The sequence below is a fragment of the Heptranchias perlo genome, chromosome 15 (genome assembly GCF_035084215.1).
Source record: "Heptranchias perlo isolate sHepPer1 chromosome 15, sHepPer1.hap1, whole genome shotgun sequence".
NCBI classification, from domain to species: Eukaryota; Metazoa; Chordata; class Chondrichthyes; order Hexanchiformes; family Hexanchidae; genus Heptranchias; species Heptranchias perlo.
In genome coordinates this window covers 27,006,629-27,294,986 of record NC_090339.1, presented here as the reverse complement: position 1 = coordinate 27,294,986, position 288,358 = coordinate 27,006,629, and the positions used below count along the sequence as shown (strand labels likewise).

Here is a 288,358-nt window from a genome sequence, read left to right as displayed (position 1 = left end):
TCGTTTCTCTCTGTAGATGATAAAACACCTGTGTATTTCAAGCATGTTCTGTTTCAGTTCAGATTTCCAGCATTTGCAGTTTTTCTTTTGATCTCAGAATAGTGCTTCACCTTGTAGCCGACATGGCCGGCTGTATTTTCTACAATGGAAGACCTACATCACGAATTTATGTTTCTTACCTCTCCTGAGGAACATACACTTTTTTAAAATATTTAAAAATTACCAGTTCCATTTGCAGAAATCTGAAGAAAGTAAAATTGTTTGGGCAGCTTCAAAAAGACATTCCAGTGGATTAAGAAGGCAGCTGCACAAAGAAATCAAATTCCATCAGAAAATGAAACCCCAGTGACTGCTGGATTAGAAAGGCTTTTATGTTCCGAGGCACTGAATTAAATACATAGAGCTGACCCCATGGCAACACTATGGCATTAGTCATGTTCCAGTCATTTCTTCTGTCCCTTTCCCTTCCTTCACCCCACCCCTTTGCCTGCTTCCTACATCATAATATAAAGGATATGAGCTTTTTTTTCAACAACAGGCACTACCAAGCTCCCCCAATGGCTCAGTAAATTTATTCAGTGAGGAGCTGAACCACACAGACCAGAAAAGTCCCAGGTTTGATTCCTCAGTCTGCTATGGGAAATGTTAGCAATAAATCCTGCAAAGTACCTTTACAATATGTATCTATATTAGTTGAAGGGTATCAGATAAACCTATATATAAAATATTAGTCAATTTCCTGTAACGGGGTATCAAAATCAAGTGTTGTCTTCAGGTAAAGTGGTGCCTCCACTGATACAGGAGAGTATAATATCAGTGTGGCAGTTATACCTTCCCATTAGTGGTGATGCTGCAGTGCCATCACTGGGGTTAGTGTATAATTACAGCGTGACATATGCAGTTTCCATTATAAATGTGGACATAGAAACTTATAATGGAAAAAGTTCACAAGTGAAGGCAAATGTAAAATTTTTATATATTAATAGCGCATCTTCCATGGCTTTGCCCACAAAACAAAGTGAATTTCCCTCTGAGTACGTTAATGATGGTATAGGTATGGAGATCTGTAGCTTTCACCCTAACTCTGGCCCATTTACAACACTGTATATTACCATGAGAAATTTACAGCTGTGCCTTTGTTTTTTTCCACTACATCACATAATATCAATACAGTGTTCTGATTTTTTTTAAGCAAATATAATGATGAACAAATATGATTAGCAGTGAATGCTAGGAAATAGATTTTTGAGCTTCTCATGGCTCAGTTCATAATTGTATTGCTCAGTTGCATGTTAAGCCTGGTTGAATCTCTAGTCTGTGCTGAGTTAGGTGATCTCATCCAGGTAATGGTAGGCAGCTACAGTTGGTCTCAGCATTCCTGATCTCAGGAAATCATGGAGGGAAATCGACCATGGTCCTATCTGATTGCTATTCAGTGATCCCTGCTGGAAAGTCTCATGTGGATTTTGAGTGAGGATGGGATTGGTCTTAATCATGATGCCCCTCATGATGGAATACCAGTCCACATTTGCTGTCTAGGCTCATGCATGAAGAATTACCTGTTAGACATCTGAGGTTGGACTATATGGGACTATACCCCAGAGTGAATCAGCATTTTCAGGAGAGAATAGGAAGGGAAAAATTGGAGTGAGAAAAATAATTAGTTCCCCAACCCTGTTTTGCTTTGGAGGTGTGGGAGTAGAGAAAATATTGTTTTACAATATGGAAAGATAATTTGGTGCCAAAGAGCCAATGAATTGGTATAATTTGAGTGGGTTAAATGAATGTGAAGAACTCTTTATATTGACTGGAAGCAATGTGATGAATTACAGATGACTGCATCACAGAGTGTGTGCATGTATGCCACTGCTCTGATTGCATTTGCTTCCTGAAACAGTTTAATTGTTTCTCACTCTGGCATTTCTCCTCAGCAGAATGATGCCTTGGCTAATGCTCAACATTTCATCTTTTCAGCATCTGGAAATGCCCTGACAGATACTCTTGCAATTATCTTCTTAAGTGTTCCACATACAAGGACACCTTGTTGATGAATAAACCTATCTACAATAGGCTTAATGGAGCCTGCAAAATAGTTTTTCTCCCAGAAGGTTTCAATTTATTCTACACTGCGGGCTCACACACTGATTTCTTCATTCAGCTCTGAACTGACTTGTAACCAGTCATCATGCGCACACATTTCAAGTAATTGCAGCTTGTGTCGCTATGGTAACTTATTTACCAGCAAAATGAGCAGTCATCAGTAATTTCAGAATGCTATTTGCAAAGCCCACCAATTACATGAATGCAATTATGCTCTCCCCAAATACACACACATTTAAGAGTTTAGGCTTCTGGGCTCTTCTCTGAGCTGCAACACCGTAACATGATCATCATGAATGGGGAACTTAGAGAGACCTGGAGAACTTTAGAGGCTCTGGTTTTTGTTGCAGTGAGATACAAGTTTGTATACAAATATACAGATGAACTTGGTTCTCTGCCTACCATCTGCTGACACCATTTCCCAAGTCCTTTGGGAGCTAGACTTTAGGAAAACCCATTACTAAATAGCAGTTAGCAAATTGGATAGCAGATGCTGGAAATCTAAAAGAGAAACAGGAAATGCTGAACACATTCAGCATGTCAGTCAGCATCTGTAGAAAGAACAAACAAGTTAATGTTTCAGGTGTAGACCATTCATCAGAACTGGAAAAAATACAGACGAGCAACATTTAAAAGTAACAGAGCAAAGGGAAGGAAGAGGGAAAAGCACACATAAGGAGGGAGGAAGCACAATGGCCTATAAAGTGCTTAAATGGAAAATGATTAAATGGCATAAGCAATATTAACATGAAACCATTATAGTGCTAGTTGCTCAGGTTAGGTCACTTTGAATAGTCATTCTACTTCCTCTGTCATGCATGTGTTTTTCCCTCCTCCCTTTGTTTTTTAAATGCTGTTCTTCAATTTTCTTTCCCACTTTTTTTGTTTATCCCTGGAAAGGCATCACTCACCAGAAAAGGGCAGAGCTCACCATATTCACGTGGTAGTCTTTATTTGGGTGCATGTGCAGGGTTCCTCTGAAGCTGTAAGGCAGTTAGCCAAAGCATTTTGCATGCTTTCATCAGTGTGACTGTTTTGACTTGATGGTTTATCATTGTAGGTACAGCACAGGAAGAGGCCATTCAGCCCCATCATGCCAATGTCAGCTCTTCGACAGAGCTATTCAATTTGTCCCATTGCCCTGCTCTTTCCCCATAGCCCTGTAATTTTTTTCCCTTCAAGTATATATCTAATTCCCTTTTTTAAAGCTACTATTGAATCTGCTTCCACCACTCTTTCAGACAGTGCATTCCAGACCATTACAACTCGCTGCGTTAAAAAAAATGTTTCCTCACGTCGCCTCTGACTCTTTTGCCGATTACCTTAAATCTGTGTCCTTTGGTTACCGACCCGTTTGCCACTTGAAACAGTTTCTCCTTATTTACTCTGTCAAAACCGTTCCTGAGTTTGAACACCTCCATCAAATCTCCCCTAAACCTTCTTTGTTCTAAGGAGAAATACCCCAGCTTCTCCAGTCTCTCCACATAGCTGAAGTCCTTCATTCCTGGTACCATTCTAGTAAATCTCTTCTGCACCCTCTCTATGGCCTTGACATCCTTCCTAAAGTACGGCACCCAGAATTGAACACAATACTCCAGCTGAGGCCTAACCAGTGTTTTATAAAGGTTTAGCATAACTTCCTTGCTTTTGTACTCTATGCCTCTATTAATAAAGCCCAGGATCTCATATGCTTTTTTAACAGCCTTCTCACTTGTCCTGCCACCTTCAAAGATTTGTGTATGTGCACCCCCAGGTCTTTCTGTCCCTGCATCCCTTTTAAAATTGAACAATTTGTTTATATTGCCTCTCCTCATTCTTCCTACCCAAATGCATCACTTCACACTTCTCTGCATTAAAATTCATCTGCCATGTGTCTGCCCATTTCACCAGTCTGTCCTGAAGTTTGTTACTATCCTCCATATTGTTTACTACATTTCCGAGTTTCATGTCATCTGCAAACTTCGAAATTGTACCCTCTATACCCAAGTCCAGGTCATTAATATATATCAAGAAGAGCAGTGGTCCTAATTCTGGCTCCTGGAGAACACCACTGTATACTTCCCTCCAGTTTGAAAAACAACCATTTACCACTACTCTCTGCTTTCTATCCCCTAGCCAATTTTGTATCCATACTCCCACTGTCCCTTTAATCCCATGAGGGCAAGAACTTTCGTGATGCTACTGTGCTCCAAACTACCCTTAAGACTTGAGCCATCCGAGCCTATCATTTTTTGTCCTACTTTGCTGCACTTCCTCATTTTAAATGAAGTTGCGAGGAATAATGCTAGATTACTGACCATAGGTGTTCTTCCTCATTCTTTAAATGAGTTTCAACCTCCATATATGTGCCTTTTATTCTTGCCTACCCCTTATTCTCTTTTAGATTTGATTTTTCATATTGAGCTGCAATTATTATAGAATTTTATAGAAGGCAACCTAATTTCATAGAGTAGATTAAAAACAGAAATTGGTGAAAATACGCAGCAAGTCAGTCACCGTGTGTAAATAGAAAAGACAGACTAACATTTTCACTGTATACCCTTCTTCAGAACTGGATAGATTGACTTGTTTAAAGATTCGTTTGCCAGTTCATTATGCTCGTCCATTTCTGATACATTTTGCCACAACAGGAAAGAAAAGCTGCATGAGTGAGCATTGTTTTGATTCTTTTATAATTTGTGCCCAGATTTTTAATAATTTGTGTGAAATTAGTTGTTTTGATTTCTTCCTGCACCAGTTTAGTTGTTTTTCATTCTCATATTTCTCATCAAGTCAGAGATGTCTACAGAAATGTTCAGTATTTCAGTACAATAAAATAAGAAAGTTGTTAGGAGTCCACTTCTAATCAGGTAGTTGCCTTAAATATGTATAATCAGATTAACCTTTTGAGGGCTGCAGTAGCATTTTTCCACCAGAATAAGAATTGCAGCAATATCATCATTTTGTTTGTCACAAAAATAAATTAGGAAATTTGTTGTGATTCTGCACATAACTTTTTCTCACCAATGTTTGCTAGCATATATCTGGACATTCACTGGTGCCTTGCCTGAATGGTAAGTGCAGCAGGTTATTTGACCACAAGAGATATCGGAGGTGAGTCCAATCTGTCCACCTCAAATTCTACGCATTTGACCTTGCACAAGATAATACGATAACAATGAGAAGTAAGACACCTAGTTGATTTCCCCACCCAAACCCAGGAGCACGGAGGCCAACTGTAGTTGTCATCTTGGCTGAAATCAGTTAACTCAGCAAACCAGAGATGGAACTTGAGAGCTTTCTTGTCTGTAAGGCAGAGCTACTTGCCCAATAAACCTGATGGGTCAACAGGGAAGCCCGATTCTGTTCATTTTTTTCATCACTCATTCTTTGGTTTAGCTTCATCCGTATGCAAACAAAAGTACTTATTGTTAGCTTCATCCTTGCCAAAGTTCTTCACTGCACCCCCCCACCAAGGCACCTCTACAAGCAAGAGAGATGAATGGTCACGACATGACTGGCTCACTGGGGACTCCCCATCTGATTTCTCTCTCCAGCCATCAGATGCCTGGCCTCTGCTTGGTGCCTACTATCCCTTTAAAAGGATCTGTAGTTTAGGACAAGAGAAGCAAATGGTGTGTAATTAACCTTACAAGAGCCCCATGCCACCCACTTTTGACATTATTAGTTTGGTATATAGTCTGCTCCCAACAATCTAAAGTCAGATTTTGCACTAAAAAGAAATGTAACTGTCCAATAATTTGAATTAGGCAATGTAAATAAGATGGCAAAGTGGTCATTTAATACAAAAAAGTGAATAATCTGATCCTTTGAATTAAATGATTATGAATTGAGTAGACTGTATTTAAGAATTGTGATTTGTTTTTTCAACCTCATTTTAGACCTTTTTCTTTTACCACCAGCTGCTCAGGTTGAAGCACTTAAAGAAGAGAATGACAGCCTGCGCTGGCAGCTGGATGCCTACAGAAATGAGGTAGATTTACTAAAACATGAGCAGGGTAAGCTCCACCGCACTGAAGAAACCACAAAGGACCAACAGCTAAAACTACTGCAACAGACATTGCAAGGGATGCAGCAGGTACTGTTGGCTCCCTTTTATATTAAAAAAAATCACTAAAATAACTGTTTAAAGAGAACTTCGTTGACATTTTAGAACTATCTAAAGTATGCTAACATAACAAGCAATTCCAACCCATCCCCCCCCCATCCTCAAACGTCCCTTAGGTCGCACACTTTTTTTAAGTGGCGAGTAAGAATTAAATTCTTGGATCACAAAAACTTTGCAGCAGTGAGTTATGGCACTATGATGACATTTCAACTGTTTAGAACAATAGCGATAAGAATTAACACTTAATCCTAGCTCAAAGTGTAATAAATCAGGCTGCTTTGTCCACTTTACCAAACATAAAGTTGAATACAGAGCATTGCATCCCTTGCCAGCAAAACAACACCATTAGGAGTTGGGGCTGCCCAATCATTTTCAGTTTAAATGCAAAAGATCCATTAACCATTTTGGAACAAAATTTTGAATTTGCCTATGAATGAGCAGTATTGTATTGAGATCATGATTGTTTTGGGATTTCAGGAAGTTTGCATACAAATACATTTGTGTTACAGCAAGTTTCATATGATGCAGTCATAAACGCCTGCTGTTCAGGGATTTGCATCTCTATTGTAGTACAAGACAGGGTGTTGTCCAGGAACTGATACTGCACCCTTTCTTGTACTACAGTAGAGATGCAAATCCCTGAACAGCATGCATTTATGACTGCATCATAGGAAATGGCTATGATGTTGTATCACATAATTTGTAGCATTATCATACCACTTGATACTTACTGAATTGATCTGGCCTTCTATTTTACTGAATGCTTCAGAGAATGCATGTCAGATAACTACCTGACCGGAACGGTCTTTGCTGTGAATCACTAATCAGAGCTAACTATAACTATGGCAAATAATTCGCTGTAATTTAGAAAAAATATTATTGTCAATAAGCTTAGGTAAAGAACCAAGGCACAAAGCGCAGAACACCACCAAAGTTAACTGGGTATCCCAAGGATTCTGCAGTGTCCGTAGTGCAAAAAAAAACTTGCTGGTACGACAGGCTTATTTGCCCATCAGTGATGCAGTCTTCACTTGTGCAACGTATTCAACAATTTTATAAGTATTATCCTCTATCTATATATAACGAAGAGATGAAAAATAAAGGATATGCAATGGAGAAGAATAGAATACAGTTTACTTTGAGAGTGAATTTGTTACGTTGTTCCCTCTTTATTAACAGCAACTTCTAAACTTACGCGAAGAATGTAAGAAGAAAGAATCTGAATTCCAGAAGGCAAAGGAAGAAAAACTAAAAGCAGAGATGTTATTGGAGATGCTTAAAGAAAAGGTGAGAGCATTGGAATTGTATCAGTAAACTTCCAGTAGTTCCTTTCACTGAGCATATCCATTGAAAGTAATTCTTTCAGTTATTGATCATTGGTCTTGTTTAATCAGGACTCAATGATAAGCTAAGAACCTGTCCTTTAACCCTTGCTACTCCATAAAGATTCCCAAGCCACGCTCCTGTAGTCCCTTAAGGCAGCTACAAAGGATATTTTTATGATCTTTGACTTTTTGGCTCTTAAACATATAATTAACGTGCATGTAATATAACATTAAAACATTTGGAAGTCAAATATTAATGTTTTTTACACGTGGACTCCTCTACGATCATCTGGGCTTCACTGTAATCAGCAGAAGCCACAATTGAAGTAGGTTGACCTTTTTTCATTCTCACTTGCTTCCCCCTCTCCAGCTCCCAAATATGGAGTGCTTCATTTCTATGAGCTAGTGGAAGCTTTGTGCTGTAGACTAATTCCCACCTAAACAGAATGACACTTCTCACACTCCTTTTACACTTGATTTTTCTAAAACATCTTCCATCTGACCCCCCAGATAAGGTAACAAAGTCCTGCAATAAATATGTGCAAATGAAAGGTAGCCTTGAATCTGAACCTTACAACTTCACTGGGAAGTCACTTGAGTTCTTGGTAGTTTCACATGGTTGACTCAACAAATACTGAAAGTTTAAACATTGGTAAGCCTAGCCCTTTCGCCACGAAGTCCAGAATTGAATGATACTAGATAAAGAAAGTTCACCTTGTCTTTAGCTTTATAGAAAAATCAAAAATAAAAGGAGTGTGAGAAGAGTTGTTCTTGTTTAGGTGGGAATGAGTCCATTGAACAACATCTACAATAATTACATTAACACTAAGTATGACCATCTGCTTTCACAAGCTTTGCACTGAGAATGTAGAAAAATAGAGATGTCACCAATAGTTTCCTGGAGTCATGGTGGATAATGTTTGTTATTGAACCAATGTAAAGAAAGACTAGGATTGCAAATTACCGTGAGTGGGCAAAAATTTGGCAGATGGAGTATAATGTGGGAAAATGTGAACTTATCCACTTTGGCAGGAGGAATAGAAAAGCAGTATATTTAAATGGAGAGAGATTGCAGAACTCTGAGGTACAGAGGGATCTGGGTGTCCCAGTGCATGAATCACAAAAAGTTAGTATGCAGGTACAGCAAGTGATTAGGAATGCAAATGGAATGTTGACATTTATTGCAAGGGGAATGGAATATAAAAGTAGAGATGTTTTGCTACAGTTGTACAGGGCATTGGTGAGACCGCATCTAGAATACTGTGTGCAGTTTTGGTCTCCTTATTTAAGAAAGGACATAATTGCTTTGGAGGCGATTCAGAGAAGGTTCACTCGACTGATTTCTGGGATGAGGGGGTTATCTTATGAGGAAAGGTTGGATAAGTTGGGCCTGTATACACTGGAGTTTAGAAGAATGAGAGGTGATCTTATTGAAACATATAAGATCCTGAGGGGACTAGAAGGGGTAGATGCTGAGAGGATGTTTCCCCTTGTGGGAGAGACTAGAACTAGGGGCCACAGTTTAAAAATAAGGGGTCTCCCATTTAAGATGGTGATGAGGAGAAATCTTTCCTCTGAGGGTCGTGAGTCTGTGGAACTCCCTTTACCAGAGAGCGGTGGAGGCAGGGTCATTGAATATTTTTAAGGCTGAGTTAGATAGATTCCTGATTAACAAGGGAGTCATAGGTTATAGTAGGTAGACGGGAAAGTAGGGTTGAGGTCATAATCAGATCAGCCATGATCTTATCAAATGGCAGAGCAGGCTCGAGGGGCCAAATGGCCTACTCCTGCTCTTAATTCGTATGGTCGTATGTACTGTCATTCTAGATACAATGGAAAAAAATGTTTTCTAATTCTGATCTCAAATCTTAGTTGACTTATCATCTAATTTCACTTTAATTATACATGGTGTAGTCACCAGGCAGTCACAAAAGAGTATACAATTGGTGGAATAGCTGAATATTGTACATCACCGGATGGGATATTCACCAACTTTTTGTTGGGACCACAATCCTGACCAATGATTTTTTAGTGAGGCCCACTCTTAGAGAACTACAGTGCCTCAGGCAATGTCATCTGCCCCCACTCATGAAAGAATTAACAATCATAATTCTTTGCAACCTTACTTTCCTTTAAACAGCTCTGAAGGTGATTCATCCTCTAACACCCTTGTTGGCTCCAATTATGTCTTGTTGTTAATACCAGTAAATGTACAAAACTAAAACTATAGTGAAATGTGCATTTGAACCACTGTTGGTATTGTGACATGCAGATGTGTTAACAGTGATGCACTCTGGGATCTGTGGTTTCTGTTTATTCTTAATAAGGACGTTTTCAGCCCATTAATGTTGCTTGCTCTTAGAGCAACCCAAAAATAATACCACAGCCCTCCTCTCTCTCCATAGCTCTGAATCTTCCTCTATTTAAAATATTTATCCAATTTTCCCTTAAAAGATGCAGTGGTCTCCATCTTAACCACTCAGTGGCGAAGCTCTAACAACTGTGTAAAAACTTCTTCTAAATTCTCTATCACTGTTAAGCTGATGTCCTTCATTGGTGACTCTTCGTCCACAGGAAATAGTCTTTCCCTATTCACCCTATCAAAACCATTCACGATTTTAAATTCCTTTATTAAATCTGCTCTTAGTCTTCTCTGTTCCAGTGGAAATAGCTCCAGTATCTCAAGTCTCTCCTCATAGTTCCCCATCTCTGGCATTATCCTGGAGAACCTACACTGTATGCTTTTTATGACTTTCATGCCCTTTAAGAACATAAGAAGTAGGGGCAGGAGTAGGCCATACGCCCCTTGAGCTTACTCCGCCATTCAGTAAGATCGTGGCTGATCTTCTACCTCAACACCACTTTCCTGCCTGATCCCCATATCCTTCGATTCCCTTAGTGTCCAAATATCCATTGGCCTCAGTCTTGAATATACTTAACATTATTTCTATAATAATAGTGCCCAAATCCATGCACATTATTCTCACTGTTCCCCAAATATTGCCTTGTTCAAATTTATCATTACATCTTGACTGTTGCGCTGTATGCCCCTATTTACAAAATCCAAAATGCTGTTGGTGTTTTTTTCGGGCTTTATCTACTTTGAGAGAATTATATATTTGAACCCCTAGGTCTCTGTTCATTCACATTCTCCTGTGTTTTCCATTGAGTGTACACTCCCATTCTTTGTTTTTAACTCCCAAAACTTATTACCTCACACTTAACCACATTAAATTGTATCCACCATCTGTCTGCCCATTCTGATCATCTGCTTATGTCCTCTTGAACTCTTTTACAGTCCTCCTTGCTGTGTGCCAAACCCCCTACTTTTGTATCATCAGCAAATTTTGATATTGTGCCCTCTATGCCTAAACCCAAATTATACCTTACTTGTCTGGATTTTGGTGGTAGAATAAAATTGCAATACTTGTCATGAAGATGCATCTCTATTCTACAACAGACTACTTTAACAGTAGTTTGATGTTTCCTCTTAACTTACTTCCAATGTTCCTGCTTTTGAACACTTTGATTTGCTGTTAAGTGTTGTTTATTTGTTTGGAAATTCACTTGTATCATGTCCAGACAGTTTGGAAATCAGCTTGTTTGTGGAAATTTCTCCAATGGAAACAAAATATGAGTAGATAAAAATCCTCCGAAGTTCAATTGCTTGCACAAATTGTCAGACTCTGTTCATAAAAACTGAAAATGAGATACCTGTTAGCTAACTACACAGAGAAATGGTCAGAAATTCGTAATAATTCACAGGAGTACATTGCAGAAAGTGACGGCATATTATTTCCTCAGTATGTTAAATAAATTTGTGCTATTTAAATTTAGGAGGACACTGCTGGTCGAGATGATATGGAGGAAAGCAATAACCAAGGAAATGTGAGTCAATGTCTTTTTTATTTTAAAAGATCCTCCATTTTGACAATAGTGTTATAATTTACATTTATTAATTTTGGAAGCATTCCACTGTGGATATTAATTTTCTGTTAACACAAATTTATTTGTAGGTGTTTGCTGAAAGTCCAGGTTCTATCAAATTCTTTGCCAATACTGAAAAATCTGAAGGTTGCACTTTGAATACTGTTCAGTTCTGGTTACCCTGGAAACAATACTCTGAAGGGCCCGAGGCTGATCAGAGTTATGAGGAAAGGCTTGAAAAACAAAGTTTCAACCTTTTAAAGGGGACAAATAAAAGGGGTCAACACCGGTGGCCCTGGACACAGCCTTTTTGTTTGCTGTATGGTTTTTCACACTTAGTCAACAGTAGGCGGTCCATCAAAGTTTTTTCTCATTGGTCAGACCAAGCCAATTAGGCAAAAAAAATCTGGAAAATTCCTCTCCAAACACTTTAGGCTATCAAAACAAGTCCAGGAGACCACTCTGGGCTCCACAACCCTACTTGGGAGACCATTCCAGGTATTAATCGTTGTGAAAAAGTTCTTCCTGATATCAATTCTGAACTTGCCCTTTTCTGATTTGTACTTCTGCCCTCTTGTGCTACAGTCCTGGTTTAACTTTAAATAGTGTACCAGATTAACATTTGCTACTTTATACACTCCTTTTATTGGCTCCATCTAGTGGCACTGGTAATGGCAGTAGGACATTTTTGTAATGCCACCGACAGGATGTGGGAGGAGACTACTCACCTAAGTTCTCTGGAATGTGTAAGGTAGGCTAGAGTTCAGGGAGCGCGCAGGGCCGACGCTCCCGAGTTCAGGGAGCGCGCAGGGCCGACGCTCCCGAGTTCAGGGAGCGCGCAGGGCCGACGCTCCCGAGTTCAGGGAGCGCGCAGGGCCGACGCTCCCGAGTTCAGGGAGGAAGGTGTGAGGCCACGGAGGGATTTCTACATGAGGATGAGAATTTTAAAACCAAGGTGTTGGTGGACCGGGAGCCAACGTAGGTCAGCGAGCACAGGGGTGATGGCTGGACAAGACTTGCTCCAAGTTAGGATATGTGCAGCAGAGTTTTGGATGAGCTGAAGTATATTGAGGGTGGAAGGTGGGAGGCCAGCCAGTGGAGCATTGGAATAGTCAAGTCTAGTGGTAACAAAGGCATGGATGAGGGTTTTAGCAGCAGATGAGCTGAGGTGGGGCGGAGACAGGTGTTGTTATGGAGGTGGAAGTAGGCGGTTTTGGTGATGGAGTGAATATGTGGTCAGAAGCTAATCTAAGGGTCATATAGGATGCCAAGGTTGCGAATGGTCTGGTTTAGCCTCGGACAGTGGCCAGGGAGAGGGAATGGAGTTGGCAGCTAGGGAACAGAGTTTGTGGTGGGGACGGAAGACAATGGCTTCGGTCTTCCCAATATTTTGTTGGAGGAAATTTTTGATGCAAGTTCAGGGCTAGGGCGGGGGAACCATGTGGAAGTTTGGCTTGGTGGGCTGGGAGAAGGGAGGAAAGCGGCAGAGGCAGCTGAACGGATGGTCTCAATCTTAGTGACAAAGTAGTCCATGAGCTCCTCACATTTGTTGAAGTTGAGGGTGGAGGAGGCAGGGAGAGGGGATTAAGGAGACTGTTTGTAGTGGAGAAGAGAAGCCGGGGGTTATCTTTGCATTCTAGGATGATTCTGGAATAGAGAGCAGTTTTGGCAGAGGAGAGCAGGACCTTGATAGTGCTTTATGTGGTCCAACCAGATCTGGCGATGAATGGCTGAACCAGTTGTCCGCCATAAACGTTCAAGTCTGCGTCCCTTGGATTGAAGTGAGTAGAGATGAGGGCTGTATCAAGGAGAACAACCAGGCAGAGAGAGTAATGGTTTTAACGGGGACAAAGGCATCAAAGGTGGAGGTGACGGTGTTATTGAGCAGATCAGTAGCTGCAGAAATGTCGTGTTGAATGGAGGTCCAAAAGATAGACTGTTGGGAATTAGAAAGAGCTGTTGTAAGTGACCTGGGGGAGAGTTTTTTCCAAGGGTGGGCACAGAAGGAAGTGGGGTTGGGAGGGGGAAAGGGGATCTGGGAGGAGAGGGATACAAGGAAGTGATCAGAGATAGCCTTATCCGTAATTGACATGATGGGAGTAGAGAGGCCACGTGAGATGGCAAGGTCGAGGGGGTGGCTGTGAATATGTGTAGGGGAGTTTATATGGAGGGAGAGATTAAGGGAAGATAGGAGGGCAGTAAACTCAGAGGGGAGAGGGCATGATGAGTTGAGATGGAGGATGAAATCACTGAGGAACATAGGTCGCTCAGTGCAGAGGCTGAGGGAGGAAAGCTGTGAAGACGTTTTGGTGTCTGCAATTCAGGATAGCACGTGGGTGGCCATCTGAGGGGGTAAGAAGAGGCAGGCAGTGCAGGAATCTTCTGGGTGTGTGGCACTCTCAAACCGTATTCAACGTTGAATACCAGTGAGGGTGACGACATCTCGAAGGAGTGCAGTCCTGAGCACGGCACCATAGGGCAAATGATTGCACAGGCGAGCACAGTGAAGTGTTGAAATGCAGTAGTCGTAGGGGATTCGATAGTCAGGGGGACAGACAGGCGTTTCTGTGACCGTCGAGTTGGGTCCCGCATGGTATGTTGCCTCCCTGGTGCCAGGGTAAAGGGTATCATGGAGAGGGTGCAGAACATTCTGCGGGGGGCAAGTGGAACAGCCAGAAACCGTAGTCCATGTGGGCACCGATGACATAGGAAAGCAAAGGGTTGAGGTCCTGCAGTCAGAGTTTCAGGATCTCGGGAGGAAGTTAAAAAGCAGGACCTCAAAAGTAGTAATCTCTGGATTACTCCCAGTGCCATGCGCTGGTGAGTACAGAAATAGGAAGATAAGGCAGGTTAATGCGTGGCTACCAACATGGTGCAAGAGGGATGGCTTCAGATTCTTGGGGCATTGGGACCAGTTCTGGGGCAGAAGGGACCTGTTCTAAACGGACAGGTTGTATCTCACTAGAGCTGGGACGAATGTTCTCGTGGGGAAGGTTCACTCGTGCTGTAGGGGAGGCGAGTGGGCACCAGGATGTAGCTTTGGAAAGGAGGAACTAAGTGCGCAAAGGATTTGGAGAGACAGTTAGCACTAAAGTAAGAAACAGTACAGTATTAAGTGGGATCAGACAGAGAATATGAGATGGTCTGAGATAGGTTTAGAGTGCATGTTTGTGAACGCACCAAGCGTGGTAAATAAGGTTGATGAGCTGCAGGTGCAAATAGCCACATTGGAATATGATGTAGTGATGATAAGAACATCATAAATAGATGCAGGAGTTGGCCATACAGCCCCTCGAGCCTGCTCCACCAAATAATAAGATCATGGCTGCTCTTCAATCTCAGCTCCATTTTCCTGCCCAATCCCCTTATCCCTTGATTCCCCTAGAGTCCAAAATCTATCTATCTCGGCCTTCAATATACTCAATGACTGAGCATCCACAGCCCTCTGGGGTAGAGAATTCCAAAAATTCACAACCCTCTGAGTGAAGAAATTCCTCCTCATCTCAGTCCTAAATATCCGACCCCTTATCCTGAGATTATGCCCCTATTGTTTTAGACTCTCCAGCCAGGGGAAACAGCCTCTCATCATCTACCCTGTCAAACCCTCAAGAATTTTATACATTTCAATGAGATCACTTCTCATTAGAAACTCCAGAGAATATAGGCCCATCCTACTCAATCTCTTCTCATAGGACAACCCTCTCATCCCAGGAATCAATCTAGTGAACCTTTGTTGCACCCCCTCTAAGGCAAATAGGTACGGTAAGGAAACCAAAACTGAACACAGTACTCCAGGTGTGGTCTCACCAAAGCCCTGTACAATTGCAGCAACACTTCCTTACCCTTGTTACACCCTTGTTCAAAAATGGGTGTAAGGATAAACCCAGCAACTACAGGCCCAGTCAGTTTTACCTTGGTAGTGGGGAAACTTCTGGGACTGATAATCAGGGACAAAATTAACAGTCACTTGGACAAGTGTGGAGTTACAAAGGAAAGCCAGCACGGATTTGTTAAAGACAAATCGTGTTTAACTAACCTGATTGAGTTTTTTGATGAGGTAACAGAGAGGGTTGGTGAGGGCAAGGGAGTTGATGCTGTGTATAAGGACTTTCAAAAGGCATTTGATAAAGTGCCACACAACAGGCTTGTCAGCAAAATTGAAGCCCATGGATAAAAGGGGCAGTGGCAGCATGGATACGAAATTGGCTAAGTGACAGGAAACGGAGAGTAGTGGTGAATGGTTGTTTTTCTGACTGGAGGAAGATGTACAGTAGTGTTCTCCAGGAATCGGTACTAGGACCACTGCTTTTTTTAATATATATTAATGACTTGGAGTTGGGTGCACAGAGCAGAGTTTCTAAATTTGCAGATGACACAAAACTTGGAAGTGTAGTAGAAGTGAGGAGGCTAGTAATAGACTTCAAGAGGACATAGACAGGCTGGTGGAATGGGCTGATACATGTTAGATGAAAATTTAACGCAGAGAGGTGCGAAGTGATACATTTTGGCAGGAAGAATGAGGAGAATCAATATGAACTAAATGGTACAATTGTAAAGGGGGTGCAGGAACAGAGAGACCTGAGCGTGTGTATGTGCATAAATCTTTGAAGGTGGCAGGACAGGTTGCGAAAGCAGTTAAAAAAGCATACGGGATCCTGGGCTTTATAAATAGAGGCATAGAGTACAAAAGCAAGGAAATTATGTTGAACCTGTATAAAACACTGGGTCGGCCACAGCTGGAGTATTGTGTCCAATTCTGTCCAATTCTAGGCACTGCACGTTAGGAAGGATGTGAAGGCCTTAGGGAGGGTGCAGAAAAGATTTACTAGAATGGTTCCAGGGATGAGGGACTTCAGTTACGTTAAAAGACTGGAGAAGCTGGGGTTGTTCTCCTTAGAGCAGAGAAGGTTAAGAAGAGATTTGATAGAAGTGTTTAAAATCATGAAAGGTTTAGATAAAGTAAATAACGAGAGACTGTTCCCATTGGCGGACGGGTCGAGAAGCAGAGGATACAGATTTAAGGTGACTGGCAAAAGAACCAAAGGCGACATGAGGAAACATTGGTTTACGTAGCGAGTAGTTATGATCTGCAGTGCGCTGCCTAAAAGGATGGTGGAAGCATATTCAATTGTGGCTTTCAGAAAGGAATTGGGTAACAACTTGCAGGACAAATATCTGCATGGTTGGTTACAGGGAAAGAGCAGGAGAATGGGACTTACTGGATTGCTCTTACATGGACTCGATGGGCCGCATGGCCTCCTTCTATGCTGTATTCTATGATTCTATGATCTGCTTAAAGGAGGACAAGGTGCCAAAGGCGTAGGGGAACAGACCCAAGGTGTGATTTGGTGATAAGGGCCACACCGCCATCGCGGCGGTCTGGGCGGGACAAGTGGTGGAAGATATAGCCAGTTGGGGAGCCTTCATTGGGGTGTCATCACCTGTCAGCCAGGTTTCCGTCAAGGCCATGATGCTGATGCAATCATCCACAATAAGCTCATGGATGGCTTCACATGTGAACGGACATTCTGGAGCGAGATGCGGAGAGGGGCGGTGATAGCTGATCCGCTGGCAGAGTCCACAGGGTCAGCGCTGGGAGGGGTGAGTGGGATGGGAAGGAGATTGGCAAGATTAGTCCCCATCGGGCGCACTGGGCAGGAAAGTCGATGAGAGAGTAGGATGGGGCAGTTGGGTTTGCTGCTCGTAAGGAGGCAGCAACGAGTGCCTCGATGGGTCCTTCAGAGGATGCCAAGAGAGGCACAGTTGGGAAGCTGTAGGCTTATCTAAGAGTGAGTCCAGCCTGGGAAGGTGGCAGGAGAGTAGGAGGGTTGAAGAGTGCTGAATGGTTGGGGTAGGGATTTGGGGGGGCAGAGTACTCGTGAGGGGAGAAATGAAAAGAGGCATGACGACAGGTGAGAGGGGCCTAGGAGGGGTAAAAAGAAAAGAAGGTAAAAGGGAAATAGAAGCAATAGGCTTGGGTCCAGTGCGGCAGCCAAAACGAGCATGTGAATGGACACGGGGAAACCCAAGTTACATAGACGTGGTTACAGAGCAAGATTGGGATAGATATGTCGTGGTAATAAACACGGAATAGAGAGGAGACAATAGGAGTTAAAGTTAAAGTCAGAGTTCCCGTGACGGGATAAGGTTGATGTTGACGGGGTGGAGTCAAGTTGGAGCATCGACGAACTGATGTCCATCTTCGGAGACAAGTGTGGAAGGCAAGCCAATAGGTTGCCTCCAATTGCATGCGCTCTCATTTTCATTAACATCTCTTATGTGGAACCTTGTCGAGTACTATCAGCATGATCTGCAAAAACTCCCACCAAACTCCCGTCTACTGGAATAAAAACAGAAAATGCTGGAAAAGCCCAGTAAGTCAGGCAGCAGCTGTGGAGAAAGAGACAGAGTTAACGTTTCAGGTGGAAAACCTTTCATCAGAAAGATCTGCTGGAGGAGTGAGGCCTCCACATTGAGCAGCCTCCCGCGTCGCTTTGACTCTGAAAATCCTCCACGCCAACCCAGCAGTTGACTCATGGCCTCTTCGAATATGTCACCCCATGATTGAATCTGCCTCCTCCACCCCCTCAGGCAGTGCATTCCAGATCCTGACCACTTGCTGTGTTAAAAAAAAGTTTTTCTTCATATCCCCTTTGGTTCTTTTGCCAATCACCTTAAATTTATGTCCTCTGGTTCTTGACCCTTCCGCCATTGGGAACAGTTTCTCTCCATCTACTCTGTCTAGACCCTTCATGATTTTCAATACCTCTATCAAATCTCCTCGCAACCATCTCTGTTCCAAGGAGAACAACCCCAGTTCTCCACTCTATCCACGTAACTAAAGTCCTTCATCCCTGGACTCATTCTAGTAAATCTCTTCTGGCTTTCCCTAATCAATCCACACTCTTCCAAGTGACTGTTAATTCTGTCCCGGATTCGTAGAATCATAGAAAGGTTACAGCACAGAAGGAGGCTTTGGCCCATCAAGTCCACGCCGGCCCCATGCAAGAGCAATCCAGCTAGTCCCACTCTCCCGCCCTTTCCCCGTAGCCCTGCGTTTTTATTTTCCTTTCAAGTACTTATCCAGTTCCCTTTTGAAGGTCTTGATTGAATCTGCCTTCACCACCCCTCGGGCAGTGCATTCCAGATCCTAACCACTCGTTTATCGTTTCTAAAAGTTTCCCCACCACTGAGGTTAAACTGACTTGGCCTATAGTTGCTGGATTTATCCTTACACCCTTTTTTGAACAAGGGTGTAACATTTGCAATTCTCCAGTCCTCTGGCACCAACCCCCGTATCTTCGGATGTTTGGATGATTATGGGCCGTACCTCCGCAATTTCCACCCTTGCTTCCCTCAGCAACCTAGGTTGCATCCCATGCAGACCAGGTGACTTACTTTAAGCACAGCTAGACTTTCAAGTACCTCTTCTTTATCAATTTTTAGCCCATCCAGTATCTCAACTATATCTTCCTTTACTGAGACTCTGGCATCATCTTCTTCCTTGGTAAAGACAGATGCAAAGTATTCATTTAGTACCTCAGCCATCCCCTCTGCCTCCATGAGTAGATCTCCTTTGTGGTCCCTAATCGGCCCCACCCCTTCTCTTACTACCCTTTTACTATTTACATGCCAGTGGAAGACTTTTGGATTCCCATTTTTGGCCACCAGTCTATTCTCATATTCTACCTTTGCCCTTCGTAATTCCTTTTTCACTTTCCCTCTGAATTTTCTATATTTTGCCTGGTTCTCACTTGTGTTATCAACCTGACATCTGTCACGTGCCCCTTTTTTCCATTTCGTCTTACTCACTATCTCTCTTGTCATCCAGGGAGCTGTGCTTCAGTTGCCCTACCTTTCTGCTTCATGGGAATGTGCCTAGACTGTACCCAAACTATCTCCTCCTTAAAGGCCACCCACTGTTTAATTACAGTTTTGCCTGCCAATCTTTGATTCCAATTTACCTGGGCCAGATCTGTTCTCATCCCATTAAAATTGGCCCTCCTCCAATTGAGTATTTTTACTTTAGAGTGGTCCGTGTTTTTTTCCATAGCTATTCAAACCTTATGATACTATGATCGTTGCTCCCTAAATGCTTCCCCACGAACACTTGCTCCACTAGGTCCACCTCATTTCCTAGAACCAAGTCCAGCAATGCCTCCTTCCTCGTTGGACCGGAAACGTACTGTTGATACTGATGCAGCGAGCAGTGCATGTCAAGAACTTGCGATATTTCTCACTACAGGCATAGTTGCCTTAGCTTTTGGGCAGCCTATAATTTTTGAAAGAGCAGAGTTGGTGAGTATCATTGCCATGTTACTGCACAAAATGGGCTCCGCGCATTTTTACAAATGCACGGGAGAAGTAATGGCAGATAGCTTTACACTTTAGTAGTCGGCACTGTAGTATGTGTTAAATTGTCGCTCAATATATTGTAGGTGCAATATTTCCCTGGCTGCATTTTTTCATGCTATCAGCACATCCAGATTATCAGCGGATGAATGTTTACTTTCCAGTCTTGTCCTGGCTAAAGGCAAGTTCTTGTCCAGGCTGCCACGTCCTGTCCCTCCATTGTAATTAGTGTTTGTACTTTTCCTGACTTCATGTCTAATGCTTTGCACGTTTGCAGACAAGAACTGCAACCCCGGTGTTTATCAGCATTGTTTTTATTTCTATTCTTAGAAAATTCTATAGAAAACTATTGGTTTTCTTAACCTCTCATTTGCCTCAAGTTTTATCTCCCTATACCCTCCTTCAGATTACTATTTTAGAATGCTTTGCCCTTTTACTATACTTATTCTTAGCTCTTTCTCCTATGATCCCCTTCACAGGGGTGAAATCCTTTCAACATTTGTGTCTCCCTTACATGCCTCCCATGCTGTGAATCAGCTTCAAGTTCCACTTTTGCACTGATGTTTAAAATTGCCCGCAGTACTGCTCACAGGTAGTCTGGGTCCTGATCGGGGACCACTGTCCCAGTGTTCTGTTGCAGTGATCCGCCGCACTATGGGGCTTCCAGCTGAGTATTCACCCCACAATCTGCAGACTCGCTCAATTGTCACACCCATGATAAACTGCAAGGCGACACAGGCTGAAACTCCGAGATTGAGTTGATGCAGGATTCACAAAATATACAACTGGCACAGTACGAATTTTACTGATGCAGGATTCATGAAAGAAACACATGTTGCAGAAAGAATTTCATGAAATTTATTGGCATGGTACTCACGAGACAAACAAATAGCATAGTATGATTTTCGATGCAATAGATACAGGATTGACAAAGCTCTCACCAGTCAATGTAGTGGCATGCACCAGCTACCAACTGCAGGTATCATTTGGCACTCGAAAAACCAGAGGGAAAACCACTGTCCAATTTGTGGAAAAACTCTGGGGAAATTCCTTCCTGACTCCCAAAGGCAATCAAACAAAGCTCCAGGAGACAGTGGTCAGCCAGGATACATTTGCGGGATAAAATGCAGCGATTGCAGAACTAAACAACTGCACATAACCATGTGAGGCACCCATCAACCTCTGGCTCAGTGCTTAGGTGGCTGAGAGGGTCCCCTCCTCTGATAAAGTCGCAACGAGCCGGTGCAACATTTGGTTCTCGTGCCCTTTTCTTATTGAAATGTCCCAAGCCTTTTGACCCTCTTGGATGGCCTCGTTGTTTAACAGACGACAATCGGCAATCTTCAAGTGCCTGGAGGTGAAATTAATCTAAGCCCCGAAAGGTTCCGTGTGTGGAGAAGTCCGGGTCCGTACAGTAGCTGCAGCCGTCTCTTGTGCTGGGCCAGATGAGGCATCAGTCAGTCCCTTCCCGAGTGATAGACTGCTGCCGCAGCTGCTCGGCTGTGTGAAGGCGAGTGGTGTGTTGTCAGACATTGCTGGAGCCCACAGCTGCAAACTGGGTGTGGCCGGGGGGTAGGGGCTTTGTCGCCCACGGATAGTGGGGTGGTGGTGACTTCCTTCTCATGACAGACAAAGGAGATCACAGAGTCAGCAATAGCAGGTGGAACAGCAGGGCCGGCATCCTCAACAGGTGCTTCAGTGAAGCTCAATGAGTTGCTGCTTGGCTCAGCAGTCCCCTCAGAACTTTCCATCCAAGGTTGCTCTCCTCGTTGCAACTTGTGAACGTGGCTCCAAAGCCGTGTGAAGTGCTCCGTTCCAGTGCTGGTCAGGAAGAAAGACAGGTGGTGCAATGTGTCAGATGCAGTCGGTACGTCTCAGCGCTTGTGAGGTGGTGTGGATTGGCTTCAGTTATCACCACACCAGCACCTGTGACTGCTTGCACGTGAGTTCGCAATGACCGCCAACAGCCCAGGGGGGCAAGTCTCACCAGAGACAACCCCAAATGCCTCTGGAGTACAACTGCATGTCTGCACGAGAGTGAGTACTGAAGCCAGAAAGGGCAGTGGCAGATAGTTAGCCGTCACGTATCTGCAGATTATATTCATTGACACCAGAGGTTTGCCACTGTGACTGTATCAGCCTCCTGCTGCTTGATGCTCAGACGTTCCAAGTAGCAGTGATTCTTGCTCATTTCCTTTGCAGCATACTCTGTGAACTCTGCAAACAGAGTGTTTAACTGTCAGCAATTCTGCAAACCGCTTGAAGGAGGCATGCTGCAGGAACATAGCATAGGTGTGCTCCTTATCTAGGATGTCATTGTGGAACAACAGGCCAGTGACACACTCCTGCCAGTGATGAGGAAATATGCAGTAAGTGTTTGATCTTCCCGTTCTCGCATTCAATGCGATTATTCGTATTGTTTCCAAATGTCAGCACGTTATGGCATAGATATGCGGCCCACATCTCCTTCTGCGGGGATCCAGTTGTGTAACAGATACTCCTGAAATGGACAAAAAGAAGTTAGAGCATTGTTGCCCGGGAATCAGCAGACTTACCCTTGTAAGCAGCTCTGCACTTAGTAATAAGCACAGACTCACCTGCAGTGGTTTGTGGAGCTGGCCAATCCTTTCCACACAACTCTGCAGTATCTCCTCGGAACTTGCATGAACCATTTCCTTGCGGATGTCTAACATCTTCTCCTTCGGAAAACTGCGAAGCAAGTAGGTAGCGATCTTCTGCTTTAGGTTCATCATAACGTGGAAGTGGCAAAGCAGAACAGTGACCGCTGGCAAATTCTTCCTCACCACATTTATCTCCTTAAAGTCCTTCTCCACGATGACAGTCTGCACACGGTCAATGCTGGATCCCATCATTTGTACAACACGGGAGTGGACGGCCTCCGGCTGTGCTCTCGGCCCAGAATGAGTGAGGAGGAAAAACACACAGAAATCTCAGGGGAGATACCAATCACCCAACACCATTTAATTGCTCAGAATACTTGCAGTGCCCAGACAGCAAAATTCCAAAGGTTTTCTCTCGGGCAGGGTGTTTCTTGCAGCGAATCGAAAGAAATGCTCAGACTGAGACTGGCAGGTCTCTGTTCCTAGAAGAAAATGAGGTAAAGACACATTAAATGCAGATACTGTTTCTTGTACAGATCACTGAAAAATTGCAAATGGTAGCAGACTCCAAGGCCTTTCGCTTGTGAAATGGTAAATCTTGGTCCGGGTGCACCAAATAAATGCTCAAAGGATGAAAATTGTCAGAGTTCCTGCACCTGGAAGTAAGAAAACACAGCTCACACAGTTGCACTCCAAATGAAATAAATACACCGACAAAGGGGAGCATAAGGTGGAAAGCTCGTTCTACAATGGGCAAAGGGGAGCACAAGGTGGAAAGCTCGCTGTACAATGGGCAAAGGGGAGGACATGACGGGAAGCTCGGTGGACAAATGGGAGCACACGGGCCTTACCAAATGTGCTGCAGCTTTACCTGCACCAGATAAAAGAAAAAGAGAGGAACATGTGGCACAAAACGCAGTAATATCGGCAGGCAGTTTCACATGGATCATACCAAATGCACTTAACACAATATACGGCATGTAGCGAACTATACTCTCAGACTTTCACAGTGAAGATAACCATACCCACGGACTTTCACAGAATGGAGACCTGAAGAAATACTCAATTGCCATAATATACTGTGCTCATGAGGGCTAGTGCAGCAAAGAAAGGTGTGAGGCTACATAGAGCAAGCAACAGTCTGACTACTATGATTCATGCAGTCATTGATACTACTGTACTGACATTAACGTGCAACTACTAGGGATCCACGAATCACTGCAGTGATTAAAGCAACTGTACTAGTCGTTCGGGCAACTACTATGAACTCACAAAATACTACTGTGATTAAAGCACCAATCAACAAGAAGGTTAGCTTGCAGCTACTGTGAACTCACAAATATTAAAGCAGCAACCGGCAACTCGTAAGCAGTGGTGATGCTACCACGGTATAGTACTGAGGTTAACATGCAACTACTATGAACTCACAAATATTACAGCAGCAATCAACAACTAAGAAGCAAAGCACAACCAAAGATACCGCAAAGATCCAAGCAATTTTAGGCCCTAGAGCCGCAAGCAATTTCAGTCCAGCAAGGCAGCAAAGGGGTTAAATGTTCCCCTGGTAGGCTCGGTTGGTCCAGCAGGCTCGGTCTCAGCAACTCCCTCCAGGCACAGCTGGCTTCCTCTCAGCAGCTCCCTCCAGGCACGGCTGGCTTCCTAATGGTGACTACCATGCTTCCAGTGGGGTTTAAAACTAAGGTCAATTGTGCATGCACGAACCGGGGCTGCGTTGCAGGACCTGCAGTGTGTGTGCATGCGCAGCTAAATATTGACTGCGCATGCACGAACCAGAGTTTCTAGTTGCTGGCCCTGCAGCATGCACGGCTAAATGTCGACTGCGCATGCAGGACACAGCAGCGCATGCACAGTATGTGGTTAGTGCGGTGGTGCTATTCACCAACAGTTTTGAAAGATGCTGTGGCATTTTGAACCTCTGCAGATTGATAAGGCAAGATGTCATTGATGAGCTTTTATTGATGAATGCAATATACTCATCTATTCTGAAGTTGATCTACAGGGCATTGATTGGTTTGCTAGGTAGCCTTTATGTCATGGAATAACCGTTACCTTAAAAAGGAACAAAGTTATGCACTATATTGCAACAGGTTAAACTGACAATGAATACAAAGTCTGACAGAGGACACAAATGCCATGGATAATCTTATAAACCTGAGCAACATACCCAATGGCAATGCGCAATTGGACCAGGAAATTAACAGCTAAATCAAAAAGTCCCATGTGGCATATAGCCACTTGTGTTTTGAACCAAGTGGTCTTAAGCTAAAGTCAAAGCTGTGGGCATACAGGGCATTTGTGCTCGCGATAATTTTGTCCTCTTTGGAAACTTGGATCCTTTGCTATGGGAAGATGAAGCAATTTGAATAACTTCATACCAAACATGTGTAGAATCTTTCATTAAAGTTAAGTAGCAAAGTAGTTAAGTGACAAACATCAAAATGCTGCAGTGCATCAGCATGACTAGCATCAACATAATGGGCTGGTCATGTCAGGCAATGGTTTCTCAAAGTCAGGTTCTTCAGCCAGCTGATGACAGGAACAAGGACAGCAGGGGGTCAGAAGAAACATTTCAAAATATCCTGAAACAAAGACTCATGGAATATGACATTGATTTGGAAATCTGGGGAAAATTAACCAACAATCATGTCAGTCTGGAAATCCACCACACACTTTAGTCAATAGAGTGTTAACAACAAACAAAAACAGTGTCCCAGAAAAGCCAACAGTTATTAATTAGGCATGCGATACACGTGACCATCAGTGTGCACGGTACATTGTTCAGTGGAGCCACTCCCACTAACAGTGTAGACTGACTGTTTGTGCTTGTATGTCATAGGTAGTCATCATTTTGAAGTGACTTGCATTATTACCACCTTCATACAACTGGAGTCAGTAATTTCTGTAAGCTAAATCCTTTGCTGAAGTCAATAAGTACCCACTGTTAGAACAAAAATATTCCTAAAACATGAACACAAAACCAGAAATTAGCAAAAAAAAATTAAGTTCAGATAATTCTTTAGCAAAATTAGACTGCAGAAAATGCTGGAAGTGCGCAGCAGTTTCAGTATGTATTTGTGAAGAGAAAAGACAGGTTAACGTTTCAGGTGTATACCCTTCATTAGAACTCAAAAGTAAAGACAGTTTTTTTTTCTCTTAGTACTGCTTGATTTTCTGCCACTTCGCTTGCAGGAATGCCTGTATTTTCTTTTTTTTTGTTTAATAATTCTTTAAAATGCATGATTTTCAAAAAATACCCCTTTTGTTTTGTTCTTTCCTATTAAGGGGATTACTTCTACTTTCCAGTTCTGATAAAAGGTCTGCATCTGTCTTTTCTCTTTACAGATGCTGGTGGACTCGCTGTGAATTTCCAGTACTTTCTATTTTTGTGTTTTGAATAGAGATGAGTCGGTAGGACTTTACGGATTGTGATGGTGGAGTTGTTAAGTGGGGAAGAGTGCTTTTTAGTGCTGGTGTTTATGAAGTGCTGCTCTAATGTAAACAATCTTACAACACCAAGTTATAGTCCAACAATTTTATTTGAAAATCACAAGCTTGTCAACCCCAGTCCATCACCGGCATCTCCACATCATCTGCTCTAATGTGGCATTGCCCTCATCATTCCAGGTTCTAAATTTGATTGTTATATGGAAAGGACATTTCTAGAGGTATCTTCCATTGATAGGCAGGTTCCATTCTGTATTACCAGGTTCAGTGCTGTTATGGAGTGCTGCCAGGCCTCAACCAGCCTTTTCTCGTGGTCTGTATAGTATACTTTGCTGCTTACTGATCGTACACTGACTAATATGCAATCGGAATTTTTTTTGAAATGAATGTAAAAGTAGAAGCTGTGTTTCAATTTCAGCTAAGCAATGTTGAATGACCTGTGTTTCACTCTACCACAGAACAGCACAGGGTGTATAATACTGGGCTCCAGTCAGGAGAAGGATGGCGAGTTGGACAGGGGCATCACAGGGCCTGTCCGATCAGAGAGGGAAGCACTGCTTGTGGGTAAGAGACATTATAAGCTTAGCACAGGATATTTATCCGTTTTAAAAAAAAAAGCTTGTGTTTATGAAACAGAACAGGAAATTACTGTAAAGTGATGAAATGTGCATGTGGTTGATCACCATTCAGTTTAGCAGGATTATATTGTTCCTAAAGTGAAAAATACAAAAGGGAAAATTGCTGTCATGGTTTAAGAAATTACCACCATTGTACTGTAATTTTGGTCAGGTGTTCTCTTTTCCCCTCTCCTCAAGACAAACCAGTTGTACTTTTAATTTGTTTTCTCCTGTCAAAGGCAGCGATCCTGGTTGCCTACATGCAGAGTAACCCAAATCTATTAATGTTATGAAAGAAACAAATCTATCTCTGATCAATCAAACTTGATTCCGTATACCACTCTCTGGACTATTTATCAACAGTCTTACTGCAATGCCATTGTTTTACTGTAATTATAGTAAATTCATATGAATTATAATTCATCATTCATTATCAAATGTTGTATTTCGCAAGTAAATGTCAGGTCTTAAGCAACTGAAGAAAGCTGAATTGATGGAGACAAACACAGGAATGTAAATTATAGTTTTTCAATGCATTAATAATATAAAGGTACTAAATAATTTTGAGTGAGGATTTTTCAAGGAAAAATTAGATTAGTTATCAATTAATGGTACTTGTGACTTTTGTTAAAGGTACTATATAAATGCAAATTATTGTTGTTGAATCCATGATTGTGTACTGCAGGGTTGTCCAATGATTTGGCCCTCAAAGCGCAAGCAACTCAGAACTATTTGTACTTGTATTTCTTATTTGCCGGTTTGACCTGTTTGAATTTTGTGGACCTGGAAGATTGCAGTGGCCTGTCTTTAATGCTATTACCTCATTGCTGGATAAATCCTAAATCAGAACACCAAACTCTGTTAATACTAGCAACTTGAGAACATGGACTTGAACTTTGTGTGCCCTGTCCAAGGCACCATGGTATGGCCAACAAGAACAGAGATTTTACAAAATGATTTTAATTGCATTTCAGCAGCAGTACCAAAAGCATGGTTATTTTAGAAAAACACTTTTAACGATAACTAGTGTTTGTATAACATTCCTTGTGTAAAACTGTTGGACTATAACCTGGTGTTATAAGATTCCTTACATTTGTACACCCCAGTCCATCACCGGCATCTCCACACCTTGTTTAAAAGAGACATCTTTGAGCACCTGCCAATGCAAATAGCTGCCACTCACGCAAGGAAATGTGGACATTCCTATCATTGGCGATCTGTGATACCATTTAACAACAACGTAAAGCAAGGAATGAGAAAGGACCATTCAGCCCATCACATTCAATTTCTCCACAAACCACAGTTAATTCGCTCTTTTGTAGTCTCTACTCAACCCATTTGACCTCCATATTCCTGCATAACGTCTTCCTACCCCATCCCAAAGATAATTGGAGCAGACCTGAAAATGTTTATCTAACCTCACACATAAATTATTCATCCCCATATCCTCTGAATCATAAAGACAGCCTACTTCCAACCTCCATTGGGAAACCAAAGTTATTAGGCATGATTTTAAATGGGAAAAATGGGTGGGGTGGGGGGCAGTAAAAATTATAAAAATCTAACACCCCGCCCACTTTCGGTTTTCGCTGAAGCAGGACAAGGGGCAGGCGACCAACCCGCTCTTAGGAGGAAGGTCGGTCATTAAAAGCTTTTAAGAAGGCTGCGGGCCTCCGTTTTGACAGGTTTTTTGTTTTTAACCCCTGGGGGTCGGAATTCCCAGGCCTTCAACTTCATGCCATGGGAGAGGAGGTGAGAAAGCCCAAAACAGCAGGTAAGTGCCTTTTATAGTACAGCTTATAGACCATGGGGGAGCAGGAGCGCTTCCCTCAGGCCCAACAAGCGTACATTCAGCGACCACACCCGCGGTCCCCCCCCCCAACGATGATCTCCGGCCGACTCTACGGCCCCTGCGATGTCCCCTGACCCCCGATGAACGACCCCCTCTCTCTCGCCGCCCACCCCTGCCCAATCTAACACCTGGTCATGTCCTCTTCTTCACCCGACTGACTGAGACCAGCTGTCATTCAGGCTGGTCTGTCGGGCAGGAAACTGTCAAAAAAAATTTACATCAAAATCTTAAGGACGTCTAGGAAACCCGTACTTCTAGGAAACTCTGTACCCCTCCCCAGCCACTACCTCAGGCTGAACCAGACTGTTTCTTCATTGACATGGCGTTTGCAAGGTCTCAGCACTTCAGATAACCCTGAGCTCCTTCTCCGTACTACTAACCATCTTTTTGAGTCCCCTGAGAATCCACGTCTGTCCCCTTATTTTCCTCATCTACATGCTATCCTTTGACGAGATCATCCGCAGTCATGGGGTTAACTTCCACAGTTATGCTGATCACATGTAGCGCTACCTTTTCACTACCCCTCTCAACCTGTCTCTCTGCAGTTAGATTGTCTAACATCCAGTCTTGAACGACTCTTAACTCCCTCCAGCTGAACATTTGGAAAACCAAAGCCATTGTTTTCATCCCCCAACACAAACACCGTCCCTTGCCAAAGGCTCCATCCCCCTCCCCAGCCACTGCCTGGCTGAAGCACACTGTTTGCAACCTCATATTCTTGTTTGATTTCAACCTGAGTTTCCAATCCCATATCCTCTCCATCATAAAGACAGCCGACATCCACCTCCATTTACTGCCTCTGTCCCTATCAACCCACAAACATGCCTTTGTGACCTCCATACTCAATCACGCCACTGCTCTTCTTGCTGGCCTCCCATTGACCAGCATTTATAAATTCCAGCTGGTCCAAAACTCTGCCAACAACAACTTGCTTTATATAGTGCCCCTACCATGTTTTGCTACGTTAAAGGCACTATATAAATGCAAGTTGTTGTTATGCTCCCCCAATACAAAATTAAATTTTTTGCCTGTAAATCCCTCCATTAGCGATAGGGAAGAGTGACTATCTGTAATCTCTTCCAGCTCTACAACTGCCTGATCCTGTGACTCCAACCTCTTGTGCATCCCCATCCCTTTGCCCCACCATTGATGACTGTGCCTTCAACTGCCTAAATCTGACTCTCCAGAATTCCCTCCCTAAATTACTCCATCTCCCCACTTTCCTCCTTAAAACCCATCTCTTTGAGCCACCCTCCTAATTTCTCCTGCTTTGGCTCAGGATCTGTTTTCCTCATGCCTTGGGACATTTTTCAGTGTTATTGTCATATTAAAACTGCAGTTATTGTCTTAATGATGATGATGATGAACCATTACATCATCAACACATTCAATTGTCTTTATCTGTATTTACCTTTATAATTCTTTAAACCCATTCTTAGCATGATATTCATCCAGCTTATTTAGTGCTTTACTTGGCAGTTTCTTCCACATATCCTCTCCTCTGATACAAAGACTTGAGCACATAACCTAGGCTGATAGTCCAGTGCAGTACTGAGGAAGTGCTGCATTGTTGAATGTACTGTCCTTGGACAGAAACGTTAAATCAAAGCCCTGTCTCAAGATGGATGTTAAAGATCCCATGATACTATTCAAAGGAGAGCAGGGAGTTTTCTGGTCAGCATTTCTCCCTTAACCAATACCACCAAAAACAGATTAATTGGTCAATCATTTTATTGCTGTTTGTGAGATATTCTGAGTAGAACATGGTTGTTGTATTTGTCTACCTAACAACAGTAACTGCACTTCAAAGCAATTCATTATATGTGAGACTCTTTGGGATGTCATTGAGAAATGTGATAAGCCGCTATATAAATGCAAGTTTTTCTTAGTAATGCAGTGGAAAATTAATTACTTTTTAGTTTTATGCTCAGGTCTCTGGTTTTGTGCTTGTGGCCTAAATAACCTGCTTGTATTCATAATATTATAAATTCTTGTCTCCATTTTAGAGATTGGATCATTGTTTCCTCCCAATCTTCTTTGCTCCAATGAAAACAAGTTCAGTTTTCTGAATTTCTTTTCATAACGTAAAGCTTTAAATCCCAGAATAATTCTTGCTGCACTTCCCTAAACCTTCTTTAATATGTCTGTTGTTTTATGTAGGTAGGTTGCCCCAAACTTCGCACAAATAACATTTCTTATGTCTATATCTATACCACAACTGTCAAGCTGACATTTAGTTTACTTGTTCCTCGTTGGTTAAATAAGTATGTGTTTCTGTCCTTTCTAATTGATTATTTCTGCTTATATTATTTGGCAATCATATCATAGAAAATATTTCACCTCAATTTCAATTTGGTCCTTAATCGCATTCCGCTGTAAAAAATCTTGAGTTACAGCTGACTTGACAGTTTTTCAGCCACTCACCTATGTATACCTAACATAAAATTTATCACCATAATGAGCCCATTAAAAATTCAGGAGGAAATCATAGCCCTATTAAACTTGGCTCCAACAACTTTCCCCCTCTCAAAAATAGCACAATGCCCTTGCAGGCTTCTGATCGCTTTACCCCTCAGCCCCAAACTTCACAATCCTCATCCAGTCAGATAACTCACTAAGTTTGGGCACCTCTCAATGTCGACCCCTGGGTCTGACCCAAGTCATGTTCCGATGCGTATCCCTCAACAAAACTATAATCTCTAGAAGCTACTGCACAGGTACCAAGAAACTAGCATCTACAATTTATGAAAAACATCTGGTTACCAATTTAATTTTCACAAAAGTAACGTGCTGCTTGACTACCAGCTTCTCATCTTTCTTTGTCGGAAGAACTGAATTTGGAAAATGCCAGCAATTGTCAGCTTTCAGCCACAAAACTTAGGTTATCGATTCTTTTTTTAGGTCAAAAGTAACTTTAATGGACTGGAGAAGGAGAGGGCAACCAGGCCTCTGAGTAGTGGAAGGAAAAAGAGAGAGACTCTATTTGGTTGACAAGAGGCAAACAGAAAAAGACTCCCAATGGTGGTGGGAGAGAGGATGAAAGGAAGAGACTGTACTTGAGGGGGTGGGGAGAGACCCTTGATGAGGGAGGAGATGACAAGTCGAGAGATTCTTTCTTGGAGGTGGAAAGAGAGAATCTGTTAAGGGCGGTAAAGAGAAACTTTGTTGAGATAAGAAGGGAAGAGAAAGACACACACCTGAGTGGGAGGGATATTTGTGGCTTTAAGCACTTCGCCAGATTAAGTGCATAGATACTGATACTCCTGATATTCCTATGCTGCACTGAGGAAGTCCTGTATTGTCAAACTCGCAGTCCTTCTGATGAGATATTAAATCAGATTCTGTCTGTCTGTTCCAGTGGTTCAGGTGCACTGCAGTATACGAAGAACAGCAGAGTTTTCTCAGTGTCCTGGCCAAAAATTCCTCCTTCAACCAAAACAAAAAAGATTAGCCAGTCATTCATCTCATTGCTGATTCTGAGATCTTGTTGTGTTCAAAATGGCTGCCATTTCTACCTACATGACAACAGTTGCTGCACTTCAAAGTCATTGTATGTGAATTCCTTTGAGAGATTTCCACTAAATAAATGCAAATCTTATTTAATTGCTCCCAGGCTTAGGGGGTCTCGTGCCATAAAACAGCATATTCTCCAACTCATAGGAACAGGAGTACGACATTCAACCTCTCGAGTCTGTTCCGCCATTCAATTAGATAATGGCTGATCTGTATCTCAACTCCATTTGCTCGCCTTGGTTCCATATCCCTTAATACCCTCACCTAACAAAAATCTATCAGTCTCAGTTTTTAAATTTTAAATTGACCTAGCCTCAATTGTTTTTTGGGAGAAAGAGTTTCAGATTTCTACTGCCTTTTGTATGAAGAAGTACTTCCTGACGTCGCCCCTGAATGATCTAGCTCTAATTTTGTCGTGCCCCCTTGTTCTGGACTCCTCCACCAGAGGAAATAATTTCTATCTATCCTATCAAATCAGTTGATCATCTTAAACACCTCAATTAGATCACCCCTTAATTTTCTATACTCAAGAGAATACTAGCCTGGTCTATGCAATCTGACCTCATAATTTAACCCTTTTACCCCCAGTATCATTTTAGTAAACCTGCGTTGCACCCCCTCCAAGGCCAATATATCCTTCCTGAGGTGCAGTGCCCAAAACTGAACGCAGTACTCCAGATGCAGTCTAACCAGAGCATTATACAACTGTAGCATAACTTCCACCTCTTTGTATTCCAGCCTCCTTGACATAAAGGCTAATATTCCATTAGCCTTTTAAATTATTTTTTGTAACTGTCCACTAGCTTTTAGTGATTCCTGTACATGGATCCCTAAATCTCTCTGCTCCTGCATAGTTCCTAGCTTTTTACCATTGAGAAAATACTCTGATCTATCTTTCTTAGGTCCAAAGTGGATGACCTCACACTTCCCCACATTGCCCATTCACTTAATTTATCAATGTCCCTGTGCAACTTTCTGCTGCCTTCTACAGTATTTACTGTGCCACCGAACTTAGTGAACTCACTATAATCAGTGCCATGAGAGATCCACGAGTATTCCAGATGTGACCTCATCACCAGCAAATATCAGCTCTTAAGGAAGATTAGGAACAGGAGTAGACCATTCAGTCCCTCTGCCCTGCTCCACCATTCATGACTGATCTGCACCTCAATTTCATTTTCCTGCCTTTTCTCCATATCCCTTGATAACCTTGCCTAACAAAAATGTATTATACCAGTCTTGAAAGCTCCAATTATCTAAGCATCGACGGCCTTTTACGAGCGACAGTTCCAAAATTTCTACTACCCTTTGTGTGAAAAGGATGTTTTTTTAGCAAAAGGACTGGTCCCTGACAGCACAACAATCCTAAGAAGATTTATAATTTCATATGAAGAATAAAAGGAAAATATTGGGGAAATGGCTGCTACACCTACTGTGCAGTAATTGAATTCCTTCCAAGCTCTAGAGCTATAAATTACAACTATTACCCACAGCTGTTCCTGAAGCTGCCTTAAAGTTGTTGATTTATATCCATTTGCATTACTTTTGGTATCACAACTGTACAAAAATGAAAAACATTCATTCTCAACCTGACATACACTGAGATTGCTGTGGCGTGAGCCAAAACAGAAAATCAGGCCCTTTGATCAGTGTGGTAGACTTCTAATTGATGCTCTCTAAGGAACAACCAATAGCAATAAAGATGAATAGCATATTTAATTCACCATTTAGTTCTTATTTCTACTCAAACAATCACCAGTTTAATGAAATACCCTTATTGGATCAGGACAATCAGGTCTTTCTATTTGAGATTTATATAAGTGGAAAATAAATCGTTCTCTCGAGTCTTTGACAAGAAAAGAAGCTGGCAGTAAATAGATGGCCTAAGTACAGGGGTACAAGGTTTAAAGGGGAGGAAAAATGTACTCAACTCATCAAGCTTTCCCTGTTTTTAAAACAAAGTATTTCCCAGTTGGTCCTAAGTGGGACAAACATATAACATCAGTTAAAGAACAAAAAGGAGAGATTATCAAAGTGTCCTATCTCAGAGTAATAGGTTGAAGGCAGTCATCTGGCTGATGAAAAAAAACATGCTACACACATTCAGGGTGATGGGTAAAGTTATTGGAGAGAAAAAGTAAGTGTACAGAAAATGGCTTGAAACTTCTCTCTCCACTCTTCTCCCCCACCCCATCCAATTTAGTCATTGTCTTTTCTGAAAGCAATGAGTCTTCCTGGGGTGCAGTCCCTGGATGCCAGTAATCCATGGTACATCGCTCAACTGACCATGTTTCATCTGTGAGTTTAAGCAGTGAGTTCTGGTGGACACTTTGACTGTGTTGGCGTTATTGCCGAGTCCAATCATGCCATTACCTCAGTCCACTTGATGCACTTTCCAGAAGGCATTAGAGAATAGCAATCAAGAGTTGAAATCCTAGTTCCCTATTTGCACTCTGTTATCTAAAGTGGTTCAGGAAATTATTGTACCTCTACTACTGTCCTGGCTGAGATCAGGAACTCGACACAAACTAAAAATCAAACCTGGGACCTTTCTTTTCTGAATAGGTCAGTGTAGTGGCATTTATCCACTGAATCATAAGAGGCAGGCCTGAATCTACTTTTTAAAAAGTGGATAAATAAAAGAGCCAGTAGAGTTCTGTAGTCCCTCTATTACCCCAATGATACTGGCAATTGGAAGTGGGATTGGACCTGAGGTTAGCTACAATCTGTCCTCTGACACACAACTGTAAATCATGCCAAAATTATACCAGTTTTATGACGACTCGTCTCATGAGATAGGTTTTATGCTGGTGCCTGTTCGGTTGCATGATAGTGTAAATGTTTGGCATAGAATTAACATTGATCAATCCTTTCATCATAATTGATGTGTATTCTTTGTGTGATTTATTTAATCTGTTGATATGCCTCTTGCCGGATAGTGTAATTTATATATTTGCTCTTCAGGTGTGGACAACACAAGCAAGATAGTATTGCCCATCCTTAGTCGCCCTTACGGCATTAAGAGTCGACCATATAGTGTGGGACTGGAGTCACATGTTGGCCAGACAGAGTAGGGTTGGCAGGCTCCATTCCCTGAAAGGCATTACTGAACCAGTTGGCTTTTTACAACAACCCAGCTGGTTTTCATTGTCGTTTTCATTGTCATTTTCTGGTGCTGGTTCACAAATTATCAGGTTTGAAGTCTCAACCTCTGGGTTGCTACTCCAGTACCATAACCACTAGGCTACTGTACCCTTATACAATAACAGCACTAACTTAAATACACTGTGGTGCTAAGTAGTAACATTGAATTTTGTGTGCCTTTCCTTATCTCTGGCATTATTATGGAATGTTTGCATCTTTTAACCTTTCGCCCTAAAATAGTATACTTTTTAATTGCAGGTATAATTTCTACATTTCTCCATGTCCACCCATTTGGAGCCAGCATAGACTATATATGTTCTTATCTACAGCGACTGGATGCCAAGGTAAATTGGAAATGCTGCTTTGATTGCATTAGAGAGGGTACAGAGGAGATTTACGAGAATGTTGCCAGGATTGGAGAATTTTAGTTATGAGGAAAGATTGGATAGGCTGGGGTTGTTTTCTTTGGAACAGAGGAGGCTGAGGGTTGATTTAATTGAGGTGTACAAAATTATGAGGGGACTAGATAGAGTGGATAGGAAGGACCTATTTCCCTTAGCAGATAGGTCAATAACCAGGGGGCATAGATATAAAGTGATTGGTAGAAGGATTAGAGGGGAGCTGAGGAAAAATTTTTCACCTAGAAGGTTGGGGGGGGTCTGGAACTCGCTGCCTGAAAGGGTGGTAGAGGCAGAAACCCTCAACTCATTTAAAAAGTACATGGATGTGCACCTGAAGTGCAGTGACTTACAAGGCTACGGTCCAATTGCTGGAAAGTGGGATCAGGCTGGGTGGCTCATTTTCAGCCGGTGCGGACACGATGGGCCAAATGGCCTCCTTCTGTGCCGTAAATTTTCTATGATTCTATGATTGCCTGATTAGTGACCTAACATTATTTATGTGAAGTTCTCATTGCTTAGTTAAAACGCAAACACACCAGCTCCTCCTAGAAACAGAACAGTTATCGCTGCTAATTCCTGTGAATGTTGCATTGGTCTCAATAGATTAGACAACTTTAGTCAGATTATACACTTGTTGGCTTAACCCTTAAAGCAAGATTCTGCTCTGTCGTCATCATTCTGTAAAGATTTTAACTACTAATCAAATTCTTCTTAAAACTATAAGGAGTCTAATTTATACTGATGGCAATTTTATTGGCCACTTAGTGCTGATCAGAAAATAGCTTTATGAAATGAATAATTATTACAATAGGGGTCTGATAAGGATGGAATCACAAAATAAGATATTTATCAAAAATGCTTGCCTTGGATGAATGAAGACCCTTTTTAGGGACTGACCAGCCATCATATATTTTAGTACCTAATGTTCTGTTCCGTTTGAGGAAAGGTGGATTAGGGCAGATAACTGTAGTGAGGAAGTTACCATTGGCACAGGCTTGATGGGTCAGATGGCCTCTTGTGCTGAAATTTCTCATGGTGGAGCGCCTTTACTTTTTAAATTGCAGTCACAGATGTCACAATGAATGTCAACGACTGAATACTACACATAGCTGATGCCCAATAGATATATTCATGCTTGAAGGTTGATAATAGTGGCATAATCACTGTTGCCTTAACAAAAAATAATTTAGAATTGAAGACTTAAGATTCTGTATGCAGTGTACTTTGAATATTACTTTGAGAAATCTAGCCTCTAGAAGCTTTTGAATTTTTTTTGGAAACACACTTGCAGAGACTAGCTGCTGAGTCAAACTCTGCATACAGTGTAAAGCAGCAAGGGGGCGGGCAGATTCAGTCACCATACATCTTTAACGAAAATAATAGCATTGTCAGATCCAGAAAATTTACACATAAGCATGTCAGTTATGTTCATATGACCCTACTTAATTGTTTCCATTAATTAATTTTTTGAAATGAAATAGTCTTACAAACTTCCACAACATGATGGCCTGAAGAGTTAACCCCAACTTCAGAAGGGCACCCCATTTTCCTTACCAACAAATTGTACATTGACTCTGTGACATTTTGAGTGGCATATCTGGCACATTTTAGTGCCAATTACTACAGACTTAAGGAAGCTGTTCCATGATTGGGTAAGTTTTTGGATTAGTGATCTCTGCCACCATCCTGCATTCTTGAACAAAAGAATCTCTAAGATTGTAGGTTTAGTCACTGCTGCATTAGTTAGTTTAACTTTTCCCTGTTGGGGTAAGTATGTGAGTTGGTGCTTTGAGGTAAATGGAGAAGAAGTGCTGACTCACAGATAGTTTTTTTTGCTGTGGACTTGCTGCACTAGGAACTGGATTGAGGCTCGTATCACTCAGTTTGGCAGAAAAAGAAAACTTATCTTCATCAATCTTGACTGGTTCTAAACCTAGATTTCAAAGCTGGAAGAATAGTTTTAAAAGCTTAACTTGCGAATGGAGCAATCTATAGTAGAATAAACACTCCACTAGATCCGTAGTTTTAGGCTATAAACTTCCTAATAGATTTATTAAACTGTAAATAGATAAGTGAATAGAAGCAATGAGACTGTAGATTTACAGAAGATCGATCCTGACACACTGACCTTGAGTGGCAGTAATACTGTCAAAGAGAGCTGCTGAACAAAAGCCAGGCCCTTCCTGCAGGGGAAGCTTGGAATGAGGATTGTGAGTCATCTATTGTTGTTTTCACATATATCCTAGTATCAGGTGATTGAACAACATTGCCAGAGGTGGGAAACTGATCTATTGCCTGCTCTATCTGTCTGAATATGTTGCATGGACCAGGGAGGCTTAGTAAATGAATGGGTAAAAATTTTTTTTTTGAAAGGGGATGGGGTGTCATGGATGGGTTTGAGGTCAGTCTGGTGAGATGAAATTCTCCTCAGACCTGTAAAGATTCTATGTAAAATTAGTTTGCGACAATCTCAACCCAGTTCTTTGTGGATGAAGGCTTCCTCCCTTCTCCATCCTTGGATTTAGCAGCAATAATTGGCTCTAACTGCCACTAAAGAGACCATGAAGATGACTGATTTGGGAAATAACACACTAATGTAGCACAGAGGGTACTTTTCGAGACTGGCTTGAAACACATACCTGCTGACGTGTTATCCTAGGCATTTTATTAAAAGTACAGTGCTACATAACTGTTATACTTATTTTTAATTCCCATACGTAATGAAGTATACCATTGGCTGGAAGAAGGTTGCAGATCTTGTATATACTCAATCTACTGTTTCTTACCTCTATTTTCTGTATATTTCCTCTAAAATAGCAAGATATGTATCCAGAGCTACCTTATCTATCAGTTAATGTGATATTACGGAATTAGATTCACTCTGAAACGTTAGGTATATTTTAATGGATTGGCCATTTCATTCCTATTATATCAATTTTCTCGGCTGTTCTTGTCTATTGTCTCCTTAAGGCATTAATTTCGCGTAGATTGTCCTATGGTACCTTGTGCAAATGGTCACTATTCATATATGATCTTTGACATTGGATGTCCGGAAGCTATTTGACTACACGGGTACTACAGCCAAACCTGACCCTGTCCTCACCCAATATCTATAGATATGCACTTGCAAGCAGTGGGTGACTGGGTAGTGATCAGGAGTCAAAACCCATTGCTCATTTTCTCTTTGCTAGCCCTAGGGCGCCATGGTGAATTGCCGTTTCCTCTTACAATTGTTAAGGATTGCCTCAGCTACGGTTGGATAAACTCACTAAGCCATCAGGGGAGCACTTGATGACTGTTCACCCGCCCTCCTGTGGGTGAGGTGAACAGACACCCACACTCAACAATTATACCTTTTTTATTATTTCACAAACTTAAAAAAAATAAAGCTATAGTTTTCCGTTGTGTCACACCAAGCTAACATCTAAGTTATGGTTTTTGTCTGGAGTGTGAGGAATGAGTGGCTCAGCAATTAAATGCTGCAAGGTCACTGAGATAGGGTGTCATTTCTTGCAAAAATTGATTAAACAAAGATTAAATCCAGTATACATCAAAGTAAACAGACTCAAGAAAATCAGGACTGGCTTTTTTTAAAGAAACAAGTTGTGGCGCATACGTGGTGCACTGAAACTAGCAACTATCATTACTGTCTGTGTTCTTGGTGCAGATCGCTCCCGGTGAAGTAGAAGGCCTCATGACACGGCTACATCATATGTTCCAGCAGGAGATAACTGGAGTTGGCGCAAGTTTGGAAAAACGGTGGAAATTTAGTGGCTTCGATGGAATCAAGACCCTCCAGAACTAGTAACTTAGTGAATATTCATAAAATCACAGGACTACTGCATACTCTTCAGTGCTGTTTCTGACTAAAGTAGATACCAGATTTTTTTTTTAAAAGATTGGTTTCTATGACTTTTTTTAATATGAGAAATCCTCAGGCTTGAGCAGTATAAGCTGCACCTGGAAACAGGCTTAATGAACAGAATTTTGTTTATCAAACCCCAAATACTGGGTGATAAACTGTGCTGTGCAATTATTGTTGGTGTAGAAAATGGAAGGTTCCATGGCTGAAGAAGTAGTACAAGTCAAGTTATTACTGAGGGTAAAACAGAAAGGCAACAACTTAAACCATGAAAAATATACAGAGCATTCTTTTCCCACACACATGGTCTCACATTAATCAGACCATTGCGTCTCGTTTCCAATCCAGCTCGGTTGCTCAGTTATAAATATAGTGCATCTACCAGGACATTTGTTCTTATTTTCCTGTAATAACAGGGTGTATTCTTTCAAATTCTTAACGCGTGTAGAAGCTGTTATTGGTCCAATTTCTCCCATCTTAATGAAGTGCTTGTGGGAATCAAAAAGCACTAATAAATATTGCGCCAACCGCCCCTCCCCCCTTCCTCACCTCCACAAAAAAAAACTTTTGTTGCTGAGAAGCTACTGATTTTATTTATTTTCTGCTATGGCTTAAGTCCCAGTGCCTGAATGATTTGCAGATCCTTTTCCAATTCCCATTTTCTTCCCTCCTCTCCTCTCCTCTCCCCTCCCAAGGGTGGTCACTCATAGTCGGGTATTGTTCCATGGACGTTGGCAGTTCTCCAGTACCCTCACTTAAGTGGCCATTCTTCGTGTGAGTTTGGACAGTGAGTTATGGCTGGCTATTTGAATGTGGGGAGGTATCAGTACTGAGCTTGATTATGTCCTTATGTAACATTCATAGAAGTGCACTTTCAAATAGGGATCACTGAATACTGATTGGGAGTGGGGACCTTGGCAGAGTTTTTCATTTCTTAGTCTGGAGACTGAGGTCAATTGCAGTTATCGCTGGCCCAGCTGAGATCAGCTAACTCGATGCAGACCAGCAATCGAACTTGGAACATTCTTGGTCTGTGCAGCTCGGTTGCACATCAGATGGTAATAAATACCCACAAAACTATTTGGGTAATCTTATGCAAATCCACCTTTGTCTACAATGGAGTAAATTTGGGTAAGTTTGTTCAAACAGCACATAATAAAGTCAAACTCCATTTCAGTCCATTCTTTCATCCAGAATCATAGAAGTAGGTTCATGTTTTATTACATAATAGGCTGTAAGAAAAACTGGATTTTTCTATTCCCTGATCCTCTGTGCTAAATGGAGTGCACAAGTTTGCATGTCATGCTGTCTGAGTATGTGCCTGCAGCATTAGTGATTGACCTTTGCCCTCACTTCAGTCATTGATGTATATGAGGAAAGATGTTTGCAACGGGCTGAGCTAAATGTAATAAAATCTAATTACTACCCTGCTCCATATATGGAGGGTTCTAACGGGGGTTAATGTTAGCTACATGCACCTTGCTGAAGATACAAAACGTAACATGGGAAAGAATGCTCCATTCTCAAAGTGTTTATAAATTAAAACTGGGGCAGAATGTGCCCATTGTTGTGTTTGGAAAAGAGAAATATAAACATTGTTAACATATATTCAGGTCCAAAGTGCTGTATGTTTAAGTAAACATATAATATTTAGTGACAGAAATTGTTTACATCACAAATCTGTGACAAAAAGGAAACAGCCCTGTTATACTTCAATTTCTTATATCTCTGGAATCGATCTAGCAGTACATTTTGGACAACATATCTAGTTTGTACAGGCTAAGCTACACTGTATTGATAAAAGTTGTATTTTTAGAGATAAATTATTTTTTACAAAGCTTTAATACTTGAGAGTTTACTTTGTCTCGTCGTTTTCCTGTGGGTGAAGAACATGAGCAGCAACACCTACTGTTAGTTATAATGTAAGAAGCTGAGAATTCTTTCTGCTGTTTTATTGTGTTCTATACCACCTGTATGATGTGATGGACAGTGGCATTGAGCTGCTGCTAATCTGTGGGTTCAAACAAGCCTGATATGTTCACTGATGCTTGTTAAAGTCTTAAAGTGTGTGTTTTTTTAGTTCAGTACAAGCTGTGTTATTTAGAGTAATCATCAACAAGTGCTAGTTTACATGGCATGTTATCTTCCAGGTGATGGTGAGTTACCAACATTGTTTCATGTGCAATCGGCTCATAATTCATGAGTGCTGAGATTTAGCACAAAATAATATCTGGAACTCAATAATTTCCAGTAAGATGTTATGTTTATTCTGTGGGCACAAATGATCCCAAGAATCTTAACACAGCCTTCACCATTGTGAACTACCTGAGCGACTAGTAACTGTGAAGTGATCATTTGCATATGTCTTACTCAGCTGTGCAAAGCGAAAATCTAGTAATGAGATTTGAACATTTCTGTTAAGTGAATAGATATAAGCTCCTTTTAATAGTTCAGTGGATATGGTTTGATACTGAACTATATAGACTAACGAGGTTCCAGGTTTAATCCGGATGTGTGCTAAATCAGTTCATCTCAGCTGGTATCATGGGGCAGTGTATTTGGCTTTGATGCCCCTGGACGAGGAAAGGCAGGCAGCGGGTGGAGGGGGGGAAGAGCATCAGCCTGGCCCCTATTGCTGCCCAGTTGCTTGTGCTGGAATGTGTATGTTGATTACATAAGAACATAAGAAATAGGAGCAGGAGTAGGCCATACAGCCCCTGGAGCCTGCTCCACCATTCAGTAAGATCATGGCTGATCTTTGACTTCAACTCCACTTTCCCGCCTGATCCCCGTATCCCTTGATTCCCCTAGAGTCCAAAAATCTATCAATCTCAGCTTGGAATATACTCAACGGCTGAGCATCCACAGCCCTCTGGGGTAGAGAATTTCAAAGATTCACAACCCTCTGAGTGACGAAGTTCCTCCTCATCTTAGTCCTAAATGTCCGACCCCCTTATCCTGAGACTGTGCGCCCCCCCCCTCGCCTAGTTCTAGACTCTCCAGTCAGGGGAAACAGCCTTGCAGCATCTACCTTGTCAAGGCCCCTCAGAATCTTTTATGTTTCCATGAGATCACCTCTCATTCTTCTGAATTCCAACCCCCTTGCAATGAAGGCCAACAAACCATTTGCCTTCCTAATTGCTTGCTGTACCTGCATGTTAACTTTTTCTCTTTTGTGTACAAGGGCACGCAAATCCCTCGTAACACTAACATTTAATGGTTTCTCACCATTTAAAAAATATTCCGTTTTTCTATTGTTCCTTCCAAAGTGAATAATCTCACATTTCCCCACATTATATTCCATCTGCCACCTTCTTGCCCACTCACCTAACCTGTCTATATCCCTTTGCAGACTCTTTGTGTCCTCCTCACAGCTTACTTTCCCACTTAGCTTTGAATCATCAGCAAACTTAGATACATTACACTCGGTCCCTTCATCTAAGTCATTAATATAGATTGTAAATAACTGAGGCCCAAGCACTGATCCTTGCGGCAGTCCACTAGTTATAGCCTGCCAACCTAAGAATAACCCGTTCATTCCTACTCTTTGTTTTCAGTCCATGTTAATCCATGCTAATATATTACCCCCAACTCCATGAGCCCTTATCTTGTGTAACAACCTTTTGGGTGGCACCTTATCAAATGCTTTCTGAAAATCCAAATATACTACATCCACTTGCTAGTTACAGCCTCAAAAAAAACTCCAGTCGATTTGTCAAACATGATTTCTCTTTCATAAGACCATGTTGACTCTGCCTAATCATATTATGATGTTCTATCACGTCCTTACTAATAGATTCAAGCATTTTCCCGACTACTGATGTCAGGCTAACTGGCCTGTAGTTCCCTGTTTTCTATCTCCCTCCTTTCTTGAATAGCAGGGTTATATTTGCTACCTTCCAATCCACTGGGATTATTCTAGAATCTAGGGAATTTTGTAAGATCACAATCAATGCAGCCAGTATCTCTGCAGCCACCTCTTTTAGAACCCTAGGATGTAGGCCATCTGGTCCAGGGGATTTGTCAGCTTTTAGTCCCATTAATTTCTCCAGTACTTTTTCTTTACTAATATTAACTACTTTAAGTTTCTCACTCTTGTTAGACCCTTGGTTCCCCACTATTTCTGATATGTTTTTGGTGTCTTCTACTGTGAAGACAGATACAAAACATTTGTTTAACGTCTCTGCCAATTCCTTATTCCCCATTATAATTTCTCCTGTTTCAGCCTCTAAGGGACCCACATTTACTTTCGCTACTCTCTTCCTTTTTACATACTTGTAGAAGCTCTTACAATCTGTTTTTATATTTCTTACTAGTTTACTCTCATTCTATTTTCTCCCTCTTTATCATTTTTTGGTCATCCTTTGCTGGTTTCTAAAACTTTCCCAATCCTCAGGCTTGCTACTCTTCTTGGCAATATTATATCTATTACTATCCTAATACTATTACATAGAATTACATAAAATCTACAACACAGAAACAGGCTATTTGGCCCAAGTGGTTAATGTCGGTGTTTATACTCCACACAAGCCTCCTCCCACTCTAATTACCTGTTCCCGCCCTGCCCCAAATCCCTCTATTTCCTTGTCCCTCATGTATACATCATGCCTTCTTTTAAATGTGATAAAGGAATTGAGCTTGGCTGCTACCACTTGCTGTCCAGCTTTATTCTTCTGGCCAATATTTATTCCTCAACCAGCACCACCAAAAAAGATTACCTGGTCATTTATCTTATTGCTGTTTGCGGGATCTTGCAGTGCGCAAATTTGTTGCTGCACTTCCCTACATCACAACACTGATTCAACTTCAAAAGTATTTAATTGGCTGTAAAGTGCTTTAGGACATCCTGAGGTCATGAAAGGTGCTATGTAAATGCAAATTCTTCTAGTTTTGAAGAATAGTTACTTAGATGACACACCAGAGAGCTGCCATTGGAGCCTTACATTGGCAGGACTCAACCGGGGTGATTTTAAACTCCAAGAACGGGTGGGGTGGGGGGCAGATGGGAGTTGAAAATAGTTGTTTCGCAATCACAACCCGGCTTTATTTCCGGGTTTAATGTCGGCGTGTAAAAGTACAGGCTTCCTACTGGGAATGCAAAGTCCAAAAGTTTTGCAGTTGCAACCCAAAAAAACAACTATTTTCAACTCCCACCCGCCCCCAACCCACCCGTTCTTGGGGTTTAAAATCACCCCCAATGTCTTCAAGAAAAGAAGGGGAGAAAATTAGAAGGAAGATTTTTTTTAATATATTAACCAGTGAGCTGAATAAAACAATTTTCTTATTTATACCCACTGCATTCACTGCTCTGAACCAAATCATTTAATAGTTTATACCTATTAAATGAATCTCTTTTTGATGAGATTTCACATTTAACTAGGTTTACAGCTGAGAGCTTGAGTTATGTATTGGTTACGTTACTTCAACAATATCCTAAATGACAGATATTTACAGATCCTTTACAACAGAAAACTATTGCTAATTGCTAATATTTTGGGGAATTCCTAATACTTTTAGAAACACCTCACGTACGAGAAAAGAATGAAATTATCATTAATGCCCATGGAATAAAACCTAACTTGACTGAGTGGGATACTTAGGTTCACCATGTATCCTTTGTTTCTAGGCATTTCTACAATAAAATTTTAAGCAGGGAGAGGGATTGTATTTCTGAATGCTCTGTCATTTTGCAATATGTCCTAATGATTAGCAAGTTGTATTTTGATCCTGTTTTGTGATTTACTAGAATGGATTTTTAAAATGTTTTATAAAGAAATTATTTAAATGGTTGACATTTGTTTCGCATTTGATTGAAAAATGAGTTTCTTACTATGACTGATTTCTGCTTTCAAAAATTCTGATAGAATAAGATCCAGTCAACGCTCCTGTTTAATTCTCTGGTAACTGGCTTCTCACAGATGAGACCGTGCGGAAGCTAAACTGTACTTTTTATAGTTACACATAGTGCACAAAGAAAATCTTCCCCTCTTGTGATTCACTGACCAGATTAGTTCAGATGAAAAAGGCCCTTGGGGCCATTTGATCTCACCCTTCTGGAATACCAACCCTACTGGCTTCTGAGGCATCTTTTTAATATGCACCTAAACAAACAGATGGGACATTAGCTTAGTGTCTCTTCTGAAGAACGGTGCCTCTGAGAATGCATCACTCTCAGTACTGGACCGGAGCGTTGACCTATATTACATGCTCAAAAACTGACCTAGAGACAAGAGGGTTATCAAGTGAATCATGCTGACACAGAATCCTCTTATATTTAAGTGAGGCATATTTACAAGACACTCTGTTTTCCTACAGATGTGACAGAAGCCAAGCAATTGTTAAACCCTCAGAAAGTAATTCAGCTATGAAAGAGTTGATTCAAATATTGATCTGAAAAAAAGGCAGTTTTGTTAATTTAGGTCAACGTGAAGTTAAGTTTGAACAAAATTGTACAGGTTAATCAGATGGTTGAATGATTACCTTAAGCTGTAAGTTGTCTCATTAATGCGATAAAAGCTTCCCTAATTGGTTACTTCCATTAAAAACAGATTGTGTTATCAAAATTTGTCTTTAATTGTCAGTTAAAGTGGTTAAAATGTAAAAATGCAGAGCCAATTAAATACAAAACAGCTGAATCATCAACTGCTTCTTGATGCATTGCTGTTAAACATAATAAAAAAATTCCAAAACAAAACTTGTAAAAAATGATTAATGACAGCCTAAAGACCAAGAGTAAATGCCTGGCTAGTTTCCTAATCGTGTTGATTAATTTCTAGCACACTAGTGCTTTACATCCATACAGATGCAGAAACTAATGAAGCCCATTTATTAGTTCTTGCATCTGTATGGGAGTTTCCCAATATATTGCTTTCTTGGCGAGGAAGCAGTGAAGAGGAAACGGCTGGGTGTGTGCTTGCAGTAAAAGGGATGACAGTTTGGGGAAACATTAACATTTTCGTCTTTGCACACAGTGACGGCACCAATCATTCTCTGGTAAGTTACAGCATACATCAGATACATTTTAAGTCCCCTACATTTCCCTCATGATATGTCTCAATCAGAGACTCTGCTGTACACCCATACATTTAACTAATGTGACCTTTCCATTTCTATCACTCTGTGATATCTTTAAACAAGATGGCCAACATGCAAACTTTTTAAACCGTGAACACCTAACCTTGGGGAATTTGAGAAATCTGACAAACTGTCTTCCTGTGGCTCTTCTGAATGGGATTGGACATTATCATCCCAACCATCTGATCTGAACCCAAACCAGTTCCCGTAGGTGAAATAAATAAGGTCCTTTTGCACTGCTTATTTCTCAGGGTTTCTCCCCAGAAGAGAGACCTTCATATGCCACTTTTCCTCTTCTATTAGGCTCTGCTGTGAATGTGAAGACCCTTTGCTGGAGGTGCTGGCTGCTGGGACTGATCTCAAAAAGAATGTAATTTTGGAAATAGTGTACTCAGTGCAACGGAGGGGAAAAAATTTAAATGTAATTTATTACAAGAAACAAGTTACTGATCATTTTAGAACAGTCAAAATTGTTGCAGTGGCATCAGATACTTAAATAATAATTTGCTAGAGGTCTTAAATACTCTTTTAAAGCTATGGGTGATTTTTGCAGTACTGAATTGGTTGCTGAATAGTTATTATATTAGCAATCCTGGAGCAGAATGTGGCCTGACACTTCAGTACAATACTGAAGGACTGCTGCATTGTTGGAGGTGCCGTCCCTTTGGATGAGACATTAAGCCAAGGCCTCGTCTGCCTGTTCAGATGGATGTAAAGGATCCCATTTCACTATTCAAAGTGGGGAGTTCTCCTGGTGTCCTGGCCAACATTTATCCTTCAACTAATACCACCAAAAAAACAGATTAAATGGTTATTTACACCATTACTGCATATAGAACCTTGCTCTGTGAATTTTGGCTGCTGTGTTTGCCTACATAACAATAATGACTACATTTCAAAAGTAATTCATTAGCTATGAAGCACTTTGGAATTTTGTAAGGACACAAAAGATGCTATAAAACTGCAAATTTGTTCCTTCCTCTCTTCTTCCTTGGAATAACTTGTCCCCTTAGGAACATAGGAATTGCTAGATGAAAAAAGATCAAGGCCCTACCATCCTGGTAGTTGCATGGTACAATAATAATGGAGTTGTTGACTAATCATGGCAATCAGTTTCTATCAATTGGTCTACAACTAACCCAGGCATGAGGTGAGGAAAACTACCAGTGGTGGAAAACTTTGGGAACCATTGGTCCAAAGTCACCTATTCCTCCCAAGCATGCTACACTTACCATGTTATGTTGCAAATTACTCATATACTGTATCCCAAATTTTTGTTTTCTTAAAGCTATCTAATTTGAATGAATCAACACTATCTGCTTCCACATTCTCCCTAGGGAGCCTGTTCAATAGATTTACCACTCACTCACTGAAGTAATATTTCTGCAGATTAGTTTTGCATTTACCCCCCTTTAAGTATAGGCCGTGTCCTCTGGTTCTATTGTTCTGGATCAGATGAAACAGTTAGTCATGGCCTACGTTATCTAGTCCCTTTAGAATCCTAAAACTGCAATCATATCTCTTTCCCAGTGGGAACATGCCCAATTTACATAATTGGTCATCATAATTCAATCCCTCCATCCCCTCAATCATTCTGCTTACTCTCTTATGTATCCTTCCAATAGTGCATTATCCTTGAATTTTGAAGTTTATGGAAGATGAAGCTTGGAAGGCTAGTGAGGTGGGAGTTAGAGAAATCAACATGAGGTCACAAAAATATAGATTAGGATTTCAGCAGGATGCAAATGGGGTAGGAATGAAGGTGCAAGTAAACATTCTTGGTAGTGGCTACAATTTGAAAGTCCTGGGTTGAGCACGAAACAGAGGTTTCGATCCTATGCAGCCTGAGCAATCAATCAGGGAGAGAGATACAAAGTGGCAAAGACCTAGAGTTTTTGATGGGGCTGAAAGCAATGGCATTGGTCTTCCCAATGTTCAACTTGAGGAAATTCTGGTTCCTCCACAACTTGATGTTGGATAGGCAGCCTGACAATATAAAAATATCTGTGGAGTTGAGGGAAGTGGTGGAGAGGTAGAACTTGATGTCTCAGAATAAATATAGAAACTGACCCCATGCCAATAGGCAATATGTAAATATGGAAAAAGAGAAAGCAAAGCCTGGAATCTTGGGATACATCAGAGGTGACCTTGTGAAGTGAAAGAGAAGCCATTGCTGGCAATGAATTGGCTGCATTGGGACAGGTAGGAATGTAATCATGCAAAGGCAGACCCATATATGGAGAAGAGACATGGTAAACAATGCAGTGAGATTCAGGACTGATATTGTGCCATGGTCACAAAGGATGTCACTGGTGACTTTGACCAGGGTGGTCTCAATGCTGTGAGTGGAGGAGATACCAGACTGAAGGGATTCAAATGGGGAATTGTGCAAGAGGTGAGTGCAAAGTTAGGAGGCACCAATATACTCAAAGACCTTGGAGATAAAAGGACGCTTGGTCATAGGGTGGTGGGGTTGAGGATTGGTGCTTTGAGGGAAGGTGCCTGAGCAGAGGGAACCATTTATGATAGGCAAGGAGAGGTCCTTGGTTGGGGAGGATATTTAGGAAGCAGGAGGTGGGCCTTGTGGAAGAGATGAGCTTGGAATGTGCAGTGAGAGATGGTAGAGACGTTACAGAGCAGTAAGGAGCTGTGAGGGGTTTGGGGACAGAAGGTGAGGAAAGAGGTGGTAGCAGCATATGGATGGGATTTCATAAAATTATTACACTTGATAGTTGGAGCTAAGGGTGGAAGATGTGGGGAGAAAGGAGGTTGGCAACAGTGGTTTGTCATTAAGAGGAGGAGTCTGGGATTGTCATTAGCCTCCACGATTATCCTGAAATAGGAAGTTTTGGCAGCCACTTTAAGGGCCAGGCATCCTCAAAATCATTTTGCTGCAGTCAATGTGTGACTGCTGTTCAAATGTTGGAGAGACCTGCTGCAAAGCACAGAGCCTCCCATTTTTTGGGTTCTAAGGTTGAAGTGCTGGGTCAAGGAGGGAAAGCCCTCTTCGGACCTGACTAAAGGAGAGCAGCAGTTGGTCAGTGTGGAACCACTCTGCCAAAGAAAATTGAATGACTTTACCAGGTCTAGAAAGGTGGGAGGAATCAGCCTCACCTTCCAAGAATGTACTAAACATATCTGCCACTTACAATTAATTTCTCTCACAATGTGCTAATGTACTTGAATTGCATACTTTCACTGCCCGTGATGTAGCACAATGTCTTTTACACCCCGAGCCTTCACCTGGAAGTGTTCGTCACTCCAATCCTTATAGGTTTTCATACTGCCAAAATCTCACATGAACTGAAATTGCTAATTGAATTCACTTGTCATCACACCCATTATGGGTTGAATGTTGACATCTTAGTTTTAACTATATTTCATAGAAAGAAAAGGTAATTCTCACTTTTTGCATTGTTTTCTCAGGAGAAGACAGCAATAGCAGCTGAAGAGATTGGTAACCATCGAACCTGAAACCTCTTGCTCACCTATGAGGAGAGAGCTTTGCAGATCCTGGAAAGGAAGGCTATAGAGGGTATCTAGATGGGAGATAGGAGGACACTTGCCAACTGAGAGTTCTTCATGGCATTTTGCTTCTTTTTCTATTGTACTGTGCATTAACTGTCGGGGAATCATCATGAAACCCTCATGTCATTGCTTCTAGTGAGAGAACTCCACTTCTCAGGAAACCATTCTAACCTCTGACTCCTTCCTTTAGATGTGCCTCACTAAAAGCAATAAGCTTAGCACCTGGAAATGTCAGTGAGCAACATCGGTTATTCTGTCCCTCCCAAGTACCAGGCCGGAGACATCCACCCTGGGGCAGTTAGAGAGTGAGGCAGAGGGAAGTGCACTGGGTCACATATGAGTGAGAAGGAGCAGCTAGTGGTTGCTCATTGGGAGGCAGATATTGGTGGGCGGAGGGTTAGGAGGCTTTACCTCTTGGGTAGCTGCAGATAACTGGTTCTGTGTTTAATATAAGAATGCTTGCAGACAATCAAGTATACTTGCAGACAGCAGGGAACATATTAGTATATTTCAATTTGCAGCTCAGGTCCACTAGCAGCATACGCAGGACAGTGGAGGATAGTTTAACAGCACTGCAGTGCACTACGGAACATGTAGCAACACCAAGGTATCGACAGCATAAGCTCCAATGGCAAAGCATCCCGCTCCCATGATGGAAGCCCTAAAGGCAATCTGCGCCTGCTCTATGGATGCTTGGGGTGCCAGATTGGAGAAGGACGACTCTTACAGCTTCAAGCCTGGCAAACAGTTGCGGATAACACTGACACAGGGCTTCACTGATCGCCTTGGTACTTTAGGTCTGATTTGTACACAATACAGACCTGGTGCCTATTACTCTTACTGTGTTTTTAAATTGAGTGGCTTGGTACCTCCTTCAAGTAAACTGCCAGCAACCTATCAACTAATCCCAACAATGTGTCAAGTTATAGATTTCCTGATTTTTGTAAGTGAAACTGGTTTTTAAATTCCTTATCTACTATGACAAAATAAAACAACACTATACCAAGCTAAATCTTGGACAAAAATGCTTCAAACTGTGTGATTGCTAAGGTCAATCAGAGCTTGCCCATATTTTGACTCCTGTGACAACAGTGTATTTTCAAATCTTAGTTAATTCCAAATGATTGTCACAGAAATCTGCATGTATGTCATTGTAAAACTTGAAGTGTGGTGGAGACAGGCAAGCACGTACTATTTTTACTTAGCTTACTGAGTTAGAGGATATGCTATTTTACAATTGGGGTATGTAATGCACAATTTTTATCATTGGTGGTTAATTATTCTGTGATGTTTAATATAGGAAGAGGTTCTGGGTTTGACGGCACTTTTGTGAAGGTAATGGGGTTTAGCAGCACCAGGAGGGGGGGATCGACCCGGGTAGACTTTCCTCACTGTTTATAGTTAAGAGTTCTGATTTGCTGCTGTTTTGCATTTTGAGCCAGTCACGAGAGCATGATACCAAAAAGTGTGATGGACTTTACTTTGCACTGATATGCCGGATATGTTCATATATTATTGGCATTGCTCATCGTAAGTTGGGTGATACAGCAGCATTGGGGGGTGGGGGGGTGGATAACTGGGGAGATCAGAGAATATGGCAGCAGGGCAGAGGGTGAGATATTGTGATTTGATAGTAGTGGGAAGGGGTGGGGGGGAAGAGATCTTGGGATTTAAAATTGTGAAATATCCAGCAGGACTGCATGATTAAATCTTAATGTAAAAAGTTATTTTGAAATTCTAAGTATAAACAACAGAAAGCACAGATTGACCACAGTGGCAGAAGTGGCATTGGTGGTAATGGGATGGTGGGAAAGTAGTAGTTCAGGAAACTTTTTAAAAGTAGAAACTGAGGTTATGTCACTAAAAAAAACCAAGTAGGGCTGTAATAAAGTGAGTTGCAAGTTCATTTTTGTTGCTCAATTTAAAGTTGTATTTATTGTTACAGTTGTTGAGAAAGTAGTTGGTTGTTGAGGGTGGGAGTTAACCATGTGGTAAGAATGGGCCAATCAGGTACAATAAAGTGCCTAAGCTACAATAAGTAAAACATGGTATTAAGCAGTACAGGAAATGTGTTACATAGAATGTACAGTGCAGAAACAGACCTTTCGGCCCAACGGGTCCATGCCGGTTAAAGCTTTACGTGAAACGTTACAGGGAGTGTCGGACAACATTTGATATGCAATCATTTTAATTCTTGTATAGTCTATTACTACTATACACAGGGCTACTAGGGTGCAGATTCAAATTAAGTCCAATTCTAATGAATACTCCAACTGAAATATTAATTTATCTTTATCAATTCCTGACTGGTTATGTTTTGCATTTCTATCCTTTTCTGTGTTTATTTCAGATTTGCAGCATTCATGATTTTTCTATTTATCCGATTTAAATATACATGTTGCTGCTTCATCAATGACCTTCCCTCCATCATAAGGTCAGAAATGGGGATGTTTGCTGATAATTGCACCGTGTTCAGTTCCATTTGCAACCCCTCAGATAATGAAGCAGTCCGTGCCCGCATGCAGCAAGACCTGGACAACATCCAGGCTTGGGCTGATAAGTGGCAAGTAACATTCGCGCCAGACAATGACCATCTCCAACAAGAGAGAATCTAACCACCTCCCCTTGACGTTCAATTGCATCACCATCGCCGAATTCCCCACCATCAACATCCAGGGGGTCACCATTGACTAGAAACTTTACTGGATCAGCCATATAAATACTGTGGCTACAAAAGCAGTTCAGAGGCTGGGTATTCTGCGGCGAATGACTTGCCACCTGACTCCCCAAAGCCTTTCCACCATCTACAAGGTACAAGTCAGGAATGTGATGGAATACTCTCCACTTGCCTGGATGAGTGCAGCACCAACAACACTCAAGAAGCTCAACATTATCCAGGACAAAGCAGCCCGCTTGATTGGCATCCCATCCACCACTCTAAACATTCACTCCCTTCACCACCGGCGCTTCGTGACTGCAATGTGTACCATCCACAGGATGCACTGCAGCAACTCACCAAGGCTCCTTTGACAGCGCCTCCCAAATCCATGACCTCTACCACCTAGAAGGACAAGGGCAGCAGGCACATGGGAACACCATCTGTATGTTCCCCTCCAAGTCACACACCATCCCGACTTGGAAATATATCGCCGTTCCTTCATCATCGCTGGGTCAAAATTCCTGGAACTCCCTTCCTAACAGCACTGTGGGAGAACCTTCACCACACGGACTGTAGCGGTTCAAGAAGGTGACTCACCACCACCTTCTCAAGGGCAATTAGGGATGGGCAATAAATACCGGCCTCGCCAGTGACGCCCACATCCCATGAATGAATAAAAAAAGTGCACATATCCAGCAGTTCTGTCTCCATTCATTTTCAGCCTACAATATGAGTGTATATTTTATGCTGTTGTTTGCTTATTGCTGAGCCAACAACGCTGCTATTAGAGAACTGTATAATTGGACAAACTGTGCAACTGTGATCACTCCTTTTCTCTAGAATATTGCTCTTTATTCACAATTTATTCCTTAAATATTAGGACAAGTTGTTTTCTTCTCACAGCAGTCATTTTCTAGAATTGGTTTGAGAAATGTCAGTATTGATTCCTCAATGGTGGCATTAAGGGTTTTAAAATCTAACAAACCAATGAGCAGAAAAATAAAATGGGTAGCTTTGGACATACTTGACAGATGATCACTAGCTCAAGTTGTAACATGATACATACTCCATGAACCAGTATCAGTTATTAAGTAATAGTAGCCCTGAATAACTGTAGCACACTATAAAATAAAAGTACGCACATTATATACCAATAAGGAAATGACTCACTTACCAACTGTAGAATACTGTAAGTTTAATCAGAAATAATTACATCACAGTCATTAATCCAACATGCATCAATAACATGAAGAACACCCACAATTCTTGGCCAAGTGAAAATGGACCGAAACAAAATAAAACAGTGGGAATTCTCTTAATATTTATCCTAGTAAATAAATTTCAGTGTTCTGCTGTATGGCTTGGCCTGGGCCTAGTGTTAGCATTATCCTGCTCATAATATAGTATGAACAGCAACTCAAATACCATCACTTTCACATCCTTCGCCTTAAAGTTGCCCACCACATCTTTACATACTCTCAGGCATCTGTAGGATTATTATTATCTACATAAGTGAAGGATGTTGCGCAAACTCTTCAATAAAGATTACTTTAACCTGCAAACCCATTGATTTAAGAACATAAGAACATAAGAACATAAGAAATTGGAGCAGGAGTAGGCCAATCGGCCCCTCGAGCCTGCTCCGCCATTCAATAAGATCATGGCTGATCTGATCCCAACCACAAATCTAAAGAACACAAGTCGGAGCAGGACCCGGCCACATAGCCCCTGGGCCCTCTCCGCCACCCACAGGGCATTGACCGATCCGAACTCAGCTTCATGTCCAATTTCCTGCCCGCTCCCCATAACCCCTAATTCCCTTTACTTCTAGGAAACTGTCTATTTCTGTTTTAAATTTATCTAATGATGTAGCTTCCACAGCTTCCTGGGGCAGCAAATTCCACAGACCTACCACCCTCTGAGTGAAGAAGTTTCTCCTCATCTCAGTTTTGAAAGAGCAGCCCCTTATTCTAAGATTATGCCCCCTAGTTCTAGTTTCACCCATCTTTGGGAACATCCTTACTGCATCCACCCGATCAAGACCCTTCACAATCTTATATGTTTCAATAAGATCGCCTCTCATTCTTCTGAACTCCAATGAGTAGAGTCCCAATCTACTCAACCTCTCCTCATATGTCCGCCCCCTCATCCCCGGGATTAACCGAGTGAACCTTCTTTGTACTGCCTCGAGAGCAAGTATGTCTTTTCTTAAGTATGGAGACCAAAACTGTATGCAGTATTCCAGGTGCGGTCTCACCAATACCTTATATAACTGCAGCAATACCTCCTTGTTTTTATATTCTATCCCCCTAGCAATAAAAGCCAACATTCCGTTGGCTTTCTTGATCACCTGCTGCACCTGCATACCAACTTTTTGATTTTCTTGCACGAGGACCCCCAGATCCCTTTGTACTGCAGTACTTTCCAGTCTCTCGCCATTAAGAAAATAACTTGCTCTCTGATTTTTCCTGCCAAAGTGCATAACCTCACATTTTCCAATATTATATTGCATCTGCCAAATCTCCGCCCACTCACCCAGCCTGTCTATATCCCCTTGCAGGTTTTTTATGTCCTCCTCACTCTCTACTTTCCCTCCCATCTTTGTATCATCTGCAAATTTTGATATGTTGCACTCGGTCCCCTCCTCCAAATCGTTAATATAGATTGTAAAGAGTTGGGGACCCAGCACCGACCCCTGTGGAACACCACTGGTTACTGGTTGCCAGTCCGAAAATGAACCATTTATCCCAACTCTCTGCTTCCTGTTCGATAACCAATCCTCCACCCATGCCAGAATATTACCCCCAATCCCGTGATTTTTTATCTTAAGTAATAATCTTTTATGTGGCACCTTGTCGAATGCCTTCTGGAAGTCTAAATACACTATGTCCACTGGTTCCCCTTTATCCACCCTATATGTTATATCCTCGAAGAACTCAAGCAAATTTGTCAGACATGACTTCCCCTTCATAAAGCCATGCTGACTTTGTCCTATTAAATTATGCTTATCTAAATGTTCCGTTACTGTCTCCTTAATAATAGACTCCAAAATTTTACCCACCACAGATGTTAAGCTAACTGGCCTATAATTTCCAGCCTTCTGCCTACTACCCTTTTTAAATAACGGTGTTACATTAGCAGTTTTCCAATCTGCCGGGACCTCTCCTGAGTCCAGGGAATTTTGGAAAACTATCACCAAAGCATCCACAATCCCTACTGCCACTTCCCTCAAGACCCTAGGATGGAAGCCATCAGGTCCAGGGGATTTATCCGCCTTGAGTCCCATTATTTTACTGAGTACCATCTCCTGAGTGATTTTAATCGTATTTAGCTCCTCCCCCCCCGAGAGTCCCCTGTTTGTCCAGTGTTGGGATATTCTTAGAGTCCTCTACTGTAAAGACTGAAACAAAATATTTGTTCAGCATTTTTGCCATCTCCATGTTTCCCACCATTAATTTCCCGGTCTCATCCTCTAAGGGACCTATGTTTGCCTTAGCCACCCTTTTTCTTTTTATATAACTATAGAAACTCTTGCTATCTGTTTTTATATTTTTTGCTAATTTCTTTTCATAATCTAACTTCCCTTTCTTAATCAATCCTTTAGTTACTTTTTGCTGTCTTTTGAAGAATTCCCAATCTTCTATCCTCCCACTAAGTTTGGCTACCTTATATGTCCTTGTTTTTAGTCGGATACTATCCTTGATTTCTTTACTTAGCCACGGATGGCTGTCATTTCTTTTACACCCTTTTTTCCTCAGTGGAATATATTTATTTTGAAAGTTGTAAAATAACTCCCTAAATGAACACCACTGCTCATGTACCGTCTTACCCTTTAATCTATTTTCCCAGTCCACTTTAATCAATTCCGCTCTCATACCATCATAGTCTCCTTTATTCAAGCTCAGTACGCTTGTTTGAGAATCAACCTTCTCACCCTCTAATTGGATATGGAATTCAACCATGTTGTGGTCGCTCGTTCCAAGGGGATCCTTAACTAGGACATTATTAATTAATCCTGACTCATTACACAGGACCAGGTCCAAGGTTGCCTGCCCCCTTGTAGGATCAGTTACATACTGCTCAAGAAATCCATCCCTGATGCACTCAATGAACTCGTCCTCAAGGCTGCTCTGCCCAATTTGATTTGTCCAGTTAATATGATAATTAAAATCCCCCATAATTATGGCTGTTCCCTTATTACATGCCCCGACTATCTCCTGATTAATACTTCTTCCAGCAGAGTTGCAACTATTAGGAGGCCTATATACTACGCCCACTAATGTTTTTTTTCCCTTATTATTCCTTATCTCCACCCAAACGGTTTCATTATCTTGATGCTTTGTCCCAATATCATTTCTCTGTATTACAGTGATTCCTTCCTTTATTAACATAGCCACCCCACCTCCCCTTCCTTCCTGCAAGTCCTTCCTGATTGTTAAATACCCTGGCATATTTAATTCCCAGTCGTTGTCACCCTGCAGCCATGTTTCTGTAATGGCCACAAGATCATACCCATACGTAGTTATTTGTGCCGTTAACTCGTCCATTTTATTACGAATGCTACGTGCATTCAGATAAAGAACTTTCAAATCTGTTTTGTGACGCTTAGTTCCTGCTTTTTCCTTTTTTAACACTTTACCTATTACTCCATACCTTCTGTCCCTTCCTGTTACGCTTTCCTCTCTCTCCCTGCTCAGGTTCCCAACCCCCTGCCACTTTAGTTTAAACCCTCCCCAACAGCACTAGCAAACACTCCTCCGAGGACAGCGGTCCCGGCCCTGATTTGCCTCTGAACTGGTTCCATTCCTAAAGTCAATTCATGGACTTCTATTCTTGCAAGATAAACTTAGAAAGAATCTCCTTTTAATATTCATCTTTTTAAAACTGTCTTTTTAAAAATAATAATGTACTTCAACCACCAGTTTGTGGAAGAGAATTCCATATTCTAACCACCTTCCGTAGAAATTCTTTTTCTAACTCCACCCTCTAATTCTTTTTAATGCCCTCTAGGCCTTTTCTACCTGAGCATGAAGTATAACTCTGTGGCCCCTACTCCTCATGCCAATATGCTGATCAATTTAATTATCTAAGGAAGAGTAAGTGTTCTGCCTCAGCAGAGCTATGCTTGCAACATACCTGACAACCAGGAGTGACAATTGCCTGCTGTTACCCATAACATTACTGTTTTCCTGTCATGCTTATTCTCATTGCTGAACCTTTCCCTCCCCTTGAAGCCCTCAGCTGCATCCTTGATAACATACAGTATCACAAAGTATTGTTTTTTGCATCAAAATTCATGATTTGATGAGAAGTAACGTAACTGTAATTAAATTTAAAATTTAACACAATAAAGCCTTAAAACTATTCACCTAACCTATGTTCTTTGATTGCAAGTTCTTCAATAAATGATTATAATTAGGTTGTGATTAGGTTTTTATCTGACTTAACTTGTGTTTATCTCCCTTTCTTGGATTGAAAATTTCTGCCTCAAACCAAAAAGACTGTCGCCACTGTTAAATGGACCATGATGGCAACTACAAGTTGTGTCATGTTGTGAGACTCTATAGTGTAAGCCAAACATCATTAATCCAGGGAACTGAAATGATACAATTATACAGTGAGGCAAAACAGTACCTGGTTGAATTTTTCCTCTCAAATTACTCATCACTTTCTATGCTGTCATGTGGGACACCAGAGGGGGCTCCTTCTAGTGCACTGCACAGTTACTGCAATTTATTGTATACCTAATTTTCTTTATTTTAACCCCACATGTAAGATTGCCACCTTTTGCTAACTGCAAAAAGATAGAGGCAGGGCTGGGTGTGAGATCACCGTCATAATTTTGAGATTTGCTTTACTGATGATGAACATTCATTGAAAATTTTATGAATCTTAATGATTAATATTTTGTGAGACACAAAGGTGAATGGGAGGAAAAATGCACTTCTATTTTTAAAATCAGACTTTCAGTTCCTGCTTTTCATTTTAGAAATTTCTGGTGATACTACTCAAAAACTGAACTGTGCAGGTGGTAATCCTACCCGCGTGGCTGCATTCCCGAAATTACTACTGGCTAATCCTTTTCGTAACTTTATTTTTAAAAACAAATTTCCTTTTAATGTGGATGCAACCTATCGGGTATAGTGTTCTACACAGAAAGTAACTGCAAATCTAAAGATTACACCTTATTTCCAGCAAAATAAAGAAAATTTGCCATGCAATATATTACAGTATACAGCAGTAACAGTGCAGTGCAACCGCAGGAGCGCCCTCCGGTGGTGTACATGATAGTCGATAGATTCTCAGTCACAATATGTAAATCTGTTGATTACAGTTCATCATTTAGGTTTTGATCATCATCATCCAGGTGCCCGTGCTGCAGGGAATTGATCCACCTCTATTTCATGCTTATTTCCTCTATCATTCCAAATAATTACATAAGGAGAAACTGTTTCCAGTAGCAAAAGGGTTGGTAACCAGAGGACACAGATTAAAGGTGATTGGCAAAAGAGCCAGAGGCGACATGAGGAAACATTTTTTTATGCAGCGAGTTGTAATGATCTGGAATGCACTGCCTAAAAGGGTGGTGGAAGCAGATTCAATAGTAACTTTCAAAAGGGAATTAGATAAATACTTGAAGGGAAAAAAATTACAGGGCTATGGGGAAAGAGCAGGGGAATGGGACTAATTGGATAGCTCTTTCAAAGTGCCGGTACAGGCACAATGGGCCGAATGGCCTTCTCTTGTGCTGTACTTACTATGAATTGCAAGCTCCTGCTGCTCGGCAATTGCATCAAGGATAAAATGCCCAGTGCTGCCCCCCAGCAGCAAATGTGGTGGTAAATAAATACAAATCTGTAATAAATCAGAATTTCCAGTCCTTCCACATTTTCTCTCACCCAATGTACAAATAGAAATAGCTAATATGTGGGAAGATTATCTAGGACTTTATTTCTTTAAGAAATCTGTGCCTGGGGAACTGGCCCCTCTCTTCTGTCCTCAAGGCTTATTTTGGAGCTTATGCTTAGTTCTTTTTCTCTTGGCATTAGCAACAGATCTCTTTATGATCTCATATTCTCATGTCTCAAATTCTCTCCTGGAGCACTGTAAGAAGGAAGTTTTCTTTCTAAGTTTATTGAATTTGTAAAAGAGGAATGTTTGGGAGGAATGGAGGCCGAATTTACTTGACCATTCTGATGGACTCCCCTGTAATAAGCTGGGACCTGGATCCTGACCTAAACTGGAATTTTCTGTAAAGGGCAGAGCCTCTGGCACCCCTTACAAGCAAGCCACTCAGGTGGAGGGGTGGGGCGGGGCAGGGTGTATACTTTTTACGCTGGGAATCCCCACTTCCGTGAACCCATATGGGACCTGGCCTAAGTCTGGAGGCTGGTACGCTCAGTTGGATTAAGTGTACTGACCTCCAGAAGGACACAGTGGGATCCACTGGGAGGTGTCCAAGTCAGCGTACAGTCTGGACCCTGGAATATGAAGGAAAATATTTTTAATGAATGATACTACTAATAGGGGGCTAATGAGTCTCTTGGGGGGGGGGGGGGGGGAGGGTGGAGCGCCAAGGTGTCCACTAAGATCACAACCTATGGATTTTCAGGCCCGTTACATTTTGTTGAAAGTACTCCCTCAATGTCTGTTTATAAAGGTGTATATTCCTTAGCTTTTTAAAAAACTCTATAATATGTATAGTACTCTTTAACCCATGTACTGCATACACTACTCTGAACAGGCAATAACAGCAGCTTACATTTGTATAGGACCTTTTACATAACAAAACATCACACAGCACTTTTTTTGACCAACGATGGTCAGCAAGTAGGAAGTAGAAGAGGTTGGGGAGGTGTTTGAAGACAGGTAAATTTCAAGCAGGCTTTTGAAGGTGGGGAGAGAAATTTAACAAAAGAATACCAGAGCACGCAGGAGGGAAACTACATGTTATGTCATATCTCACAAAAGTTCAAAATCACAAGACATTCAGTTGATGTAGCAAGATCACAGGTAAGTAATTTTAAAAAGGATAAAATCAGAAGTCTTGCAAATAAATTGCACAAATTGTTAAGTCTAGTACACTTGCATTGGAGTTATTTTCTTTTTTATTGTAATTATTCTTTGGTTATAATGCACTATTATATTCAGTGTACAGTATTCAAGATAGTGTGATGACAAATGAGCATTGCAATGTTCCTTGGCTGCATATGACCCCCAAAAACTGATTCTGCAGAAAGTTGCTAATATTGAGAGGTTACTGCTGTGCTTGTTTGCTGAGTTTCTAGATTTTGGAAACTTTTCCCCAGTTCAGCCTTAGCGAGTACGTGACTTTCTCGGTCTGGGCTGTTTTCCATAAAGTCTCAATCTACACTGGCTAACCGGGTAGATGATACATTTGTTGCCACCACAGTGGGATAAACTGATGGGCAGCAGTTAGGATGAAGCCAGGACAAGGGGAAACAATATAAAGAAGGTCCATGAAGCAGTGCACTATTATGTGCTGTGTGATCTTTCCCTAATAGGATTGGAGCTTGCAAGAGTGTTCCCTGGAAAGAAATAAAATAGTGTGGAAAATTGTACAGTATAGATGGGGTAATTTTTCCCTAATATATCAGACTGCGCAGATTAATAAAAAAAAATTAGAAGTAAACGCTGCTTGGTGCAACAAACTTATTGCAGGAGCTGGGGGAAAATGAATTGATGCACAAGCATAGAGCCTACCTTTTATCAGTAATAGAAACAGCAAGGCATATGCCAACAACAATATAACTAATGTCCACTAATGCTAGGTCAAGCTTGTGTTACCTAAGAACCAGAAGAGGGCTAGACTACCATATCTGAAGAATACAGAATACATAAGTATTTAGAATTTACAGGCTCACCAAGAAACGGTCTTTGGGTAACTAGGATCTGTACAAGTCATTAAAATTGGATCCACATGATCTCTCAAAATAACTTGACAAACATATGTTACTGAAACAGTTCAGTTTCAGTAAAATCCAAAAGCCAATCTGTAAATTGAGCATCTGCCTTTTTAGCAAGTGAGCTGGTCTCTCGGGGTTACATTGTTCAATTGATGATGTGCTGGACAAACAAAAGGTATGAGTGATAATTAACAAAAATAATGACACACCAGAGATAAACAGCAATTAAGTCAAATGGCTATAAAAATAATTGATACCACAAAAAACACTCCATTGTGTGGAGATTAAGCAGCCCATTGGGTGTATGGGAATTAGGCAACCTTCTTTATCTCACAACAAAATAAGAACAGTGGAATTTTCCTGATCCAACAGAGGTCCCAGGTAACAGGATCCACCTCTGCAAACATAACAGGGACAATAGGCTAGGACTATAAGACATACGCTGGGAATTTCCTCAGGGGTTCTCCCAACTGGTCACCGTAACTTAAGCGGATGATCAGCGGAAACCCCATATACACTGCGTAAAAGGGATCTCTGCCAAAGCCAATTGGGCAAACATAAGAGGAAATTCATGGCAATGTTACTTTGGGAAATACAGCAAAAAGAACTACCACCCATGGTGAATAACTAATAGAGAGGGTGTATCTCACAGGTAAGATCATCTGAACTGCACTTCTCATTTGCATCACCCACAACTTGAATGACCATGGTTTAGGCTTATCTTACATTTATTTTGGTTATTTAGATTATTGGAATCTGTAAAACAAATAGTCATGTTCGGTTGTTTTTAAGATTCTTTTTTATTCATGTATTGTGATACTTTTATTATGATTATAGGCACCAACTTTATCTGTATGGTTAATTGGGATCTATTGTGGAATCCTCTGTACTATCACAATATATCTGCAGAGGAAATGCAGTGAATATAGTGATACACGTAGCCAAAGGGAATCAATGTTTCCTCTGGCATTAAAACAATGCCTGTTATACAAGTTTAATGCTTCTGGCTGCAGAACATATAGAGGCCTTTTGCAATTGCAGTACTTGCCTTTTTATTAGGAGATCAAACATGCAGGGTAAAAAGATGAAAAATATTTATTAAAGTTGAATAAAAGTGAAAATATAATTGCACCACACATTATTACACTGTTTTTGTAACGATATTTTAGAAAGCCTGCAATTTTAACAAAGGAAAACTTCTTGCAACAAAATATTGTAAGGAGAGAAGGAAAGCAAAGAACATCAGTGGAAAACTATATCCTTAACTTAAACAGAATTACAATTAATTGGATTTTACAAAATACATAAAATAATGACATCTCTAATACAAAGTATACACCCAATGTCAAGGCTAGCTTGGAGCAAAGCAGTTCCAAAGTGCTTTTCATCTAAGTGGTCATCAAAACAATAGTGCTGAGTAAATTGCCCTATCAGTATTCTCTATAAAAAGCTGAAGCTCTGTGATCAACAAACTGGTACTTTATTTCAATGGATGGTGAGATGGCAGATAACATTTTGGCACTGATTTCCTGAGGTAAATTAAACTTATGATTTTTGGTAAGAACAATGGATGTGATCTTATGACTGCCCTATCTGAATACCTAATAAGATAAGCATGCGAATAAAGCATGAAATTCATTAATCCTATGAACTGAAATGAGGGTTGGGAAGTAATGCTCTTGAAAGGTAAGAAAATTAAGCTTGTGAGAAACCATAGGTTCAAACAATTCGATCTCTATTTGCTCAAAACAAGATTCAAATCACAGGTACAAGTTAATTGGCAAATGAGGAGTTTGACTTTGCCAATGCCCTTCATGAACCTCAACATAAATGGGATGTTCCCAACTAAAATTTCTCCAAGGTAGATGGTAAACCAAGAATCTATCTGCACAGTTGGTGGCTTAGGTGAGAGATCCTAGTTCGAATGACATAACCTTATTAGACCAGTTGAGATGACATACCTTAATATAGGATGACATTCCTACATCACAACAGTGACTACACTTCAAAAGTAGTTCATTGGCTGTAATGTGCTTTGGGACATCCTGAGGTCATGAAAAGTGCTATATAAATGCAAGTTCGTTCTTTCTTTGTGTTCTTGGTACCAACGGACAAATCTTTTCCACATACCACGACAAACCCTCAAGTTTCAAGCCTTATATAATGCTGCAAAGCATTCAGTTGAATTAAAGATACTTTGCTAAAGCTTGGCCTTTGAATTAGAGATTGCCATTTGGAGTCTTAACTAACTTGCCCTGTGTTAATGCACACTGACCAAATGGGATTTGCAGGGGTCAATGACCCAAGTTAAAAATCAGAGAAACTAGTTTTCATCGGTAAGAGGTTATCAGAATTACTATGGTTTCCAACATTTAAATATAATTGATGCTGCCCACATTAGGTGGAAATCCATTTGTAATCAGAGTAGATGCTTCGGATAAAACTGCACTTATGGCCCTGATATTAGCCCGGAGATGGGAACAGAGTGTGGTAGTGGGCGACAAGCCGGCAACATCGCACAACGGGGAAGCGCAGCCAATTTTAACAGCCAGGCTTAATTTGATTAACAATTCTGGGTTTTGCGTTTTCACTGCGTGTCAGCGGGCATGACACCAAGCCCCATGATGCAATTTCCCAGTGCAGCACTGAAATAGAGGTGTAGGTTTGGAGGTTTCATTTCATAGGTGTGGAAGGTGGAGATAGGTCTTGACGGTCACAACCTGGAGGATGTGAAAGCAGTGAATTAAGTGTTACAGGACTGTTTGTGCGAGGGGGCATAGTTGCGTGAGAGTGGTCGAGGTGACATTTGTCTAACTGATTCGACGAGCTTAAATGCACCCCTTGTATCACGGGCAGCAAGATGATCCGCTGGCCGTGCGGTGGGCTCCCTACGTTCCTCGTCACCATTTTTTCCTCATCAGATGAAGAGGCCACAGCACCTTCTTCCTCCAGTCCTCTTTGCTGAGCGATGTTGTACAGGACGCAGCACACCATAATGATTTTTGAGACCCTGGCTGGCAAATACTGGAGAGAACCTCCAGACCTATCAAGGTACCTAAACCTCAACTTGAGCATTCCAATGGCCTGTTCGATGACGTACCTCGTGGTCATGTGGCTGCTGTTGAGTGGTGGGGTGTCATGAGCCAGGGTAGAAGGGGGTATCCCTTGACCCCCAAGCAGCCATCCTTTGAGATTGGTCCCAGGGTAAAACATGGTGAAGATATTCAACTGCCTCGGTATAAATGCATCATGACAGCTTCCTGGAAATCGTGCGAACACCTGCATGAACGTTTTCTTTTGGTTCCAGACGAGCTGAACATTGATAGAGTGGAAACTCTTGTGGTTCACAAATGTTCCTGTCTAGACAGGGGATACTCTGATAGCCATATGTATGTAATCTATGGCATTCTGCACTTGTGGGAAGCCAGCAAGAGATGCAAACCCCAAGGCTCGCTCAGTCTGACTTGTGTTAGACTATGCCGGTGTGTGCTAAAAGTGGAACAAGTAGCAAAGAATTGTTTTTACGTATGTTTGTATGTTATTGTGAAATACATTTAGTATGTAACCACACATATTGTACAAATCATAGGTCTGTATCAGCCACTGTCCCTCAGTGTGTTGAAGTAGTTAGCTTGCAGGATGTGTATTTTAAAGTTGTAAACAATTTTACAACACCAAGTTATAGTCCAGCAATTTTATTTTAAATTCACAAGCTTTCGGAGATTTTCTCCTTCCTCAGGCAAATGTTTTAAAGTATTTTAAAGTTCACTTTGTGTTTGAGACATAGAAAGAACGTAGTATGCCTGGGAATGGGCGGGTTGCACTCCCCCAGAGAGATGAGGTCATCAATATTGATGAGATTAAGCGCGTTGCCATCGTCCTAAGCACGGTAGTATCATTAGCCCATCTCCTCTTGATGAGGTTAGATGTCTTGCCATTGTCTCAGCAAGTTGATAATGTCAGGTCAATGCTGGCAGCCGGGATCTTTTCAACAAGCTGATGGGGCTACGTCTGGCCTCATCATCAATTTTGATGATGTTAAGTCAGCGCACCACATGATCTTCAGCTAACAGTGTATAAAGATAAGGCTCAAACAAAGGACCAGTGTAGAGGATCCCTCAGAAACAGCAGACTAGTTTTGTTACAGCAGGAGCCCAATGCCCATGTAATCGGAAGAAGGAAAGAAATCTGCAGAAGGCATGAACTCTACACCCAGAGTGGAAGCGTGTAATATATCTCCAGTTTCCACTCTGTAAACTGCTGCTTAAATACAGATTGTATTAAACTGTTCTTCATAATAAAGTACGTGCCACCATAACCAATTGGGGTTGACTCGAATCTTTTGGAACAGGGAAGTGAGTAGCGGAGCAGGGACTCCCTTAATGGTCACGTAGACCGTATAAATATATTCCCAATAGTTGTCATCACCTGCAAAGTTGATCCTACCTGATGCATTTGTGCGTGGCCGACTGCAACACCTTCGCTATGTCTCCTGTCGCTGCCTGGAAGGATCCAGATATGTACAAATGAGGATGTAGGTGACTTTCACTGCCACTGGCATAACCTCATGGAAGCTGCAGAAGTCGGCGAACACCTGTCATGGCATTCAGAGCCTCCGAAAACACTGCCCCTCAGAGTTCAACAAAGCTGAACCTCTGTATACCCGATTAGGTGGGTACAGCCTTCTGCGAGCATAGCCCCTCTGTTGCAGCTCCCTCCTCAGCACGTCTGAGGTGCTGGTGCTCCTCCTCTTCAGTCCAATACAATGCAGCTATAGCAGCACCCATAATCAACTTCTCCTTTTCCATGTGTATAGAGTATCAAAGTCATAATCCCAAACAATCTAGTCTCACAAAACCGTGTGAGTGCAGCAGCTTTATTCAGATTTTAATTATCCTTAATTTTAAGCACATTGATAAATTTGAGAACAATCCTGCCACCGTTGCCCTGGTGACTGTCAACCAGCACAATCCCTATGCTGCAGCAGTTAAACTCAACTCAGGATCCTAATTGCATCATAGGACCCCGATTTAAATACATTGATGAGCCTCCTACCTCTCCATAGTGGGAGACTCGTCAGCCCCGTTAATCGTTGCCATTAATATTGGGGCAGCTGGGAACATGGGGGGTTGCTCGCTTTCAAAATTTTAACACCTCGGTCCAATCCTATTGGTGGGGGGAGGGGAGGTTAAAATCGAGGCCTATGTTTATTTCTGAAAAGGACTATGTTTGCTTGAGAAGAATCTATTCTCATCTGTATACTATTCCAAATTTATTAGCATATACCCAAGTTATTTAACTCCTCAGCTTCATTTGCTGTAGAGAACAGAGTTTTTCTTTACTAGTGATTTTGTGCAGAGTTTGTACATGGACAACTACTGAGTATATAAAAACACAAGAAAGTAGAGATGGGGAAAAATGGCCATTTGGCACACAAAGCCCCCTGCTTCTACAAAAGATAAACAAAACTCCAGCATATCTACCCATCAACACATGTACAATATTGAAATCTTGTCAGTTAGTTTCCACAAATGACACTTCCTTGGTCACAGCAACTTTCATGTTCCATAGAGTATCTAGTTAGGAATGGGATTGAAACCTGTAAAGCCAACTATGGATCGAGATAATCAAATACTCTATGGAACATGACAACCAATTCAGTTTATCCAGTTCTTCTTTATGCTTAGAATTCCTGGGATTTCCAGTTATAAAATGTAGGATAAAAAGAATAAGGTGCCTTGCTAATTTGCCCAAGTTCTGTTTGAAGAACTCACTGTTAGTCTTAACATCACTTGCTTAGCCATTTTCAATTGTAATACAACTTGCCTGTCTATCAACTCTGTCAAAGAATCTTTAGTAATCTCTCAGTAGGTTTAACTTAACTTGGTCTGCAAAATGCAAAATCTAAATGTTTTCCCTAATAAGCCCCAGTGCAGCCTCTACTGAGTAAGTGCTCATGCCTTTATTCCAACTTGCTGCTCTCAGTTTCTTTACATTTGCACAGTATAAATGAATCTCAGAGCCAGAAATCTAACCAGCTCCATGAAAAGTTAAAGTATACTAAACATACCTAGAAGTTTGAACAATACCATTAGGTTTCTTCAGATGGCAGATGAAATCTTGGAGAGGTGAAAGCTGTTTCACAAAAAGGCAATGAATGGTATTAAGGGGTCATGTTCATAATCACCTCAAATAAAAGTGAAATACAGCTTTTTAAATATCACTTTTATATCCCAGTTCTACAAATATAATCTTCAATAATGGAATTTATCTCACCTATGAGAAGGAAATACACAATTTGCTTAAGTAACTTGTTTTCTTCTCTTGCATGCATTGGAAAGCCATTAGGTATCCTCTCCCATCATCATGTTACAGTTGCTTTCATCCACTGTCCCGCTGTTCAATAAGCGTGCATTACAGCAAAAGATTGAAACAGAAGTGATATGCGTGAAACAGTACATCAATACAAACTTGTCTTTTTCATGATTCGAAGGAACTCTTGTTCATTCACTTCCCCATCTCCATCTCGATCTGCTTCATCGATCATTTCCTGTGTAAGGGCAGGGATAAAGATGAAGCAGACATTAAAAAAAAATGTTTTAACTCAATTTTTACTGTTGTTGTAAGCTTAAAATTATAAGTGAAACTTTCTGGTGTTAGAATAGAAATATAGGAGTTGAAAAACTAAAATCAATTCTAAAAGGATCAATTTGATGTGCCCTTTCCTGATCCACAACAATCTTTACTATGGAGTTAAAGCAACATCACAAAAGTGTTCTGACCCCCAGAGGCCCTGGAATGCGCAACTGCGGTATGAGCTCTTCTTGCTGCAAAATATTAAGTAGAGTTTACTGTTAAAAGTTCTTAAGCATATCTTTCATGAGACTGACTGTATATGCCATCTTTCCTCTTTTTCTTCTGTACAGATGTGCTTGCCCATACACCTTTTTCAGCGATAACAGCTGGCAGGCAACTGGTTGTGTCCCCACCATTGCTGCTGATCTTCTCATTTCTAGGAACTGTAAAACAGCAACCTGATTGTTGTTGCACCAATTCTCCCCCTTTGCGATAGAGAGGTCCCTGAACTCCTCACAGTACCTCCTCACTGTAGCGTGGCTAAGATCAGGGGCAAGATTTTAAAATGAAAGTGTGGGTGCATTGGGCAAAGAAAATCGGGAATTTCTGGAGCAGGAAGGAATACTGGCTCCAACCCACTGAAAAACACGCATGACCCAGAGTCATCTGGGTGTGCGTGCCATTCCCGAACCCAGAAGTCCCGCTGGCGATATTTAAAGCATCAATTCAAGTACTTAAAGTACTTGGAATGTGCATAAATGCAATTAAGAATGATGGCAAGCCATTTCGATGCTGCCTCAACGTGTTTCCCGTGCTGTGTGAAGCACGCCATGGAAAAGTAGTCAGGTTTCAGCCAGCAGCCATTTGGACATTTAAATCCCTGTTTGACAGATGGGCATAACCATAAGACCATAAGAGATAAGAGCAGGAGTAGGCCATTCGGCCCCTCGTGCCTGCTCCGCCATTTAACGAGATCATGGCTGATCTGATTTTTACCTCAACTCCACTTTCCCGCCTTTTCCCCGTATCTTTTGACTCCTTTGCTGATCAAAAATGTGTCTAACTCAGCCTTGAATGTATTCAATGACTCAGCCTCCACAGCTTTTTGGGGTAAAGAATTCCAAAGATTCACGATCCTCTGGGAGAAGAAATTCCTTCTCATTTCCATCTTAAATGGGCGATCCTTTATTCTGAGGCTATGCCTCCTAGTTCTAGATTCCCCCATGAGGGGTAACATCCTCTCAGCATCTACCCTATGGAGTCCCCTCAGAATCTTGCATGTTTCAATACGTCTCCTCTCATTCTTCTAAACTCCAATCAGTATAGACCCAACCTGTTCAACCCAACCCTTCCATACCTGGAATCAACCTAGTGAACCCTCTCTGAACTGCCTCCAATGCAAGTATGTCCTTCCTTAAATAAGGGCACCAGAACTGTACGCAGTACTCCAGGTGTGGTTTCACCAGCACCCTGTACAGTTGTAGCATGATTTCCCTGCTTTTATACTCTATCCCCCTAGAAATAAAGGCCAATATTCCGTTTGCCTTCCGGATTACCTGCTGCACCTGTATGTTGACTTTTTGTGTTTCATGTACGAGGACATCCAGATCCCTCTGTACTGCAGCATTTTGTAGTGTTTCTCCATTCAACTAATATTTTGCTTTTTTATTTTTCCTCCCAAAGTGGATGACTTCACATTATATTCCATCTGCCAAATTTTTGCGCATTCATTGAACCTGTCAATATCCCTTTGCAGACACTTTGTGTCCTCATCGCAACTTGCTTTTCCACCTATCTTTGTATCATCAGCAAATTTGGCCACAAGACACTCTGTTCCTTCATCCAAGTCATTGATATATATTGTAAATAGTTGGGGCCCCAGCACTGATCCCTGCAGCACCCCACTAGTTACAGATTGCCATTTTGAAAATGACCCTTTTATCCCGACTCTTTGTTTTCTGTTAGTTAGCCAAACCTCTTTCCATGCCAGTATATTACCCCCAACACCATGAGCTCTTATCTTGTGCAGGAATCTTATGTGGCACCTTATCGAATGCCTTTTGGAAATCCAAATATACTGCATCCATTGGTTCCCCTTTATCCACCCTGCCCGTTACTTCCTCAAAGAACTCTAATAAATTTGTCAGACACGATTTCCCCTTCATAAAACCATGTTGACGCTCCTTGATTGTATTATGAGTCTCCAAATGTCCTGCTACTACTTCCTTAATAATGGATTCTAGCATTTTCCCAATGACAGATGTTAGGCTAACTGGTCTATAGTTACCTGCTTTCTGTCTCACTCCCTTCTTGAATAGGGGTGTTACGTTTGTGGTTTTCCAATCCGCTGGGACCTTTCCAGAATCTAGTGAATTCTGGAAGATTACAACCAATGCATCCACTATCTCTGTAGCCACTTCCTTTAAGACCCTTGGATGCATGCCGTCAGGTCCAGGTGACTTGTCAGCCTTTAGACCCATTAGTTTACCTCGTACTTTTTCTCTAGTGAATGTGATTGTTTTTAGTTCCTCCCTCCCCTTTCCCCTTGATTTTCTACTATTATTGGTATATTATTAGTGTCTTCTACTGTGAAGACAGATACAAAATATCTGATCAATTCCTCTGCCATTTCCATGTTTTCCATTATTATTTCCCCAGTCTCATCCTCTAAGGGACCAATGTTTACTTTATATATACTTTTTATATACTTGTAGAAGCTTTTACTGTCAGTTTTTATCTTTCTTGCTAGTTTACTCTCATAATTTATTTTCTCCCCCTTTATTATTCTTTTAGTCATCCTTTGCTGGTTTTTAAAGTTTTCCCAATCTTCAGGCTTACCAGTAATCTTTGCCATGTTGTATGCTTTTTCTTTTAACCTGATACCATCCTTGACTTCCTTAGTTAGCCATGGTTGGTTCACCCTTTTTGTGGAGTCTTTCCTCCTCACAGGGATATATTTTTGTTGCGAGTCAGAAAATTTCTTCTTAAATGTTTGCCACTGCTTATCCACCATCATACCATCTAATCTGTTTACCCAGTCCACTTTAGCCAATTCCGCCCTCATTCCTTTATAATTGCTCTTATTTAAGTTTAATACAGTAGTTTCAGACCCAAGATCCTGGCTCTCAAACTGGATGTGAAATTCTATCATGTTATGATCACTGCTTCCCAAGGGATCCTTTACTTTGAAATCATTAATTTAATCCTGTTTCGTTACCCATTACCAGATCCAAAATGGTCTGTTCCCTGGTTGGTTCCCCGACGTATTGGTCTAAGAAACAGTCCCTAATACACTCTATGAACTCCTCCTCAGTGCTATTTTTGCCAATTGGATTTGTCCAATCTATGTGAAAAGTTAAAATTGCCCACGATTATTGCATTACCTTTTTTACAAGGTGAGTTATTGCAGCAGGACACTCAGTTCTCTCACATAAACTTTTGGCTGGGAGTTCTTTGTGTTTAGGCTGAAAATTCTTGGTTCACATTCAGAATTGTTGTTTACACACATATTTACCAACTTTTCGGACCCCCTCAAACTAACACCATCAGGATGGGGAGCGCAATGGCTGCATTCACCAGTACATCCGAGGAGGAGGAGGAACATCACCATCCTCACCAGGCACGGCGTACACTTCCGCCACTTGCAGCTCCACAACACAGTGGTGCGCCACAGACACCTGCACAAGAGCACAGAGGGACCGATGTCGCAGGAGGTACTACCCTTGTCAGAGGGTCTACAGACCGAGGCTCAGCTGCCTGGACCTCTCTGAGGATCAGTGCCTACCGAGGCTGAGAGTGAGTTGCCAGGTGGTTGCAGACATCTGCAGCCTCCTTCATGCTGCGCTGCTCCCGGCTGAGCCTGGCGGCATCTCGTTGCCCATCACAGTTAAAGTGACTACTGCCCTCAACTTTTTTGCCTCCGGATCATTCCAGGGTGTCACCAGTGACATCTCCGGGGTCTCTCAGTCGTCTGCCCACAAGTGCCTAAGTCAGGTCACCGACGGTTTGTTCCGCAGGGCGTCACAATATGTCAACTTCCCCACGGACGGCCTCAGCCAGACGCAGAGGGCTGTGGGTTTCCACTCTGTGGCTGGCTTCCCATGGGTACAGGGTGCAATCGATTGCACCCATATAGCAATCTGAGCACCTCCACACGAGCCAGGACTGTTCATCAACAGAAAAGGATATTGGTCGATCAACGCGCAGCTCGTTTGTGACCACCGCAAAAGATTTCTGCACGTGTGTGCGAGATTCCATGGCAGCTGCCACGATTCCTTCATTCTGAGGGAATCCAACATCCCAGACCTCTTCCACACACCAAACACCCTTAATGGCTGGCTCCTCGGGGACAAAGGATATTCCCTGCACACGTGGCTCATGACACCTCTGAGAAACCCAATCAGTGAGGAACAGTGTCGATACAACGACAGTCACTTCGCCACCAGGTCTGTAATTGAACATTCGATAGGACTGCTGAAGATGCGATTTCGGTGCCTGGATTGGTCTGGGGGGAGCACTTCAAAACAAACCTTCGAGAGTGGGTCAAATTATAGTAGCGTGTTTTGTTCTGCAGAACATGGCTCAACAAAGAGGGTTACCGGTTGATGAGGCCTCATGCCCTCATCCAGCATCCACATCTGCCATGAACATTGAGGAGGAGCAGGAAGAGGAAAAGGAGGAGGTGAAGGAGGACGAGGAGGAACCCATCAGCAGAGCAGAGGCTCACCTGGCTGGTCGTGAGGTCAGGGAGTCAATAATATTTGAAAGCTTCTCATAAGGAGAACACAAAGTGAGAATAGTCCAGTCCTCACTCCACCTGGAAAGAGCAGCGCCAACATCATTCCCCCCATCCTACCCCACCCCGCACACAACAGTCCTGCAACTACACATACAGTCGCTGTAAAGTCACCCACTAGGTGGCATCAAGTCTTGCTGTTCATGATGAAGCACATGAGAGGTCCCTATCATAAAAGACAGTCAAGAATGGGCAAAGCGTGGCAGTAGTGGTGAGAATTTTTTTAAAATTATCTGTTCATGGGATGTGGGCTTCGCTAGCAAGGCCAGCATTTATTGCCCATCCCTAATTGCCCTCGAGAAGGTGGTGTTAAGCTGTCTTCTTGAACTGCTGCTGTTAGGTAGGGAGTTCCAGGATTTTGACCCAGCGACGATGAAGGAACGGCAATATATTTCCAAGTGCGGATGGTGTGTGACTTAGAGGGCAACGTGCGGTGGTGTTGTTCCCATGTGCCTGCTGCCCTTGTCCTTCTAGGTGGTGGAGGTCGCAGGTTTGGGAGGTGCTGTCGAAGAAGCCTTGGCGAGTTGCTGCAGTGCATCCTGTGGATGGTACACCCTGCAGCCACGGTGGGCCAGTGGTGAAGGGAGTGAATGTTTAGGGTAGTGGATAAGGTGCCAATCAAGCGGGCTGCTTTGTCCTGGATGGTGTTGAGCTTCTTGAGTGTTGTTGGAGCTGCACTCATCCAGGCAAGTGGAGAGTATTCCATCACACTCCTCACTTGTAGATGGTGGAAAGGCTTTGAGGAGTCAGGAGGTGAGTCACTCGCCGCCGAATACCCAGCCTCTGATCTGCTCTTGTGGCCACAGTATTAACGTGGCTGGTCCAGTTAAGTTTCTGGTCAATGGTGACCCCCAGGATATTGATGGTGGGGGATTCGGTGATGGTAATGCCGTTGAATGTCAAGAGGTGGTTAGACTCTCTCTTGTTGGAGATGGTCATTGCCTGACAGCTGAGCAGAGCCTGGAGAGGACTACGCCCACCGACGCGGACTCTCCACGGCTGCCCCTGCCACCAGTGTCTGCTCATGCTCACTTGTGTGTGGTGACTCAACAGTTGCCAACCCAATGAACTGACTTCTAGGACCCACCAAGATGTGAGTATCTGCGCTGGTGGATGGCTCACTAAGATGTGACGGTGTGCCCTCAGAGGCCAAGAGCTCCTCTGAGGAATCGCTCTCTCCCGTCATTGCAGTCGTTGAAGGGCCTGGAATAGAACAGACAGCAATATTAAGCATCATCATAGATGTGTCATGTTGCGATGAGCATACTAAGGTGTTCAACATGCCAATCATTGTTAACATCAATTCATGTTGTTTGTGACGAATATTAAAGTTGTGTCACCAGACGTTAGTGGGGTTCTAGTCTCGGCGTCCCCGATGGACAGGCACTTGAGGGTGCGGCTGATCTACAGGGCCTCCTCCTCCGCCTCTGTGTGGACCACTATTTGTTGTGGCCTCATTCTAGATCTTACCCTCTTGCGTGCATTTTGCGTTCTCTTCTCCTATAAGGGAAGTAAGTACAGACATGTGAGTGAGGGTGAAGTGGTCAGCCGATGAATGCACTGCTTTGGGTGAGGCTGACCATGAAAGAGGTGCATCAGAGGGTGAGTATCAGACAGAGATATCACATTGGATCAGGATTGGGGTGAGTGGTAGTGGTGGGGTCACAAATGGGGAGGTGAGGAAGTGAAGGTAAGTTGAGGATGAGCCTTAAGTGGGTGTGAGGAGTGATCTGATGGAGTAGTCTTGGCAGTGCAGAATGATGTGGGGGGGTGGGGGGCGGGGGAAGGGGGTGATGTGCAACACGGAATGCAGGAGAATCAGTAAGAGTACTCACTTTTGCTGACCTAGTTAGATCATTGAAACACTTCCTGCACTGGACCCAAGTGCGGGATATGTTGCTGCTGTTGGTGACCTCCTCTGCCGCCTCGAGCCAGGCCTTCTTGGTGGTAGAGGCAGGGCGCTTTCTCCTCTCGGCCGGGTAAAATAGTTCCCTCCTCCTCCTCCTCACCCCGGCCAGCAGCACCTGAAGTGAGGCGTCACTGAATCTTGGAGCTGCCTTGCCCCCCTGCTACTCCATTCTGTCTCCTTGCTCCTTGCTTCAGCAAAAGCTATTGGGGCAATGGCCCTTTAAATCCAGACGCTCCAGCTGACAGCAGGTCATGCGGGTGCACAGTCCGCCCACTGCGCAGCTTTCAGACAGCAAATCTGGAAACAAGATTAATGGCCAACAAATGTCAGGATTGCGGGGGAATGGCAAGGTTTTATTATTAGGGTCACCCACGCGCTCATTTGCCTCACCAACTCCCCCGCCCCCCCCCCCACACTGCCATCCCGCTGCCCTTTTAAAATAGTGCCCAGAACTCTAGTAAAAGTAACAGGAGGGTAAAAATCAAGCCTGTATCCCTCCAATCATTGGAGAACCTTTCTCTTAGATCACCACAAGTTGGCACTTGTGTCAGTGGTGAACCAGGTCTTATAAACACCTAAGGGGGTTTCCTTAACAGCTGTGGATGTTAAATGGCCATGGAGCCCTTTTGATTTTCCTTAACAGATGTGTCTTGATGTAATGATTAGCCCAGAAAGATATGGACCTTGGGTTCCTTATCCCTCTATCCTGCCTTTTTCTTGCTTGAAAAGGCAGTGTCAGTGACTTGTCTTACCACTGTTATGGATTCTTTAGTCTGCTCTTCTTTCCCATTCTTGAAAATTTAGCAAGCTGCAAAAATTGTGGCTTAGAGCGAGAAAGAGATGGTCCACAGGATGTTCATCATAAGAAAGGCTTTCTGCATCCTCTACAATGTTTAAAGAAAGATTATAAAGCTATGGAGAGAATTACAGATCCTATGTAGTTGATATGAACTGAAAACAATTACAAGGGTAGCACAGTTATAGTCCTCAAAGAGACCAATTAAAATGTTCAATTCCATCTTTCGGATGAGACGTTAACCGAGGACCCCCTGCCTGTTCGGGTGCACGTAAAAGATTATGTGGCACTTTTTCAAAGGAAGGAGTGAGGTCTCTAGGTGTACTGGCCATCATTTATCCCTCATCCAAAATCACAAAAACAGATCAACAGGTTATTCAACTCATTTGCTTTTTGTGAGACCTTGTTGTGTTCAAATTGGCTGCTGCTTTTGCCTACATAACTGTGACTGCACTTCAAAAGTAATTCATTAATTGTCAAGTGCTTTGGGACATCCTGAGGATATTAACGGCACGATATAAATGCAAGTTCTTGCTTTTTTCATATATGCAACAAACTCACCTGCAACTCTTCATCTGTGAGGTTTTCTCCAAGTTCCTTTGCCACACGTTTCAGGTTTTTGAATGAGATTCGCCCAGTTTCATCATCATCAAACAACCTAAAGGCTTTCAGAATTTCCTCCTTTGTATCTTTCTCAGCCTGAGAAAAAACACAACCAAACGCAATGAGATTCAGTTTGTAATTTCACTAAATATAGTTAAGCTTTCCAGGCATTGTATTGTCACACAAAGGGAGAACTATGTTTAGCTACTGCCCAAGTGGGATTATCACCAAACAAACCCGAACTCAACTGCACTTCTGAACATTGCAGGTAGTTAGTTTACTGATTAATGAAGGCTAACATCAGAGGTGTATACCAAACCTATTAACTTGACATTCCTCTTCTACTATACAGAATGGCCCAGAACTCAGTGAAGACTGCTGGGGCCGGAGGGACGGTTAACCAGCCACTACATAGATTTCTTTCCACTGATTCCTCCTGCCACTCACTGAGCTTAATCAATCAGTGGTTTGTAGAGGATAAGAGATAGCAAGTATGGAACAAATTGCCCACCTTATGCATAGGAGGATTCCAGCATATAGTGCTAAAGCTAAACCCAGGTATACAGGCCAGATGTATAACCCCTTTCGTCATGAAAATGTTTTTTTTTTAAAAGAAAGGAATGCAACAAGATCTCTCTCGCTTTAAAAATTACCATCTTTTGCGTGATCACAGCCAAAAATTCATTAAAGTCAATCTTCCCAGTGCCTTCCTTATCAATTTCTGCAATCATCTTCTTTATTTCTTCTTTCTTGGGTTCAAATCCCAAAGCTCTCATTGCAACCTGGAAAAGGAAAGAAATTGAAAAGCTATATATTTGTTGTGGTCAATTGAATATTGAAAAACAATTGGCTGATAGGGGTTTCTACACACACGAACGCACACACCTAGTGGATTCATTCAACAGATTCTTTCTACTGGTATAAGGAAAAGTGTGCACAAGCTGAGAAAACTCAGGTTCTTGTTGATTCGCCATCCTCATGAAACTTAACTGGAATGTCATGTGATTCATTTGTGTAGATCAACAATAGATGTAGACTTGGAAATGTGTTACTGCTGATGTATTTTATGAGGCATTCAGTTCAGCATCATTCTGTATATGTGTTTGAGAAAAGTCACCAGAGATATGAACTGCTCGTCTGTAAATTAAGCTTTGTAGAGAAACAGTAAGCAAATTCAACCCTGGTACAAATGTTTCACAAGGTGCCCAGGTGCGCCACAGTACTGATATTCAGTTGTGTGAGGGACTATACCTTTAATTCTTTGGCGTCAATAGATCCAACGCCATCTGTGTCAAACAGGTCAAATGCTTCTCTTATTTCCTGCTTTTGTTCTTCAGTGATTTCTGGTTTTGGTCCAGGCTTCTTCCGCTGTACTGTTGCACTCAAAGATGTTTTCTTATAGATAGAGGTCTGCAACATTGCAAACATAATTGATTTTTTTTAAATTAAAAGAAAACTGAATTTTCCATGGCTTTACAAATTTCAACAACTTGCATTTATGTAGTAGCTTTTACACAGAAAAACACCCACTGACAAAGAATGGAAAAATGGAAGCCAAGCCTCAGAAAGATCAAGAGGGATGACAAAAAGCTCAGTCAAAGTTGGGATTTTAAGCAGGGTCTTAAAGGAGAAGAAGCAGGTGGAGGAGTGTAGAGGGGTCTAGACTGTACAAGAAATCTACAGCTTTGTGTGTGAACGTTACCCATATTTTCTAACTGCCCCCAAGGGTTGGAACAATTCCATTCATCGAAATCTCTGCTTTAACAGAGGTGTCGAAATTCCAGAATCTGGGGCCTAGGTGGCTGAAGGCACAACCGTTAACGGTGGGGCAAAGGGGGATGAGACGCACAAAAAGCCAAAGTCAGAGGAATGGAGGGTTTGGGAGGGAGGGTTGATGGGCTGGAGGTGGTGACAAAAAGGGAGGAGCAAGGCCATGGAGGTATTTAAACACAATGTTGAGAGTTTTAAATTTCAGGCATTAAGGGACCAGAAGCTAATGTAAATCATCAAGGGTACTGGACGAGCAGTCCTTGGGTCTGGGACAGGATTTGGGCAACAGAATTTTGGATGAGTTGAAGTTTTGAGTGTAGAGAATGGGAGGCTGGCCAGGAGTGCATTGAAATAGTTGAATCTGGAGGTGACAAAGGCACACATGAGGGTTTCAGTAGCTGACAGGCTGAGAAAGGGATGGAGACGGGCGATGTTACAGAGGTGGAAGTAGGTGATCTTTGAGATGTAGAGAATATGGGTTCAGAAACTCAGCTCAGGGTTGAACAGGACACTGAGCGTATGGATAGTATGGTTCAACCCGAGACAGTGGCCAGGGAAGGGGTTGGAGTTAGTGGCAAGGGTAGGAGTTTATGTTCATCTTGGCATTTTCAAATTTTCACAGATGGAAAAAATTCTGGTAATGGGACTACATAAATATCCAGTCAAGTTGTCCAGATACAGAACAGTACTTCTCAAATAAAGGACATGCACAAACATACCTAGAAAGGTAACACTTTTCAGCCACATAGGGGAATTGGGCAGAATATACAGTTTGTAGAGCAAAAGATTCATTCGAAGAATATAGCAACACTTGAAGATGTAATTTTGGGTGTAAAATCATACTAGATGTATTCTAGAATTTCTCTAAATCTAAATCATTTGAGAGTGGGAAGGAAGAAACCTTGAAGAGCCTTTCACTAGAAATGGGGGGGGGGGGTAGAGTGATGACGTATTGTATGCGTCCTCTGGAAGGAACAAGCTTAATGGACCTGTAAACAATTTTCCCCCCTCGTTAACTTTCTCTGCCAATTCTCCCCCCTCCTCATGTTAAGGTGTTGTCTCTTTGCTAGGGCATGGTTTTATGTGTGCCAGGCACCTTCTTGTGCCTTGCTCAGTGGCTATTATTCATGTGTGTGCTTTCAGTGAGTGTAGGTAAGCTGTTTGACCATGAGGACATCACAGCCAAGTCTGACCCTAAAAGGCACACATTTCCAGAAGGGGTGCCCAGATAACAATCAGGGGTAGACGTTTTGGTCAATTTTCCCCTCCCGAACACAAAGGCAGCTCCCATTGCGCTGGCTGAGATCAGCACAGACCAGGCATTGAAACCAGGACCTTCCTACTCTGTATAGCTCAGCTACTCCCTGAGTTTTTGAGGAGCTCTATCAATAGCTGTTTCTGATTCCATTTTCTCTTAGTTCACCTCTCCCCTCAATAATTTGTTGAAGGGAAAGCTGGAAATAATGTTTTTAACTTCAGGTGAAATCCTTGATATTTTAAATCCATGACCAATGAGAAATTACAATACCCCAATCACAATCTTTTGAAAAAGCTTATAGTTTGCAATGAATAACCTGCAACATGTCATCAATAAAAGGCATTTTATCGGCTATCCAATTTTTTGCATTAATTGCTTCCCCCACAGGCAGTGACTCATGCTCGAGTATTACTCCACTTATAGCAGTTACCCTCCAGTATCCTGCCCTAGACTGAATGTTTTGGGATATTTGACGCTATCAACCATCACAGCCAAATCTAACCATTTAACATCTCACTTCCAACAGGAGATTGCTGGCTAGCAATTGGGGAAGGGGTGGGGGGAATCTGGTAGATTTTATTTCTGAGTCATGGGGATACAGAAGCCCACTGATGCGCAACTAAAATGGGCTACCTCAGAATAAACCAGATCAAACTCTGGATTCTCCTGCACCGAATGGTCCATTCTCACACCTTACGATGCACTTACTCTCTGATTTTTGTGGCAAGTTTTGAGATTCTTGATTTGAGCAGCTGCTCTGCTTGGGTGTAGGGGATATAAACTTTTCTAATAAGCTTGGTTTGTGACTACAGGAGCTTGTTCTGAAGAAACAATTTTTGCATCATGGTATTCAATGCTCACTCCCCTAGAGTTATATACCAGTGGTGCTTATCATATTAATGTTTCAGCCTGTTTTTTGGAACAATTCATCCGCAGCTGAGATCCAAATTGGATCCCATGCAATTTCTCTATTGTCCAAGAATATGGGGGGAGAGGGGTGTCTACTGACCAAGAACCTTTGCCCATTTAATGCTTCATCTAGATATAGGCATGCAGACTGATGACCGTCCAACAATTTCTTGTAAAAGTTGCAAAGCAAATTTGTCATGGTGTTCCTTGCTCAACTGTAGCATCTGACAGGGCTACCTTGAATGTATGGCCAGTTAGTCAACTGAAGTTTGTTAGGGTTCAACACCAAGTATTATTTCTGAATTCCTCCAATTCTATCTCATCATCGGGAACCTATTCCTCACTTTTGTCTCTGCAAGAACAATCTTTATGGAATTTAGATTGCAATGAAAATAAGAATGGCATTTCCTCTGGGGAAAAATCCATCCTACTTTGTTAATGTTATTGAACAGAATAATAACAACAACTTGCATTTATATTGCACCTTTAACACAGTAAAATGTCCCAAAGTGCTTCACAGGAGCGTTATTAAACAAAATTTGACACTGAGCCACTGCAGAGGGAGATGGAATCATCTCATTCAGCAGCCACCTGGAACCTGAGGAGAAGAGTTATATATTTGTGTACTATCACCACCCAAGTAACAGACTTAATAGTGGAGGCCCATCAGTGTCAGGTTACAACATAGATTATGACAATTAACTGTGCCAGCTGCATAATGTAATCTTGGACATTGAATGGCATTCTGTTGTACCATTAATCTATTGAATAACAAATGTGCTATTGTGCTTATGATGATTTAGCTTCTATTAACCAGTACTAATTATTAGTCACTTTTTTGGAACATAATCTAGCCTGACCCTCCAGTTAACTGTTACAAAAGGTCAATGCTAATGGAATTATTAGAAGTGTCACTTTTGGATGAGATGTTTAACCGAGGCCTATATTTCAACTGACAAGCTGGCCATACATTCAAAGTATGCCCATTCAGGCAGATGTAAAAGATCCCATAGCATCATTCAAAGAAGAGCAGTCGAGCGCTCTCAGTATACTAGCCAACACTCTTCCCTCAACCAACGTCAGAAAAAACGATTTACTATTTATTCATCTCATTGCTGTTTGTGGGAAGTTGCTGCACACAGCAAAACAGTGACTGCGCTTCCTCTGGTAAACTGAGAGTTAAACAGCACTTCAACCAGTCTTGTTCTTTGCTCCTGCTGGCAGAACAGTGGTTTTAATGTTAACTGAATCAGTTTATGTGGTGGGTTGATTCAAAGATAAATTTTGTGTCATACATAAAACCTTAGACAGTAAATCCGTGCCCATTTTTCCTCTGCATGTTGGGTTGGGGAGGGTGGAGAACCACACCCTGGACCCTTTAGCTGGTATGTTAAATAGAATCTACTTTGCCTACATTTATCACCCTACCTACTGTGTTTTAATGCCCAATGCCCACCCATCCCCAACAGTTCCCTGCATTCCAACTCCCCCACTGTTTCTCTTAATTCTCAAACCCCCTTCACTCTCTCATGCTATTGTCAATGGCCCAATAACAGGAAGCCTCCGGCTTTTCCTATGCATATTTTGATGTACAGAATGCATGTTGGCCCCGGCCAGAACACAGGACCAGGAGAGCCTCTACTCACCTGCGCAGCCATTTCGCACCCTCTGGGCAGTGTGTTCCGAGGAGGATGGCAGCGCCCGAGCGGTCGCCTTGACAAGCACTCCGAATCCAAAACCAACAACCATAGCAACCGTTCCGCCAATCACAGCCGTGTGGAAAAGAACCCCGGCAACCATCGCCCAATCCCGCCAAGGGGAGGAGAGCAGCCGTCAATCATCCTATCCTGGGGGCGGCGCCAACAAGCTTCTGCCAATCATACTGCAGGTCCCGCCTTCATGTCGAATTTCAGCTCTGATTGGGTAACCGCTGCCAGCGTCCTCAGCCAATCCTGTGACGCAACCAATTAATTAATCACCACCGGCTCGAGCGGTTTAAAGGCAAAGAAGCAAAATGGAAACTACTAGAAGAATACACTCAGTATCCGGTGGGAAGGGAGAAGGAGAAGCAGGTCGATGACCTTTCATTAGGAATGTAAAGAAGTGAAATGCTGGAACCAGCATCTATGGGGCCGACATGGTTATCGCGGTAAAGTTAACGAGCGGCGATTTTACCAGCTCTTTGTCAGTGAGGGGTTGCCCACCGACTTTCAATATATCCAAACACATTCAGCCGCTGACTGGCATAAATTGAGCCTTCCCATGTAGACAAGCCAATGTCCCTTGAAGTTCTTTTCAACAAGAAGAAAAATCTATCGGCAAGAATGTTGATTGCCGTTTGAAGTGGTCCTACTGGAAGCAGCAGGCCATATGACTTTGGACCAATCTCAGATGATCCTGAGTTGTGGGACCCTGGGAAACTGCACACTATCTGCTGGTGACCCTGAAAACAGAGTTAGGAACATAGGAACAGGAGTAGGCCATTCAGCCCCTTGTGCCTACTCTGCCATTTCATAAGATCATGGCCGATCTGTGATCTAACTCCATATACCTGCCTTTGGCGCATATCCCTTAATACCTTTGGTTGCCAAAAAGCTATCTATCTCAGATTTAAATTTAGCAATTGATCTAGTTTCAATTGCTGTTTGCAGAAGAGAGTTCTGAACTTCTACCACCCTTTGTGTGTAGAAATGTTTTCTAATCTCACTCCTGAAAAGTCTAGCTCTAATTTTTAGGCTGTGCCCCCTACTAGAATCCCCAACCAGTGGAAAGTTTCTCTATCCACCCTATCCATTCCCCTTAATATCTTTTGAACTTTGATCAGATCACCCCTTATCCTTCTAAACTCTAGAGAATACAACCCCAATTTGTGTAATCTCTCCTCGTAACTTGATCCTTGAAGTTCTAGTAAACCTACGCTGCACTCCCTCCAAGGCCAATATGTCCTTCCGAAGGTGCGGTGCCCAGAACTGCTCACGGTACTCCAGGTGTGGTCTAGCCAACGTTTTGTATAGCTGCAGCATAACTTCTGCCCCCTTGTACTCCAGCCTTCTAGATATAAAGGCCAGCATTCCATTAGCCTTGATTATTTTCTGCACCTGTTCATGACACTTCAATGATCTATGTACCTGAACCCCTAAGTCTCTTTGGACATCCACTGTTTTTAACTTTTTAACATTTAGAAAGTACCCTGTTCTATCCTTTTTTGATCCAAAGTGGATGACCTCACATTTGTTTACATTGAATTCCATTTGCCACAGCTTTGCCCATTCACCTAATCTATCAATATCCCTTTGTAATTTCATCTACACTGCTTACATTGCCACCAATCTTTGTGTCTTCGGCAAACTTAGATATGAGACTTTCTATGCCTTCATCTAAATCGTTAATAAATAGTGAATAATTGAGGCCCCAAGGTAGATCCCTGCAGGACTCCACTAGTCACATCCTGCCAATGTGAATACTTACCCATTATCCCTACTCTGTCTCTTGCTCAGCCAACTTCCTAACCAAGACTGTACTTTTCCCTCTATTCCATGGGCTTCTATCTTAGCTAACAGTCTCTTATGTGGAACCTTATCAAATGCCTTCTGGAAGTCCATATAAATAACATCCATTGATATTCCCCTGTCCACTACTTTAGTCACCTCTTCAAAAATTCAATCAGATTTGTCAGGCACGACCTACCTTTCACAAACCTATGCTGGCTCTTGTAAGTACATTTTTCACTGTGAAATAATTTGAACCAAAAGTGCTTCACCTGTCTCCTTGAATGAACTTGTTGATGGCAGAATATTAATGTCAAATAAAACTTTTGTCTTGCACCACTTGACTTCTAGTTGTGATGTTTTTGCCTTAGAAAACCATTTGGCCCATCTTGCCTGTGCCTGCTCTTTGAAAGAGCTATCTAATTAGTCCTACTCTCCTGCCCTCTTCCCCCACCCCACCCTTTCCCCATGGCCCTGCAAATTTTCCCCCTTCAAGTATTTATCTAATTCCCTTTTGAAAGTTATTATTGAATCTGCTTCCACCACCCTTTCAAGCTGTGCATTCCAGATCAGAACTTGCTGCCTAAAAACATTTCTTCTCCTCTTGCCTTTGGTTCTTATGCCAATTACCTTTTAAATCTAAGTCCTCTGGTTACTGACTCTAATGCCACTGGAAACAGAGTAAATAAGGAGAAACTATCAAAATCCTATGATACCAGAACTGAGAGGGTACACCTATCTGGAAAGACTGAACAAGCTGGGGCTCTCTTTAGAAAAGAGAAGGTTGAGGGGTGACCTGAGAGGTCTTTAAGATTATGAAAGGGTAGATAAAGAAAATGTTTTCATTTATGGGGGTAGCCAAAACTAGGGGCCATAAATAAGATACTCACCAATAAATCTAGCCCTTTTTTGTACCTTTTTATCCTGTGCCTGTGTATCCCTTTCATAATATGAAAACCAGAACTATGCATGGTACTTTTTAAGTGTGGTTTAACTAAGGTTCTATATATAACATAATTTGACGTAACTTCTCTGCTATTCAATTCTGTTCCTCTAGAAATGAACCCCAGTGCTTTGCTTTTTTTATGGCCTTATTAATCTGTGTTGTTACTTTGTGATTTGTACACCTGCATCCCAAGACCTCTCTGCTCCTCTACCTCATTTATATTCTTATTTTCAAAGGAGTATGTAGCCTCTTTATTCTTTCTACTAAATTGCACCATCTCACACTTGCCTATATTGCAATCCTGTGCCAATTACACACCCATTCTGCAAGTTTATTAATGGAGAACGTCCTGCTGGAAAGTTCCTGGCCCCTCTCAAAAAGGTAGCACCCAGTTCAAAAACCATGCACAGCCTATATCCGAGTTAATTTTCTCAAATACCTATCCAACTCCCTTTTAAATATTCCTGATATCAGCCTGAATGACATTGGGCAATCCATTCTAAACACTTACTACCTTATGTTAAGTGGATACACTTGATCTATCCAGTCACATGACAGGTACTGTAGCTCAGCGCATTATATTGTGAATGGGTTTATAGGGAACGTTGAAATTGGAGTGGAACTAATTCCGATTGGTCTTTGCTTCACTTGCCATCACCAGCCCATGATCAGCTGATAATCTGATTGGATGGTGGGCTGTCACCTGGGCAACGTTACGCCAGAAGGGGGCATTTACAACAATCAGAAGGGATAGTGCTGCCCTCTTGGCCCAATGAAGTTTAAGGGGTGGAGCTAACGGCGTTCTGGTCGAGCGCAGTGTTCATCTTCGCAGGGTTGAAATCCCCGAATAAACTCTAGTTTGCTGCGGAAGATGGCTTCGCGTTTGCGGGTGGTGAGTGAGTATTTTATTGACAGTGTCTCAGTTAATGCAGTGTGTAGCGTAAAAGAGAAGACGGAAATTTGCTTGGATGCATAATGAGCGGAGTGGGAGAGACTGAGACTCAGAATGGGGACGTTGATGTAATTGTGCAGACTACCTACAACTTGCAATGTTCTCAATGATTGTCACCTGTCTGGCTAAGATCTTGTGCAAATGTCTTTTTTCATTTTGTTTTATAGCACAGTAAGAAATGTACTGTTATCGGTGGCTCAGGTTTTTTGGGCCAACACTTAGTGAAAAAGCTTCTGGAGAAAGGATACGTTGTTAATATTTTGGATGTCCGAAAGCCATTTGAAAATGAAGGGGTTCAGTTCTTCAGTGCAGATCTGTGCTGTAAAGAGGTCGGTATAAATGATATTGTATTTGTAACACTACAGCATTTAAAACTCTATTTCTCATGACATGTTGCCATCTGTTCGCAAAAAGAGAAAAAACTCAGCTTTGTTTTTTGACCTGCTAATGAAATACCAGGAACACACAGTTGCATTTCCGTTTGAATACAATTTGATTAACGGGAGTGAACAACTAACTTTCAATCACTGCACCTGTAATAATCTTAACTCATTAACTACTTGAGAAATGTTACTAAACTGGCAGAAAAGTGCTAAATCCAGCTGTAGTGTGTGCAGTGTTTGTGCTAAATCATTGTACATTCCTTCAGTACAGAAGGAAGCAGTTTGGCTCACTGTACCAAAAATAGTAGAGAACCAAGGGATAAATGAGAGTGAGGAACTTAAAATAATTAATATCATTAGAGGAAAAAGTACGGGACAAACTAATGGGACTAAAAGCCGACCAATCCCATGGACCTGACTGCCTACATCCGAGAGTTCTAAAAGAGGTGGCTGCAGAGATAGTGGATGCATTGGTTATGATCTTCCAAAATTCTCTAGATTCTGGAATGGTCCCAGTGGACTGGAAGGTAGCAAATGTAACCCCGCTATTCAAGAAGGGAGGGAGAGAGAAAACAGGGAACTACAGGCCAGTTAGCCTGACATCGGTCGTCAGGAAAATGCTGGAATCCATTATTAAGGAAGTGGTAACAGGGCACTTAAATCATATGATTAAGCAGAGTCAACATGGTTTTATGACCGGGAAATATTATTTGAAAAATCTTTTTGAGGATGTAATTAGCAGGGTAGATAAAGGGAGCTAGTGGATGTAGTATATTTGGATTTTCAAAAGGCATTAGATAAGGTGCCACATAAAAGGTTGTTATACAAGGTAAGGGCTCATGGGGTTGGGGTAATACATTAGCATGGATAGAGGATTGGTTAACGGATAGAAAACAGAGTTAGGGATAAACGGGTCATTCTCGGGTTGGCAGGCCGTAACTAGCGGGGTGCCGCAAGCGCTTGGGCCTCAGCTATTTACAATCTATATTAATGACTTAGATGAAGGGACTGAGTGTAATGTATCCATTTGCTGACAATACAAAGCTAGGTGGGAAAGTAAGCTGTGAGGAGGATAGTGTCTGCAATGGGATATGGACAGTTTAAGTGATGGGCAAGAAGGTGCCAAACGGAGTATGTGAGGTTATTCACTTTGGTGGGAAGAATAGAAAAACAGAATATTTTTTTAAAATGGTGAGAAACTATTAAATGTTGGTGTTCAGAGAGACTTGGGTGTCCTCGTACAAGAAACACAAAAAGTTAGCTTGCAGGTACAGCAGGCAATTAGGAAAGCAAATGGCATGTTGGCCTTTATTGCAAGGGGGTTGGAGTACAAGAGTAAGGAAGTCTTACTACAGTTGTACAAGGCTTTGGTGAGACCTCACCTGGAGTACTGCATTCAGTTTTGGTCTCCTTCTCTAAAGAAGGATATATTCGCCTTGGAGGCGGTACAACAGAAGTTCACTGGATTAATTTCTGGGATGAGAGGGTTGTCCTATGAGGAGAGGTCAAGTGGAATTGGTCTATTCTCTCGAGTTTAGAAGAATGAGAGGTGATCTCATTGAAACATAAGATTATTAGGGGGCTTGACAGGGTAGATGCTGAGAGATTGTTTCCCCTGGCTAAAGAGTCTAGAACTAGGGGGCATAGTCGCAAGATAAGGGGTCGGCCATTTAAGACTGAGATGAGGAGGAATTTCTTTATGCAGAGGGTTGTGAATCTTTGGAATTCTCTATGCCAGAGGGCTGTGGATGCTGAGTCATTGAATATATTCAAGGCTGAGATGGATAGATTTTTGGACTCTAGGGGAATCAAGGGTTATGGGGATCGGGTGGGGAAAGTCGAGTTTAGGCCGAAGATCAGCCATGATCTGATTGAATGGCGGAGAAGGCTCGAGGGGCCATATGGCCTACTCTTACTCCTATTTCTTATGTTCTAATGTACCTGTGCCAGTGTTAGCACCCTGGCTAGAAGCATTCAATCTCATTTCCTTGTTGTTTTCCCAAACCCCATTTAATTTATTTTCACCTCTGCAACCTTGGTTCAAATCCAGCCCAGACTGATGTGATGAAAAGCTCCTCTGCCTGTTGGAACAGAACTTCTTGGCGTCATCAGTTAGTGTTGTGTAACTCAGTTTTAATATCCAAACATGGTGGTAATGGTGGGGGGGGGGAAGAGAAGGAATGAATTATGTGATAAATTTGCAGAAACATGTAGTGTTGAAGTAGGATTACAGGTTAGTTACATTAGGGTAGATTCCCTGGTGGGTCAAATCATATGTGGACTGTGGAAAGAATGGATTCAATCGGTCTAAAGGCTTGGTCTTTTACATAGAATTACGTACATAGAATGTACCGCACAGAAGCAGGCCATTTGGCCCAACAGGTCCATGCTGGTGTTTGTCCTTCACATGAGCCTCCTCCCTACTTCATCTAACCCTATCAGCATATCCTTTTCCTTTCTCCCTCATGTTTATACCTAGCTTCCCTTTAAAAGCATCTATGCTAGTCAACCTCAACTGCTCCGAATGGTAGTGAGTTCCACATTCTAGCACTCTCCGGATAAAGAAGTTTCTCCTGAATTTCCTATTGGATTTATTAGTGACTATCTTGTGTTTACAGCCCCTAGTTCTGGTCTCCCCTGCAAATGGAAACATCTTCTCTGTCAACCCTTTCATAATCTTAGACCTCTATCAGATCACCCCTCAGTCTTTTTTCTAGAGAAAAGAGCCCCAGCCTGTTCAATCTTTCCTGATAAGTATAACCTCACAATTCTGGTATCATCCTAGCAATTTTTTTTGCACCTTCTCCAGCTCCTCTCTACTTTTTTATAATATGGAGACCCGAACTATTCACGCTACTCCCAAGTTTAACATCTCTGCTTTTCAATTCTATCCCTCTAGAAATGAACCCCAGTGCTCGGTTTGATTTTTTAAAAATTGCCTTATTAACCTACATCGCTACTTTGTGATTTGTGTATCTGTACCTCCAGATCCCTTTGCTCCTCTACCCCATTTAGACTCTTATTATCCAAGCAGTATGTGGCCCCCTTATTCTTCTTACCAAAATTAAATACCTCACTCATCTATATTGAAATTCCATTTGCCAATTACACGCCCATTCTGCAAGTTTACTAATGTCTTCCTGTATTTTGTCGCAGTGCTCCTTGGTATTAGCTATACCCCCAATTTGGTGTCATCTGCAAATTTTGAAATTGTACTTCTGATTCCCAAGTCCAAATCATTTATGTAAACTTGTGGAACACCACTTCCCACCTTTTGCCAGTTTGAATAACTATTTTTAACCCCTACTCTGTTTTCTGTTTTGTAGCCAGCTTGCTATTCATTCTGCTACTTGTCCCCTAATTCCACATGCTCTGACCTTAGTCATGAGTCTACTATGCGGTACTTTATTGAAGGCCTCTTGAAAATAGAAATATATCTACTACATGACCCTTTTCTACTCTTTCTGTTCTTCAAAGAATTCAATAAGGTTGGTCAAGCATGACCTTCCCTTTTGGAGTCTGTGCTGACTATTATATTTGGTTTTTTCTATTCCATCTTTGAGTAAGGATTCCATTATCTTTCCTACCACTGACATTGAGCTAATTGGTCTATATTTGGTTCTATCCCCTTTAAATATAGGAATCACATTAGCTGTCTGCCACTCCCTTTTCTAATGAATTTTTCTATGTAATAGTGCTTCTATCTCTTTCTAACTTCTTGTAACAGCACGGTGTGGCCGCGCATATTAAAACAGTTCAGTAGAGTACACTGGCCATTTAAATTTCATCATAATGCAGTAGATGACAAGAATGCTGACTTTTTAAAAAGTGGTGTTATTTGTTATGCCAATGGGCTGCTTGCCCAACCACATCACAAGGTTCCTGTCCCTTTTTTAAAAAAAAATTCATGATGAATCTGAGCTTTTATTACATCGAATGTACAGCACAGAAACAGGCCATTCGGTCCATCTGGTCTTTGCCGGTGTTTATTCTCCACACGAGCCTCCTCCCACCCTATCAGCACATCCTTCTATTCCTTTCTCCCTCATGTACTTATCAAGCTTCCCCTTAAATGCATCTATGCTAGTCGCCTCAATTCCTCCATGTGGTAGCAAGTTTCACATTCTAACCACCGAGTAAAGAAGTTTATCTCTTTAGTCTCAGCAGTGTGCCAATATAATATACTGTAGCAAGGACCACCTACCTGAGACTAGATATTTGTATTACTATATTAATGTAATTTTGATAGTGGCATGATAACTTGATGTCTGCTGCTATATTTCACGTGCATTGTTTGTGGCCATCATGATGGTGCCTAGGTAGCTGGTATTTTGCTAGATACAGGAGTTGAAGAGGAAATTATGCCAAAAGTAATACTTTTGGTAGTGACTAAGGCAGCTGTTGAGATCATGAAAGCAAATATATAATTTGATTTTAGTTTCATTATGGCCTTGCCCCTTCCCCTAAAATTACAAACTTTCAGGCTATTTTCAGCCAAGAGGAGCTTGTTGTCCCACAAGTCTCCACAGGTTGTCCATCTAGTTAATCTTGGTATTGTGTCCTATACTGTTGCATGCTTCGGTGTGTCTTTAAAAGTAAGAAGTCAACAATGGAATTGCAAATTAATAAATTGTGGTGGTTGTTTAGGATATACTGCCAGCAGTTCAGGATGTTAGCATCGTATTTCACTGCGCCTCTCCAGCACCATCCAGTGACAACAGAGAACTCTTCTATAAGGTTAATTACACAGGGACCAAAACTATCATTGAAGCATGTAAGGAAGCAGGTGTTCAGGTAAGAAATGGTGCATTGCAGCTTTATAACCATTTATACCCCCCCCCCCCCGGACCTTTCATGACAAAGTTTTTTTTTTTTTTGCATACAGAAACTGGTGTTGACGAGTAGTGCTAGTGTTGTATTTGAAGGCATAGACCTAAAAAATGGCTCTGAAGACCTACCATATGCTAAGAAGCCCATTGACTACTATTCACAAACCAAGATCTTACAGGAGATGGTAAGCTTAATAGTCTTAGCATCACTTTAAAAAGCACTGATAAAGTTATGTATTTCTGCTGGCCTTTGATATAGTACGGCTGAGTGATGTAAACTTTACTAAAATACTTAACTTGAAACTCAAAAAAGATAGAATTTTGAATTTGTTTTTAACAATTAACAAGTTACATTACTAGTAAGAGTGCAAACACTTGCTCCATTTTTTAAAACAAAATATAATCTCTGCACAGATGGCTCCTCTCACCACCTCCAACCCCTGCCCCCTCCAAAAAAAAAACCACTAGTATATGGAGGAAAATCCTGAAGTTAAGTATAGAGAGTAGCTTTTTCTTTGTGGATAGGTAGATATTTCTAAATCTCTGGCTCCTCCCCCAAATCAAAAGAAAACAGCAGGAAGTGACACAGAATTTTGTATGTATAATGCCTAAAGTGTGACACACCTCAACTTTTACATGTACCATGGCACTGCTCATCAGTAGCCTGGAGCACCTTGATGATGTCTAACTGCTAAGATAAGACTGTAAACAACATGTCTGTTTGTTTAGTTCCAGTGCTTAACTGAGGTCAATTAGAGGCTAACTGATGAGGGAAGTTTCAGTAGATTGGCAGCTGCATTAAATCCCTGACCTGCCCTCAAGGAGGGGCCAGGTTATCAAGATCATGGAAAAGAGACTGTGATTGACTTTTTTTTTAAAAAGTCAAATTCATTTTCTTTTGCTGTTTATCAGATACAAATGTGACATTTGAGGTGTGACAAGCGTGCTGGATACAAAAAGTTTTTATAAGCTAGTTAATCTTCCACTGCCCATGGGATAGTCTGGGGTCTGCAATGTGGTTGTAATGTAACTGTTAATCCGCTCTGCCCCTTTTTAAGCCCATTGCTCAGGTGCTACCTGTTGGAAAGAAAGGCATTCATTTTTTTTTGTGGCCAATGACTTCAGACCTCTTATGAAAATATATTTCCCCATTTACATGTTTAACAAGGTGATTATTGAGATGAAGGATATTAGTGCTGGAAAATGGAATATTCCACTTTGCTGCCCGCTATGAACATTCACCACAGCCAAATGCAGGATAAAGCTCTTTTTCCTCTGCCACAACGATGTCCCTCCAACCCAATCTTAGGAGACCACCCCACTTACTAATCTACATTTTGCCATTTGCCACACCAGGCATGTTTATTGTCTCACTGCATTAGATTGCCAGTTTCTGATGCTTTGAGTAGTTTTATACTGTGGGACAGAGAATGTCTGCCTAAAACTCACTACCTGCAACCGACAGCCAGAGATACTCATCTGATCAGTGTGACAATCCCATGTGCCATCCAGTTCATCAATAAATACTTTATAAAAATGAGTTGTAAAGGTAATTTTCTGTTGCTGATCTCCTGGTTTGGTTTTCTACGAAATTCCAGTTTTACATTTTGTTTGTGAATTTCAGATTCTACTCCTACCCCCGTGTGCTAATTGCAATTTTTGTTTGGAAAAGATGGAACAAATCTATACCTCTGCCCGCCCTAACCCAAAACAGCTGATATTTTTTGAACTTGAACAGCATCGTGTTTACTCTGCCTTTACGTAAATGCTGATTTGGTATGTTTTCTGATTAGGCTCATTGCTCTGAGGAAATACTTGCTGGATTTGGTTCTAGGGAATGACGTGGGCCAAGTGGAGCAAGTGTCAGTGGGAGAGCATTTAGGGAGCAGCGATCATAGTATCATAAGGTTTAGAATAGCTATGGAAAAGGACATGGACCACTCTAAAGTAAAAATATTCCATTGGAGGAGAGCCAATTTCAATGGGATGAGAACAGATCTGGTCTGATTGGAATCAGATTGGCAGGCAAAACTATAACTGAACAGTGGGTAGCCTTTAAGGAGGAGACGGTTCGGGTACAGTCTAGGCACATTCCCACGAGGCAGAAAAGAAGGGCAACTAAAGCCAGAGTTCCCTGAATGATAAGAGATAGTGAGTAAGATGAAATGGAAAAAAGGGCCGTATGACAGATGTCGGGTTGATAACACAAGTGAGAACCAGGCAGAATATAGAAAGTTCAGAGGGAAAGTGAAAAAGGAAAGAAGAAGGGCAAAGAGAGAGTATGAGAATAAACTGGCGGCCAACATACAAAGGAATCCAAAAGTTTGCTACAGGCATGTAAACGGGTAGTAAGGAGAGGGGTGGGGCCAATTAGGGACCATAAAGGAGATCTACTCATGGAGGCAGAGGGGGTGGCCGTGGTACTAAATGAGTACTTTGCATCTGTCTTTACCATGGAAGAAGATGCTGCCACAGTCTCAGTAAAAGAAGATATAGTTGAGATACTGGATGGGCTAAAAATTGAGAGGTACTTGAAAGTCTAGCTGTGCTTAAAGTAGATAAGTCACCCGGTCCGGATGGGATGCATCCTAGGTTGCTAAGGGAAGTAAGGGTGGAAATTGCGGAGGTACTGGCCATAATCTTCCAAACATCCGCAGATACGAGGGTGGTGCCAGAGGACTGGAGAACTGCAAATATTACACCCTTGTTCAAAATACACCCAGCAACCACAGGCCAGTCAGTTTAACCTCAGTGGTGGGGAAACTTTTAGAAACGATAATCCGGGACGGAATTAAGTCACTTGGATAAGGGTGGATTGATTAGGGAAAGCCAGCACAGATTTGTTAAAGGCAAATCGTGTTTAACTAACCTCATCAAAAAACTCAATCAGGTATCTGAGGGTAGATGAGGGCAATGTGGTTGATGTGGTGTATATGGAATTTCAAAAGGTCTTTGATAAAATGTCGCACCGTAGACTTATCACGATTGCAGCCCATGGAATAAAGGGGGCAGTAGCAACATGGATACAGAATTGGCTAATGGACAGGAAACAGTAGTGGTGAATTTTTTTTGGACTGGAGGGAGGTGTGCAGTGGTGTTCCCCAGGGGTCAGTGCTGGGACCACTGCTTTTCTTGATATATTAATGACTTGGGTGTACAGGACACAGTTTCAAAATTTGCAGATGATACAAAACTAGGAAGGGTAGTGAACAGCAAGGAGGTTAGTGATAGACTTCAAGAGTATAGAGACAGGCTGGACACGTGGCAGAAGAAATTTAAAGCTGAAAAATGTGAAGTGATATATTTTGGTAGGAAGTTCGAGGAGAGGAAATACAAACTAGAGGGCACAATTCTAAAAGGGATACAGGAACAGAGAGATCTGAGGTTACATGTGCACAAAACGTTGAAGGTGCCAGAGCAGGTTGAGAAAGTGGTTTTAAAAAAGCATACAGGATCCAGGGCTTTATAAATAGAAGCAGAAGTACAAAAGTATGGAAGTCATGATGAACCTTTATAAAACACTGGTTCAGCCACAACTAGACTATTGTGTCCAGTCCTGGGCACTGCACTTCAGGAAAGATGTGAAAGCCTTAAAAAGGGTGCAGAAGAGATTTACTAGAATGATTCAAGGGACTTTAGACTGGATAAGCTGGGGTTGTTCTCCTTGGAACAGAGATGGTTGCGAGGAGATTTGATAGAGGTATTTAAAATCATGAAGGGTCTAGACAGAGTAGATAGAGAAACTGTTCCCATTGGCAGAAGGGTCAAGGACCAGAGAACATAGATTTAAGGTGATTGGCAAAAGAACCAAAGGTGACATGAGGAAAAACTTTTTTACGAGTGGTTAGGATCTGGAATGCACTGCCTGAGGGGGTGGTGGAGGCAGATTCAATCATGGCCTTCAAAAGGGAACAGGATGAGTCCCTGTAGCCTTGTAATTTTTTCCCTTTCAAGTAAAGGGTGGGGGAGTGAGATAAGCTGGATTACTCTTGCATAGAGCTGGTGCGGACTCGATGGGCCGAATGGCCTCCTTCTGTGCTGTAACCTTTCGATGATTCTATAAAGTTCTTGCTTCCCCTTCTCCAGTACATCCATTTTACTCCCTTGTGCTGATTGGAAAGTTTTTAAACTTGTGCAGGAAAGTTTAAAAACTACTGCTTTTCAATGGAAGTGAATGCTCTAGCTTCTTCCCTACTTGCATGTTCACAAATAACTTTTTATACTTTTATATTACAGGAAGTTCTCAATGCCAATAATCCAGATCAGAACTTCATGACCATTGCAATTCGTCCTCATGGCATTTTTGGACCACAAGACCCTCATTTAGTACCTGTCCTTGTACAGGCTGCCAAGAGTGGCAAGATGAAGTTTGTGATTGGGTTAGTACTGTATAGATGTAAGAATATACATAAGTGTTTCACACCATCAACATCCTGGGGGTCACCATTGACCAGAAACTTAACTGGACCAGCCATATAAATACTATGGCTACATGAGCAGGTCAGAGGCTTGGCATTCTGCGGCGAGTGACTCACCTCCTGACCCCCCAAAGCCTTTCTACCATCTATAAGACACAAGTCAGGAGCGTGAAGGAATACTCTCCACTTGTCTGGATGAGTGCAGCTCCAACAACAATCAAGAAGCTCAACACCATCCAGGACAAAGCAGCTCACCACCACCCTAAACATTCACTCCCTTCACCACCGGCGGACAGTGGCTGCAGTGTGTACCATCCACAGGATGCACTGCAGCAACTCGCCAAGACTTCTTCAACAGCACCTCCCAAACCCGTGGCCTGTACCACCTAGAAGGACAAGAGCAGCAGGCACATGGGAACAACGCCACCTGCACATTTCCCTCCAAGTCACACACCATCCCGACTTGGAAATATATCGCCGTTCCTTCATCGTCACTGGGTCAAAATCCTGGAACTCCGACCTAACAGCACTGTGGGAGAACCTTTACCACACGGACTGCAGCGGTTTAAGAAGGTGACTCACCACCACCTTCTCGAGGGCAATTAGGGATGGGCAATAAATGCTGGCCTCGCCAGCGACACCCACATCCCATGAACAAATACTAATTTTTTTCCATATCGGTTAGTTTTTTTAAAATTTGTTCATGGGATGTGGGCATCGCTGGCAAGGCCAGCATATATTGCCCATCCCTAATTGCCCTTGAGAAGGTGGTGATGAGCTGCCTTCTTGAGTCCGTCTGGTGAAGATTCTCCCACAGTGCTGTTAGGAAGGGAGTTGCAGGATTTTGATCCAGCGACGATGAAGGAACGGCGATATAATTTCCAAGTCGGGATGGTGTGTGACTTGGAGGGGAACGTGTAGGTAGTCGTGTTCCCATGTGCCTGCTGCTCTTGTCCTTCGAGGTGGTAGAGGTCGTGGATTTGGGAGGTGCTGTCGAAGAAGCCTTGGTGAGTTGCTGCAGTGCATCCTGTGGATGGTACACACTGCAGCCACAGTGCGCCGGTGGTGGAGGGAGTGAATGTTTAGGGTGGTGGATGGGTGCCAATCAAGCGGGCTGCTTTGTCCTGGATGGTGTCGAGCTTCCTGAGTGTTGTTGGAGCTGCACTCATTCTGGTAAGTGGAGAGTACTGCAACACACTCCTGACTTGTGCCCTGTAGATGGTGGAAAGGCATTGGGGAATCAGTAGGTGAGTCACTTGCTGCAAAATACCCAGCCTCTGATCTGCTCTTGTAGCCACAGTATTTATATGGCTGGTCCACTTAAGTTTCTGGTCAATGGTGACCCCCAGGATGTTAATGGTGGGGGATTCAGCGATGGTAATGCCGTTGAATGTCAAGGGGAAGTGGTTAGACTCTCTCTTATTGGAGATGGTCATTGCCTGGCACTTATCTGGCGCGAATGTTACTTGCCACTTATGAGCCCAAGCCTGGATGTTGTCCAGGTCTTGCTGCATGCGGGCTCGGACTGCTTCATTATTTGAGGGGTTGCGAATGGAACTGAACACTGTGCAGTCATCAGCGAACATCCCCAGTTCTGACCTTATGATGGAGGGAAGGTCATTGATGAAGCAGCTGAAGATGGTTGGGCCTAGGACACTGCCCTGAGGAACTCCTGCAGCAATGTCCTGGGGCTGAGATGATTGGCCTCCAACAACCACTACCATCTTCCTTTGTGCTAGGTATGACTCCAGCCACTGGAGAGTTTTCCCCCTGATTCCCATTGACTTCAATTTTACTAGGGCTCCTTGGTGCCACACTCGGTCAAATGCTGCCTTGATGTCAAGGGCAGTCACTCTCACCTCACCTCTGGAATTCAGCTCTTTTGTCCATGTTTGGACCAAGGCTGTAATGAGGTCTGGAGCCGAGTGGTCCTGGCGGAACCCAAACTGAGCATCGGTGAGCAGGTTATTGGTGAGTAAGTGCCGCTTGATAGCACTGTCGATGACACCTTCCATCACTTTGCTGATGATTGAGAGTAGACTGATGGGGCGGTAATTGACCGGATTGGATTTGTCCTGCTTTTTGTGGACAGGACATACCTGGGCAATTTTCCACATTGTCGGGTAAATGCCAGTGTTGTAGCTGTACTGGAACAGCTTGGCTAGAGGCGCAGCTAGTTCTGGAGCACAAGTCTTCAGCACTACAGCTGGGATGTTGTCGGGGCCCATAGCCTTTGCTGTATCCAGTGCACTCAGCCGTTTCTTGATATCAGTGGAGTGAATCGAATTGGCCGAAGACTGGCTTCCGTGATGGTGGGGATATCGGGAGGAGGCCGAGATGGATCATCCACTCGGCACTTCTGGCTGAAGATGGTTGCAAACGCTTCAGCCTTGTCTTTTGCACTCACGTGCTGGACTCCGCCATCATTGAGGATGGGGATGTTTGCAGAGCCTCCTCCTCCCGTTAGTTGTTTAATTGTCCACCACCATTCACGACTGGATGTGGCAGGACTGCAGAGCTTTGATCTGATCCGTTGGTTGTGCAATCGCTTAGCTCTGTCTATAGCATGTTGCTTCCGCTGTTTAGCATGCATGTAGTCCTGAGTTGTAGCTTCACCAGGTTGGCACCTCATTTTTAGGTACACCTGGTGCTGCTCCTGGCATGCTCTTCTACACTCCTCATTGAACCAGGGTTGATCCCCTGGCTTGTTGGTAATGGTAGAGTGAGGAATATGCCAGGCCATGAGGTTACAGATTGTGGTGGAATACAATTCTCCTGCTGCTGATGGCCCACAGCGCCTCATGGATGCCCAGTTTTGAGCTGCTGGATCTGTTCTGAATCTATCCCATTTAGCACGGTGGTAGTGCCACACAATACGTTGGATGGTGTCCTCGGTGCGAACTGAACACCTAACTAAGCAATGACCAGTCAGAACACAACAGTAATTTTCTCATTGATCAGGGTGTGGGATTATTTGGATGGCAAATTATATTAAAACATAATCGTCCATACAACATGCTTCCTTCCTGCTTCAACTCTTCAAAGACAGGATGAAGGCAGTAATTCTGCTCATTGTCATTCTGTGCTTTGTTACTAATAAATAGCACCACCTTTCAACTGTACTCAAATCAACTCCCATCTCTCATAGTGACTAAGTGCCTAAAAATGCAAAGATTGATTTCAAAGAGAGAACCTAAATAATTAGTACATGCAGCTCTTGTTTGGAGGTTGGACAGTGCAAAAGAGGATGGAACACCATCTGCTGTGAGAATAGGGAGATACATATTGCTCTTTCTGTGAGTGTGAATGGATGGATGGGTCACATGGTCTGATATTGTGGGTGTTGCCCGTATCCACTCTTTGTGACTTTTTAAAATATGTTTTGTTTTTAAAATTCTACAGAAACATGGTTTGAAGTGAAGTAATGGGCAATTTAGCTGTTAATTATTGTTCCTGGAATCTGTTAGATGTGACAGCAATATTTTGTTGGCTGGTTTATCTCACAGCCTGATAAAACTGTGCTTCTATCTTTTATAGCAGTGGCAAGAACTTGGTAGACTTCACTTATATTGATAATGTTGTGCATGGGTTGATCCTGGCAGCAGAGAAACTTCACCCAAAGTCTTACATCTGTGGAAAGGTAATGGATTGACATTAATGTGTCTCTACATAAATATATCTAAGCAAGCTTTTTCAACTTTGTTTTGATTAATCTCCACTTTTAGCTCTCACTGTAATTGTTCCCCATTAGTGCTGAACTTCCCTATTGACGCTGCAGGGAAGATTCAGTAAGAACAGGACACTGCATTTCTGTCTTCAGACAATCTGGCTGCAATTTTTCCTGATGACTGGAGTTATCTGTATAGGCTACTGACCTATTAGCTTTTACTGTTGGATAGAGGGATCAGCCTGTAGCAGGACCCCACAGGGGGAGGGGATTTAACAATTGCTGGCAGGAGCCATTTACCTACGTGACCAGCTGCACTATTCATCACCCAGCAAAGTTCTTTGCTCAAAGACTGTTTTGGTCCCTCTGATGGTACTCTTGCTAGCAGAAATGACCTTGTTATATAAAGGGATCATAAGATGAAGTAATTGGTTTGGAATTAAACTTCGAAATAGCTGTAACACAGCAGCTGTAGACAGACCCAGTATAACCCACCTCAGGAGTCGACCAAAAGATTAGTTATTAATTTTACATTGATACCTATATTAAAACTGGCAAATGTATGTGGCACCTTTCATGACATCCCAATGCGCTTTACAGCCAATTAAGTACTTTTGAAGTGTATTCACTGTTGTAATGTAGGAAATGCGGCAGCCAATTTGCACATGAACTACAAACAGTAACAAGATGATGACCACTTAATCTGTTTTTAGTGATGTTGGTTGAGGAATAAATATTGGCTAGGACACCGGGGAGAACTTCCCTGCTGCTCTTTGAATAATGCCATGGGATCTTTTACATCCACCAGAGGGTAAAGAGAACATCTGTTTAACACATCATCCGAAAGATGACCCCTCAGACAATGCAACACGCCCTCAGTGCTGCATAAGTGTTAGCCTAGATTGTGTGCTCAAGTCTCTGGAGTAAGGCTTGAACCCACAACCTTCTGACTCAGTCGAGAGTGCTAACACGGAGCTATGGCTGACATCCTTCAATGCTCATGTTTACCTAAAATTAGTTTAGCTGTTGCCCTCTTTTCCTCCCTCCCATCTGCATAGTGAAACATTACAATTTTGAAAATTATCAAAATTGGCATTATAATGTTTGTGGGTTAATTTGAAAGACATTGTTTTGTAATATGTTCATTGCTTTCTTGACTTTTTTTCTTTTTAATTCCAATAGGCTTATCATATCACAAATGATGAACCGATTCCTTTCTGGACCTTCTTGTCTGAGCTTTTAGTTGGATTAAATTATGATCCTCCAAAGTATCACATACCCTATCTGCTGGCTTATTATTTGGCCTTCTTACTCTCTATTTTGGTGTTGCTACTAAAGCCATTTGTGAACATTAAACCTACCTTCACTCCCATGAGAGTAGCATTAGCAGGAACGTTCCACTACTACAGTTGTGAAAGAGCAAAGAAAGATCTAGGTTATAAACCTGTTGTTTGCCTGAGAGAAGGGATCAAGTGTACAATTCAAAGTTTTGCATACCTCAGTAGATCAGGCTAACTACAGTTTCAGCCACCCATTATTTGTTATACTATTTAATTCTGAATCTGGTGGTAACAAGTGGATTGAATATCTGGGTAGATGGTTGCTCTTTGTGTGCCATGATTGGAATAAGTTTTGCCAGTTCTTAACTGGGTTGCAAGGCATGGAATCCAGTCAAAAACTGGTAAAACACCAATTATAGTGACATCTGCCACCTCTGGGAAGGGGAAAAATAGTTATCTATCTTGTTCAGTGGCAGTGTTTCCTGTGGCCCATTATAAAAAGGCATTTTTGGATGTAGAGAAGCAAACACCGACCTACTCCCAATGCATACTCTAGATAGAAAATATTAGGTGACCAGAAGGCCTTTACTGCACAAAGTATTTGTGCAGTATCCATTTTGATAGATTTATTGGGCTATAATTCAAGCTGATATTTTAAAGCAAATTAGTGAACAAAGAACAGCATGCCAATTCAACTCAAAAGCTGGAAAGATGCATTTTTGCTCATGTTTGACTTGTATGTCAAGTTGTGACTTTATTACTGAAGTCTTCCATGTGAAATGTTTGGGATTCTCTTGACCTGTCAGCTTTTTTAATTTTAAAAAAAACTCCCAAAGTTTGATGTCATGTAATTCCTTTATGGCTTTTTAAAAAAAATACAAGAATGCTCAGCTCTTATATTGGATACTGTGCAGCTTTTGTGTTTTATGTTGTATTCTCTAACTGTATCTAGTTAACTTTGTTTTAAATTATAAAATAATTGGGAAGCTGTCACGAATCACTAATTTGAACTTTGCTTCACAACATCAGCACTGTTGTGGCTGTTAAGATGTACACAAGCAAACACAAAATGATCCACTTTTTCCCCTTTTATGGAGTTGTGCTTAATACCTAAATAGTTTGGTATAAGTTGGGTTAGTGATATTGCTATGACACTGTTAGTTCTGTTCTGAAGGATAGTGCTGCTATTCCTTCAGCTATTATACATTTCCGTGACACATGGAATATTTTGTTCATGGTTTTTTCTTTACTGTTCCTTTGTTTAAAAGTGGATTTTAAAATGCCGTGTTCAGGATGGGGATTATGCATTCATTTAAAAGCTGACATTAGTTACAATGAGATGAAAGGTCTATATTAAATCTTTGAAAAGACTAAGGATCCTTAACAGCTTAAAATATTAGGATATTAAATGTCACATGTCACATGTCACATGTCCCATGAGAACACTTCATGAATACCATTTGAAAGATTGGTATCTGACATTATCTTACAAATCTCATTAGGATGGACTAATGCTCAAAGGGAATCCTGGACATGAATTTCTGAGCTACCTACCATTACTTAGTTTGGTTTTGCTCTGGCTGTGAGGTACAAGGATGAAATGTGGCTCCTTGGAAATGCAGCAATGACTCTATTCTGTTGGTCTGCTTAGAATGTAAACTGCTATCCCTGTCCAGGAAATTTTTAAGGGATCTTATCTAACTAACTTTGTTTAATGCTCTGTGAACTGGCTGCAGATGCTGTATTTCAACTGATCAATCATGCCACCTAAACTACTGCTTCTGTAAATAACTCTATCCATGAATAATACTTAGTTTAGCCTGTATTATTAAAAATTATCTCTGGCTAACATCTGTCTTCTGAATTGATGAGATATAATGGCATTCCTATCTATTATCCAGTAACAATAAAAAGGTTCAGGGTTCAATGGTACACTGTCAAAAGATGTTTTTATGGATATGGTCACATTTTGTATCATGGGAGCAAGAGCTTGCCTGTGGAAGAGGACTTTTGCATTGGGCACAAGAATTATTTGCAGAGAGAACATAAGAAATAGGAGTAGGCCATACAGCCCCTCAAGCCTGCTCTCATTCAATCTGATCATTGCTGATCTTCTACCTCAACTCCATTTTCCCACCTGATCCCATATCCATCGATCTGTCTTGAATATACTCAACGAGCATCCATAGCCCTCTGGAGTAGAGAATTCCAAAGATTCACAACCCTCTGAGTAAAGAAATTCCTCCTTATCTTGAGACTATGACCCCCTACTTCTAGACTCTCGAGCCAGGCGAAACAGCCTCTTAGCATCTACCTTGTCAAGCCCTCTCAGAATCTTATACATTTCAATAAGATCACCTCTCATTCTTCTAAATGCTAGAGAATATAGGCCCATTTTACTCTCTCCTCATAGGATAACCCTCTCATTCCCGGAATGAATCTAGTGAACCTTCGTGCACCCGCTCTAGGGCAAGAGCTTGAATTATCTGTTCTAGAACTTAAAAGTCTGCAGTTTTCCTTTTTAGGTTCTGAAAACAAATTAGAAAGTACCTTTTTCACTTGAATATAGCATGAATTATTTGCTAACCATGCTGCAAATACTCAGCAAGTCAGGCAGCATCTGTGGAGAAAGAAAGTTAACGTTTCAGGTCATTGACCCTTTGTCAGAAGTGGAAGAAGTTGAAGATTGGACAGTTTTTAAAGCAAGTACAGAGCCAGGGGAAGGGGGGTGGGGAGGAAAGAACAAAAGGGAAGGTCTGTGATAGGGTGGGAAAGAGTCCCTTCTGGACTCATCAATTTCAGTAACTTCAGATCATAACCACTGCTCCTATTTTTTTCAGACAGCAAGTGCTGGTAATGGTTCTGCTGTTGCCATTTACAGCTCCTCTAGACCCATATTTTGTTTCTCTACTTGTCCCATTACCAACCTCCTTGCCTTGCACTATCATCCCTTTTTTGTTATTTAATCACTCCTGCACCCCCCCCCCCACCCTATCTCAGACCTTCCTTTTTTATTCTTTCCTCCCGACCCCCCCCCCTTCCCCTGGCTCTGTACATGCTTTAAAAACTGTTTAATCTTCCACTTCTGACAAGGTTGACGATCTGAAACGTTAACTGTTTCTCTCTCTACAGATGTTGCCTGACTTGCTGAGTATTTCTAGCATTTTGTTATTTCAGATTTTCAGCAGCTGCAGTATTTTGCATTTAATTGCTAACCATGATTGTGTTATAATACAACAACAAAAATGAATATTTACATCAAGAGAAAACTAATGATTTCTCTTGGTTACATCTTTTAATAACCCTTATCAGAAAGCCTTCTTTTGAAGGACCAAGTGGGAGAGAACATTCCTTTCAGTACTGTAATTTGGGTTTGAATGTACCTAAACTTTTTTTGGTGGGTTGGGGAGAAAGGCTCTTTATTCTGATGGGAGACTTAAATGTTTTCAGTCTTTTAGTGCTAGACGTGTCATCTTGGAGTTACTGTGACAACCCCCACCCCCCAACAATCCCTGCTCACTGTATCTCTGCTCCTCCCCTTGTTGCTCATTAACCAAGTGATTTGCATGGTTTCTAGCACCCCAGGCTAGACAGTATATACTAGGAGCTTCTCAAATCTCAGGATGATCAGCACAGCTTACCACAACATGTATGGGTGCAGTGCCACAGTAGAAACATGGTTGCCTTCTGGAGCTCAATATCTGAGTATATATTCTGAAAGCCAGAGTCCAGCTGGGTCTTTCCCTAGTCTCTCTCCCTATCATTTACACAGTGGCCACATGGAAGGACTTACATAGGGTAGCCTGCAATGTACTAGCTAGCTTGATGTTCCAGCTGTCCAAGTCCAGTGCTCTGTTGCAGGCTGACTTATCAGCAAATACTTAATCCAGGTTGCAGCTGAGCATCTCTAGCAAGTGAGGCTAACTTCCCCCTCTAGTGATCAGTTGGTGTAAGTCACAGCCCTCCTTTCCTGCAACTGTTTGCCCTTTCTCCCACATATCCACCTCATTGCTTGGTCCTGGAGTTCTAAACTACAAAGGAGAGCAATTTCAACTTCTGCCTTGTATACTACAAGCTTAACCTCCTTTGGGACTCAGCAGTCTATGGAAAAAAAATAAAAGTGCCCTTTGCCCATTCTCGGCATTCCTCCAACAGACTGTGTTCAGGCTGAAGTTGGTAGCCAGCAGGACCCCACTTATGAAGGGACGATAACTTGATGATTGAATGATGCAAAACATACTTAAGATACCCACTATATCCTACTAAGCCCATTGTTCAAGCTGGTGAGCAGGGCACACCAGATCCCCAGGTAATTCTGCCAGTATCACAGTAATGCCTAGAACAGATAATCTGAAATGCTATCCAACATATTGATCAAAGCAGCAGATAGGGTCACTAAAAGCCAACAACGTGACCACTTTTTTTGGTGATAACGTAGTGAAAATGGACAGAGGTCTGTTGATACAATGGGCGGATGGGGGACCTACGAAAAGGTCATGTCATTGAGAATCTGGCACATGGTCCCAGCAGTCTGTAAAGGGACTTCAGCAATTAGATCTTCTGCCTCCTCCTGCTCATCTTTGCATCCTTGCTGTGATTGGCTGTCCTTCTCCGCTGGGTGCTCCACAGTTAATCCTCATTGTATTCCAAACTTGTGCAGTATGTTGCAGACTCTGATGTCCCTGGAGGCATTGACCAGGCTATATTGTACGATGCTGCCTGATTTGTTAAGGCAGCTGAAATACTTCAAGATGCTAGTGATGTGTTTGAGAATAGTTTTGTTAGTTGCGTGTGCCTCATATGAATCTGTATTCAGCTATGCATGGCTCTTGTAAAAGTGCCATGATCCAGTGCTCAGTGGAATATCTCTCATGTTGTAGAAGCCAACTTTGCACTCTTTGTGGCTTGAATAATGGGGTGGGGCACAGTAGATTGCCTAAAAAAAAGTATCATGACTACTGCCTGGGAAACCAGCATTGTTTGTGTGACCCTGCGTGAATAGTCCCAGATCAGCTTAACACTGATGAAGTGGTGACTTTTGCAGTTCTTAAATGTACAGCTGCTGTGTGCAGGGGGCTGAGGTCACAGGCCATCTCTGATGATGCCCATAAACTTTTGGGAATCCTATCATTTGGAAAACATCCTTTCATACTGACCCCAGTTGGAAAAGTGGTATAATTACACTTACAAACAAGGCATTAGTCATTGGTGTGTGCAGTGCCTGCTTGGGAGATGTAGAGGCTGGAGAGTGCATGTGGATTCACTGAAGGATCAGACATTCTGAAAATGCTATCAAAAAGTATAACTGCTTGCACTGGCAAACAAGGCATTAGTCACCTACTTGATAGATGTGTGGGCTACGGTTCGACTAATGTTACAGATGGCCCCTGCAATACCCTGGAATGAAGCTGAGGTATGACAATTAAGTGCTGTGCATGTGGTAGAGTTTGACTGGAGGGCAGGCTGCAGCATGCAGTGCAACTCTGTCACAGCCTCACTGAAGAAGTGAAGTTTACAAAGAGTTTCACGAACAAATCCAGATAAGAGCATCTTTGCGTGTAGATCCAGGTTCCAGACTAATGACAGATGTAGGCTGTTCGCCTCTGGAGATTTGGTGATCACAATCTAGGACCTGACTTCTGACTCTCACTGGAGTAAAATCACAGCTATGATTTTGACAACTATAGGATTGAATCACTAAAGATTAAATTTTACTAAAGCTTAGTAAATGATAAATGGAATAGGAAAATTGACAATGCACTGTTCCAGTTCTGTGCATTTGTGTAGCGTGAGGTGTCCAACGCACACTTGGGAGATGTAGAAGCTGGAGAGTGCATGTGGATTCACTGATAAATGCTATTAAAAAGTACTTGTAGGTGAGTATTTATCTTTCATAGTCAACAGTAAATTTCCATTCAACATATATATCACACCTCATAAAACTTGACTGAGGTTTTCACAAGTTATATATTAATATACAGAACAGAATTGAGGATCTTTTAAACTATAGACATGGAAGGGGAGGAAACCAAACTTTATTAATGGATAAATGGAACTTGCAAAGTGGTCAAAGACAAAACAGAAAATAAATTTAATCAAAGTAATCTAACATTTTCATTCTATTCAGGAACCAGCTCACGAAACAAATTGAGCCAGTTATCACTTTTGTTTGCACTCAGTGAATGAGGTAGAAAGATATAGGATTATATTTAAAGGGCATCTCTACATAACATCTTTATGTCTAAATCAATTGTAGGATTAAATGATTCCTGAGGTCATTTTTTTCTGACTGAAGTAACATAACAGTCCCAAGATACACATGTAAGCCCAATGTTTCAAGATTATCAGTAACATAGCTATTTCCTGGCACCTTAGAATCTGTCATGTTTTGAGATTTTTCACTATTTGATCTAGGAGCGATTTTGGATTAATTTAGATTGTTAGGTTAAATTTAGTTCACTAGGTTAAATTCACAGAACACACAAGCTTCTGGGAATGCAGATTAGATCTTGATGAAGCTGCTGGAGAAAGGGTGTTTCTCACATATCACATCAGCTTGAGATATTCTAGTGACATTCACACCTAATATGTTGGAATGGCTTCATTCATTAGAGACCAGCAGAGGTGTGGGTAGTTGCCAGGACTTCACAAGGGTAATTTTCAACGTTGCCACCTGGGCATTAACTTGACGGAGTAGATCACTTGCCTATAGTAGAAGCCACACGATTTTCATTCTGTTGAAATCATTGGGATGAAATGATCCTCACTGCCAGGTTATCACCAAGGCGGCAAAGTTGAAAATTACCCCCCATATCTATGAGAGCAGTAATAGGTTTGATTGGCAGCTTGACTGGCCAAACCCTGATCATAGAGAGCTGGGAAGGATCAGAACTCAAGTCTGAACACAAGTTAACCAGGATACTGATTAGAACCATTAGCTGGGTTACATGATTAAGTAGCTATTATAAATTTTGTATTCTTACAATATCATTTTAGTTTATGACAGTGGAGGGGGGGGGGGGTTGTTCGTACATTCCAGAGAAATTTGCACCTGTTGATGTCTCTGAATGGAAACCAATCCAACAGGGGCTTAGCTAAATAGGGACTGCAACTGCCATCGTTCCCAGATTGAGGGGAGGGGAAGAGGACGTTTTCTCATTCATTATAGGGTCAGTACCTAGCCTCTGTCTTATTTTCATAGCCATGGTATCTATATGGCTGGTCCAGCTAAGTTTCTGGTCAATGGTGATTCTCCCCCCGGATGTCAATGGCGAGGGAGCTCAGTAACAATGGTGCCATTGAGGGCCATGGTTGGGCCTTTTCTTGTTGAAGATAGTAATTGCCTGGCACTTATGTGGCGCAAATGTTACTTGACACTTGTCAGCCCAAGCCTGGATTTTGTCCAGGTCCTGTTGTAAACTGTTTAATTATTAAAGGAGTTGTGAACAGAGCTTAACACTAGAATAGTCAGCAAACAGCCCCATTCCTGACCTTACATTAGAGGGAAGAACATTGATGAAGCAGCTGAAGATGGTTGGACTGAGGATACTTTCCTGAGAAACTCCTGTAGCAATGACACGAGGCTGTGCCAATTGACCTCCACCAATCACGATTATCTTCCTGTGTGTCAGTTATGACTCCAGTCACTGAAGGGTTTTCCTATTGGCCCCCATGGATGTTGGTTTTGTTATCGCTCCTTGGTGCCATTCTTGGTCAAATACTGCCTCGATGGCAATGGCAGCTGCTTCTCCTTTGGCATACAGCACTTGCATCCTTGCCTGGATCAGGGCTGTGACAAGGTCAGTGGCATGGACTGCATTAAAATGACTATTGGGAGCAACTCATTTTTTCACCAGAAAGAGTAGACTGTGTCTTAAACTAGATTTTAATTTAATCTCCTCTGGTACTATACCCCTCCCTTTCAAATCTGCCATCATCACCCCTTCCTCAATGAACTCACCTTTGATCCTTTGTCGTTGCACACTACCACCTATCTCCAACCTCCCTTTCCTCTCCAAAGCCCTTGAAGGTGTTGTTACCTCCCAAATCCATGCCCATCTTTCCCACACCATGTTTGAACCTCTCCAATCAGATTTTCTGCCCTCATTTTTCCTTATCTGGCCTGGTGTCACTTTTTGTCTGGTGACACTGGTGAAGCGTCTTGGGACGTTTACTGCATTAAAGACGCTATAGAAACGCAAGTTGTGTTGTTAATGGTAGATAGTTTATAGATAATGCTATGTACATCAGAATACAATAAGGTTCTAAAATTTGAGAGGAGGAAGAAATGAAGTACATACAGGATTATATACTCTTAATTTTCTATCTGTAAAAACCTAAATGATGCATTTGAAGCACACAATGAAACTGTACTGTTGTTATATTAATCGAACGTTGCCTAATAAAATAATGTCCAGATTTTGTCCGTTTGTCTCTGATTTTAAGACAAGGTTGAGAAGTGTGTACAAGGGCTGGGAGGTCCACACCTGAACGGATGCTGACTGACCCCCTGTACTTCTTGTTTCCAGCAGGTGCGATATTTGGCTTTTTACTTGTAGTAAAATGGCGGCGCTTTAGTGCCAGCGGCCATCAGGTGCTGTACCTTCCGCGTTTTCTGATTGGCTGTTGTTGATAATTCATAATTTTTTTTGAAACCGTGGACCAATTTAGCGCCAAATTCGGCCGGCGAGAACTGCGCAGGCGTATGCAGTATGCTCTAGCTCTGCGCATGACAACGTGCGGGTCAGAGGTCGCCTTTATCTAAGATGGTGGCAGGAGCGATGTGGACGGTTGGGCAGTGAGGACGACCGAGTCATTTGGGTGTCGTGCACAACCAGTTGGACGCTGCACAATAAATGGTGGGACCCAACGCAGCCGAGCCCGAGGGGGGAACCGATGCCGGGGTACCAGCTGGCTCGGGATCCCCTGCCGCCATCGTGACCGCGCTGCCCGATGCAGATAAGGAGGTGAAAAAGCTGCAGGATTTGGTCAAAAAGCTGGAGCTGCAGAATGAGCAGCTCCGGTACCGGAGCGGCCGTGGCGGGAAGGGGGTTGGGGTCGGGAGTGAGCACGGGGCGCCCCCTTCGGCGAATGGGGCCCTTGCACCGTCCGAATGTGTTGGGGACATCCCGGACCCGGAGCTGAGCCCCAGCGACCCGTTCCTGTCCGACTTTGAAGCGTTGTTCAGTAGCTGGAAGGCGGAGGTACCGAGCACCGTCCCAACGGACGTCGCCAGGTGCTGGCTGGGATGCCCGGATGGGGTTGAAGAGCAGCAGCAGCCGGTATACCTGGAGGAGGATGTCCTGGACCTCGACACGGGCACTGTGGAGGAGGACAGTTGGTAAGTGCTATCGATACCCGGCTGTATGGATTGCACTAGCCAGCCTGCAGCTCGCTCTATTCTTTTCCGATATTTTAAACTGTCTCATTAAATCCCTGTTCTCAAATTCAGGAAAGTTGCCGTTCTACTAGTGCAGCCTCCTCCCAGGTCAGTTCTAGGATATTGACTGCTGAGGGCTTGCTGTTAACACCGGACGCATTTCTACGGCAACAAAATTGTATTGACCAGAAGTTTGGGGTTGTCTTAGATCATTTTGACTTTTGAAACTTCATAATGTATTTTGCCATTAAGTAACTAGAGGATAATTTGTTCACTACTTGTGTTCAGTATTTTAATTCGGTTGTATTCTGATATTACATATAATAATGTGTAAATGGGGTCTTAAAAGGGCAATACAAGTGTTTTAAGTTGGACTTATTGGCTGGAAAGTTAGAGCTAACCTTGGCTGTGATGTTGATCTATTTATGGTGTTGATAATTAATATTCATGGAGTTGTGTCCTCAAGTAGAACATTGGCAGAAGTTTGCTGAGTAAGTTTTAGTTCACTGGGCAATTGGTCTTCAAAAGTATTAGCCCTAGAAGATGGTCTTTCACAAAAAAAGTTGCTTCTCCCTTTCCAATGTTTAATCTTGGGGATGCAATCCACTTCATTTTGTTGTGCTCAAATGTTTGTATTATCCACTAATTTGAATTAAGCAAAGTGGGAATTTAGAGCTAAATTTGAAATTAAGAGTGGACTGTAACACAATCCACTGGTAGTAAACTAAACACAGAAAATGGTGGAGAAGCTCAGCAAGTCAGGCAGCAACTATGGAGAAAGAAAGTGTTAACGTTTTCAGTTCGACGACCTTTCGTCAGAACTGGTAGTAAAATCAGCTACTGGGATTCAACAAGAACTTACATTTATATAGTGCCTTTAACATAGCAAAATGTCCCATGGTGTTTCACAGGAGTGTTATCCGACAAGATTTGACACTGAGCCACATAAGGAGCTATTAGGACAGATGATCAAAAGCTTGGTCAAAGAGTTAGGTTTTTTTGGAGTGCCTTAAAGGAGGAGAGAGAGGTAGAGTAGGAGAGGTTACGGGTAGGAATTCCAGAACTTAGGACCTAGACAGCTGAAGGCATGGCCATCAATGGAGGGGTGAAGGAAAATGGGGATGCACAAGAGGCCAGAATTGGAGGAACACGTAGTTCTCTTGAGGGTTGTAAGAACTTCCCCAAGTGCTTCACAGACAAATGAAATAATTTTGAGGTGTAGTCACTGTTGTGAAGTGTAGGGAAACATGGCAGCCAAATTGTGCTCAGCAAGTTCCTGCAAGCAGCTATGAGATAAATGACCTGATAATCTGTTGTTTGAGGGATAAATATTGGCCAGGACACCGGGGAGAATTCCCCTGCTCTTTGAAATAGTGCCATAGGGTCTTTTACGTCCACCTGAGAGGGCCTATAGGTCTTGTTCGCAAGTGAACGGACATTCTTGAGGAAGGTATGGAGAGGAGTGGTGATTGTTGGTTTGCTGGCAGTCCAAGATGGCATTGGTAGGTGGGGTGAGCGGAATAGGAAGGAGGTTGGTGAAGTTGTGTCCCAGCAGGCGTGCTAGGTAGAAATGTCAGTGGGCAGTTGAGGTTGCTGCTTGTAAAGGGGCAGCGATGAATGCCTTGGTTGATCCTATGGGATAGAATCCAGAGAGATACAGAGGGTAGCTATGGGCTTACTGCTTTCCTTGGTAAAGAAGCTCCTTTTTAAATGTTATCCAATTGGCTGCTGTCAGTTATTCAGATATAGTTGTTCAGACTGTGATATTAACTTTGGGCAGTTGTAGTATTTTTGGAGGGTACGGGGGGATTGGGAGAAGGAGGTAAGAGACAGAAAGATAACATCTACTTAGTAAAATTAAGTGGTTTACAATAGTGTGTGTATGGCAGAAGGATAAATTGTGCAATTCAGTGGAAGAGCTATTCCACCAATTATTTATTTTTTAAATGTTGAGGGCAAGCTGCAACAAAATGTGACAAAAGCTAAAATTAGAATCCTGGATTGTCAGCTTGGCTCAGTGGTAGCACTCCTTTCTGATTCAGAAGGTTGTGGGTTCAAGTCGCACTCGAGGACTTGAGCATGTAATCTAGGTGACACTTCAGTGGAATACTGAAGAAGTGATGTATTGTTGGAAGTGTTTACTTTAAGCTAAGAAGTTAAATTGAGGTCTCTTGTACTTGTTCAGGTGGGATGTGAAATATGTTGGCTTTTTTTTTAAAAAAAGAGCAGAGAATTCTCCTGGGATCTTGATCAGCATTCCTCCTTCAACCAACACCTCCAAAGCAGATTACCTGGTCATTTATTTCCTAGCTGTTTATGGGACCTTATTGTGTGCAAATTGGCTATGTTTGCCTACAAAACTGCTGACTATATGTCAGAAGTAATTCATTGGCTGTGGAGTGCTTTGGGATGTCCTGGGGGTGTGAAAGGCGTTGCATAAAATTTGTTCTTTTTTTTTCTGGCACTATACTTTGCCACTAAAATATTAACTGAGCTCCCTTCTGTTGATTCCCCAGATTTAGTCAGAACAAGATTTTTCAAGGAACCATTGGTTTAGGTAGAAATGAAGTGGGGCTGAGTGTGCACTTTCTGGTTCCAAAGAAGTATAGCTTTGTAATGTTCCCAAAGTGTCTGGGTATAATAAAGTCTTCAATGGCAGTAGCTGTAACATTTTCCTAAAAATAGTTTTGTGCTCAAAAATAACCTGAGGCATCAACTAACTTGTGTGTAATATCCAGCAGTACTAATAATATGTGGCCTCAAAGTGCTTCAAAACCTAATGTAATTTGGGTCTTTAGGCTCCGTACATTCCAATTTCCTTGAAATACATTTTGTTTACAACTTTGAGGAACCTGTCCTGAATTCTTGCCTATCGTGAGCTCTGGAATATACACTGACCATTTATTGTGGACTAAACCACCCGCGTATCATAATCTCTTATCGTCCTATCGATTGCACTGTTTTAAATAAAATCCATTGACAAATTTTAAAAGCATTTAAAAACTTAAAGCACAGGTGCAAACTTTAAAAAAAATCAATTTTACTAGTTCTTGTCAATCAAGAGATTGACCACCAGATGCTTAAGTTGTCAACTTGTGCACAGTCAAAAAGGTTAAGATGGATTAACAGTAACTAGGAAAACTGTATATTGGTAGGGACATTAGAATGTTGGATTTAAGACAATCCCATGATTACCCTTGTAGTTTCCTGCTATCCACTATTAATGCAAGTTTTGTTCTGAAATTGTCACTCTGGGGGAAGGAACTTTTCATTATCTGTTTTTTCTGTTTTGAAAAAGGTTGTATGTTTCACCAAAGAAGACAGCAACAACAGACCCAGACCAGAACACCCAAAACCCTCTGAAATGGTATAGACAGGTGCTTGATCATCCTAGCCCAGAGACTGAAGCTGCCTGCCGTAGTCTCGTGTGCAGACTTGATCAAGGTAAATTCTGTGGGCCAGCTGGGTAAAATACTTTTGAGAGTGGCTTTCCACAAATGACCAAAGATTTATAAACAAATGGTAGAAAGTTATCTAGCAGGAATTTTCTATCTTGCAACTATTAATCCACATTACTTTTATTTCTGGATGGATCTGCTGCTTGTGCTAGGAAAGAATGTTAAGCTTTATTGAAACCAATATTTGGTCTCCTGAATGGCAACAGCCCTGGCTTCATGTTTCCCTCTAATTGGCAGGTTAATCAAATATCAACTGTAGGAGAAAGCATTTCCTGTTCCACTGAGTAAGAATGTATTTTTCTGCTAAAATTAATTTTCCTCACTTAATTTGTCTTTTTCCTTTCTGATTGTGTTATGGTTTGGATTTTCTCCAAACCCTTGCCTTTGTGTGCAGAAAGGTAGTTTCTATAGCGCAGTTTCCTATAAACTGAAACTTGTGCTTTTATAAGTGCTGTGATTCACTCAGCATGCCATGGGACTAAGAATTACCCCTGTATCACTGCATAGTACAATAGAGATTGATTACATGATTGTTGTCACCTCTGAAAGTTGGTTAAAAACCACATTCAGTCCATTATGTTCAGACTAAAAAGGGTATTTATTTACAAGAGAATATACAGAAACAGTTAGATAGCAAGGAACTAGTACATTTAGTCCAAGTGGCTAAAATATTCTCTATAGAATGTATTTCTTACACAGTCCAAATAATCTGCAAGACTTTGGAAGTTTCTGAAATCATTCATCCAGTGTTATAGATGCACAACATGATTCTGGTGTTGACCCTTGGAGTGCTGATGATTCAAAACCAATGCAAGACATGAGAAATCTCTAGGATTTATCTCTGTCCAAAGGCCATCATGTTGGCCATGGTGCCTGAGCTGTCAAAGAATCAAAATCAAGGACACAACGAAGCATACGATGTATAGAATGACTTCACAAATGGATGTTTAGGATTCATCCAGGTCTCTTATGTAATGCTTTGACAATTTATAATTTGGTTAGGACCTAATGATAAAGCTGATTAATTTACAGAACAACCAACCTGGCATATGTCTCTCGGACAACTGGTTTCCAGTCTCCGTTTTGATGTTCATTAGTGAAACTATTTCCATTCTAATGCCAAGCAATTTCCTTATTTGCAGGACAAATATCTTTCTTTGTCAGTTATGGCCAGTTAATTGTACTTGACACTAAGCTAAGTGGTGTATTATAAAATGACTGATGACAAGTATCCTCCTTCATTTAGTTTTATAAAGAGTGTAAACACAAGGGATCCAGTATGGATCTCTGGAAAAACTCTTATCGTCACTGCTCACCTGCCCGTATCCCCATCCAGTGCTTTTTCATTTCACCAACTTCTGGTTTCCATGATCACGGTGGGTTTTATCCAATTAACCGTCTATTCTATGATCCGTAATTTTTCTGTACAAGGACCCAATTGTTGGGAACCAATTCAGTAGGACTACCGTTCAAATGTTGGGAATTGCAGCTTCAAATGTACAGGAATAATTATGTTCTGATGTAGAAATCCCAAGGCTATTATTGATGTGTGCAATGCTCATATGATTGAGTAGGTTCTCTCAGATCTGATATGGGGAATTTTATTCTGGTTACTTTATGGTCCATAAAAACGTGAGGATTCCACCTTCGGAAGTAGTTGAATATAGCACAACGGATATCCAGAATGATCATTGCCCAAAATCATTCTACAGAAATTTTAAAGAATGCCTTTGATTTCAAATTCTGCAGGCAATTAAAGTACCATGGAACTTGACCTCTGGATGATTTTATTGCTCTCTTTGAGAAACAAAATGTTTTTATGCATTTCTACAGATTCTCTTTTATACTCTGCTGTATAAAGTACCTGCAGGGGAATGAATTGTATTCATAAGTCCACATTGATCATCTTTTGGTTCTGCATCTCTCATTGGAGGGTTAGATCTAGCAACCTTTTGTTTTTAAAACATGATTCTGCTTGGTTGTGGGGCATAGCTGTGTCTATAGTAGTTTTGGACCTTAACAGCATCTGTAAAATCATCCATGTCATAAAAATGCAACTGGTCTTCATGTAGACATTATTGCTAGTATCTCAAACTTTAGTGTTATGTGAGTATATGCCAGAACTATAGCAACCACATTGTCTGAGGAGATTCTTGGGCTTGTGTAACCTCTTTGAATCACTGCATGAGTGATTTTTAAAATTCCTTAGATTGATGGTTATTGTGTTTGAGTCTAGTATTTTTACCATTTTAAAAATGTTGTGAATAGTTTGAAAATCAATTTCCTATTTCCTTTCACATATCTAATAGGAAGAGCTAATCCCATACCTCAAAACATTTTGTGACGATAATTAGTTACTAAACTAATTTTGAGTTTACTCTGGTCATTAGGAATCTTGCCCGCTGCCATTGTATTCTGGAAAAGTGCAGGAACGCTGCTTGCAATTTTTCTGTCCACTTGTGGACAGGAAATAGTGAAAACATGTCTGCAATTTTGAGGTATGCCAGTGCTCAAGGTGGGAATGTCCATTTTTTGAGAGAGGAATATTTTCCCACTTTCGTCAAGTGTCAGCATGGTGTATTCCTAGGTATAAAGTAGCACAAAGGTGTGCCTTAAAGCTAAACTGCAGCTGCACCTTATTGTACCAGTGAGAATTTTTTTTACTCTGAATATGCCACTGTGTAAGTTGCTTTGTACTGTGAGCCTATAGCCACCAGGACCTCAAATCATATCTGACAGTGAAGACTTGTCCCATCAGTCTGCACTAAATTTGAACCTCTGCATTAGAAGTAGAACTCCAGTGTATTTGTCTCTACCGTAAATACTTAAACACTTGTATGCAATATGCAAGACAGTTGGGTGGGAGTTATTTTGGTAGCGCGTGGAAACATCCAATACAGAAAATTCAAGATTTGGATATATACTGTCTGAGCAAGAGTAGCCTACAAAGTGAATTTCAAAACAATGTGTAGAAATGGAATTTGACTTGACATTTAATGGGCAAAATGTATTTTCAAAATTGTGTGTGGATTGACCACTATCTTGGCGGTCAATGTCTTGAAGGGAGTTTAAATACTATATACTACTATGCCCTGGATGTTGCCCTGTGCATGTTTTTAAATCTATAGTGGCAAAAATGTAATAGTTTGTATTTGTTAAAGTATAAGACAGAATGACCCAGAGGCTTTGTTAGATGACTGACCAGCTCATTAGATGTAGTTACCAAACATGCACTAGTCCTACATAGATGCTGCATTCTAATACAAATATTTGTTAATACAACTTTATACCTGATGTTTGTAATAAGTGCGTGGAGTAAATCGTAGTGCAATAAGTACACCAAAAGCTGATTGTACTTATGGGAATACATTTTGTAAAAAGCAGGCTGTAAATTTAATTGCAAGTTGTTCTTGGTATAAGGCTTCATTTTATTAAACCTTTTTGCATTGACTTTTTATACTGATGTATGTAGAATGCATGATCTACATGTAACAATAAAGCTGACCGTGACACAGATTTGGGAGGGGAATATTCTGTACCATTATACTGTAGCTCTTGTTTGGTTTAGTGATGGTACAATATGACAGAACCAGTTTCAGACGAGATTTAGATTGTACTAACCTGAAATAATTGCTGTAATTGTACAGGACTTTGGTGAGACCACACCTGGAGTACTGTGCAGTTTTGGCCTCCGACCGAAGGAGGGATAGAGTCGCCTTAGGCCAACCCTCTCATCCCAGGAATCAATCTAGTGAACCTTAGTTGCCTCTATGAGGAGAGATTGAGTAGAATGGGCCTATACTCTCAAGTTTAGGAGAATAAGAGGTGATCTCATTGAAATATATAAGATTCTGAGAGGGCTTGACAGGGAAGATGCTGAGAGGATGTTTCCCCTGGCTGGACAGTGTAGAACTAAGGGACATAGTCTCAGGATAAGGGGTCAGACATTTAGGACTGAGATGAGGAGGAATTTCTTCACTGAGGGTTTGTGAATATTAGGAATTCTCTACCCCAGAGGGTTGTGGATGCTCAGTTGGACGTTATGGGGATCGGGTGAGAAGGTGGAGTTGAGGTAGATGATCAGCCATGATAATGAATGGTGGAGCAGGTTCAAGGGGCCGTATGGCCTATTCCTCCTATTTCTTGGCAACGGGCAGTTGAAAAAACTGTCTGTACTCACCAAGCATTGTTCTGTGAATTATAAATGCGATTTCATTTCGAGGATCTCATTTCACATCGTTCACCTGACGAAGGGGGAAGCCTCCGAAAGCTTGTGAATTTAAAATAAAATTGCTGGACTATAACTTGGTGTTGTAAAATTGTTTACAATTGTCAACCCCAGTCCATCACCGGCATCTCCACATCATGACTACCATCGACACCACAAACTGCCGGCTCACAGTGGAAAGGATATCCAAGAAGATCGCGCATTTAGACACAGACATCAAGTTTTTACAGAGCTGCAAGAAAGCAGACAAGATCCCGAAAGGACTCCAGATCACGAACCCACTCAGGTCCACATACAACTCGGATTATGCTGAGAGACTCTGCCGCCGTACCTCTCGCACACTCCGCAACCATCTCATACACCAACTCTACAGCAGACGCCGCAACCTCGAAACCAAGATAGAGTCCATACTCTCAACCTGTACTCAGGACACAGCAGACCAGCTACGTTATACCGCCAAACAGACGAGGCAACGGAACTACGCTGCCTACATGAAAACCAAGAGCAGGAAGCTTGAGAAACTCGGCATCACCACCAGCATCGACCAAGCTTCCCCTGGTACCACGGTTGCAACCACAGGGAAGTCTATTGTCAATTTGTCCGACCACACCCTTCAACCAGACGAAATCGAAGTTCTCAGCCGAGGGCTCAATTTCTGCCCCACTACCAAAATGGACCCCACTAGTCTCGCGGCGGACACAGAGGAATTCATCAGGAGAATGAGGCTCCGGGAATTCTACCACAAACCCCAAGATTTCGGCAGCGAACCCAATGAGACAATCGACGATCCGGAACAGCAGACAGAGGGATCCGCGGTACAGCAACTGAAGAGGAAAGAGTCAAACTGGACTCCTCCGGAGGGTCGCTGCCCTCAGCTTGACATGTATGCTCAAGCTATCAGGAAATGCGTCAATGCCAGATTCATCAGCCGCACTCAGAAGACAGTCCAGAATGTCACCCAAGCACAACGCAACGCCATCAACGCTCTCAAGACCAACCGCAACATCGTCATCAAACCAGCGGACAAAGGAGGAGCCATTGTCATACAGAACAGAACGGACTATTGCAAAGAAGCATACCGACAACTGGACAACCAGGAACACTACAGACGGTTACCCGCAGACCCGACCAAAGAACACACCCACCAGCTCAACAAACTGATCAAGACCTTCGATCCAGACCTTCAAAACATCCTACGCAGTCTCATCCCACGTACTCCCCGCGTGGGAGACTTCTACTGCCTCCCAAAGATACACAAAGCCAACACACCCGGACGTCCTATCGTATCAGGCAACGGAACCCTGTGTGAGAACCTCTCTGGATACATCGAGGGCATCCTGAAACCCATCGTACAGGGAACCCCCAGCTTCTGTCGCGACACTACAGACTTCCTACAAAAACTCAGTACCCACGGACCAGTTGAACCAGGAACACTTCTCACCACGATGGACGTCTCGGCACTCTACACCAGTATCCCCCACGATGACGGGATCGCTGCGACAGCATCAATACTCAACACCAACAACAGCCAATCTCCAGACGCCATCCTACAACTCATCCGTTTCATCCTGGATCACAATGTCTTCACCTTCGATAACCAGTTCTTTACCCAAACACACGGAACAGCCATGGGGACCAAATTCGCACCCCAATACGCCAACATTTTCATGCACAAGTTCGAGCAGGACTTCTTCACTGCACAAGACCTCCAACCAACACTATACACCAGATACATCGACGACATTTTCTTTCTATGGACCCACGGCAAGGAATCACTAAAGAGACTACACGATAACATCAACAAGTTCCATCCCACCATCAAGCTCACCATGGACTACTCCTCAGAATCAGTTTCTTTCTTGGACACACGAATCTCCATCAAAGACGGGCACCTCAGCACCTCACTCTACCGTAAGCCCACGGACAACCTCACGATGCTCCACTTTTCCAGCTTCCACCCTAACCACGTCAAAGAGGCCATCCCCTATGGACAGGCCCTGCGAATACACAGGGTCTGCTCAGACAAGGAGGAACGCGATGGACACCTACAGACGCTGAAAGACGCCCTGGTAAGAACGGGATATGACGCTCGACTCATCGATCGACAGTTCCGACGGGCCACAGCAAAAAATCGCATAGACCTCCTCAGGAGACTAACACAGGACGCAACCAACAGAGTACCCTTTGTTGTCCAGTACTTCCCCGGAGCGGAGAAACTACGCCATGTTCTCCGCAGCCTTCAACATGTCATCAATGAGGACAAACACCTCGCTATGGCCATCCCCACACCTCCACTACTCGCCTTTAAACAGCCACCCAACCTCAAACAGACCATCGTTCGCAGCAAATTACCTAGCTTTCAAGAGAACAGCGTCCACGACACCCCACAACCCTGCCACGGTAACCTCTGCAAGACATGCCAGATCATTGACACAGATACCACCATCACACGAGAGGACACCACCCACCAGGTGCATGGTTCATACTCCTGTGACTCGGCCAACGTTGTCTACCTCATACGTTGCAGGAAAGGATGCCCCAGAGCATGGTACATTGGCGAGACCATGCAGACGCTGCGACAACGGATGAACGGACACCGCGCAACAATCGCCAAACAGGAGGGTTCCCTCCCAGTCGGGGAACACTTCAGCAGTCATGGACATTCATCCACCGACCTTCGGGTAAGCGTTCTCCAAGGCGGCCTTCGAGACACACGACAACGCAAAATCGTCGAGCAGAAATTGATAGCCAAATTCCGCACCCATGAGGACGGCCTCAACCGGGATCTTGGGTTCATGTCACGCTACACGTTACCGCACCAGCGAACAAATGTTATCTTTTTAATATAACGGGTCAGTTGCTGTCTTTTCTATGTTTCTACCTCTCTATCTCTTTTTTTGGTGATTTGTATATTCTGTGAGACCTGGCAGGTAACACCTGTCTGTCTGCACACTGATTGCCTTGGCAACGGGCAGTTGAAAAAACTGTCTGTACTCACCAAGCATTGTTCTGTGAATTATAAATGCGATTTCATTTCGAGGATCTCATTTCACATCGTTCACCTGACGAAGGGGGAAGCCTCCGAAAGCTTGTGAATTTAAAATAAAATTGCTGGACTATAACTTAAGAACATAAGAACATAAGAACATAAGAAATTGGAGCAGGAGTAGGCCAATCGGCCCCTCGAGCCTGCTCCGCCATTCAATAAGATCATGGCTGATCTGATCCCAACCACAAATCTAAAGAACACAAGAAGTCGGAGCAGGACCCGGCCACATAGCCCCTGGGCCCTCTCCGCCACCCACAGGGCATTGACCGATCCGAACTCAGCTTCATGTCCAATTTCCTGCCCGCTCCCCATAACCCCTAATTCCCTTTACTTCTAGGAAACTGTCTATTTCTGTTTTAAATTTATCTAATGATGTAGCTTCCACAGCTTCCTGGGGCAGCAAATTCCACAGACCTACCACCCTCTGAGTGAAGAAGTTTCTCCTCATCTCAGTTTTGAAAGAGCAGCCCCTTATTCTAAGATTATGCCCCCTAGTTCTAGTTTCACCCATCTTTGGGAACATCCTTACTGCGTCCACCCGATCAAGCCCCTTCACAATCTTATATGTTTCAATAAGATCGCCTCTCATTCTTCTGAACTCCAATGAGTAGAGTCCCAATCTACTCAACCTCTCCTCATATGTCCGCCCCCTCATCCCCTTGGTGTTGTAAAATTGTTTACAATTGTCAACCCCAGTCCATCACCGGCATCTCCACATCCTATTTCTTGTGTAGTGCATGATTAAATTATGACTTCAGCTCTGAATCACTTTTTCCAAAAAGACTGAAGTAAAAGGATCAGATCATAGCCAGTAATTCTTAATAACTAAGTTGTAGCTCTGGGGAAGTAACTCTTGCCTTTTTAAACACAAAAAACTCAACATTATGTGTAATTAGACAATGCTATGTAAAATAATGCTCAGATACAGAATTGGCTAACAGCAAAACAATTTAAGTTTTGTGTTCTAGCAAAATATGCCACCACTTTAAGTCATCAAATGTGTAAAAAGTAGTAGCCTCGTCATAGTATCAAACTAAGTACAGCACAGGAGGAGGTCGTTTGGCCCATTGTGTCTGTTCCGGCTTTTCGAAAGAGCTATCCAATTAGTCCCACTCCCCTGCTCTTTCCCCATTGCCCTGTAAATTTTTTCCCTTCAAGTATTTATCCAGTTCCCTTTTGAAAGTTACTATTGAATCTGCTTCTACCACCCTTTCAGGCAGTGCATTCCAGATCATTACAACTCATTGCGTTTTTAAAAAAAAAATTCCTCGTGTCGCCTCTGGCTCTTTTGCCAATCACCTTAAATCTGTGTCCTCTGGTTACTGACCCTTCTGCTACTGGAAACAATTTCTCCTTGTTTACTCTGTCAAAACCGATTTTGAACACCTCTGTCAAATCTCTCATTAACCTTCTCTGTTCTAAGGAGAACAACCCCAGTTTCTCCAGTCTCTGCACATAACTGAAGTTCCTCATCCCTGGTACCATCCTAGTAAATCTCTTCTGCACCCTCTTTAAAGCCTTGACATCCTTCCTAAAGTGTGGTGCCCAGAATTGAACACAATAATCCAGCTGAGGCCGAACCAGTGTTTTATAAAAGTTTAGCATAACTTCCTTGCTTTTGTACTCTCTGCCTCTATTAATAAAGCCCAGGATCCCATGCTTATTTAATAGCCTTCTCAACTTGTCCTGCCACCTTCAAAGAATTGTGTATGTGCATCCCCAGGTCTCTGTTCCTGCACTCTCTTTAAAATTGTACCATTTAGTTTATATTGCCGCCACTCATTCTTCCTACCAAATGTATCACTTCACACTTCTCTCCGTTAAATTCCATGTGTCTGCCCATTTTACCAGTCTGTCTATGTCCTCCTGAAGTCTTTTTCTCCACATTGTTTACTACATTTCGTGTCATCTGCAGACTTTGAAATTATACCCAAGTCCAGGTTATTAATATATATCAAAAATAGCAGTGGTCCTAATACTGACTCCTGGGGAACACCGCTGTATGCTTTCCTCCAGTCTGAAAAACAACTGTTCACCACTACTCTCTGCTTTCTGTCCCTTAACCAATTTTGTATCCACTGTCCCTTTGTCCTGTGGGCTTTAATTTTGCTAACAAGTCTATTATGTGGTACTTTATCAAATGCCTTTTGAAAGTCCATATACACATCAACCGCACTCGCCTCATTAATGCTCTCCGTTACTTCATCAAAGAACTCAATCAAGTTAGTCAAACACAATTTTCCTTTAACACATCTGTGCTGACTTTCATTTATTAGCCCATTCTTTCCCAAGTGCCAATTAATTTTGTCTCTGATCGTTGTGTTTCAAAGTTTCCCCACCACGGATGTTAAGCTGACTGGCCTGAAATTGCCGGGTTTATCCCTCTTCCCTTTTTTGAACAGGGGTGTAACATTTGCAGTCCTCCAGCACCGTCCCTGTATCTAAGGAGGATTGGAAGATTGTGGCCGGAACCTCCACAATTTCCACCCTTACTTCCCTCAGTAATCTAGGATGCATCCCACCTGGACCAGGTGACTTTTCTACTTTGAGTACCTCAAATCTTTTAAGTACCTCCTCTTTATTTATTTTTATCCTATTCAATATCGCTACTACCTCCTCCTTTACTGCTACAATGGCAGCATCCTCTTCTCTAGTGAAGACAGATGCGATGTATTCATTTACTACATCTGCCCCCATGAGAAGATCTCTTTTTGTCCCTAGTCGATCCCATCCTTTTTACTATTTATATGTTTATAAAAGACTTTTTTGGGTTCCCTTTTATGTTGGCTGCTAATCTATTCTCACACTCTTTGCCCCTCTTATTCCCTTTTTTTAGATCTCCTCTATACTTTCTGTATTCAGCCTGGTTCTCTACTATATTATGAACATTACATTTGGCATAAGCCTCCTTTTTCTGTTTCATTTTAATCTCTATACCTTTAGTCATCCAGGGAACTCTAGCTTTGGATGCCCTTCCTTTCCCCATCGTAGGAATGTCTACTCTGCACCTGAACCAACTCCTTCTTGAAGGCCTCCCATTGTTTAATTACTGTTTTGCCTGCCAATTTTTAATTCCAATCCACCTGGGCAAAATCTCTTAAACTCACTGAAATTTGCCCCCCTTCAGTTTAGTATTTTCACATTTGATTGTTCCTTGTCCTTTTACATTGAGTTACATCGGAACTACAACACAGAAACAGGCCATTCGGCCCAACTGGTCTATGCCAGCGTTTATGCTCCACATGAGCCTCCTCCCTCCCTACTTCAGCTAATCTTATCAGGATATCTTTCTATTCCTTTCTCCCCCATGTGATTATCTAGCTTCCCCTTAATGCATCTATGCTATTTGCCTCAACTACTCCTTATGGTAGTGCGTTCCACATTCTTACCACTCTTTGGGTAAAGAAGTTTCTCCTGAATTCCCTATTGGATTTAGTAGTGACTATTTTATATTTATGACCTCTAGTTTTAGACTCCCCCACAAGTGCAAACATTTTCTGTTCCAGAAAGTTCTTTTGTGTACACTTCAGGAATTCTTCCCCTTCTTTGCCCTTTACACTGTTACTGTCCCAGTCTATATTGAGATAATTGAAGTCCCCCATTATCATTACTCTATAGTTCTTGCATCTTTCTGTAATTTGCCTGCAAATTTGCTCCTCTATATCCTTCCCACTATTTGGTGGCCTGTAGTATACACCCAGTAGTGTAATAGCTCCTCTATTGTTCATTAATGCTAACCAAATAGATTCTATCTTTTGACCCCTCAACTACATCATCCCTTTCTAGTACTCTAATAATTTTTGATCAATGCTGCCACCCCCTGCCCTTTCTTTCCTTCCCTATCTTTCCTGTATACCTTGTAGCTGGGAATATTAAGAACCCAATCCTCTCTTTCTTTGAGCCAGGTCTGTTATTGCCACTGTTAGTCCCATTTGGCGACTTGAGCCTGCAGCTCACCAACCTTATTTACCACACTACATGCATTTACTCACATGCACTCCAAACTCATCTTAGTCTGCCTCACATTTGTCCCCTGTCTGATTTCCGCCCCCCCCCCCCCCCCCCATTTCTGAACTCTGCTGTAGTGCTATTTGTGCCTCCCAGTCCTCTGTGCACCTTGTTTCTCCTATCTAATGTTTCATCCTGGTGCCCATCTCTAACATTAGTCTCTAACACATTTTACAGTTTCATATCTAAAAAGATTCCCAGTGTTGTGTATTGGGAATAAGTTACACAAAGAACCTACTTTTGTATTGCTCTGAATGCAGCAAGCTGCAACCATTAAGTAAGTTTGCTGGAATTTGATAAGGCTGGTGGCCAGGAAGCCCAATATATTGAATTAATCCTGTTGAATGTTCAGTGGATTTGACCTGCTGCCTTTAGGCAGCGAGGGTGCTAGCATTAATGTAGCATCCGCTCCAGTGGCAGTACTGTATATCATGTGGACTGTGATGACGAGAGCCATCTGGCACCACCACCAGAAAACTGGTTCTTGGTATTCTCAATGGTATCAGCATCTAGTTAGTATTTGTGTACACCTTTGATGTCTGGGAATATTAACAGGGTTCTGTGCCATTGAGGAACAAGTCACCAGTATTTAAATTTTCCATGTTATTGGCTCATCTTTTGTTGGAAAATTTGGGCCAAGATGGTGTTTATGACCAGAGTTGCTAGTTGCCCAAAACTCTGAGAATGAAATTTGGTTCTGTTGGGTGATTTCCATTTGAACTTCTACTGCTAATCCATATTGAGGTTTTTTTTAAAATATTACACTTCAGCACTAATGTAAAAGTATTTGGAACTATAAATGGCTTCTCCCACACAGTTACATGCTCCATTCCCAAAGTTAGCCAAATTAGTGTCAACGCTACAACTGGCATTATGCAATAAGTGCAGTAACCAGTAACTTTGGATCAGTCAGCAGTTTTCATGATCTTGCTCTGTCAAGTTATATAAAGAGTTCTATAAAGAAACAGAATCTATTGGGCTGTTGCAATATTTGTCAAAAAAGATGATTAGACCTCAATAGTTTTTCTTTTTATAAAAAAAAGAGCCAGGGCATAAACAAAACAAAGTTGACTTCTGTCTGTTTTTATGCCAGTTTTTAAGTTGATAGCAATATGCATTGCTAAATCATTAATGCAGTTTTTAGCAAAATGGGGACGTAATGCTTTTATTGTGCAAATAAATAAGTGCTCTGCCTATAAGCTAGAATACACATTGAATGTCATGCTCTGTACTGTTGAGTTTAACTGAAAATGCCCTGAGGGCTAATGCAGTTATCTTGTTTCCATTGTACTCTGTGATAGATACTTGGCAGGATTTCAGGTCAGTAAGTATTTTCCTTTTCTCCCTGTGGCTTCTTGGAAGTTACGATTACAGTAGTCCCAATTACCACCAAAAGTAAGGGGAATTTGGATGGGAAATGGGGTGTTTGCTCTTAATTGGTCATTTAAGATCATGGTAACACCCCATCCCCTTTTTAAAAGCATGTTTTCAGAACATTGAACAACACAAAATTGACATTTAAGACTAAATATTAATTGCAATCAAACTGAAGGTAACATTAAAATAAATCATCACCAAATAGTAACTTGAACTGTTTCCTTGTGTATAATTTCTTCAACAGTTGCCCAGGAATGATGGTGATGTGTTATGTATTCGATTTTTAAATAAACTAACAAAAAAATTGACCCTTTTGCCCCCACTACTACCCCTAGGATACTAAAGTTCCCAACTAGAAGGGTTTCAAGGGTGGTAATGCCAGAAAACATTTTTGTATGCAACTGACATCCTTTACACTGTATAAAATGGTTTTCAATGTAGGCAAGTGTGAGGTCATCCACTTTGGACCCCAAAAGGATAGATCAGACTACTTTCTGAATGGTGAAAAGCTCAACAGTGGAGACCCAAAGAGACATGTACAAAGATCATTAAAATGTCATGGACAAGTACAGAAAGTAATCAAAAAGGCTAATGGAATGCTGGCCTTTATATCTAGATGACCAGAATACAAAGGGGTAGAAGTTATGCTACAGCTATACAAAGCCCTGATTAGACCACACCTGGAGTATTATGTTCGGTTCTGAGCACCGCACCTTAGGAAGGATATATTGGCCTTGGAGGCAGTGCAGCGTAGATTTACTAGAATGATATCTGGCATCCAAGGGTTAAATTACGAGGAGAGATTATACAAACTAGGATTGTATTCCCTAGAATTTAGAAGATTATGGGGTGATTTGATCAAAGTTTTCAAGATATTAAGGGGAATTGATGGGTGGGTAGATAGATAGAGAAACTATTTCTGTTGGTTGGGGAGTCTAGGACTAGGTCATAGCCTAAAAATTAGAGCCAGAACTTTCAGGAATGAAGTTAGGAAACACTTCTACATGCAAAGGGCGGTAGAAGTTTGGAACTCTTCCGCAAACGGCAGTTGATGTTCCTGATTCTAGTCCTATTAGGGGTTTAAATGTCCAAATCTGGAGAAAATCAACAGAACTTTGGCAGCAGTCTCATTTCCAGCACATGCTCCAGCCTCCACTCCTTGTAACTCAGATGGGCTACTGGTGTCAAACTACTTGATGCATAGCTACTTACTTGAGTCACAGAAGCCCTTTTGCTGACATGGGGATTCTGGAAATGAAGTAAGATGCAGTCCAAAAGGGTGTTTCAAATTGTTAGAGCCCAAGCTTGAAGATCTGTCTTCCTGATAGAACAAGTTCCTGTATGTGTTTTCTTAGTTTTATTTCATTGAGTGATTAACACTTAATCTGTAGGATAACTGTCTTAATTAGCTAAGAGCAAACTTTTGGTTAATCATAGAGTTCACCTTCCTTTTCCATTATTTGTCATCAAGTTGTTGTGTGCCCCATTTAAGATCAAATGAGAAGGTTGCTAAGAACAAGTAGAAATGCTCCTTAACTGGAGAGGGTATCGATCACCCTGAGACCAAGAAAGGAGAATTTTAAAAAAAGTGATTTGAGAAAGAAAAGTACCATTTCAGCTATTTGAGTACAATATATACAAGAGGAAAGTGGGATTGCTTTTTTTTTCTACCTTGCTACAGTTTTGATGTTGGGCAGGGAGTCACTTATTATCTTGATGGTGTACATGGAGAGGGTTGTAGGATTTTTTTTTTATATATTTGCGATTGTACCACTGCATATACAGAAAAAGTTCCCATTCATTACTCTTAAATTATGCATAAGGGATATTATCAATAACTGCCTTAGTATGATAAAACAGTGGGGTGGGTTTCCAGTTGCTTTTATCTACCCTACTGCAGTAAACCTAGGTGAGTGGGATAATGTCAATTTGATAACATAAAACCCTAAACAGTAATTTCACATTTTGTAGGTAGATCTTTTTCTTAAATGTTTCTACCTGGATTTTAAATTGTGCAGTTTCCTGTATTGCTTTTAAACTGGTGGATAAGCACCATTTTAGTGAGTGTGAGTGGCAAGGTAACTATCCAACAGTAGGACAGCTGTCTGCACTGCTGTCCTGGTACAAGAAGAATTAACCACTGAGTAATGCAGAAAAAGTTATTGATGCTTTGCTCTACTTCTCCAACTGCCTATGCTGACAAACTGCTTGTCCAGCATCAGTTCTTGGATAGCTTCCTTTGAATGTAATGTTTGAACCACTGCAACACTAATGTAGTTTCAATTCAACCAAAGTAAATTGGTACAAGTGCAGTAGAGTGTAATTACCTCAGTTTAAAGGCAAGTAAAGTGGGCTGATCTTTTTATATAAAGAAGGAAAACTTGCAATTATATAGTGCCTTACTGATACTTTCATAAATGTTCCAAAGTGCTTTGAATTATTTTTGTTGTGCACTGGTACATGCAAATAGAACATTGCTTGGACAGAACCTCCATAGAACTGGTGTGCTCCCTTCATACTGCATTAGTGTGTCAGTTTAGATTATACACTAAAGTCCTGGAATGAGATTTGAACACTCAATCTTCTGACTCGAGGTGCTACCATTTAAGTCAATCTGAAATTGTAAATGGATGATAAATTTCCAGTGGTCCATGGACTATAGCTTGTAATAAGTAAGGTTACTTGGTGTGATGTAGATTTTTGTTTGTTACTTTTACATTTACATTGATGATTTATGATCTCGATGGAGTTAATCCAGCTGCACATGACAATTCCTGACCGGTCAATTTTGATCAATGTTTCTTCACGTTGAAAGCCATGAGCAACACTAGTATACCCATCCAAGCATAGCCTGCCTCAAACACCATGAACTGACTCATTTTAGTTTAGAGGTAGTGGGAGTACCTCCATACTAGTCTAAAAGTTGATCCGAACCAGAATGAGTGTACTTCAAAAAGTATCATGTCAATGTAACCTTCATGCCTGTTGCATTTGTGTCTAACTGTGCATGCGTTTCTGCTTTTCCGTTCTAGCCAACAGATGGAGAAACATCTATTGCACTCCGTTTTCCTCAGCCTGTGCTTATAGCTCCAACACAGATGTCACTTCGTGTAGCAATCTCTTAAACTCTTCTGGTTTCCTCAAAACGTCTACTAAACCAGTACTAACCTATGGCAGTTCAGGTATGGTACACCTGTCCATTAATGAAGTGTCGAATTTATAAAGCATTTTAAACTGTTAACGTTGCTTTTCCCTTTGTACAGACTGATGCATGTTCTGTGGGAGCTTTTTCCAGGTTTCATCAGTGTAAGATTTGAAACTAAATGCATGATGGACATTGCTTTTTGGTTAGCTGCATGGCTTTCATGAAAACCCTCTGGTCTGTTGCATATTATTGCATATTGCCTTCAAAATAGAAAATCTGAATCTTAAAAATTAGAAACTCAAGCTCATGGATCATACCAGCATTCATTAGCATCCAGGACTTTTCCTTTAGACAAACTGGAATTCAGGTTTTTTAGATAACATACTGCCAAAGGTACATGTTAAAAGGAATACATTTGTATCAAAATAGCTATATACTTATTAAAATAACCATATTTTTAGTCATTAATACTCATTAATTTAGTGGCCAATTCCTCCATAACGAGCATGTTTATTTTTAAGTTTTATTTTAAATTGAGAACTCCTGCTAAGTTTTTGCTCTGCCTACTACTCTAGGAAATGCACTGCTTATCCAGCCACATGCAACAAAGTTCTAGCTCCTGCATAGAAACAAAATTTTGCATATTGATAAGATCATACCTAGTGTGGCAGGTGTGCTTTTTTTTTATACTGGGTGCGGAAGAAGGAAAACCATTTTATGAAGCAGTATCGTGCATTTGGATTAGAAAGTTCTGAACAGCTGGAGCAGGAGACTGATAATTGCAACAACACTAAGTTTGTACTTTGACAAGAATTTCTCCTCTTGACTGCTGTTTGACGGGTGAAAAGTAACCTTTAACTATTCCGACGAAAAATTCTTTGTCAAAACCCAATGCCTCTGTACATCTGATGCAGCTGTTAATCTCTACCTGTATCCTTGCAAAACATTCTTAAATGTAAATATTAATTTGCTATAGAAAATTGTTTTCCTGCTGTTCCCTCTGAACAGTGACAAAGCAGGCTCATTTGTCCTGCAGATTTGATGAGCTTCTGCCTGATCAGAATACTGCATAGTTGTACCTCCATTTTAGCAGTTATATTTTCTAATGTACCTTTTTTAAATAGCTCATTGTCCCCTTTAATGTATGTTTAAGCATATAAAGTGGTGACACCTTAATTTATGTTTGTTATATCGGTCATTAATTACACCAGGATCACCATGCAGCAGTTTCAACCGCGTTACTTGTGTTGCAGTAATGGTTCTTTCCTCACCTTTCCTGAAGGCACTAACTCATGCTGGAGTATAGTTCCATGATTGTCCTGCAATACCTCATCCAAGTGCCCATTTTTTCAGTGTGAGCCCAGATGTTGAACGTCAGAAATACTGTTTAACCTTGGGAGGCATTATTTCTCAATCTTGTCCAGTCCTCACCAGATTTCAACATGCAATTTCTAGTAGGGAATATGGGTTAGTGATCAAGAACAGAATCCCAGGCTGATTTCTGCCTGACTATGTGAGTGCTGATACAAATTGTGCTATCTCCATTGCTGCTCTGGCTTGAGGTCAACTTCCAGATTAGGAATTGAATGTAGGACCTTTGTGGTTTGGGTGATTGTGCCCAACCAACTGATGCACTGAACTATTGGGAACATAATAGCTATATATTGCATCAAAATTAGACTTTGGATTGAAAATGGCAAAATGCTGAGTTTGTCATTTCATTTTAGTTATAGAATTGCGCTTGCTCTCCAATTCAATGATGTATGCATTAAAAGTAAGCTGTTGAGTTGCATTTGAAGGGCTAATAGCAAACTGCTCTCTCACTACATTCAAGGATGGCTGGTGAAGGAAATTAAAATCTTGCACTGGTGCCGTTGGAGCTGCTCTTCTGATAGTGGGATTAAGAATGGGGGGTGTCATTTCTAACCTGTTTCATACTAAATGTTCAGTGTCTTCATATAATTAATGAACAAAGTGCCTTATGGTTGCATTTTTTACAACTAAATTAGTCTCAACCAAACAACGAATGGGCAGGGTATGGGTTCCATGTGTAGGTACAGGAAAAGTCATTCACATAATGAGATGATGTAAGGCATTTGTAAATAGATTATTTTGAAAAACTCAGGTGTCTTTACACTACCTATTGAAATTTTTGAACTCTGTCTTGATTCTAATGTATAGGAACATTTGAAAAATTAGCTTTTCAATATTTGGTCCTGTGGTATCATTTTCCACTCCTGAAGGTGTTCATTTGTGTTTGTAGCATGATCCCACAGAGGTCACCCAACACATTGTCATGTATCCATTCTTCACATGTGAGTTAGTGACTGCATGACTGCATAGCAGAGCCCAATCCTGTTTCTGCCCAACATTCACAAGTTTTGTTTTGAGCAGCAGTCAATAATTGGGACAGAAGGTTCTAGGGCTTCACCCGCCCGCCCGCCCCCTGCCCTTGAGGTTAGGACATAGAACCCCTAGACCCAAAATGCTGTTGTGATATCATGCTATGAGTAAATAGCAAAGTAGCTTTTATGATCAGTGACGTATTGTCAAACTGTCCAAACATACCAACAAGGAAGGCCATGACCAGTGAAATTTGACCTGATTCAATTGGGGAATGTACAATCTATTCTGACCAGACTTTCATCAAGATTATTTTCTTTTTCTTAATTTTGTCCCATTTTCCCCTGAAGCAACCCTCCCATAATTCGCTCACATTTCCATTCTCCATATCTAAGAGTCACGTCTCAGGATTTTTTGACCATTTTGCCACTCGAGCGTCTCCTTCTTCCTCCAGTGTGATTTTTGTTTTTCTCTAATAGCTCACACCAGCCATCCTGATTGAGCTTGCCAAGGTAGTAGCAGTTTGTGCTGTGGGCCCCTGTCCAAATGGATTTCAACTGTCCACACTCCTTTCACGTAGGTCTCTTGTAGGTGGAGAAAACTTTTATCCCATCAGTCTGGGTTTGGACTTGAACTCAGATCTCGGAGAAAGGCAAGTTTCTAACTCATTGCACCACCCAATTCTCGTGTTTAAATATACTTATCTTATTGTAAACATTGGTTGTTCTGTTTGTAGTGCAATGCTGTGCCAAAGTGCTGTGTACTCTGGTAAGAAAAAGTAAACACAGTCTGATGTGTGCTGTGTGTAGAATGGTCTTGTTAATCTTTTCTAAAGAACCCAAGCTGTGGAACATAATGAATGCTTTTGCAGTGTTTGTTTAATTGTTACTAATGGTTTTAAAGGCTAATTTGAAAAGACCAGTAGGGAAATCATAATATTTCAAGCTGAGGTCATGGGTTAAAACACTGTTATAGTGGCTTTGTGTTGTTGCATGTATTGCTGGTGAAGTGATCTAGCAAACTAAGTACCTGTCCTGTACTTGCATAGATCAAATATTTCCATCTGCCTAATATCCAACCAGTGGATTTGACTACTGTGAATAATTTCCTGTAACTCTGCCTTTGTTGGTTAGTTACTACTTTTCATGTTTGTTCTGTCCGTCTCTTTGGTCCTGAAGGCTATCCAACCATTCACTCAGCACTGAGTTCCCAATCATCCATTGACAGTGAGCTAAGCACCTCTGATGACTCTATCTCCATGGGTTATAAACTGCAAGATCTGACAGATGTCCAGATCATGGCTCGATTACAGGAAGAAAGTAAGTGGAAATATAGAAACTAGTACAATATTAACTTTATTTTCACTAACGTGTTTATATTGGGGCAACTTGGCTGCGACTTATTGCATTGCATCAGATATCGATGGGTGGCGGGATGAACTTTGAGATTGCAGTTTGTTGAGAGGGAGAAGAGAAATAAAACCATAATTACTTACGGAAATCTTGTGTATTGATTTATTTTTTTCTTTTTAAGGTCTTCGACAGGATTACGCCTCCAGTTCAGCATCGGCTTCCCGCCGTAGCTCCAGTGCCTCTCTAAATTCCCTGAGGAGAGGTACTTACAGTGATCAGGAGTTTGACACTTATAGTCTGGATGATGATGATGAATATGATTACTCTTTATCCCAGCACAGCATGCACAGATATTCACCTTCTCCACGAAATTCACCTCGATCACAGTCTCCAGTTAGAGGAGCAGCAACTGCAGGAAGAGTTCGTCCTTCACGGCGCTGTTTGCAGGGTCGAGTGTCTGAGTTAATGAATTATACGAAGAATCAAGGTACCATACCAGCTTTAATCTGTACTTATATTGAGAGGGGTTTCAAGAGTTTTTATTTTGAAGGAGTGAAAAATTACCTAAATGTTTTTCAGTACAATTCTCTCTTCCTACATTGGACTTGTGATTTCAGAAAATTGTGTCTTAGTGTATGCATAATAAACGCCTCAGCTTTTGGATTATTTTGTGGGGAAAGTGTTTGCCTTATACCCTAAGTTTTTTTTTGTTACATGTACAAAACAACATGTATGTATTAATGATTTGGACTTGAATATGGGGGGGGGGTGGGGCTTGATCAAGAAGTTTGCAGATGGTACAAAAATTGGCCGTGTGGTCGATAGTGAGGAGGAAAGCTGCAGGAAGATATCAGTGGGCAGAAAAGTGGCAAATGGAATTCAATCCAGGGTAGTGTGAGGTAATGCTTTTGGGGAGGGCAAACAAGACAAGGGAGTACACAATAAATGGGAGGACCTTGGAGTGCATGTCCACAGATCCCTGAAGGTAGCAGAACAGGCAGATAAGGTGGTTAAAAAGGCATACGGGATACTTTCCTTTATTAGCTAAGGCATAGAATATAACAGGGAGGTTATGCTAGAACTGCATAAAACATTGGTTAGTCCACAACTTGAGCACTGCTTACAGTTTTGGTCACCACATTACAGGAAAGATGTGATTGCACGAGAGAGGGTACAGAGGAGATTTATGAAGATGTTGCCAGGGCTGGAGAATTTTAGCTGTGAGAAAATTGGATAGGCTGGGGTTGTTTTCTTTGGAACAGAGGAGGCTGAAGGGAGATTTAATTGAGGTATATAAAATTATGACTGGACTAGATAGGTCCTCCCTATCCGCTCTATTTCCCTTAGCAGAGAGGTCAATAACCGGGGGCATAGATTTAAGGTAATTGGTAAAGGATTAGACAGGAACTGAGAAATATTTTCACCCAGAGGGTGGTGGGGTCTGGAACTCACTGCCTGAAAGGGTGGTAGAGGCAGAAACCCTCAACTCATTTAAAAAGTACTTGGATGTGCACTGGAAGTGCTGTAACCTACAGGGCTACGGATTAAGTGCTGGAAAGTGGGATTAAGCTGGATAGCTTTTTCGGCCGGCATGGACATGATGGGCCGAATGACGACCTCCTGTGGTGTAACTTTGTATGATTCTATGAACATTTTTGTTCTTGGAATGTTGGCAACATTAACAAGGTAATATTTATTGCCCATCCCTAGTTGCCCTGAGAGCATTGAGTCAACCAAATAGCGTGGGACTGGAGTCACATGAGGATGGATTGGTTAAGTCTTGTTTCACTTCATTCCATTACAGAGGAATTGCGCCGCAGTATGCCCAACCTGGCCAAGTCTGGGATTCGCTGCTCTGACTCTGGCAGAAACAGTCGAAGCTTTGAATCTAATCTGCAAATGCCCAACAGTCGAATTTCACGGTTGCAGCAGTCTCCAGCTGGTATGTCACATTGGATCTGTTCTGAGAAGTAGTAACTTTAACTGATCACCCATGCAATGCGTAAGTTTCCAGCTTTATCAGAAATGTAAAATTCGTCTGCCAGAATAAACTTGTGGCATGCTCGACTCCCTTGCCTTCTGTTTTCATTGTTGAAAATTTCAAAGTAAAATTAAACATCAAAAGAGGCTTCTATTTATTTGTTATCCTCAATGGCCAAACCAACCTAAGAAATTGCAGGACTATCAGTCCATTTGAGGGTTTGGATATCTGATTTTAAATTAATGTGCAGCTTTGGCATTTAGGATTTGTGGTCTGCTTTTCCTGTAACAAACCTCACTCTTGGCATTTTTCTTTCCTTGAACTAATGTGGCACTGACAAAATTCACATTCAGCATTTGGATAGGATTCTGAGACTGCCCTCTTCATAGACCTTTGATCTAGGACAGGATTAGCTCATCACTATTGTAGTCCAATAGTTAAGAGCCTGGAGGGATACAGAACAAGATTCTGTGCCAACTGACCTGGAAACTTGGGCCTGGATGTAGTGTTGACAGCATGGTACCCGGTTAGCATTGTGACTAATTTCTTCAACATTAACAGGAACTCATTGACATAAACTTGCATGCCTTGGGTGCCAGCAGGTGGCTGACATTGCGTGGAGATTCGATTGAAAGAACTTAGGATACCAATGTGGGGGATGTATGATGGCCAAACTAAGTGCACAAGTACTATAAATATGTGCCAAGGAAGGGAGTTTTTAAAGTTGCCTTTTCTTTCCTGATAAATACAGCACTTGCGAAAATCTATATTGAGCATATATAATTCTACATGTTTACACACCTAAATTGGAACTGCCAAATTCTGAGCCTTCTGCCAACTATATAACCATGGTGAAATTCCTTTTAAGAGCCAAATTGGGAAGGAGCAAGGCTGGAGCCAAAGGTCAGAAATGGTAGATGCTGCCTGGATTCGAGAGAGATGAAAATAAATTGTCTTTGAAAAGTGGGGTGGGTGTTGGGGGAGAGGGAGAAGGGAAAGTGTCAATGGTCCATCAATAGGCACCATGGAAGGATCAAGATACATCTATTTGACCATTGCACCAAGAGAAATGAAGGCCAGGCAGTCTGAAGGCAAGAAATGTGAAGGAAGCTGATGAAAAGTGAAACCATCAGCAAATCTGACACTGTTTATCCTGTGCTATGGACAGTGTTGTGCTGTGAAGCCACACCCACTGAACCAGCAACTGATTTGTACTGATATTAAATTCAGCTCCCTCACAGCCTACTTAAGTAACATTCAAGTCAGTATATCAGATGTCATCAACACTTGCTGCTTATACAAAATAGATCCAAAATCAGGAGCACAGTTGTGCACATTAGAATGCAGTGCTGCAGAGTGAGAGAACGCAGGTTTAATCCACCACTGTCTAGTTGTCCATGTGAGCTGTGCTGCATCGGGAATAGGAAAAGGAAAGAAGTACCTTCAGCAGACTACTTTCAGGTGCCCTCTGGTAGCCAGGTAAAAGAAGATGCCAATTGCAGCTTAAGAGCAACCCCCTCTTCTGGGGAAATGGAAAAACTTACAAACCCATGCTGTAACTGACCTGGGACTGCTTGATTGTGACTCTTGGAAACAAAAGGTGGGAAAAAAATGGTCTATTCCCCAATACTGACTTCCCTCATTCACCTTGAGCACAAAAATAATCACATGTATAACTGAGTTAAGAAGTTTTTCTTTATGTCTATTTCTCAAATATTTTAAACAAAATTTGCAAATGTATAAATTTGTGAAGCAGATCAGTTTAATTTTTAAAGTGAGACTATGGGTTATATTTTCCTCTTCTAGTTTCAGCAAGGAAGATGTGTAAAGCAGCCAACACTTTATACTTGCATTTACTTTTTTTCTAAAATTAGCAACAAGAGAAAACGTACTCCAATAAATTTTGTAGAATGTTTAAATTGCGCTGGAGCACCACAAGCTATGTAATTAATCATGAAACTTTATTAGCGTTTAATGTATCCATTCAGCTATGTTTGGTCCATGTTATGGTGTTTGTGGACATGGTGAGAATTTGTGGTAATGTTCAGTTCTTCAATCACAGTTAAACAATTTAAAAATTCATATGTTCAAAAGGTATGTAAAGAAGGTTTATGTGAAAGATGCTCCTAAGGAGAACAATAATAGTGCCTTGTTGATCGTTTCTTTTCTCATTTCTTTCAGGTCCATCAACTGGGAAGCTCAGGTACACCACTGGTAATAGCAACCAGACTCCCCTCTCAAACAGACAGCCAGTGAAAGCTATTGCTAACAGTAACTCTCCCTTAACGACAAGGCATCCAGTGAAAGCAACAGGATACCCAGGTTCTGGGAGCACTGTTCGTAGAATCCAGTCTCCCACTTGTTCAAGCACTTCATCACCAACTGGTGTTGTCTCAACTGGAAGATCCTGTAGCTCAGCTCCTGTGCCCAGGAGCACCCCTGCCAAGTCACGAGTTACTTGCACTGCCACTACCACAGTTTCCAAGAGCAAGCTTATGCAGCCAGCAAGAAGGTAAGCCTAATGTATTGATGACTTCAGATTAAAGATAAAAGGAGTATAACTTGTCTTGGAGTTCTTTTAAGTGTGCAGACCTCATGATTCAAGTTATTTTTAGATCTTGGCTTGTTTTCCTGTTATTACGGCTGTTCTAGCATTTTCTGATACTATTGGATCAGCAGAAAACTGTTCAGCTCAGTTAAGGGTTGTGCAACTACGTGCCAAACGTCTCTGTCCTTGGGCATAAGAATGAGAAAGGATCACTTTGTTCAAGATGGGAATTTTTTTTTTAAAAGGGGCAATGTTCCAGATAATCACCCCACCCAAATATATAGTTTGGTGACTAATTCAAATTTGTATGGGGATTTTGTTAAAGTACCAATGTTCTCTCCTCTTAACTGGATTGGCTGCTTCATGGGTTATGGTTATATTGGCACCAAGTGTTCTCTACTCTTTGTTCATATGTGAGCTGTGATGGTGTTGCAGGTTATGTAACATATGTTGAATTTCAATGAATGAGAGAACCTGGTTTTCCCCCCCCATTTTCTAAATGTGGCTTATCCTCAACATGTCCTTGTGCCTCTCCCTAATTTAAAGTAGTTAAAAGTTAAGTTAATTATTGTTTGTTCATCTGCCTTGGTCCAAAACAACTAGAGTACTAAAAGGTATTCTTTATATAGTGCATGATGTGAATTCTTGGAACATGTCTATTGTGGATTTTCCCCATTAGCCTAGCTGGACAGTCTTGAAATGCAGCAACCTGGACCAAGCTGCTAAAATAAGAGGAAGAATTCATGTCCGAGCAGCCTGTTCATAGTCTATTAATGTACCACTATTTTTCATAGGAATAATGATGCTGCTTCACATTATAACCAGATTTCATAAGGTACTTCTAAGCAGACTTGTGGCTCTTTAGAAAATCATCACATTAGTGCTTCTGCAAGCCAAGTTTCCAGTGTACTAACTCAGCAATATCAACATCCGTGTACTTCAATTTAATACTGATCTTTCAACTTACAAAAGATTTCTACCCCTTTACATGCATATTATCAATTGCTTTATTCCCCCTTCCTACCTGCTTCATTAGTTCTGAGCTATTATTGGCCAATAAAAATTTTCAAATACTGGAGATGGAAATTATAAAAGACTGAGGGGGAAAAATTAGGAAGGAACTTAAGAACAGAAGTAGGCCATTCGTCCCCTCAAGCCTGCTCTACCATTCAGTTAGATCATGGCTGATCTGTACCTTAACTCCATTTACCCATCTTGGTTCTGTAACCCTTAATACCTTTTGCCTAACAAAAAAATCTACCACCGAATAAAAGGTTGGGTAATAGGAGAATATCTGGATAGTCATGCAATTGGTGCATAGCAAAAAGAATAGAGATGGAGGAAAAGGGAAGAGAATCCAACACACTGAATAGACTAGCGCCAGTAAGAGGCTGCTTGGGGACTGACCATCACAAGTAGATTGCCACAATACACTAGGTACTCTTATTTATTTAAAACAAACCAGCTTCTTTACTGACTGCAGTTTTAAGTTTTGAGAGCTTGCTTTTGTGTTCTATTTTAATAATGTGATTGGAATTAACTATATTACTCTATTATCAGGACTCTGCAGCTACCGAAGACACACAACACTGTGACGGAAGACAAGTGGAAAGAAGGCTGTTACTGAGGAAAGCCCAAAGATTCAAAACTGCTGGCACCTGATGAAGTGAAAGCCCAGCTGGCTGGGCAGAAGTCCAATTTAAATCAAACACTGGAAAGAAGTCCAGTTTTTGACAATGGAACAATATTTTGTAAAGATTGGTTTTAAATGTTAGTGGCCATCTGTGCCAAGATTTTGATTCCTGGGCTCCTGTTGATTGCATCATCAGCCCAGTTGTATAAAGCCAGGTTGTGCCATTAGGTACCTTAAATTTACTAGTTTACATATTTATGCATTGCAAACCCAAACTCTCCAAATTGACAGTGAACTTGAGGGTAAAATTATGTAACAAATAAGATCTTTAAATAGCAAAAGCAATCACATTTTGCCTTGATGCTTTATCATCTAAACCTTTTTTCATTCCTACTTTAAATGAAAGTGTGTAACAGAAAGAGAAGGCAAAATAACTGGGGTTAGTGTTTGGAGCTGTCTGTAGTTGCTAAGTATATGAACATTCCTTTGCTCAGTTCCATTCTGAGGCTCACAATTTATGTGAAGATTGTTTCACAAAAGCTACAACATTTTTTTGTATGTGTTAGTGTTGCAGTTAGCCAGGATATGTTGCATGAACAACAGACTTTGTTCCTCAAGTGGATGCCAATTACATTGGAGCAACAGGGAAAATTTATTAACTGTCACAAGGTTGAGGAGTACCTAACATCCTTGGCATACCTCAAATGTGCAATGTTTAGGGAAGTGGTCAATAGTTTAATTAAAGTATGGAGATTTATGTCCAAGTGGCATAGTGAAAGTTTGAAAGGCAGCATTCATTAGGAGAGACATGGTGCAGTAAATACTAAAAATGTTTTGAAAACATTTAAGTTGCTGTCCCTCTAGCAGTTCCATGGGCTTATAAACCTACTGCATGATTGAATTGTGGAGAGGGGGGGGGGGGGCTTAGGATTTATTGTATCCTGAGTTATGTAGAGGAGAGGACCAATCAATCTAGGTTGTTCTGTCACACATCTCAGCTGCTGGTGTTTTTTGGAGCAGTGGGCCAATTAGCCATCAGTTTTCCCAGTGCAGAGAAGTAAGATGTTTCATGTTTACATACTGAATTTCTGAGGGTGCTCTCAACCCAAAGGGAAATTGACTACACCACACTTGTCACTTGGAACTGACATGTGAAGTTGGATGACATCTGAGGAAAGAAATTTGGGAAGATACTTGTAAAACTTAAGAATTAAGGGGTGGGAAGGCAGAGAAACTCAACCCATCCATCTTGCTCTTTGTGTGAAATTTAAATTTTCAATTTATTTCAATAATTCATGTTCCTATTTGACCAATACTTCTTTACTATATGATATTGGACAAATATGTAACAGGCTGACTGCATACCTGAAATGGATTGTATTAAAACTTTGATAATCTGTGACTGTTTGGGCTATGCTAAATTGGCATCAACTGAAGCACAAGTTTTTCTTGGTATTATTTGACTTAGTTAAAGATACATTTTATGAGCTCTGTCACCTTATCTCCTCTCTCCTCCAAGTGATGCCTTCATATTTAGTTATAGCATTTGCAAAGGAGTCTCATTACCTGATGGATGAACCACTCAAACTCATTTGTTACCTTCTGTGACCCCTGATCAATCTATTGAACAAGGTGCTGGTTAAGGTTGGGGATGAGCAATGCTGAAAGTGTCAACTCATCTCATTAAAAGCACTGCGGACTTGTCTTGTGGTAACTGAGTGTCATTAATGCACTTGGCACACAGACATCCTAAACGTAGCAAGAATAGGTACAGCCACTTTACTTAGTGGTTTAAGCTTTTCAATTAGCTTAGAGGGGAGAAAAATATACATTCTGCAGGAGGCTATAGCATGTTGTAATCCTAAACAGATAATTGGCTTTAATTTAGCCAGTATGATTCATTCTCACTCAATTTCTTGAGCCAGGTTTGGAGGGTAGAATGACTCAATTGCACTGTATTGGGTTGAGGAAAAATATCAAAATTGTGGGATGGTTAGTAAACTGGCTGGAGTATGGGATCCAATCTTCAGAATGTTTCTTATGCAACTAACCACCCCTGCCCCCACCACCTTGTGAGTTAGTAGTAAGGTCTGTGCTTTGATGTGGATTTTACTGTTGCTGTTCTCAAGCAGCTGATTTACACAACCAGATTTTTTCTTTGTATTTTAGTTCTTAAAGGACGTTACTGAAGGATCTTTGAATGTGTATTGCGGAGTCTTTATAAGATAGAAGCGTTAAAAGTCTGCTTATTTTCATTTGTATACTAGCATGAAGTCTTGTATGTGGTTTTATTTCTTCACTATGCTGGCATTGATTGGGTAAATGTTAAGTGTAAAAGGCAGTCCACTTGAATTTCTTAGTTAAATGAAACTTTTTAAATTAAATTTACTGTGAGTCCTTTTTAATCTGCTGATTACATCAATAATGTTCATCCTTTTTACCCCTCAATTAGACCTTCAAATACTGACACTCCCAGGGCCCCTGACCTAATTACAATAAGACAGTGGCAGGGACATTGGCAAATGTGCCATTAATATACAGCAACTGATTTTTTATATATTTGGTCATAGCTGATACCAGGGAACTGCTTTCCATTAGAAGCTTACTAATGGTAGAGTGACAAAAGCAGGTAAACCAGGTACATATTTGCACATTCATTTCAGCAATGGACTTTAGTCACTAAAGGATCTTTGTGCTTCTCATGCTGCTAGTGTAATTGCCTACTGTACTGCCAAGACTGAATTTTGTTGTAGCTGTGTCCTGATTATCTATCAGCTTGTGCATCAAAATCCTTGACAAAGATCTGCACATTTGTGCAGCCCTAGTCCAATGCAGTCTAAACTAAATTCTTCAGTATGGCTATCAAATTATTTGGTGAAATCCTCAGTCACACTGCATTTGGGCCTTTGATCTTGAATTAAGAATGGTGTTAATTGGCACTTAAATGTCATTAGTTTTGGTGTCACTTTACTGTTTTCTCAGATCTATATGTTATAACACTGAGTTGTACACCCTCAGGACTGCATTTTGCTTACCCTATCATTCAATGGATGTTGTCCTGATTTGAGTGGTTCAGTTGATAACCCAGCTCAAGTAAACCACATCACTAGCTAGCATTGTCTGAGACTGTTCTGGTTCTTTTGCTTAAGATTTCCAAAATTGGTTTAAATCTGGTCTGTTTCTTCAGACTTAATGCTGTATCTTCCCACATTAGCCTTTTACTAGTGCAGGTTTCTGCTTAACTCTAGCAGCCTTGTTGCTGTTCCTTCCCACCATATTACTACCATTTTTTCCACTGTTCTGGCCTATTGCTATGCCAGTTTGCTGCTTCTGGCAGCCCTTTGCCATTTCCTGTTGCCTTATTGCTCTCCCTTTCTAATCAAGGGTATGTTTGCTTCAATAACTAACACCATAAAAGTAATTTATTGGCTGCAAAGCACTTGGACATGAAATGTCTTCTATAGGTGCAATTTTTTGTTAAGTTTGAAGAGACACTGGGGCTAGAAACAGTTAAAAGGTCATCAACCTGAAATGTTATCAGAACTGGAAGTTGACAATTTAACAGTTTTTAAGCAAGCAGGTAATGATTACTGTTTGCATAAGATAGTTACACCCATTTTTCTCCCCCCCCCCCCCCCCAGGGAAAGGGAGGTGAAGGGTGTCTCATTTGAATTAGTCTAACTAGTTAAACACAGTTTCACTTGGCTCACAACATCCTATATGACAAAGTAAAAATGAAGCTTTAGTCATATTATCAGAGTAAATAAGGAGAAAATTTCCAGTGGCAGCAGGGCCAGTAACCAGAGGACATAGATTTATGATCAGCAAAAGAGCCAGAGGTGACATAAGGAAACATTTCTTTATGCAGCAAGTTGGAATGCACTGCCTGAAAGGGTGGTGGAAACCAAAAGGGAATTGAATACTTGGAGAAAAAAGAAATATAGGGCTATGGGGAAAAGAGCAGGGAAAAGGGACCAATTGGATAGCTCTTGCAAAGAGCTGGTACAGGCACGATGGGTTGAATGGCTGCCTCCTATGCTATACTTTTGTTCCATTAGCAGAAGTCCAATTACAGTTAGGTTTTAATTAAATTAAGTTTATACCAGCCATAAGTATTATACAAAGTAACATTCAAAACAGTGCTAGAGAATGGAGCTAATAAGTGAAGAGATATGTTTATATTACACACTAAGACCAGAAGTATGAATGAACCAACAAGCACAAAGTCTCAATAGAATTGTCAATGCAATTCTAATTTTTCTGTAATCTGGGCACAATAGACCACAGTAACATACTGCAAATTTAAGCTATCACTCAGCTACTTTCCACTTACTTGTTCTAAGCCATTTTCACAAACTGCTATAGGATCAGTCTAACTTTAAAAGTGATATCCAGAAAATTACTGTAATGAGCAGCAGCATGCCATTTAATAGCTTCAGTCTTCCTGATAAGCTGCAGGAATCAGTGATTCATCCAGGACTTGACAAGCAATCTGCCACCATGGAGGTAGCCAAAGGATTGAGAGGTGGTAAAGAGGTAGAGTTGGGCATCACTGAATATGTGGAAGTGGACCCCATGCCTACAGATACTGGCACCAAGGGTAGCACGTGGATAAGGAAGATGGGGCCAAAGATAGATTTTGGGGGATCTGTAAGTGATGGTGGGCGGGGAGAAGCTATTGCTGGAGCTGTTCTCAAAAAGGTAGGAGTGGAACCACGTAAAGGTAGTCCTATAGAGTTGGATGACACAGGCATTGGCAAATAGTGTGGTCAACTGTTTTGAATGCTATGGAAAAGTTGAGAATGAGGATCGACAACAGACAGATTCCCTCCTCCAAATAGTCCCACTCCAGTTTGCTCTGGTATCAGGTCATGTCATGACTAGCTTCAGGCTACATTTACACTAATTGCAGTATTGGTGCAAAGCAAAATTTCCATCACCTTGATGCTACAATTGTAGTGCAAATGCACTTTGTTATTGCACATAAATTGAAAACTTGCAAAACCAGTTAGCTCAATTATTCCCTCAAGCTTTCCAGTAGTCTAAGGATTAATCAGTTTAAAATTCATATGGCTAGGATCAACAATGCACACATTTCTGTTTAACAGGAAACAAGCTACATATTAAGATTTTAAAAGTGAGGCAATATTAAACCTGACTAAGCTTGACATTCAAGCACATAAAAATCATTGGTTAATATTAGACCACTACCTCAATAATTGAGTTATCACTACATTAATTACAACTGGGTATAATAAAAATATGGATTTGTAGTAATAACTTACCAATACAAATGTGTGGCTATATGCAATAAAACTATCCTCACACAGGATGATTTAAGTGCAGAATTGGACAACACTCCAAATACAGCGTCACCAGTGCTTTCTAGAGAATCCAAGGAGTCAAGATAAACTTATGTTCTTCAGCTTTGCTCACACTTAAATTCAGCCGTTGTACAGCAATAATTGGCAAAACAAAAAATGTTACTATAAATCCAATCCACACAACTTTGTTTAAACAATTTATTTTTACCGTTCACTATAATGCAAAGTACAAGAGCAAAAGCTTCTTATACACAGCCACAATTTATATATAATTACAACTGTGATCTAATACATGTTAACAAGAGTAAGATTCTATGATTTTATTTAATACATTCCCATTTTATGCAGTTTTAAAACTTGGACAATGATCTGAATACTCAACCGCTCTAGGAGGCTGGTGTGGGACGGGTGCAGTTTGGTTAGAGGACAGTATTTCACATGAATCTTCTATTAGCAAGAAGACCCACAAATCATGTAGTATATTGGAAAGTGTTCCAGTGAAGGGTGTGAGCATATCAGTATGCTGAAGCATGTGGTATACCAGTGAGCTACAAGGACTACAGTTATTTCCGTTAATTAAAAAGTACAGCTTTTAGGACAACTAGAGTTGCTTTAGTCTACACACTGCTTGAGGTGCATTCATAGTATGAAAAAAAACAGAAGGAACCCAAGCATAAATCTAGGTAAAACAAATATGATGGTCACTGACTTAAAGTAATACACTTGCCTGAGATCACAAGTTAACTCAAATAAACCCTTTTGTAAATGTGTGCTTGTTAAAGGCAAGGATGTGGCAGCTCAAACATAAGTTGCAACACTAATGCCACAGCCCATTGAGCAGATTCTTTCGAGGTGGGTGTCCATTAACAGATGTCATTAAAACATGGAACTAAAATCCAAGTGCAACATTTGTGAAAACAGTGTTTTAGCCCTAATGGTGACAACTCAGTTGCAGGCAGACTATGATTTATACTTGACAATAGCTCTTAAGAAATTATATTTACAACCACAGGCTGAGACTTTGATGCAACCCTCTCATCTTGTTATTCCAATATTGATACAAAAGAGTATAAATGCTACTTCTCTCAACCAAACATGGACCAATTGATTAAGAATAGGAACCATTCTCCACCGCATTTTACCTGACGATTGGTACAACTGTGACCCAAGTGTTTTGGCGATACAAATCAAATGAAAAATAAGAGCACTTCCTTGTACACTTAGTCCTGATAAGATTCCAACATCAGTGTCAATATATGCACTGGGAACTGGGTTAAAACAGGCCATGCCCACTCCAGCCAGGAGCCTTACTAGTTTCATCTAATGTAGTTGAGCTAGATATAAATCCATATCCCACATACTTGAATGGGGCAGTGTTCTTATACACTGGGTCACCTAATCCTTTACATCTGAGAGGGGGGGGCGTGGAGGAGAAAGAGAGATGACCTTGACCCCTCTTGAAATGGATGCAAATCCAGATCTCAGACATGAAGAGGCAGTGCTGCCACATTTTTTAAAAAAGGAAAAAAGCACCATGAAACCACAAGTCCCTGGATATTCTCTATCTATTGAAAACCTTAGTAATTTGTCAAAGTCTACATAATAACAGGAACTTATGGTTTCATGATTTTAAAAAGGAGCTTTTTGCCTCTGGGTCCAGAAAGGTGCCTAGAGACTGCATCCTTGAATGTGTTCAAGAAGCCAGTTCAGGTTCAGTTTTATTAAAAAATCTGTAACATTTAAATTGACACTCTTATTCTGTCTGGAAAGGGATCAAAGCAGCACAAATACACTGAACTATAAAAAAAAATACAAATAAGTTTGGTTAACAAAAGCTCTACATACAGCAGCATTACTAGTAACCATTTGGTAGTGTGGTACACAATCACCACAGTATTTGTACCACACCTGCTATAATTGTTTGCTGGGATGTACTGTACATAAATATTGGCCACGTGACTGGCATAAGAAACTTATTTACATTTTTACATTAGTCCAATAAGGATTGCCATTCATTACGGCTTCTTTATGTCTTTACTTTTGCTTAATACTGTGCCTCAGCTTTGATGATTTGCAATACTTCATACACTTTCCAATCTATTGGTGAAACCGAGCATGACAGTTCCCCAATTTGCATCAACACCCCTGGACGGTTTAAGAGGAAACGTTTATCGTTACCTATTTCCAACCAGATAATTCAGGATGTTGAGTCATTCTGAACAGATTTTATGGGGGGTGGAGAAAAGAAAGATCACAATTGGCTTCATGCTACTCTAAAGGACAGCAATCACAGGAGAATCTCTGCATACAATTTTAGAAAGTGCTCAACAGGTTGATTCAAGTCACTCAAAGTAATGCACTATATTAATTTTTAAAAGTTATTAGAACATTTTTTATTTCACAATCACTGAATACGGTCCCAAGAATAAAATATGGTTTTGTATTTCAGTTGCAATGCAGTAACTCCTTCAATTAATATGAAAAGTATAAAAATGTCTGAAAAAATAAAGCAAGCAGAAACTATAGCCTTTCAATGCATGGTATTTGGAGGCAGAAGAGATGAAATATTACACGCAGATTTCCAATGAAATCCTTGTGCCAGTGGTTAAAACTAGGTTTCTCAGTTTTTCCCTCTGACCAATAGGACAATGATTCTCACTCATGCTTGACACAGGTTGGCCATGAGAGACCGCCACATGCTGCTGATACAATGATGTAAATGACAACCTGCAACACAAGATATTTAGTTGATATTATGAAGCACATTTACACAGCAGGTTCCATCCCAGGCTTCTCCCCTCCTCCATCCACCTTCACTATACAATATACTCAGCTGCACTTTCAACAGATGAGCAGCACACTGGAGAGGAAAGACTGAGCAGGAAAACACTTCAAAACATTACAAGTACCATAGGAACAAATCATATAATCAGAAGCTATAGGATTGTGCGATTTCAAGACATTACAACAACTTGCATTTATACAGCACCTTTAACATAGTAAAATGTCACAAGGCACTTTACAGGAGCATTATCAAACAAAATTTGACACTGAGCCCGCCCGGGGCCGCATCTTCCGGAGACAGTTGGTGGGATTGACAAAGAAAAAAAAAAATCAGGGAGTGAGTCACAGGACAGCAGGTAGGTGATTGGCTGATAAGTATTACAGCCTTTTCTTTCCCACCCCGCCCCCCCCCCCCCCCCCCCCCCCGAGTTAGGGAAGTGGATAAAATTAAATTGAGTGCTGGGAGCATAAAGCTGCTGTTAGTTTATTAAATTTAATAAACTAATAAACTTGATTAACTAGATTAATAAAACTGTAAATAACCGATTGAATAAAAACTTCTAAAAACAAATTAAATAAAACCAGGTTGACATCAGCACAAGTGAAGGAGCTGATTGGTGAGTTTTTTTTTTAAGTCTTTAGTTTATTTCTGCTAAGTTTAGTTAATGCTATAATAAATTGAGGCATGGCAGGGCACCTCAGTCCCATCGAGTGCACATTCTGGGCCATGTGGGAACTCCAGGACAACCTCGTGCAGGAAGTTTCAGAACTTGAGCAGCAGCTGGTGACACTGCAGTGCATCTGCGAAACTGAAAGCTACGTGGATAGCATGTTTCAGGAAGTGGTCACCCCACAACTTGAGAGTGCAGGCAGAGAGGGACTGGGTGACTGCCAGGCAGATAAGGACCACCAGGCAGGTAGTGCAGAAGTCTCCTGAGTGCATCTCACTCTCTAACCAGTATTCACTTCTGAATACTGGTGAGGGACAGGGTTCCTCTGGGGAGTGCAGCCAGAGCCAAGTCCACAGCATCATGGGTGGCTCAGATGTACATTGGGGGGGGGAGGGGGGGGGAAGGGAAGAAAAAAAGAGAAAGGACAGGAGAGCAATCGTGATAGAGGATTCAATACATAGGGGAACAGACAGGCATTTCTGCGGCCATAGGCCTGATTCCAGGATGGTATGTTACCTCCCTGGTGCCAAGGATGTCTCTGAGCGGCTGCAGAACATTCTGAGAGGTGGGGGGGGTTAAACAGGTCGTGGTCCATATCGGTACCAATGACATAGGAAGAAAGAGGGATGATGTCTTGCAGGAAGATTTAAGGGAACTAGGAAGGAGATTAATAAGCAGGACCTCAAAAGGTAGCAATCTCTGGATTACTCCGGGTGCCACACACTAGTGAATACAGAAATAGGAGGATAGAGCAGATGAATGCATGGCTGGAGAGATGGTGCAGGAAGAGGGTGGCTTTAGATTCCTGGGGCATTGGAATCAGTTCTGGGAGAGGTGGGACCTGTACAGGCTGGACAGGTTATATCTTAATAGAGCTGGGACCAATGTCCTCGCAGGGAACTTCACTAGTGCTATGGGGGAGGGTTTAAACTAATTTGGCAGGGGGATGGACACCAGGATGTAGCACTGGAAAGGAGAAACAAGATGCACAAAGGATTGGGAGAGACAGATAGCACTAGAGAGAAATAGTATGGTATTAGATGGGATCAGACTAAGAGAGGCTACAAGAAGGTCTAAGGTAGGTTTACAGTGCATGTATGTAAATGCACAAAGCGTGGTAAACAAAGCTGGTGAACTGCAGGCGCAATTAGCCACATGGGAATATGATGTTGTGGCAATTACAGAGACCTGGCTCAAAAAGGGCAGGATTGGGTATTAAATATTCCTGGATACAAGGTGTTCAGGAAAGTGGGGGCGTGGCAGTATTAAAGAAAATATTGCAGTACTGGAGAAAGAGGATGTCCTGGAGGGGTCAAGGACAGAATCTATTTGATTAGAGTTAAACAATAGAGGTGCCATTACACTATTGGGTGTCTTCTGTAGGCTACCAACTAGTGGGAAGGATATAGAGGAGCAAATTTGCAGGGAAATTACAGAGGTGCAAGAGGTTTGTAGTGATAATAGGGGACTTCAACCATCATAATATAAGACTGAGATAGTAATAGTAAAAAGGGCAAAAGATGGGGAGAAATTTTTGAAGTGTGTTCAGGAGAACTTTCTTGACCAGTATGTTTCTGGCCCAACGAGGAAGGAGGCATTGCTGGATCTGGTTCTGGGGAATGAGGTAGGCCAGTAAACAGGTAATAAGAGGGGTGGGACCAATTAGGGACCAAAAAGAGCTACACATGAAGGCAGAGGGCATGGCTGATGTACTAAATTAGTACTTTGCATCTGTCTTTGCCAAGGAAGAAGATGCTGCCAAAGTCACAGTAAAAGAAGAGGTAGTTGAGATACTGGATGGGCTAAAAATTGATAAAGAAGGTATTAGAAAGGCTAGCTGTACTTAAAGTAGATAAGTTCCCCGGTCTGGATGGGATGCATCGTAAGTTGCTGAGGGAAGTAAGGGTGGAAATTGCGGAGGTACTGGCCATAATCTTCCAATCATCCTTAGATACAGGGGTGGTGCCAGAGGACTGGAGAATTGCAAATGTTACACCCTTGTTCAAAAAAAGATGCAAGGATAAACCCAGCAACTACAGGCCAGTCAGTTTAACCTAGGTGGTGGGGAAATTTTTAGAAACGATAATCTGGGACAAAGTTAATAATCACTTGGGCATGTGTGGATTAATTAAGGAAAGCCAGCACAGATTTGTTAAAGGCAAATAGTATTTAACTAACTTGATTGAGTTTTTTGATGAGGTAACAGAGAAGGTCGATGAGGGCAATGTGGTTGATGTGGTATATATTGACTTCCAAATGGCGTTTGATAAAGTGCCGCATAATAAGCTCATCAAAGTTGAAGCCCATGGAATGAAAAGGGCAGTGGCAGCACAGTTACGAAATTGGCTAAGTGATAGGAAACAGAGTAGTGGTGAACAGTTGTTTTTCGGACTAGAGTAAATAGAGAAACTGTTCCATTGGCAGAAGGGTCAAGAACCAGAGGACATAGATTTAAGACGATTGGCAAAAAAACCAGAGGCAACATAAGGAAACACTTTTTTTTTTACACACAGCAAGTGGTTTAGATCTGAAATGCACTGCCTGAGGGGGTGGTGGAGGCAGATTCAATCATGATTTTTAAAAAGGGAATTGGATAAGTTCTTGAAGGGAAAAAATTTGCAGGGCTACGGGGAAGTGGGACTAGCTGGATTGCTCTTGCAGAGAGCCGGCAGGGACTCGACAGGCCAAATGGGCTTCTTCTGTGCTGTAACCATTCTATGATAAGGAGGTATAGGACAGGCATGGATGAGGGTTTCAGCAGCAAACAGGTGATGTTATGAAGGTGGAGATAGGCGGTCTTGGTGATGGGAAAGTATATGGGGTCGGAAGCTCAAGCTCTGCATTAATAATTTATCGTGCAGTTCTTGCGGTATTTAATTCAGAGTCCGAGGTGATATGCTAATTTTTATGACCTGTCTTCTTGAAATGCACTTTTCCCTAATAAAAAGCCCCAGCTAAAGAACTTGTTTATTTAAAAGCTTCAGTAATAAACAACTGGTTGCTTTTTCCACTGAAGCAATTACACAATGTGCAATTGGGTGTTCTATTAAGAGTTAGATGTTAGGCTGAGTGAGTTGACAAGCATGAGGAGTTGAATGACCTTTTCTAATGCTACTTTGTCTGATTTCAGTTGGAGTTTTAAAAAAATGCAAACACTACTGATTTAAGTTTCTGTGGAAAGCCCAACGTTGTCTTATTAGACCCTTAACCAGCACTTACTTAAGTGGCTTAACACTAACAATTGAGAGCTTTCACTAAGAACACCTTTCATAACATTTGAGGAAGCTTGGTAGAGGTGCTAAAAATTAATACTCCTGTTGGTGCTTTTCTTCACATTATCCTATGCTGTTACTTCCCCCACACCATCATTAAATAAATTTAAAACCGAAATAGACAGTTTCCTAGAAGTAAAGGGAATTAGGGGTTACGGGGAGCGGCCAGGAAATTGGACATGAATTTAGATTTGAGGTTAGGATCAGATCAGCCATGATCTTATTGAATGGCGGAGCAGGCTCGAGGGGCCGATTGGCCTACTCCTGCTCCTATTTCTTATATTCTTATGTTACCACTTAGCACCAAAGGAAATCAGGGCTACACTTAACTCCCCTATTTAAAAAAAAAGGAAAATAAAATTTTTTAAAGGCTAATCACAAAAAAGGACTTAAATATAAATTACACAAAGTCAATGTGCACGAGAGGTCATACAGACTATTTGATAAATTACAATTTTAACAAAAAAAAGGCAGAAAGAACTTGCATTGAGATAGCACCTTTCACAATCTCAGGATATCCCAAAGTGCTTCACAGCCAATGAAGCACTTTTGAAGAATGGAAATTGACAGTGCAGATTTCCTCCTTGACTGGGGCCATTTGATAATTGTACAAATTCAGGAGTGTGTGAACCTATAGCTGGGCTAACTATCAAAATTAAACCCATTCCATTCTCAGTCTGCTTTGCAAGCCACATTATCAAAAGGGGAAGGAAGCAACAACAGTTTTACAAAGCAGCTGAGGAACCATTTTTAGCCTATGACACTGCAAACATCCTGATGTACTGAGCCCCAGACTGGAGACTTTTTGTACTAATGAAATGATGGATTTCAGAGAAGGGAAGCATGTGTGAGAGTTCACTAACATTACTTTCTAAACCTTAAAGGCACCTACATTACAAACAATACAGAGAAATATACTTACGATTGCTACAATGGCAACAATGATTGTCAGCTTGAGGTTCTTCATACACATCGCTCTGGCCAGGTTTCTGCTGGTCGTTTTAAATGTGACCGACTACAAGGACATAAAACCTACATTTGACTTTTGATTCCAAATAGGGCAGAGAAAATATCATGTAAAATTACTGCTTTGTGAGCACAACTGTGTATTTGGGAGTGTGGGGGTTGGGGGGGGGGGTGGAAGGAGGGGAGTAGAAGCAAGAGCTCACCACTCACTATCTTTCCTTTTATTGTTTGAAATACCAACGGCAAACACCAATACAATAAATGCACATATTACAAGGATAAAATTAACATAGCAAGGATAAGAATGCATAAGTAATGCAGCAGACATTCTTGCAATTTCAAAGTAACTCATCTCCCTCCCCCCAATTTCCAGACCAAGACTGCACTTCAAAACAATTCAACGGCAATAAACAGACAAGTCTAATATCTATACAAATAAAATGCGCAGTTGCTTGAAAGTCTCAATTCTGATTAGAATGATTAGATTTCTGGCCACTAAACCTTCCCTGGAATGTGAGGGAAGGTCTGTTAAGTCATCAATCAGAAAACTAATGTGATGTCTATACTTGCTATTGGCTACCTCCAGAAACATTGGGGGGAGGAAGTCACAGAGGTAATTTTTGGGACCCGCAGAGGCAGAGGTTCCACCTCATTACTTTGGCAGCAGTACTGTAAATTAAATTACTGGCAACCCTGTAATGTAAAGGGGTCATAAAAAAATGAACAGCAACATAACTTTCCCTGTTGTACACAAAATATAGCTTTTGGAGGTGATCAGAGAACAAAGGATAATCTTTACCATGGAACTGAACATACGTTTTGAAAACTCAGAAGTGGCCCCCTCCCAGTAATGGCAACACTAATTACACTATATCTCTCTCTCCCACCCTCTCAACTATAAACATTGGTTATTCAGAATTCGCCCAATGTTACAACATACTGACCTGTGTAAAATCATCCTAGAGCTCAAAAGTTGGCTGTGTGTTTTAATGCAAGTTATGAGAAGAAAGGCACTTGATACTCACAGAATCCACTAAGTTCTCAGTTTTGTCGATCAGCAGCTCTAATTTTTCTCCTCTTTGGGCCACCAAATCTGTACATTGGACAAGTTGCCAGGTCATGTCACAAAGTAATTAAAGCAACAGGAGATTTATGAAATCAGTCAACATACTTCAGACTGAAATCCTATTTTATCACCCTCACCATTGTTTGCAGCAACTTGTTCATGCTAACAGATGTCAAATTAATTCTAAAAACTTGCTTTTAATGTAGGAAACATCCCACGGTGCTTTACTTGGTGGGGAGAGGGTGAGGCTGTGAATGGATTTAAAGATGGGGGCTTTAAAGTTGAATATGCTGGTGGACAGGGAGCCAATGTGGGTCAGCAAGGGCAGGTGTACACCTTAGTGTGGGACAGGTTACAGGCAGCTGAGTTTTGAACAAATTGTGGCTTATGGAGTTTGGGGGAAGTTGGGGGCCAGCAAGGAGGACGGTGGAGATAGAATCTAGCAGTAAGAAAAGTGTGCACAAGGATTTCAGCCGCATTGGGGGCAAGGTAGGGGTGGAGGTGGGTGATATTGCAGAGGTTCATGCAATTAGTCTTGGTGATGGATAGGATATAGGGTTTGAAGTGCCACTGTGTTAAACAGGACATCAATGGGAACCATGTAATGAGGACGAATATAGCCTGTTGGGGGGAAACTCATCCCTGGATAGTGCAGCAAAAATAGGCTTAGCAGGAGATATGGTGGCTGAGTTTAGATACTTAGGAGTGGAACGACACTATCTCAATCCCATGGAGTTGGGCAATAAAGGGGGTGGAGGAAGGGTCATGGTTGATTTTATTAAATGCTGTGGACAGGTCAGAGGGATAACATGCTAGGGCAATCTCAGTGCTAAGTAGGTCAGAAACCGGATGGAAGGGATTAGAACAGAGTTTTGGTAGAGATTGGGATGGAGATGACGACAGGTTCTTGGGTCTTAGAGCGGGAAGGGATGTTTAGAGGTGGCACACCAGTTGGACTGCATGGATGTGTTAGGGGTAGGCCAGAGAGGATGGGGTGAATACCACAGCTTTGAAAGGGAGGGAGTTGGTTCCTGAACCATTTATGATTCAGCAAGCATGGACATCACGAAGGTAGTTGAGTGGTCAAGAGTTGAATGGAGAGGGGATCAAGGGAGTGGGAAGTGAATCTCAAGAGATGAGCTTAGAGAATGGGGGGAAATAGAAACTGCAAAGTGATAGGAGGATTACAGGTAGGGTGGGAAATGTAGGTCAGAAGCAGTGGGGAGAGGAAGATGGTACATTGTTTCTCTGAGATAATCTATATGTGCTCTGCACTTGGTATTGGAGGGAGAAGGGGAAAGCAATTTGAGACAGTGGCTCATCAAGCAGAAAAGGACCCATGGATTGTCTTTCCCTTTCAAGATCATCCTGCAGTAAGGAGGATATGTCTGAGGGCAGCGAGGCACAGTAGTGCTTAACACGGCTGAAACAGGTCTGGTGATGAATGACTAGATCAATTGTGTGCAAAGATGAGGACTGTAGTAGCAAGGACGGAAGATGATCTGGTGGGAATGAGGGCATCAAAGGCAGAGGTGAGGGAGCAACAGCACAGTTAACAGTGGCAGAACTATCATAATGAGTAAAGGGCCAGAGGAGAAGGAGCGGCGAGTTCATGAGTGAACACAGCCTCGCTTTAATACAAATGACACTACACTTTGCACAAACTGCTCTCTAATTCCTGTGATTATTAACATCCTTGCCACAAGCTACTCCCCACTTTGAGAACACCAACTGAAAACAAAGGATTGAAAGCATTTTAAAATTAAACTAAAAGCAAAATACCACAGATGTTGTAAATCTGAAAGAACAGAAAATGCTGGAAACTCATGTAAGGAAGCATCTGTGGAGAGGGGGAGGGTGGGTTAACGTTTCAGGTCGATGATTTTTCATCAGAACTGACGAATGGACATCAATTTTAAATGTTAACCCTACCTTCCTCTCTGCACAGATGCTGCCTGACCTGCTAGGTGTTTCCAGCATTTTGTATGTTTTTTTAAAATTAAAGCAAGCATACACATTAAATCTTCCCTGTTCACACCAACGTGTTTTTTAAAATGAGGATTTCATTATACACGATTGATTTAACACATTCACAGTCAACATTGGAAACATACAATGGTACAAAAATGGTAGCAGCCGATAGTCCAATATGTCACATGTTAGCACATCAACATCATGCCATAGAGTGGCATTATTACAGATTCAATTCACCACATAAGTTGTACAACTCTCTTGGGACAGAAGTACTGGTGTACCTCAAATGAGCTGTTATTACAAATCTTAGTGGTGGTTGCAAAACAGCCAGCCTGTGGGAAATCTTAGTGTGCAATAACTTAAGAGTTGAGAAAACAAGATTTTCAAAATTTAAAGCTATATACAGCTTCATTTTCATACATACCAATATTTCGGACCATGATTCCTTTCAACTCATCTACTTGTGCTTGAGTCTCCGAAATATGATCAGAGTTCTTGTTTTCTGACAAGTGTTTCTGAAATCACATGTGACAAATTCAAAGCCCTCCATTTAAAAGTTCAGATGTATATCCACATGACACACAAGTAAGCACAGTCTACATTCCAGCTTCTGTTTGGAGACATCTAATTGCATGGAAAGCACCAGTGTTGAATGAATGCCAACCCAGAATTTGAACCGAGCATCACTTCCAGTCTTCCTTGTTCCCTACGCCAAAGAATGTTTCTCGTATAAAATCAGGGTAATATCGTATAAATTCATTCAGAAAGCACATCACATCATAGGTAGTCATTAACATTCAATAGGTGACAATTTTTTTTTTTAAAAACAGGATCTTTCATATCTACATGGTTACTGTAAACTTATTTAATAATTAAAATATGATGAATTTGTTGAGATGACTACACTATAGGGTCAATGGGCAAGTTCACATAACTTCAGTTTTACACAGTTTCTTCACTCAAGACCATTTGCTGAAACAAAGCAAACTGGAAAGTACCTAGAGAGCACCAGGGTCAATAATTGGGTATTTTCCAGCTCTATGAACTCAATTATATATCACGTGCTTGGAATCTCAACCTCTTTCTCCCCCTCAATTAATGGCATCCTATTGCTCAAACAAACAACCCTCTCTAGTTTATATCACTTTCATACAATCCTCATCTTCCCTATGGCATTGTATTCATAAAGGCACAAAGAAATAACTACCCAGTTGGACTAAAATATTGGGCTGGAAATACAAGCTACAGTCGTTATATAAAGCAATAGTGACAACAGTTGTCATTCAACTTAAGACAGAGGTAACAGATTCAGAGCAGAGCGATGATAATTCTCCCCATGGCACTGACTCTTCTGATCCAGTTACCAGAGGGTCGCTGGTCCTACATTTCATGTGTAAGCAAGATATTTGACTATTCAGGGCATCAAGTATGATTTTGTCCTCATCTGATGACCACCTGCACATATTCCATGGGAGAGGTATCACTGGATAGCACTCAGGAGGTGGGAACCCTGAATGTTTTTTTCCCCCCCACCTTCCCTACCCAGGTCTGCAGAAGCTATTTAAAGATCCTCAACCGCTGCCTTAACTGGAATCAGCTAACTCAATACACACAGCGAATTGAACCTTCTGGTCAATAAAGCTTAACATATTTTAAGTGGTGATTTTAACCCATGTCCAGAGGAGATGATTACAAGTTTTCGATTACTGAAATATTATGCGATACTAACAGAGAGAGTGTGTCTGTGTCTGTGTGTCTGAATCACCAGAAGAAGTGACAGTACAAGATAAAGAAATTTGTAAAACTAAACATAACTTCAAAGAAGTTACACCTTAAAACTCATGGGGCAAAAAATACTGGCTCAACTGAAGCATACAGTTTGGAATCAAAACAATTCTTCATTTGGTAGAGTAGTGGGACACTTGCCTGGATGAGTGCAGCTCCAACAACAATCAAGAAGCTCGACTCCATCCAGGACAAAGCAGCCCCCTTGATTGGCACCCCATCCACCACCCTAAACATTCAATTCCTTCACCACCGGTGCACCGTGGCTTCAGCTTGTACCATCCACAGGATGCACTGCAGCAACTCGCCATGGTTTCTTTGATAGCACCTTCCAAACCCACGACTTCTACCACCTAGAAGGACAAGAGCAGCAGGCACATGGGAACACCACCACCTGCACGTCCCCCCTCCAAGTCACACACCATCTCGACTTGGAAATATATCGCCGTTCCTTCATAGTCGCTGGGTCAAAATCTTGGAACTCCCTACCTAACAGCACTGTGGGAGAACCTTCACCACACGGACTGCAGCAGTTCAAGAAGGCAGTTCACCACCACCTTCTCAAGGGCAATTAGGGATGGTCAATAAATGCCGGCCTCGCCAGCGATGCCCACCTCCCATGAACGAATAAAAAAAACAAGGATGGGCAGGACAGGATGAATTAAAGTCAAATTACAAATATAAGCTGGATGATATAACCAGCCTTCCCACATTTTTATGTTTTAACTGGTACACACAGGACAAGCTGTCAGTCTTACAAACAGAAGGAGTTGTTCCTCATGTGGAACACAACTGTGCTTTCCCAGTTCCTAATATATCACTACACTGAATAGATTGAAAGCTGCCACACACTCACCATTTGTGCAGCCAACACACTGGAGAATTCACTGTTCATTGCATAAGGCAATGCTGTCTGTGCCCTTGAACCATATGTGGTTTGAAATCTTTTCTTTATTTCAGTTAGAAAGGTAAATGCTCTTGATCGTTCAAAATCCTGAAACATGAAATAGAACAATATTTTAAACTGATTAAATGAATCTCTAACCTTTGGGGAAAAAAAATCCAAGTTTCAAAGGACTCTAATTATATAATGGAGGACACAAGAGTGAGTGTCAGCACAATCCTCTCTCAACACCAATTGATAGAGGTCTGTCCCCTCCTCCACCTAACATTATCACTAAAGACCAGTCAGGAGCTCCATAGTCTTCAGACATGAAACACCTAGAGATTGCTATCTAGATCATCTGGATTAAAGTGCATTCTTGCAACATGCCAAAAAAGCTGTCTGTTATTTAGAAATTGCACTCTGTTCAGCAAAAGCACAAACTCATTTGCAAAACCAAAAATATGAATGCAGTTTGCACAACCTTAAAGAACAGACTCCACACCACGTTTAACTACATGCCCAAAAGGTTACTTGTTTAGATTTCATACTTACATCATCTGTGATGCACAGATATATTATCCTATCTTGGCAAATATAATGAAATAAATAACTGTGGAGAAGGAGAAGAAATTGGTTAGTTAGTACACAACAATAGCTGGGTAAGCTGAACAGTTTGTAGTTTTCATCATTTAGTAATGATTCGAGCATGTCCTGTGACTAATGATTTGCATTAGCCCATACAGAGCATGTGTAACAGCAATATCTGTAAAAGCTTCTGTAGTTGTATGCAAGCTGTTCATATAAAATGTCTAAGAGCAATTTACAAAGTGAGAGGTGTATATCAAGTAAGAAGTTGAGAAATTTAGGTGGGGAGACTAAAGATGCAGTCAGAGAGAAAGGTTTGAGATTTTTGATGGTGGGAAGATGTAGTAAGCTGTTGGAGAAAAATGCTCGTGGGTAAGGGCATAATGGCCAAAAGATCAATCTCTGATGGTGGAAGAGAGAGTCAGGTAACAAGCACTAGCACAGAGTAAGAAGTAGGGTGCAGGCTGGGGCATCTGCCTGCAGAAGAATACTCAAATATCTTGTGGCAAGATAGTGGACAGATTTGAAAATAAGGATTGTAAAACTGATTCACAGGGGCACAAGGAACCATTGGAGTTTGTGGGGAAGGGGAAGTCGATGGATGTGTAGAATTTAGTGCAGAAGACTGCAGACACTGAATCTGATTAAATGAAGTTCATGAAAAATGGAGGCGGCCAGTGAGGACAACATTAGAGAAATTGATCCTCAGGTGTTGCAAGATGTGGATAAAGGCCATAGTATTGGTGGCAAGAAAGCAGATAATTTTCCAAAAGTAGAAGGCCAGATGATAGTGATAGACCAGATATGGGCCATTAAACTCAAGTCATACTGGCAAGGAGTGGTGTTACAAAGTTGAGACTCTGGAAGGGGTCAGATAACACTACACCTGCAAAGGCAAAGCTCCAGTAAAAGTCATGAATCTACATACAATTCAGGCGCTCTCAACTCTACCCAGATTCCCACTCACTGATTCCAACCATTCTGTTACAGGTTAGCAATCGGTCATTACAACAATCAAGTTTTATCAAAATGTTCTATGAATTGAAACTAAGATGTTTTAAAACAAAATTATAAACCTTGAAGGCGATTTAGTGATGCAATGCGATGCACTGTCCTTTCACCTCTGGGTCATGAGTTCAAACCCAGCTCTGATTATATGGATCAAAGTCTCTCCTCCCCAATGTCTATGTAAAATGAGTTTGGGCTCATTATATAAATGCGCAAAGTTCAGCAGTAATTTGGCATTCTTACTCAATGGCCACAGGTAAGCTGGAATGGGAAATGGAAAATGTTATATTGGTGAAAGAGGGGGTGATTTCATGATGCACTAATGAAGCAGTGTAGAGGCAATGTTGCTCTGCATCTAACAACTGTTATGGCTCAACTCCGGATTAGTTGATGGGTGCCTAAAATGGGAAAGCATTAAAATCCCTCACTTTAGTAAGCAAAGTGCATCATTAGCTTAGTGGTAGCGAATTATTCCACTACTTCACAATATTCTCCAATAGAAGATTGTGAAGATATGAAAATGAGAACAACCTAGTAAGCACAAAATTGAGAAAAAAAGCCTAGACCAAGGTCACAATGGGGTTAGCTTACAGGAATATGGGTTTCTGTAAACTGTAATGTTCACAAAGCAATACTCCAATACATACTAGAAAGAATAATTCACCACTTGAACAGTTTTAAAGTTTTACTTACAGCCTTCTCAGACCCAAGATTCTGGTACTTACTTTCCATGGGAGTAGGTAAGCTTATTATTTTCTGATGGAATCTTTGCTAGTATCTGTTCAGTCACTTCCAAAAAATTTCCTCCACACCAGGCATGCTTTGCAAGGATGGTAGTGCCTCTTGCAACTACTGCAAACAAGATAGCCATGGCTCCTCTGAAGGGTGCTACAAGATACAAGGCACAAAATTGCAATGCAGTTAACCTGCCCTCAGTGCATCATGTTTGGTCAAAGTTCTGCATTCACATCTTAAGGGGTGAAAATACCCAGAGGTAAGCAGAATAATTGAATAGTCACACTTTTGAAACATTGCACATGCAGCACAAACTCAAATTGGCATATAAAATGGGACAGAGTATTTAATATTAATCTTTTTTCAGGCTGAGAATGGGGTATCAACCATGAATATTCCAACAGAAACTTGCTATACATCAACAATTTTTATCTATATAGCATCTCTAATACAGAAAAATATCCCAAAAGCACTTCAGACAAAACAAAACTTTAAAACAAAAAAATGGATGCCAAGCCAAACAGATATTAGGAAGGGTCACCAAAAGTTTGGTCAGAGGTAAGTTCTTAAAGGGAGAGGGGGAAGTGGAGAGGCCGAGGGGTTTAGGAGCAGAATTCCCAAGCATGAGGCAGAGGCAGCTAAAGGCACAGCTGCCAATGGCGGGTGAAGGGAGGAAGGATGCACAAGAGGCCAAAATCAGAGGTTCAGAGAGTTTGGGAAGGGGAGGATTATCAGGCTAGGGGGTGTTAAAGATACTGATGGCAAGGCAATGATGGGATTTAAACACATTTTACTTTGTCCAAAGGCAAGTCTGCTGTACTGATACTAAGCAAAAAGCTTGTTCTATCAATTTTAATGTTGGGCTAGAAATTGGATTTTGTATTTCAAGTTTTGCTCTTATTATTCCCCAAAAATATAACCTATTATTCCTTTCAACATAGACTCAATAGCTAATCCAAAAGAGAAAGATAGTTATCCTACAGATCCTGACTATGCTGAACAAATACTAAACTGTAAGTTATATAAACTCAGGACACAAAGTAAACACAAAATTTAAATAGTGATTACAAAAAACTTGAGAAAAACTATTCAAATCTCATTTTCTCTCACCCCTTCCCCAGCATTATTAGGTTTACTTAGCATATCAGTACTAAAACACCTACAAAAAGGGAGAGAGGGGAGGGAAAAGTCACGAGTGTTATACAAGAAGCATAATGGCTTAATCACATTACTCCCACCACCAGTGACAGACCTATAACTATCAGTAGTAGCTCATTTTCTGCAGCTCTAAATACTCTCCCAAACACAACGCAAGTTTGGAAAGACTGGGTCTGAAACAGATCATCCAACTCATTCCCCTTTCGAGTGATATTTTCATTTCTGAACAATCATCCACATTTTATAATATGCATACTTAGCTCATTAGCTAGTTTGATAGCAAGTCTTATAACAAATAGAATAAATGAAGTGATTTGGAACAATCCAAATCTTATAGGAGTCTAAACCCTCAATTAATTAATTACACCGTTGACACCTGACAGTCTGCACCCTAAAGAAATGGTCCTCAGATTGGAAGCGCTGCTATTGCTATAACTATACTACTGGGCAGTCAGTTTTCATTGTGAAAGTTGACAGAATAGGAAAAATCATACATCCACTATTCCACTTTGCTGAACTCCTAATGATAACACCAGTTAGCCGGGGCTTTCTCCCTACCGATCCCAGACCGCCTACCTCCCCGAACCTCCTCCTGTCCGAGGCCTTGTTGTCCTGAAACTGCTCCCTCTCCACACACTTCCGGTCAGGTGCCCTGTATTCACTGCGCATGCACTGATTGGCGTTCCCTGCCTTTACACACTGCGCATGTGCGGGTCTGGAGCCTAACACGTAGGACAATACAGAGGACAAGCCTGGAACTGTGGGAAGTGTAGTTTGTGTCGCGAAACAGTGGTTGACATCAATCGGAGTCTTATTGATGCGCGAAAGCTGTCCAAAAGGGAACTTTTGTTTTAAAAAGTGGAGATTGTATTTTCGCATGACTGCGAGGCGCAGCGCCCTGTTAGCTGTGTACTTGGAGATAATACGAGCGTATTTGTCCACAAGAAACTCCAACTCCCAGCATCCTGTGCTGATCAGGTGGCCTTGCGTGACGTACAATCTGTGCGTCGACTGAGAGAGGGCAGAATCGAGTAGCGGGTGTGTAAGCATGGCAACGGCCGAGGGGGTAAAGAAACCAGTACTGGAAGTGGTGAGTAAAATGTATTGATTCACGGGAGAATCTATACAGTATACGGACTATCTGTAGAGTAATAGGTTTGCGTGTAAGAAGATTACTCTCAAGCATGATAGTTACATGGAATCCACAGCACATAATTAGGTCGCTCGAGTCTCTCCCTCTTACTCTAATTATCCCTTTCCACCCTACCCCGTATCGCTCGATTCCCTTTTCCCTCGTGTGTGCATCAAGCCTCTCCTTAAATGCACCAATACTGTTTGCTTCAACCATTCCATGTGGCAGCGAGTTCCACCACTCTCTATGTCAAGAAAATCATCCTAAAATCTTTATTTTATCTTCTGTTTATATCCCCTTGTTCTGGACTCACCGACAAGTTTCTCCACATCCATCCTTTCACACCTCTGCTTAATTTTAAAGACCTCATAGTGAGGAGTCAGATGTAGCTGCACTAATTATAGACACCATAACGGCAATAGGAAAAGGGGACTTAAATAACGTTAAGATAGAAACAGAATCCATATGGATTGAGACAAAGGATAAGAAGGGATTGATCATGTTAATAGATATATTCTACAGACCACCTAATAGTTGAAGGGGAGTAGAGGATGAAATATGTTATCAAATCTGTGAAATGAGTAAAAAACATTGAATAATAATCTTGGGAGATTTCAACTACCCCCAAATAAACTGGCAAAAAGAGGTAGGGAGAGAAGAAAAGGGAATGGAGTTTTTACTGTCTTTCTTACCAAGTATGTGAGAAGATGAACAAGAGAGGAATCACTGCTGGATCTAATAATGGGAAATGAACCAGAACAGAAAAAAGAAGGACGTGTAGGGGAATGTCTAGGCAATAGTGATCATAACATAATACGGTTTAAAATAATGATTGAGAAAGACAAGTAAGACAAAGACCAAAGTAATAGATTGGGAAAAAAAATAATTTTGACGGGGTGAGAATGGAACTAGGGCAGGTAAACTGGAAAAAATGTTGACAGACAAAGAAATAGAACAGCAGTGGGTAATATTTAAAACGGTGATCAGTAGAGTTCCAGAGAAGTTTATTCCTCTAAAAAGCAAGAACAAACTAGCCAATAATGAAACACCATGGATGATAAGGGTAAAATTGAAACCAAAGAAAAGGCACGCTCTAACTTATAAGTAACAACAGCGAAATGGCAGAAATATTGAATAATTACTTTGCCTCCGTATTTACCAGAGAGACTAACAAGGTGGGCAGGGCATTAGAAGAAGCGATCAAAAAAGATATTCGAACACTTAAGATAGAAAGGGGGAAATAATTGATAAACTAATCAAATTTAGGGGGGGATAAGACCCCTGGTCCAGATGGATTGCATCCACGAATATTAAAAGAAGTTAGGGAGGAGATAGCAGAGGCACTATTACATAAGAACGTAAGAAATAGGAGCAGGAGTAGGCCATACAGCCCCTCAAGCGTGCTCCGCCATTCAATAAAATGACGGCTGATCTTCGACCTCAACTTCACTTTCCCGCCCGATCCCCATATCCCTTGATTCCCCTAGAGTCCAAAAATCTATCTATCTCAGCCTTGAATATATTCAAGACTCAGCATCCACAGGGTAAAGAATTCCAAAGATTCACAACCCTCTGTGTGAAGAAATTCTTCCTCATCTCTATCTTAAATGGCCGACCCCTTATCCTGAGACTGAGCCGCCTTGTTCTAGACTCTCCAGCCCTGGGAAACAGCCTTTCAGCATCTACCCTGTCAAGCCCCCTCAGAATCTTGTATGTTTCAATGAGATCACCTCTCATTCTTCTAAACTCCAAAGAGTGTAGGCCCATTCTACTCATTCTCTCCTCAGAGATATATATGTCTGAGGAGAGATTATATATATAAAAATTCACTAGAAAAGGCAATGGGCCAGAGGACTGACGGGCAGCTAATGTGATTCCTATATTTAAAAAGGGAGATAGAACAACCCCAGGGAACTATAGACCAATTAGCTTAATGTCGGTGGTAGGAAAGATAATGGAATCCTTACTCAAAGATGCAATAGAAAAACATCTAGAAACCGAAAATATAATAAAAGAATAGTCAGCATGGATTTCAGAAGGGAAGTTCATGCTTGACCAACCTTATTGAATTCTTTGAAGAAGTAACAGAAAGGGTAGACAAGGGTAATGCAGTTGATGTAATATATTTGGATTTTCAAAAGGCCTTCATTAAGGTACCGCATAGTAGACTCATGACTAAGGTCAGAACATGTGGAGTCAGGGAACAAGTAGCAGAATAGGTAGCAAGCTGGCTACAAAACAAAGTAGGGGTTAAAAGTAGTTACTCAGACTGGCAAAAGGTGGGAAGTGGTGTTCCACAAGGATCGGTGCTGGGACCACTGTTGTTTACATAAACGATTTGGACTTGGGAATCGGAAGTACAATTTTAAAATTTGCAGATGACACCAAATTGGGGGGTATGGTTAATACTGCGAAGGACTGCGACAAAATACATGAAGACATTAATAAACTTGCAGAATAAGCATGTAATTGGCAAATGAATTTCAATATCGATAAGTATGAGATGGTACATTTTGATAGGAAGAATAAGGAGGCCACATACTTCTTGGAAAATAAGAGTCTAAATGGAGTAGAAGAGCAGAGGGACCTGGGGGTACAGATACACAAATCACTGAAACTAGCGATGCAGATTAATAAGGCCATAGAAAAAGCAAACAAAGCACTGGATTCATTTCTAGAGGGATAGAATTGAAAAGCATAGAAGTTATATTAAACTTGTATAGAACCTTGGTTAAACCATACTTGGAGTACTGTGAACAGTTCTGGGCTCTATTATAAAAAGGATATAGAGGCACTGGAGAAGGTGCAAAAAAGATTTACTAGTATGATAACACAACTGAAAGGTTTTACCTATCAGGAAAGATTGAATAGGGTGGGGCTCTTTTCTCTAGAAAAGAGAGGACTGAGAGGTGACCTGATAGAGGTCTTTAAAATTATGAAAGGGTTTGATAGGGTAGATGTAGAGAAGATATTTCCACTTGTGGGGGAGACCAGTACTAGGACCATAAATATAAGATAGTCACCAATAAATCCAATAGGGAATTCAGGAGAAACTTCTTTACCCAGAGTGGCTAGAATGTGGAACTCGCTACCACAAGGAGTAGTTGAGGCGACTAGCATAGATGCATTTAAGGGGAAGCTAGATAAACACAAGGGAGAAAGGAATAGAAGGAAATGTTGATGGGGTTAGATGAAGAAGGGTGGGAGGAAGCTCATGTGGAACATAAACACCAGTAGGGACCTGTTGGGCTGAATGGCCTGTTTCTGTGCTGTACATTCTATGTAACCCTGTCAGCATTTCCTTCTATTAATTTCTCCCTCTTATGTTTATCTAGCTTCCCCTTGAGGCTATTATCCTCAACTACTCCTTGTGTCACCGAGTTGTACATTCGTACCACTCTAAAACTTCACATCAGTGATATATTTATAAAAGTTTAATCAGCAAACACTCCAATCTCCCTTTTTGAAGATAGGAATTATGATTAACGTTCACCAGTATTCTGGCACCATTTATTTTTCTATTGAACTTTTGTATATGGATGCTAGTGCCTCTGCTACATCTCGCCCGTTTCCTTGAGTATCTGCAGGTGCAATCCATCTGGACCAATGTTTTGTCCTTCATTAGTTTGTCTAGTATCTCCTTTCTATCTTAACTGTTTTCAATCCCTCCTGACCTATACTGAGGGGATTTAGGGACAGTAATTGATTTGTACGTGGTATCCAGGTTAGATAGTTTGCAGGGGAGTTGTTTGGGGTGCCATCCTTGTCCAGTCAGCTTGGTTCATTTGGTAGCACTATTGTCTCTGAGTGAAAAGGTTGTGGGTTCAAACCCCTGACCAGAAGTTTGAACTCAGGAAGTGCCCTTTGAATATTCCGACGGTTCAAGCAGATGTTGAAGTTAAAGATTGTGCGGCAATATTGCACTACTCACTAACTGTTTAATTTTAATCAGCAATGTGCTTTAAAGTGCCTGTGATGTTTTCCTCTTTCACCTGTCTAACTGTGAAGGAAAGTACCAGCTGCTGCAATAACTATCTGATCTTTCAGTCAACATACACTGCCCCACTAAAGGCCACTATTTTAAACTACAGTCTGAAATAAAGTGCTGGCAATGTACCAGCTAGTGATATCCTTCACGGTTGGGTGGGGTTAGACATAAGTACAAGTAGTTTCAAATACACTTCTCACTAAAAGTAAATTAGTGAACATGGAAACTAATGGAGGGAGGGTTTTGGTACACTGTGATAGATAATCAGCGACAGAGGATGTTTCTGGCCTTTCATAACTCAGAAGTTATGGTCGTCCAGATTTTGGTAGGATGGAGTGCAACTGTTTTATATTTAAGTCCAAAACTAAACAGAATGCCGGACAGAGTTGCGACAGTGATCAGGATTGGAATTCTGACTTTTTCTTTGTTGCATATGGCCACAAAAACACCTGAGAACACTCTCGTACACGGCATTTTCAAGCATTAGCTTGAAGCTGTGTTAATTGGGCAGCACTGAAATCTATTTGGTGTTGGCTTGTTTCTAGCATAGAACCAGTGGTTTCCCTATCTCAGGTGTATCTTAAGCAATGTATCAATTTAAAGCAGAGCAAGTATCTGTGTTCAGCGGTTGTTGTCAGATGCAGCATGTTAGACATTAAGCAAGGCAGAGGAGAGTGCTTAAAGGCAGGTATCACTATTAGCTGTGGTCTGATACTAATAAGCTGATATTGTGTTGATTGATATAATAAGTAATATAGAACGATAATCAGTTGTTTCCAATGTTAGCCAATATGAAAATCCATACTACTATCATCTAGTGGGCTGTGATGCTGGTGCATGTAAAACCGCACACATTCATGTAATAGTGTTATAGGGTAGACTGTGGCGAAACATACATTGTGTATAGGGATAGGTCAGATACTGGGTGGGCCCCACAGTGCTCAGAATCTGTAGTAAAGTAAAAGGGGATTTTTCAGGCAAACTGCGAGGAACTATCTATGGTCGAGTCTGAGATATTGAAGTCCACAGGGACCAGGATATACTTGGTGTATCAAGGCTTTAATAGATCAAGATTTCTGGTCCTGGCCCTGTCGAGCTGTGCTGGTAAATACAATGTGGTAGCTCTCTGCGTTATTCTCCAGTTGTTCTGTTGCACTCTTGCTCTCTGACTCCTGGCCAGCTCTGTTTTTAATCCATGGACTAGGTTTGTCTCTTGAATTTGGGAGGTCCAATGGCAAAAGAAACATCAGCGAGAGAGTGTTATTACCATATTCAAAAATATGAATTCAGTAGCATGGATAGAAATAACACCGACTCCTGGGGCTCGATTTTCGAGTGAAGTAGCCGGAGCGGGGAGAGCTCCGAAAATCACGGAAATCCCGAGCAGGTTCAGAACCCAGTTCCAACCCGCAGACTTCCGGGTTCCCCACTGACGCGTCTGGGTGCGTGTGCACCTCTCGAATGCGAAAGTCCCACCGGCAATTAAAGCAGGCGGGATGATAGTTAAGAGACTTATTTAGATACTTGAAGTACTTAATTTTGTCCACATTAAAAGGCAGAGATCCAATTTTTAGTCCACATTAAGGCAGAGATCCAATTTTTAAACATCCTCAGCATTTTTCCCGTGCTGTGGGAAACACTCCAGACGTGTTTCAGCCAGCAGCCAGTTGGACATTCAAATGCTTGTTTGACAGATGGGGAGAAAAGGTGAGTTCTTGTTGCAGAGCACCCAGCTCTTTCACACAAACTTTTGGCTGCGAGATCTTTGTGTTTTCACTGAAAATTCTTACTTTCCACTCTCAATTCTTCTGTTCACACATTTATAACAACTTTTCGGACCCCAGCCAGACGGAGAGGGCAGTGGGATTCCACTCTGTGGCTGGCTTCCCACGGGTGCAGGGTGTAATCGATTATAGCACTACAAGCACCTCCATACGAGCCAGGACTGTTCATCAACCAAAAAGGGTATCACTCCATCAATACTCAGCTCGTTTATGACCACTGCAATAGATTCCTTCACGTGTGCGCCAGATTCCCTGGCAGCTGCCACGATTCCTACCTGAGGGAATCCAACATCCTGCCCCTCTTCCACGCACCAAACACCCTTAAGGGTTGGCTCCTCGGGGACAAGCAATTCCCCCTGCACACGTGGCTCAAGACACCTCTGAGGAACCCCATCACCGAGCAACAGCGTCGATATAATGACAGCCACATCGCCACCAGGTCTATAATTGAGCATGCTGTAGGGTTGCTCAAGATGTGATTTAGGTGCCTTGATCCTTCTGGTGGAGTGCTTCAATACGCACCAGACACAGTGAGACGCATTATAGTAGTGTGTTGTGCCCTGCACAACATGACACAACAGAGAGGGGTGCCGCTTGAGGTGGCCCCATCCACATCTGCTACCTACATTGAGGAGGAGGAACTCATGGGCAGAGCAGCAGCTCAACTGGCCAGGGAGTCACTGATATGTGAACAGTTCTCCTAACATCAGAAAGTGTGAAGAGTCCAGTTATCACACCACCTGGAAAGAGCAGTGCCCACTCGAGGCCACCCACCCCTCCCTGCACAAAACAGTCCTGCAACTACACATACACCCATTGTAAAGTGACCCAATGGGTGGCATCAAGTGTCGCTGATCATGGTGAAACTCATGAAAGGGCCCTATCACAATAGCCAGTCAAGAATGGGCAAGACATGGCAGTAGTGGTGACAATCACAATATTTAAAGTGACTTTAACAAAAAGCAAATATAAATGAAAAAGATGACAGTCTGCCAAACACCCTTTTGCATACCCTTCGTGCTCACAAAACCTTCGCCTTTCTCTTATGACTACTTCTACGTGGTGCATCCCCTGTGGCTGCAGCAGAGGTAGTGGCAAGTTGCTCATGTTCATGCCCTGACTGCTTAGATGCTTTGGGCCTACGCCCTCTGGGTTTTGGAGCCCGTGAGGGCCCCTCCAAAGACTGTACCACCTCCACCTGTGCAAGGGCAGACTCGGCCACCTGGAGGAGGCAGCATTGTAGGTTCTGTTTGAGAGGGGGCAACGGGTGAGACATGGGAGCGCTTTGAGTGGCATCTCCACTTCCATGTCCCCTTTCGCCATCATCCCTCCTCTGGGCCAGGCCCACATCACTCCTACCACCCTGCTGAAGAACAGTGTGGTAGACATGTGTGATATGTTGGAAGGCCACTTCTAAAGTGTCTGTCAACCTGTTTAAGCCGGCAGAATGTTGTTCACCCTGAGTCCGAACGGCAGTTGTCAGGGCCTGAATGGACCCATTTGTGAGCCGTGCTTGAAGCTCAACGGAGGCTAGCCTTCTGTCCATCGCTGACATTCCCACACTTACCTGTGACACTATCTCAAACATTCCCGCAGTTACGTGCGACACTATCTCAGAGTTGCTCACATCCCTGCCACACTATCTAAGATTCCCTCCCGTTCCTGTGCCACTATTCCACTCATGCAGGACTTGGACACCTCCATCCTCTGCATTATTGTGGAGAGTGTGCGTGGCACCTGTTCCAGTACCTCGTAAATGTGCTGCTGTCCCTCGATCATTCTCCTTTTAAAGGATGGCCCCCAGGGTTCAGCATCTGCGTCCAGCTGAGTAGAGCCTGGAGAGGAATGCGCCCACCGACGCGGACTCTCCACAGCTGCCCCTGCCACCAGTGTCTGCTCATGCTCACGTGTGTAGTGACTCACCAGGTGCCAACCCAACAAACTGACTACTAGGACCCACCGAGGTGTGAGTATCTGCGCTGGTGGATGGCTCATTAAGATGTGACGGTGCACCCTCAGAGGCTGGCAGGTTCTCTGAGGAATCGTGCTCTGCCATCACTGCGGTCGCTGAAGGAAGGCAATATTAAGCATCGTCACAGATGTATCATATTGCGATGTGCATACTGAGGTGTTGAAGATGGCAAGCCATGATAACGTCAATTCATATTGTGTGTGATGAATGTTAAAGTTGTGTCACCAGACGTGTGAGGGGTATCAGTCTCGCCATCCCCGACGGACAGGCACTCATGGATGCGACTGAGCTCCAAAGCCTCCTGCTCCACGTTTGTGAGGACCAGTACTTGTTGTGGCCCACCTCCAGTCCTCGCCCTCTCGTGTGCATTTTGCGCTCTCTCTTCTAGAAGAGGACAAAGAACAGACATGTGAGTAAGTGATGGTGAAGTGGGCAACCGATTAATGCATTGCTTTGGGTGAGGCTGACCATGAAATAGATGCATCAGAGGGTGAGTATGAGACAGAGCTGTGACATTGTATGAGGATTGGGTTGAGTGGTAGTGTTGGGGTAACTAATGGGGAGAGGAAGTGCAGGTAAGTTGAGGATGAGCCTTAAGTGGGCATGAGGAGTGATGTGATGGAGTAGTCTGCAGAATGAATTGCGGGGTGGGTGCAGTGATGTGCAACACGAAATGTAGGAGAATCAGTAACTGTACTCACTTTTGCTGACCTAGTTAGGTCATTGAAGCGCTTCCTGCACTGGATCCAGGTGCGGGAGATGTTGCTGCTGCTGGTGACCTCCTCTGCCACCTCCAGCCAGGCCTTCTTGGTGGCAGAGGCAGGGCACTTCCTCCCTTCCGCTGGGTAAAACAGATCCCTCCTCCTCCTCACCCCATCCAGTAGCACCTGGAGTGAGGCATCGTTGAACCTTGGAGCAGCCTTGCCCCTGTGCTGCTTTGTTGTGGTTTGTGGATGTTTGCTCCAGCAAAGGCCTTTGGTGCAATGGCCCTTTAAATAGAGTTCCTCCAGCTGACAGCCTGTGATGCGGGTGCGCAGTCCGCCCACTGCGCAGCTTTCCGATGGCAAACCCGGAAGCCACATTAAGTGGCACCAATTGAATTACGATCGCGTGGGAAACGGACATTTTTTGTTGGTCGGGTTACCCATGCGCCCATTCATCCCCCAGCTGCCATCCCGCCTCCACTCTAATATCGGGGCCCTGGTCTCGTGCCAGCCATTCTACGCACTGACTACAGTGGAGAGTGGATAACAGGAAAGCAACAGACTGGTGCTGGGAAGTAATTTTAATACAGTTTTAAGCACAGGACTGGGACCATGCCAGAGTTCCATCCACTAACTCCATTGAACTTCCATTGAAATTTCATACAAAACTCCACTGTGTAGTCTTTCTGTATAATTTGATGATAGGTGTCAGAGCAAGCCCTACTGTGGGTGAAGACATCAGCAGCATGAAGGTGGTGATATTTTTATTTCTGCTTGGGGACAACACAAAAATCACATTATGGTCATATTTTAAATTCTTCCAATTTGTCATTGTGTAGATTAAAATTACTGTGTAAAAATCACACATGCAAACTAAATATCACTGTTGCTCACTAAATTTTTATCAAAGGTCCTTGTCACAACTATTGTCTTGCTTAAGGGCAAGTCTCAAAAATGCTGCAACAGAATACACCATAGAGTGATGAAATAGCAGGTCTATGCATGTGATTTTGTGCACGGTGATCTGCTTTTACTCATAGTAATGTGGATGGTTGCTGAGAGGAGGCCAAGCACTTCTGTATGGAGAGAAAAAAAGACTGCAGGACCTTGTTTTAATAAGGCCCTTTCACTTGTTCTAGCCAAGCAGGGATCGAGTCATAGAGTTATACAGCACGGATAGAGGCCCTTCGGCCCATCATGTCCGCGCCGGCCATCAAGCCCTGTCTACTCTAATCCCATGACCTACTTCCATTGACTATTTCTTCCGCAGAGCAAGTAAAGGAAAACAAATAGCTCTGAATCCCACTGCAGTCAATATCCCACAGCCTGGTGGGCTCAGAGGCATATGGATCAGCACATTTGCTGAGAGCCACAGGCAGGGATGATGAGCCAGCTACAGCCTGTACTGGGAACATGGTAGGGTTATTATTGGAAGGATGAGATTAAATGGCCAAAGGCCCCTCTTTATCTTAACTTATCTTGTGCTGCATTGCAGTTACACAATGGCATTGATTGGCTTAGAAAACTTGTAGGCTGTATCACTCGTAGAATGATTATCTTTATTTTGCTGCTTGTGGTCGCCAAATCAGCCCTGGGATTCAGCAAAACTTTGACCTGTCGGTGATCTAGTAAGATTTGTCAACAACAACTTGCAGTTATATATAGCACCTTTATAATGGGGAAACATTCCAAAATGTGACACAAGAGGGGGAGGAGCAGTATTAAGCATCAATTGGGGAGATGACTGAAGTTACAGGGTTGTGAATCTTTGGAATTCTCTACCCCAGAGGGCTGTGGATGCTGAGTCATTGAGTATATTCAAGGCTGAGATAGATACATTTTTGGACTCTAGGGGAATCAAGGGATATGGGGAGCGGGCAGAAAAGTGGAGTTGAGGTTGAAGGTCAGCTATGATCTGATTGAATGACGGAGCAGGCTCGAGGGGCTGTATGGCCTACTCCTGCTCCTATTTCGTATGTTCTTATTGTATGGACTTATGTTTGAACAGGTAGATTTTAAGTGACTTTCAAATATGGGGAGAGATGTAGCAAGAGGGAGGGGTTAGATAGTTTACCCCAGAGAGTGCAGTGGAGGGGTTGTCGCCAGGAGACAGCGATGAAAGAGTTGGCATTGCTGCTTTGGGAAAACCAATGGCAGGTGCTGCAGTGAATGTAGTGGAAGATACATAGATTGGAGCAGAAAAAAACCATGGGCCCATCCTCTTTGGCTGATGTAACATAATAGAAGATATAAAATACAGCAGACATGGACAGGAATATAATAAAAGTTGCTGTGTAGGACTAATCTGTAAAGAAGAAATTAAAATTGTGAATTTTGATTTGAAATGTTTGTTTATTGATGTTTTATATGAAGTTGTTATACACTGTGATTGCTCGGAGCTGGTGGAAGTAGTGCATTGATAACATCCAGGGCTCCCTTACATAACTGTGATTGCACGGGGAGCAAGGTAGGTCAAAGGTTGAATATTCTTCTTTATTGTGTTCATCCTACCCAGGAATGATATGGGCAGGTTGTTACCCTTCATTGTCAGTGTGTTGGTTGCTGTGCTGGAAGGTGGGAGGGAGGGGCAGCAGTTATGTTGATAAGATTCAAGAATGGGGCTCAAACAGTTTGACATTTCTCCAGTTCTAGGCAGAGGCTGAACATCACTCAACTTGATAGTGATATATTCCATGTGTGCTTCACCCATGTGTGTGTTGTAGGGAGGGCTGCATTTTATGTTGGGGATACATTTTGTATCCGCTCGCAACGAGTATTCTGTCCTAGTGGGGTCTTTTGCTCTCCAATGGCTCGGTGCAGCGAGCACTTAGTTAAGTCCCTCCATATTGCAAGATTGGACATGGTCTTTGTGATCTCCTGGACTGCTGTCCACAATGATTGGCTGCGTGGGGATGACCAGAAAATATGTAGGAAGCTGCCTTCTGGTTAGAGCCCCACCAGTAGTTGTCTGGTCTGGAGGGATGAAATCTGTGTGGTTTGTGTAGGGTATGACACTTGTGATGCTTGATCTTGGTATTTGCTGCAGGTGGTAGTGTTGAGGATCGGTCTCCATATCTCTTGCCACTCCCCTCTTAACAAATGACTCTGATCTCTTTACACATTTTTCTTCAGGTTTTCTGTCCTGCAATTTGTCATGACGGTGAGCACAATGCACAGGGTGGAGATGTGTCTGCTTGAGACTGTTGGGTAGTGGAAGAAAGGGGTGCGGGATTGGCTCGTGCTGAAACCTGTAAAGTATTGATTCACTGGTAAATTTGACTATTCCAAAACATAGGGTCTGTACTTCACGCACGACGTTCCCACATAAGTATGGGAGTCGTTGTGTGCTTTAGGTACCTTGATGTACATGGACTGATACTCGCCAAACTGAATAAAAGGAACTCCCCCGCCTAGCAGTATATACACTAGCCTAAACAGATGGAATAACCCACTCATAACATTTCTGGGTAGGGTGAACACGATAAAGATAAATATTCTCACCCACCTCCTCTACCTATTTCAAATGTTGCCTGTCAAAGTACCAGCTCAACAATTCTGTGAATAGTTGCACCTTGAAAATTATTTTAACAGGTGGTTGTTGTAAACATTTAATGAGACTTTTCCATGTTGCAGCAGTGACACCATGAGCCTCCTGGTGGTGTTGCAGTACTGGTAACAGTTTTCTACATTGCTTCTGGAAAGAACTTAAGGCCCGAAGCTTGCAGGCCACTGTGGGGGATTGGTATGGGGAGGGAGGATCCGAGGTGTCTCTAGCACCAGTCTCTAGCACCAGTGATAGCATTTCCCAGGATGCTCATATTGGGGCCATGCAAGCTTTGGCCTCCACCATCTCCTCCGCCTTGGACAGACTGGCGATTTGAATAGCTGGGGACTACCTTTGCACCATGGATGTGCTATAGTCTACCCTCCTGCAGATCAGAGGAGTGCTGAGCCCCTCTGCTTCTGAGAACTGGGGGTAGGTGACTCTGGGCCTATACAGCCTATTTGTAGGGTAAGGATGTCTGCGAGCTCCCCTGTTCCTCTTTGGATTCCCTGCAGCTCCATGTATTCCTTCCACTTGCTCCTACTACTTTGCTTCTTCTAACAAGAATGGAGTGCCAAAATGATTCCCATTTTCTAATGTAGCCAATACTTCCTTGAGCTTCTTGAAGGTTGTGCAGCAACTGCAATTTAAAAAAAGCAAAACAGCCAGACACTACAGAGAAATGCAAGCAAGATCACTACCAAATGATTCTAGTAATCTAAATTATAGCAGATGAGTGCCCCTTTAAGTAGTTTTCGATCTGGCCATTTTCTGCCCTGCACTATGAATCGTGGGCAGCTTTAAGAATCAGCAGTGTCAGTGCTGACTTGCTCCAAATTTGTGTCAGAGTCCTAAATACATCATGGGACCCAGATGTGAATATATGCATGAGGCTCCTGTCTATTTTCTGTTTAGCCAACTTCCTGTCTGGTGGTGGCATATTCCCTTTAATACCATGTGTTTTAATTGTTTTAACAAGCCACTTATGTGGCACTGTATGAAGCGCTTTTTGAAATTCCATATACACAACGTCCACCCAGCCACTGAAATTCCTTTATCAATACGATTCCTTAATTTCCTCAAAGAACATTGCTTATTGTTGACAGTGGAGTTAGAAATGTTTCAGGATCTGTGCATTCAGTGTCTGTGCTGTATTATGGTCAGGTGTTTGTGTTATGTAGCTGTTTTGTAGTGGAGAGGGTTTTGAAAGCTTTGTCGTATTTGGGGTCCTGAGAGATTTGTTGTAATCAGGGAAGTAAGCAATAATTATTATAGGGGCAGGGAATCTTTTTGTTGTTTCCGCGGCAGTTAGGAGGAAGGAATCAGCACTGTCTTGTGTTCAGGGTTTATTTGGTATATCACTGATCGTTTCCATATCTTCCAGGTACAGGCAGAAGGCTGTGACGACTCCAGTGTTACGTTTGTATTACATGATGAGGACCACACACTCGGGAACTCCCTACGGTACATGATTATGAAGAAGTAGGTAGTTTCCCCTTTGTTTAACAAAGTAGTTGGTAACTACACTGCTGGAAAGATTAGGCCAAGGAGTGATCCTTATACCAATAGCCCCTCTCAATTCACATCCATAAATTGAAAATCAAATCTCTAATCAGAAAGATACTACTATACCTTATTCTTAAATCCAGTTGGAATGTGTGAGCATTATTGCTTAATTTTAACATTTTTCGCTTTGTTGTATGATCATAATCTGCTCTGTTGAGAAAAATTGAGAAATGGTCTGTGATCAGACCTTTGGGCATTGTGGGATTAGGCAATTACATGACTTCAGGAAGTTAAAAGTCCCGATGGGGCTCAGTTTCAGTGATTTTTCTCTAAATGGACACTGGTTCTGTTAGTTATGTGGAAAGTAAATTACATTCAAAAAATGAGAATGACCACAGCAAACGTGTGCACACTTTCTGCCTTCCCTATTCACACAGTCAGTACCACTTACCCTGCAAATAGCACCAGTTAATTCTGAGGGCAGGGTTACTTTGGTTTCACTGCAAAATTAAATTGAAACCATTCAAACTTCTTACTTCATGACCTTTCACATCCCTTAGAGAATAATTTCTATTCCATTTGTATTTGCACAGCAAACTTCTTGAAGGAATTTTTGTCCCAACTTTGTATGCGACATGATGCTGCCAAGTTGAGCACACAGATAGATATTGTTGGCATGCTTTCTGGCATGTGAAGTTGTATAGATTCTATGAGGAGCTGGAGCCATGTAAGTCTCAATATATATATAAGAGGAAAACATTGTTTTGAGGAATGAGATCTTGTAAAAGGTGTCAACTGAATATCTTTAAATGTAATAGGAATAACCTGGTGTTATTTACTGAATGTACAAGAATTTTATTGTAGACACAGACATGCTAATAATGGCAACATTAATACATCACAAATTCAAAAGGAATCAGTATAAAGAGATATTTAATACTAGAGGGAGCTGAAACGTCTCTTTAAAAATAAGCATGTTATTGAGATGAGATGGAACTCTTAATGCTGCAGCCACTATCCACTCTTTTTTAAATTGAGCGATAAGGAGACACTGAGTTGGGCCAGTGTCATCAAACAAAAAAAACTAACAAAAGTGCCTCCTTTTTAGAGGGGCACAACTAATGGAAAACAAAATCATAAAAAAACAAAGGAAACTTATCAAATTAAGTAATATTGCCACCTGTGTCCAATATGCCCTCCGGTCCCTGCGGCACCCATCGGTCGAAGAAGGCCCCAAGCAAGCCGGCAGACACCACGTGCTCCTTCTTCAGGGCCACCCGGGCACGGACAAGGTCGCGAAAGATAGGCAGGCAGCCAGAGTGACCACCCCCACGGGCCGCGTTCAACCTGGACCCGTGGATGCCCAGGAGCAGACCCATGAGGAGGTCCTCCAACTTGCCTGCCCCCCTTCGCACCAGTTGGTCAAAGATCAGGAGCGTGGGAGCCAGAAGTTGCGTAACAGCCCATTCAAATAGTGGAACGGGTCTGCAACCTCTCACACTCCATATAGATCTGTAACACGGACTCATCTTGGCCGCAAAAGTTACAGGCGGCCTGGGTGTCCGTGAAGTGACTTAAAAACCGGTTTAATGGAACTGCTCCATGCAACACTCTCCACCCCAGATCCTCAGAGGTGCAGGGGAGGACTCCTCCATAGAGAGCCCTTCATTGGGGCCTTCCGCCAGACAGAAGACGAAGACGAGGGCGAGGAAGTGGAGAGTGGCAGGAGCAGCCCGTACAGGAAATCCCTCTGTGCAGAGTGAAATGGCACGAATTTCCGAGAGACGGCTCCAGTAATGAGGCGCAGGCACCCAGGGGAGGTTTAGGGACCTTGCGCCGAAGAGAAATTCCGCCTGAATGGTGGTCAGCTCGATGGGATCACTCTGCATGCTTGAGCCTCCTCGAAACAGGGCCGAGTGCAACTTTTAGCACCTGGATGGCTTTGGCCGCGGGCCGAATGAAGCGCAAGGGCATCCTTGCTGCCAGCGCCTCTAGTGACATCCAGCCCACTCCTCCGCTATCCAGTACATCCCTAACTCTGATTATCTTGACAGCCAGGGCCCTTCTCTCCGCCAGCACCGTGTCGCCGAAGCTGACCACACAGAGGTTTGGGTTCCTAAGCAGCGGCTCCCTTAGGATGGCCGCCATCCCTGACGGGGGAGAGCTCCAGCTGGAGGCAAACCATATTCCAGACTCTGATTTAGATCCTGGTAAAAGACAGGCAGCTTCTGCAAGGACGTGGCAGCCACTGTCTAGACTGGGGTGGGAGACAGCATGTAGACTTTGGCACAGTTTTCAAATAAGACCAGGAATGTACCATGGATTTTATTGAAACATTGAATCTTTACTCAAGTTTACCTTATGTTTCTGGTTTTGTTCTTACTTCTAGCTTCCCTGCTATACTTTTAATTCCACACTTTTGTTTTGCCTTCTGTCTGATCTCTACAGATGCATTTGAATTTGGTGATATAGAGACCTAAGGAGAAGAAAATGAGTCAAGGGCAGTGCATAATGCAGAACGAGAGAGCTATCGGGGAAAATGAAGTGGGGCCACTGGTCGGTGCAGTGAGAGCTACTTGAGGAAAGTAGATCAGGGTTGGTGCGGAGAGCTGGGGGAGAAAAGTGAACTGTGGCAATGGGCAGTGGGGATAGAGGGTTGGAAATTGGTTGAGAAGTAGGAAAAAGAGAATAGGGATAAAGGGTTTGTCCTCTGATTGGTGGGATGTGACACATGGTGTTCCTAGGGATAGGTACTGGGGCCTTTTCACTATATATGTTAATAACTTGGATGAAGGAATAGAGAGTTGTCTATCCAAGTTTGCAGATGACACTAAGTTAGGAAGTAAGTTGTGTGGATGGGAAGAGGAAGTTACAAAGGGGCATAGACAGACTAAGTGAGTGGACAAAACTGGCAGATGGAGTTCAATGTGTGGAAGTATGAGATCATCCACTTTGGAGCTGAAGAAGACAAAATGGGATATTTTCTTATTGGTCATAGACTAGGAACTGTGGAGGAGCAAAAGGATTTAGGTGTCCATGTACACATCAGTAAAATCTAGTGCACAGGTACAAAAAGTAATCAAAAAGGCTAATGGAATGTTGAACTTTACCTCCAGGGGATTGGAATTCAAAAGCGAGGAAGTGATACTTCAGTTGTACAGAGTTTTGGTCAGACCCCATCTGGAGAACTATACTCTGTTTTGGGAGTTGAACTTCAGAAAAGATATATTGGCCTTAGAAGGAGTTCAGTGCTGATTCACCAAAATGATACGAGGGCTTAAAGGGTTAAGTTATGAGGACAGGTTGCATAAACGTGGCTTGTATTCCCTTGAGTTTAGAAGGTTGAGGGGTGATCTAATCAAGGTATTTAAAATGATTAAGGGATTCGATATGGTAGATACAGATAAACTATTTGCTCATTGGAGAGAAGAGTGAGATCAATTCATGCAGATTGCAAATTACATTTGCCTGTAAACATCCTACAGCGTTTGTGCATCAGTTCCTTAATTCCTATTATACCTCTTCTTGCCCTTGAACATTCTATATCTGATAGAGACAGTCTCATAGGAAAACCATTTTTTATTGTTCCGCTATAAACTTCTGACTGGACAAAGGCAAACAATGTTTACAGGACTGACTCAGACCAAAAAGGCAATTTACCGAATTAGATGAAGGCAGACCCTTAAGCTTATATTCTTACACTGACTTCTAAACACAATCTTCTTTTTAATACTGTCCTCCAAAGTCAACCATTGTGTGATAAGACTAGCTGTGCACTATGGTGAACATTCCATATTGACCTGAAACAAAGGCCTGGATTTTTACTCCGAGCTGTGGAGAGAGCAGGGAGGGGAGGACTTCCGGACGGGAAACCCAGAAGTATGGGTTTCCCGGACGTCCTGACGATTTTGACGCTAGGGCGGCTTTTAAATTTTTTCAACACGTTTTCCGCGAGATAGCTAGCCAGATTGAGAGGCTGGCTGCTTGTCGGACGGGAAGGCAGCCGGGGAGTGGATTTCAGGTAAGTCACACATCGGCGGAGGCGGAGTGGGGGGTGGTGGAGCGCATGGATAGATTTGGGGGGTCGGACTTGGGTGGGTGTCAGTCGATCATGTGAGTGGATTGCGGCAGGTAAGCTTGTTGGGCCTGCAGGACACACACCTGCTCCTCCTGGCCCTCAAGCAGTGCAATAAAAGCACTTACCTATTGATCCGGCTCTTCTCGCCTCCTCTTACATGGCGAGAATCACAAGACCCAAGTATCCTGGCCCCCGAGAGTTAAAAATAAAAAGGCTATTAAAATGGTGGCACACAGCCCCCTTATAAGATTTTACTGACTGACCCACCTTCTGAGAGCGGATTAGTCATCCGCCCCCCCACCTGCTTCCATTAAAACCATTGGAGTCAGGTTTTGCATTTTTTCAATTTTATCTTCCCACCCGCCCCCAACCCACCTGTCCTTAGGGTTAAAATTGCCCCAAAACTCCTGCAGTTGGCCAAAATTATTAATATATGTTCCAGTTTAAAAACTGTTTATATCTTTTAGCTACAGTCTGTAAAGCATCACATGTTTGTGACCCTAATCCTAATTGTGATAATGAGTCGTCAAATAATCATGTTGATTCATTCATTTTTACTTGTGATTGAAGTCTCCATACCAAACTATTAACAGCTTAGGGATGTTACTAAAGTTTAGTAGCAGTAAACGTAGTTTATGGTGCACCTTAGATCTGGCTCTTCCCCATCTGATGAGGTGAACTACACCAGTTTAATAGAGCACTGTAATTTGAACGAGTCAGGTGGCAACATGCAATAGCCTGGGTCTATATATGGAAAACCCAAATTGAAGGAGAAGTGACTGTTATTCATCAGTGCAGCTCATTCCCTTCCCTAGTCCCACTTTAGTCACCATCGATTCACTGAAAAAGGGTTCCTTATGGAATTGCAAAAATTCCATGTATAATGTTACAGGGCAAAAATTACTTAAACCAAAATAAAGAAATTGTCTTTTGGAAATGAAAGGCAATTTAAGACCACAGAATTGTTTTATAGCCTGCGTGCAAATTATATTTTTATCTTTCTAAATATCCACTTTTTAATTCTAATTTTCTTTTTTTCTCAGCCCAGAGGTAGAATTTTGCGGCTACAGCATCACTCATCCGTCAGAAAACAAAATTAACTTCAGAATTCAAACAAGAGGTAATTCCCATGTATATTTGTTTAAATTGTTTTTATGAACCCCTCTAAGAGTCTTCCAAGGTTCTTTGCTTGCCGTCTCCTCTTCCTATTGATATGCTGCCCCTTGTCGACATCATCCGCAGATAAGGGGTCAGTTTCTATTTGTATGCTGATGACACCAGGTCTCCCTCACCACTATCTCTCTCAATCCTGTGACCCCATCTGCGCTGTCAGACTGCATGTTCGATACCAACTGCTGTCTCCGACTTAACATCAGAAGACCTAAGTTGTCGTGATTTCAGTGACTTACTTTCTGGCCTCCCATATTCCAACTTGTCCAAAATGCTGCCTCCCATATTCTGTCTTACACTAGGTCCCACTTGCCCATCATCTGTGTCCTTGCTGACTTACTGCTCCCTGTCTGCCAATCTATTAAATTTAAACTTCCTGTCCTCATCTTCAAATCCCTTCATGGCTTATCTCTACCCTATCTTTGCAAACTTCTCTAGAATTACATTTCCCTCCCACATCCTTCAGTTCTCTGACTGGCGTTTTGTGTCTATCCTCCCTTTTCCTCACCATTGGTGGTAGAGCTCTCAGCTGCGTTGGCTCTACAATATGGAGCTCCCTTCCTAAGCCCCTTCACCATTCCGTTTCAAAACCCATTTTTTCGACTAGGCTTTCAATCACAATGATCTTTCACTTTCTGGCCCAGTGTCCATTACACTGTCTATGTTTCCATTTGCGAAGCACCTTGGGATGTTTTTTATTTTAAAGAGACTATATAAATGTCAGTTACTTTTATTTGACCATGGAGGATATCACAGCCAATTATCTTATTATTGTTATCCTTACCTGACATCTGCACATGCACTTACATAGAGTATGCTGGGCTTTTCTATCCCTTACTCCAAGGATGCTGAGGTCAGTTGGTCAAAGGAGCAATCCTCCATCCTAGAAGAGATTGGCTAACTCAGTACAGATAGAGGATTGATCCTGTGACTTAATTGTCGGTATGACTCAGTGCCACACCTCACAGTGCATCTATGCTTAGCTGTTGGGGAACTCGGTAATTTACTTCTTTATATAAAAAGTACATATTACTGCGTCTGGCTCTTAAAGTTGAAGCCTGCAGCAAGCAAAGATTTTAGGGCCCTAAATCAATCTCTGACCTAACCTCAGAGATTTACACAGAGCAGGCCTAGGTTAATTATCCCTTAATGTTTATTAGTGCGGCTATCGGAGAGACCAAATGAGTTAGAGGGTTGTATTTGCGAAGGTGATGTGTGTTACGCCACACCAGAATGCTGAATAGCTTTTGCAAAGCGAGTGACTTCTATGTTAAACAGGACAGTTTCGGAACTTGATTTTTATTTATACTCTGCATTGCTGAAGGTGCATACGGCAGGGAAGCTATCTGCCTTATTTTGGTTTCTAAGCAAACTACTAAATTTGCAGGGATATACTCTTATACTAGACCAAATGCACTGTATGCTTGCACTGCAATCACTGGACTCAAATTCCCCCTGAGCTTTTGTCCTCAGTTATTTATTTTCCATGTTCTGTACCTATCATGGGAATAAGATTGATGACTTGGCAAGGATGCAGAGTTATCATTTAAATAGTTTTCTTTCCCTAAGCCAAAAGAAATATTTGGGATTTTGGCCAGTCACGGTCATCCTGTGGGATTGGGGAATGAAATACACCATCCTGAACTCCGACTGTGTCTGGATCTATTCTGAGGGAACATACTTCCTTTTGTATAAATCTGTGACACGAGATTTGAGAAAAGAATTCTACACCCCTTCATGGGCTTTGAGTTATTTCATGAATAAATGACTGTAAAGTGCATGAAGACATGAGCTGTTTTGTCTTGCTGGCTGTGCCATTGGGATTACAGGCTTCAATGTTCATTCAAACAAAATATTGAATGATTTTGCCTATTTTTCACTCCTACTGTTTTCAGCCTTGCTGGTATCTGACCAAGTGCCCTGGCTCTTCAACTAGGTTTATTGTTTCCGGATGAGAACACTGCATTCCACAGCGTTGCAGTATGAGGAAAGACCATTGCTTTTTTACTAAAGAGATACCCGAGTGACTAGGGTAGGGACTTGGACTTGTCAGGCAGATAAGGCATGGACTTTTATGTGATCAGGCAAGAGAGATACAGGGTGGGGGGTGAGGAGGAGTTTTGTTTTTATGGATCATCTTCGCTGCTAAACTCATACTATATCTTACTCTAACATATTCTTTCTCAAAACTGTTGAACTCCTTAAATCTTTCAGTTTTCTCAAGCTTTACAATCTAATCAAGTCAGCTAATCACTGTTTCATGATTTATCTAGTTTTCATTCCCATTATTTTAAGCCTTTCTGGTATCTGAGTGAGTGCGGTGGCTCTTCACCTGAGTTTCTCAATTCAAAAAAAATTGGAGTATATGTTCCTGCCTTTAGCTTAAAGTATTACTTCATCACAATCATTTATTGGCTTATGATGAAATCCTTCTAGTGCTGTAAATGCTGGTGCAGTTGATGCATTTAGAAAGGGATTGGATCGATCTATGATTTAGCAGGGAGTGGAGATGCAATTTTGAAATAGGGAAAAGATGAAAAATGGCTAGCTTGGGATCTGGATGACCCCTTCCCATTCTTATGGTATAAGACATTGGCGTTTACTGCCATTCTCTTAATTGTGTTACATTTTCATTTCCCATATCATTTACATAGAATTTACAGCACAGAAACAGGCCATTCGGCCCAACAGGTCCATGCTGATGTTTGTGCTCCACACAAGCCTCCTCCCACCCTTCATCTAGCCCATCAACATATCCTTCTATTCCTTTCTCCCTCATGTGTTTATCTAGCTTCCCCTTAAATGCACCTATGCTAGTCACCTCAACTACTCCTTGTGGTAGCGAGTTCCACATTCTAACCACTCTCTGGGTAAAAACGTTTCTCCTGAATTCCCTATTGGATCTATTAGTGACTATCCTATATTTATGGAACCTAGTTCTGGTCTCCCCCACAAGTGGAAACATCTTCTCTACGTCTACCCCATCAAACTCTTTCATAATCTTAAAGACCCCTGTCAGGTCACCCCTCAGTCTTCTCTTTTCTAGAGGAAAGATTTCCTGATAGGTATAACCTCTCAGTTCTGGTATCATCATAATAAATCTTTTTTGTTAAGGCCTTTCTGAGATGCATTGTCAAGTAATGCTAAATTATGAGTAGTTTTATGCCGTGAGCCCATACCCAGGATGAACTGGGTTGAAATTGCTTCCAGATCATTTCCCTTAATATTTTGTCCAATTGGCAATTATAGAATGCTTTCATTTCATTACCCTGATTAGATTCAAATCCAAACCTCTGAGGTGAAAGGACAATGGGCTAACCCATGTAGGCAAGCAGCTCACTTTCATTACTTCTTCCTCCCAGTCTGTACCTTGCTGCTTATTTTTACTTGTATCCATACCAGCATGCTTAGCATTTGTGAAATGCTCTATAACTCTAACCAGGCAGTTTCAGCAGTGCAAACATACGGCAGTAAGCACTGCCCCCCACAGCAGAATAGTCCCTGAAATGCTTCATCTGCCCATAAAACTGTAGCTGTATAACCCTTTCAACATTGTGATTGTGAAAAACCTGCAGCAATGTTAAAGTAAGTGAACAGAGTGGGAAGGTTGAAAGACTTAGAAGCATTTGAATTGCTAAGAGTCTGTGCAAAATGGTGAATTTGAATTGTGTGCTGTAAATGTGGTACAGAAATGCTGCAGTGGACTTGAAGGAGTTAATTACTGTGTATTATGAATTCTTTTCCAGGGGGCATTCCATCTGTAGAGCCTTTTCGCAGGGGTCTCAATGAACTAATGACTGTCTGTCAACACGTGCTGAATACATTTGAGGTGAGCCTCAAATTCATTTAACTGTTTCAGCGCGTATCTGAGACTTCCTGGCAGAGGGCTGCAACAGTGAATATGAGATTCTGCAAATTATCCAAAAATCATTGAAAGATTATGCCTGAGGCTATTCAATTATTGGTTGTTATCATTGTCTTGCAGTGGCTGTATATTTAAAATTAGGGTTTTTCTGTATAAGTAGACTAAGCTTGCACAGTGTTCTATATTCTGCAAATGCCAACCAATTTTGAGTACTATATAATAACAAAATATCATCCAAAGCATTTCTGATAGGAATTTGAGGCTCATGTATTCTTCTTGTCTGGTTTTATTCAAAGTGCAATATTTAGCAATTGTAGTGAAACTGAAAGTGAATTCTGTTGGTCGAGCCTCATCAGAGTGGGTTGTAGATGGCAGCCTTGTCAGTAGTCTTCCAAATAAAGCAGAAGCAAAGAGAATAATCAGTGATCCCCAGATATAGACAAGACGAACATGAGATGGGGACCCATTAGGTCAGGTCTCCGCCCCATTTTGCTGCCCTGGGATTTATTGGGGCTTTCCTTATGACATAAGTGGACCTGCACCTATAATAGGCATTGCCATTATAATGAGGTGCGAGGAAGGTGTTCCCGGCCTCCCACGTCATTTTCTTATCCATATGACCATTGGCTATCCCAATTTGGGGTGTCTGACGAAGATAGGCACAATGGCCTGCCCTTAGACTCCGGCAGACTGGAGGGACTGCGGCGGCCCTGGGGAAGACTGCAGGCTTCACAAGGAAAATAGAAAACTCTTTTTTTGAACCCACGCATCTAAGACAATTTGAAGCCGTCAGGATCTTCTGGCTGTTCAAAGGCCAGTCTTGGTAGCCAGGATAACAGCTGCAAGTCTGAGAGATCTTTAGGTGCATTCCTGTTGTTAGGCGTAAGGACCAGCCTGTGCCTGTTGTTTACCCGGTTGGGCCATACAAGTGCCCAGGAGGAGGAAAGGTGAAGGCAGCTGCTTCTTTAAGGGTACTAAGGTATTTTGTTGTAGAGACTATCCAGATGGGAATAACCTACTAACCAACACTGAATGGGATTCATTTACCAAAGGGAGACCCAGGTTATCTCATGGTAAAGGACCTCCTTTAAACCACTTTGCTGCAGTTGCAAAATCTCAAATTTAGCAGCACGGCTTGCTGCCAGGGCATCATATTTCATCAGCATGTTTGCCTTCCGATTTTGTGTATCTCTGTGGACCTTCAGAGAAGGAATTTGGAGGCAGAATTGCTCACTTGGTAAATAAACTATAAGGAATACGGGGAAGGTCCTAGGTTTCAGCTGATTTAGCCAATTTCACCTGAGGTGGAGGGTGGAATGCTGGTGACCTCTGATGGAAGAGGTGCATGATGAATGAGGGTAGATGTGGAGGTGCCAGCAGGTAGATGCTGCGCACCTCATATATTGTCTGACCAGACTGCCCATGTCCTCTTTAGAATTGGGTTGGGGAAGTGGCACAAAGGTAAAGGAGAAAGAACAAACTTGCATTTATGTAGTGACTTTTAAGACCTCTGGATGTCCCAAAGCACTTCACAGCCAATTTTCACCAACTGCTGGAAATGGGCAGGCATATTTAAATGATGTGGTAGTGACATGGTGAAATGTAGTCGCTGTTGTGATGTAGAGAGATGACAAAACAGTATTCAGTAGTGGAAAAATATATTTATTTTAAAAAAACTATTTAGAAATTGAAGTCAATGGGAAAGAAAATCGGGCCAAAGGGTAAAGCGGGCCACCGATTTGCTATCGCCCACTTAGGGCTACCGCCGAAGACTAATTTCACCCCCGGTGTTTTTGTAAGTCTTTTAGAAGTACCTACAGCCCTTTAAATGTACTTTCCTGAAGCACTCAGCAGTGCTAGGTGGCCGTATTATTCTAGTATGATTTACATCTAGCATTATTCATGAGGCACAGTTGGAATAAGTATGGAAAGTAAATATCATCGTGTCATTACCATGTTATTTAATTATGCCTGCTGAGTTTATGACATGATGTGGAGATGCCGGTGATGGACTGGGGTTGACAATTGTAAACAATTTTACAACACCAAGTTATAGTCCAACAATTTTATTTTTAATCCCACAAGCTTTCGGGGGCTTCCCCCTTCCTCAGGCGGTGTGGAAATGACATTTTCGAATCCTTCGCATTTTAAGATCACAGAACAATGCCTGGTGATTACTGCCCGTTGCCAAGGCAATCACAGTGAGCAGACAGAAAGGTGTCACCTAAAAAGGCCACCGAATATACAAACCCCCAAAAAAAAGAGAGAGAGAGATAAGGAAGACAGTCAATGACCCGTTATATTAAAAACAGATAACATTTGTTCGCTGGTGGGGTTACGTGTAGTGTGACATGAACCCAAGATCCCGGTTGAGGCCGTCCTCATGGGTGCGGAACTTGGCTATCAATTTCTGCTCGACGATTTTGCGTTGTCGTGTGTCTCGAAGGCCACCTTGGAGTATGCTTACTCGAAGGTCGGTGGCTGAATGTCCATGACTGCTGAAGTGTTCCCCGACAGGGAGAGAACCCTCCTGTTTGGCGATTGTTGCGCGGTGTCCGTTCATCCGTTGTCGCAGCGTCTGCATGGTCTCGCCAATGTACCATGCTCTGGTTTATGACAGACATATCAAGTTGTTGTCTGTTATGTCCAAGTTCCTAGTAGCCTATTGCTTTATAGAAACATACACAAACTTCAGCTCATCCAAAAGTCTGCTGCCCATATTATATCCTGCACCAAGTTCTGCTCACCTGTGACTCCTCTCCTTGCTAACCTTTGTTGGCTTCTGGACCCCCATTGCCTTAAACTTAAAATTGCCATCCGTGTGTTTAATTCCGTCTTACCCCACCACTTGTGCATTCACCTCTCCCTTCACCCCAACATTGGTGGCTGTGTTTTGGAGCTTAAGCCCCAAGCTCTGGCATTTGCTCCTGAAAGCCCTCCATCTCTCCACCTTCCTCTCTTCCTTTTAAGACCTCCCTTAACACCCATTTATTTGACCAAGCTTTTGGTTACCCCTCCTAATCTTTCTTTGGCTTGGCATCTGTTTTTCCTTGTGTCTTTGTGAAGCATCTTAACACCTTTTTTCTACGTTAAAGGCACTGTATAAATGTAAGTGGTTAACATTCTGTGTTTTGAGTTAGGTAGAATCAAAAATTGCCACTAATATTGGTAATAAAACTTTAATCTTTCAAATTGAAGGAAAAGCTTGTTTTATTAAATTTACATTGAAAACACAGTATGTTGTGAAAGTAGTTGTACATGTAGGGTAATTGCTGACTTTTGAACTGTGAGTATATTTACAGTAACTACACCAGTGTGAGTATGTATTTTAACTACATCAGTTAGGAAGTGTTTATTCTACCAAATTTGAATGCACCAATACAGAAGTATACTTTCACAGGACAGTCAGCTTGTCGCAAAGCATTCTGTCTTACCATCACATCACTGATGATGATTAATTTCTTCTTTCAGGTCAGTATGAAGGAATACAAAGAGCAGCATAAACTAGAAGAAGCAATGGATCAATTTTGACAAGACACATGCAGATATAATACTGTACATTTTTATATTTTGAAAAATAAACAGATTTAAAAAAAGATTAAAATAAGATATTTTGATGGCTTAAAATAACCCTCATGGAATCCCAACCACACCCATTGGATGGTTTAACTTAGAGTGCTGAGATTGCAATTCCAGATACACAGATGGCATTGCTGAATAGCATGTCCCTCTCAAGATCATGTTTACTTGTGTTTGGATCTTTCCAGTTTCTCTGAGGCAGCATATTCCTGTTAGCTGCCAGCTGCTTATAAACAGACGACAGGCATGCAATGTACTGTGGGATGTAAGGGAATTTGTGTGTTTGTGTACCTTATTTCACTAGGCAATGCCACTGTCAGCTAGTTAGTGATACATAACTGATACAAAAGGTAGACTGTGAAAATCTTAGAATAAGAAGACACTGAGGGGAAAAATAGCCACCTGGCTAGCTTCCCAAAGTTAAAAAATGTTTGGATGTTAAAATGTGCTTTCTCTAGGTGTTTGGGATGGTACCAAATATAACTCCCTCTTTCATTTGATCAATAATACTGTGTGTGCATAGTAGTACAGTTTGTATAATCAGTTCTGCATTATTCAAAATCACGGCAAATTATTGACCATAAGAACTGGCTTGACAAAAATATTCGAACAAATTTAGGTTAATGTGAGTGAAATTGAATTTAATTGGGAGCAGTGGCCCTTCTCTATTGCCTGTCCCAGGTACCACTGTACATTCTTACTTCTCCACTTGTGATCGACATGTCCCCTTCCTTTAGCAGCGCAGATGTGTACATAATTTTTCTGGAATGATGTCTGTTAACTATCAAAATTAGCTTTGGCCTTTAAGAATGTACTGGACAAAACTTTATAGGCGTTTCACTTCAACCCAAGGAATTTATCAATAAAGTGTCACAGGTAGCTGGTTTTTAAGGTTAGTTTGCAATGTTAAACCCTGATTATTTTAAACATTGACTGCAAATGAAATGGTGTTTTTCTTATTGAAAAATGTGCTATGCATAAATGGAGGGGATTTTGACACACATCTATCTAACTCCTGCTATTGTTTACACAAAATATACAGAAGTAGGATTTGAGTGGAGTACAGACCCAGAGAACATTTAATTGAGAATTCCATGAAAAAGATAATAATGATCTGCTGCAGAAACACTGCAGCATAAATGGTCTGTGCATGCCCATGCAACACAACCTTTACCGATGGTGGCTAGGGAAGACAAATGGGTTTCACTGAAAAAGTGGGCATGTTTTCCTGGAGCAAGGCCTCTCCCAGGGGATCAGTGCATAGTTGCAGTTGCATATGTGTTAAAGGGTCTTTGAAGTCTCTTTACAATTTCTTGGAAAATTAGCAGTACTTAAACTTTCAATGGTTAGAAATATTTACTAAAATAAGGCAGATTTTCATTTCTTGCCATCACCGGCTAGAAGGGTAACCTATTAGTACTTTAGTTTGATGTTCTCTTTGGCACATAAACATTGGAGTGCGTGATGAATGAAAGAAGTACCTTGATACTGAAATGTAGGGGTCCTGATAGAAAACCTTGTTTTTTTTCATTACTGTAAACATTCAAAGACTCACAATGTACAGACAGACACCTGTTTTGGATTTTCCAAAATATAATGCATATGAGTTCAGATATGAAACAGCTTTACGTGGCAGCGGAGAGCCAGGAAGTGCTTTCCTACTTTTTTAAAAAAAAGTTCAAGATGTGCTGTACTTGTTACTGAAGCGTGAGCTGCTCCGATCCAGGCCGTTTGCATGGCCATTAGCTTTCCACTTGACAACAGCCATTTTCTCGTCCATTGGTGTGCTCAGAACTGGCCGCTGACACCAGCAGCACAAGCAGGACTGAGTGGGCAATATGAAAACAAATTAGGACGAAATTAACATATGTAATCAACACATTCTAACCCAAGCAAGCCCAGTTTAGAAAGATTTAATATTTTTGATTCACTTTTCTCTTTTTTTCCTCTCATTGCCCAAGAGGCAGATAACATGTTCTCAGCCTTTTGCTATTCTTCATCCAACAGTTAGAAGATGCATGATTTTTCCCTTATTCTCTTCAAAGAGGCATCATACGATTATCTCCTAAGGGCTTGAGTGATATTCAAAATGATTGAATGGAGAATTGATCCAACCTGCATCCAACAACAACTTGCATTTATGTAGCACCATTAACGTAGAAAAGGCTCCAAGGTGTTTTACAGGAGGTAAGAGAATAAACTCCGAGCCATGGAGGGAGAGACTGGGAAAAATGACTTAAAGCTTGGCTGAAAAGATGTATTTTGAGGAGGTTTTTACAGCTGGAGAGCAGTGGAGGGGTTTGGAGAAGGAGTTTGAAAGAGTAGGGCCAAGGCGACTAAAGGCTCTGCCACCAATAGTGGGGGGGATGCACAAAAGGACTGCAGGGTATGGGAGGGAAATATTGGGTTGCAAAATGTTGCAGAGATAGGGTGGGTGAGGGATGTGAAGATAAGAACAAGGATTTTAAATTTAATACCTTGGGTAAAAGGGAGCCAGTGTAGGTCAGTGAGGAAGGGAGAGATGAACAAGTGGTACAGAATATAAGTGGTTGAGTTTTGAACAAGTTGGAATTTATGGAGGATGGAAGATGAGAGTGGCTTAACTGGTGAATAGCAACAGAGATGTGACTGGGTGAGGGAGTTTAAAGTTTGAAATTGAATTATTGAGGGAGCAAGTGGAAGAGATTTTTCCAGGGTTGTGGAAAGGAAGGGGGATGTGGGTGGAAATGGAGATGAGGAAGTGGACAGAAATGGCCTCGGGAGCTGGGAAGCAAAGAGGTCACAAGAGATCAAGGGGGCGATTGTAGTTATGGATGGACTAACTTATGAGCAGAGTAAGACTGAGCGAGGGTAAGAAAGTAGAGAAGTTGGAGGAGAGCAGACAAGGGAAATTAAGGTAAAAGTTGAAGTCACCAAGAATGAGGAGTTGCTTTGATGTAGAGGCAAAGAGAGGACATCTCATTGAGAAAGTCAGCATGGATCTTGGGGAGGGATTTTGAGTGGAAAGGGGTGAGGTCCTTAATGGAGAAGATGGTGTCAGAAGAGTAGGGAAGAGTCCAAAATGTGACTTAGTGATAAGAATTGTGCCATTGATCAGTGGTTTGGGTGGGGATGGTGATGGAATGTATAATCAGGCAGAGTTGTTGGCGTGGGGACGAATCGACGCCTGTAAGCCATGTTTTTGACTAAGTTAGAGTGTCATATTTACTCACAAAAAGGTTGTGGATGGTAAGGATCTTATTTGCATTCTCAATGGCAATATAGAATGGGGCTGTAATTGGTGATCTGCCAACATAGACCACTTTTATGGTGCAGTATGTCGGGTGCACTGTATTACAGTGAATATTACCTTTTTGCCCTTTTTTAAAAAGATAGTAATAAAGTTCCTGATTTTATTTCATGTGCTGAATGGATTCTGAACATTTCAGTGAAGGGAAGTCCTGTCACTTGCTTTCGTATGCCTGGCTATGGAATAGTAGGGACCTTGAAACTGGTCACTACTACTTGCCATCCTCTTGAAGGATGGTGTGCGCGGCAAGAAACTTTATATAGAGAAGAAAATAAATGAAAATGCAATTTTAAAAATTGTTTGGTTTGTACATTTTTTTTAAAGTCCAAACACTTACCTTGAAACAGTTTTTGAATTTTTGACTGACGAAGTACAGCGCCACTGGGTTTATGCAGGAGTTAAGAGAAGCCATATTAATCCCAATATAATCCAGAACCAGAAGAAAACTGAGAACAGAAACAGCATAAAAATCAATCTAGTTGCAAGTTAATGATTTTGCTTTGTGACCTTTTGCTGTTAACAATCGAACATCAGTATTTTCCTAGCACATGGTAGTGGGTGGCCACAGACTTTGTTTCCTATCTATTTTCCAATTGGTGAAAATGTAGTAGGATACTATTAACATATTGATCTCCATCTGGGAACTGGGTTCCAATTAAGTCTATACAGATTGAATGAAGACCTCCACTCTACCAGTTGTAAGAGTCTGAAATTAAATGGTTATGGTGAAGTCTTTTCCCAACTTCTAATGGCTGTGAGTACACAACATAAGATTGGTCATTCCACTTCCCCCACCCCCATTGTCTGTCTACTTGGTCTCATTCATTGGGAACAAATTGAACAACTTTTGCTGCTCTTCATAGCTTATTGATTTAAGAATTGGAATTATCCAATGTTTCCATTTTTCTGTAAGCAGTAGACAGGCGCAATAATTGCAAATGTCATCTCACTACTGCTTTATAGACTGCCTATTGCTTCACTGGACATATGCTACATGGTTCCAGTTAAAGAATTGCATGTACGATTTGACTTGGAAACCACTGCCACAAAATGTGATATTCTTGCCCTAAAGAGGTACGTTGCTGTGTTTCTGTTGAACCTAGACTGTCAGAGCTACACAAGTGCCCTCATCCCTCAAACATGTAGGTGGAGTAGGCACGGTAGTTGACTCAGTATGGCTGATAATACGACGGCTGGTGCCCATTGCGCTCGTGTATTGGGCATTGGCTTCTCATATTATTGGATGTGGAAAAACCTACACTGCCTGATGCGCCTAACTTGCCCAATGCAGCTGCCCAGTGGGCTGCTTGTTAGGAGGCTGTGCGTAAAATTTAACTAAGGCTCGTTAAGGCACCAGAAATGATGCAATTTATGGGATGTTATGTTTTGAGATTTTTCGACCATTCTTTCACAAAAAATTTGGGAAAATTAGTTACTTTTAAATGTTGGGTTTTTAAAGTAAAGTCTATTCACGCACGTTTTTTTAAAAAAAGGCACTAAGGTGACAGGTGGTTAATATGCTAATATATTAGACATTGAAATTGTTCTCCCCATGTTTGTAAACCATAAGCAAATTGTTAGCCTGTCTCAGTAATCTGTAAACACATTGGGTTGGAAAGTCTCTGGCCTCGGGTTCTAAATGGGAGGAGATTAAAAAAAAGACTGAAACACGGGCAGGCAGTTAGGTCCAGCAAAGGCTGTGAGGTTTAGAATGCAGGAGAGTAGTTTGGCGTTATTTTTAACAAGTCCAGCAAGACAATCTATTAATGTGGGGAAATGTGCCATTTTCATTATTTTGTAATGTATGCAAAGACATGTTACACTGATTTAACTAAATGAGTTTGATCATACCTGTTGCTCTGTATGTTTGCTTGCTGTGAATTAAAGCAATTGCTGATTCATAATTGATTTTCTCTTACCAAGTGTATTCTGGGTCCATTTTCAAAGAGATTGAAGAAGCACTCGTACGAAAGCCACGGATATCCAATTCAGATCATAAGGGTATACTATATTACGCCCTTGGTTTAGGCTGTTGTAACATGAGATATTGGGTAAAATTGGAACATCTCTTGTAAGATTGGAGGCTGATATGCTGAGTCAGATGAGGTATACTGGCTTCCTGAAGTGTGCCAGTGGGCCCTACCAGAGCAGTCCAGACCAGGGAAGTGGCTTGGATCCCTGAAGATAGGCATTTTCTTTGGAAAGTTTTTAATATGGCTCCTTTACATAGGGAACCAAAGGGGGGCTGCAAATAGGGTCTCAGGGAGGGTGGCCTAGGCATAATTCCCAACCCCGCCCCAGGGAAGAGGGCACTGCAGTAATATATATAACTGCATCCTTGCTTTCATTTGGTTCATCAGCTTGTTTGTTGTCAGTGCTATACCTGAACTTAGAAACCAGAGGGAAGGACCAAGATCTATAGTGCAGGCCACCAAAAAATAGAAGAGAAGACATCTTTTAAAATATACCAAAACTTACCTGAGCAGTTCACATCTGTTGAGGTCTTGCTCATCATAAATAGTTTTCTTCAGGATTCTGCTTAAATGCAGCGGGAGCCAACACATAGCAAAGATAACCACCAGACAGAAGACTGTTTTAGCCACCTCACGTCGCTGAGAAAAGTTAAAGAACCATGTAAGCATTTCTCCATGTGTATTGCTGTAACAGAATAGCTGATATCAACTTAGTAAGATTGTGCTGGTATTTGAGAAAAGTTAAGTTATAAACTGTTTCTTTATATGGAGAGGAAAATGCAGTTAATGTTACAGTCCCAGTCACTCTACAAACTACCATGGCCACCCCCAAGTGCATCTTTGTACTGAGGTGATGTGGGGTTTATGTGTGATGGAGAGTTTAGAGTGGAGGAGTTTTATTGCGTTGACCATATCTTTTCAATTGGTTGCACAGTTGCTCCTGTTTCCACAATGTTCTTGATTTGTTAGTTAGTGAGGTGGCACTGGGATAGTACCGTTGGCCAGGGGCTGCAGTAACCTGAGATTCCCAGCTGCTGACACACAGGCAAAAGCAACTTTTGAACTGAAGTAACCTGAGTTCAGTCACTGGCCTGAGCTGGCTGGAACCGGTTTGAATTAGCTAAGTTTTGTGAAAGACAAAGGAGATGTGATGAGACACAAGTCCTTATTTAGAAAAGGAGTAATGAGGTAATGCTACCTAAGTCCTTGGGACAGAGCCAGTGAGGAGAAGACACAGACTAGGCGAGCAAGCCTAAACCAAAGGGAGAGAGAGACAGCACAACTTGAAGAGATAAGATTCGGAATAAGAATGAAGAATCTGGGGCGTGGAGCCAGAGCGAAGACTCCGGAGACCAACCATCGCAGAAGTAGAAGAACCTACGTCAGGGACGTAGAGACGACATCGAAAGAGAGAGAGAACGGAACGCCTGGCCAGCGTCAGCTCTCCTTTTCGGGTATTATCCTTTATATTCTGTGACCACTCAGGGAGTGTCAGAGAAACCTAGTGGGTGTGCGTTTAGATCCTAATTTGGGTATAAAACTGTATAATCTGGTGCAAACTGCATGTCTATATCTAACCAGATGTATAAGCTATATGTATATGATCTAATGGCGTGAATAAAGCGAATTGAGAGTTAAGAGAGAATTGACTCTTCTCTTTGTACTAAGCCAATAACCGTAACCGGTGACCTCTGGTCAACAGTACAAAGAAACAGGTGTAGGCCATTCAGCCCCTCGAGCTTGTTTTGCCATTCAATTAGATCATGGCTGATTTGTATCTTAACTCTGTCTACCTGTCTTGGTTCCGTAACCATTAATACCCTTGCCTAACAAAAAGTACAGATACTTGTCTCCTTCCTTCCATTAGGTTCATCACCTTGTCTGTTGTCAGTACTGTGCCTGATGCAACTTACTGCTTGATGGAAACCTGCTATTACTGAAATTCATAGCAAATCTCTTGGCACGTGGTTTATTACATTGAAGTGTGACCAAATTATGCTGAAGTATAGAACTATGGATCCTGGTGTAAAGTGCATTCACGTTAAAGATGAATTACAGTTTGCTGACTCTAAATTCTGCAAGATTTTGAGACTTTATTTTCAGAATGCCAGTTTGCTTTTCTCTAGTCTGTGTAGTTTCTGCTTATATTTTAGTGTATCTGAGTGTTGCTGATGCCTTACCTGCTTTATATGATCATTGAGAGCGATTTGCAGCCCATTCCTCCTGCTCAGCATCTCACAGGTCATAAGAGTGTAGAATATACCGGTGCAAGCCAGAGGCAGACAGAAGTAAAAGCTAAACAGCCACCAATCCTTCACGTTCTTGTAGAACTGTACAAAAGTAGCCCATATAGTGTGAGCTTTCAATAGACGAACAACTACCACTTAACTCTACACTAAGCACAATCCACAATGTATAGCACAACCTGTTTCCACATTCTGAAGAAAATAGAAATTGGAAATCTAATTTTGAATGAAATCCAAGTACAGTCCACTGTGTGGTAGCTTTTATTGGACATGAGCTGGGAGCTGCCTGGATCTTTTAGACGATAGTAAATAACATTAGCTCCATCCTTACTGAGGACTATCAGGATCTCACCAGAAGCAATTCAATATTCTGAGAGGTTACTCAACTTTTATATTGGTTTAATAAAAGGCAAAAAACTATGAAATATAAGCTGATGCAGAACGTGATCCCAACTAGGGAAGAAGGAAATCAAATAGTAAGCTGTCTGAATTGGAGCTGCATTTGTACAATCCCTCCTACACTGTGACAAACCAGACTTGTGTTTCAATTACTTCCTCATTTCCTGATCGAAGGAATATTCAGTATGCTCTTGTGTCTGGACTGGAACCTGTCTCAGACATGCACCCGAATTCAGATTGGAGCTGTGTTCAGACTGCCTTAAGTTCACAACAAAACTACGTTCCAAATTGGAGTTGTGTTTAAAAGAAAGATTTGCATTTATACAGCGTGTTTTATGACTTCAGGACGTCAGTGAAGTACTTTTTGAAACAGGTCACTGTTGTAATGTAGGAAAAGCGACAGCCAATTTGCAAACAGCAAGCTCCCATAAACAGCAATGAAATAAATGACCAGATCATCTGTTTTAGGTGTTGGTTGAGGGATTAATGTTGGCCAGGACACCGGAGGAACTCCCCAGCTCATCTTGGAATAGTGCCATGGGATCTTTTATCTCCACCTAAGAGGGGTAACGGGACCTCAGTTTAAATCTCATCCAAAAGACAGGACATCCAACTGTGCAGCACTTCCACACTACTGCACACAAGTACCAGCCTAGATTATGTGCTCACGTATCATAGTAGGTGCAGCACTCTTTGAAAGAGCTATCCATTTAGTCCCATTCCCCAGCTCTTTCCCCATTTTTTTTGTCCTAGTTTGTTTATCAACCCCTCTGATAGGTTCCTGTATGTTTAACTATCCCTCTTTTAGGTCCCACAGTGCTTATCAATCACTTTGATAGGTCCCAGCGTGTTTATTAATAACGCTGCTAGGTCCCAGAAGTGAGAGTGTTACCACTGAGAAAAGGCTGACCTCTTGTGTTGGAACCTGGATTCAGAACCTCCTTTCCCTCCCCCTTCCATGTCCAGATTGAGCTGTATAATGAAGGTAACAATTAACCAAATAGGCCAAATATTTACTTCCAATACAAATTGGATTATCATTTCCAAATTTGTAATAATCTTGTCCTTCTTGACCCAGTCTCTTTAAAAGTTAATATAAAAGTTTGGAAGAGTTTTACATTGACACATACCTCCATGAATACTGATGACTGAGATAGGTGGAGCAGACACACTTTCAGTTCTTCGCCCCGATATTTAATCGAGACCATATTAAACCCTATAGCTTCTGGAACTGCTAAAACAATCGAGATTACCCAAATGGCTGTCACTTCCACAGCTTTCCTCAAGGGAATCCCAATCCCCTGGATTCGGCTCCACGAGGCCACAGCTCGGTACCTGCAAAAAAACAAAAAAGAGGCAAAAAGCTTCTCGTTAAAACATTTTTATATTGTGAAATGTGTTCACACTCAGCTCACAAAGACAGTGATGATGCTCAGTGTATTAATGACAAACCTGCTCCTTCATGATCATTTCAGCGCAGCAGAATGCGGTAATTATCAGAACCAATCTACCAATCTAGTGGATGTCATTAATGGAGTTTTAAAAATATATTGTTGCTTTCCCAAAGTGTTGCTCATGGACAAAATAATTTGTATTTTCATGTAACTGTAGGGCTGATTTCCTAATGTAGTACTTGAGAGAGGCCCCATCTGGCAGCACAAGCTCCACAGAATTGGATGGGTAGATCTTAACGTACTTGACCCTGAACTCCCAATTCTGTGGGAGGTAAAGCTTTGGCCTCACTAGTGCTACAAAATTATGTAAATACCTGAGAATTGTTCCCATAAAAAAATCCCTATGCTGTTCTGAGCTTCCACTCTTGATTCACAGAATGTCTGTATGGAACAGGTGCTTGTCTTTTCCAGAGAAAAAAAGAGTCCGAGCCTGCTCAATCTTTCCTGATAGTTGCATCCTTTCAACTTTGATAACATCCTCGTACATCTTATCTGCATTTTCGCCAGTGCTTCAACATCCTTTTGTAGTAAGGAGACCAGAAATACGCAGAGTACTGCAAGTGTGATCTCACCAAGATTCTATATGAATTTAACATTACCTTCCCACTTCTGCTGGGTCCAACACCTTGTGTTGGCTGGCTGTTTCTCTCGTACATGTCTCTTCTGCAGCCCATTGAGGCGGCTAGCAGGGTCATCACCCTGAGAGATCAAGTCCTCATCTGTCCCTCTTCCTACCATTCCTAAGGTACTAGATGCCTGTCATTGATGATCAGGGATCTGCATGGGGGTAAGGCCTTTGCCTACCACAAAAGAGCCTGAAGCCTGCCATCATGATGGCCTCAAGCCAATCCCTTAGCCTCTATAGACCAGAAGTTAGAGCCTCCTGTAAGTTGGAGCCCATGTTCTTAAAAGTGCTTAAGGCCTCTGTTCTCAGGGATCCATTGAAGTTACCATTCATTCCATGATACACTGCAAATTTCCAAAACCTTTTTGCTTGCTTGTCCAATGTTGGAGCAGAGCTTTTACGTGTTCTCCACCATTCTTATAGGGAACTCTGAAGATTCTCAAAGGGATGTGTTAAAATGCTAGGAGAGACAAAGCTTGGAGCTGTTGTCTCTGCCAGGATTGAGAGTTCTAGATGTACAGTCTTACGCTTTAAGATTTATTAGAGGAAACGATACTCAGACAACGTACATGATGATACAAAGCCTGCGGGAGACCTTACATTACAAATGATGAGCTCATTAGCAGGGTGATCAGCTGTTAGGTTGGGGAGGACAGAGAGTTGGGGTAGATTGAGGCAAAGAGCTGGCCCAGACATAGAAGTTGAGTGGGACAGGACCTCAATGTGTGGCTGAGCTTGGAGGGGTGCATAGACTTGTGTTGGGCACAATAGGGAGACTGAGTGGGCTGGGACTTGAAATAATTAATTCATAAAATATTGAAGATAGCTGATAAATAATTGAAAAAGGCTAAAAATAAAAGTTCAAATTAGAAAAACGTCTGCCTTGTGTGTTCTTTTAGGGACCTGATTGGTATGTGGTGTCATATTAGGATGATTGGTCCATGCTAACCATGTGACATATATTTAGCAGATCCCAAAATTCATCCATGATAACCACATGACCTCATGAATCAATCATTCCAATATCACAGACATTCAATACTATATTACAGGCACAAAACTTTTAGTAATATATAAATATACACTAGCACTTGTGTATACTATATTGTACTATTATGCGCATGCACATGTAAATGGTATGCTTTTATAGGTACAGTTAACCATCATAATGAGTATTTGGGAGTTAGCCCAATATATCCACACAAACACAGATAATCGTGAATGAATATAATCACACATATGTAGGCACATTTACACACACATTTATATAATATAAGCTTGGAAAATTTGTGCTGCAATGGGAACATTTCCATTGTGTTTGTGATGGTTTTTGTAGCCTCTGACTTTTCCAGGGCTTGAACTTGCCATAGAGGTGATACTACTTTAAGATCAATGTTGAAGACACAAATGACCATGTTTTTTCAGTGTATGAAATGCCTTCATGCATAGTACAACACCTACTATTAAGTAATGGCAACAGCTGACACTCAGGAGATCACAGCAAATCCTTAGTCCATACTTAACAAAGATGACATCATCTGCTCATCTTGCAGTCCATGGTGGCTCATTATGAGTTGCAGATTTAAATGTCATTACCTTTCCTAAAGTAAATGTGCACACTGGAACATAGAGTTGCTGTTTTGCAAATGTCTGGTGACTGGAATATTGGCATAATGTGCACAAAGATCCATTCACAACAATATCAGTGAAAATCATAAAATACCCTTTACTGTCACTCAGTGTTTTCAAAGTACTTTATAAAGAATGAATAGTATGCTATCTAGAAAAAACATCAATGACATTTGGTTGCAGGAAATTAAAAGTAAATCTGGCATTGAGTTTAAGGGTGGGTGCCATACCTTACTGATGTTGAGTTTATGAGGTGGACCAGTAGCTTGGCACCGTTGGTAATGAGCTCAGTGTCTTCACTAAGGCTAGCAATTATAGTCTGTTCAGGAAAAATACATAAATATTTTCCCCTAATCCCAAACAGACAGTGCTGATGTCTGGGTTTAAGAGTGGCTATTTAATCCAGGTAGAGGTTTTGTACATTATATTACCTTTTTGGCAACAGCTGTTGGCCATGTTAGCAGGTGGCTACTTAATGCAAGGGCGAGGATTCTATTTAATTCAGTAATAAACTGTCAATGGAAACCACTGATTATCACACCAGTAGGTGCACCTTTCACTAGTTAATTGCTTAAATAAAGTGCAAATAAAATAACAGTGCTTGAGAGCTCTTTGTACCTGTCAATGCTCAGTGCGCACAGACTGAGGACTGTGATACCAACGGATGCCTTCTGGATAAATGGTACAAGCTTACATATTTCAACTCCAAAAGGCCAATCTACAGCCAGTAGCTATTTAAAACAAAAAAAATTAAAATATTAGAAACATGTAACAATGGAACAAAATATATTCACAGTGATAAGTTTTTTATGTTGAGTGAACAGCCATAAAGCATGAAAAGCTTTGCCCCATAATATTCAAGTCATTGCCAGTAGCACCATGCTGCTTTGCAAATTATATGGCTTCATTCCCACAATTTACAACAATCTTAGTCTTGGCTGGTTCGTCCTGGGGAGTTGAAGGTGAGGAGCTGCTCACACAGGTTAGATAGAAAGATAATCAGATAATAAATTGCCCAAGACAAATGTTGCATATTTAATAGTTACATGCAGGGCATCTTGACAGAGTCTTGGAGGAGAATGTTTGCCTCTCTTCCCCCATCTAACCACAGAAAGGTATGTTCCATGGAGAATCTTGAAAGAAGGGAAAACTAATAAAATCTAGAGGAAGAGGATAAATCTAAGATTCTCATTGATTGACCAATATTGATTGATCATGTATTACATTCAATCTAATTTTGGGAGAGTGTCTTGGATATAAGGAGGAGTGAGTACTCAGCAGAGGAGATGCCTCATGTGAGGAATTGCCTTGGGGATTCCTGTGGAGAAGGTGGCCCTTGTGTTCCCACAAGGTTTTCAATGTGTGAGGTATATCCATGAGCAGGATTTTCTATGTAAGAGGGGTACATAAGGGAAAATTCCCCATATAGTAAATATCCCTAGGGAAGAGGTCCTCTGTGTGTGAACTCCTACATCTAAATATTGGGAAGGCCGAAGTCATTGTCTTTGGTTCCTGCCACAAACTTCGTTCCCTAGCTATCGACTGCATTCCTCTCCCTGGCCACTGTCTGAAACTGAACCAGACCATTTGCAACTTTGCCACCCTATTTGACCCTGCGATGAGCTTCCGACCACATATCCGTTCCATTACCAAGAATGCCTACTTACATCTCTGTAACATCGCCCGTCTCCGCCCTTGCCTCAGCTCATCTGCTGCTGAAATCCTCATCCGTGCCTTTGCTACCTCTGGACTTGACTATTTTAATGCTCTCCTGGCCGGCCTCCCATCTTCCACCCTCCATAAACATGAGCTCATCCAAAACTCTGCTGCCCATATTCTAACTTGCACCAAGTCCCATTCACCCGTTACCCCTCGCTAACATACATTGGCTCCCGGTCCGGGCCTCGATTTTAAGATTCTCATCCTTGTTTTCAAATCCCTCCATGGCCTCACCCCTCCCTATCTCTGTAACCTCCTCCAGCCCTACAATCCTCTGAGATCTCTGCGCTCCTCCAATTCTTGCCGCTTGCGCATCCCCGATTTTAATCGCTCCACCATTGGCGGCCGTGCCTTCAGCTGCCTGGGCCCTAAGCTCTGGAATTCCCTCCCTAAACCTCTCTGCCTCTCTCTCCTCCTTTAAGACACTTTGTAAAAGCTACCTCTTTGATCAAGCTTTTGCTCACCTGTCCTAATATCTCATGTGGCTCGGTGTCAAATTTTGTTTGATAATCCCTCCTGTGAAGCGCCTTTGGATGTTTTACTATGTTAAAGGCGCTATATAAATGCAAGTTGTTGTTATAAGATCTGGTCCCTCTTCGCCTCCAAATAGAGTCTAATTCTTCCTCCATAGAGAGCCTAATCCTTCTAAGGGTCTAATTATTTTATATCTATAAAATTTGATCTTTCCCCCTCCACATTAAAGTCTGGCTCTTTGCAAACAGACCCTAGTCAATTTCATTTCCTCCCACAGAACAGCTCAGCCCTTTTTTAATAGAACTTGATTATTCCTGGTCTGCCAGCCTTGGGAGGAAGGATCTTGGTTTGGAAGATCAAGATGTAGAATCAGTATGGGTGGAGATAAGAAATAACAAGGGGCAGAAAACACTGGCAGGAGTAGTTTATAGGCCCCCTAACAGTTGTTATGCTGTTGGACAGAGAATTAATCAAGAAATAAGAGGAGCTTGTAACAAAGGTAATGCAATAATCGTGGGGGACTTTAATCTTCATATGGACAGTGCAAATCAAATTGGCAAAAATAGTTTGGAGGACGAGTTCATGGAATGCATTCGAGACAGTTTCCTAAAATAATACGTCATGGAACCAACCAAGGAACAGGCTATTTTAAATCTTGTCTTGTGTAATGAGACAGGGTTAATTAGTAATCTCATAGTAAGGGATCATCTGGGGAAAAGTGATCATTATATGATATCATTTCAGTTTGAGTTTGAGAGTGACAAACTGAAGTCCGAAACTAGAGTCTCAAAATCAAACAAAGCCAATTACTTGGTATGAGGGGCAAGTTGACTAAGGTTGACTGGGAAATTAGATTAAAAGATATGACAGTAGATAAGCAATAGTGAACATTTAAAGAAATATTTCATAATTCTCAATAAATATACACTCCATTGAGGAATAAAAACTCCACGGGAAAAGTGATCCATCCGTGGCTAACTAAAGAAGTTAAGGATAGTATTAGGTTAAAAGAAGAGGCCTATAATGTTGGCAAGAAGAGTAGTAAGCCTGAGGATTGGGAGAGTTTTAGAAACTAGCATAGGATGACCAAAAAATTGATAAAGAGGGAGAAAATAGAATATGAGAGTAAACTAGCAAGAAATATAAAAACAGATTGTAAGAGCTTCTACAAGTATGTAAAAAGGAAGAGATTAGCAAAAGTAAACATGGGTCCCTTGGAGGCTGAGACAGGAGAAATTATAATGGGGAATAAGGAAATGGCAGAGACGTTAAACTAATATTTTGTATCTGTCCTCACAGTAGAAGACACAAAAAACATATCCGAAATCCCCTGGACCTCATAGCCTACATCCTAAGGTTCTACAAGAGGTGGCTGCAGAGATAGTTGATGCATTGATTGTAATCTTCCAAAATTCCCTAGACTCTAGAACGGTCCCAGTGGATTGGAAGGTAGCAAATGTAACACCGCCTTTCAAGAAAGGAGGGAGAGAGAAAACAGGGTACTACAGGCCAGTTAGCCTGACATCAGTAGTCGGGAAAATGCTGGAATCTATTATTAAGGACATGGTGACGGGCACTTAGAAAATCATAATACGATTAGGCAGAGTCAACATGGTTTTATGAAAGGGAAATCATGTTTGACAAATCTATTAGAGTTTTTTGAGGATGTAACTAGCAGAGTAGATAAAGGGAAATCAGTGGATGTTGTATATTTGGATTTTCAAAAAGCTTTCGATAAAGTGCCACAGAAAAGGTTGTTACACAAAATAAGGGCTCATGGGGTTGAGGGTAATATCTTAGCATGGATAGAGGATTGGTTAACGGACAGAAAACAGAGAGTAGGAATAAACATTTTCAGGTTGGCAGACTGTTACTAGTGAGGTGCTGCAAGGATCAGTGCTTGGGCCTCAGCTATTTACAATCTATATTAATGACTTAGATGAACGGACCGAGTGATGATGTATCAAAGCTAGGTAGGAAAGTAAGCTGTGAGGAGGACACAAAGTCTGCAAAGGGATATGGACAGGTTAAGTGAGTGGGCAAGAAGGTGGCAGCTGGAGTATAATGTGGGGAAATGTGAGGTTATTCACTTTGGTAGGAAGAATAGTAAAACAGAATATTTTTTAAATGGTGAGAAACTATTAAATGTTGGTGTTCCCAGGGATTTGGGTGTCCTTGTACACGAAACATAGAAAGTTAACATGCAGGTACAGCAAGCAATTAGGAAGGCAAATGGTATGTTGGCCTTTACTCATAGAATTATAGAATGGTTACAGCATAGAAGGAGGCCACTGGGCCCATCGATCCCGTGCTGGCTCTTTCTAAGAGCAATCCAGTTAGTCCCATTCACCTGCTCTTTTCCCATAACCCTGCAATTTTTTTCCCTTCAAGTATTTATCCAATTCCTTTTTGAAAGCCACGATTGAATCTGCTTCCACCACCCTTTCAGATAGCGCATTCCAGATCATGACCACTTGCTGCGTAAAAAAGTTTTTCCTCATGTTGCCTTTGGTTCTTTTGCCAATCACCTTAAAGCTGTATCCTCCGGTTCTTGCCCTTCCGCCAATGGGAACAGTTTCTCTTTATTTACTTTATCTAAACCCTTCATTATTTTGAACATTTCCTTCAAATCTCCTCTCAACCTTCTCTGCTCTAAGGAGAACAGCCCCAGCTTCTCCAGTCTATCCACGTAACTGGAACCATTCTAGTAAATCTTTTCTGCACCCTCTCTAAGGCCTTCACATGCTTCTGAAAGTGTAGTGCCCAGAATTGGACACAATACTCCAGTTGTGGCTGAACCAGTGTTTTATAAAGGTTCAACATAACTTCCTTGCTTTTGTGCTTTATGCCTCTATTTATAAAGCCCAGGATCCCGTATGCTTTCTTAACCACTTTCTCAACCTGTCCTGCCACCTTCAAAGATTTGTGCACATATATCTTGAAACCTCTCTGTTCCTGCACCCCCTTTAGAATTGTACTATTTAGTTTATAATGCCTCTCCTCGTTCTTCCTGCCAAAATGCATCACTACACACTTCTCTGCGTTAAATTTCATTTACCATATCCCCCCATCCCATTCCACCAGCCTGTCCATGTCCTCTTGAAGTCTATTACTATCCTCCTCACTGTTCACTACACTTCCAAATTTTGTCATCTGCAAATTTTGAAATTGTGCCCTGTATACCAAATTCCAAGTTATTAATATATATTAAAAAAAGCAGTGGTTCTAGTACCGACCTCTGGGGAACACCACTGTATACCTTCCTCCTGTCCAAAAAACAACCGTACACTGCTACTCTCTGTTTCCTGTCACTTAGCCAATTTTGTATCCACGCTGCCACTGCCCCTTTTATTCCATGGGCTTTAATTTTGCTGACAAGCCTTTTATGTGTCACTTTATCAAACGTCTTTTGAAAGGGGATTTGGAGTACAAGAGTAAAGAAGTCTTGCTGCAGTTGTACAGGGCTTTGGTGAGACCTCACCTGGAGTAGTGTGTACAGTTTTGGTCTCCTTACCTAAGGAAGGATTTACTCGCCTTAATGGCGGTGCAATAAAGGTTCATTAGATTGATTCCTGGGATGAGACGGTTGTCCTGAGGGGAGATTGAGTAGAATGGGCCTATACTCTCTCGAGTTTAGAAGAATGGGAGATGATCTCATTGAAACATACAAGATTCTGAGTGGCCTTAACAGGGTGGTTGCTGAGAGGCTGTTTCTCCTGGCTGGAAAGTCTAGATCTAGGGGGCATAGTGTCAGGATAAGAGGCCGGCCATTTAGGACTGAGAGGAGGAGAAATTTCTTCACTCAGAGGGTTGTGAATCTTTGGAATTCTCTACCCCAGAGGGCTGTGGATGCTCAGTCGTTGAGTATATTCAAGACTGAGATTGATAAATTATTGGACTCTAAGGGAATCAAGGGATATGGGATCGGGTGGGAAAGTAGAGTTAAGGTCAAAGATCAGTCATGATCTTATTGAATGGTGGAGCAGGCTCGAGGGGCCATATGGCCTACTACTGCTCCTATTTCTTATGTTCTTATGCACAGCCTTATCTTCCCAATAAAGTCTGGCTTTCTCATGGTAAAGCTTATTCATTCCCCCCATCCATCAAAGAGCCATGCCTTTTCTATTTGCCCCTTTTCTCATATCCATCAGACCTTGTATACGGTAATTGGGATGTCTATAAGGATGTAGACCAGATCTCCCAGAGCAAGGCTGGCGATTAAGACATTCGGTCCATTTCTCATACATTTGTTCTTGTAGATGATTCGGAGCAGTGTAGAATTCCCAATGATTCCTACCACGAAGATTATGCAGGAGACCACAGAATTGATGTATTTAAAAGCATGTCGTATTTCTGTTCGTTTAATGCACATAGGAGGAGATGAAGAGGACCCTGTTGTTTTATCTGAGGGCGTGGCAGTATTCTGATATCCATCCTTATAGGGCAGTGCAGCTTTAGGCCTTGTTGGACTTGGAGTAGGAATTCTGTTTGGTTTTAGATTTTCTGCAATAAAGTTCTCACTGGAAGTATTTTTGGAAGATCCTCCTTGCCCAAGAGTAATGACAATCCGACAGGTTAGTAGAAGAGCGAGAAACACCACAGTGTTCGCTGCAGCCATTTAGTGATTGGAAACAGGCTCAGATTCACAAGTAACTGGTAGATTTGCACTTAAATGGCAACAATGAAGAAATCTTTTCTTCAGCAGGGAACTAAACAAATGAAGAAAAAATAACAAAAATAAGATCTCACAAAAAATAGAAAAAATACAACTGACTTTCTTACTTCATCTTCAACTTTTTGGGGAAAAATCTGAAACTGGAATGCTTCTGTCAGGGCTGCTGTGATACTTTTACTGGCATATCTTTTTTATTTTAGAGACAGTTGAAAAATTTTTTTTTTTAGAGCAATGTACTTCCAAATGATCAAGAGTGCACTAGCAGGCTGGATAAACTTGCCTGCCTCATACCAGAAATGATACAAGATCATAGTATCAAAGTAGGTACAGCACTGAAGGAGACCATTCGGTCCATCATGCCTGTGCGGGCTCTTTGAAGAACTATCTATTTAGTCCCATTCCCCATTTCTTTCCCCATAGCCCTGTAAATTTTTTCCCTTCAAGTATTTATCCAATTCCTTTTTGAAAGTTATTATTGAATCACCCTTTCAGGCAGCGCATTCCAGATCAATACAACTCGCTGTGTAAAAAATGTTTCCTCGTGTCAGCTCTGGCTCTTTTGCTGACCACCTTAAATCTGTGTCCTTTGGTTTCCGACCCTTCTGCCACTGGAAACAGTTTCTCCTTATTTGCCCTGTCAAAATCGTTCATGATCTTGAAAACTTTTATCAAATCTCCCCTTAACCTTCTCTGTTCTAAGGAGAACAACCCCAGCTTCTCCAGTCTCTCCATATAACTGAAGTCCCTCATCCCTGGCACCATTCTTGTAAATCTCTTCTGCACCCTCTCCACGGCCTTGACATCCTTCCTAAAGAGTGTGCCCGGAATTGAACACAATACTCCAGGTGAGGCCTAACCAGTGTTTTATAAAGGTTTAGCGTAACTTCCTCGCTTTTCTACTCTAAACCTCTATCAAAAGAGTCCAGTATCCCATATACTTTTTTAACAAACTTCTCAACTTGTCCTGCCACCTTCAAAGATTTGTGTATACGCACCCACAAGTCTCTCTGATCCTGCACCTCCTTTAAAATTGTACAATTTAGTTTATATTGTCTCTCCTCACTCTCCCTACTAAAATGCATTACTTCACATTTCTCTGTGTTAAATTTCATCTGCCATGTGTCTGCCCATTTCACCAGCCTGTCTATGTCCTCCTGAAGTCTGTTACTATCCTCCACATTGTTTACTATATTTCCAAGTTTTGTGTGATCTGCAAACTTTGAAATTATATCCTCGATACCCAAGTCAGATCATTAATATATATCAAAACGAGCAATGATCCTAATACTGACTCCCGGGGAACACCACTATATACTTCCCTCCAGTCTGAGAAACAACCGTTCACCACTAATCTCTGCTTTCTGTCCCCTAGCCAATTTTGTATCCATGCTGCCACTGTCCCTTTAATCCCATAGGCTTTAATTTTGCTAACAAGTCTACTATGTGGTTCTTTATCAAATGCCTTTTGAAAGCCCATTTACACATCAACCGCACTACACTCATCACCCCTCTCCGTAACTTCATCAAAGAACTCAATCAAGTTAGTCAAACATGATTTTCCTTTAACAAATCCGTGCTGACTTTCATTTATTAGCCCATATTTTTCCAAGTGCCAATGAATTTTGTCCTGGATTATTGTCTTTAAAAGTTTCCCTACCACCGATGTTAGGCTGACTGGTCTGTAATTGCTAGGTTTATCCCTCGCCCCTTTTTTGAACAGGGGTGTAACATTTGCAATCCTCCATTCCTCTGGCACCATCCCCATATCTAAGGAAGATTAGAAGATTGTGGCCAGAGCCTCCATGATTTCCCACCCTTACCTCCCTCAGTAACCAAGGATGCATCACATCTGGACCGGGTGGACTTTTCCACTTTGAGTACTGCCAATCTTTTAAGTACCTCCTCATTAACTATTTTTATCCTATCCAATATCGCTACTACCTCTTCCTTTACTGCTACAATGGCAACATCCTCTTCTCTAGTGACGACAGATGCAAAGTATTCATTTAGTGTCTCAGCCATGCCTTTGCCTACACAAGATCTCCTTTTTTGTCCCTAATCGGTCCCACACTTCCTTTGTCTACCCTTTTACCATTTGTATGTTTGTAAAAGACTTTTGGGTTACCTTTTATGCTAATCTATTCTCATACTCTCTTTTTTCCCCCCTTACTCTCTTTTTTAGATGATCTCTATACTTTCTATATTCAGCCTGGTTTGCTACTGTATAATGAACCTTACATTTGTCAGAAGCCTCCTTTTTCTGTTTCATTTTAATTTCCAAATCTATAGTCTTCCAGGGAGCACTAGCTTTGGGTGCCCTTCCTTCCGCCCTCTTAGGGATGTGTCTACTCTATACCCGAACCATCTCCTCCTTGAAGGCCTCCAATTGTTCAAACACTGTTTTGCCTGCCAATTTTTGATTCAAATCCACCTGGGCAAGATCCCTTTATAATTCACTGAAAGTTACTCTCTTCCAGTTAAGCATTGTCCTTTTCCATAACTATTCTAACGTAACAATATTATGATCACTGTTCCCCAAATGCTGCCCCACTTCATTCCCTAGAAGTAGATCCAGCGCTGTTTCCTTCTTGGTTGGGCTGGAAACACACTGTTCCAGAAAGTTCTCTCGAACACATTTTAGGAATTTCTCCCCCTCTTTGCCCTTTATACTGTTACTGTCCTAGTCTATATTGGACTAAATTGAAGTCCCCCATTATCACTACTCTATAGTTCTTGCTTCTTTCTGTAATTTGCCTGTAAATGTTCTCCTCTAACTCCTTCCCACTATTTGGTGGCCTATAGTCTATACCCTGTAGCGTAATAACTCCTCTATTGTTCCTTACTTCAACAAAATAGATTCTGTCTTTGACCCCTCAACTACATCACCCCTTTCCAGTGCTATAATAGTTTCTTTGATCAATACTGCCACCACCCCCCCTTTCTTTCCTTCCCTATCTTTCCTGAATACCTTGTAGCCAGGAATATTAAATACCCAATCCTCCTGTTCTTTGAGCCAGGTGTCTGTTATTGCCATAGTCCCATATGGCGACTTGAGCCTGCAGCTCACCAACCTTATTTACCACACTACGTGCATTTACGCACATGCACTCCAAACTCATCTTAGCCCGTCTCGCATTTGCCCCTGGCTGATTCCTCCTATTTCTGAACTACTCTTTACTCTAGTGCTACTTGTCCCTCCCAGTCCTCTGTGCGCCTTGTTTCTCCTCCCTAGTGTTTCCTCCTAATGCCTACCCCCCTGCCATATTAGTTTAAACTCTCCCCCACAGCACTAGTTAACCTCCCCGCGAGGACATTGGTCACAGCTCTGTTGAGGTGTAACCTGTCCATCTTGAACAGATCTCTCCTGCCCCTGAACTGGTCCCAATACCCCAGGAATCTGAAGCCCTCCCTCCTGCACCATTGCTGCAGCCACGCATTAATTGTTTGTTTAACTCTAAGGCACTTTACTGTTTATCTGACACTAGGGCTCGATTTTACACATAAATTGCAGGTGCGTTGGGGGCGGGGGCCAGCGAAAATTGCAGAGCGGATTCGGAAGCTGGCTCCAACCCACCGACTTCCGAGTTCCCCACGGACGCACCTGTGTGCGCGCGGGCGTCCCAAATCCGGAAGTCCCGCCGGCAATTAAAGCCGGCAGGATGATAGTTAATGAACCAAGTGTACCTCATTGAGGTACTTAAGGCACTTTACTTGTGACATATTAGGTAATTAGAACGATTTTTAACTTACCTGGGCGGTTTTCCCACGGCTTCTGATTCACGCTTGCACGAAGTTAAAACACAAAATCAACCTACCTTTCCACCCTGCTCTGACATCCAATGTCTCCTTCTCCGATCTCCCCCTCTTCAGCCCCCCCCCCCCCGATGTCTCCCTCTTCACTCCCCCGATGTTTCCCCGATCTTCCCCTCTCCCCTCCCCGATCTCAAACTCTCCCCCCCCGATCTTCCCCTCTCCCCCCTGATCTTCCCCTCTCCCCCCCTGATCTTCCCCTCTCCCCCCCTGATCTTCCCCTCTCCCCCCCGATCTTCTCCTCCCCCCCGATCTTCTCCTCCTCCCCCCCGATCTTCCCCTCTCCCCCCCTGATCTTCCCCTCTCCCCCCCGATCTTCCCCTCTCCCCCCGATCTTCTCCTCCCCCCCCGATCTTCCCCTCTCCCCCCCTGATCTTCCCCTCACCCCCCCCCCCGATCTTCTTCTCCCCCACCCCGATCTTCCGTTCCAGCGCCAGATGACGTCTCGCTCTCTCTTTTTCTCTCCCCCCCCCTCACGTTGCAGCTTCTGTCGGCAGTCAGCTTGTCAATCAGGCTGGTGCCGGGCCCAAAACCCGGAAAGACCTTTAATCACCATCAATTACATTACAATCGCGTCAGAAACGGTAAGTTTTGTTTATTTGGGTTTGCCACACGTACCTTCACCCCCGCCACTGACAACACGCCACCATTTCAAAGTTGAGCTCTAAAATACTAACCACTAAAAAACACTATCCAAGCACTAAAGACACTAGCCACTAAACACAATATCCACGAAAAACACTTGCCAATAAACTAAATACTTGCACTGACTTACCTTCGGCGCTAAAGGATATTATATAAATTATAAATTAAACAATTAGCTTTAATTCCTTGGCTCCGTTGCTCCTTACTCTGTGCTCACTATGACGTCACTTTTTGAGTTTTCCCCTCTGTTTGTTTCCCCTCTGGGTTAGGGTCTGGGTCTCCCAATAGGCTCTGCTGCTGCTCTGTTTAAATCTGCTGCTCTGGGTCTCCCGATAGGTTCTGCAGCTGCTGCTTGCTCAGTTCACTCATTATTGAGATTTTGTACTTCTTTCAGATTGATTTTATATTTTCCAATAATTATGATCCTATTTTAAAGTATGTTGGTGCAGAACATCTGCCGATAAAGTTCCAGAAGATTTTCCAACTTGTGGTGATAGTAGCACTGATTAACTGCGGAGACTAACACTGCAGTGGTCAAGTGAATCTTCAAATTCACAGGCTCTGAAGGAGAGCAACTCACAATTGTTCACTACAAAGTTTGTAGGTTCATCTTCTGAGGAGTGGACTTCAAAATTCAATTACAACGCACTCCTGACCACACTCATTGTTAAGTAACTTCCACAGTCCATTACTACTAATGAATTAAATATGGACATTGCTTTGCCTTTTGGTCTAGTGTTATTGCCACTCACTTTCTTGGTGTACTTTCCTTTCATGCTGTGCCTCATTTTCCTCTTAACATTTTGTACCAACAATAAATGCTGACCTGCATTATTAAAACCAATGAGCAAATTAATTTTCATATTAAGTGCTTGCAGTATTTTTCTATTAAGAAAGAACTTGCATTTATATAGTGCCTTTCACAACTTCAGGATGTCCCAATGTGGTGGAGGACAAGGTCAAGCTAAAGCTCCTTTTCTCTTTGACTAATTGCCTCCTGAAACCTTTTCCCCCAATAGTAAGGAAAGGAAAGAAATTGCATTTATACAGCGCCTTTCACGGCCTCTGGATGCCCTAAAGCTTTTACAGCTAACGAAGTACTTTCGAAGTGTAGTCACTGTTGTAATTTAGGGGAAAATGGCATTAAATTTGCACACGGCAATGAGATAATGACCAACTAATCTGATTTCAGTGATGTTGGTTGAAGGATAAATGTTGGGACACCAGGAGAACTCCCCTGCTCTTCTTTGAATAATGCCATGACATCTTTTATATTCACCTGTGGGAGCAGATGAAGCCTCAGTTTAACTTCTCATTCAAAGGATGGCACCTCCAACAGTGCAGCACTCCCTCAGTGGTAGATTATGTGCTCAAGTCCTGGAGTGGAGCTTGAACCTATGACCTTATGACTCAGAGGCAAAAGTGCTAGCCACTGAGCCAAGGCTAACACCCTTGATTATCAATTTATTAGCGCCAAAACCTAATTTGTAACCTGCTGAACTCTCCAACATGTCCAACACTGAACAAGCTCAAATTTTGTTTATGGACCAAACTGTTTTGAAAGGAAAGACTATCATGCATCTAATAATTGATGCAAGGAGATGAAGGCAGAAGAGATGTTAATAACCATTATAATCTTAGATTTGAGCCAAAATTAGCAAATTTTGTAGAACCATCACCCCATATTATTTGGACTTCATAAAATGTGACTGCCTTATGACACATTTGCTCTCCGCCTCTCTACCTATCTCTCCTTTCAGACACTCATAAACCTACCTCTTTGACCAAGCTTTTGACCTAATGGGCGTCATTTTAGCACCCGCTATCGGGTGCATTCCTGGCGGGGGGGCTCCGAAAATCGGAGAATCCCAGAGTGGGTCGGGAGCCCGACTCCAACCCGCCCACTTCCAGGTCCCCCACTGACGCGCCGGCGTGCGCGCGCAGCCCCCGCTGGTGGGAATCCCGCAGGCAATTAAAGCCAGCGGGATGCCACTTGAAGCTATTTACTTTGCTTGTTCAGGTCATTAACTGACCTGATTAAGGGATTATGTGAGGAGGGGTGGGATTTTAAAGCATACTGGGACTGTTTCCCACACTGGGGGAAACACTCCCAGTTCAAATGGACCTTTGCAGCTGTCAGCCTGTGGCAGCTGCAAAGGTCCATTTGACAGGTGGAGGGGAAGACCCTCACTCATTGCAGGAGGCCACTCTGTCACTTGGGACAAAGTTTGGCCTCCACCACCCTCCTTCTGACAATCAAAGTCACTAACTTGCACACTTACCCCGGGGTCCAGAGACATGTACCTACCTTGAGGACCCCCTCAGATGTACATCTTCCGGATGGGGGCCGCCGTAGCTGCAGTCATGACCTCCTCGGAGGGCGAACAGCATCACCAGCCTCACCAGCCTCGCCATCCACGCCGTCCACCTCTGACACGTGGAGCTCCACAACAGAGCGCTGTGACACATCCACCCGTACAGCAGGAAGGAGGGCTACCACAGAGAGAGATGCGTCGCAGAGGGCACTACCCTCACCACAGGGTCCACAGACCAAGGCTCAGCTTCCTGGACCTCTCTGAGGAGCAGTGCACACGGAGGCTCAGAGTCACTCGACATGTAGTCGTGGACATCTGCAGCCTCCTTCATGCCAAGCTGCTCCCGGCTGGCCCGAGCACCATCTTCTTACCTGTCGCTGTCAAAGTCACCACTGCCCTCAACAACTTCTCCTCCGCATCCTTCCAGGGTGCAACCGGGGACATCGCCGACGTCTCTCAGCCGTCTGCACAAAAGAGCCCTGCAAATACACCTACACCCACTCTGCAGTGACACAATGGGCGGTATCAGTTGTGGGTCTTCATAGTGATCCTCAGGAAAGGGCATTATTGCACAAACCAGACAAGATTCGCAAAGACATGGCAGTAGTGGTGCCAATATAATATGTGATGTGAGTTGCTCAGAAATTCAATATAAGTAGAAACCATGACAAACCCTCAAACACTCTTGTGCATCCCCTTCATGCTCACGACACGTTTGCCTTACGCTGCCTACTGCACATATGTGATGGCAGGTTGAGTGAGGCTGACTGTGAAAGAGATGCATGAGAGGGTGAGTATGAGATAGAATCATGAGATTGTATGAGGATTGGGTTGAGTGGTAGTGGCGGGATGAGTACTGGCGAGGTGAGTAGGTGCAGGTAAGATGAGGATGAGGTTTGAGTGGGTATGAGGCGTGATGTGACAGAGTAGTGTTGGCAGTGCAGAAGGAGATGTGGGGTGGGGGCGGTGATGTGGCAGACGGAGTGTAGGGGAAAGAGTATGTGTACTCACTTCGGCTGACCTACTGAGGTCATTGGAGCGCCTCCTGCACTGTATGCAGGTGGGCGATATATTGGTGGTGCAGGTGACCTCCTCTGCCACCTCAAGCCAGGCCTTCCTGGTGGCAGAGGAAGGCCGCTTCCTCCTGCCCGCCGGGGGAAGATCTCTCTCCTCCCCCTCCTCCTCACCCCGTGTATTGATACCTGGAGTGAGGCATCATTAAACTGGGAGCAGCCTTCCCCATGGGCTGCTCCATGCTTTAATTTTTTCTATTTGTTGCAGCATCTGTCAATGGAGGACAGCCCCTTTAAATAGAGCTCCTCCAGCTGACAGATCTTACTGCGCATGCGCAGCCCGCTAGAAGCGCAGATCAGCAGTGGGGAACCCCTGTATCCCTTTTACAAGGGGATGGCTTTAAATATAATTTTAATGTTGCCCATTAAATTTTCAGGTGTCCAGGCCAGAATCTCGGCCTGAATAAGCCCCCGGTGGGCCCCACCTCCGCCAGTTGTTGGAGAGGTATAACTGGTCTGACCAGGCTGACGCTATGCCGAGTCCTAGTGAACACTCAGGACACAGGAACTCCTGACTTGGGGAATCCCTGCCTGCCAGCCCCACCCCTTTAAAACACTGGCAATGTTTGGGGTGAGCACAGATTCTTCACCCAACAGGTCAACACAGAAAGTTCGGTGACCTTGGATCCAGAGTATCTGCGACCTGGCCTAGTTTCCAACCATTCTGGTGTACCCCTGCTAAAGTTGTGGCAGTACACCAGAGCTGTCATGGATTTTTGGGGCCTTCATATCCTAATAATTCTTTGCACAAAAGAAAACGCCACTTCTCATACTAATCCTGAATTTAGTTTGCCTTGTTACTGTCACTGATCAGTGGAAATAATCTTTCAATATTTACCCTATCAAGTCATTTTGAACACTTCTATTAGATCCTCCCTAAACCTTCTAGTAAATATAGCTTTCATTTTTCAAGTCTCTTGTCATACCTATATCCTCTCATCCTTGTCATCAACATAATAATAATCATTCACTCCTTCATCATTGCTGGATCAAAATCCTGGAACTCCCTATCTAACAGCATTATGGGAGCACCTTCAGCACAAGGACTGAAATGGTTCAAGAAGATGACCCACCACCACCTTTTCAGTGCAGCTAGGGATGGGCAATAAATGTGGCCTTTCTAGGGACGCCCACATCCCAAGAATGAATAATTTTAAAAAAGGCTTACATTGCACTTTTTCCATGGCTCCAATATCCTTTCTATATTGGATTGCTCAAAACTGCACACAGTACTGTAACTGTGGTCTAACCAGACTCATCACTACCTTTGTATTCAAGGCCCCTATGTATAAAATCCAGAATCCCATTTGATCTTTTTGTGTTTTGCTTCCACGTACAATTGTTTTCTGTCTTTAAATTATTCACTTTCAATTTTCATGCACGCATATGTTGGTACAATAAAGAAGCAGATTCTGAATATATGAAGTGAAAAGTGAGACATCGTTCAAAAAAATTGCATTAGACCATAATTCTCCAGAGCTGTGTGTAGCATGCATGCATCAGACAATACCTCTCCAGGAACAGGAACGGTCTGTTTTAGTACAAACCTACTCTTGAGTTTTTGAAAATTTTGCGGTAAGCACAGTTTAAGGGACAGTCTACTTTGAAAACTATCTTAAAGCCACTAGACTGGCCTTCAGGAAAGTTTTTTCTGCAGCTGAGCCATTATCTGCTGCAGCAGGAACCATTGCAATGTTGCTTCAGGTAGGTCTATTCATAGAATCATAGAATCATAGAAGTTACAACATGGAAACAGGCCCTTCGGCCCAACATGTCCATGTCGCCCAGTTTATACCACTAAGCTAGTCCCAATTGCCTGCACTTGGCCCATATCCCTCGATACCCATCTTCCCCATGTAACTGTCCAAATGCTTTTTAAAAGACAAAATTGTACCCGCCTCTACTACTGCCTCTGGCAGCTCGTTCCAGACACTCACCACCCTTTGAGTGAAAAAATTGCCCCTCTGGACCCTTTTGTATCTCTCCCCTCTCACCTTAAATCTGTGCCCCCTCGTTATAGACTCCCCTACCTTTGGGAAAAGATTTTGACTATCGACCTTATCTATGCCCCTCATTATTTTATAGACTTCTATAAGATCACCCCTTAACCTCCTACTCTCCAGGGAATAAAGTCCCAGTCTGTCTAACCTCTCCCTGTAAGTCAAACCATCAAGTCCCGGTAGCATCCTAGTAAATCTTTTCTGCACTCTTTCTAGTTTAATAATATCCTTTCTATAATAGGGTGACCAGAACTGTACACAGTACTCCAAGTGTGGCCTCACCAATGCCCTGTACAACTTCAACAAGACATCCCAACTCCTGCATTCAATGTTCTGACCAATGAAACCAAGCATGCTGAATGCCTTCTTCACCACCCTATCCACCTGTGACTCCACTTTCAAGGAGCTATGAATCTGTACTCCTAGATCTCTTTGTTCTATAACTCTCCCCAACGCCCTACCATTAACGGAGTAGGTCCTGGCCCGATTCGATCTACCAAAATGCATCACCTCACATTTATCTAAATTAAACTCCATCTGCCATTCATCGGCCCACTGGCCCAATTTATCAAGATCCCGTTGCAATCCTAGATAACCTTCTTCACTGTCCACAATGCCACCAATCTTGGTGTCATCTGCAAACTTACTAACCATGCCTCCTAAATTCTCATCCAAATCATTAATATAAATAACAAATAACAGCGGACCCAGCACCGATCCCTGAGGCACACCGCTGGACACAGGCATCCAGTTTGAAAAACAACCCTCGACAACCACCCTCTGTCTTCTGTCGTCAAGCCAATTTTGTATCCAATTGGCTACCTCACCTTGGATCCCATGAGATTTAACCTTATGTAACAACCTACCATGCGGTACCTTGTCAAATGCTTTGCTGAAGTCCATGTAGACCACGTCTACTGCACAGCCCTCATCTATCTTCTTGGTTACCCCTTCAAAAAACTCAATCAAATTCGTGAGACATGATTTTCCTCTCACAAAACCATGCTGACTGTTCCTAATTAGTCCCTGCCTCTCCAAATGCCTGTAGATTCTGTCCCTCAGAATACCCTCTAACAACTTACCCACTACAGATGTCAGGCTCACTGGTCTGTAGTTCCCAGGCTTTTCCCTGCCGCCCTTCTTAAACAAAGGCACAACATTTGCTACCCTCCAATCTTCAGGCACCTCACCTGTAGCGGTGGATGATTCAAATATCTCTGCTAGGGGACCCGCAATTTCCTCCCTAACCTCCCATAACGTCCTGGGATACATTTCATCAGGTCCCGGAGATTTATCTACCTTGATGCGCGTTAATAAATGATTTTTTAATAAATGTTGCATTTAGTAGCAGCAAACATGGTACGTGTTTCTGGCTGTTTTGGACAGGAATCTCAATAGCCTCATTGTTTTTGCCCTAAATACACTGTTTAGTGCTTGGTAGATTTATCACTCTGAGTATATTTTTCTTGATTTCTATTCCAAATTTACTTTTCACTAATTTTTATTTATGTCCTTTGATCCTACTTTCCTGGCATACTTTGTGGTTCTAATATGAGCTTTGTTTATCTATACCACCTTAGTCGCTTTCTTTCTAAATGGTAAAGCTTAAGTTACTCTAACCTTTCCTGATAATTTATCCCTATTATTACTACCGTGTACGCTATAGCGAAGTAAAACATAATGGCTGGGTATTTCCTTGGAGCTGCTCCTGCTCTGTTGCTGTAACTTTGCCAGAAGTGCAGCAGAAGCTCCATCCCTTTCCATCGCCAAAACTTCCACTGCACTTCTGGCGAAGTTACGGCAGTGGAGCGGGAGCAGCTCTGAGGAATTTCCTGGCCAATGTTGTTTTAATGAATGATTGCTGCCATGGTCCTAGGCAATTTATAAATGAAATTTCCAGTGGGTAAACCATGCTTTTTATAGTGGGATTTCTGTCAGCTGTTTATTAAATCCCTACATAATCTTATTTTAAACTGTTAAAAATAATGGGGGTTAAATTGGATAACCCCCGAAAACGGGCACTGGATTGTGGTAAGCTATTAACCCGCGCCCGTTGGTACGTAACATTCGTGCTGTTTTAAATGACAGCTGTGTGCAGCCAGCACTATCTGCACTGTTGATTGGCTGCACACATCAGCAGAGGGCTCCGATAACGGGAGTGGCACGTGCTACTTAAAGGCAGCCTGCATCTCTTAAAGGGTAGGTGCACTATGGCTACAAGAAGTGATGGGAATTGTTTGTGAAGTGATTCCTGGGCTGTGATACTTTGAAGAATGGCTGCACCTGCGACAGAGTGTGCACCAAGGTTCTCTGATGATGCACTAGCGGCCTTGGTGCAAGAGGTAGAGAGAATGACGGGCGTCCTGTATCCGCAGGGGGGACAGGAGGCCCTCCAGACATATGCTGAAGAGGCAGTGAGAGGAAGTAGCGGATGGGGTCAATGCCAGGAGTTAGCGCCAAGAAAATGGATGCAGTGCAGGAAGAAGTTCAATGATTTAACACAAATTGTCAAGGTGAATGAGTTCAAGTTTCAAGTGGCATATCGTACCAACTGCACCACTAGCCTCATCCACTGCTCAATTCACTAAACCCCCCCATCACCCACCTACCAACAAACATTTACAATCAGTTCTCAACTGTTCAAATCAGATGCTTCCTCTCACCCTCACACATTGCCACTGTTGCAAGCTGCACACCCACAACTCACGGGTCACACACACTGGCAGCTATTTAACCATGACAACCACATCAACCAAGCATCTTGCAGGACACTCTCTGACACACTTCCCTCTTTCTTGCAGGAGAAGGTGGCGCATAACAGTAGGCAGCAGGAAAGAACGGACGGAGGACAGATGTGCCTATATGTCCTAATTCCCATGGAGGAGACAGTGCTGGCCATGGTTGGAAAGGTCATCACTGAGGCCGTGGCCACTGGCGGCGCTGGAGAGATCAATGACGAGGGTCTCTGCATACCAAATCATCCTTCTCTCTTCCCACTTCTCCCTCATCCCACAATCTTTTTTGACTCACGTGCTGCAGATGGTGTAAGCACGTACTTCTTACTTTCTCCTCTCCCTGCACCACCACCTGAACCCGTGTCATAGAAACATAGAAACTAAGAGCTGGAGTAGGCCATTCGGCCCTTCGAGCCTGCTCCGCCATTCAATATGATCATGGCTGATCCTCTATCTCAATACCATATTCCCACTCTCTCCCCATACCCGTTGATGCCTTTTGTGTCTAGAAATCTATCTAGCTCCTTCTTAAATATATTCAGGGACTTGGCCTCCACAGCCTTCTGTGGTAGAGAATTCCACAGGTTCACCACTCTCTGAGTGAAGAAATTTCTCCTCATCTCAGTCCTAAATGTCCTACCCCGTATCCTGAGACTGTGACCTCTCATTCTGGACCCCCCAGTCAGGGAAAACATCGTTCCTGCATCCAGTCTGTCTAGCCCTGTCAGAATTTTATATGTTTCAATGAGATCCCCTCTCATTCTTCTAAACTCGAGTGAATACAGGCCTGGTTGACCCAATCTCCTCATACAACAGTCCTACCATCCCAGGAATCAGTCTGGTGAACCTTTGCTGCAGTTCCTCTATGGTAAATATACTCTTTCTTAAGTAAGGAGACCAAAACTGCACACAATACTCCAGGTGTGGTCTCACCAAGGCCCTGTAGAACTGTAGTAAGACATCCTTGCTCCTCTACTCAAATCCTCTTGCTATGAAGGCCAACATACCATTTGCCTTCCTAACTGCTTGCTGTACCTGCATGTTTGCTTTCAGTGACTGGTGTACAAGGACACCCGGGTCGCTTTGTACATCAACATTTCCCAATCTATCACCATTTAAATAATACTCTGCCTTTCTGTTTTTCCTTCCGAATTGGATAACTTCACATTTATCCACCTTACACTGCATCTGCCATGTATTTGCCCACTCACTCAACTTGTCTAAATCGCCTTGAAGCCTCTTTGCGTCCTCCTCACAACTCACGATCCCACCTAGTTTTGTGTCATCAGCAGATTTGGAAATATTACATTTGGTTCCGTCATCCAAATCATTGATATATATTGTGAATAGCTGGGGCCCAAGCACTGATCCCTGCGGCACCCCACTAGTCACTGCCTGCCACCCCGAAAAGGACCCATTTATTTTTACTCTCTGTTTCCTGTCTGTTATCCAATTTTCAATCCATGCCAGTATATTACCACCAATCCCATGTGCTTTAATTTTGCACTCTAACCTCTTATGTGGGACTTTATCAAAGGCCTTCTGAAAATCCAAATAAACCACATCCACTGGTTCTCCCTTATCTATTCTACTAGTTACATCCTCAAAAAACTCCAGTAGGTTTGTCAAACACAATTTCCCTTTCATAAATCCATGTTGACTTTGTCTAATCCCGTTGATATTTTCTAAGTGTCCTGTTATCGTATCCTTTATAACAGACTCTAGCATTTTCCCTACTACTGATGTCCCTTTGACATTTCAGATACCGAAGAACTGGAACCTGCCCAGTCAGAGCAGGTAGAGGAAGATGACAATGATGAAGAAGACACACTGTCACTCGATCTTACACTTGCAGCCACCAGTTCAGATACTGACACTGCACGTGGTTTAGAGGCTAGGATAGAGGTGGGAACTGAGACAACAGGCACAAGTGCACAAGACCCAGGGCAGGGGGAAAGGATACCACAGGTACCAGCTTGCCAGAGGGCGAGGTTGCACACTGGCTATGCTGCAGAGGAGTCAGGAGATGACTTTGATGGGCCAGGATACAGAAGAAGGCTGATGGGCATACACAACAAATGCTTGGGGCACTGGAAAGCCTGCCAGAAAGCCTGCACATAATGTCAAGGAACATGGAGGAGTCTAGCTCCAACTTGGCACAAGGCTTTGCGTAGAGCTTGGAGCCCATCCTTTCCCACGTGGAATGGGTGGTCACCTCCATCAGCATGACTGTGGAACCCACCATGATGCAGCATCTGATGACCGATGTCACTGCTTCCATTGCAGCACAAACATCTGTCATTCAAGGTGTGACTGCTGCATTTGGAGCTCAGACTGCTGCTATCATGGCTCTGGGTACCACTGTGGAATGGGACTTCCAGGGCATCACAGCAGTCCAGCAATCTGTTCTCCAACAGATCACTAGGATTGCTGGGGCGCTGCCCCGGGAAAGTGGCAGATGAACCTGCTGTCCTCTCTTAGGATGACAGCATTGCTGCTCCCACTCCTGCCACTCCGCCGGTGCCCTTGCTGTTACCTGTCAGCCAACCAGCCCAGACTGCTGCAGCCCAGACGGAGATTGGTGCAGTCTGAAACCAGGCCCTCCCGGCCCAGAGCTGCTCGAGGTCGTCCTCTATGGCCATCTGCACTCTTCTCACTTGAAGGTCAGCAGCCTTCCACCAGCCATGCTCCAGCCATTGGGGATGTACCTCCTAGGAGCACTAGGAAAGGTAAAGGCACACGAACGATAGGCTCTAAGGGAGTGCACAAGTGTAAATAGTCTCATTTTGTTTATATAATTTCATGTGTTAATTTATAAATGTGGATTTGAATTTGCATTTGGTGGTGGTTTTTATTTCTGCGATGAGCTGAGGGAGGAACAAATGTGTAATCATAAGGAGGACGATTTGATGGTCATGTGAGAGGGGAAATGTAAAGAGTGTGGGACTATTGGTGAATGGGGAGGTGTCGTTGAGGTTACTGGTATCGCTCATTAATAATCTGATCTCGCAGAGCCCTGGCAGACAGGGCCTGTCTACCTTGTAGCCTCCCTGCCTCTTCTTCCACTTCTTGCTGTACTTCATCGTCCTCCTCCTCCTCTTCTTCTGCCTCTTCCTCATGCGCAGGTTCTCACCTGATAGGTGGTGGCAATGACTGTTCCTTCATAACGGCCAGGTTGTGCAGCATGCAGCATACAAAGACAAATCTTGGTACCTGCTCAGCTGAATACTGCAGGGCTCCCCCAGAGCAGACCAGGCAGAGGAAGCGTTGCTTGCGGACACCTATGGTGTACTCTATGATGTTCTGTGAGGCAGCATGGCTCTCGTTGTAGGCCTGCTGTGCATGTGTTTATGCATTCTGGACCGGAGTCATGAGCTACTTCATGAGGGGATAACCCTTGTTGCCCAGTAGTCAGCCTTTGACTTGCCGTGCCGGCTGAAATACAGGTAGACAGAGGACTGCCGCAGAATGAAGGAATCATGACTGCTTCCAGGATAGTGGACATTGACCTGCATGATGCGCTGCATCTGGTCGCACACCAGCTGCACATTGAGGGAGTGGAATCCTTTTCTGATCATGAATATGGCCGAGTTCAGATGTGGAGTACACATGGAAATATGCATGCAGTCAATGGCACCCTGCACTATGGGGAAGCCTGCAGTGTGAGCAAACCCTCGTGCTCACTCTTGCTGCTTGTCTCTGGCAAGAGGGAATGAGATGACTCTGTTTCGGAGTGTGTACAGAGCCTCGATGACCTCCCTTATACAACAGTGCACTGCAAACTGCGAGATGTTGCTGATATCTCCAGTGGCAGCCTGAAGAGAGCCAGAGCCATAAAAATTAAGCGCCACGGTTCCCCTGACAGCCACAGGCAATGCTGTCCTTGCCCTGCTTTGAGGCTGCAGTTGTGGCTGCAGCAGTTGACCAATTTCAGTCACGACCTCTGTAGTGAACTGCAGGCATCTATTGCACTGGTCGTTGCTGAAGTTGAGGTAAGTGAATTGATACCTGAAGACGCTCCTTGGATGTGACCTCCTGTTGCATGCCCTCCTCCTCCTCCTCCTCCTCATCCTCCTCCCTCTTCTAGCAGCTTGTCTTGCTCTGCGTGACCTCTCTGCATGTTCCCAGTCATGTTCAATTCCCAGAGGAAGCCCTAGCAGGCCACCCATGTCTGGAAACAAGTTTTTTCAGTACTATATTTTAAATGACACTAAAAGCACTGCAAGACCACCCAGACCACTATAGAATATTGAAACTTTAGCCAAGTATAGGAAATGTCCAAAAACACGTCCAATTGCACCAGCAGCCAGAAGAAATAATCCAGTAATTAACCTGTAAGTACATCATAATCCCTTTAAATAGCCCTGGGTGGGAGGGTCCTTCATGCCGTTTAAGTCCTGTCCAGCTGTGCGAGGTTAAGACAGGGTGTTGGCTGGAGCGTGGAGTTCCAAAATTTCAACAGCTGCTTCAAATCATTATTGCACACAGATTTGCATCACCTTCTCCCTACTCTACATGCTGTCGGTGGTCGTTAGGTGTGCACACACAAACATAGGAGCATAGGAACAGGAGTAGGCCATTTAGCCCCTGGAGCCTGTTCCGCCATTCGATGAGATCATGGCTGATCAGTGACCTAACTCCATATACCCGCCCTAGCCCCATATCCCTTTAACACCTTTAGCCACATGGCATCCAGCGCACTTCACATCGGAAGTGTGCGCGCACATCTCGGACGCCATTTTTGAGACTTAGTTGTCCACATAGCGCCTACAAAACGGACACTACACGGCCAATTTAGCCCCTGATAGCTTTTATAATCTGTCTTGGAGTTACCATAATGGTGTAGTTTGTGAAGTCCCAGATCTAATCATAATGATGTACTGAAGCTGTATTTTGTCACCGGAGGATGAGTTACCAAACCCATGACCGGAATTTAAAAATACACAATCCTTTCTTCAAATCCTCAGCACAATTGATCAGCTCATTTCAATGTTTCTGTTCTGACAGTTTGTATTTGAGTGACCTTCACATTATGAGATAAAATAAACAATGTTCTGTCCCTTGCCCTTTTTGCTTTAAATTGTGACTGAATTTCCACCCATAAATATTTATACTCGTGCAACTTTATTTATCCAAATTTTTATTATTTGAAGCAGCTTTTTTCCCTCCATACCTTATTTTGTTTTCTCTCACTTTTCTTTTTTTCTTTCTGCTTCTGGGAAGACAGTATCTATCTGAACAAAATAAGTTGTCTAATAATAAAACTGTTCTTTTACCTTTTTTCTTGTCCTGCCTGAGATGAGAAATCCAACAGAAGTGAAGTCACAAACTTGCTGATATTCCACAAATTCCACTCCAGTGTGCTTCACATTATTGAACAACTTCAAAGGCAGAAGTTCTGATTCAAGCTCTGGATTCTTGCAGTGCTGGGAATTTGATTTCTGAGGCACTTACTTGCAGTGTGTTTCTCTGAGAATCGGCTGTGTATAATGTGGAACATTGAGGAGGTTTTATAGACCAGCTCCTCTGAGTCTTGGGGCTAAGACCAGTGGCACCAATAGCTAAACAATACGGAAACTGTCTGATAGGACGGCTCTTCGCCAGCAGGTGGCTACAGCAAATGGATCTCCCACCCGTTGAACTCAGAACTGCCTGAAGTTGCATTTTAATAAATCTGAATTAGATTCTTATCCACCAATGAATATCTTATATTTTAATAAGTTGTTCTTCCCACATTCAATTAAAAAGTTTTGAAAAGCACTTAAAGTTCCAAACTGTATAAAAGGACATAGGCATGGGGTGGAGGCAGAAAGAGATGCTCAGAAAGATGCAATCTGTTTTTTTTTAAAAAAACTGTTCAAGAATGAATAGGGCACTGTTCTAATAACTAGGGCAAGTGATTTATCCTTCACATGTGCTTAGAAACTGGCATTTTACTGCTTCCAGGACTTCTTATCTAAAATTATTGTAGTTTAGCAGCAAATTGAGCTACAGGTGATAAGTGTGGAAATATATGCCCAGCTAAAACAATGCCAAGTCAAAACAATGCCCAGCTAAAACAATGCCAAGTCAAAACAATGCCCAGTCAAAACCAAGCCTAACCCACAGAGCCAGAGCAGTCAGTGCTGGGCACTTGGTGCCCAGTCAAAGCAACCAAGAGTCAGGGATGTCACTCTTGGCCATTGCAACGCTGTGGTCGGGTTACTGCATCCAGTCATTGCGACTCATAATCAGGGCAATGTCTAAACAAATCAATGATGAGTCAGGGCAGTCATACCAGTCAAAAGGGAAGTCATTATAAGTGCCACGCATGCTTAGTACACTTAATTAATGGAAGATAACAGCAGTGTTCTTCCAACTTGTTTTACTTGATTAAGTCATTAAACTTCTTCTAGCCTTGCCCTCCAGGTGTATGGCATGGTGCTCATGCTGGTAGCCATTTTGGGCTAGTCTTATTGGGTACCTCGATTAGGGGTTCTGTATCACTCTGCCCCAAACAGAGTTCCTCATCTACGCATCACTTTGGAATTTCTATGGCTTAGTCTGAAAAACAAAGAACTTTCTGCATTGAAAAACTCCTCCTAGACACTTTGAAGCCCCCAAAAAGCTTGCAGCTTTGAAAAATCAAAAACCTCAAAGGCTACCCTTTTAAACTGCTACAGACCTTTAAATCCTGCAGCAGCACTCGTTTCCCTGCCTTGATATTGCTGGAAATGTACGTGGAGCGCTACTGGGGTGAAGCCAGGTGCTAATAAAAATGGTTAATATTTAAAAGACATTTGAAAACCTTACTCTGTTAAACCCTGGACCAACATAAATATTCCCCTTTGGTAGATGATAAATAATTTCACAATCCTTTGGCCCCTTTCAGACTTGCAGATCACTCAAAGGAAGTGTCTTGTGGTTTGTGTGTAATTAAGTCTAGGTATTTCCTCAAAGCCCTACACACTTACACCTACAAAGATTGCTGCCTTTAATTCATAATGCCTTCAATACGATATTTAGAGAATGGGGTTCTTGCTTGAAACTACAACCATGGCATTCATTTTAATCCTACACAAAACTCTGCATAAGAACCCTTTAGTACATACCAGTTGCAAACCTACTATACCGATTAATGACAGCTAAAAGGCACTGATAAAAATGTTGGCCAAAGGTTAGAAGCAGTGCTCTGAATAATAGCTCATTAGGGGTAGATTCAAATCTGAGAACACAGGCAGGGTATTGAATGTCATGAAATATTCAGAACAATTAGGATATACATTATGCAGGTTAATTTCTTCTTTACTCACTAACAGTGTGCAACCTTACTCAGTGTCACTTTTTGTGAGGTTGGATACATTAGGACTAACGCACTACTGACTGAAAAGCCAATCAAAACACAATAATTCTGCTGAGCCATTTGTTAAGCTGCTAACTGTGCTCTACTTAAACTCAAAACCTGCAAAAGTTGCCTAATCCGCTTATGCAGTGCACAGCCTCTGGTACTTTTGTTCTGACTGGTGCACTTAAATGTATGGGAAACCTAATATACCCAGAAGGACCTGCATTAGTTCATGCCTGCATTCTCCATCGTTCTGCTTTTTACTTATAAGAACCCTTTGGAACATACCAGCTGCAAATCTACTGTACCGATTTATGTCAGCTAAAAAGTTCTGGTACCTCCGTAAACTTGAGCTCATCCAGAACTCTGCTGCTCATATTTTAACTCACATGAAGTCCCGTTCACCCATCACCCCTGTGTTCACTGACCTACATTGGCTCTCGGTCCAGCAATGGCACGATTTTAAAATTTTCATCCTTGCGTTCAAATCCCTCCATGGCCTCACCCCTCCCTATCTCTATAAATTCCTCCAGCCACGCAACCGTCTGAGAACTCTGCCTTCCTTCAACTCTGGCCTCTTGTGCGTCCCTGATTTCCTTCGCCCCACCATTGGTGGTCGTATCTTCAGCTGTCTCGGCCCTGAGCTCTGGAATTCAATCCCTAAACCTCTCAACCTCTCCACTTCTCTACTCCTTGAAGATGCTCCTTAAAATCTACCCCTTGACCAAGCTGGTTCATTAATGTACTTTAGGAAAGGAAACAGGCTGCTTTTACCTGGTCTGGCCTACATGTGACAACGCTCCCACACCAACATAGTTGACTCTTAATTGACTTCTGTTAAGCCAGCCAGTTATATCAAACCACCTCAGCAGATCATGAAGAAGGCCCAACACCACCTTCTCAGGGCACTATGGATGGGCAATAAATGCCGGCCCTGTCAGCGATGCCCACATCCCGAGAATAATTTAAAAAATAATATTAAGCAGCTTTTATTTCTCCAATCAGTTTTCACATCTGTAATTCAAGTTGCTATCCAAAGGAATAAAATCCCTGACTATCCAGCTATTAACAGAGCCAAGGGAAAAGTTAAACTGTCAACCGCCATTGTCAACCCAACAGTTATTGCAGAAATCTATAAAAAGACAAGAAAGAACTATTACTTTCACAATTTATATCGTTTGAAATGATGTGTTGTAGAAAGATAATACATGTCAGGATAGGACTTTGACTTTCAGTACTTGTGAATTATGTGATTGATAAAAACTCAGAAGCTTTATCTACTATAACCCATTTGAGCGCCTGGTATGCATCCTCTATTTATAAGGATAATTAAGATTGTTTTTTATTGCTGATTTAACAACCTGGGTTTTTTTTTAGGTGTATTTCAGGTTCTGTTTCTCGCATCAAAAATGAAGACAATCAGGGAGATTTCGAAGAAAATCAGGGAGATTTCGAAGAAAATCAGTTTCAACTTGGAGCATTGCTAAAACTCAAGAAAGTAAGTAAAAGGACGAAAAAAGGCACAATTAAGCTGATATAAAGAAAACATCTCAAGGTCCTTCACAGAGGCATAAGGAAAAGCATCGAGCAAGTTAAAGGAGATATTAGCAGGTGTCGAAGAGATAGGTTTTAAGGAGGATCTTAAAGGGGGAGAGGTGGAGAGGGAGAGGGGTTTAGGGAGGGAAATTTAAAGCATGGGCCTAGGCAGCTGAAGACATAGCCACCAATGGTGGGGCAAAAGTAGGAAGAATGCAGAATAGACCAGAGTCAGAGGAACGGACAGTTCAAATTTTTACACAGCTTATGACACTACTTTTATTGGTTTCAGTTGCAGTTCCAAAAGTTTTTTTTCAATTCTGTTTATTTGAAATAACCTTTAAGGACACTATTATGGGCAGTACCAGAATTTGAATCTGATTGAAGTCAAATTTAGATAAATCTGAAAATTATAATAATTGTAAATGGAGTTTGACTTATAGGGAGAGGTTGGATAGACTGAGACTTTTTTCCCTGGAGAGTAGGAGGTTAAGGGGTGATCTTATAGAAGTCTATAAAATAATGAGGGGCATAGATAAGGTAGATAGTCAAAATCTTTTCCCAATGGTAGAGGAGTCTATAACGAGGGGGCATAGATTTAAGGTGAGAGGGGAGAGATACAAAAGGGTCCAGAGGGGCAGTTTTTTCACTCAAAGGGTGGTGAGTGTCTGGAACGAGCTGCCAGAGGCAGTAGTAGAGGCGGGTACAATTTTGTCTTTTAAAAAGCATTTGGACAGTTACATGGGTAAGATGGGTATAGAGGGATATGGGCCAAGTGCAGGCAATTGGGACTAGCTTAGTGGTATAAACTGGGCGACATGGACATGATGGGCCGAAGGGCCTGTTTCCATGTTGTAAACTTCTATGATTCTATGATTCTATAATTCTAATTCCTGTTTTAAAGTCTGTTTGGCTCGGAGTATAATAGTGAAAGCATGTCAAATTATATATCAAATCATCTTCTGTAATCATATTTCAGTTTGTTGAAGCAAGTTTTGTCTAAATGTATTTTCAATACAGATTCACATTACATAATTATACTCACGTCAAGGCAATTCTCTGTTGAAATTGGCAGAGAAAGTTGGATCCCTAGAAGTGCACATATTGCAGGACCTGATTTTCTGCATGAACAACAGGGAGAATTCAGTTTTTCGTTTCAAAAACCAGGAGAGAATCAATTTTAACTGATCCACCAACCTGAAAAGACCTGGAATTTATAGTGAAAATAGGTTTAAAAAAAAACTTTAATAACTCTTAAATCAAAAGCAAAATACTGCGGATGCAGTATTTGAAATGTTAACTCTGTTTCTCTCTCCACAGATTCTGCCTGACCTGCTAAGTATTTCTAGCATTTTCTGTTTCTATTTAATAAGCCATAACTATTTGCAGCCAATTGTTTGTAGGCCTCCCTTGATTTGGGTTCTCTCCATACTCACTTGGATTGCCATGTCTGACGTTGTCAATTGAACTGCTTGTTGTTGCATTAAATCTAATAAACAGCAAGGAGTAGATTTTCTTGTTCCTGTGCCTGGGTGTATTGAGTTGCCTGGGCTCAGTGAATAGAGGAAAACTGAGCAGAGAGCAGCACATATTCATAAAGGAGATGGCCAAATTTTCTGTTAATTTTAATTAATAGACATAAAATCGGGCAGGTTCCCTTCTGGGCATGTACTCGTCCCCATGCAATTTTCCTCTACATGCTACACCCAGGTGCAGGAACATGAAAATCTGCCCACAAAAGTCACAAGTTGTTGAAATTTAACAGATTCTGAGATCAGGTTTTCAGTGAGTAAGTAGTCAAGACACCTTCCAATCCAAATTTGGAAATGGTTTACAAATAAGACTCGGTGAGACATGTGTTAAGAGCCTCTCTGGTGAATGCTCTGCTGGACAGTAGGGGGTCCCGCCTGTTGCCCACTGAAAATGCGGGTTTTGCACCCAAACCAATCACTCTTGTTCCTTTTTAAACAGGATCCTCATTAAGCATGCAGCATGATAATCAAGTAAGGAGAGGCCCATTTATCTTCCGATGCTTGGATGGAAGTCCCGTTGGGCAAGACCGTTATAATTGTGTTAAATGAAAGCTATTAAAAGTCTCAATTTAAAGTAAGTAGAAAACATTAAAGTTTTTTTTGAGGGAATTAAAAAATAAAATTCACTTAATGTTTGTAGCGTGAAAGAACGGATTTTATTTTTCAACTAATATTTAACGGAGTCCCCCAAGTATCTATCTTTGGCCCCCTCCTATTTCTCATCTACATGCTGCCCCTCGGCGACATCATCTGAAAATAAGTCAGATTCCACATGTATACTAACGACACCCAGCTCTACCTAACCACCAGCTCTCTCAATCCCTCCACTGTCTCTCATTTGTCACACTGCTCGTCTGACATGAGCAAAAATTTCCTTCAACTAAATATTGGGAAGACCAAAGCCATTGTCTCCGGTCCCTAGCCATCGACTCCATCCCTCTCCCTGGCCACTATCTGAGGCTGAACCAGACCGTTCGCAACCGTGACGTCCTATTTGACCCTGAGAAGAACTTCCGAACACATATCCATTCCATCACTAAGACTGCCTACTTACACCTCCGTAATATCGTCCATCTCCGCCCCTGCCTCAGCTCATCTGCTGGTGAAACCCTCATCCATACCTTTGTTACCTCCAGACTGGACTATTCTAATGCCCTTCTGGCTGACCTCTCATCTTTCACCTTCCATAAACTTGAGCTCATCCAAAACTCTGCTGTCCATATCCTAACTCGCACCAAGTCCCTTTCATCCATCACCCCTGTGCTTAGCCCTAAGCTCTGAAATTCCCTCCCTAAACCACTCCGTCTCTCTACTTCTCTCTCCTCCTTTAAGACACTCTTTAAAACCAACCTCACCTGTCCTAATATCTCCTTATGTGGCTAGGTGTCAAATTTTGATTGATAACGGTCCTGTGAAGAGGTTTGCGACGTTTTACTATGTTAAACGTGCTACATAAATGCAAATTGTTGTTACTGAGCACAAGAGGAAGTTTACAGAATTCTGGCATTGTTAAGTTAAGGCATGCCCTGTCATAACTCCTCACTGGAGAGAGCCCAAGCTGAATTTGGCAGAAAACATAGTAAGAGACAAGCCTAGAATAGGAAGTTCTGACTGATTTATAGCATCTACAGGAAATCTGGCTAGATTGGAACAGTTCCAGGGGACATTGCCACCTTGTTAGGAGTAGCTCCATGAGGCAGGTCAGTGGGGAGTCCCAGGTAGTTTGCAGCAGTTCCATGGGGAGTCCCAGCTGCTTACAGCAGATATGTAGGCAGACCCGGCTGGTTTGAAGGAGGTCCATGGGCAGTCCCAGCTGATTTATGATGGTTTCATGGTTCAGTCCTAGCTAGTTTTAGGAGCTCCATGGAACAGTACGTTTTGTGCAGTGTGTAACCAATAGGACCAATATATCAGACTGGTGATGGCACAGTTCTGAATCTACTTGTCGATGTGAACCTTCAGTGACTAAAATAAGCCAAAATAAATTTAAAACAGAAATAGACAGTCTTAGAAGTAAAGGGAATTAGGGGTTACGGGAAGCGGGCAGGAAATTGGACATGAATTTAGATTTGAGGTTAGGATTAGATCAGCCATGATCTTATTGAATGGCGAACAGCCTCGAGGGGCCGATTGGCCTACTCTTGCTCCTATTTCTTAGGTTCTTATGTTCTTATCCCTCCATTCACTAAAGACATGGGTTTTGTTCAGTGTCTGGAAGAGTTCCTCCATTTACCTGGAAATCTGACTCTTCAGTGACTGGGAAGACCCGACATTTTCAACTGCAGATGTGGCTCCGCAGTCTTTAGTAACACCCATGGATCAATTTATTGTATGCCACTGAGTTAGTGTAAAGGAAAGAACAGCAATCGAAACCAATGCACCTCTCAGTGCAATCTGCTTACACAACAGAACCTAACTCATAAACTCTGATGCTTCCAGTAGTACATATTTGATGGCTGTATTGATAGTAATCCTGCTTGAATAGTTTATTATAAAGAAACAATGTTGAATAAAATAAATTTGTGAAACTCTCTTGTAGTTGCTGCAGTCATGGGATTGAGTTTACTAGTATTATCACAGAGGGAGCGTTGTTTAAGGACTCTGATTTCATTTAACAAAATCAGACATCCTTTATGAAACTAGTCACAGGACTACATTTAGTAATCTTATCACAAAAAGGGTTTTGTGATGAATATTGTTCTGCTAAAATCAAATCCCTATTTAATGTCAGATGAATTATCTGAATTCATGTTTGGTCTAGTTTATGAAAAATTATTTGTCAGAAGAGTTTATTTGTAAAGTATATTTCATAGGATAATTTTAGCTTGAGGTCTTATTTACAATAGATTACTACTCGAGGAGGTTTCTGTTATTTCTACAGGTATCCCCAGAAAGATCTGTGCAGTTATACTAAACCCTGTGGTTAATCAGGGCAATGCATTTTGAAGTCCCGTTCTGCACATTGAACCTTTCAAATTGTTTGCAATGTAAGTGGGGATCTCTTTTGGATTTAAGCAGGGTCTCTTTGTGTTTAGGTTGACTACAAGATGGCATTTGTTGATCGGAGATTGGAATCAAGTTCATACCCAGCGGCAGACTTGTAATTTGATATTTGAGCCAATGTGTGTGAATGGCCATGCAACCTGGCTTACCGATGGAAACTAAAGGGGTAGATCTGTCAATGGGGGCTGGGGTACATTCCAGATTCCTGCAAGCTAGTGTCCCAGCAGGTAGGGTGATCCAAGCTGGACAAACTATGGGAAGCTTACTCGTGTTCCATGCTGGTAGGCTGGATGATTTTAGTTGGTTAAACTTCAGCAGTACACATGGCATACTTATTGATCTTGCCAATCTTGTACCTAAATTATCTGGGCTTAGGTAATGTGTGTCCCTATGGGAGGGAATGTAATACTCCAAATCGGGCAAAGGGAAATGCTTTTCTCAGTAGTTTGGCTTGGAGACTGTTAAATGTGGTAGTGGGTTTCTGCAAAGTGTTGGCAAGGATATACTTGGCTATACTATTTTTTTAACTTTTGGAAGCAAGGGTATGCTCTGACGATAATTGATTGGGAGGTAGGAGTCAGAGTGTAGGGATAAAAGGAACATTCTCTGATTGACAGGAGGTGACAAGTGGTGTTCCCCAGGATCTGTACTGACGCCTCACCATTCCCCAATATATATTAATGACTTGGATGAAAGAAGGGAACTGTGGCGCTAAATTGGGCCGTGTAGCGCCCATTTTTTCAGCGCTACACGGCCTCTCCGACATCCACGATGGTACAGGAGTTAGTGCAGGCGCAGATAACGAACGCTGGAATCATGTAAAGTAGGGAGAAAATAGCTTCATTCAGTGTGCAATGCTGATTTAAAGTGATAGACACCATTTTGGCACTTAATGCTCAACTCAACGCACAGTCTTAACCCCGACCATCTGAACATGTCTTAAAGTGCCAGGAGGACCCCCCACCAGCGCTATTGAAAGGGACCAGACAGGAATTACAAGTTAGTGGCTGGATTATTGCATCTGGCTGCCGAGGCATTTGTAACTGTTTTTGGAGGTCTACTAGACTTGAATACTAGGACGCAGGGACATAGCCTAATATTTAGAGCCAGGACGTGCAGGAGTGAAGTTAGGAAATGCTTCTACACGTAAAGGGTAGGAGAGGTTTGGAATGCTCTTCTGCAGATGGCAGTTGATGCTAGCTCACTTGTGAATATTAAATCTGAGATTGATGGATTTCTATGAACCAAAGGTATTAAGGGATATGGGGCTAAGGCAGGTATAAGGAGTTAGGTCACAGGTCCACCACGATCTCATTGGTGGAACAGGCTCGAGGAGCTAAATGCCACTGCCACTTGCTGCCTCCTGATATGCGTCACGTTCTCCTGCAAGAAAGCGGGACATGTGTCTGGGTGATGTGCCTGTCATGGTTGAACAGCTGCCAGTGTGTGTGGCCTGTGAGTTGTGGGTAGGCGGCTTGCAACAGTGGTAATGTGTAAGGGTAAGAGGAAGCATCTGGTTGGAAGAGTTGAGTACTGATGGAAAGAGTTTGTTGGTATGTGGGTAATGGGGGGTGTAGTGGGTAAGATGGGTATAGAGGGATATGGGCCAAGTGCAGGAAATTGGGACTAGCATAATGGTATAAACTGGGCGACATGGACATGTTGGGCCGAAGGGCCTGTTTCCATGTTGTAACTTCTATGATTCTATGATTCTATAGTGCGTGGTGCAGTTGGTAGGAGACACCACTTGACAGTTGACCTCACTCCTCAATCACCTTGACCACTCATGTCAAAGCATTGAACTTCTTCCAGCACTGCATCCATGTTCATGATGCTGTGCGCCTGGCATTGACTTTGTTCCCTGCTGCCTCCCACTGCCTTTTGGGTATATGTCTGGAGGGCCTCTTGCCCTCCACACCCTCTATGGATATAGGATGTCCCTCCTTCTGTTCCCCTCTTGCACCAAGGTCTCTAGTGCATCAGCAGAGAACCTTGGTGCACGCACTTTCACAGGCCTGGTGCCAACTCAGATCAGCAGATTGGTGAGGTCTGGCATGCAGATTGGAGGATGTGGAATTTAGTAGTGTGCAACCTTTATTCAATGTTTTAACATAACTCATCAGTGTGTAAACATAGGGATGGGACCTGCATCTGTACTTTCCGTTCAGACTCCGTGCAGACAGTAGACTGTTATTTTCAGCAAATAACAGGTACCAGCTACCTTTAAGAGATTTCGAAGAAACATCCTCCCTTTAAGAGATTGAGTTCCCCTGGTGGTGGAAAGTGTGAATTGCATTGATTCCATGTGCAAAGCCGAGAATGGAACGCTGATTGCAGGTGAATCCTCGGGTGGGCCGAAACTTGCGTCCTGCCTGCACTGGGTCATTTGGCACAGGGTAATAGCACTTCATGCTACCTACACCCAAAAACAGCTCCTATCCAATTTTCCCCCTTGTATATCCAAGTTTGCAGATGATATGAAGTTAGGAGGCACAGTAAGTTGTGTAGATGGGAGTAGGAAGTTATAAAGGGACATAGGCTGAAGGGATTCGCAAAATTTCACATTTCCCCCCCCCGCCGCCGAAGATTTATTGGAGTTATTAAAGAAACCCTGGTGTGACTGTGTTTTTAAAAATCCAAGGTCTTTCAAAATGGCTGCGGTCAGACACATGGCAGGCTTCGTGTTTCAGATAGGTTTCTTCAAACAATGCAGTTGCATTCAAGCCCTGAGGCAAGCCATCAACATTGCCGGCCTACACGTCAAAATTCGAGCAGGAGAAATTCCAGGACAAAAGATAGACCATCAAGGAACATTCGGAACAATGGTAAAGCAGTTATGGAACAGATCAGTACAGGAAACGGCCATTATGTAAATGGGCCAGAGATTGGGACCCCTTTTGTCTTACGTTTTCAGCCCAAATCGGACAATGGAATAACCCATTATAGGGAGACTATAACTGGGGCTTCCCAGTATCTCTCTCCCTCTTCTCTCTTCGCCTGGTGGCCGGGGTCCTGCTGCTTGCTAGCAACCAAGAAGGAAGGCCATCCAGTAAACCTCGCAAACACATGTCGACGGCAGCAGCAGGAAGCCAGGCCTTTTCATCTGTTTCACCGGTGAGCATTAATTTTCTGGCCGCCACAAGACAACCTAGCATAGGTCTAAGGGTGGGGGGTTAAAGGGGATTGCTAATTGTGATTTTAGAATTTTCCCTCGATGTGTCCATTTCTTCCACCCCGTTAAGTGTAAGACTGTATTGTATCTATAGCGATTTTCTTTTTATCTTCTGTATAATACTGTTTACCTTGTAGTTTTAGTTTTCTCATTAATAAACATTGGTTTTCCTTGTACCAATCCACTGGTCTGTTAGTCTGTCTTTGTTACCGCCCGATAAGTCCTCAGCTCAGAATCAGGAAGGGGTAAGCAATTCACAACCGCACAGCGGGCAGGGCAGTTCAGGAAAACATAACTGGCTGACCTATTATAAGCCCGAGAAACAGTAAAAAAAAACCCCTTACAAGGCTGACGAAGTGAGTGAGCAAAACTGTGCCAGATGGGGTTAATGTGGGGAAGAGTGAGCCCACTCACTTTGGATCTGAGAAAGACAAATCGGCATCACAACTTGCATTTATATAGCGCCTTTAACGTAGTAAAACATCCCAAGGCACTTCACAGGAGTGTTATCAGACAAGATTTGACACTGAGCCATAAAGCAATATTAGGGTAGGTGACCAAAAGCTTGGTCAAAGGTAGGTTTTAAGGAGCGACTTAAAGGAGGAGAGAGAGTTAGAGAAGTGCAGAAGTTCAGGGAGGGAATTCCAAAGATTAGGGCCTAGACATCTGAAGGCACGGCCGCCGATGGTGGAGCGAAGGAAATTGGGGATGTGCAAGAGGCCAGAATTGGAAGAGGGCAGAGATCTCAGAGGGTTGTAAAAGCTAGTGCGCAGGCACAAAAAGTAATCAGAAAGGCTAATGGAATCTCGGCCTTTATCTTAAGGGGGTTGGAATTTAAAAGTGAGCAAGGGATGCTTCAGTCGTACAGAGCTTTGGTCAGACCCCATACTGCGACTCATGAAGATCTTGATGAAGCAGTCTATTACTGGTTTAAAACAGTCAGAGAGAGTAACGTGCCAGTGTCGGGCGATGTTTATTGCGCAAAGGCTGAAAAATTTCCAGCCATTTGAATCATAGGGCTCTATTTTAGCACCTGCTATCGGGTGCCTTCCTGGCGGGGGGGCTCCGAAAATCGGGGAATCCCGGAGCGGGTGGGGAGCCCGGCTCCAACCCGCCCACTTCCGGGTTCCCCACAGATGCGCCGACGTGCGCGCGCAGCCCCGGCATGTGGGACTCCCGCAGGCAATTAAAGCCAGCGGGGTGCCATTTGAGACTATTTACTTAGGTATTTCAGGTCATTAACAGACCTGATTAAGGGAATATGTCAGGAGGGGTGGGATTTTAGAAACAACTGGGACTGTTTCCCATACTGGGGGAAACACTCCCAGTTGAAATGGACGTGTTGCAGCTATCAGCCTGTGGCAGCTGCAAAGGTCCATTTGACAGGTGGGTGGGGGAGACTCTCACTCGTTGCAGGAGGCCACTCTGTCACTTGGGACAAAGTTTGGCCTCCACCACCCTCCTCCTGACAATAAAATTCACCAACTTGCACACTTACCCCGGGGTCCAGAGACATGTACCTACCTTGCGGACCCCCTCAGATGTACATCTTCCGGATGGGGGCCGCCGTAGCTGCAGTCATGACCCCCTCGGAGGGCGAACAGCCTCACCGGCCTCGCAGTCCACCTCTGACACGTGGAGCTCCACAACAGAGTGCTGTGACACATCCACCTGCACAGCAGGAGGGAGGGCAACCGCAGAGAGAGATGCGTCACAGAGGGCACTACCCTCGCCACAGGGTCCACAGACCGAGGCTCAGCTTCCTGGACCTCTCTGAGCAGCAGTGCACACGGAGGCTCAGAGTCACTCGACATGTAATCGTGGACATCTGCAGCCTCCTTCATGCCGAGCTGCTCCCGGTTGGCCCGAGCACCATCTTCTTACCTGTCGCTGTCAAAGTCACCAGTGCCCTCAACAACTTCTCCTCCGCATCCTTCTAGGGTGCCACCGGGGACATCGCCGACGTTTCTCAGTCGTCTGCACAAAAGAGCCCTGCAAATACACCGACACCCACTCTGTAGTGACACAATGGGTGGCATCAGGTGTGGGTCTTCATTGTGATCCTCAGGAAAGGGCATTATTGCACAAACCAGACAAGATTCGCAAAGACATGGCAGTAGTGGTGCCAATATAATATGTAATGTGAGTTGGTCAGAAATTCAATATAGGTAAAAACCATGACAAACCCTCAAACACCCTTGTGCATCCCCTTCATGCTCACGACACGTTTGCCTTACGCTGCCTACTGCACATATGTGATGCATGCCCTGTAGCTGCAGCACAGGTAGTGGCAGGTTGAGTGAGGCTGACTGTGAAAGAGATGCATGAGAGGGTGAGTATGACATAGAGTCATGAGATTGTATGAGGATTGGGTTGAGTGGTAGTGGCGGGATGAGTACTGGCGAAGTGAGTAAGTGCAGGTAAGATGAGGATGAGGTTTGATTGGGTGTGAGGGGTGATGTGACAGAGTAGTGTTGGCAGTGCAGAAGGAGATGTGGGGTGGGGGCGGTGATGTGGCAGACGGAGTGTAGGGGAATGAGTAAGTGTACTCACTTTGACTGGCCTACATAGGTCATTGGAGCGCCTCCTGCACTGTATGCAGGTGCGCGATATGTTGGTGGTGCAGGTGACCTCCTCTGCCACCTCAAGCCAGGCCTTCTTGGTGGCAGAGGCAGGCCGCTTCCTCCCGCCCGCCAGGGGGAAGATCTCTGTCCTCCCCCTCCTCCTCACCCCATCCCCTGGGCTGCTCCATGCTGTAATTTTTCCTATTTCTTGCAGCATCTATCAGTGGAGGACTGCCCCTTCTCCAGCTGACAGAGCTTACTGCGCATGCGCAGTCCGCCCGATGCGCAGATCAGCAGTGGGGAACCCGGAAGACCAGGTAAGTGGATCCAATTAGGCTGCGATCGCGCGGGGGGCAGACTGATTTCGCCGGGCGCGTTACCCACGAGACCAATAGCCCCCCCGCTGCGAACCCGCAGCCCTGGTAACTTCGAGCCCATACAGTCGTAGAATGGTTAAAGGAAGGAAGGAGGCCATTCGGCCTATCGAGTCCGTGCCGGCTCTCTGCAAGAGCAATCCAGTTAGTCCCACTCCCCCACCCTATCTCCGTAGCTCTGCATATTTTTTCCCTTCTAGTACTTATCCAATTCCCTTTTGAAAGCCACGATTGAATCTGCCTCCACCATCCCCTCAGGCAGTGCATTCCAGATCATAATCACTCGCAGTGTAAAAAAAGTTTCTTTTCATGTCGCCTTTGGTTCTTTTGCCAATCACCTTAAATCTACATCCTCTGGTTCTTTACCCTTCCACCAATGGGAACAGTTTCTCTCTATCTACTCTTCTAGACCCTTCATGATTTTGAAAACCTCTGTCAAATCTCCTCTCAACTTTCTCTGCTGTAAGGAGAACAACCCCAGCTTCCCCAGTCTATCCACGTAACTGAAGTCCCTCATTCCTGGAATCATTCCAGTAAATCTCTTCTGCACCCTCTCTAAGGCCTTCACATCCTTCCTAAAGTGCGGTGCCCAGAACTGGACACAATACTCCAGTTGTGGCCGAACCAGTGTTTTATGAAGGTTCATCATAACCTCCTTGCTTTTGTACTCTATGTCTCTATTTATAAAGCCCAGGATCCCGTATGCTTTCTGAACCGCTTTCTCAACCTGCCCTGCTACCTTCAATGTTTGTGCACACATACCTCCAGATGTCTCTGTTCATGCACCCCTTTAGGATTGCACCCTTTTTTATATTGCCTCTCTTTATCCTTCCTACCAAAATGTATCACTTCACACTTTTCTACGTTAAATTTCATGTGCCACGTGTCTGCCCATTCCAACAGCCTGTCTATATCCTCTTGAAGTCTTTCTCTATCCTCCTCACTGTTCACTACACTTGCAAGTTGTGTGTCATCTGCAAATTTTGAAATTGTGCCCTATACACCCAAGTCCAAGTCATTAATATATATCAAGAAAAGCAATGGTCCTAGTACCAACCCCTGGGGAACACCATTGTATACCTCCCTCCTGTCTGAAAAACAACCATTCACCACTACTCTTTGTTTCTTGTTACTTAGCCAATTTCATATTCATGCTGCCACTGCCCCTTTTATTCAATGGGCTTCAACTTTGATGACAAGCCTAATAAGCGGCACTTTATCAAATGCCTTTTGGAAGTCCATATACACATCAATCGCACTGCCCTCATCAACCCTCTCTGTTACCTCATCAAAAAACTCAATCACGTTAGTTAAACATGATTTGCCTTTAACAGATCCATGCTGGCTTTCCTTAATTAATCCACACTCGTCCAAGTGACTGTTAATTTTGTCCCGGATTATTGTTTCTAAAAGATTTCCCACTACCGAGGTTAAACTGACTGGCCTGTAGTTGCTGGGTTTATCCTTACACCCTTTTTTGAACAAGTGTGTTACATTTGCAATTCTCCAGTCATCTGTCACCACCCCCGTATCTAAGGATGATTGGAAGATTATGGCCAGTAACTCCGCAACTTCCACCCTTACTTCCCTCAGCAACCTAGGATGCATCCCATCCGGAGCGGGTGACTTATCTACTTTAAGCATAGCCAGCCTTTCTAGTCCCTCCTCTTTATCAATTTTTAGCCCATCCAGTATCTCAACTACCTCCTCTTTTACTGTGACTTTGGCAGCATCTTCTTCCTTGGTAAAGACAGATGCAATGTACTCATTTAGTGCCTCATCCATACCCTCTGCCTCCATGAGTAGATCTCCTTTTTGATCCCTGATCAGTCCCACCCCTCGTCTTACTACCCGTTTACTATTTACATGCCTTTTGGATTCCGTTGGCCATCTGTCTATTCTCATACTCTCTCTTTGCCCCTCTTACTTCCTTTTTCGTTTCCCCTCTGAACTTTCTATATTCAGCCTGGTTCTCACTTGTATTATCAACCTGACATCTGTTATACGCTCTTTTCTGCTTCATCTTACTCTCTATCTCTTTTGTCATCCAGGGAGCTCTGGCTTAAGTGTCCTACCATTCCTCCTCATGGGAATGTACCTAGACTGTACCCGAACCATCTCCTCTTTAAAGGCCACCCATTGCTTGCCAACCTTTGATTCCAATTTACCTGGGCTAGATCCGTTCTCGTCCCACTGAAATTGGCCCTCCTGAGTTCTCCTGAACACACTTCAAAAATTCCTCCCCCTCTTTGCCCCTTACACTATTACTATCCCAGTCTATATTAGGATAGTTGAAGTCCCCCATACTCTATGGCTCTTGCACATCTCTGTAATTTCCCTGCAAATTTGCTCCTCTATATCCTTCCCAATAGTTGGTGGCCTATAGAATACAGCTAGTAGTGTAATGGTACCTCTATTGTTTCTTTACTCTAACCAAATAGATCTGTCCTTGATTCAGGAGTTACAGGGCAAATTGGCTCGACAAGGGGCTGTGGTGGCTGCTGTAATGCAAGGAACAGAAGGTACAAATTGGAACCCAGATGGGGAAGATGAGGTAGATTGGAATGGTCTGGGAGGAGAAATGAGGAATGAGGGTTGCCAAGATTGGGACTATAACAGTCCTGAGTAAGGAGGGCCACCTGGACCTGTGAATGTGATTACCACTACCACCAGGCACAATGAGCAAGGTAACGTGGCTAATACAGTTCAGGAGGAGAAATCAATTTCCCCTCCCGTGACAGAGGCTCTGTCTTGGGAACTGGAATCCATTAGGAGAGGGATGATCCATCAGAGGTATCTCACCGAATTAGCCCTTTTAATATGGCCCATCAGGAATTATTCAAAATAGACCAAGAAAGGGTAATATGGACTGCCTGCCAACAAACAATTAAGGTCTCCCTTAACCCCTTCGTCCATGTCCCTGCCACCCCCTTGCAGGAGGTTAAACTCAATAGTATGTGCATATTGGGTATGGATCAAATTAATATTATTAGTCAATGCGGGCAAACCACTCAGGGACCACAGGAACATCCACGAGCCTTTGGAAATAGGTTATGAGACCTGTTTGAGCTGACTCAACCCAGAGGGGCAGGGGCTCCAACCATAGGCTCCAAGGTGTATAAACAGGTATTTCTGTCTCAGTTACTCCCACTGGTGAAGAGTGCCCTTGGCGTAATTGTCAATAAAACAACTCAGTGGATGAATCTCTTGGAGGCAGCAAATCAGGCCCTAAAAGACCATATGCCCAAAGCTCCACAGAAAAAAATGATATCGGCCATTAAGAGACCGATAGATTGGGGTAATAGTGGGAGGAATGTGATAAATGATAGGCCTAACGACAGGTGTGTCTGATGTCAGACATAGACTGCCGAGTAATGTACCGCTCCCCTGGCAGAGAAACAATGAGGGAAATCAGACCATGACTCCCTAAAATCCGGGAGAGGTGGAATTAGATAAATTAATAACAAGACTCTTGAAAAACAAGGAGGGGTGGAACAAAACCTAGATAAATTAATGATAACCCTCCTGACTACCCAACAACAGAAACAGATACAATGGTTCGAAGAACAGTGGAGAGTTAAGAGAGATAGTATATGTACAATAACACAAGCGGGTGGTGATGGAGAAGAGGTAGATGGGGAAAGGTTGGCAGAGGAGGCTGCGAACTACAGCTCTCCAGGCAACACAATGACACAAGGAGCCAATGATAAGAATAAAGTAGATTGTGACAGCTTAGATGGGGACTGCAAAATGGAAGTCACAGAAGTTAAAGAATCATTTAAGCAAACCCAAAGTGTGTTACAGAGTAAAGGATCAGAAGGGAGAGAGGCAGTCGTACAGGTTCTAGAAAGGGAACCGAAAAATAGATAAGAACTACCAGCTGGTTCCCCAGTAACCCGTTTCCAATTACTATACCCCATCCTTCCAACAACGGAGGAGATGGAGAAAACTATTAAACAAGAGAGCCAACACAAGCCTGATAAATGATCTCTCCCACATGACATTTTAAATCGTAACAAAATTGAGTTAAGTAGGAAACATTAGAGATTGAAAGTTCAGATGAGAGATAAAGGATAGTTGATTTAGGGGGAAAAGGTGAAATGGGAAGATTCCGTCTCTTTTACTGTTCCAAGGTACCGGGTTTTTCTTTAGTTTTAGTGTACTGTCTCTTTAAGTGTGCTGCACTCTGCAGCATGTAGGCTGCAGCTGGATCCATTTCCTCTTTTTTCACAAAACTGAAGCAGCATTCACCCTTTGTAGTCCCAGTGGTTTAATATAAGCATTTCAATTGTTGTGTTTTCTAACCATAGTACCACTGTTAAATGTACAAGAAGTCAAAAGAGTTTGGAGAATTATTATACAGTTACGGGACTATGTCCTATTTTGTGTCTGTGAGATTTCAGATCGAAATCGGTTGTTTTCTTTTCAATTCAGCAAAATTTCTTTAAATTTAGTTGTAATCTGCCTGCATATGGAGCTGCTGTGATGAAGCTAGCTCTGCCTTCTTTTCAGTCAGTACTGCAAAGAAGTTTTAAAATCATGTTGCCTTACACAGAGCTAGTTCCACATTTGCGATGACTTTGACCCTGTGGGTCTACAGCCACCCAATGTGGGGAGTTAGTCAGTAGCAAAATACAGAGTGTCCAAGATGACAGACTGTTGAGACATCAGGTCACGATTGTGCAGGGTGTTCTACTCCAAGTCTCCAAAGAAAATGGAGACAGAAGAAATAATTCTTTGTGCTTTCTCTACAGATGAAGCAAAATGGACAATGTGATATGAATTAAATTTATTATTGGGGAGTATAATATGACAGGGACTTAGAAACTGTAAAATGTGCCATAAGTGAATAACGTACAATTTATAGTATGTGGTAAATGCCCACAAGAGACATGCAGATAAAATGGGAAGGAGAGGTAGAGAGTGATAGATAACATAATGGGGGTATAAACTAGACCAGAGGAGGGCTTCTTCAGGACAAGACAATTACAGTCGGATGCTATGGGATGGGTAGATGCAATAACAGGGATATTCGGAACAGGAATGTCAATTTGGAATTGGGTAGATGTTGAGACTATAAAGAAGCAAGCACGTCATTATGAACATGCACAGGCTAAACTGGTCGATGCACCAATCCTAAACGCAATCAATGAGCTAGCACAGGAAGAACGATATATTGTCTATAACATGCACCATATTGCCATGTTTTTCATTCAGACACAGGATAAAATAAATGAGATGATATACAAGGGAAACGAGTGAGCAAAGGGGAATAGGATGGGCAACCATTTGTACGGCATACGGAATATATGTGTTTTCGTTTATTGATCAAACACTGAGATTTTTGACGTGAGCTGAAGTCCCGGATATGTTAAGGGACTACGACCTTGTCCTTTGGTATTCTAAGGGAAGTGGTGAAACAAATGTGAGGGTTGAAGATCCACCCGTATCAACAATGCGCAATCTGAGGTTCGCTACTATTCGCCCAAATTAGAGATAAGAATAAACCTCGATTTTTACCCTATCCTTACCTGTCGTGGATGTTATGACCCAAGTATTTAACAAATTGGCAGAACCACATTCTGTGGGATATTTAGAGGGAGAAGTGCATAAGCAAAGAGTAAATTCACCTAAGTTAATGGTGTATGACAGGAAAACTGCATTATAGAAGGCCCAATTTGGACTGTTGCGTCAAGCAGGGGAACCAATATCTAGGCCGATGCGGATGTTTCCCTGCACGCATGCTTGACTGCAGACGGTGTACACGTGATCTAAAATTGAGACTAATGTAATTAAAAACTTTAAAATGGGAGGCGCAGGAAAAGATGTGTGAGCAAACTTGTGATGAAGCTTGTTATAATTTCCAGCTAGAGATTATTCCTGCACTGTTAAATTTTTCTTTCTGTATCTTTTGTCTTCTGATTTATATAATTGAATGTATGTAGATTTTTTTCACGCTAAGAGAAATGATACACGGTTTTACTAAGCGCAATTGGGAAGAGATTTAGGTGAACTCACATAGAGACAATGGGAACATGATAAAACAATGCACAAGCAATTAAAGGGATTACTTAAAGGAATGAATAAGCAGACGGGGATGTTATATCAGAACAAGGAGAGTCCCTGGTTTTAATATAGCGATTGGCAGCAAGACAGGTTAGGTATATTGGCAATCATTCAGAGACTAAGGAACAACTGATCTTAAAGGCAATTATGTATGGAGGGTTTTTACAATGTTCAGATTCAAAAGGGGCTTAAGTTCTATAGAAAACAATTGGATTTCAAATTTTATATTGGACAAACAAATGAATATCTGGAAATCAGATGGGAATATGTATCGGTGTAAGGTGTGAAGGCTTGGATTGGTGTGTTATGCTGAGAAGATTTGCAAGCAGAGTGACATTATTTCATAACTGATTCCTCTGGTAGTGGCAATGCCATTGCTATCTGCTGATATAAAACCGATGAAAGTATTTAAAGTGGAATCGATGGGCTTGTTGGAGGATGAGGAATTTGTAATTTTTTTTGAAAGTCGAAGACATCAGTAAAGGAGAAAAGATGGATTCTGGATTGCACCAAACACTTCATGCTGTTCCAGGAAAAGTGGATACTGGTTGTGCAAATGTGATGTTTTACAAAGGTTTGTGGTTTCACCCTGGATGAAGAATCCCCAATTGTACTATTGAATTTGAAAAGTACCAACGTTATTTTTTCAGACAGAGAAAGGTATTGCATTACAAGTAATAAGAGGCACTACACACAAGGCAACACCATGGGGTACACTTTAATCCCATGAGCGGGTGGGTTGGGGACAGGTGGGAAAGTAAAAATTCTAAAAATGTAAAACCTGATCCCAACCCGCTTTCCAATCTGCCCATTACCGGGTTTTAATGGAGGCGGGTTGAGGGGCAGGCGGCCAACCCGCTCTCAGCAGGCGGGTCGGTCAGTGAAATCTTTTAAGGAGGCTGCAGGCCTCCATTTTAATAGGTTTTTTATTTTTAACTCCTGGGGGCCGGGATTCCCGGGCCTTCTAATTCTCGTCAAATAAGAGGAGGCGAGAAGGCCCGGATCAACAGGTGAGTGCCTTTATTGCACTGCATGTGGGCCAGGAGGAGCAGGAATGTTTCCTCCAGGCCCAACAAGCCTACCTGCCGTGATCCCACACACAAGATCGACTGACCCTCCCCCCCACGATCTTCGACCCCCCATGATCTTTGACCCCCCCACGAATTCCGAACCCCCCACAAGCTCCTATCCCCCCGATGTCCGATCCCCCATGACTGAGCCCCTGCTGACCGACCTCCCCATGACCGACCCCCTCCCCTGATGACCGACCAACCCCCCCAACCAACCCCCCCCCAATCTAAGACTTACCTGCTGGTGTCCGCTCCCTGGCTGTTCTCCCATCACACTGAGAGCCAGCCTGTCAAAATCATAAGGATGTCCGGGAAACCGATGCTTCTGGGTTTCCCGTCAGGAAATCCCCCCAATCCCCCCACCCTCCCCCACCTGCTTTCTTCCTGGCTCCCCATTAAAATTTACCCCCATATGTCCAGTTTGGCGGTTAACATTTTGCTTTACACCAACCAGAATTACCAAATTGGGGTGAAGATATTGGTGCCTGTTATGGCCACAATGTTACAAAAACATTCCCCTCCAGTCAGAAAGCTTACGAGTGGTTGTAAATTTTGACCACAAAAACATTATGTGTACTTAAATGTTCTGTCAGGAACGTCAGATAGAGACAGGGCCACTTAGAATTGACAGCCTTATTGAAGGATAGATGAGAAATCGAAACCCTTAGGTTTCCTCATTCTCAAGGTGGGTTAGTTCCTAACCCAGAATACGAATGGTCACTGCCCACCAATGGACAGGCGGGTTTCTATTCCATCTCAAATGGAATGACGGTGTGGGCTGGAATGAAAATAGAACAGACATCGAGTGTGACCATGGAGGACTAAGTTATCCCATCCTGACAAAGGATGGTACAACTTCTACCAACAATAGAATCCTCTGATCATTGGGGTGTACACTGAGTGGGTGGGGAGATGGTGTATGCATCTTCTTTTTTTTTATTCGTTCATGGGATGTGGGCGTCGCTGGCAAGGCCATCATTTATTGCCCATCCCTAATTGCCCTTGAGAAGGTGGTGGTGAGCTGCCTTCTTGAACCGCTGCAGTCTGTGTGGTGAAGGTTCTCCCACAGTGCTGTTAGGTAGTAAGTTTTGAGATTTTGCGACGATGAAGGAACGGCGATACATTTCCAAGTCAGGATGGTGTGTGACTTGGAGGGGAACGTGCAGGTGGTGTTGTTCCCATGCGCCTGCTGCTCTTGTCCTTTTAGGTGGTAGAGGTCGCGGGTTTGGGAGGTGCTGTTGAAGAAGCCTTGGCAAGTTGCTGCAGTGCATCATGTAGATGGTACACACTGCAACTATGGTGCGCCGGTGGTGGAGGGAGTGAATGTTTAAGGTGATGGATGGGGTGCCAATCAAGTGGGCTGCTTTGTCCTGGATGATGTCGAGCTTCTTGAATATTGTTGGAGCTGCACTCATCCAGGCAAGTGGAGCGTATTTCATTACACTCCTGACTTGTGCCTTGTAGACGGTGGAAAGGCTTTGGAGAGTCAGAAGGTGAGTCACTCGCTGCAGAATACCCAGCCTCTGACCTGCTCTTGTTGCCACAATATTTATTTGGCTGGTCCAGTTAAGCTTCTGGTCAATGGTGACCCCCAGGATGTTGATGATGGGGGATTCAGTGATGGTAATGCCATTGGATGTCAAGGGGAGGTCTTGTTGGAGATGGTCATTACCTGGCACTTGTGTGGTGCAAATGTTACTTGCCACTTATCAGGCCAAACCTGGATGTCATCCAGGTCTTGCTGCATACAGGCATGTACTGCTTCATTATCTGAGGGGTTGCGAATGGAATTGAACACTGTGCAATCATCAGCGAACATCCCCACTTCTGACCTTATGATGGAGGGAAGGTCATTGATGAAGATGGTTGGGCCTTGGACACTGCCCTGAGGAACTCCTGCAGCGAAGTCCTGGGGCTGAAATGATTGGCCTCCAACAAACACTACCATCTTCCTGGTATGACTCCAGCCACTGGAGAGTTTTCCCCCTGATTCCCAATGACTTCAATTCTACTAGGGCTCCTTGATGCCACACTTGATCAAATGCTGCCTTGATATCAAGGGCAGTCACTCTCACTTCACCTCTGGAATTTAGCTCTTTTGTCCATGTTTGGACCAAGGCTGTAATGAGGTCTGGAGCTGAATGGTCCTGGCGGAACCTAAACTGAGCATCGGTGAGCAGGTTATTGGTGAGTAAGTGCGCTTGATAGCACTATCAATGACACCTTCCATCACTTTGCTGATGATTGAGAGTAGACTGATGGGGTGGTAATTGGCCGGATTGGATTTGTCTTGATTTTGTGGACAGGACATACCTGGGCAATTTTCCACTTTGTCGGGTAGATGCCAGCGTTGTAGCTGTACTGGAACAGCTTGGCTAGAGGCGCAGCTAGTTCTGGAGCACAAGTCTTAAGCACTACAGCTGGGATGTTTCGGGGCCCATAGCCTTTGCTCTTATGGTGTGCTGTCAATCATGTTCCCTGACCCCAATGGGGTGGCTGAACTAGTGTGGCAGCTTTATTTTCCCTATGTTCACGAACGACTCAAGGGATGACATAGTCGCACCGGAGCACTAGAATCAGAAAATCCGTCACAAGTTAAAAAGAATTCTATAAAGATTCAAGTACAATAAAAATACCACATGGTTGAATCTATTTGTGACGGAGCTTTATTTTCAGACGGATTGCGTAACGGACTGGTGGTTCAGTCTACTCATCAAGTTGTGTACACAAATGTGAGATATGAGGTGGTTCTGATTATTGTCAATGTAAGTAATGTAACGCTTCCGCAAGGTTTATGTGACATGTATTATGTTAACTGGACTTGTGCCGAATTGACTCAGATATTAGATGGGTTACATAAGCAGACAACAGGGAGACAATGGAAGGAAGAATGGAATGCTGCCCGAATCATGCACACAAGATGACCCAGATCTATCACTGATTGGGTGGCTGGGGGAGCTGCTGCAGGAGCATTATTTAACAGGTTGCATCTAGAAAATCAGTATTATCTTCAGGGAAGACTGACAGGACAACTGAAGAAGTTATTAACTAAAATAAACGAGGTTAACCTGAACCTGATCAACAAGTGTTCAGAAGGTCTCTTATCCTTTAATGAAATAGTCCAGGGTGCCTACGCAAGCCGGGATAAGATTAATAAAATCATATACAATCAAGGGACCATTGTTTCTCAGGCCTCTAAGGCGGTGGTGTGCAGCACGTATCTGAGCCATTGGCAGGAGAAAATAGACGGGCTGAGAGACATAGTTGACGGAAAATTACCCACTTGGATAATGGATGAACAATTGATCAAGTGGTTACTTGGTGAAACTAACCTGTGTCTAGTAAGACTCTTTGCGAAGTTGCATATTGCTGAAATGCCTTGCGAACAACTTGGATCCAGGAATGCTTGGGCTATTGATTGAGCAGCCTAGACTGGGGAACCAATCTGGCCTACCTCTATTTGCCATACAGTCGGTGGGGCGGTTAGAAGGAACCACTTTGACTGAATTTTATCAACCCCCGCCCTATTTGATCTTGGGAAAACAATGGGGGGCAGTGACCTTTCAATTTTGTATTCAACAGGGTGATGCCTGGACTTCTGAAAATAATTACACTCAGGACTACCAGTCATGTGGCTATATGTTTGCCAATGAATCATCCTTTTGTGACATATGGGTAATGTCCCAATGGTAGGGTACACATATTGCTTACCGAAGAAGTGGGAAATACTGTTGTATGACCACCGAGATGATCTTCATACATGAAGATAGGGAGTGTCCACTAACACGGTCAATGGGATGTGTGACCCTCTCCCATGAGTTTGAACTAGGGTCCCATTGGATCGCCCCAGTAACTATATTTGATCATGACGTCACCAGACTGAAGATCCGTGGGGACTTGATGGAGGAAGCATTACAGGCTGTAATTCAATTCGGGCACCCCATTAGAGAAAAGTATATAAACCCTTGGGGCTAAATCATGGTGGAAGAATGTCTATAATGCTGGTGAATCCCCCTGGGCATGTTTAGCATTATATGCTTTCCTGATCATACAAGTCCTGGTTACCATGTCCCTAATAATGTCTACCTGCTGGGTCCAAGTTGAAACAGAATGTGCGCCATTCCAAATCATCCCCCATTGGACTAGATTGATTAAATGAGTGAGGGGTCGAAGACTTAGCCTTCTCTCCCTCAAGGTGAGGAATCTGTAAGAATATTAGAAATAGGGAAAAATTGACATCTTTTTCTTAATGCTACTAACCATCATGCTCTGCAGTTTGTGTTGCGTGTTTTGCTGAGTGTGCGGCTTATTTTGCTGAATTGTAAACTGTTAACCTTTGACTAGTGACTGACCCTTGTTACCCTCATTGTGAGCCAAGGCAGCTATGTGGTAAAAGAGGAACAATGACCCAAAAAGCGGAACAATAATCCAAACATAGCGATAAGACCTGGACAATTACAAAATAGCTAGGCGAGTGCGGTCAAACAAACTGACCACCTCGAGAAACAACCCAGCAAAGGGTCTTTTGGTTAGATGAGTAATGTTAAAACAACCCGACCATCTTGAATTCTTTGAAAAACAACTTTTTTTAATCTATAAGGGTCATATGAATATAGTTCCATATATGGTGTGAGGTTCCTGCCGGGGGGACTTAAAAACCCAACGTCTTTTGAACTCAGGGCAGAGGAATAAGAGAAGTCCACCTAGCTGTCAGAAGTACACCTAACTGTATGAAGGTGACACTGCTGTCAGAAGAACACTTGACGATCAAAAAGATTACCTCACTGTCGGAAAACTTGAAATGACCACGTCACCAACTTAATTACGGACACTGCCCAGATATCAAACGGGGAAATATTGTTTTGATCTTTGTTGTCTAATATTTGATACCTTTACATGTTTGATTTAACTATTACAAATGAGACATTGATTACCATTTGGTGTCACGTCCGAATCTGTTACAATATGGAATTCCCATAGAGAAAAGGATTCTTCAAAGGGCATGCATGAAATGCAGGATTCTCCAGTGATTGTTCAATGTGAAAGAGTCTGGACAGTTCAGTTCATTCATAGGTTTATACTATTAGCTTTCGTACTGAAATGATAAGGTTAACATCAGTCTGTAAAGTTTAAAATATAGATAAATTTTTTTTTTATTCATTCATGGGATGTGGGCGTCGCTGGCGAGGCCGGCATTTATTGCCCATCCCTAATTGCCCTTGAGAAGGTGGTGGTGAGCCGCCTTCTTGAACCGCTGCAGTCCGTGTGGTGACGGTTCTCCCACAGTGCTGTTAGGAAGGGAGTTCCAGGATTTTGACCCAGCGACGATGAAGCAACGGCGATATATTTCCAAGTCGGGATGGTGTGTGACTTGGAGGGGAACGTGCAGGTGGTGATGTTCCCATGTGCCTGCTGCTCTTGTCCTTCGAGGTGGTAGAGGTCGCGGGTTTGGGAGGTGCTGTCGAAGAAGCCTTGGCGAGTTGCTGCAGTGCATCCTGTGGATGGTACACACTGCAGCCACAGTGCGCCGGTGGTGAAGGGAGTGAATGTTTAGGGTGGTGGATGGGGTGCCAATCAAGTGGGCTGCTTTATCCTGGATGGTGTCCAGCTTCTTGAGTGTTGTTGGAGCTGCACTCATCCAAGCAAGTGGAGAGTATTCCATCACACTCCTGACTTGTGCCTTGTAGATGGTGGAAAGGCTTTGGGGAGTCAGGAGGTGAGTCACTCACTGCAGAATAGCCAGCCTCTGACCTGCTCTCATAGCCACAGTATTTATATGGCTGGTCCAGTTAAGTTTCTGGTCAATGGTGACCCCCAGGATGTTGATGGTGGGGGATTCGGCGATGATAATGCCGTTGAATGTCAAGGGGAGGTGGTTAGACTCTCTCTTGTTGGAGATGGTCATTGCCTTATCTGGCACAAATGTTACTTGCCACTTATGAGCCCAAGCCTGGATGTTGTCCAGGTCTTGCTGCATGCGGGCTCGGACTGCTTCATTATTTGAGGGGTTGCGAATGGAACTGAACACTGTGCAATCATTAGCGAACATCCCCATTTCTGACCTTATGATGGAGGGATGGTCATTGATGAAGCAGCTGAAGATGGTTGGGCCTCAGACACTGCCTTGAGGAACTCCCGCAGCAATGTCCTGGGGCTGAGATAATTGGCCTCCAACAACCACTACCATCTTCCTTTGCGCGAGGTATGACTCCAGCCACTGGAGAGTTTTACCCCTGATTCCCATTGACTTCAATTTTACGAGGGCTCCTTGGTGCCACACTCGGTCAAATGCTGCCTTGATGTCAAGGGCAGTCACTCTCACCTCACCTCTGGAATTTAGTTCTTTTGTCCATGTTTGGACCAAGGCGGTAATGAGGTCTGGAGCCGAGTGGTCCTGGCGGAACCCAAACTGAGCATCGGTGAGCAGGTTATTGGTGAGTAAGTGCCGCTTGATAGCACTGTCGACGACACCTTCCATCACTTTGCTGATGATTGAGAGTAGACTGTTGGGGCGGTAATTGGCCGGATTGGATTTGTCCTGCTTTTTGTGGACAGGACATACCTGGGCAATTTTCCACATTGTCGGGTAGATGCCAGTGTTGTAGCTGTACTGGAACAGCTTGGCTAGAGGCGCGGCTAGTTCTGGAGCACAAGTCTTCAGCACTACAGCTGGGATGTTGTCGGAGCCCATTGCCTTTGCTGTATCCAGTGCACTCAGCCATTTCTTGATATCACGTGGAGTGAATCGAATTGGCTGAAGACTGGCTTCCGTGATGGTGGGGATATTGAGAGGAGGCCGAGATGGATCATCCACTCGGCACTTCTGGCTGAAGATGGTTGCAAACGCTTTAGCCTTGTCTTTTGCATTCACGTGCTGGACTCCGCCATCATTGAGGATGGGGATGTTTGCAGAGCCTCCTCCTCCCGTTAGTTGTTTAATTGTCCACCACCATTCACGACTGGATGTGGCAGGACTGCAGAGCTTTGATCTGATCCGTTGGTTGTGCAATCGCTTCGCTCTGTCTATAGCATGTTGCTTCCGCTGTTTAGCATGCATGTAGTCCTGAGTTGTAGCTTCACCAGCTTGGCACCTCATTTTTACGTACGCCTGGTGCTGCTCCTGCAATGCTCTTCTACACTCCTCATTGAACCAGGGTTGATCTCCTGGCTTGTTGGTGATGATAGAGTGAGGAATATGCCGGGCCATGAGGTTACAGATTGTGCTGAAATACAATTCTGCTGCTGCTGATGGCCCACAATGCCTCATGGATGCCCAGTTTTGAGCTGCTAGATCTGTTCTGAATCTATCCCACTTAGCACGGTGGTAGTGCCACACAACACGTTGGATGGTGTCCTCAGTGCGAAGACGGGACTTCATCTCCACGAGGACTGTGCGGTGGTCACTCCTACCAATACTGTCATGGACAGATGCATTTGCGACAGGTAGATTGGTGAGGACGAGGTCGAGTAAGTTTTTCCCTCGTGTTGGTTCGCTCTCCACCTGCCGCAGGCCCAGTCTGGCAGCTATGTCCTTCAGGACTCGGCCAGCTCGGTCAGTAGTGGTGCTACCGAGCCACTCTTGGTGATGGACATTGAAGTCCCCCACCCAGAGTACATTTTGTGCCCATGCTACCCTCAGTGCTTCCTCCAAGTGGTGCTCAACATGGAGGAGGACTGATTCATCAGCTGAGGGAGGACGGTAGGTGGTAATCAGCAGGAGGTTTCCTTGCCCATGTTTGACCTGATGCCATGAGATTTCATGGGGTCCAGAGTCAATGTTGAGGACTCCCAGGGCCACTCCCTCCTGACTGTATATCACTGTACCGCCACCTCTGGTGGGTCTGTCCTGCCGGTGGGACAGGACATACCCAGGGATGGTGATGGAAGAGTCTGGGATGTTGGCTGAAAGATATGATTCTGTGAGTATGGCTATGTCAGGCTGTTGGTTGACTAGTCTGTGGGACAGCTCTCCCAATTTTGGCACAAGTCCCCAGATGTTAGTAAGGAGGACCTTGCAGGGTCGACTGGGCTTGGTTTGCCGTTGTCGTGTCCGGTGCCTAGAGGTCCAATGCCGGGTGGTCCGTCCGGTTTTATTCTTATTATGACTTTTCGTAGCGAGATTTTACAACTGAGTGGCTTGCTAGGCCATTTCAGAGGGCAATTAAGAATCAACCACATTGCTGTGGGTCTGGAGTCACATATAGCCAGACCGGGTAAGGATGGCAGGTTTCCTTCCCTAAATGGCAGCTCTTCTGACCTTGTAAGGTCATTAACCTTCTTCCTGCACTGGAGGGAGGAATTGGACTAGAATCTCTGGACATCCTGGATTTTGAATAACTGTTAACCACATTTGAAAGTAACTGGCTGTCATACATGTGACTGAACAAATTACACAGTCTGCATTTGTATGAAAGCAGCTGGGCTCCTCCTTCAAGCTTTGCAGACAACCCAACAAAAGTTGCAAAATTTGTATTGACTTAAACTTTGTACAAGATTCTGGCCGCAGTTGTATTGTGACTGGATTTAAAGGGATAACCACCAAGTCAAATGAAATAGTCTTCCTTTTTGTCACATCATGGAGGTCCTGGTAGAGAAAAGCCCACATAGGACAGCAAGGAATCAGGAAGAAGATCAGCAACCTGAAGAACATGCGGAGGACAACCCATTGTTCGATTCAAGAGACATTCATGTCATTCTTATACAGGAGAACCTCCTCTTAACAACAACATCTGGCCACTGCATTAGCTATCCTATCTACAATTTCCTCTTCCCCTCCAAAAATACACCATCTAAAGACCCTTCTCTGTTCACAACGCGTCATAAAGTTCCTACCTATGCCTCCTGATTGAAGCAAATTCCAAACTTTTCCAAGAAGGACCTTAAATTCCTTGAGGGGTTCGTTGGTCTCCCACCGTGACTCTGGCAGGAGACTGGCAGAACCTCCCTGGAAAACTGCAGAGAGCCGGTTGCTCCTATGATTCTAGTGATGCTGATATTTTCACTAAAAGCTTCAATAGGAGAAATTTCACCTCCATTGTCTTTTCCTCAAAGATATGGGAGGTCATTTTAACTTTTATCGTTGGGTGATAGCGAATTGGCCGTCCATTTTACATCCCGCCCAACTTTCTCTTCCATGGAAAAGAAAATCAGGCGAGGTGTAAAATGGGCAGCTGAGTTGCTATCACCCGTTTTTTGCCGGGTGATAAAAGTTAAAATTACCCCAATTATCAGTTCGGAGCTAGTATCACAGTTTGATAGCATGGAACAGCATTATCCTTTGTTGTGATACTGATAAAACTCTCTTGCTCCTGGGGGCATTCAGCTGCTGTACAAGTTTATCATTTAGAAAGCCTTGAGACCCATGTACAAGTTAAAGGTCTTGCATCACACATTGATTATTTTTGCCTTTATAGTAAAACATAAGGGATCATTGTGTTCTGCGACCACCGAAGTCTCCGTTAGGCCTTGTGACTGAGCATCATACTCTGCCTGCTGACTCGTCATAACTCTTGTAATTATAGTAATTATTTTTATTTCACAGTTTAATTACCCTTTGCCTGTGTGATTAGATAAAGCATATTTTATAAAGGGGTCAAATAAAAGAATAATTGAAACAAAAGCATTCTTTTCAGTTGCAAGCCGCCATCTGCCAATAAAAATTTTTATTTTGCAGAAATCCAATGATTCACTACTATTAACCCTCAAATGGCCTGCTTAAAAGTTGTAAATACTGTAAACAAAATTTACAACTGGAAAAGGGCTGACTCTGATCTCCCTTACAGTTTTTACATAGAATTACATAGAATGCACAGCACAGAAACAGGCCATTTGGCCCAACTGGACGGTGTTTATGCTCCACACGAGCCTCCTCTCACCCCTCTTCATCTTCCTCTATCAGCATAACCTTCTATTCCTTTCTCCCTCATGTGTTTATCTACCTTCCCCTTAAATGCATCTATAATATTTGCCTCAACTACTCCTTGTGGTAGCGAATTCCACATTCTAACCACTCTCTGGGTAAAGAAGTTTCTCCTGAATTCCCTATTGGATTTATTAGTGTCTATCTTATATTTATGGCCCCTAGTTTTGGTGACCCCACAAGTGGAAACATTTTCTCTAAGTCTACTCTATCAAACCCTTTCATAATCTTAAAGACCTCTATCAGGTCACCCCTCAGCCTTCTCTTTTCTAGAGAAAAGAGCCCCAGCCTGTTCAATATTTCCTGATAGGTATAACCTCTTATTTCTGGTATCATCCTTGTAAATCTTTTTTGCATCTTCTCCAGTGCCTCTGCATGCTTTTTAAGTTTGGAAAAATTGTTAGTCGTTCCCACCTTTTAGCCTTGCAACCCACCAATGAGGTGCACCCCATTGTTAGAGAACCACCCAAAAATCCTGAATTTATTATTAAAATTCCCATTTTTTTTAAATCACTGTAAATAAGGTTGAATGCATGTGGGATATATTGTGAAGAATTTTTTGCTGTATATCCACTGGCTTAGAGGTGGATCTGAAGTGCGTGGAAAGTTTGGTGGCTTATATCAGGTCCCCATTATTAGCGTCTGACTTCACTTCAATTGGATGCAGAAAATGTTCACATAAATACAGGCAGGTGTCACATAATGAAGTGGTAACGATGGACCATAAATAAGACCAAAAGAGATAGGAGCAGGAGTAGGCCATTCGGCCCCTCGAGCCTGCTCCGCCATTCAATGAGATCATGGCTGATCTGATTTTTACCTCAATTTCACTTTCCCGCCATTTCCCCATATCCTTTGACTCCCTTGCTGATCAAAAATTTGTCTAACTCAGCCTTGAATGTATTCAATGACTCAGCCTCCACAGCTTTTTGTGGTAAAGAATTCCAAAGATTCACGACCCTCTGGGAGAAGAAATTCCTCCTCATTTCGGTCTTAAATGGGCGACCTCTTATTCTGAGACTATGCCCCCTAGTTTTAGATTCCCCCATGAGGGGTAACATCTTCTCAGCATCTACCCTATCGAGTCCCCTCAGAATCTTGTGTGTTTCAATAAGATCTCCTCTCATTCTTCTAAACTCCAATCAGCATAGACCCAACCTGTTCAATCTTTCCTCATAAGACAACCCTTCATACCTGGTAATCAACCTAGTGAACCTTCTCTGAACTGCCTCCAATGCAAGTATGTCTTTCCTTAAATAAGGACACCAGAACTGTACGCAGTACTCCAGGTGTGATCTCACCAGCACCCTGTACAGTTGTAGCATGACTTCCCTGCTTTTATACTCCATCCTGCTAGAAATAAAGGCCAATATTCTGTTTGCCTTCCGAATTACCTGCTGCACCTGTATGTTGACTTTTTGTGTTTCATGTACGAGGACACCCAGATCCTTCTGTACCACAGCATTTTGTAGTATTTCTCCATTCAAATAATATTTTGCTTTTTTATTTTTCCTCCCAAAGTGGATGACTTCACATTTTTCCACATTATATTCCATCTGCCAAATTTTTGCCCATTCGCTTAACCTGTCAATATCCCTTTGCAGACACTTTGGGCCCGATTTTACCAGGGGTGTGGGTTCCCGGCGGATGGGCAAGCGGGCACGTTGGTAACGCGCCCGGTGAAATTAGTGGGTTTCCCGCGCGATCGCAGCAGGCAACGCACTAATTGGATCCACTTACCTGCTCCTCCGGGTTCCCCGCTGCTGATCTGCGCATCGGGCGGGCTGCGCATGTGCAGTAAGATCTGTCAGCTGGAGGCGCTCTATTTAAAGGGGCAGTCCTCCACTGACAGATGCTGCAAGAAATAGCAAAGATGACTGCATGGAGCAGCCCAGGGGGATGGCTGCTCCCAGTTTAATGATCCCTCACCCCAGGTATCAATACATGGGGTGAGGAGGAGGGGGAGGACAGAGATCTTCCACCCGGAGGGCGGGAGGAAGCGGCCCGCCTCTGCCACCAGGAAGGCCTGGCTCGAGGTGGCAGAGGGGGTCACCCGCGCCACCAACATATCGCCCACCTGCACACAGTGCAGGAGGCGGTCCAATGACCTCAGTAGGTCAGCCACAGTGAGTACACGTAGTCTTTCCCCTACACTCCGTCTGCTACATCACTGCCCCCACCCCACATCTCCTTCAGCACTGCCAACACTACTCTGTCACATCACCCCTCATACCCACTCAAACCCCATCCTCATCTTACCTGCACCTACTCACCTCGCCAGTACTCACCCCGCCACTACCACGCAACCCAATCCTCATACAATCTCATGGCTCTATCCCATACTCACCCTCTCGTGCATCTCTCTCACGGCCAGCCTCACTCAACCTGCCACCACCTGTGCTGCAGCCACAGGGCATGCATCACATATGTGCAGTAGGCAGCGTAAGGCAAACGTGTCGTGAGCATGAAGGGGATGCACAAGGGTGTTTGAGGGTTTGTCATGGTTTTTACTTATATTGAATTTCAGAACAACTCACATCACACATTCTATTGGCACCACTACTACCATATCTTCGCGAATCCTGTCCGGTTTGTGCAATAAAGTCCACTCCTGGGTATCACTATGAGGACCCACCACTAATGCCACCCACTGTGTCACTACAGAGTGGGTGTAGGTGTATTTGCAGGGCTCTTCTGCGCAGACGACTGAGAGACATCGGCGATGTCCCCAGTGGCACCTTGGAAGGATGCGGAGGAGAAGTTCGGGAGGGCAGTGGTGACTTTGACACCGACAGGTAGGAAGATGGTGCACGGGCCAGCCAGGAGCAGCTCGGCATGAAAGAGGCTGCAGATGTCCACGGCTACATGTCGAGTGACTCTGAGCCTCCGTGTGCACTGCTGCTCAGAGAGGTCCAGGAGGCTGCGCCTCGGTCTGTGGACCCTGTGGCGAGGGTAGTGCCCTCTGCGACGCATCTCTCTCTGCGGTAGCCCTCCCTCCTGCTGTACAGGTGGATGTGTCACAGCACTCTGTTGTGGAGCTCCACGTGTCAGAGGTGGACGGCGAGGCTGGTGATCCTGTTTGCCCTCTGAGGAGGTCATGACTGCAGCTACGGCGGCCCCCATCCGCAAGATGTACATCTGAGGGGGTCCACAAGGTAGGTACATGTCTCCGGACCCCGGGGTAAGTGTGCAGGTTGGTGACTTTGACCGTAAGGAGGAGGGTGGTGGAGGCCAAACTTTGTCCCAAGTGACAGAGTGGCCTCCTGCAATGAGTGAGGGTCTCCCCCCACAACCTGTCAAATGGACCTTTGCAGCTGCCACAGGCTGACAGCTGCAACACGTCCATTCCAGCTGGGAGTGTTTCCCCCAGTACGGGAAACAGTCCCATGTTGCTCAAAAATCACACACAGTCCCTTAATCAGGTCAGTTAATGACCTGAAATAGCAAAGTAAATAGCGTCAAGTGGCATCCCGCTGGCTTTAATTGCCTGCGGGATTCCCACCAGCGGGGGCTGCGCGCGCACGCCCGCGCGTCAGCGGGGAACCCGGAAGTGGGCGGGATCGAGGCGCGATCCGGTCCCGCTCCTGGATTTCGCAATTTTCGAGGCCCCCCCGCCGAGAACGCACCCGAGAGCGGGTGCTAAAATCGGGCCCTTTGTGTCCTCATCACAACTTGCTTTTCCACCTATCTTTGTATCATCAGCAAATTTGGCCACAAGACACTCTGTTCCTTCATCCAAGTCATCGATATATAATGTAAATAGTTGAGGCCCCAGCACTGAGCCCTGCGACACCCCACTAGTTGCAGACTGCCATTTTGAAAATGACCCTTTTATCCCGATTCTTTGTTTTCTGTTAGTTAGCCAATCCTCTATCCATGCCAATATATTACCCCCAACATCATGAGCTCTTATCTTGTGCAGTAATCTTTTATGTGGCACCTTATCGAATGCCTTTTGGAAATCCAAATATACTGCATCCATTGGTTCCCCTTTATCCACCCTGCCTGTTACTTCCTCAAAGAACTCTAATAAATTTGTCAGACACGATTTCCCCTTCATAAAACCATGTTGACTCTCCTTGATTGTATTATGAGTCTCTAAATGTCTTGCTACTACTTCCTTAATAATGGATTCTAGCATTTTCCCAATGACAGATGTTAGGCTAACTGGTCTATAGTTACCTGCTTTCTGTCTCACTCCCTTCATGAATAGGGGTGTTACGTTTGCGGTTTTCCAATCCGCTGGGACCTTTCCAGAATCTAGTGAATTCTGGAAGAATACAACAAATGAATCCACTATCTCTGTAGCCACTTCCTTTAAGACCCTTGGATGCAAGCCATCAGCCAGGGGACTTGTCAGCCTTTAGACCCATTAGTTTACCTAGTACTTTTTCTCTAGTGATAGTGATGCCACGTTGTATGCTTTTTCTTTTAACCTGATACCATCCTTTACCTCCTTAGTTAGCCATGGTTGATTCACCCTTTTTGTGGAGTCTTCCCTCCTCACAGGGATATATTTTTGTTGTGAGTCATAAAATATCTTTTTAAATGTTTGCCACTGCCTATCCACCATCATACCATCTAATCTGTTTACCCAGTCCACTTTAGCCAATTCTGCCCTCATTCCTTTATAATTGCCCTTATTTAAGTTTAATACAGTAGTTTCAGACCCAAGATCCTCGCTCTGAAACTGGATGTGAAATTCTATCATGTTATGATCACTGCTTCCCAAGGGATCCTTTACTTTGAGATCATTAATTAATCCTGTTTCGATACCCATTATCAGATCCAAAATGGTCTGTTCCCTGGTTGGTTCCCCGACATATTGGTCTAAGAAACAGTCCCTAATACACTCTATGAACTCCTCCTCAGGGCTATTTTTGCCAATTTGATTTGTCCAATCTATGTGAAAGTTAAAATCGCCCATGATTATTGCATTACCTTTTTTAAAAGCCCCCCCTTATTTCCTGAGTAATATTTTGCCCTACAGTGTAGCTACTGTTATGGGGCCTATATATTACTCCCACCAGTGATTTCTTTCCCTTGCTATTTCTTACCTCCACCCAAATTGATTCGACATCTTGATCTTCTGAGCCAAGATCATTTCTCACTATTATACCAATTTCATCCTTTATTAACAGAGCTACCCCACCACCTTCACCTTTTTTCCTATCCTTCCGAAATGTTAAATAACCCTGAATGTTTAGCTCCAACCTTGGTCACCTTGCAGCCACGTTTCTGTAATGGCCACGAGATCATACCCATTTGTTTCTGTTTGTGCCGTCAATTCATCTATCTTATTATGAATGCTGCGCGCATTCAGATAAAGAACCTTTAATTTTGTCTTTTTACCATTCTTTCCTACCCCAATGGAGTAATTTCATACGTTACATTTTCTGTCATTGCTGCCATACCAATGTTGGACACTAGTAATGCCAGAATGTTACTGATGATCAGTGTTGCTTGGCTTGGCTGAGATCATTTAAGGTTTAGATAGTACTCCACAGAGAGTGCAATTGATTGTGCGGCGATCAGTGCACTCTCGCACAATGGGCAGAAATTGCCTTTTTTTAAAGATGAACTGATTTTTTTATAATTCAAGGAAGTCAGGCAGGCCTTTAAGTTGCTGCAGAAGCCATAGTGCTGCAGCAGCTGATAATTTATTGCCCTCCCTGAGGTGGGCTCGCTCATAAATCACTGGAAGCTGACCAAAAATGTTCAAATTAGGCTGATCTCTGGAAATTCACCAGTCAGTAGTGGGGAAATTAGGCAAACGCATAGCCCACCCCACTATGGATGGGCAGAATGGCCTTTACATGCTCTATATTTTCTTGTGTTCTTATGTAATATTCTATCATTAAATCTATAAAATTATTTTGATGAATATCTTATTTGATTCCTTTACCTCATTCCCCATCAGTTTTGTTTTGCTTAAAGTCATGCTATACAAAAGCTGAGAGTAGGTAAAATGAAAGAAATAACTTGCATTTATATAGCACCTTTCACGACCTCAGGAAGTCCCAAAGCGCTTTACAGCCAATGAAGCACTTTTGAAGTGTAGTCACTGTTGTAATGTAGGATGATAAAATAAAATGATATAATAAAAGATGACTTCATACTAAAAATGGCTACCTGTTGCATTGATTAGCACACTGTCCTTTCACCTCTGAGTCCTGAGTGCAAATCCAGCCAAAAGTGATGGGATGAGCGTCCCCTTTTTCTGCTAGCTGTAGGGATACCATATTAAATGAGTTTGGACAGTTTCAACCCAGTTCCCATTCGTCATAGGCCCTTAACAGAACATTATGTACAATTGAGTACAAATTGGCAATTCACTCAGTAAAGTCATGTGGATGGCTTGTGTAACAAATGCAAAAATTTGCACTGGTGCAGCAGGAAGTCGTTTTCTGAGGATGAGGTTAAACGACATTGTTAGGGCAGAGTAGAGGGAGCTTTATTCATAAGAACATAAGAAATAGGAGCAGGAGTAGGCCAATCAGCCCCTCGAGCCTGCTCCGCCATTCAATAAAATCATGGCTGATCTGATCCTAACCTCAAATCTAAATTCATGTCCAATTTCCTGCCCGCTCCCCGTAACCCCTAATTCCCTTTACTTCTAGGAAACTGTCTATTTCTGTTTTAAATTTATTTAATGATGTAGCTTCCACAGCTTCCTGGGGCAGCAAATTCCACAGACCTACTACCCTCTGAGTGAAGAAGTTTCTCCTCATCTCAGTTTTGAAAGAGCAGCCCCTTATTCTAAGATTATGCCCCCTAGTTCTAGTTTCACCCATCCTTGGGAACATCCTTACCGCATCCACCCGATCAAGCCCCTTCACAATCTTATATGTTTCAATAAGATCGCCTCTCATTCTTCTGAACTCCAATGAGTAGAGTCCCAATCTACTCAACCTCTCCTCATATGTCCACCCCCTCATCCCCGGGATTAACCGAGTGAACCTTCTTTGTACTGCCTCGAGAGCAAGTATGTCTTTTCTTAAGTATGGAGACCAAAACTGTATGCAGTATTCCAGGTGCGGTCTCACCAATACCTTATATAACTGCAGCAATACCTCCCTGTTTTTGTATTCTATCCCCCGAGCAATAAAAGCCAACATTTCGTTGGCCTTCTTGATCACCTGCTGCACCTGCATACTAACTTTTTGATTTTCTTGGACTAGGACCCCCAGATCCCTTTGAACTGCAGTACTTTCCAGTTTCTCGCCATTAAGATAATAACTTGCTCTCTGATTTTTCCTGCCAAAGTGCATAACCTCACATTTTCCAATATTGTATTGCATCTGCCAAATCTCCGCCCACTCATCCAGCCTGTCTATATCCCCCTGTAGGATTTTTATGTCCTCCTCACTCTCTACTTTCCCTCCCATCTTTGTATCATCTGCAAACTTTGATATGTTACACTCGGTCCCCTCCTCCAAATCGTTAATATAGATTGTAAAGAGTTGGGGACCCAGCACCGACCCCTGCGCAACACCACTGGCTACTGGTTGCCAGTCCGAGAATGAACCATTTATCCCAACTCTCTGCTTCCTGTTAGATAACCAATCCTCCACCCATGCCAGAATATTACCCCCAATCCAGTGATTCTTTATCTTGAGCAATAATCTTTTATGTGGCACCTTGTCGAATGCCTTCTGGACGTCTAAATACACTACGTCCACTGGTTCCCCTTTATCCACCCTGTACGTTATGTCCTCAAAGAACTCAAGCAAATTTGTCAGACATGACTTCCCCTTCGTAAAGCCATGCTGACTTTGTCCTATTAAATTATGTTTATCCAAATGTTCCGCTACTGTCTCCTTAATAATAGATTCCAAAATTTTACCCACCACAGATGTGAGGCTAACTGGTCTATAATTTCCAGCCTTCTGCCTACTACCCTTTTTATATAAGGGTGTTACATTAGCAGTTTTCCAATCTGCCGGGACCTTTGCCGAGTCCAGAGAATTTTGGAAAATTATTACCAAAGCATCCACAATCCCTACTGGCACTTCCCTCAAGACCCTCAGACGTAAGCCATCAGGTCCAGGGGATTTATCCGCCTTGAGTCCCATTATTTTACTGAGTACCAATTCCTTCGTGATTTTAATCGTATTTAGCTCCTCCCCCCCTAGAGCCCCCTGTTTGTCCAGTGTTGGGATATTCTTAGTGTCCTCTACCGTAAAGACTGAAACAAAATATTTGTTCAGCATTTTTTCCATTTCCATATTTCCCACGATTAATTTCCCGGTCTCATCCTCTAAGGGACCTATGTTTGCCTTAGCCACCCTTTTTTTTTTATATAATTATAGAAACTCTTGCTATCTGTTTTTATATTTTTTGCTAATTTATTTTCATGATCTATCTTCCCTTTCTTAATCAATCCTTTAGTTACTTTTTGCTGTCTTTTGAAGACTTCCCAATCTTCTATCCTCCCACTAAGTTTGGCTACCTTATATGTCCTTGTTTTTAGTCGGATACTATCCTTAATTTCTTTACTTAGCCACGGATGGCTGTCATTTCTTTTACACCCTTTTTTCCTCAGTGGAATATATATTTTTTGAAAGTTGTAAAATAACTCCTTGAATGAACATCACTGCTCATGTACCGTCTTACCCTTTAATCTATTTTCCCAGTCCACTTTAATCAATTCCGCTCTCATACCATCATAGTCTCCTTTATTCCACAAGATCATACCCAAACGTAGTTATTTGTGCCGTTAACTCGTCCATTTTGTTACGAATGCTACGTGCATTCAGATAAAGAACTTTTAAATATGTTTTGTGACACTTAGTTCCTGCTTTTTCCTTTTTTAACACTTTACCTTTTACTCCATACCTTCTGTCCCTTCCTGACATGCTTTCCTCTGTCTCCCTGCTCAGGTTCCCAACTTTTTTGAGAACCAACCTTCTTACCCTCTAATTGGATATGGAATGTAACCATGCGATGGTCACTCATTCCAAGGGGATCCTTAACTAGGACATTATTAATTAATCCTGGCTCATTACACAGGACCAGGTCCAAGGTTGCTTGCCTCCTTGTAGGATCAGTTACATACTGCTCAAGAAATCCATCCCTAATACACTCAATAAACTCTTCCTCAAGGCTGCCCTGCCCAATTTGATTTGTCCAGTTAATATGATAGTTAAAATCCCCCATAATTATAGCTGTTCCCTTATTACATGCCCCGACTATTTCCTGATTAATACTTCTTCCAGCAGAGTTGCAACTATTAGGAGGCCTATATACTACGCCCACTAGTGTTTTTTTCCCCTTATTATTCCTTATCTCTACCCAAACTGTTTCATTATCCTGATCCTTTGTCCCAATATCATTTCTCTGTATTACAGTGATTCCTTCCTTTATTAACATAGCCACCCCACCTCCCCTTCCTTCCTGCCTGTCCTTCCTGATTGTTAAATACCCTGGCATATTTAATTCCCAGTCGTTGTCACCCTGCAGCCATGTTTCTCTAATGGCCACAAGATCATACCCATACGTAGTTATTTGTGCCGTTAACTCGTCCATTTTGTTATGAATGCTATGTGCATTCAGATAAAGAACTTTCAAATATGTTTTGTGACACTTAGTTCCTGCTTTTTCCTTTTTTAACACTCTACCTTTTACTCCATACCTTCTGTCCCTTCCTGACACGCTTTCCTCTGTCTCCCTGCTCAGGTTCCCAACCCCCTGCCACAGCTTTGATGCTGGGTTAATCGCCTTACGCCTTCTAGTTTTTATTTTTTCTGTCGTGCCTAAAGTACACTTTCTTTCCGCTGCTCTATGCTTTTCCCTTTCACTTGTTCTTGAACAACTGTTTGTACTATTTGTATTGTAGATTTCCCCTGGGTCTTCCCCTCTCTTGCTGCTCTCAATTTTATTCCCTTCTGACTCCCCGCTCAGGTTCCCATCCCCCTGCCACTCTAGTTTAAACCTTCCCCAACAGCACTAGCAAACACCCCCGCGAGGACATTGGTCCCGGTCCTGCTCGGGTGTAACCCGTCACGCTTGTACAGGTCCCACCTTCCCCAGAACCGGTCCCAATGTCCCAGGAATCTAAATCCCTCCCTCCTACACCATCCCTGCAGCCACGCATTCATCCTGTCTATTCTCCTGTTCCTATACTCACTAGCACGTGGCACCGGTAGTAATCCTGAGATCACTACCTTTGAAGTCCTGCTTTTTAATTTATCTCCTAACTCCTTAAATTCGTCTTGCAGGACCTCATCCCTTTTTTTACCTATGTCGTTTTTACTAATATGGACCACGACTACTGGCTGTTCACCCTCCCCCTCCAGAATGCCCTGCAGCCGCTCCGTGACATCCTTGACCCGAGCACCAGGGAGGCATCATACCATCCTGGAGTCACGTTTGCGGCCGCAGAAACGCCTATCTGTTCCCCTTACAATTGAATCCCCTATCACTATAGCCCTGCCACTCTTCTTCCTCCCCTCCTGTACAGCAGAGCCACCCGTGGTGCCCCGAACCTGGCTCTTGCTGCATTCCCCTGATAAGCCATCTCCCCTAACAGTATCTAAAGCAGAATATCTGTTTGAGAGGGAGATGGCCCCAGGGGACTCCTGCTCTACCTGCCTAGTCCTTTTACTCTGCCCGGCGGTCACCCATTTCCTTTCTGCCTGCGTAATCTTTACCTGCGGCGTGACCACCTCACTGAACGTGCTATCCACGATAGTCTCAGCATCGCGGATGCTCCACAGTGAGTCCACCCGCAGCTCCAGCTCCGAAAGACGGTTAGCCAGTAGCTGCAGCTGGACACACTTCCTGCACACATGGTCGCCAGGGACACTGGTAGTGTCCATGACTTCCCACATAGTGCAGGAGGAGCATATCACGGGTGCGAGGTCTGCTGCCATGACTTGCCTTAGACTCTCAGACTCTCCTCCCGCTCTAGGTCTCTCCTTTTATACTGTGCTCACCTCTCGGACTCTCCTGCCTCACCTGTGACGCCGCACAGTAGTTGTCTCTTGTTGCAGGTCTGCTGCTATTCTGTATCTGTCCTATAAATGCCTGACGCTGACACCGGGTGCCCAAAATGGAAAGTGTTTTATTCTGTGCCACTGACATCCCTTACCTTGGAAAGCATAAAAATGTAAGAAATTTTGTTGAAAAGTTACATATTCTACCAGCTTACAAGTACATGCGATGTAGACACAACACAAGGACTGACATCAGAATTTAAATTTTCCATTGATTTAAACCAAATCTGCAAAGCCGGTATGTTCTTGATTTCAGCTTCTGTAGGCTGTTCCAGTTAAACGCATTCCACTTGCAAACACAAGGTCAATTCCACCACAGTCTGACTGTATTAGAAATAACGGGCATGGCGGAAGAGGAAAGTGTGCTTGATTTTCCTCTTGGTAGACAAGTAAGTGTCTTTGGCTATAAATCCATACATTTACTGTCTGGCTGCCAATTTGGAATCGTATCCAAATTGAAATAATGTAAAATAATTAATAAAAGAAAAAGGGGACATAGTAATCCTGCATTGTTTGGTTAGGCACTTTGAGCAGTAAGTCGATGCAAATAACAAATACTTATCACTATGGAACAAGCCTGTGGCCAGTTAACTAAGCACGTTGACTCTATAGATGTCTTTTAACTATGCTACTGAGGAACTTGCCACCCTCCTCCAATTAGTACCGGGCTGTTACTAGAACTGCATGAAGTTATCTAATGGTAAACTGAGTTGGATTTAGGGAACAACTACTAATGTGGCTGATGTGTCACTTCTCTCGCTAGATGATTCATGGAAGTGTTTGCCTCAGAAAATAACCGTTAAAGTTATATTTTATGCATCATTCTTGGGGCTATAATGTTGCCACAGTAAATGTTCGGGAAAATCATTGATTGGTTGTGGTAAAAATTTCAGGCGCTATGGAAATCCGTCGTAGACTTGTTTTGTGGGGTAATTCTCATTGATGTGGTTGGATTTGCTGAGAGCTTTGGATTTGGGGGCCATGGGGCCTTGCTATTTCTGGGGGTAATTTTGAGCACTGGCTGTTTCATTTGGGATTTGGCAAGATGGGTTGCTGGAGATGCTGTTATGGGTTGGGCGGGGGTCTTGGTGCTTTTCAGAAATGGCAATTGGTAGGGGGCAGGGGTAAAGCTGCTTCCAAGAGCAAATTCAGCAGCTTTCTTGGTGTTCCAGTTTGGACCCAGTTTAAAAAGTGGTGGTTTCTTTGCAGGAGTCAGGAACTGTGAGGTTGTTGCTGTGGTAAAGTGCCAGCTTTACTTGCTGCCTGGCAGAACAGGAATAGGCTCCTTTTGTTGTCTGCAGGTGTGCACTAACTCCACCAACATCAGTTTGGATTTGAAGTGACCTTCTTGGGGAACATTTAGAATTTGAATTCACTCAGAAATTTCTATGTTCAATCCATGCAAATAGTTTTCTTTAACATGAATTACAGAGCCCAGCTAAGCACTCAGATCATGAAATCCTACTAACAGATCAACATTCAAAAAAACAGCTGATCTGTTGGGTGAGATTTGTGAGCTGAGTGTTTCTAGTTGTAATGCTCAGCTGGGGCTTTGTAATTTATTTTAAGGAGAATTGTTTAAATGGATAGAATGCAGAAATTCTGAGTGGAATCATTTAACAATGAACCCAAATAACTCACTTCAAATCTATATAGGACCTAGTGCACCACTCAAATGCAATGGAAGTCTATTTCTGAACTGTTTCATGAGAATGACCATCACAGGAGAGAATGAAAATCCTTTATAATAATGATTTAATGGTGACATAAGCTATTTTAAGTTTGCTATAACTATTTAAGAGGGTAATGTAATTTATTTCAAGACTTGTAAAATAAATTACTGATTTCCATCACTTCTGTATCCAGTCTATTTTTTCTTTGTTACGATTTCAAAGTCAATTAAGTAAACAGATAAATGCTCTATGCAGAATAAATCAAACTTTCTATGGAACACTTTCAGCTTCTGGATTTTTTTGGCATACAGTATTGTTAGATTCTTATACCTCATTTTCAAAATGTATCCATGGGAAAGTCATTTGGCAAACTGTCAATTAATTAACAAAAAGCAAGATATTGTGGTCTGTACACATTCAACATTACTGTTGGTGCTCCCTTCAAACAAGCATACAAAGTAATCAAAAGGACTTTCTTGGAAAAGAAAAATTGCTTAATAAAAATGCATTAGACATTGCATAAACTTAAAGGATAATGAGGCCCTCTAATGGTATGTCTAATGGAAAATGAATATTAACACAAAACAAATCTGTGCATAAGTATGAGATATTAAACTGGACATCCATGATTTTGATAGCACATGTGTAACATTAAACTGAATCTTGGTGACTACATTCAAATGAGACCTACCACCCAATAATTAACTTATTCGATAGTTTAGTCAACTGCATTATTCAAGTGATGTGTAAGCTTACTTAAAAATTGCAGTTGTGGTAATTATAGCAACGCTACTTTATTGCCAGGATAACATCTTTAGGAACAATGATAATACCCTTTTACCTCACCCCGACAGGATGACATAACAACAAGTAGGAAAAAGTTAAGATGTTTTGAAACTTCCTTTTTTAGTTTCATATGCTAAAGGTATACAGCAAGGGCTTCAGAACCCATCACAAACAAGAAATATCAAATTCACATGAAGCAGTGCATACCAAGATGACATAACAAACTTTTGGACGTCCAAATAATAAAATGCAATTGTATGGGAGATAAAGGCCCACTAACTGACTATTTCTTTTCTATATTGTTTCCAAGAGTGGCTTGGAAAAAAATTGCTAAGAGAAGAAAAGCAAACAGCATCAAGGAGCTTTGGGCAACAGCAGCTGGAATGGGAGAACAGGACTGGTTAAGTTTGAGAATGTAGAGCTTCCTCTGATTAAACTGCCCTCTGGAGCATGTTGTTTCAGATAGAACACAGAGGAGCACTAATTAATGCCACATAACTAGAAGACAATGACATTCTGACTTATTCTTATTCTGACTTAACACAGTTGATTTTACGCTTTGACAAATTACCATATTGTTGAGTACTTACCAGAGTGCAAGGAAGCAGAAGTGAGATGTACAAAAATACATAATCCACATATGAGGAGATCTGCTTTTGACCTACCACTCAACTCCCACTTGAGTCTAGAAACTACTATTGGTTTACTATTTTGGAGTTAATTGTGGGTTATGAAACATTTTTGGATGAATTCTTGCCTGCCTGTTAACCACTGATGTTGCTGTTTTTAGGTGTTGCTGTACAGTGCTCGATTTTCCATTTACACAGTGTGCTGTCCAGTGGAGTGGGGATGTTAAACCTGTTTTTAAAAATGGGTTAGCGCCTTTGCGAAGGTAGCAGAGAAAGGAATTACAGACAAAGGTGTTAGATGTTTGTAGGCTACTTTTCCACAATTTCATAATTTCAACATCATTATCATTGGAGTGTCTCTGATTGGGAGGCACCAGGCAAACTGTTCAGGCACACAGCCTCAAAAACAGGATTTCGTGTTAATAATTGTGGGGCTAAATTACCATTAATCAGCATAACCCTAGAGCAAATAAAAACAGAAAATGCTGGAGAAGCTTAGCAAGTCAGGCAGCATCTGTGGAGAAAGGAACAGAGTTAATGTTTCAAGTCGAAGACCTTTCGTCAGAACTGGAAGATGTTAAAAGCTTTTAACTTCTGAAACGTTAACTCTGTTTCTTTCTCCACAGATGCTGTCTGACTTTCTGAGCTTCTCCAGCATTTTCTGTTTTCTTTCAGATTTCCAGCATCCACAGTATTTTGCTTTTAACCCTAGAGCAAAATCAGTCAGGGAGCATCTCTGCTTGGCATCCAGTGTTGCTATGAAGCCATGGGGGAAGGTGTTAAATTTTGAAGGGACACTTTGCCTAGTCCAATAAATTGCATTGCAATCAGTTGCATTTGGCAAAACAAGAATTTTAAAAATTGAAATTTTTTACTAAAAAACTGTTAATCTTCATTCAGCACTGCTGGCCACGTTTTGCTGTGGCAAATGCTGCAGCAATTTCTGTCCCCCCTCCCCCTCATCTGAGGTGATTTAAAAATTTTTTTTTATTCGTTCACAGGATGTGGGCGTCGCTGGCAAGGCCGGCATTTATTGCCCATCCCTAATTGCCCTCGAGAAGGTGGTGGTGAGCCGCCTTCTTGAACCGCTGCAGTCCGTGTGATGATCTGGTGATGTCATAAACAGCCATAAAGTGCCTGTCCAAATTCTGAGAATTACCCTAACCCTAAGCAATCGCTCAAGGTGGGTCAGGGTCGCAGGTATGGGGCAGGTGGGAATCCCATCCGCCAAAGATCTGCAGTCAATGTGACAAGGAGCAAAAGCTGCCCTTTTTATTTTGCTGATGTTGATCCAGCTCCCTTATACTGTCAAGCTTAGTAACCCTCAGTTAAATGAATTCAGCAGCATTGCTTATTTAAACTAAAGTATTCAGAAATGGACAGACCAAATTTTCAACCTAAATTCTTGGCATCACTGGTATTAGTCCATATACAATCCATTGGACAAGGGAAAACTAGTTCAGTGTTTTATTTAATTGACAGCAACTGAGTGATTTTTTGATTTTATGCCGAGCTACTGACAATTTGATTAAAGTGAGGATCAAATGATGAGGGCTGATGGCCCTGACAGTAAGGTCTGACGTTCGATTTATGTCAGTCTCCACAATGGAACAGGACAGCAAGGGAAAGGAAAAGAATGGGAATGGGAACAGGGATAGCAATAGGAGGAAGAACAGGAAAGGGTTCTTCAATAAAGGTGAAACAAATTTGTTCAATAGAATCATAGAGTCAAAGAAAGGTTGCAGCGCAGAACGAGGCCATTCGGCTCATCAAATCTGTGCCAGCTCTATGCAAGATCAATCCAACTAGTCCCACTCCCCCGTCCTATACCCGTAGTCCTGCAAATTTTTTACTTTCAAGTACTTATCCAATTCCCTTTTGAAAGCCACGATTGAATCTGCCTCCACCACCCCCTCAGGCAGTAACCACTCACCGTGTAAAACAGTTTTTTCTCATGTCGTCTTTGGTTCTTTTGTCAATCACCTTAAATCTATGTCATCTGGTTCTTGACCATTCCACCAATGGGACCAGTTTCTCTCTATCTACTCTGTCTAGACCCTTCATGATTTATCAAATCTCCTCTCAATCTTCTCTATTCCAAGGAGAACAATCCCAGCTTCTCCAGTCTATCCACGTAACTAAAGTCCCTCATCCCGGGAATCATTTTAGTAAATCTCTTCTGTACCCTCTCTAAGGCCTTCACATCTTTCCTAAAGTGCGGTGCCCAGAACTGGACACAATACTCCAGTTGTGGCCGAAGCAGTGTTTTATAAAGGTTCATCATGACTTCCTTGCGTTTGTACTCTATGCCTCTATTTATAAAGCACAGAATCCGGTATGCTTTTTTAACCACTTTATCAACCTGCTCCTGTACCCCTTTTAGAATTGTGCCCTTTAGTTTATATTGCCTCTCCTCATTCTTCGTACCAAAATGTATCATTTCACATTTTTCTGCGTTGAATTTCATCTGCCACGTCTCTGCCTATCTATATCCTTTTGAAGTCTATCACTATCCTCCTCACTGTTCACTACACTTCCAAGTTTTGTGACATCTGCAAATTTTGAAATTGTGCCCTCTACACTCAAGTCCAAGTCATTAATTTATTTCAAGAAAAGCAGTGCTCCCAGCACTGACCCCTGGGGAACATCACTGTACACCTCCCTTCAGTCCGAAAAACAACTGTTCACCACTACTCTCTGCTTCCTGTTACTTAGCCAGTTCTGTATCCATGCTGCTACTGCCCCTTTTATTCCATGGGCTTCAATCTTGATGACAAGCCTATTATGCAGCACTTTATCAGATGCCTTTTGAAAGTCCATATACACATCAACTGCATTGCCCTCATTGATCCCCTCTGTTACCTTATCAAAAAACTCTATCAAGTTAGTTAAACATCATTTGCCTTTAACAAATCCGTGCTGGCTTTCCCTAATCAATCCAATTGTGCAAGTAACTTGTGTGCCAGATTATTGTTCCTTGTCTCGGATTATCGTTTCTGTCCCAGATTATCGTTCCATGGTTCCATATTTTTTTAAAGTATGAAATAAGTCAAATCAAAAGGGAATGTTTCCATATTTGTCCACCAGCAGTGACTTGAGCCTGAAACTGGACAAAATGCTGCGGAGACCTGGAACTGTACACTTGTAACAACTTTTTCACCTGTTTAAATTGCATCACACAGATTGTGTCTATAATTATTTAAAATTAAATTAAAGCTTCACTTCAGTGATATTTGCCTGGAAGTAGCTAGTGAAAGTTAGTTACAGGACACAGATTTTTGTTCTATCAGAGCAATCAAACTTGAGATAATTGATTTCTTGGAAAAGCTGATCAGTACCACAAAGCCATAAGTAGCACTGAGGAGCCAGTATTTCTCCATTTGTGCGATTTTAAGCAAAATAAGCATGAATAAAGAGTGGTGGAATGCTGGGAGAAAGTGACAATGCCTTAAAGTCTAGGCATTTGTCTCCTCAAAAATATACACATGCCAACCGTCATTGTTTTCAACTGGCAGTTAACATTTCAACTCATTTGTCAGCTTATCAGCATTTCACAACAAAAATCAACTTTTTTCACTAGGATTGGAGGTTATCACTATCAGCCAATCAGATCATTTGGACAGCTGGGCGGGAGGTAATTGGAACCAATCAAATCAGTTGGAGGGTGGGCGTGGCATCAACCAGAACCAGATTGGTTGGAGTGCAGGACTGAAGTTGTTAAAACCAATTAGATTGGTTGGGGTGCAGGCCTGAAGCTGTTAAAACCAATCAGATTGGTTGGAGTACAGGACTGGAATCAATCAATCAGACTCTAATCCCATTGTTTGTTGTGCAGAAAAGAAATAAACTGATGATTCTGAAAATTCTGAGTTACAGGACTGTTTATTTAATGTTTTTCTCCCTCCAAAAGAGTTTATATAAACAAATAGGTAGCTAAAATGAAACTTTAAAAAACTTTGCAAACCACACACAAGCGGGACTCCACCATACTATCTGACATGTTCCTGCTCCCTCAATATAAACTCTCCTACCCACATTCACAGCTACCCCCTCAAGCTTGCCATCTTCAACTAAAGTAGGAGCCTTTCTACTCCCAGGGCTTTTACCATTGACAAGGCCATCTTTGACTACTTAATTGTAGTCCTCACCATTCACGTTTCTCTACTCTCTTCCAACCCATTTTGTGCCTGTCCTTGGAAACAGCGTTCCCCCAAGTCATTTACAACTGCACTTTCAAACTTCCAACTGCCTATCGTTTGACCCTCCTATTCACCACAATATTTCTGCAGCTTTCGATTTGCTCAAACACAAATTCATGCTTTTGATGCCCTCGTTCCCAGCAAAACCTTTACTCTATCCCATCCCATTCGTGCCTGCTGGTATGGCCCCATTTTCATTCCCTCTGGTTCAGGGTGCACAGACGAGCATATCTGGTGAACAACGGATTTAGCCACCCATCAAAATGGACCACGTCAAGTGCTATCGTGCCTCACTCTCCACTGCCAAATCCATCCATTACTCCAGGATCATATTGGGACACTAAAGATAACCCTCGGCTTTCGCCACTACCAACCATCTACTTAAACTCCTCTCCCCTCTCCCATTTTCCCTCACATCCAACAACAAGTACTAGGATCTCATGGACTTCTTTGTCACTAAGGGTGAGACCATCCATTCAACTGCCTTTGCTGCTTTCCCCCTTTCCCATCAAGCCAAAGTTCCCCACAAGCTGTTAGCTCTGAAACCATGTCTCTCTTTAGTTTCTTTCCCATCTTCCCTCATGCCCTCTCTGAGCTCATCTTGCCCATCAGACCCATCTCCTGCTCCCTTGACTCCATTCTCACTAAACTGCTGACTACTCAACTTCCCTTCTTGGTCCCTATATTACCTAACATTGTTAATAGTTCCCTCTTCTCTGGTACTGAGTCCCTCCCTTTCAAAAACGCATTCATCAACCCCCATTCAAAAAAAAATACATCCTTGACTTCTCTATCCTTGCAAACTATCACCCAGTATCCAACCTCCCTCTTATCTCCAGTCTTTGAACGTGTTCATCTCCCATGCCCATCTTTCCTGCAACTCCCTGTTTGAATCTCTGCAATCAGATTTCTGTCCCTATAACAGCACCAAAACAGTCCCAATCAAAGTAACAAATGACATCCTCTGTGACCTGATCATGGGGTATTATCTCTCCTCATCCTCCTCGACTTCATTGCAGCCTTTGACATGGTTGACCATAACATCCTTTCCCAATGCCTCTCTTCCCTTGTCTAGCTCAGTGGTACAGCCCTCACTTGGTTCCACTGTTACCTATCCAATCATAACCAGAATGTCTCCAACAATTGCTTCTTTTCCCACTTCTGCATCATTACCTCTGGAGTTCCCCCAAGGATCTATCTTTAGCCCCCTCCTCTACAATGGTGTCTTTTGGCGACAGCATCCACAGACATGGGGTCAGCTTCCATATATACGTTCATGACATCCAGCTCTACATCTCCAGCACCTCTCTCCTCCTCCTTACTGCTTCAATCATCAGACTGCTTGTCTTCTTCTAGGCTTTTTTCACAAATGAACAGGAAAATGTGGCAGGATGATGGGAATGCCTCCTTCAGCCTAATTTAAATGCCTTCTCTTATCCTGCACAAATTATAGGCACAAACACTCTGTCCTCTCGGGGGAAGCTTCAGTAATCACGGGGCACTGTAAAGGGGGAAAAGACCCAATACAACAGGTGTCCATCCCTTTTTTCTGTCCTTTATGCCCAGGGAATAAATGCAAATCATGGAAAAATCAGTCCTATCCATTCTGAAGGGACCGTTAGTGAATTGCAGGAGAGAGCACTTGGTGAAGCACTGAGCAGGTGAGAAGGCAAAAGGGCAGGTCAAATTACAGAAGTTAAATTTTTCTGGTTGCAGGGCCAGCATGACGCCTCCTTCAACTGCTGTCCCTAGGAATTTGGACCTCACAGGGCATCCTATAAATGTTCATTGGTGAGAGTGTACCACGCAGCCTGTAAAATTTGGGGGCAGCTCTACGAGTCCACACCTATATTTGTGCAGTGCTTCATGACTGCTTGATTGATAAGCAGATCACTGTAGAGAGAGGGTTAAATTTCTCAACTGGGGAAAGGCCAATTTTACTAAACTGAGAAGTGATTTAGCAAAAATGGACTGGAAACAGCTACTTGAAGGTAAACCAATGTCAGAGCAGTGGAAGGCGTTCAAGGGGGAGATTCAGGGGGTTCAGAATAAACATGTTCCCACAAAGAAATAGGGTGGGACTGCCAATTCTAGAGCCCCCTGGATGTCAAGGAGCATACAAGGCAGAAAAGGAAAGCTTATGTCAGACATTGAGAACTCAATACAGCAGAAAGCCTAGAGGAACATAGAAAGTGCAGGGGTGAAATTAAAAAGGAAATTAGGAAAGCAAAGAGAGGGCATGAAAAATATTGGCAAGTAAAATCAAGGAAAAACCAAAGATGTTTTATAAATGCTTTAAGAGCAAGAGGATAACTAAGGAAAGGGAGAGAAAAAACAGGGAATTACAGACCAGTTAGCCTAACATCAGTAGTGGGGAAAGTGCTAGAGTCTATTATAAAGGATGTGATAACAGAACACTTGGAAGGCATTAACAGAATTGGACAAAGTCATCATGGGTTTATGAAAAGGAAATCATGCTTAACAAATCAACTGGAGTTTCTTGAGGAGGTAACTAGTATAATAGATAGGGGAGAACCAGTGGATGTGGTGTATTTGGATTTTCAGAAGGCTTTTGATAAGGTCCCACACAAGAGGTTAGTGTGCAAAATTAAAGCACATGGGATTGGGGGGAATATACTGGCATGGATTGAGAATTGGTTGACAGACAGGAAACAGAGAGTAGGAATAAATGGGTCTTTTTCCGGGTGGCAGGCAGTGACTAGTGGGGTACCACAGGGATCAGTGCTTGGGCCCCAGCTATTCACAATATATATCAATGATTTGGATGAGGGAACGGAATGTAACATTTCCAAGTTTGCAGACGACACAAAGCTGGGGTGGAATGTGAGCTGTGAGGAGGATGCAAGGAGGCTCCAATGTGATTTAGACAAGTTGGGTGAGTGGGCAAGAACATGGCAGATGCAGTATAACGTGGATAAATGTGAGGTTATCCACTTTGTCTTTCTGTTTTTACAACCAAAGTGGATAACCTCACATTTATCCACTTTGGTTGTAAAAACAGAAAGACAGATTATTATCTGAATGGTGATAGATTGGGAAAAGGGGAGGTGCAATGAGGCCTGGGTGTCCTTGTACACCAGTTGCTGAAAGCGAGCATTCAGGTGCAGCAAGCAGTTAGGAAGGCGAATGGTATGTTGGCGTTCATTGCAAGAGGATTTGAGTACAGGAACAGGAATGTCTTACTACAGTTGTACAGAGCCTTGGTGAGACCACATCTGGAGTATTGAGTGCAGTTTTGGTCTCCTTATCTGAGGAAGGATGTCCTTGCCTTGGAGGGAGTGCAACGAAGGTTTACCAGACTGTTTCCTGGGTTGGCAGGACTGATGTATGAGGAGAGATTGGGTCGATTAGGCCTATATTCACTAGAGTTTAGAAGAATGAGAGGTGATCTCATCGAAACATATAAAATTCTAACAGGACTAGACAGACTAGATGCAGGGAGGATGTTCCCGATGGCTGGGGAGTCCGGAACCAGGGGTCACAGTCTCAGGATACGGGGTATGCCATTTAGAACTGAGATGAGGAGAAATTTCTTCACACAGAGGGTGGTGAACCTGTGGAATTCTCTACCACAGAAGGCAGTGGAGGCCAAGTCATTAGATGCATTCAAGAAGGAGATAGATATATTTCTTAATGCTAAAGGGGTCAAGGGATATGGGGAAAAAGCAGGAACAGGGTACTGAGTTAGATGATCAGCCATGATAATTTTGAATGGCGGAGCAGGCCTGAAGGGCCGAATGGCCTACTCTTGCTCCTATTTTCTATGTTTCTTTGTTTCTATGAAAGAGTAGGGCCTATTAGAAACCAATAACCAGGGGGCATAGATTTAAAGTGATTGGTAGAAGGATTAGAGGGGAACTGATGAAAAAAAATTTCACCCAGAGGGTGGTGGGGGTCTGGAACTCACTGCCTGAAAGGGCAGTAGAGGCAGAAACCTTCAATTCATTTAAAAAGTACCTGGATGTACACCAGAAGTGCCAGAACCTACATGGCTATGGACCAAGTGCTGGAAAGTAGGATTAGGTTGGGTGGCTCATTTTTGGCTGCCGTGGGCACGATGGGCCGAATGGCCTCTTTCTGTGCCATAAATTTTCTAGATTCTATGATTCTAGGATGGCCACCCAAGGGTCCTTTGCAGCGGAGCAGCTGTTGATGAAGTTCTAAGGTTAGACTTCACCACTCTCAGAAATATTTAGGCTGGTACTTTAGAACTGTTGAGCTTCAGGCTACAACAGCCTGTGTCCTCTGGGTTTATTACATTGAGAAATCAAACAGAAAGAGCCATTACACAGGGATTCAACTCTGTCATTGCTGCCCAGAGGTCTGCTTCCACACCAATCTCTGTCCATGCTGAGGGACTGCCCAGCAGCAGGGTAATGGCAGGAATTGGCATAGATAATACAGTTGTCTGTAAGATTAATGGCGCATCCCTAACTCCCTGCCACTCAAATGACTACAGGACTGATCTCAATGTGCAGGCCCAGGTAGCCACTTTACTAGCAGCTATGGCACCAACTACTGCATCAGCAGAAGAAGAGACGAGGCCACCTCCAGCCCTTGTGGAAAACAAGGACACCCAACAACCATCTCCTGCTCGCTTCCTCTTCCCATTGAAGAATCACTTAGAATGAGCACAGGATGAGTGAATAGATGGCATACTCCATAATCTTTCACTAAAGGGAAGCACTGGGGAATAATACATTCAATACACATACAGCACACACTGTAAGGGTTAATAGCACTGTCACTGATTGTCAGTACAAAGTGTTCTCATCTAGGTATATTACAGAGATTCAAACATGCACTCCAACATAAGGTAAAGATAATCCATGTGCTCCTAACTGAGTATCCAAAAAGAAAGAAAAAACTGTTGTATATCTAATAGAGTGTAAATATTTGGTGGAATGCCACAGGTAGGAAATATTTTTCCTTTTTCAACATTAACATCAGATAAATAGAAAGTGCCTCTCACTCTATTATCCAGTATGATGAAACCTGAGCTGTACTAATCAAAGAGGAAACATTCACAAATCATAGTTCTACACATTAGATGTTATTCCTTGACCTGCCTTGGATATGGGTTTCTCTGGTAACTCAATTGGTAATAACAGTGTGTGACTGAGCCATACAGTACAGAGGCTCCCTGACCCAGTTCTCAGTCTGTGTGGAATTAGCTGATCTTGTTGGGAGTACCAATAAGGAGACTGTAATTGGCCTCTCCACCCCTGGTCTAGGGAGAGGAAAAATTGACTGGAATTCCCGTTCCTGGTGCTATCAGTGAACCATGCTGGACAATGTGTGTGGGAGCATTGGTTGAGGGCAGGATCAGGTTCAGCTGTAATGCTTCCCATGATCCAATAACCCACCAACAGTGGCTGGCTAGGCTGACACATAAAAAAAATTGTTAATTGTCGAAGGTCATTTTCACGACGTTAGTTGGAGAGGGTTAATAAGGGCCTCAATTTATTTATTAATACTATTATTGAAATCGGAAAGAATAAATTACTCATTCATAATTCGTTATAAACTAATTAGTTCATTTTTGGTGGAAAATATAAAACAAGGCAGCTGGAACAAAAGAAAAAATCATATTTAAGGAAGTCAAACAAGTAGCAAACTATTGAGTTCAATTGAGTTATTGAGTTCAATTACTGCTCGCATGTTAGTCACGCAGGTAATTGATGTTTGAGTACATGTGAGAGTAGCACTGCCTTCTAGCCTGACTCTCTTATACACTGGGGTGTCTGTTTCAAGAAAACAGCTTGGAATAAAAAAGGTCACAAGTATAAAGCATGTGACCCTCTGCCCAGGCCTCTTTGCCAGTCACCACTCACTATGCCACAGCTGCTTGGCCTCCTTCCATGGGGCAGCAGCTTGTTTTCTGTTTCTTTCAGCAAGTCAAGAGGACTCACTACTAGAGTGTGTTATTGATCTATTCAGTGTGTAATGGAGAATGGGGATATCTCACTAACATGGGTACAATTGGAGAAAATGTGATGCGTATAGTACATAACATGTCAATCTGTAGCATCTGGTGACATTGGGAGCTAAGAGAAATATTTTACTTTAAATACATTAGTATTTTGTGTGTGAAAAACAATGGTAAATACCATACATACAGACAAACGTAAGCTTCGTGATAGCCTTCTGTAGACCTCATTTTGATCTAGTTCAATCCATATCAGCCTCAAATAGACTTTATTCCAAAGTTGTAGATGTTAAATTGAAAATGAAAACAGCAGAGAAAAATGATTTCAACTCCTAGCTTGTGTAATAAATTAGGTAATAGTTGTCAATAATTTACTTTATACTGGTATCTATCATTACCAAAAATGTTAGACACTAAGATATAATAAACAAATGTATTGATCCAGGTTAAGAATACAATATTGGAATGAGAAAAGGCCATTTCAGCCTGTCATTCAGAGCCTACTGACATTATATTCATCTCCTTCCTGCATTGCATTTTCCTTCTACTAGATGTGATGAGAGGATGATTACTGATATAAATATTTTAAAATGCCTTTATTTGAGCTGCTGGATGGTATCATATCCTGTCCATTATGTGGGGAAAGAGCAGGGGAGTGGTACTAATTAGATAGCTCTTTCAAAGAGCCGGCAAAGGCACAATGGGACGAATGGCTCCCTTCTGTGTGTAAGATTCTATTATATGTGACTGATTTATAACATAGGCCTCAATATTAATGGGGAGCCGGGGAGGGTGCGGGGCGTGCATAATTGGCAAGACCGGGGACGTGGAGGTCCTGCCGATCTTAATGGCAAGGCCTCATTAGAATATTGTTGAGCCGCCTCCTGCCCGGCAGCTGGCCAAATGGACAGACTGGAAGGTGGGCCGGAGGGAAAACTAGCAGCAGGAGGCCGCAGCTGGGGATCCGTGGGGACAGTCCCCGGCACTCGGAAGGGAGCATAGCTCCAGGCTCGCGATCGGGGGGTGGGGGGGAGGAGGGAGAGTCTGGAGATCAGGGCTGGGGGGTTGGGGAGCAGAAGGCTCTTCTGCCCCCTCTGGGCCACAGAAAAATCTGAAAAATAAATTTTAAAACTTACCTACTGGGCCTCTTTTGGCCCAGGATCCAGTTCCCAGTAGGTTTTGCCTGAAGGGCCGCTGACACTGCCTCTCCCCCCACTCAGGCCTCAGGCTGATATTGCAGATCAGGTCCTGATGACATTATCGGACCTGATCTGCATATTTAAAAGAGGACCCTGTTTCCTTCCTGCGGGCGTTCTGCTTGCCTGGTCAAAAGAGTAGGTTTATATGAGGACACACAGGGAAGGAAATGGGGTTGGTGGGGGTAACTGACACCCATTATTTTAACTGCCCCCTCTTGCCCCCCACCCAGTTTCCGCTAGATGGGGGCAGTTAAAATCAGGGCCATGGAAGTTTACAGCACAGGAGGAGGCGATTCAATCTATTGTGTCTGTGCAGGCTCTTTGCTAGGGCAATCCAAGGCTAATCCCACTGCCTTGCTTTTCCTCTGTAGTTCTATATCTTCCTCTGTTACAAATGTTTATCTATTTCATTAAAAGATGCAATGATCTCTTTCTTAACTACTCCTTGTGGCAAAGCATCCCATGCTTTAACAACTCTCTTGAGTAAAGAAATTCCTCCTTACCGCTCTTGTCGTTTTCGTAGTGACTATTTTAAATTGCTAACGCTTCATCACTGATTCCCCAACCCGAGGAAATATTCTTTCCCTATTTACCCAATATAAACATACACACATTCAATAGAGAAAGGTAGGAAAAGGCGAACTCGTTTATCAAACCTGTCCCATCCCAAAATGGTGCAACATCAACCTACATTGCCTTCCCTCCCAGTCATGCAACCTCCTGGGAGAGGCAAAAAAAAAAGAATAAAGCTTAGGCCAGTTTAGAAAAAAATCTGAGAAATTCTTCTCTGACGCCCAAAGGCATTCAAGCAAGCTCTAGGAGATCCAAGTGACTGACCTCACTAGTCCCAGTAATCCACCTACTTTCTAGAACTCGAGATATCTTCCACTAGCAGGACATACCCAGCTCCCTTTTGAACGCCTGAAGTGAATACACACTCACCACTTGTACTGGCAACATATTCCAGAGGTTAACAACTCTACGAATAGAAACATTTCTAGCATCTAACCTAACTCTTTGCTTCTGTAACTTGTACTGATGCCCCCTAATCCTCCCCTGCCCATCCATTTGGACAGAATATAATTCCTTTATTATTTTAACGATCTCAATCATATGCCTTTGAAATCTACACTTTTCTAATTTTAAATGCATCTATTAAATATCCTCTTAGCCTTCTCTGTTCCAGTGGAAGTGGTCCCAGCATCTGTAGTTCCTCATGCCTGGTTTCATCCTGGTGAAACTATGCTGTACACACTCTATAGCAATAATCTGCTGGTCTTTAACTATCATGTTAGGGTCAAAGAGCTGGGTCTTTTTACTCTAGAGAAACGTAAACTTTGGGGAGAATTTATTGAAGTATTTTAAAAGATGAAGGGACTGGACCGTATATGTGGACAGATTATTTGAATTAGATAATTTAGGAAGAACACGGGGACATGCATACAATCTGTGTAAGCATAGAACTAGATTAGATATCAGGAGGTTTTTCTTTTCCCAGAGGATTATTGACCTTTGGAATGGGTTGCTGGCTCATGCAGTTGACGCAGATTCATTGCAAATGTTCATAAGGGAGCTAGACAAATTCTTGGAGGAGGCTGATATCAACCAACATTGCCTTTCCTCCCAGTCATGCAACCTCCTGGGAGAGGCAAAAAAAAAGAAAAAAGCTTAGGCCAGTTTGGAAAAAGATCTGAGAAATACTTTTCTGACGCCCAAAGGCATTCAAGCAAGCTCTGGGACATCCAGAAGACTGACCTCACTAGTCCCAATAATCCACCTACTTTCTAGAACTTGAGATGTCTTCCACTAGCAGGATGTACCCAGCTCCCTTTTGAATGCCTGAAGTGAATACACACTCACACTCATACAGGCAACATATTCCAGTAAATCGCTGCATACAAAAGGTAGGTGGGATGTTGGGTAATGTACCTTGTGGTCATTATTATCTCCTCGAATGGTTTTTGATCACCTTCAGGGGTCGAAGAAGAATTTCCCAGAATTCTTTTCTCCCTGAATTGGCCTATGATTTTTTTTAAAAATCTGATTTTTGCCTCTCCTTGGAGATTGCATGGCTGTTGGTGGGTGGGGAGTATTGTGGGCCACTTAGCTGCTTAGTCGCAACATGGCTGAAATGGGACAGACTTGATGGACTGGCTGGCCTTTTTCTATCCGTTTCATATGTTCATTGTTGCAACAACTTATTATTTTTTACTCTCTCAAGGAATTTGTTAAAACTAATAACTACTATAAAACAATAGAGGGGGTTAAATTGGATAACCCCCGAAACCAGGTGCTGGAGTTGAGGTGCGCTATTAACCCGTGCCTGATTGTTGAGATGCAGGCAGCATGTGAGATTCTTGCTGCCTGATAATCTCCATGATTTCTGCGTGCAGCCAGTGCTACCTGCACTGCTAAGTGGCTGCACACAACAGCAGGGGGCCCGATATGGGGCGTAGCCAGCACTACTTAAAGGCAGCCTGGACCTCCTAAAGGGGAGGTGCACTGTGGTTGTAGGAGGTGCATAGTTAATTTAATCGGTGGTGGAAAAGACGTAGTAATGGCTGGACCTGTGAGACAGCATGTACCAAGGTTCTCAGATGACGCACTTTAGGCCTTTGGTGCATGACATGGACGCACGGAAGGCCATCCTGTATCCATAGGGGGGCAGGAGGCCCTCCAGACACGTGCTGCAGAGTCAGTGGGAGGAAGTGGCGCTGGAAGTGAATGCATTTCACTAGGCACGTGGCTGCAATGCAGGAAAAAGTTCAATGATTTGACATGAGTGGTCAAGGTGAGTGAATTCAACTGTCAAGTGGCATCTCCTACCAATTACACAACTGCTCCACGCACGACATCCCCCGTCACCCTCTAACAAACGCTTTCCATCCGTATGCAATGCTGCACTTTGAATGCTGCATCCTACCTTCACATAGTACCACTCTTGCAATCCGCACACCCGCAACTCACAGGTCACACACACTGGCAGCTATTCAACCATGGCAGCCACATCACCCAAACACCTTGCAGGACATGACCTCATTGGATATGACCTCCTGCTCAGTGCCCTGCGCCTCATCCTCCTCCTCCTCTTCCCTCTCCTCTAAGCTTGACCTGCTCTGCGTGGCCTCTCTGCATGCTCCAAGTCATGTTCAATGCCCAGAGGAAGCCCTAGCAGACCACCCATGGCTGGCAGCAACCTTGTTCAGCACACTGTTTTAAACACCACCAACAGTAATGTGGGATCAGCCAGACTACTCTTTATATAATATTGCAACTTTCTCCAAGTATAGGAGACCTCCAAAAATAGGTACAATCGTACCAGCATCCAGAGTAACTAGTCCAGCAACTAATCTGCAACACCTGCATGCTCCCTTTAAATAGCGCTGGTGGGGAGTCTTCCAGGCCGCTGTTCAGCTGTGCGAGGTTAAGACAGTGCTTTGGCTGGAATGTTGAGTTCCAAAATTGCATCTGTCCCTTTAAATCAGCATTGCACACTGATCTACCGCATAACCTCCCTACTTTACATGGTGCCAGCATTCGTTATCTGCGCGTGCACGAACGCCTTTACCAATATGGCGTCCAGCGCACGTCACGCTTGAAATGTGCGCGCGCATTCTGGACGCCATTTTGGGTCCTTAGGAGTCTGTGTAGCGCCTACATAATGGGCGCTACGCAGCACAATTTAGAGCCCAGTGTGTTATAGCTACTGTTTACTTTTTCTTTTGCTGTGTAAGTAATTTTATTAGTAGTTAAAGCCTAGGTCACAGTCTAGTGAAGTGTTATTCTGCTTCTTTCCAAAGTTAAGGGTGATCATGTGAAGGCACATGATAAAATCAGTCAGCCAAAATAAAGTGAAGATGATTGTCTGTTCGATCCTTGGGTATACTGCATATTTACCTCACTATCTGGGTGAGTGAAAGCACTTCTCTGGGAATGAGGGAATGAAGCTTGCCTAATGTTACTGGTCTGAGCTGCTGAATCAAAAAAAATGATGAGTAAAATAGAATAAAGAAACTCTAAAAATGTTAGAAGCACATTGACTGATGATGAAGCAGATCATGACTATGCTAGACTGGAAGGTGGTAGGGCCAAATGAGTTGATTGTGTTGATAACCTTGCCCACCACTGACGGTACCAACCCTCTGATGCAGCTTGGCTGCATGTGTCCTAGCAACATAGGGTACAGTTCTGCACTTGGCTCCTTGCTGACCACAGTCTGTGGAGCCAGTTCCCCACGGTCATTTCCAAGTAGGTGTGCTATGCGCCTGCAGATATAGTTGGTAACATCATGGTGGGAATAGGTAATCTAGTCCTGATGCCAACTGATCTCTTGATCATGCCTTCTTTCATCTTGTGTCACTTAAAGTATGAACTCTTGTGAGTAAGGTAACAATGTTTTGGCAAAGAGCATTGCATTTGATGTGGCTTCCAGGTGCACCCTGAGGTGGTATGAAAATAAATATTGTCAGAGACACCTTACAGATGCTATCTTCTTCAAGCATCTTCCTGTTCTGATTAACTCTTGGAAAGAGTTCCTGTTCAGTTAATTTCTCTGCAATATTGGCTATTGCCTGCCCCCCCAAAGTGCTCCCATCTGCTTGGCTCCACTAGATTACCCGTTCTACCGCTTGAGCTGTGAGTTGCTCATCAGTTCTTGTTTATTGCCGGAAGCTCACTGATTTTATTATAATGAAGCCCGATCATTAAAATTAATTGTGCTTCCCGCTGGTGACATTGGGTAGGTGGTGCAATTGCCCCGACCATCGCCATGCTGATGCCCATTCAAATCAAAAATTGCCCCCCCCTGATTTCAGCACAGATTTGTGCCCAAAATTAGGAACAGAAAGAAGGATCCCCTTTGTACACTGCATGCATGCTTAATTAGGCTCACCCTCAAAGTCAATGGAAGTGATATACATGGGCATACAACCCAAGCGCAAATCACGGTAAGGCATATTTTCAGGAGGGATCACCCAGAAGCACTAGCGGCCCAATTTCCTGATCCCTGCTTGCCTGAATTCTGCTTGTGGTAGAGATCCACTGGACAGAAAATAAAACTCTGACACATGTGAGGTTATATCCCCTGTGAAACAAACAGTATGCTGTGAAGTACCATTGACCTCCCTACTTTTATAACTCGTCCAAGAAAAAATATTTTAGGCTTGAAACACAGAATTTTAATAGCTTCTGGTCCTTTTAATTCAAAGTTGCTTTATTTGAATTGCCTGTTAATTCGAACTGAAACACTTCCCATTGAAGATTTGTTGCTTATTTTATACCTCTTAATTAAGATTATTGGTTAATTTGAATTTGAGTTCCCACCGGAAATGGGTCCTGACCAATGATATGCACTGCTTAATTCAAATTGACCATGTGATCAACATCAGGTGAATGCGTGTGACAACCCTCCTTCACCTGTTGTGCATTGTTGAGTGGGAACAGAACGCCGTTTCAGGGACAGTTTGAAATCATGGCTAGCCAGAGTACAAGACTCCCACCACTGAGAAAAATACAAGAGCATCAAATATGTGGAGGAGCATCCTGAGGAAAAGAAGAAAGTTGTGGCACAGAAATTTAACATCCCTCCCACCACTCTCCTAACCTACCTGAAAAACACGGATAGAATCCACTGTTGATTACTAATAGAATTTTTGCAATCAAAGGAAGAGAATGAGCACCTCAGCTTGTCTCAGATTTGCTGAGCTGATTCAAGCAGGCCAGAGCAGCGAACTTTGTCGGGGGTGGAGCTTACAGTATGCTCCAGAGAAGGTGTCCAAGCCAGTGATGATGTGCTGTATGCTTGATAACATTGTAATCGAGAGAGGCATCAAATGCAGGACACCAATGAGCTATTACCTCTGTGGGATGAGGACAAAGAGGAGCCCAAGGATGGGGCTGCTATGGATGAGATGTTACTGCTGGGCAGTCAGCACTATCAGAAAATAATTGCTACATTCTTCAGCTAAGATTCAACACTGTCACTGTTGAAATGTCTTGTGGGTAATGATAACTGTCCCTCTGTCTGTTTTTTGCAGTGCTAATTTTGCTCTGCAGCTATTAGGAAAGTTATGGTTCTTCATTTCAGCTGTCAACAATTTAAAGCAACAATCCTGTGGGATGGAACTGATCTCTTTGTCTCCTGGTTGCTTGTAAGAGGCTAGTAGTCATCCTGCTGGCCCTCCATGAGGCCTTCTATTATTTTCCCCAAAGAATGAACGCCAGGCTTAATAGTTTCTTGTAGACTGACAACTAACACATCCAGACACGTCTGTACACACTATAATTAAAACCTTCAGAGTTTGAGGATGCAATTTGCATCAGTCAGCATATACCTGGAAGAATCCCTGCTTCATAGTTCTAGCCAGTTTGCATATATTGGACATCTGGATCACACACTCCTGCATAGCATTGAGACATACTGTAGTCCACGGAGCTGAGTGACTTTCCTCAGCTCATATGTTCCAGCAATCTTCATTCCTAGGGATCTGCACAGAGATTTCCATACCTAGGTAGCAGACAAGTGGTTGCAGGCAATATGGACCTCTGCAAAGAGCCTGCTGCCCTCCTTGATAACTGCTTTGAATGTATCTATTGACCCTCTGCTGTGCTACTATCACCAGATGAAGTGAATGTTGTTCAGCGGTGGAGATGCTCATAGTCCTAGGAATATGGAAAGTGCTCTGTGAATGGGACATTGGGAATGACCAGTTGAGCGAATCTATCTGTCTTTTTACTCCCAGCCTGCTGTGGCACGAAGTATCAGTCATCTGCTCTTGCTCACTTTGCTATGTGACTCACTCAGTGCACTCAGCATGAGCTGATGCTTGGGAGGAATAGAGTGAGTGATAGCATATGTTGTGATAGTATACTGTGGCTCGACTTTCTCTGGACTAGAGAAGAGGGAAAGAGGTTTGAATGGTATTCTTACGATTTCGGATCTAGTTGTTAGTAGGAGTAATGTAGTAAAGTGATTCAGTATATGCTTTACTGCCAGTGAGTGAATGAAAGAATAGGATGAGAAATTGGAGTAGGAGAATATTTGCATGAACCTTGAACTGGTGGCAGTCTTCCTACTTTTCTATTCCAATCCCACCAGTCTCTTACCAGTATTTGTAGGGCTTCCTTTTCATGGGGGTTGGAAGACGAAGGTCAGGGGATCCTTCTTTGGTAAGTGTTCTCTCCCTGCTGTTACATGCTGTTTTCTTCTGAAACC

General features: G+C 42.5%; 7 protein-coding genes across 13 annotated transcripts in view; 4 read left to right on the top strand and 3 right to left on the bottom strand.

Annotated features, from left to right (window-relative positions):
• The window catches only part of LOC137332931 (ecto-NOX disulfide-thiol exchanger 2-like), a 266,243-nt gene extending 221,167 nt beyond the window's left edge, over window positions 1-45,076 (top strand). For all 3 annotated transcript variants that reach the window (XM_067996973.1, XM_067996971.1, XM_067996972.1), the window contains 6 exons: window positions 6,003-6,178; window positions 7,388-7,495; window positions 11,371-11,421; window positions 26,357-26,462; window positions 35,283-35,368; window positions 39,093-45,076. In XM_067996973.1, coding sequence (XP_067853074.1) covers window positions 6,003-6,178; window positions 7,388-7,495; window positions 11,371-11,421; window positions 26,357-26,462; window positions 35,283-35,368; window positions 39,093-39,230 — 665 coding nt within the window. In that variant the 3' untranslated portion in view covers window positions 39,231-45,076. The remainder of the gene's footprint in view (window positions 1-6,002; window positions 6,179-7,387; window positions 7,496-11,370; window positions 11,422-26,356; window positions 26,463-35,282; window positions 35,369-39,092) is intronic.
• Window positions 45,077-66,335: 21,259 nt separating this feature from the next.
• On the bottom strand, window positions 66,336-81,844 carry LOC137332930 (uncharacterized). The gene is made up of 5 exons (XM_067996970.1): window positions 81,738-81,844; window positions 77,406-77,564; window positions 76,808-76,936; window positions 76,113-76,250; window positions 66,336-68,025 (listed from the first exon to the last, which is right to left on the bottom strand). Exons 1-5 carry the CDS (start codon window positions 81,747-81,749, stop codon window positions 67,936-67,938), a joined length of 528 nt encoding a protein of 175 aa, XP_067853071.1. The 5' UTR covers window positions 81,750-81,844; the 3' UTR covers window positions 66,336-67,935.
• A 3,418-nt stretch (window positions 81,845-85,262) lies between these two features.
• On the top strand, window positions 85,263-102,334 carry nsdhl (NAD(P) dependent steroid dehydrogenase-like). The gene is made up of 7 exons (XM_067996655.1): window positions 85,263-85,417; window positions 85,645-85,806; window positions 90,508-90,654; window positions 90,746-90,874; window positions 94,926-95,068; window positions 98,645-98,747; window positions 99,957-102,334. The coding sequence occupies exons 1-7, from the start codon at window positions 85,397-85,399 to the stop codon at window positions 100,287-100,289; spliced, it is 1,038 nt and encodes a 345-aa protein (XP_067852756.1). The 5' UTR covers window positions 85,263-85,396; the 3' UTR covers window positions 100,290-102,334.
• Window positions 102,335-108,787: 6,453 nt separating this feature from the next.
• On the top strand, window positions 108,788-141,221 carry zgc:66447 (SLAIN motif-containing protein-like). 2 transcript variants are annotated; one of them, XM_067996964.1, is made up of 8 exons: window positions 108,788-109,394; window positions 112,732-112,877; window positions 128,586-128,735; window positions 132,220-132,360; window positions 132,575-132,880; window positions 134,198-134,335; window positions 136,556-136,886; window positions 138,483-141,221. In XM_067996964.1, exons 1-8 carry the CDS (start codon window positions 108,910-108,912, stop codon window positions 138,547-138,549), a joined length of 1,764 nt encoding a protein of 587 aa, XP_067853065.1. In that variant the 5' UTR covers window positions 108,788-108,909; the 3' UTR covers window positions 138,550-141,221. The 2 variants fall into 2 exon arrangements, with proteins under 2 accessions (XP_067853065.1, XP_067853066.1); XM_067996965.1 differs by lacking the exon at window positions 128,586-128,735.
• A 2,842-nt stretch (window positions 141,222-144,063) lies between these two features.
• sybl1 (synaptobrevin-like 1) lies at window positions 144,064-161,445 on the bottom strand. 3 transcript variants are annotated; one of them, XM_067996966.1, is made up of 8 exons: window positions 161,346-161,445; window positions 159,602-159,764; window positions 157,836-157,893; window positions 157,254-157,391; window positions 155,037-155,127; window positions 152,598-152,665; window positions 151,529-151,621; window positions 144,064-146,606 (listed from the first exon to the last, which is right to left on the bottom strand). In XM_067996966.1, exons 2-8 carry the CDS (start codon window positions 159,745-159,747, stop codon window positions 146,535-146,537), a joined length of 666 nt encoding a protein of 221 aa, XP_067853067.1. In that variant the 5' UTR covers window positions 159,748-159,764; window positions 161,346-161,445; the 3' UTR covers window positions 144,064-146,534. The 3 variants fall into 3 exon arrangements, with proteins under 3 accessions (XP_067853067.1, XP_067853070.1, XP_067853068.1); XM_067996969.1 differs by having other exon boundaries at window positions 161,328-161,421; XM_067996967.1 differs by having other exon boundaries at window positions 161,264-161,346.
• Window positions 161,446-161,754: 309 nt separating this feature from the next.
• Window positions 161,755-191,676, top strand: polr1d (RNA polymerase I and III subunit D). Of its 2 annotated transcripts, none has more exons than XM_067996963.1 (5): window positions 161,755-161,859; window positions 175,278-175,357; window positions 180,521-180,597; window positions 184,394-184,476; window positions 187,984-191,676. In XM_067996963.1, exons 1-5 carry the CDS (start codon window positions 161,818-161,820, stop codon window positions 188,041-188,043), a joined length of 342 nt encoding a protein of 113 aa, XP_067853064.1. In that variant the 5' UTR covers window positions 161,755-161,817; the 3' UTR covers window positions 188,044-191,676. The 2 variants fall into 2 exon arrangements, with proteins under 2 accessions (XP_067853064.1, XP_067853063.1); XM_067996962.1 differs by having other exon boundaries at window positions 175,278-175,375.
• Window positions 187,714-224,620, bottom strand: LOC137332926 (endothelin receptor type B-like). Its single transcript, XM_067996961.1, has 8 exons — window positions 224,429-224,620; window positions 206,053-206,608; window positions 200,325-200,437; window positions 197,129-197,333; window positions 195,534-195,683; window positions 193,859-193,992; window positions 191,718-191,826; window positions 187,714-189,916 (listed from the first exon to the last, which is right to left on the bottom strand). The coding sequence occupies exons 2-8, from the start codon at window positions 206,515-206,517 to the stop codon at window positions 189,770-189,772; spliced, it is 1,323 nt and encodes a 440-aa protein (XP_067853062.1). The 5' UTR covers window positions 206,518-206,608; window positions 224,429-224,620; the 3' UTR covers window positions 187,714-189,769.
• Between the last annotated feature and the right edge of the window lie 63,738 nt (window positions 224,621-288,358).

Coding starts and splice junctions, on each gene's coding strand:
- polr1d (XM_067996962.1), top strand. CDS start 161,818: ATGGCAACGGCCGAGGGGGTAAAGAAACCAGTACTGGAAGTG. Junction 175,376..180,520: donor CGGTACATGATTATGAAGAA/GTAGGTAGTTTC, acceptor TTTTTTTCTCAG/CCCAGAGGTAGAATTTTGCG. Junction 180,598..184,393: donor CTTCAGAATTCAAACAAGAG/GTAATTCCCATG, acceptor ATTCTTTTCCAG/GGGGCATTCCATCTGTAGAG.
- zgc:66447 (XM_067996964.1), top strand. CDS start 108,910: ATGGTGGGACCCAACGCAGCCGAGCCCGAGGGGGGAACCGATGCCGGG. Junction 109,395..112,731: donor ACTGTGGAGGAGGACAGTTG/GTAAGTGCTATC, acceptor GTTTTGAAAAAG/GTTGTATGTTTCACCAAAGA. Junction 112,878..128,585: donor CGTGTGCAGACTTGATCAAG/GTAAATTCTGTG, acceptor TTTCCGTTCTAG/CCAACAGATGGAGAAACATC.
- sybl1 (XM_067996966.1), bottom strand. CDS start 159,747: ATGGCTATCTTGTTTGCAGTAGTTGCAAGAGGCACTACCATCCTTGCA. Junction 157,392..157,835: donor ATCTGTGCATCACAGATGAT/GTAAGTATGAAA, acceptor TTCATGTTTCAG/GATTTTGAACGATCAAGAGC. Junction 155,128..157,253: donor GTGTGTTGGCTGCACAAATG/GTGAGTGTGTGG, acceptor ATGTGATTTCAG/AAACACTTGTCAGAAAACAA.
- nsdhl (XM_067996655.1), top strand. CDS start 85,397: ATGGCTTCGCGTTTGCGGGTG. Junction 85,418..85,644: donor TGGCTTCGCGTTTGCGGGTG/GTGAGTGAGTAT, acceptor TTTGTTTTATAG/CACAGTAAGAAATGTACTGT. Junction 95,069..98,644: donor AAGATGAAGTTTGTGATTGG/GTTAGTACTGTA, acceptor TATCTTTTATAG/CAGTGGCAAGAACTTGGTAG.
- LOC137332930 (XM_067996970.1), bottom strand. Junction 76,937..77,405: donor TTGACGCCAAAGAATTAAAG/GTATAGTCCCTC, acceptor TTCCTTTTCCAG/GTTGCAATGAGAGCTTTGGG. Junction 76,251..76,807: donor CTGTGATCACGCAAAAGATG/GTAATTTTTAAA, acceptor GTTTTTTCTCAG/GCTGAGAAAGATACAAAGGA.
- LOC137332926 (XM_067996961.1), bottom strand. CDS start 206,517: ATGGCTGCAGCGAACACTGTGGTGTTTCTCGCTCTTCTACTAACCTGT. Junction 200,438..206,052: donor TCCCAATTACCGTATACAAG/GTCTGATGGATA, acceptor TGTTTTAAATAG/CTACTGGCTGTAGATTGGCC. Junction 191,827..193,858: donor AACAGATGTGAACTGCTCAG/GTAAGTTTTGGT, acceptor TTCTGTTCTCAG/TTTTCTTCTGGTTCTGGATT.